Here is a 232,382-nt window from a genome sequence, read left to right on the forward strand (position 1 = left end):
CAGAAAATAGAAGATAAAAGGAACACTTTTTATTTTAGAGGTTAGTATAACCTTAATCCCAACCCTGATAAAAACATTGCAAAAAAAAATCACAGATCAGTATCTCTCATAAAAATATAGAAACAAAATTTCTTAAGATATTAGCAAATAGAATCCAACAATGTATTTAAAAGGCCCAGGGATTTATACCAAGGGAATAGAAATGTTTTAACCCTTGAAAGCCAACATAATTTATGCCATGTCAAAACAAGAGAGGAGAACATTTAAAACATGATCAATTCAACACACATACTTGATAACAATCTCAGAAAACTAAGAAAAAGATAATTTCCTGAGGGGCACCTGGGTGGCTCAGTCAGTTAAGCCACAGACTCTAGGCCTCAGCTCAGGTCTCAATCTCAGGGTCATGAGTTTAAGCTCCGCATTGGACTCCACACTGGGTGTGGAACCTACTTTTTAAAAAGGTTGGTGGGGGGGGGGGTGGAATTTCCTAGATCCAGTCTAAGAAAAGCCTAGGCTAACCTCATATTTAATGCTGAAATATTGGCACTTCTTGCCTAAGATTGGGAACAAAGCAAGGATGCCCACTTTCACCACTTCCGTTCAACATTATCCTAGAGGTCCTGGCATTATAATTAGGAAAGAAAAAATAAATAAAAGGCATCAAGATTGAAGACAGAATGGCAAAACCATTTATCTGGCAGATGTCACGTGTGTTGATGCAATAGGACACTCTCTGGCCAACCTGAGCGGGAGAGCCTGGGAGGCTGAGACCTGGGGTTGCCCAGGAGCTCGGTCCAGGGAGGAAACTTTGGGATAGAAGTCAGACCCTCTGACAACAATGAGGAGGAGGGAGCCCCTGTCCCCTCACTTGGGGGACAGACCAGGGCACACAGGGAGGGGAAAGGACTATGTTTCTCCTCTGCATGGGCACCGGGTAGTTCCAAGTGGCAAAGTTATCATCACCACAGCATGGGCTGGTTCCCGTTTTCCCGCGCTGTCTGGGTACCCACATTCCAGGTCATCATCAACAAAGGACGGCCACAGCCTCTGGCAGCGGTGGAAGGGCCATCCCCGTGGGGTCGTGGGGTTGCGTGGTGCTGTCAGCATTAAGTAGACGGTATTGGGGACCCACCGGGCCAGATGGGGGCTGTCAACCTTTCAATGCAGTTTCGGGGAGCCCTGGCTGTGAGTCCTGATGGCATCGTTACTGCTTTCTCCAGGTGGGAGGTCAGGAACCCTTACCTGGAACAGCACGGTTGACCCAGGGTGTGCAGAGATGGGTTATCCCCAGACCTGAGCAGGAAGACACAGGTGTGCTGCCCAGGACCTTCACCTGCATAAGAGGAAGCACGTCCTCATTATACCCAGCACCAAACCACTGGTTTTTAATCAAGTTGCTGGTATAGACGGAAGGCCCACGAAACACATTTTTCCTGGGTCCTGCACACAGGGAACAGCCCTGGTTTCCTAAGCTGAGAAGTGGGTGAGCAGCATGCCCTCTCAATGGCGAGAAAATTGCTTGAAGGAGGAAGGTCGATGCCAGCAAAGAGGGCGCTCAACAAACACTAGCGTGGCTGCCATTCCTGCTCCCCTTCAACGGGAGCCCCTGGGGAGAAGGAGCCCCTCAATCAGGAGAACACCCCCTGCCCGACCCCACACCACTGCTCCTGCAGTTTCTTTTCCTGAAATGCCCTCCCCGCCTCTGCTGCTTGGCCAAATCCTGTTGCTTCCTTCAGGCCTGGCTCGGCCATGCCTCCTCTGGGAATCTCTGTGCCCCCAGGGCAGGCAGGAGGAGGGCTGGCCATCTTGCACGCCTTGCACGCCTTGCACCAGGAGGCCCAGCCCCACTCCACCCCACCCCCTGTGCTCATCCGAGGCACTGTCCTAGCCCAGCCAGTGAGGCCAAACCTGGATGCACAGACTCTGGGCTGTGAGATGTTGAAAAGCCATCCCCCACCCCCTGGGAACCCCAGCATTCACATGAGTGCCCAGAGGGATAAGACCCCATTCTCAGGGGCTTTGAGAGGATCGGGCAGGGTGGGAGGACAGCTTGTCCACCTCTGACCCTTCGGATGATGCTTTCTTTCATCCCTGCTGAGTGCCAGACCCAGGGCAGGCTTTGGGATGAGAAGCAGCTGCTGCCCTTGGCAGGGTGAACATCAACCAGAAAGTATCACGAAGTGTGAGGGCCTGAGGCAGCCTGGGAGGGCTTCCAGAAAGAGGTGACACCTGAGCCTCTCTCGTACATTCAAACTTCTTAGGCATTGTGCCCGTGTCAGATGTGTTATCTCAGCCATGCCTGCCAGCAGCTGCAACACAGGTACAATGATTACTGCCCCTGTTTTACAGATGGGGAAACTGAGGTTCGGGGGAGGGGGGAAGTCCCTTGTTTGGGTCACACATGCGGTGTGTTCAGAGTCAGCTAGAAGAAGGTAGGCGTTCAAGGTGGAGGGGGCAGAGGGAGCAGCAGTGTTGGCAGGGGAAGAGCCTGGGCGCTGGGGGTAGAGGGGCCGCTCTGGGGCGGTTTGGCACGGCCAGAGCAGGGGGCACAGGCCAGTCTGGGCACCGGGGTGCAGGAAGCCATAGAGGGTGGTTGGCAGGGAGGCAGCTGGTCAGGTGGGTTGTTTAGATAGATGGGCAAGAGGCACCATCTCAGAAGGGAGACGAGGGAGAGGACCGTGTGGGCCTGAGGAGTGGCGGCCTGGAGGCTGAGGGTCACCGCTGGCTCTCAGGGCAAGGACGGCACAAGGGGGGCAGGTGGGGAGCATCTGTTCCCAGCTCCGAGGAAAGCTTTCGTTTTCCATCACTAGGACAACACCACCCCCAGCTCCAGACCCCCCGCCTGCGGACGCCCCATGGGGTGGTGAGTGGGCAGCTCAGGCCCAAACCTGCGTCCCCCAAGCCCCTCACACCCTGCGCCATCCCCGCCCTCCTGTCTCAGCAAATGGCACCTCCTCCCTCCCAGGGCTCAGACCCAGACTTGGGAGTCACCTTTGAACTTCAGTTTTTCACCTCTACCTTCGAACCACCACGTCGTTCTGTTGTCTCCTCCGTGTCTGAGGTTTGCCCCAGATCTAACCAGTCCCCACCTGCACGGCCACCACCCCGATCTGAGCCATCACAGTGCCCCCGCCCCCAAGCCAGCCACCTGCCTCTGCCTCCCGGCACCCGGGAGCACCCTGGAATCCAAAGTTAAACCACATCGCGGTGCACGGTCCTCACCCTATGGCCACAGCAGGGCTGCCCCCTACCCCACCCTGCCTCCTTGGCCTCACCATCTACCACTTTCTTTTTTTTTTTGTTAAAAAGTATTTTATTTATTTATTCATGGAGACACAGAGAGAGAGTCAGAGACACAGGCAGAGGGAGAAGCAGGCTCCATGCAGGGAGCTTGATGTGGGACTCGATCCCGGGACCCCAGGATCATGCCCTGGGCCGAAGGCAGACGCTCAACAACTGAGTCATGCAGGCGTCCCTTCATCTACCACTTTCTTTCCCCACCATCAACCTCCTTAGTTTGCCTCAGACTCATTGAGCAAGATCTGCCTCAGGACCTTTGCACTTGCTGTTCCTTGCCTAAAATATCCTCTCCTGAGACAGACATGTGACTTGCCCACTCTATTCTGTTTAAATGTCACCTCTTCAGTTCTTCTGGGACCTCCTTTCTTATTATCCTCCAACCTCTCTCCTAGATTTTCTTCGTAGCACTTAGTCTTCACATTTCATTAGGTAATTATTTGTTTGTTTGTTCCCTGCCTGCCTCTCTGTCGATTGTCAGAGTCCTGACCTTATTCATTGCTGGAACCCCAGCACTTAGAAGGGCTCTGGCACATGGTAAGACGGAATATATAGTCATTGAATGAATGAATGAATGAATGAATGAATGAATGAACAAAAGAATGACAATTGCAGTTGGTGTTCCTGGCTCTTTCTTGTCCATAGCATGGTTTTCCTGGGTCACCATGAGGAAAGAGAAGCTCACAGAGCATGAGAGACTTGTGCAAAGCCACACAGCTTAAACTCTGCCCCCCAAGTCTGTTTGGGCATCGTGTCCTCCCCTTGAAGGGTTCGGGGTGTGTTTGGTGACCCCAATGGCCTATGGAGTAGGAGAAAACTCATCTCATGCTGCAGGGGGCACAGTGCTGCCCCAGGGACACTGGGCAGGTGGACCACAGGCAAGAGCCAGGCTGGAGGTCCCGCAGGCCTGAATTCTTGGTCCCTGGGCAAGTCTGGGTTCCCTGAGTGCCCATTTCCTCATCTGTAAAATAGAAATTCCTGCAATAAGAACAACATGATTAAGAAGAGAGAGCGGGCATGCCTGCGGGTTCAAGAGCATGGTTTCTGGTGGCAGGCTGCCCGGATCCCCCACCTACTGGCCACATGAGCGGGGCTGTGTATGTAACCACTCTGTGCCTCAGTGGTCTCATCTGCATGGTGGGCAGAGTGATTTCTACCTACCTGACAGGGCTGATGAGGATTAAATAAACTGATACACGGAAGTGCTCAGCATAATGCCCGGCCTGTGATAAAAACTCAGAAGATGTTAGTAACAATAATAATTATAATGAGAGAGAGACTGCACGTGGCTTTGGGTGGATTGAGCCAGAGGGTGCTTGGTACTGACTCCTGGTTAGTTCTCAGCAGCTCTTCAGGACCCCAGAGAATAACCGCCACGCACACGGCAGCACAGGGGCCGTAGCTCCCATTCATTCCCTGCCATGCCCCTCCAACCTCGTTGTCCTGACCAACCTGGCCTCCCCCGCACAGGTCAATCACGGCTTGTCTCCTCTGTGGTTCAGAGTAGGAAGCAGGGCGGAAGACACAGGGACTCACCCAAGGTCACGAGGAGAGTGGAGTGCCAGTGGGGACCGGGGTTTATCCTCCTGAGAAAGGCTCCTCTGACCCCTGCCCCAACCAGCTCTGGTGTCCCTGCCATATGCCCTTATAACAGCCTAATCCTCGCCTGTTAGCTCTGTCACCACACCTGCGGTCATGTCTTTACAGTGTGACTTCCCTGCAAGAGCCAGAGCTGTTCATGCAAAATTCCCTCCACTTGGGCCTGCCCAGAGCTGGTTCTCAGTAAACATTTATTGAATGGATGGGCAGATGGGCAGATCAATGGATGCACAGATGACTGGAAGGCTGGATGAGTGGATGGGCAGGTGGATGGATGGATGGATGGATGGATGGATGGATGGATGGATGGATGGATGGATGGATAAGTGGGTGGATGGATGGATGGATGGATGGATGGATGGATAGATGAGCTCCTGAATGAGTAGATGAGTGGATGGATGGGTGTGTAGATGAACAGATGGACTCCAGAAACAGTGCTCTCCCAGCGACATCTCACTGAGCCTTTCCCCAATATGTGAAACACAGAGAGGCTTGAATATTCCCTCAGATCTAAAAGGGACTCTAGAATCTTATGGGTCAAATGTGCCTGACCTCAATGGGCCTCCCTCAGTCTCCCCACATGTGAAAACACAACCAGCCCGCCTATATTTCCAGATTCCCAGGATGACCCGGTGAAAGGACGAGCACAGCAGCACCTGGAAAACAGTAAGTGCTGCAAAGAGCTTGTCAGACGATAATGTCAGCTTTGGCCGGGAGGCCAAGGGCGCGTCAGCGAGCCGGGCCTGCCAGGCCTGCCCGGGGAGTGTGCATGGGCGTGCCCCGCTGACAGGCACTCGTGCTCTCTGACCCAGTAATTCCACTTCTAGGAACGGACCCTAAGGAGGTAATCAAGGATTCCTGCAGAGACCTAAGCACAGAATGGCCACTGTGCGTTGTCCACGAAGGGGGAAGCTTCAAACAATCACCGGCTCAGCCTCAGTAGCACCGGGCACGGCTCTGCTGGAGAATATTATGCAGCTGTGCAAACCCAGGTGCTTGAAGAATGGCTCAGTGACATGAGGAAATGCTGGGAAAGAACACTTGTGAGAAAATCGAGATAGGAAATTGCACATGGAGTAAGGTCTCGTGTTTCTCGGAAAAGTCTCTTTTTGAGCATTTGCATGGATAAAGTCCTAGAGGGATATACACCCAAATGCCTGGCTGTCGCAGGAGTGGGTTTTCTTCCTGGGAGTTTATCCATATAGGGTGCAGACAAGAGGAGTGGCCGTCGATCTCTGACTTTATCCCTGGGGGGATGGTGAGGGGGGGCAAGCAGGTGAAGACCCTGCCCTGCTCTTCCAGAAGCAAGTGTCTAAGGTCAGGTAGCAGGACAGAGGGTGGACGCCCCTCTCTGCCCTTTAAATAGAGACCTCTCCCTCTCAAACCTTGGGGGTATAAACCTCCAGACCCCGCCGCTGCCTCAGGGGATGAGATTATGGCATCTTGCTCACTTGCCTGCTTTGCTGTCTATTTTGCTTTTAACCTTCCACATTTTTTACAATAAGCATGAACAACTTTTGCTGATCTGGAAAGAAGCAAAGCCACGGTGAAGCCAGCCAGGGGCGTTGGCCAGCTCTGGATTTATCCAGACCCCCGCCGCCCTCACGCCTGCCTGCACAGGGCCTGCTCCAACCTGCACTGGGGCAGAAGCAAGAACCAGCACTGGGAGCCAACAGACAGTGTGGAGCCTGGCTCTGCCCCTTGCCAGCTGAGGGTCATGGAGCTCCTTCCGCCAAGACTCAGTTTCTCCATGTGTGCAGCAAAGATACACGCCAACACTCAGTGGATATTCCTGGAAGGAAAGCATGAACGAAAAAAAGGGCATTTCTGACTCTCCCAGGCCTGGGGGCAGAGGCACATTTCCCAGCCCACCCATCCTGCTGAAGGAAGCTAGCCCAGGGGAGAGGTGGAGGAGAGAGGGAGAGGGGCTTGCCTGCGAGGGGGTCCCAGGGGGTCCGGGATGGGAGGGAGGATGGGAGGGGGGACAGGGAGGAGAGGGGGATGGGAAGGGGAAGAGGAGGAGGGGAAGGAGGGGTGGGGGGGAGGAGTGAGAGAAGGACGAGGGGGGACAAAGAGGAAAGGAGGGAGAGAAGTGGGAAGGGGAAGGAGGGAGGACAGGGAGGAGAGGGGGATGGGAAGGGAAGAGAGGAGGAAGTGGAGGGGTGATGGGGAGAGGAGTAGAGGGAGGGGGACAGGGGGAGGAGGGAGAGGAGGAGGGGCAATGGGGACAGGGAGGAGAGGGGGATGGGGATGGGGAAGAGGAGGAGGGGAAGGAGTGGAAGGAGGGGGACAGGGGAGGAGGGAGGGGAGGAGGGGCGGGGGGACAGGGAGGATCAGGGATGGAGCGGAATCAAACTGGAGCGGAGCCACCGGCCCCACCCGCCCCCTCCCCTACACGCAGGGGGGGCTCTGGAAGCGGGAGAGCAGCTGGGTCGGGGCCAGAGGAAGGCGGACCCGGAGGACCGAGCGCGGTGGGTGCCGGAGTCTCCGCAATTCACGCTCCGCTGTCTCCATTTAGGCGAAATATAGAAGACGGTGTAATTGCCTTTGTATTTTGGACACTCATTAGGAGAATAATAAATGTTGATATTTATTAATAGGGCAGTGAATCTTTCAGGTTTTTAAATTAAACATCAGAGCGCTCACAAATGAAATGGAAACCCCGGGCCGGCGCGAAGGAGCGGCCCCTGCGCCCAGGGCGCGCCTGGCCCTTTAAGCAGGCAGGGCTGCGGCGGGGTGAGGCGAGGACACGGCGGCTCGCGGGCACAGCCCGCCTCCTGCCGGCCGCTCGGGGGCCTGCGGGTCGAGCCGCTGGGGCGCGCAGAGCAGGTGCGCCCCCCCCCCGCCCCCCTGCAGGGCGCCACCACCCGCCCGCAGCTGGCCCGCCTGTGACAGCCCGCAAGGCCCCGCAGCATCCCGAGGACAGGTGCGGGCATCCCCACCTGACCCAGGTGCACAGCCAAGCTCAGCGATGCTAAGTGACTGGCTGAGGTCACACAGCCAGGAGCTGGTGGGCCTGCAGTGCCAGCGCACCGGGGCCCCAAGGCCCTGCTCTCCTGCTCCTGCGGGGCGGCCTCCGTGGCGGTCCCCATCCCCGGCCACCCAGGCCCGGTTAGAAGCACAGAAACAGAGAACCCTTATGACCTCCCGAGGGCTGACTCTGCGGCAGGCACCAAGCCCCGGTTGCTTCCCAATGGAATGGGCGCAGAGCCCTCTGCCCATCTCACAGACAAGAAGGCTGAGGCACCGACAGGCTTGGGTGCCGTGCCCAGCTCAACAGGGGGGAAGTGTGGGAGGAGCTGGAACTGGGTCTTGCCAAGCGGGGGGCCTGACCCCTTGACCATGCCAAGACCAGACCAGTTCCTTCTGGTTCCTCAAAGGAGGAGGGAAATGGCCCATCCCTACCACAAACACAGGGCCCAGGGCCCTCCTGCACCCTACTTGGGGAGCCAGCTGAGTTAAACCAAGAAAATGAATCACTATGGACTTAACCAGGCACACGATTTGGGGCCCCCGTGTCATTTCCAGCCCTCACTGTGAACAGCACAGTTGTGGCTCTCTTTGGGGAAAGGATTACTTCCCCACCCCCAGGTCAAGCTACTGAAACCAAAGGTTGGCACAGTTACAGGTTTGGGATGCCAGTTATTAAATCGCCTTCTTGTAAGAGTATGTCAACTCACACTCATGGGGGGGTCCTTTGAAGAGGGGACCCCGGCCCCCCCAGCCATGGTGAGCAGTCTCTGGAAGATAGTTAGCTGCCTTCCACCGCCAGACTGGCATGCTGCAGAAACCCGGGGTGACTGTGATTCAACTTGTGGTTATTCGTGCCAGGTTTTTGGAAACAGGTAGGAGCCCCTGGAACCTGCCCCACTCACCCCCACTCCCTCAGGGGGTTGGACGTGGACTGGCACAGCCACAGCCACGGGCGGTCCCAGACACCCTCACTTCGCTCCCACCCTTGCTCCCCAAGTAATCCCAGCCACCCTTCGGCCCTTGACCACGGCTTCCCCATGTCAACCTCTCCCCATGTGAACTTTCAGGATTCAGTCGATTTAGGGAGGGTACCCTCCCCGTCTTCCTCCCACCAGCACACTCTGCATCCCCTACATTATTGTCATCGTGATTGCCACCGAGCGCTCAGTATTTCCCAGGCCTGGGGATCATAATGAGTTACAGGTAGGGGCCTGCCACATGGCAGGGCTGAGATCTGACCCCAGAGCCCATGTCCAGTCCACTTGGGTCCCCATTGCCTGCCCAGGCCAGGGCACAGCCCCTCGGACATCCTCAGGAAGTATCTGCGGAGGAAGAAGTGAATGAACACATGAAGAACTGCATTCTCCCCCAGCAGGCTGGCAGCCCCTTGGCACGTGGGATTGGACCTGCTTTGGGGCACACATCACCCCCGCAGGGAGCTGGGATGGGACCTGGAGCCGCCGAGTGCCTGCAGCGAGTCATGGCTCCTCTCTGGACTAGGGCTCCCCACCCAGGCGATGAGGAAAGCAGCAAGCTGTCCCCGCTGGCCCTGCCAACGCATTGCACGAGCTCGGAGAAACGGGGCCCCGGGGTCCATTCCAGCCCCTTCCCGTGTGTCCTGTCCCCCTGGCCCTGGGATCCGAGGTCCCCGATCTCGTCTCAGCGCCCTCTTGCCCCAATACCCAGCTTGGAGGAACAGGTTTCTCAGCCTGGTATGACTGCTCTCTGCCCCCCTGCCCCATGCATCCCAACCCAGGACGGAGGGGACTTCGCTCCTGCCCCACCCGCCCAGGTCCCCGCCTTGGGGAGGGGGACAGACAGAGCAGTCCGCGTTATTGCTGTTATCCCTGGGGGCTGTTCAGACGCCAACTCATTTGTTTCACTCTTGTCCCCTCCCTTATTGATCAATGCTGTAACCTAGCTTTGTGTTAAATGACTTGTTCCCATGGCAACCATCAGATACACGCACGGATCTGATGTGCCTGTTTCCTGAGCCAGATCGCCTCCTAAGAGCTCGGAGGGAACAAATCTCCTTTCATATCCGCCGCTGTTTTCTGAAAGGCACAGGATATTGTTCAGAACAAGTCATTTTTTTAAAAAAACAATATTAAAAAAAGAACTTAACCAGGTTTCTCTGCAGATACAAAGCTGTTTCATAAGGTATGTCACTCTTAAGAAATATGAAATCAGATTTTAAAAAACCTTTGACCGAGTTTGTCTTTCTTCCGAGCCTCTCTCCTTAGGAAGTAAGCTGAAATCCGGGCACGGTTGTCTGCATACAGATACCAGCCGCGTCGCTCACAAAGAGAAAAATTGAGAACAGCCTAAAAGTTCGACAACAGAAGACTCCAATAAGCTGTGGTTCACACACTCGCAGGATATTATAGAGATGTTTGAAATGCTACATAGAAGAGGGAAGCATATGTGTCAGATGATGTGAAATGAAAGAAACAGGATAGAAAACTGTGTCTGCCAGGAGATCATAATGAATGTAAACAAACCTAAACGATGCAAGGGAAACCACTCAGAGAAAATACACACACCAAAATGTTGACAGAGCTGTTGCTTGTTGGTGGACCCGTGCTTTTTTTCCCCGGTTCCCTTCAGCAGATATTGCCACCACCGCCCCCTGCGCTTGCTTAGGGCTGGCCCCCATTGGGGCGCCAGGAGCCCCGCACTTATTTCTGCTCCTGCACTTTCCCAGATGTGCTTAGGGAAGGTGTGTTGCCTATAACACTTTTCCGGTTGTTGTTGTTTTTTTTTTTTTAAGCCTGGGTGCATGTTTCATCTGGCAGGTGGGCAGCAAAGTAAAGACCTGCTGGTCCCCGAGGGGAGGATGCGGGGCGCAAGCACCCTGCTGGTGGAAGTCGGAATTGCAGCCACCTGTGCCCCGAGAAGTGAGCCCCCCACACACACAGGCCTCCCCGGTGGAACTGGGAGTGAGGCAGCCCCAAGTTGACACCTGCTTCTCTCCCTGCACCTCCACGAGCATCCTCTGCAGCGGAGGAGAAGAAAGTGCTGGAAACCAGGCACCACCGGGGGCAGGGGCGGCCTGTGGAGGTGCAGGGCGGGGAGGCCCCAGGGGCACGTGGGTTTGGGCAGGCTCCCATTCCAGGCTCCGTTACCTCGGTGCTCCGGGGCAGCTCCCTTCACCTGCCTGGCCTCGGTTTCCCCATCTGCACAGTGAGGGCAGAGAGGCCTCCCTGCAGGCTGCCCCGTGAGGACTAGTGTGTGCTTCCACGAGGCACCCACCCCAGGGCTTTGTTTTTGTTTGTGTTGCTCTTTGCTTCCTGAATGGGAACAGCAACAACAGTAGACTCACAGTCACCGACAAGCTGCGAACGATGACCTGACCTCTCTCGTCTTTTCCTGCAGACCCTCAGGGGCCCGGAGAGGGGGTCTGGCCGTAGGAGGCCTCCCGGTGTGGGGGCGCCGAGGTGAGGAGCTTGCCTACAACATGCACGCTGTTTGGTTTTTCGCAGCCAGCAAACTCCCCAGCCTGACGTTCTCTGGTTTTGACACACAAGTTCCAGTGGAGAGAGAGAGTTCCTTTTATTTCCAAACCTGTCAACTTCTCCTCCAGTCCCAGATCCGAGGACCACCAGCTGCCACTCCAAGCCCCTGTCCCCTCCAACCTGCCAGCGGGGGCCACCTGGGGCCCATTTGCGTGCTAGGTTTATTCAGCTGCTCCAGGTTATTTGAAAACATAGAAAACCTTTTCTTTTAAAAAAGCAAAGTCCCATCTTATTGGGAATGTAGTGTTTTCTTAATAATCCCAATGCAACATCTGCAGGAATTTTCCAGACTTGAAAAGAGACGAGGGAAGGGGTGGGGGGAACGATCACCTCTGGTTTCTGACAGAAGATGCACAATCCTGGCTGGAGTCTAGATCTAGAGCGAGGGGGAAGCGGGGCAGAGAGAAAGATTCTGGCTTCCGGGCCAGCGCTCCACCCTGGATCTCGATTTCGTAGGACGACCCTCCTGGGCCTGGCCCTGCTGGAGGGCTGTGATTCAGCGGTGCGAGCCCCAGAGGGGACCGGCATGAGGACCGAGGAGGGACGGCAGGAGGGAAGGTGGGGAAGCAGACGGTTCTTTGAGAACTTGCCACGTCTGTTCCACATAACCGCAGCCGAGGACCCGACCCTGGGGATGGGGGTGCCCGGCGTGGACCTGACTCTGAGCTGGGAGGACCTTCTCAGGCAGGTCCCTCCGGCCTTCCTGGAGGGCTCTAGCACCTCTGATCGCAAGCCTTAAAACCTGGCACGCCCCTGGATCCTGCAATTCCACCTCAAAGACTCCATCACCAGAAATAAATAAAGACAGGCAGGATGATGTAGCTACTCCCAGGATTATTGCCACAATGTTCTAAACGGGTGACGTGGTTCTCTATGCTGACAAGAGCCCGAGCTGAGCAAATGCTAGTTCAGCCATACCCTGGAATACGAATAAAACATATTGTCGTAGGTGGTGCCGTGAAAAGGTGGTCTCACCAAAGCATCCAGTGAGAAAAGCAGGTTACAAAGCACTGTAGACGGTATGTCGCCAATCACGTGCCATAAAATAGAAGGGCTGTCTAAATCTCTAATTGCTGTGTAGGCGTAGAAAGCTGGTCATTTCTGAGTGGCTTCTCTTTTCCAAGCCTCTGCATGTTCTGATGTTTCCCACAATGAATGAATGCATCTTTTTGTTTATTTTGGAGCAGGGCCTGGGAGACAGACCGCCTGGGTCTCGCCCTCTCTGTGTACCCTCGGGCAAGTTACTTAACCCCTCTGTGCTTCCGCTTCCTACCCATAAAATGAGGACAGCACCTGCCTCGTGGGGTTGCTGAGGTTAAAGCTAATATATGCAAAATGCTTAGCTCACTGCCTAGAAGATAATAAGTACCCAAATGTTAGCTGTTTTTATTATTCACTCGTTTTTCTACATATAAACATGTCATTGCGCTCGGTGCTAAGAATCCGGCGGTGACAGCTAAACTCCAATAGAGACAGACATTAAACCAACACTCATGCACAATTAATTCACTGCAGTTAGGAGCAATGATTAATTCATTACAGTTAGGAGCAGTGCTGTGCAGGCACTTCGAGAGCACTTACCAGGGAACCTTGTTGAGGAGTTTGACCATTTTCTTAAGAGCGGTGGGGAACTTGATGGTGAAGAGTTTCAGGCAGGGCGATGAGATCAGAAATGCCCCAGGGAGGCAACTTCCAAGGAGGTGCTCTGGGGTGTGGACCAGGGAGAGGAAGCTTCTGGGACTCCACTGGGGACAAAGGCAGATGAAGCCAAGTGAACGGACGCCAGCGTCCTGGAGGAGTTGGGGTCCGAAAGCCTTGAGTGAGGTCTTTGGAGGAGCTGGGGGTGTAGGGGTGACCCCAGGCTTCCAGCCTGATGAATTGTGTGGATGGTCCCCAGATTTGGGAGACACCGGGGGAGGAGCAGGTTTGGGGGCCACAGAGAGTTGGGTTCAGGAAATGCTGAGTTTAAGGTGAAGGGTGTCTAAGGGGAGAGGTCCTAGAGGCAGTATCCTCTGTGGTTGCTTTAAAGTTAGGATCCCACTGGAGGCCAGGGGCAATCCCACTGCACGGAGGAGACCCCCAGGGTCTGGGATGCTGACTCATCAAAGCCAGGATGACCGAGACCCAAAGCTGGGACCTGACCAGAGCCCATCAGGGAGGGTGCAGAGCCCAAATAGGGCAATGGGGCCTTTCAGACATGGAGAGGCACTCAGGGCCAGGCAGGGACAGGAGTCAGGGGTGCAGGTGAGCTGAGCTCCAAGGGCCTCTCCCCCGGCCTCTAAGCCCTGCAAACACACAGGACAGCTCAGTCCAGCCTGACGAACCCCAGTCCGGACTGGGACGCCCCGAAACACACCCCAGCTGCCTCCGTGAGCATGTGGTCCTCATCCTCCTGGCCCAGGACTCTTCTCCAACCCAGAGCGCCCCCTGGATCCTTGCTGCCTCGTTCTGACGCTGCCAAAATGCCACCTCCTCCCACTGCCCTTACCTGACTCCCAGCTACCTGTCTCCTGTGCGCTGCTCTTAATAACCTCCCTTCCTGGGGGCTGGAACCCCAGGAAGGTGGGGCCCCTAAGAGCGTTCCGGGTGGCAGGGTGGCACTGGGGGAGGGCCAGTGCCTGGCACCTCGTAGGTGCTCAGTGAACATTTGTGGAGAAATGACTGTAGATACTTGAGGGAAACAGAGATTTCCAGAGAGAGGGAAGCTGGAAAGAAGCAGCCCACATTGTTTTCAGCACTTCTCTCAGGGGGGTTGTGAGTAATTTTCTGTTCTAACTGATACACACCAGCACTTTCCAAATTTTCCACAGTGAACTGGCGCTTCTGATCGAGTCAGAAAACATGGGTGTCCAATCGTTGTTTTCGAGTGTGCATCGAACACCTGGATGCCCTGGGGAGGGAACCGGGCCCAGGTCTCACTGTGGGAGGTGAGGGGGACGCTCGTGGGGGCCCGGCCTGCTCCTCCCCTGCCTGCAGGGGTCTGGGCACCCTTCTCAGCACCCCCAGAGTGGGGGGTGAGGGGCCCTCCCTGCAGCCTCATTCTGTTTGGGGATGCACGGACCCAAGGCCCCTGGAGCTGGCCGTGTCTAGAAAGGTGAGCTCCCCCCGCCCCCGCCCTGCTTTCCCAGTGGCTTATGTGGTTTTGTTGTTGTTGTATGTGTGTCACATGCACATACCCACGAGGACCCGGCCCCTTCCCTCCGGGTCACCCAGGGCCCAACGTGATGTCACCTCCTAGAGGAGCCCTGGGGCTGTACCAGTTAAGGGCATGGACCCAGGACCGTACTGTCGGGTGTGACATCCAGCTCTGGGACATCCAAGGACACCCCCACCCCTGCCAGGCCTCCTTTTCTTTAAACAGGCCTCACCCCCTGCCCCTCCGAGGGGCGGGAGAACTGCTGCCGGAGTGAGCGGCGAGCGCTGGGTGCCCAGGGTGCTCCTGCTCTCGGGTGCTCTCGGGGAGGCTCGGGATCAGGTGGGTGGACTCCCATCGGCTTCCCCCAAACTCCGCCTCCCGGGGCTTGCGGAGCTTCGCGGTTTGCCCCGGCCCGGTTGGAAGTTGTTGAGGATGACGTATGTCCCGGGGAAGAACATTTGACAGGCTCTGAGACAGCCGTGACAAGTTAATGAATCCTGCCATGGTCACCCAAGGCACACGTCTGGGCCACGCAGCCCGCCTGTCTGTGTGCTGACCTTTAAAGGTGAGCATTTAATACCCACCAATCACTCATGGTCTGATCGAATGTTCGGAAGATGAAATCTGTCTCCGAGAAGACTGATCACTTATTCCCCTTCCCGCCCCCACACAAAAACACTGTCATTCCTTTCTGAATCATAATAAAACTTTGCAAACCTGGGAGAACTAAGGCACTTTGTGGCACACCCGCCGGCAAGTGCCAGCCTGGCAGGGCTCCTTCAGCCAGCAGGACCCACACCAGCCACCTTTTAGGGGATGGGGTACTCCAGCCGCTCCACACATAGCTTTTAGTTTGACTTCTTAATCACCTTCTTCTCACCCAACTTCCCAGCTATCTGTTGAACATTCATTGAGGAGTCTCTGGCTACAGGAACAGAAAACATCCAGCTCAAGTGCAAAGGATAACAACACATATTCATATAAAAGATCCCAAAATCAAGCAGGTTTCAGGGTGGGCAGATGCAGCAGCCCTGCGTTGAGCTCAGGGACCCAGTTTCTTTCCATTTTTGTACTCTGTGTTCCCCTCTCTCTTTCTATTTGGGCCCTGGTGTTGTCTTCCAACTGAAACCAAGATAGCGGCTGCCATCTGAGTCTTCAAGGCTGGCCCAGCCACTTCTTTCAGTAACTCCTTTTCCTTGGGAGGACCCCAGACTAGAGAACCTTCCATAAGCTACCTAAATCAGTTATCACTCTGGCACCTCAGATTGTACCTCCTCCAGCCCCTAGAGGCTAGGCCCAACGGCACAACCCTGGCCTTCACACCAGTCAGAGTCAGATTATGAATTTACTCCCCCACTGTTTATCAGTGAGATCCTCTGTTTTCTAAACATATGAAAATATTTACTTTTTCACTCGCTTTTATTTTATAATTCTTAATTCTGTCATCAATTGTCAAATGATTTTATTTTTCCCTTATCTGAACGATGGTGGTGAATCTTAGTGCTAGGTATTTCCTTTTTTTTTTTTTTTTTTTTTATTTATTTATGATAGGCACACAGTGAGAGAGAGAGGCAGAGACACAGGCAGAGGGAGAAGCAGGCTCCATGCACCGGGAGCCCGACGTGGGATTCGATCCCGGGTCTCCAGGATCGCACCCTGGGCCAAAGGCAGGCGCCAAACCGCTGCGCCACCCAGGGATCCCAGTGCTAGGTATTTCCAAACAAAGACTGATCGACTTTGTTAATTTTCCAGATTGCTCTTTCATTTTTTCATTTATTTTTAAAAGCTGAAATTTACGATTAGCCAAAGTCTAATTCTTAATAAAATTTCATAATGAATTATTAGTTGGTTTTAGAAATTAAGAAACAATGCTTATACATTTAAAAATAATTTAACATGCTTTAAGTAAGTCAATTCATTAGACGGGACTGAAGGCATTTGCAGCACTCGGAAAATCTATCTTTTCAAACTGTATTTCATTATACATATGTGTAGGTAATAGTCATATTTTGTGAATTTTTCAGAAATTTAATTTCTGAATTAAATACAAATCAACACTTTATACAACCTATTTTGTTGACTCCCGCTTAAGTTTATTTTAATTTGTATTTATATTTTTTAAACACAATAATGCAGACTTTAAAAAAAAAAAAAAAACCTTGAGAAATTGATTTTCAGAAGCTGCAAAGGCCTCAGATGTCCTTAAGTATTTCATATCTAAATGGATGTATTTTTACAGATATTTATATCCTCTCCATAATGGACAACTTTTTAATTAAAGCTGGAAAGTTATCATCATCACAAGACAAGCAGCAATTGTGCCCAAAAGTCTAAGTCGTTAATTAGGCAACATAATGAGAATTGTCACACGTTGGGATCGTGTGCCCTGACAATTACCACCCCCTCGGCCTAAATGTCTTATTTGGCTGAGAGAATTACCCAGCGAGGAAGGGAGCCAAGCAGACCTCGCCAGCACCTCACCGGGCACCGTGCGTGTTGCGCAGAAAAAAGCCTTGACCTTTTATCAGCATCCACAAGCAGGAATTAAAAAACAAAGTTCTTTGCTGAGATCGATTGCCCCGGTATCCGATGGAGCCCAAAGAGCTGGTTACGAGGTCGAGCAATTAAGAGCTACAGCCGAAATGACTCACATAATTGCAGAGTCGCTCATTTTAACAGCCTGATTGGAAATTGTCAACACCATGTCTGAGTTTAATGAAGCAAAGGGAATGGAAAAGGTGACATTTTCGAATAATATTATTAGTAAACGAATTGACAATACGTCAGATGACAAAGATAACGCTGATTCAGGGGCTTATTAAGTCCAAAAAAGTTTTCATTGCAGATTGATGAATCTGTATATTAATGCGTCTAATTGGGCTCAATTAATAGCGCCAATTAGAATCTCTGAAGGAGAGAAACTGGGGAGACGCCGTTTGGTCCCCAAACAAATTACTGGGAACGAAATGTTCAAACTGGTAAATTAATACTTTGAGATGCAGATCTCACTGCAGAGGCCCTGCCCTGTCGTGTACAGATGTGCTGTGATGTTGGAAGGTATCACGGCGGCACATCGGGGGTTTGTTCTAGAAAGTCCCGAGATTCAAGGAATGCATGGCATTATTCGCAGCCTCTCCTCTAAAAAGTTTGCGTGCAGATCTGACTTTCCTGCTCAGTGACATATCAAACGGGTGATTCTAATACAACCCGAGCTGTGATAGTACTTGTGTTTCGACATCACCTGGGGAAGAGCGGCATCTGAATACCAGGCTCGGCTGTTCCGCACCAGCGTGGCTGTGCAAAGAATGGGATGATGTCAAGAGTTTAGGAGCTAAGAGAAGAAAAGCATGTGGAAAAGTGGCAATGACTCACTTAGCAAGTCTCCCCTGGCTCTGACAATTAACCGGGCCCCGTGGGGTACCTGCAGGAACTTAACTGGAATTGCAAGGATTATCAGGCCAAGCTGTCCTCAACTACCAAGGCTGTGAAAGAGTCTCCAACTCGGGCAATAGCGTCCCTGCCAGCCCCCTTCTGGAGGAATCAGCTGGAAGGCTGGTGGCCAGCACTAGATGTGTTTAACTGTGGGTCTAGAAGAGTAACACAAAACTGTTATGTGTTCTGACAAAATAGAACACAATTTCAAAGGGGCGGGGAATGGAATAAATGCACCGGCTGCCACAGAAGTGACAGGTGTGAGGCACAGGACGTCACCAACGCTGCCACACCAGATGTTGGGCTACACCTTCTGAAACTGCCAGTGTCTGACCATTTTTGACCTACGAAAATGCCACTTCTATGGGGCTCAAGCTAATTAAATGTTAGGAAAAGATATTAGAAGAAAGACAGCGGACCAAACAAAAGCACAGGCTTCCTAACTTGCAAAAGAGTTGCAAAAACAAAGCCATGTTGCTACATGGATACAGCTTGAGAACATCAGGCTACCCAAATAAGGCAGACCCAGAAGGATAAACTGCTTGTTCCCCTTGTAAGTGGTACCTTAGAGTAGTCAGATCTGCGCCCAGGAAGTAGACTCCAGGACCCCAGGGGCTGGGGAAGGGGCACTAGGGGGTTATTGCTCACTGAGCACAGGGTTTCTCTCTGGGGTGAGGAAAAGGCTCAAGGCTCTGCACATGGCTGGTGGTGATGATTGTGCAACACCCCAAATGTCCTTCATGCCACTGAATTGTACACTTGAAAATGGTTTAAATGGTATTATATATGTTTACCACAAGTTTTTAAAAAAATTAATACTGTAACGTACCAAAAACCATTGAATTGCACACTTTAAATGGGTGAGTTGTAGGGTATGTGAAATAGATCTCAATAATGTTGTTTAATACCACCATCCCCAAAAAGAAGAAAACATAAGGATAAAAGAAATTGTGCTTTAAAAAAGGGGGGGGGGATCCCTGGGTGGCTCAGCCATTTGGCGCCTGCTTTTGGCCCAGGGCGTGATCCTGGAGTCCTGGGATCAAGTCCCACATCGGGCTCCCGGCATGGAGCCTGCTTCTCCCTCCTCCTGTGTCTCTGCCTCTCTTTCTCTCTCTATGTCTATCATAAATAAATAAATAAATCTTTGAAAAAAAAAAAAAGAGGAAAGGAAACGACACGTAGAGAAAGAAATAGAACAAAGTGCCGGATACATAGTAGATTTAATGGACAAGTGGCAGGATGGACACCAGCCCATCAGTCACAGTGAACACAAACGGACTTAATCACCTCTTAGGAGAACAAGATGTTCAAATCAGAGTGTAGAGCAAGCCATGCCCCTACACAGAGTAATTTAGGAAAATGAAAATCTAGGAGCCAGGCAAAGGTATATTGGATCAGTAGAAACTACAAAAAATGCCGGGGTCTGACTCTGATGTCAGAGAAGGTAGAATTTGGATCAAAAAGCAATAAATGTGATCAAAAAGTTATGTCATTCGGGCCAAAGGAGATCTAACAGGAATTCCTATGCAACAAAGAGCACACAAGCACCCTGACAAAGCAAAAGGTGCAGGAGATGTAGGAGAAACACACTGCTGCCTCTTACACGCCACTCTTGGTCAAGTAAACAACAACAACAACAAAATACAGAAAAGCTATTTTTAAAACTAAACAATATAATCAATAAGGAATATTTTATGGTTTTGTGTGAAATTTACCTCATAATAAAAAAGAATATCCCTGGGGCCTTTGAGTGGCTCAGTTGGTTGAGCATCCAACTCTTGATTGCAGCTCAGGTCATGATCTCAATGTCATGAGATCAAGCCCCACATGGGACTCCAAGCTCAACACAGAGTCTTTTTAAGATTTTCTCTCTCCTTCTCCCTCTGCCCCTTCCCCTACTCACCATCTCTATAAATAAATAAATAAATAAATAAATAAATAAATAAATAAATAAATCTTAAAAATAAAATAACATCCCTTCTTCTCAAACATACATAGAACATTCACCAAGATGGAAATTTATACACACACACACAAAGTCACAATGCTTTTTACAAAGTGGATATGATACAGACTTTGTTGATTAAAATGCATTAAAAGTGGAAATTAAAAACAAAACAAAACAAAAAAACAACCAAATTTTCTCCCTAGGAATTTAAATTCTCTCTTAAACAACTCTCAGGTGAAAAGCAAAATGCAAACTGAAATTGCAGGGTTTCTTTCAGAATAATGACAATGCTACATATTAGTATCTTTGGGATACTTTTAAGACCGTTGTCAGAGAAAAAAAAATTCATGATTTCAAATACTTTTATCAGTAAAAACCAAATAATGGAAACAAGGAAACTAAACTCCCAACTCTAAAGAAGGTGAGCAACATAGGATACCAAAAGAATGCACAATAAGGACATAATGGAGTAGCAGAAAATAATGAGGTAGTAGGACTAGAAATGAAGCAGCCACTCTGGGAAAAGTTGGGCAGTTCGCCAAAAAAAAGATAAATGCAGATTACATATGATTAAGCAGTTCCAGCCCTAGGTATCCACCCAAGAGAAATGAAAACACATGTCCAAGTAGAAACTTGTACATGAATATCCATAGTAGCATCATTCGTAACAACCCCAAAATGGAAACAACCCAAATGCCTACTGCACTGATGACTGGAGAAACAAAGTATGGTCTGCCCACACAATGGAATAGCACTCAGCCATAAAAAGGAACAAAGTACTCATGCATGCCACAACTTGGATGAGCATCAAAAACATTCTGCAGAGTGAAACAAGGCACACACAAAAGATTACAGATTGTATGACTTCCTTTTTATGATAGATCTGAAATAGGCAAATCTGTAGAGAGAGAAAGTAGATTGCCAAGGGGTTATGGGAGAGGAAAATAGAAAATAATTACTTAATGAGTACAGAGTGTTTTTATGGGATGATAAAAAAAAATGCTAAAACTCAAGAGAGAGGGGTTGTTTGTACCACACCAGAAACACTAAGTACTGCTGAGTTTTTCACTTGAAAATGGTTCGTTGTGTGTTGTGTGAATTCCACCTCAATTTTTAAAAAGAAAAAGAAGAAATTAATGAGTAGAAGAGAAAAGCCATAAAACTAATTAATAAATCAGAATTCTGGGGACACCTGGGTGGCTCAGTGGTTGAGCATCTACCTTTGGCTCAAGTCATGATCCTGGGGTCCTGGGATCAAGTCCTGCATCAGACTCCCCACAGGGAGTCTGCTTCTCCCTTTGCCTATGTCTCAGCCTCTCTTTCTAGGTCTCTCATGAATAAATAAATAAAATATTTAAAAGTATTAATAAAAATAAATCAAAATTCTGACCCTTTGATAATAAAATAAAGAAGTCCTTCATGGTCAAGAAAAAAGGGATGAAGCACATGGATACAAAATAAATGATAAGGTAGTCCACATTGCAAGAGAGGGATTTTAAAAAATCATAGTACAGTTGACCTTGAACAACACATGTTTGAATTGGATGGGTCCATTTATACATGGATTTTTTTGATAAATACTGTACTGTACATGTATTTTTTCTTACGATTTTCTTATTAACATTTTCTTTTCTCTAGCTTATTTTATTGTAAGAATACAGTACACAATAAATATGCAAAAATATGTGATTATCAACTGTTCATGTTCTCAGGAAGGCTTCTGGTCAATGGTAGGCTATTGGTAGTTAAGTGATATGTGGGGTTTTGACAGTACTGGGAGTTGGCACCCCCAACCCCTGTGTTGTTCACAAGTCAGCTGTGGGCTACTTTACACAGCTCTATGAAAATAAATGTGAAAACCTTAGATGAACTGGACAGTTTGCTAAGAAAGCACAGTTTACTGAAATTGATCTAAACAAGAAGTTTAAACACCCTAATTTCACACACACACACACACACACACACACACAACAGAAAATCAGGAGGGTCTGCAAAAAGAAATACAAAGAATAAAACAAAAACCAATGAAATTGGGTAGCTCTAAGAGCAGAAAACCTTAAATATATTTTTAAATGCTAAGACCTGCTCATAGTAAGGGAAAATGAGACTTCTCCAAACCTTTTTAAATGGTTTTGACTCCTGGATCATGTTATTATATTATATATTCATAAAATTAAATCAGCAAGATTTGGGAGGGAAACCCCAGAAATTGAATACAAACAGAAACAAATGACTATAAGTACATGTCAGTTTGATAACATAACCACATAAAAGAAAAAAGAATTAATCCAAGTACGTTAACACAGGGATCTGTTTGCCTGAGGATAGAAGAATTAAAAGAAATTCTGAACTTTAATGAGAAGTCTGTTGTTGGTAGTGAATTTGGGGCTGCAATTCTTAAACGATTTACTGTGTATTGTAGGGCTGAGCAAAAAAAGTAAACATGGATGTTATTAAAAACCAGGGTTCTTTGTATGGTAAGAGAGATGCAAAAATGCAGTAGGGAGGATTGGAAGAACACCAAGATGTTGGGATGAAATTAGAACTATCAATATGAACTAATTTTTAAATATTTACTTGTTAGCTCTCTCCACTGAGTTGGCCTAGAAGTTGGTAACAGGCCTGGAGCAAGAAAAGTCAAAATTATTTGTGCCAGAAAGTAAGAAAGCATTCAAAACTCATGAAGACATGTCAAAATTTTATAAGAATTAGCCCGAGGAGGCTCCTATTAGGCAAATTGGGGGGTATTTTATCATCAAGGAGCATAAAGCATTGAATTTAAAAAATAAATTACAAAAAAATAAAAATAAAAAATAAATTTTAAAAAAGGAGGATTCCAGCTCCAGCCATAAGAGAATGCTTTGTAGAGCTAATCCTCTTATTTACAACAACTGGAAAAGGTGGATAAAGAAGATGAAACAACCATGGGAAGACACTAGAGAACAGCCAAGGCAGACAGAAGTTGATATAACCTATGAGAGGAGGAAGTGCATGATAGGAATTCCACAAACATCCTCACTTTTTCTATAGGGGCATTTCCACTTCCTAATGAGGTGATACCAAGTTCAGCCAGAAAGCAGAAGACCTAGTGGAATGGGGAGACAGAGTTTGGATTTAGAGCTACCAAATCAGCTGGGACTTGAGGGGTAAAATTTTGAGGTGGAGAAGACCATTTCTAGCATAAAATTCTCTGCACAAATTCCTCTCAAGTCACTATTTCAAGTTGTGATTACTTAGAGTGAGACCCTAAGACATAATGCAAAAAAAAAAAAAAAAAAAAAAAAATTGGTAGGCTAAGGAGGTAAGGAAGGACACACCAGCCATAAAGAACTGTAGAGGCAGATGTTGGAGTTCACACCCTACAAGACTGAGGGTCTTTGAAAGACCTTCTGGACTTTCAGATGAGACTGCAAAAAAGCCACATTTTAGAAGCAAGGGCAATACTCCAGGACTAAAGATCACATCAAGGAGTACAGATTATCCTAAGAGTGAGGGGAAATTAGAATAAGCCAACCCTAGCAGAGCTTAAGACCAATGCTCAACAAAGTCAAGGAGATCTGGTATCCTGCATAGCAGAAGAAAAAGCCTCTTCAGAGAAAAACAACATTTTGCAGAGTCTCTCCACCTTTATAATATCTGGCATCCAAACAAAAATTGTAAAGCATATTTTTTAAATAATGGTCTAAATGACTGAAAACCAAAGGTTTCATTTTGGTGAAGAGACAAAATGGCAAAAGAGACAAAAACAAACAATAGGTTTTGAATCAGAAATGATTTTTTGTGAATTTTTGAATCATAGATGATTCAGACATTTGAGCTAGCAATGAAGGAATTTTAAAATAACTCTGATTCATATGTATAAGAAAAGAGAGGAAAATTCACTGAAAGCCTGAAATTTATACTTTTAAAAGATTCTAATGGAAATTCTAAAAATGAAAAATATTAAAATTAAAAACTAAATAGGTGGTATTAAGAGCAAAAGAGAAAGAGAAAATCCAGAGTGAATCACAGAGATTAAAAAAAGCTTGTGATGTTTACATACCAATGTCCTGATGGAGAAAGAAGTCTCTCATGCAAACAGAATAGATTACACCCTCAAGATATTCAAAACCAGAGGTGAACTCAAACTAACTAGACCAGTAATCCAGATGTGACCAAGGTCCTAACACTGTCTGCCTAAAAGAAAAAAGGGTGCATGTTCTCTGGGGGGAAATTAATATTTATTTCAGCCTTTACAGTTTTTTAAAACAAAATACCTAGCATAAAGTCAATATTTGCAAGATATGCAAATAAGCAGGAAAAGGTGACCCCTGGATCAGGGAAAAAAAACTGTCAGAGGAAACAGACCAATAGATGACCGTGATGCTGGATTTAGCAGTCAAAAACATTTAAATACTATTAAAAAAATCTTATTAGGAAGACAAGATGGCTAACAAATATTAAAAGATGGGGAACTTCAACAGACAATGGAATCTCTAGAAAAAAATGAGATGGATAATTAAGAATTTAAAATATTATTATCTGACACAGTCATAAAAAAAAGGATTAATGAAATGGAAGACAAGTCAATAGGAATTAACCAAAATGAAGCCTGAAGAACTGGAGAAAAATGAGAATACAACAATGGCATATATGAGACAATATCCAGAGTCTCATTCATGATACCCAAGATATCCAGAATACAATAGAAAATCCAGCGTTATACTAGAACCAGGAACACCTCAAGTGAAGGCAAAGGCAATCAGTAGATGCTAAGAAGGAGATGATAGCAATGTTGGAATTATTCAGCAAGGATTTTAAAGCAGTTCATCATAATGAGCAACTACAACCATACTTGAAACAAATAAAAACATAGAGAATCTCAGCAAAGAAAAAGAAAATATAAAGAAGATCCAAATGAAAATTTGGAGACTAAGGGGTATAATAACCAAAGCTAAGAACTCACTGTATGGAATCAACAGAAAAATGGAGAGGACAGACGAAAGAAGCAGTGAACATGAAGGTAGAATGAGAGAAAACAACATACCTGAGCAGAGAGAAAATGATGCAAAAGAATGAATAGACCCTCAGGGACCCATGGGATAACAGCAACAACAAAAATCTAACATTCATGTTATTGGAGCCCCAGAAAGAAAGGAGAAAGAATACAATTGGAAATTGTATTTTTCCAATACAGAGCTGGAAAAACATTCAAAGAAATATGGCTGAAGTCTTCTCAAAGTTGGCAAAAGACATAAACCTACCCATTCTAGAAGCTGAACAAACTCCCACCATGATAAACCTAAAGAAATTGACACCACATCTCATCATGATCAAGCTTCAGGTAACTAACAACCAAGGAAAAATCCTGAAGCAGTTAGAAATGACATGTAACCTATGGGGAGAAACCGACTTGAGTGACAGCGATTTTCTCATCAGAAACCAGGGAGGCTAGAAGGAAGTGACCCATTTTTCAAGTGCTGAAACTAAAGAACTGTCAACACCAAATTCTATATCAAAAAAAAAATCCCTTCAGGAACGAATAGGAAATAAAACAGTCTAAGATGGGGGTACCTGGGGGCTCATTTGGTTAAGCCTTAAGACCTGCCTTCAGCTCAGGTCATGAGCCTGGAGTCCTGGGGTAGAGCCTGTGTTGGGCTCCCTGCTCAGTGGTGAACCTGCTTCTCCCTCTCCCTCTGACCTTCACCTTACTCATGCTTTCTCTCTCTCTTGCTCTCTCTCAGATAAATAGATAAAATCTGTTTTAAAAAAAAAATTCTAAGATGAAGGAAAGCTAAGAAAATTTTATACCAGCAAATCTACCTGAAAATATTGGCCAAAGGAAGTTCTTGAAAAGGAAGGGAAAAAAGAAGGAATCTTGAGACAACAGGAGGGAAAAAGGAACAACATAAAGAGTAAATAACAAGTATATATAATAGAGTCTTCTCTCCTGAGTTTTCTTTTTTTCCTCCTTAAGATTGTATTTATTTATTCATGAGAGACACTGAGAGAGAAGCAGAGACATAGGCAGAGGGAGAAGCAGGCTCCCCACAGGGAACCTGATGTGGGACTCGATCCCAGGATCCCAGGATCCCAACCTGAGCCGAAGGCAGACCCTCAACCACTGAGCCACCCAGGTGCCCCCTGAGTTTTCTAAATTATGTTTGATAGCCAAGCCAAACAGTGTAACACTGCCTGATGTAGATTTTGATGCATGTAGAGGAAATATTTAAGACAATTCTACTACATGTTTTTAAAGATTTTATTTATTTATTTATGTGAGAGAGTGAGAGAACACAGCAGGAAGAGAGGCAGAGGGAGAGGGAGAGGGAGAAGCAGACGCTCCACCGAGCAGGGAGCCCGATGTGGGGCTCGATCTCGGGACCCCGGGATCATTACCCGAGCTGAAGGCAGACACTTAATCAGCTGAGCCACCCAGGCACCCCAAGACAATTCTATTATAAATGAGGGAGACCAGGGACCGAAAGGAAGGAAGTTTTGTATATTTCCCTCAAGGTGACAAAATACGGAGCCCAACAGATCTTTGTGGTGATGGAAAGGTTCTGTATCTGGATTTCAGTAATGATGACACGAATCTCCATGTGCGATAAAATGGTATAGAGCTATATATACACATTGTACCAGTGTCAGTCCCCTGCTTGCGATACTGCTCCATAATTATACAAGAAGTAATTACTGGAGAAATTGAATGAAGAGTACATGGGACCTCTGTGTGCTATCTTTGCAACCTCCAATAAATCTATAATTATTTCAGTATAAAAAATTCTTTTGAAAAAAAGAAAGAAAAAGATGAAGGTGACATAAAAGAAATTTTCAGACAAACAAAAGATAAGTAATTTTGTTACCAGCATAGCGGCAGAACAAGAAATAATAAGCGAGTTTTTTCAGGTCAAATGGAAATAGCCCCAGAGGGAGGCACAGACTTATGGGAAAGAGTGAAGAATATGGGAAGGAGCAAATCAATGGTTAAATATATATCATTTTTACGAATGCAGGTTCACTGTTCAAAACAAATAATAATGTGCCGTGGCGTTATAAAAGAGAAGTAAAAATATGTGAAAACATTAGTGTACAGAGCAGAAGGGGGGAAGCGTAGCTAAACTTTTCTAAGGTTCTTGCACTGTCTGGGGGGTGATCACCTGAAGCTAACATAAGGGAGACTTTAGTAAGTCAGGAATGCATATTGAAATCTCTAGTCCATAAAAACCACTAGAATGAATTAAAAGTGTTTGACTGAAGATCTAATAGATCAAGTGTACTAATACTTGATTATTCTTAAATAAAGTAGGAAAGGCCATTAAGGAAGAAGAAACAGATGGAACATACAGAAAACATGGCAGGATGGTAGACTTCCAGCTAGCTACAGGTTAATTTTATTAAACATAATGGAATAAATATTCCAATTAAAAAACAAAAATGTCAGACTGGATAAAAATCAAGACCCACTGTGCACTGTTTGGCACGTGCACATTCTACACAGAAGAATATCTGAAGGACACAGAAAGGTTGAAAGCAAAAGGCAGGAAGAAGATGCCATCATTAACGAATAATTCTGTCTTCTGCTTTGTCTAATCTTTTGTTAAATGCTCCTAGTGAGTTCTTTTATTTCAGATATTGTCTTTTTCAGCTCTAGAATTGCTCCTTGATTCTTTTTTAATGGATTCCAGTTCTCTTTTGAAATCCCCCACGTTTTCATGGGTTTTCTTGATCTTTTTCCTGTTGCCTTAAGCACATTGATGCTGGTTACTTTAAAGTCCATGTCTGCTAAAAATAAATTAAGAAAACAATCCCATTTATAATTACACCAAAAATAATAAAGTACCTAAAAATAAACTTAACCAAAGAAGTGAAAGACCAGTACTTTGAGAACTATAAGACATTGAGGGGGGTGCCTGGGTGGCTCAGCAGTTTAGCACCTGCCTTCAGCCCAGGGCGTGATCCTGGAGACCTGGGATCGAGTCCCACATCACGCTCCCTGTATGGAGCCTGCTTTTCCCTCTGCCTGTATCTCTGCCTCTGTGTGTGTGTGTGTGTGTGTGTGTGTGTGTCATGAACAAATTTAAAAATCTTAAAAAAAAACATTGAGGAAAAAAATTCAAGATGACACAAAGAAATGGAAAGACATTCTGCGCTCATGGATTGGAAGAACAAATATTGTCAAAATATCTATATGGCCCAAGCAACCTACAGTTTTTTTTTGTTTTTTTTTTTTGTTTTTTTCTTTTCAACCTACAATTTTAATGCAGTTCCTTCCAAAACACCAACAGTATTTTTCACAGAATGGGAACAAACAATTCTAAAATTTGCATGGAACCACAAAAGACCTCAAATAGCTAAAACAATCTTGAAAAAGAAAAACAAAACTGGAGGTGTCACAATTCTAGACTTCAAGTTATACTACAAAGTTGTAGTAATCAAAACAATATGGTACTGGCACAAAAATAGACACATGGATCAATGGAACAGAATAGAAATCCCAGAAATAAACCCCCAATTATATGGTCAATTAATCTTCAGCAGAGCAGGAAAGAATATCCAATGGGGGAAAAAAACAGTCTCTTCAACAAATGGTGTTGGGAAAACCAGACAGCAGCATGCAGAAGAATGGAACTGGACCACTTTCTCATACCATGCACAAAAATAAATTCAAATGTATTAAATGTGACACCTGAAACTATAAAAATCCCAGAAGAGAGGATGGTCAATAATTTCTCTGACATTGGCCATAGCAACATATGTCTCCTGAGGCAAGGGAAATAAAAGCAAAATTAAAGTATTGAGATCACATCAAAATAAAAGGCTTCTGCACAGTGAAGGAAACAATCAACAGAACTAAAAGGCAACCTATGAAATGGGAAAAGATTTGAAATGACATATCCGATAAACGGTTAGTATCCAAAAAATATAAAGAACTTCTACAACTCAACATCCAAAACACAAATAATCCCATTTAAAAATGGGCAGAGGACATTGAACAGGTATTTCTCTAAAAGAGACATCTAACTAGCCAACAGACTCATGGAAAGATGCTCAACATCACTCATCATCAGGGAGATGCAAATCAAAACCACAATGAAATATCACCTCACACATGTCAGAATGGCTAGAATCAACAACACAAGAGACAACAGGTGTTGGTAAGGATGTGGAGATGAGGGGACCCTCTTACACCAATGGTGGGAATGCAAACTGGTACAGCCACTGTGGAAAACAGTATGGAGGTTCCTCAAAATGTCAAAAATAGAACTACCCTAGGGTCCAGTCATCACTCTCCTGGGTATCTACCTGAAGAATACGAAAACACTAATTTGAAGGGATATATGCATCCCTATGTTTAAGGCCATATTATTTACAATAGCCAAGATAAGACAGGGAGGCAGACCAAGTGCCCATCAATTGATGAATGGATAAAGAAGAGGTGATATGTGTGTAAGATGGAATATTATCCAGCCATAAACAAATACCATGTGATTTCACTCATATATGGAAGTTAAACAAAACAAAGGCACAAAGGGAAACAAGAGAGGGGGACAAACCAGGATTCAGACTCTTAAGAGGACAAACTGATGGGACACCTGGGTGGCTCAGCAGTTGAGCGTCTGCCTTTCACTCAGGGCGTGATCCCAGGATCCAGGATCGAGTCCAGCATCAGGGTCCTGCAGGGAGCCTGCTTCTCCCTCTGCCTGTGTCTCTGCCTCTCTCTCTCTCTCTTGTGTCTCTCATGAATAGATAAATAAAATCTTAAGAAGAAAAAAGAGAGCAAACTGATGGTTACCAGAAGGGAAGGGGGAAGTAGGTGACGGAGATGAAGAGAGCACGCTTATCGTGACGAGCACTGAGTGATGTATAGAATTGCTGAACCACTATATTGTACACCTGAAACTAATATAACTCCGTACGTAAACCACACTGGAATTAAAATTTAAAAACTTGATAAAAAGTGTCTGCTAACTCCAGCACCTTGGTCAACTTTGATTCTCTTTCTGCCCAGTTTTTGTCTTGGTTACCAGTTTAGAGCTATTACAAATAACATTTTCATCAATATATATAAACATGTGCGTAACACGCTCGGATTTTTCTAGCTTAAGGTAGAAGCCGAGATTGTTGATCTGAGACCTTTCTTCTTTTCTAATTTATATGTTTACTGCTATCAATTTCACCCTAAGTAGGGCTTGTACAGCGTCCTACAAATTGAATATATTGTGTTTTCATTTGCATCCAATTCTAATTTCTGTTTTGATTTCTTCTTTGATCCATGGATTATTTTACAAGTGTGTTATTTAGTTTCCAATTATATGGGGATTTTCTAGAGATTCTTCTGTTGCTGATTTCTAATTTAATTCCATTGTTGCCAAAGAGCGTATTTGATACGACTTGAATCCTTTTAAATGTATTGAGCCTGGTTGTATGGCTCACAATAGTCAGTGTTGGTAAATGGCGTGTGTGTGTGCACGTGAAAAAAAAATACGTGTATTCCGCTGTTGTTGGGTGGAGTGTCCTATAAACGTCCGTTAGGTCAATGTGGTTGATGGTGTTGTTCAAGTTCTCCACACCCACGCTGATTCTCTGTCTAATCATGCTCGTAGGCGGTTGAAAGGAGGTATGAAATCTGAGTGTGGTTGCGTCTCTATCTCCTTGCAGTTCTATCAGACTTCGCTCCGTGTGCTTCAGATCTGTCATTAGCTGAGTACAGGTCTGGGATTGTCATGTCTCCTTGATGAAACATTTCTCTTTGTAAAATGAGCTTCCTCATCCTTGGTAACATTCTTCACTCTTAAGTCCACTTTGTTTTACATTATCGTGCTGACCCCAGCTTCCTTTTGGTTAGTATTGGCGAGGCATACTGTTCTCTCTCCTCTCACTTTTAACCTATTCATCCATCCATATACGTAAAGCGAATTTCTTATGGACAGAAGATCTTCATCTCTTACATTTTTATCCAGCCTGACAGTCCCTGACTTTCATTTGGGTGCTTAGATCATTTACTTTCAATTGTAGTTTTGATCACATTTAAGCTTATCTTGCTCACTTGTTTTGTACTTGTTTCATCTGCTCTCTGTGCTCTTTATCCCCCTTTTCTGCCTTTTTTGGGATTACTTGTTTTTCATGATTCCATTTTATCTCTCTGGCCAATTAGGTCTCTGTTATTTTTGTGGGTGTTTTGTAGATTATAGTAAACATCTTTACCTTATACAATCTACATTTAATGATCTACCATTTCATGTATAAGAAACTTACACCGATACCTTCCATTTCTCTGCTCGTGATCTTTGCACTACTATTGCCATGCCTTTATCTTTAAAAATGTATAAAACCGGGGATCCCTGGGTGGTGCAGCAGTTTGGCGCCTGCCTTTGTCCCAGGGCGCGATCCTGGAGACCCGGGATCGAGTCCCACGTCGGGCTCCCGGTGCATGGAGCCTGCTTCTCCCTCTGCCTGTGTCTCTGCCTCTCTCTCTCTCTCTGTGACTATCATAAATAAATAAATTTAAAAAAATAAATAAAAAAATAAAAATGTATAAAACCAATGATAGGCTGTTATTACATTTTTTCACCAAAGATTTAAAGAATTATTTCAACCTTACATACCTGCTGCTGTAGGTATGTAATATTTATAGTAATACTGCTCTTCCTCCTGTTGGTGGATCTGCATTTCTGCAAGGCACCATTTTCGCTCTGTGTGACGCTCCCCGTACCATTTCCTGTAGTACAAGTGTGTTGCTCACCAACTTTCTCAGCTTCTGTATTTATCTTGCCATCATTGTTGAAAGATACTTTACTAGATATAAGATTGTAGGGATTTTTCTTTCAGTATTTTGAAGATGTTGCCTCACTGGCTCCTTGCTTTGATGTTTTTTTATGAGAAATCTGCTGTCATCTTTAGCTTTGTTCCTTAGTACATAACAAGTCTTTTTTTCCCCCTCTCTGGCTGCTTTAAGATTTTCTCTTTATCACTACTTTAGAGCAATTTGGTTATGTTGTGTTTAAAGTAGTTTTACTCGGGTTTCTTATGTTTGGAATTCAGTGGGCTCTGGAAGGTGTGAGTTTATAGTTTTCATCAACTTTGGAAACAATTTTAGCTCTTATTTCTTGAAATATTCTTTATGTTTCTCCTCTTTCTCCTCTCCTTCCAGGACTCCAACTACCTACCTATAGCTCACTGATTCTCTTTTCATTTTATAATTCTCTTTTCTCTGTGTGTTTCATTTTAGATTATTTTTATTGCCATGTCTTCAGGTCTCCCTCCTAATGTTTTCTTCCGCAATGTTCAGAAGTCTGCTGACAGCGTTCACCTCACAAATGGTTGTTTCATCTACATTGAAACATTGATATTGTCCCTGTCTCTACTTGACTTTTGAGTATATGAAATATAGTGATGGCAACTTTTTAAATACCTTTGTCTGCTAATTCTAACTTCCATATCAGTTCTGGGCTGATTTCAATTGATTTACTGCTCTCTTCATTATGGGCTATTTTCTTCTGCTTCTTTGTATACTTGGTTACTTTTGCTTGGATAAAAATGTTGTGAATTAGTTGACTGTTGGCTATTTTTGTATTTCTGTAAATATCCTTGAGCTTTGTTCTGGGGTGTTGTTAAGGTCCTCAGAAATAGTATGATCTTTTGGAGTCTTCCTGGTAAGGTTTGTTAGGTTGACCAGAGCCGTGCTTGCTCTAGGACTAATTATTTCCCACTACTGAGGGAAAACCCTTCTGTGTGTTCTTCCTAATGCACCATCCATCTCTGAGGTTTTCCAGTTTGGGTAGTTGGAGCAGGCTCTATTCACAACCTGGTGTGAGCACTGAAGACTAGTACCTCTAACCTTTGGGTGGTTCTTTCCACAGCTTAGGTCATTGCGTCCCAGGTTTGTACTGATCACTACTAGGCTGGGTACTGTGGGAGAGAAGGCAGGGGGAGATGTCCATGCAGGTCTCTGGGGTTCTGTCCTTGGGCAACCCTCTCTTGTCAGGCCCTCTGTCCTGCAGACACCCAGTGCCCTGTCCTCAGACTCTTAGCTCCATCACCTCAACCCCAGAAGCCCACCCAGCTCCACCTCAGAAGCTGTCAAGGCAGCATGCTGGGGCAAACTCCATTAATTTCTCATCTCTGGAGGAATGGCTGGTGCTCTGTGTCTTGGAAGTCATTGCTTCACATATTTTGTCCATTCTTTGGCTGATTCAGATGATGGGACATATCTAAACCCCGTTATTCCATGTTTGTTCCAAGAAGAACTCTCTAGTCATTCATATATAATTATTAATATATTTAGGTTCAAATATACTAGTAATTACTGGCATGTTTAGGTTTAATAAATGCTTTACACTCTTCCACTTGATCTATATTCCCCTTGCTCTCTCTGACTACCTACTTTTGAATAAATTGCTTTTTATTATTCCATTATTCTACTCTATGACCTTGGAAGTTATGCAGTCTTTTACTTTTCTTTCAGAAGCTACTCTAGAGATTATAATTTGCTTCCTGAACTTTTCAACATGTAACATTAAATGATACCTTTATGAAGAATGCAAAAATGTCAGAACATTGTAACTCTACCAACTTGCTCACAAATTACAGACCAATGTCACCGTGTATCTTCAACTTCTCCATATACTTCACCCAACCCGTTATTATTGCTGTTACATACTATAAACACCACTAAGATCCATCTACATATTTACTGTTTTGTTTCTTTCCTTTATACCTTTGTGCCTCTCTATTCTTCCTGAGATCATTCTTTTTCCTGAAGAATACCTCTTAGTATTTTCTTTAGTGTCGTCCTTCTTATGCCAAACTCTCTCTGTCTTTCCATCTGAAAATGTCTTGATTTTACCTTCAGTCTCGAAGGATATTTTCTTTGCATACAAAATAGTTCAACAGCTATCCATCTTGTAGCACTTAGAGATATCATTCTGATGCCCCCAAGTTCCTTTACTTTTGTTGAAAATTAGCTATATCAGCCTAAAGAAAAGAGATGGGTGGTCTCTTGCTTTGGGTGCAGACCACTAGCTTGGCATATAGAGAACCCAGGATCGTTCCAGGCTCTGAGGTGGAGGGGGAGTAAAATTCATCCCTGAATCATCTTTATACTCAAAAACTAGATTAAGGCAACCATAGAGTTTTGGTGCCCCCTGGTGCCTGGCAGAAGCAGACCTCAATCACATGGAGGAAGACTTCCTCTTGCATCCTAAAGTATTTCTATAATGTGACAAATACAAAGTCTGTCCCACAATGAGCCTACAAGGGGACAGGACAGAATGTGTAGATGTACAAGTGAAAAATAGTAACAAGCCCATGGGCATCCATATATTTACATTATCATAAACTAGTATACGCATCTCAAAAAATATGTATTCATCAAGTAGATAAAAGGCAAGATTGAGAATTTTGGCAGAGATCTGAAAACTATAAAAAGAAAGAAATAGAATTGTATCATATGCCTCTTAAGATGAGTGCAGGCTCTCTTGGCTGTGCTCGTCCCAGAGCGTGTGGCCATTGGTTTTGCTTCAACTGTCACGGTGGTAACCAGTCCTGGGCAGCCTCACCTGACTCCATGCAGGTGCAACTCAGCATCATTGCACATCAAGCCTACCCTGGGCACCACTTAGTTCCAACCCAAGGTCTTCTCAGTTTCCACTGCAGCATGAAAAGCTGACTCACTCAGCAATCACATTTGTACTATGTAAAGGTGGGCGAGTTAATACTCCCTGGGATGAACTTATGATGAGTGGGATTTGGGCACTGGCTTGTAAGTAAACTATTCCCCATTCCTCCTCCTGAACAGAATATGCTGATACTCAGCCTCTTGGAAGATGTTGCAATGAAATGGAATAACCAGTCGACTGATCTCCAGTCCTGCCTCTGCCACGCCCTGTGTCACTCCTGACTACCTGATTTCCCTAATACAATAGGAGCCCTGAGCCTTTGCCTCACATTTTCCTTCCCGGGTGTGTGAGTGTCCTGTGGTCGCCATAACAAAGTACCACAAACTGTATGACTTAAAATAACAGAAATGTCTTGTCTCACAGTTCTGGAGCTAGAAGTCCAAGACCAAGGAGTCAGTCAGGCGATGCTGTCTTCAAAGGCTCTAGGGGAGAAATATTCCTTGCTTTTTCCAGCTCCTGAGGGCTCCAGGCATTCCAGGCTTAGGGCAGCAACCCTCTGCCTCCCTCTCCAGGTGGTGGTATCCCCTGTGCCCCTCATTGTCCTCCCTATGCCTGTCAGTCTCTGGGTCCAAATTCCCCTCTAAAAGGGGAACCAGGCATATTGGATTAGGGCTCACCCTAATGACCTCATTTTAACTTGATTACCCCTATAAAGACCCTATTCCAAAATAGAGTCACATTCTGATATACTGAGGGGTGGGTAGGACTTCAATATAGTATTTGGGGGACACAATCCAATTCATATCACCAGGCAACCCTGGCTAGAATCCAAATAAATAAATAGAAATTTCAAAAAAAATAAAAATAAAAATAAAAGAAATTTCATTAACTAAATAATAATAAAATAACTGAAATTATAAATTCATTTGGTGGGCTGAGTTGCAAATTTTATAAGCTGGAAGAGAATATCCAGAATAAAGCACAAGGAAGGAAAAGAATGGAGGGGAGAAAAAATAGAGGTACTAAGATCTTACCACTCCTATTCAACATGGTCCTGACAGTCCCAGCCATAGCAATCAGGCAAGAAGAAGAAATAAAAGGCATCCAAATTAGAAAGAAAAAAGTAAGGTGATCTGTTTGCAGTTGACATGATCTTACATACAGAAAACACTAAAAAACCATCCTACACACACACACACACAAAAAAAAAAAAAACTGTTGGGAGAACTAATCTATGAATTCAGTAAAGCTGCAGAATACAAAAATTAACACACAAAAATCCAATGTGTTTCTATAGACTAACAGTGAGCCCTCCAGAAAGGAAATTAAGGAAACATTCCAATTTAAAATAGCGCCAAAAAGAATAAAATATTTAGGAAAAAAAAAGCAGTCAAGGAAGTGAGAGACTTATATACTAAAAACCATGACACTGATGAAAGAAATTAAAGAAAACACAATGTTCATGAATCAAAAGACTTCCCATTGCTAGAATGTTCATATTACCCAAAGTAGATTTGACGCAATCTTTTTTTATAAGATTTTATTTATTTATTCATGAGAGACAGAGAGAGAGAAAGAGAGGCAGAGACACAGGCAGAGGGAGAAGCAGGCTCCATGCAGGGAGCCCAATGCGGGACTCGATCCCCGGTGCGGGACTTGATCCCTGGTCTCCAGGATCACACGCTGGGTCAAAGGCAGACGCTTAACCACTGAGCCACCCAGGTGTCCCTTGACGCAATCTTTATCAAAATCCCAAAGGCAATTTTTCCTGGAGTAGAAAAAACAATCCTAAAATTCATGTGGAACCACAAAGAATCCTGAATGGCTAAAGCAATCTCCAGAAAGAACAAAGCTGAAGGCATCACACTTCCTGATTTCAAAAGATACTACAAATATACAATAATTAAAACAACATGGTACTGGCATAAAAACAGACCTGCTGGGGTCCCCAGGTGGCCTATGACCTGGTTTCAGCTCAGGTCATGATCTCTGGTTTATGAGATGGAGTCCTGTGTCAGGCTCCCCACTCAGTGGGGAGTGTGCTTGGGATTTTCTCTCCCCATCACTCCCCAGACAGCCACCCCAACCCCCGGCATGCATGCACTCTCTATATATATATAAAATAAATAAATAAATAAATCTTAAAAAAAATTACAAGCAGATCAATGGATCAGAACAGAAGGACCAGAAGTAAATCCACATATGTACAGTCCACTGATCTTCAACAAGTGAGTCAACAATACGCAATGCAGAAAAGACATTCTTTAGCAAATGGTGCTGGGAAAACTGATATCCACATGCAAAAGACAGAAATTGGACCCTTGTCTGGCACCATATACAAAAATCAACTCAAAATAGATTAAATATTTAAATGTAAGACCTGAAACCATAAAACTCCAAGAAGAAAATATAGGAAAAATTTCATAACATTGGTCTTGGCAATGATTTCTTGGATACGACATCAAAAGCACAGGCAACAAAAGCAGAAATCAACAAGTAGGACTACATCAAACTAAAAAACTTCTTACCATAGAGGGAACTATCAAAAGAATAAAAGGCAAGCCATGGAATGGGAGGAGATATTTGCAACTATGTCTCTGATAAGGGGCCACTATTCAATATATGCGAGAATCTCTTAAACTCAGTAGCAAAATAATCAAAAAACCTGATTAAAAGTGACCAAGGGATTTGTCTAGATATTTTTCCAAAGAAAATATACAAATGGGCAACAGGTACATGTAAAGATGAACAGATACATGTAAAGATGCTCCACATCACTAATCATCAGGGAAACGCAATTCAAAACTATATGAGAGAATCAGTTCAAAGATGGTGGAAGAGTAGGGACCTGTGTTCCATCTGGTCCCTTGAATTCAGCTACGTATCTATCAAATCATTCTGAACACCTGTGAATTCAACCTGAGATCTAAGAAAAGAATTGCTACAGTTCTACAAATAGAAAAGCGACCACTTTTTGCAAGTGGCATGAAAAGCCCTCAGGGAACAAAAGCCAGATAGAGCAACCCAAAGCAGCTTACACTGAGCCCGACCCCCTGGCAAGGGCTGCTACTACCCGGTCCAGGCAAAGACACCTGAGAACCAGTGCAGCAGGCCCTGTCCCCAGAAGATCAACAGGAATATCAGGGGAATACCAAGTTTATGGATCACACAGAACTAAAAAGTCCTGCGCCAAGGAAAAACAGTATATAGAATTAATGGGTTTTTTCTCATGAATCTTTAATCTTTCCATTTAAATTTTTCTTTTTTCTTTTTTTCCTTTTCACCTAGTTTCTTATTTTATCAACTTTTTGTTCTTAAGTCATTTTTAATTTTCATTTTACATTTATTTTTTCACTTTACATTTACATTTTATAGATATATTCTGCACTTTGGCTTCCTTTCACTGTATTCAATTTTATTTTTGTGTATATAAACAATTTTATTTTATATATATGTACATATATATGTACTATATATACACACACACTATACGTATATGTTTTTCTTTTCAATTTTGGGATTTAGTGTTTTCTTTGTGTGTGTGTATATATATATACACACAATATCTATACTATATATATATACACACACAAAGAATATACATATACACACACATATATATATACATACATTTTTTTCTCTTCTTTTCTTTTTTTCTTTTTTTTTTTTTTTTTTTTGCTTTTTTGGGATTTAGTGTCTTCTAACAAACAGACAAAAATATACCCAGGACCAAGTAGATCACCCTGTTTTGTCCACCTATGAGATTATAGTCTCTCTTTTTTCCCTCTTTTTTTTTTCTTTCTTTTCTGTTTTGGTGTCTGACCTCTTTAGATTTGTCTAGTGTGTATTTCGCTGGGGTCATGGTTGGCATTTTTTATTTTGTTCTCTCATTCATCTATTCTTTTCTGGACAAATGACTATAAGGAGAAACAACAACAACAACAAAAGAAAGAACCAGAGGTAATACTCTCTGCTATAGACCTAATCGATATGGATATAAGTAAAATGTCAGACCTAGAATTCAGAGTAACGATTGCTAGCTGGGCTTGAAAAAAGCATAAAGGAGGGCACCTGGGTGGCTCAGAGGTCCAGCATCTGCCTTCGGCTCAGGGCATGATCCCAGGGTCCTGGGATCGAGGCCCAAATCGGGCTCCCCACAGGGAGCGTGCTTCTCCCTCTGCCTATGTCTCTGTCTCTCTCTTTCTGTCTCTCATGAATAAATAAATAGAACCTTTTCTAAAAAAGGCATAAAGGACTCTAGAGAATCTCTTGGTACAGAAATAAAACCTAATCAGGCTGAAATTAAAAATGCTTTAATTGAGAGGCAATCTAAAATGGATGTTCTAACAGCTGGGGTAAATGAGGCAGAAGTCAGTGACATAGAAGACAAAATGATGGAAAGGAAGGAAGCTGATGAAAAGAAAGAAAAACCACTAATGGACCATGAGGGGAGGCTTTGAGAAATCAGCTATTCCATAAAGTGAAACAATATCAGAATTATGGGGGTCCCAGAGGAAGAAGAAAGAGAAGTGGCGGGCAGGGTGGGGTGGAGGACAGAAGGTATATTGATCAAGTCGTAGCTGAGAACTTCCTGATCTGGGGAAGGAAACAGACATTCAAGTCCAGGAGGTACAGAGAATCCCCTTCAAAATCAATAAAAATAGATCAACACCCTGAAAAAAATATAATAATGAAGCTTGCAAATTTCAGAGATAAAGAGAAAATCCTGAAAGCAGCTCAAGACAAGAGATCCTTCACCTACAAGGGTAGAAACAGCAGCAGACCAATCCATAAAGACCTGGTAGGTCAGAAAGAACTGGCATGAGACATTCACAGAACTAAATGAGAAAAGCATGCAGCCAAGAAGAGTTCTCCAGCAAGGCTGTCATTCAGAATGGAAGGAGTGATAAAGAGCTTTCAGAACAAACAAAAACTAAAAGAATTTGTGATCACTAAACCAGCCCTGCAAGAAATATTAAAGGGGATCCTGTAAGCAAAGAGAGAGCCCAAACATAACACAGACCAGAAAGAAACAGGGACAATATACAAAAATAAGGACTTTACAGGTAATCCAATGGCACTAAATTCACATCTTTCAATAGTCACTCTGAATGTAAATGGCCTAAGTGCTCCAATCAAAAGACACAGGGTATTAGATTGGACAAAAGAGCAAGACCTGGGGCACCTAGGTGGCTCGGTCAGTTAAGCATCTGCCTTCAGCTCAGGTCATGATTGTAGGGTCCTGGGATCAACCCCTGCATCAGGATCCCTGCTTGGGGTAGGGGGTCTGCTTCTCTTTCCTTTGCCCCTCCCCCTGCTTGTGCTCTCTCTCACTCTCTTTCTAAAATAAATAAATAAAATCTAAAAAAATTAAAAAGGCAAGCAAGACCCATCCATACACTGTCTACAAGAGACTCATTTTAGACCCAAAGACACCTGCAGACTGAAAGCGAAGGGGTGTAGAGCCATTTGTCATGCTAATGGACCTCAAAAGAAAGCTGGGGTAGCCATGTTTATATCAGACAAATTAGATTTTACACCAAAGACTGTAGTAAGGGATGAAGAGGGACACTATATCATACCTAAAGGGCCTATCCCTTCAAACATTTAAAGAATTAATACCTATTCTTCTGAAGTTGTTCCAAAAAAGGAAAGAAAGAAAGAAAGAAGAAAGAAAGAAAGAAAGAAAGAAAGAAAGAAAGAAAGAAAGAAAGAAAGAAAGAAAGAGAGAGAAGGAAAACTTCCAAACTGATTCTATGGAGCCAGCATTACCTTGATCTCAAAACCAAAGAACCCACCAAAAAGGAGAATTACGATCTAATAATTATAAACATTTATGCTCTTAAATAGGGAGCAGCCAATTATATAAACCAATTAATAACAAAATTAAGGAAACATATTGATAATAATACAATCATAGCAGGGGACTTTAACTCCCCATTCACAGCAATGGACAGAGCACCTAAGCACAAGATCGATAAGGAAACAAGGACTTTGAATGACACACTGGACCAGATGGACTTAATGATATACACAGAGCATTCCATCCTAGCAAAAGAATACACATTCTTCTGGAGTGCGCATGGAACATTCTCCAGAGTAGATCACATACCGGGTCACAAATCAAGTCTCAACAAGTACCAAAAGATTGGGATTATTCCTGCATATTTTTAGACAACAATGCTTTGAATCTTGAACTCAATCACAAGAGGAAATTTGGAAGGAACTCAAATATTTGGAGGTTAAAGAGTATCCTACAAAAGAATGAGTGGGTCAGCCAGGAAATTAAAGAAGAATTTTTTAAAATTCGTGGAAACAAATGAAAATGAAAATACAACTGTTCATACTCTGAAAAATAAAAAGAAAATACAACTGTTCAAAACCTTTGGGATGCAGCAAAGGTGGTCCTCAGAGGGAAGTACATGCAATACAAGCCTTTCTCAACAAATTAGAAAAATCTCAAATACACAAGCTAACCTTACACCTAAGGGAGCTGGAGAAAGAACAGCAAATAAAGCCTGAACCAAGCAGGAGAAGAGAGAAAAATAAAGATTATAGCAGGACTCAGTGAGATAGAAATCAAAAGAACAGTAGAACAGATCAATGAAACTAAGAGCTGGTTCTTTGAAAGAAAGAATAAGATCGATAAACCCCTAGCCAGACTTTTCCAAAAAAGAGAGAGAGAGAGAGAAAGGACCCAAATAAATAAAATCATGAATGAAAGGAGAGATCACAACCAACACTGAGAAAATACAAACAATTTTAAGAACATATTATGAGCAACTATATGCCCATGAATTAGGCAATCTGGAAAAAATGGATACATTCCTAGAAACTTATAAACTACCAAAACTGAAGCAGGAAGAAATAGAAAACCTGAACAGACCCATCACCAGCAAAGAAAATGAAGCAGTTAACCAAAAATCTCCCAAGAAACAAGAGTCCAGGGCTGGAGTGTCTTCACGGGGGAATTCTATCAAACATTTATTTTTTTAAGATTTTATTATTTATTCACAAGAGACACAGAGAGAGGCAGAGATGCCAGCAGAGGGAGAAGCAGGCTCCAACGTAGGATTCGATCCCAGGATCCCGGGGATCACGACCTAAGCCAGAGGCAGACACTCAACCCCTGAACCACCCAGGTGTCCCTCTATCAAACATTTAAAGAACTAATACCTATTCTTCTGAAGTTGTTCAAAAAAAGAAAGAGAGAGGGAGAGAGAAAGAAAGAAAGAAAGAAAGAAAGAAAGAAAGAAAGAAAGAAAGAAAGAAAGAAAGAAAGAAGGAAGGAAGGAAGGAAGGAAGGAAGGAAGGAAGGAAGGAAGGAAGGAAGGAAGAGAAAGAAGAAAGAAAGAAAGAAAGAAAGAAAGAAAGAAAAAAAAAAAAAAAAAAAAGAAAGAAAAGGAAAACTTCCAAACTGATTCTATGGGGCCAGCATTACTTTGATCCCAAAACCAAAGAACCCACCAAAAAGGAGAATTACAGACCAACATCCCTGGTGAACATGGATGCCAAAATTCTCACCAAGACTAGCCAGTGGGATCCAGCAGTACGTTAAAGGGATAATTTGCCACGACCAAATGGGATTTGTTCCTGGACCACAAAGGTGGTTCAACATTCGTGAATTGATCAATGTGATATAACACATTAATTTTTAAAAAAAAAAGGTCAAGAATCATATGATCCTCTTAATTGATGCAGAGAAGGCTTTTGACAAAATACAGCATCCTTTCTTGATTAAGACTCTCCACAGTGTGGAGCTGGAGGGGACACACCCCAATATCGTAAAAGCCATATACAAAAAGCCCACAGCAAATACCCCTTCAACAGCTTCTCCCCTAAGGTCAGGGTTACCGCGGGGATGCTCGCTCTCGCCGCTGTTGTTCATCAGAGTTCTGGAAGTCCTGGCCTCAGCAATCAGACACCAAACAGAAAGAAATAAGATGCATTCGAACTGGCAAAGAAGAAGTCAGACTCAGCCTTCGCAGATGACATGACGCTCTGTGTGGAAAACCCTAAAGACTCCACCTCCAAACTGCTAGATCTCATGCAGGAGTTCAGCAATGTGGCGGGATATAAAGAAGGGTGGCTGCGAGGGAGCGGGGCGGGGAGAGACACGGGGGTGCTGCTCCGCAGGGAGAGTCCCAGTTCTAGGAGCCGGGAGAGTCCTGGAGATCTGCTGTAGGACGGGCTTTCGGTAGCTAATAATACTGTTCTGTGCATGTAAAACTTCGTTGCAAGGGTCGGTAGGTCTCAGGGTGAGTGTTCTGGTTTGTTTGGGTTTTTAATTAAAAAAAAAAAAAGCTCCCCTCATCCAGTTGTCGGTGAGCCACAGATAAGAAGTCAGGAAGCGGGGGCGCCTGGGTGGCCCAGGGGTTAGCGTCTGCCTTTGGCCCAGGGTGTGATCCTGGGGACCCGGGATCGAGTCCCGAGTTGGGCTCCCTGCATGGAGCCTGCTTCTCCCTCTGCCTGTGTCTCTGCCTCTCTCTCTCTCTCTCTCTCTCTCTCAAATAAATAATAAATAAATAAATAAATAAATAAATAAATAAATAAATAAATAAAATCTTAAAAAAAAAAAAAGTTGGGAAGGATGGAGCCCACACATGGAGGTGGTGAGGGCAGTGGAGGTTCGAGGGCTCCGACCAGGGAAATGGGTGGCCCAGGAGCACCACCTAGTGTCACCCGGTCCACCTACACCTCTAGCTCGGTACATCTCCAGCCTTCTCTCCTGGAAACAGCCTCTCCCCTTCAGCCCTACCTCCCAGGTTCAAACCCACCATCCACATCTGCATCAGCCACCAGAGTTGACTCCATGCTTGAAAATGTTGTGGATCTCGCTCCCTGTGGCCCGGAAAATAAAGTCCCAACTCCTCCCGAGGGTGGAGCCTGTAGTGAATGAGGAGAGAGCTGCTGGCCGTCGTTCTGCACCCAAGAGGCGGTGCTAGAAGCCCCCTGCCAGGAGGGCCAGCAGGAGAGAAAGAAACCAGGACACACGGATGCTGGATCAAGCCACACCTGAAGTTGGTACTGGAGCCAGGGAAGTCCTTGTATTGTTTAAGGCGGTTTGAGTTGGGTTTCCTGTCACAACCAGGAGTGGTTGTACGGCCCCATTACAACACAGACTCCAGGACAGGACTCTGTCAGCCTTGGTTACCCTGTAACCCCAGCACCTAAAACCTAGTAAGTGCTAAATAAAAGTCGGTAACACGAGAGATTTCCTTAGAAGGAGGCTGAGGGGAGAGAGGCCCAGAGCCGAGGGACGGGGGTGTGGGAGGGAGCCTGAGGCTCCGCTGTCAGGTAGCCCCCCCGAAAGCCAGGACACTTCCTTCTGCTCCCTGGCCTCTGTAGCCAAGTTCTGACGCACCCTGGGGCCAGGCCCTTCCCCGGCCTCCCTGGAAACCTCTCCCAGTTCCCTGACACCCGTCTGATCACAGGACACTGCACCGCGGCGGGAGCTCGAATCAGAATCCGCATTTGATGACCAGGCCGTGGGACCACGGTCCGCGGTTTGAGGACCCCGCCGGATGTCACAATGAAGCGCTCTTGAACCTGAGCAGGCTGCTGGGGCCGCCGGGCCCCCATCTCACCCCCACTCAGCTCCTCGGGCTCTGCTGGGTGTTGGGCACCCCGTCACCTGGCCCCAGGGCCCTGTCCTCGCCCAGGTGGGTATGGCCGGGGCGTGGAGCCCCCCTCCCAGGGCGGGGACACGGGGGCGGGGGGGCCCACTGTGGCCCAGAGCTGGGCCTCCCCCTGCCTGACCCCCGTCATTGTCCCAGCGGCTGCCCCCAGCCCCGGGCAGCCCAGCCTCCTCCCCGCCCTCTAGGGAGGCAGCAGCGTGGACCCCCTAGGGCCGGGTGAGCTCCCACTTACCCCGGGGAGGGGGCTGCGGCATTCCGAGGGCCACGGATGCACAGCCAGCCTCAGGCAGGGCTCAGGGCACCCCCGGGGGGTGGGGGTCACCTGGCCGCAGCAGCTCCCACCTGAGAGCTCAGCCCACCAGGACGCCCACCCCCATCCCCGCGACAGGCACAAAAGCGATTCCTCCCCTTAGACAGTCATTCCTTTGTTTTACACTTTCAGCCCCTTTAAAGGCAACTGTCCCTGGGAGCGGCCACACAGCTGGGTGCCACTTGGGAGGCTGAGCAGGGAGGAAACAGAACAGAACATGCCCACCCAAGGGGCTCAGGGGGGGTCAGGGCATCTCTGGGGAGAGTTTCCAGGTGGTCGCTGGCCCCTGGGGAATAGAAGGCCAATGAGATTTGGGGCCCGTGGTCAGGTCCCAGGCACTGGGATGACCAGAGGGTGGCTGGGGGTGGGGTGAGGTGGGGGAGGATGACCCCAGGAACGTGGTCCCAGCTCCCCCTGAGGGAAAGCGAAGGGCACATGCGCCCTCTGCCTGTGCCATGAGGACCTGTGGGTGGGTGGGCTCTTGACCCGGGACCAGGGGACAGATTCCTGAAGGGCCCCAGTGGCCCCCAGGGACTGCCCACCATCACCAAGCGAGGCGTCTCTCTCAACACCATGGTCACCATCTACCTGGGCAGAAGGGGGACATGTCAGCCGTCCAGGAGTGGGCGCCTTACTCAGGCCAACCCAGACACAGGTGCACCTGGTTAAGGGGAGACCTCCAACACCCTCATGGGGTTCACAGTCCTAACCCAGGCCCCCTGACCTACCTACACGCTCTCTGCTCCCCAGTGAGCCCTGGATCTTCCAGCTTCCCTGAGGTTCTCCAAGCTCGTGTCATCTCCATCCCAGGACTTGGTCTCTCCTTCAGCCACAGGGAAGTGGCCTCTGTGACCTCCCTGGGGCCGTACAGTTCAGCCTAGACACCCCCTACCCCCATGGAGGACCCTGGCCCCTGGGGCAAGGTCTAGGGGTCAGGAGTAGATAACCCAAGGGAGCCCATGGGCCTGGGATCCATATAGGAGCCATGACTAGCAGATTGGGGTGGGGGAGCACATACTGGGGAGGAGGCACCCGAGGACCCCATGACACCTTAAGGGCACAAGGACACCCCCCCCCCCCGACTCAGCAAATGTTCGCTGCCATCTCCTGGAAGCCAGTCCCTGGGCTGCGTGCTGGGAACACCATGGTGGAGCAGGCCATCCGGGGAGGAGGGACAGACTGCGACACAGACCCTCCTGGAGGTCAGATAATCAGAGAGGTCGCCTGGGAGGAGGTGGCACCGGCCAGACCTTGAGGGATGGGAGAGATCTGGCCTTTACGGGAGCACCGCGGAGACCCCGCAGGGTGGGTTCCAGGCCACCGCGAGAAGGCGAGTATTGAAACAAAGCACGTGAGTTTTGGGGGCTCTGCTTCTCCCTCTGCCTGTGTCTCTGTCTCTCTGTGTGTCTCTCAAATAAATAAATAAAATCTTAAAAAAAAGAAAGAAGGAAAGAAAGAAAGAAAGAAAGAAAGAAAGAAAGAAAGAAAGAAAGAAGAAAGAAAGAAAGAAAGAAAGAAAGAAAGAAAGAAAGAAAGAAAGAAAGAAAGAAAGAAAGAAAGAAAAAGAAAGAAAGAAAGAAACCTCATTGCTGAAAATGCTCACCATCATTGGAGCTCTTGGCCAGTCATAACCTCTTTGCTGGGGGGTCTGGTCCCCGTGGGGCTGCCTGCCGGCTGGTCAGGGTGCTGGGTGCTGGAGGCTGGGTGCTCGGGGCAACTTCTTCAAATAAGACGAGAAGGAAGTTTGCGTAGACGGGCCCTTCCTTCGGGGACGATGTCTCCGCAGCCGGCGGCGCTGCTCGACAGCATTTTACCCACAGAACTTCTTTCAAGGTGGGAGTCGATCCTCAAACCCTGCGGCTGCTCTACCAACTCGGGTCACGCGATAGTCGGGTCCTTGGTTGTCATCCCAACATCTTCGCAGCGTCCCCACCAGGGGTAGTTTCCGTGTCAAGACAGCCGGCTCCTTGCTCGGCCCGAGAAGCCGCCCCCCATCCCTTGAGGTTTCATCACGACATTGAGTCCGTCCCCCCCCCCCCATCCTCGGGGCCACCTCTGGGCCCGGTTCTCTCGCTGTCCCCACTGCGGCTGCGGCGACTCTGTCCACTCAAGACTTGAGCCCTCGACGTCACCCACAAGGGCTGGAATCCACGTCGTCCACACCCCTGGGAATGTTGTAGCTGTCCCGGGAGTCACGGAGGATTTTTTTTTTTAAGATCTTATTTATTTATTCATGAGAGACACAGAGAGAGAGGGAGAGACACAGGCAGAGGGAGAAGCAGGCTCCCTGCAGAGCCCAACGTGGGGCTCGATCCCAGGACCCCGGGATCACACTTTGAGCCGAAGGCGGACGCTCAGCCACTGAGCCCCGCGGTGCCCCAGGAGTCACGGAGGATCTCACCCGCACCTGGCGAGCTGAATCCCCTTCAGGAGGCTTCCATTTACCTCGCAGGGACCCACAGAGGAGTCACCAGGTGCGGAAGCCACGGCCTCGCGACATGCTTTCCTCTTAATAAGACTTGAAAGTCAAAATGCCTCGGTGATCCTTGGGCTGCAGGACGAGGTGGCGGCGGCAGGTACGAAGGCGGCACAGTCCCGCGAGCATCGCCGTCGGAGCTCCCGGGCGCCCAGGTGCACTGCCCCGGAGCCATCAGGCTGTGACTGTTGTTTCGAGGTTGTACTTAGGTATTTGAAAGAGAGAGAGTGGGGGGGGGGCGGGGGGGCAGATGAAGGGGGAGAAGCAGGCTCCCCGCTGAGCAGGGAGCCCATGCGGGGCTCGACCCCAGGGCCCGAGATCGTGACTTGAGCCGGCGGCAGGTGCACAACCACTGGGCCACCCAGGCAGCCCTGAGCAGTGGGGTTTTGTTTTGTTTTTAAGATTTTATTTATTTATTCATGAGAGACACAGAAAGAGAGAGAGGCAGAACCGCAAGCAGAAGGAGAAGCAGGCTCCATGCAGGGAGCCCAATGTGGGACTCGATCCCGGGGCTCCAGGATCACGCCCTGGGCCGAAGGCAGATGCGCAACCACTGGGCCGCCCAGGGGCCCCGAGCAGTCGTGTTCTGGAAGGAAGCCTTTTTTTTTCTCGGAGCAGCAGGTCTCAGCAGCGGGCTTCCAATATTCCGTAAACCACGTGGCGGACAGCTGCGCTGTCCCCGAGGCTGCGTCCTGGCGGCAGAGCACTTGCGGGGGAGCAGGTGCAGAGAGGGAAGGGCCCGGGGCCTCGAGTGACCTAGTGACCGAGTGACAGCAGAGGCCGCGAGGAGGCCCAGCTGCGGGGCGCCCGGCAGGAGGTCGGCCGTCCTCGGAAGCCTGGGGCCAGGGCCCTGCCCGCCTCCCGAGCCGTGGGTGCGAGGCGCTCCTTCGCCCCGGGGAAGGCCGTTTGGTCCCGGAGGCCCCGCGGCCTCTCCAGGACACCGAGCTGGGCCTCTCCGTGCACTCACGTGGCCAGCAGGAGGGCGCACAGCCCGCGACAGGAGAATGAGCCACCTGTGCGCAACCTTGGGTGTGATGCCAAGTCCCCACACCAGATGGCGGGCGGTGATCATCTTTGCTTTTAGCCCGCAGCCCAATCCTATTCACGCTGTCGCAGCGGAGGGGACAGAAGGACTTCTGCTTTCTTTTCTTTTCTTTTTTCTTTTTTTTTATTGGAACTCAATTTGCCAACATATAGCATAATAGCCAAGTGTCCTCCTCAGTGCCCATCACCCAGTCACCCCAACCCACCACCCACCTCCCCTTCCACTACCCCCTGTTCGTTTCCCAGAGTTAGGAGTCTCTCGTGTTTTGTCACCCTCACTGATATTTTCACTCATTTTCTCTCCTTTCCCCTTTATTCCCTTTCACTAATCCTTATATTCCCCAAATGAATGAGACCATATAATGTTTGTCCTTTTCCCATTGACTTATTTCACTCAGCATAACGCCCTCCTGTTCCATCCACGTCAAAGCAAATGGTGAGACAAGAATCCATCAGAATCCTCGAGGAGAACACAGGCGACACCCTTTTTGAACTTGGCCGCAGCAACTTCTTGCAAGATCCATCCGTAAAGGCAAGGGAAACAAAAGCAAAAAGGAATTATTGGGATTTCATCAAGATAAAAAGCTTCTGCACAGCAAGAGGACTTCTGCTTTCTGATTGCTCCACACGTGCCAGACACTAGAGCAAGTGTGTTTCTTCTTTAACCCAGGCCTCACAAACACCTTCGATTTGTTGGCTGTGGCCGATTTACAGATGAAGAGCCCAAGGCTGAGAGAGCCTCAGACACTTGCCTGAGGTCACACAGCAGTGAGTGACTCAGGGGAACAGGATCAAACCCACACCTTGACTCCGGAGTCTGCAGTCTGTACCCATCGCACGGCTTCCCATTTGTCCTCTGTGAGGTCTCAAGCGTTCGAGTTCGTGCTCTAGCAAATTCTCTCCCTAAAATGCCAAACTGTTGTTTGAAAAGCTAGGGGATGAGCAGCATGCACCAGAGGCAGGCCCACCCCCCCACCTCCTCCTTCCAGGGCTTGCGGGGGGCAGGGCAACTGGGACGGGGGGACAGGCAGGCTCAGACACAGGGCAGCAGCAGCAAGGACAGCAAGGTCCATTTGGGGACCTGCCCATGGTTCCAGGGAGCCGGCATGGGGCATGGCCAGTGCCCAGGAGGGTGAGGCTGCAGCGGCAAAGGTCCCCCCAAGGAAGCCACGGGGAGGAGCTCGGGGGTGCCCTGCAGCAGTCTGGCTCACAGAGCCCACCATTATTTCCAGGAATTCCACAGACCAGTTGGTAAGCACAGCCATTATTAAGCACTCAATTATGCAAACTTACAATTAAATTACATTTAATAAGAGGTCATACATACTCAAAATTTATTGCTTCCTTATTGTCTTACCACACTTCGCGGTGGTCTCTACTGTTGAGGTTATTTGCAGCTGCTCATCTTAGAGAAGCAATACTGCATAAGCGTCTTGCTGAGTGCCTTCCCCGCCCCACCCTCAGGGACCTCAGGCTGTCCTCTGAGACCGCCCCGAGGGCACATTTACACCAGGAGATTGGCAGATGCTGCAAACCGGGCTTTCTCTCCAGGGTTCAGCACTTATCCACAAGCAGAGCACGCCCGTGTGTAGGGTACAATACAGTGAGATCTGCACTCTAAAAAGGTCTTGAGAACAGAGGGGTCAGGAGGAAACTTTCAGGTTTGGGAGCCGAGCAGTGGAAGCAGGACGGGTTTAGCCCATGCAGTGGGGCAGGCTCTGTGAGAAGCTGCTGGCTGACACCCAGACCTGGGAGCCTAAGCCACCCCAAAGCGGGTCTTCTCTTGGCCACCACGACATTGTGACAGCTGGCTCAACTTTCAAACAGGTGCCCCCACGGGATCCCAGCCTACTCTGACATCTGTGTGCTGCTCCGCCACCCTGGCCAGCAGGCTGGGAAGGGGGCCCTGGGCCACCCCCCGCCTCCACCTCGGAGCGTCAGGACCCACGTCCGGGGGAAAAGTCACTGGGAGGCCAGTGAATGCTTCCTCTGGCTGCCCAGATGCAGGCAGCCGTGCTGGTGAGCAGCTCAAAGCGGAAAGCGAGGTCTCCGTCCCCCCAGGACACCTGTCAGGTGCCTCCTGCAGGTAGAGTGCCCCCACCCAGCCGCATGCAGTGGGGCCCTGAGTTCCACTTCCACCTCTTGATCATAGTGTGACTCCTCTTTCAGCCTGTTTCCTCCCATAAAATGAGAAGTGTGTAGTTTTTAGATTTTTATTTACTGATTTTTTTTTTGCCAATGTTTATCAGTTTTGAGACACATTGGGTGACGTTTGGTGGTATCCGTCTGGGGGACCCCACAGCGCCTGGGTCCTGCTCTCTCAACCATCCTGGGCCTTCCCAGGAAGACATCCTTTGGGAACAAGGACAAGAAGGACACAGAGAGCTGTTGGGTCCTGGTGGCCAGTGTCCGGCAGGGCCTTTCGAGAAAGCTGAGCTCGAGGGCACTGCTTAGGCCAAGCCGGTGCTGGCCTACAGTCTGGGGGGGCAGCCACCATGTAAAACCGAGGGAGTGGCAAGGACACTCAAGGGCATTCGTCGGGTTCCCTTGTCCGCCTGCCTTACAGAGATTGGAGGCCGCACAGAGCCATATGTGACCCCCTTAGAGTGAGAGCAGAGCTGTGGGAAGGGGTGGCAACTTCTGGACTTATCAGATTTCCTTCTAGGCCATTTTTTACAACAGCTTTAGATTCATAGCAAAACTGAGCAGAAGGGACAGAAATTTCCTATAAGGTCCCTGTCCCCACACATGCACAGCCTGTCCCATCACCAGCATTCCCACTGAAGTGGAACATTGGTTACAATCAATGAGTCTACACTGACATCCTCACCCAGTTTACATCAGGGCTTCGTCTTGCTTTCGTACATTGTGTGGGTTTGAGCAAATATAAAGCGACACGTATCCATCATTACGGTTCCACACAGAGTGGTTTCACTGCCTTGCAAATCCCCACACTCTGCAGTTTATCCCTCCCTCCCCCCACCCCACCCCCGCCTCGGCGACTCCTGATCTTTTTACAGTCTTCGTGATTTTGCTTTTTCCAGAATGTCACACAGTTGTGTGTCATTTTCAGATTGTCTTTCACTCAGCAATATGCATTTAAGTTTGCTCCGTGCCTTTTCACGGTTTGATCGTTCATTTTCTTGTTAGCACTGAAAACCATTCCCTTGTCTGGATGGACCCCAGTTTATCCATTTACCTACTGAAGAACATCTTGGTTGCTTCTGAGTTTGAGCAATTATGAATAAAACTTGTGAATATCTAGTGCAAGTTTTGTGTGGACGTAAGTCTTCAGCTCCTTTGGGTAAAAACAAAGGAGCACGGCTGCTGGATCATGCAGTGTGAGTATGTTGAGTTTTATAAGAAATTGCCCAAGTGCCTTCCCCAGTGGTTGCACCATTTCCCATTCCCTCCAGCAGTGAATGAGAGTCCCTGTTGCTCCACATCCTCACCAGCATTTGGTGTTGTCAATGTTCCAGATTTCAGCCATTCTGATAGGTGTGTCGTGGTAGCTCACTGCTTTTGTAATTTGCGTCTTTCTGATGACATGGGATGTGGAGCAACATCTCATATGTTTATTTGCCATCCATATATCCTCTTTGATTAGGTGTCTGCTAAGAAACTTGGACCATTTTTTAAATTGCATTGTTTGTTTTCTTATTGTTGCGTTTTAAACGTTCTTCGTACATCTTGGGTAATCCTTTATCAGATGTGCCTATTGCAAATATTTTCTCCCAGATTGTGGCTTGTCTTCTCATTCTCTTGAGAGTGTCTTTCACAGAGGAAAAGTTTTTTTTCATTTAAATGAAGTCCAGCTCATCAATTATTTCTTTCACAGATCAAGCTTTTGATGTTATATGCAAAGTGTGATCAAACCCAAGGTCATTTAGATTTTCTCCTATGCTATCTTCTAGTTTTATAGTTTTGCATTTCCCATTTAGGTTCATGATCCATTTTGAGTTAATTTTCGTGGAGGGCACAAGGTCTGTGTCTAGATTTATTTCTACCCATGTGGATGTCAAATTGTTTCAGCACCATTTGTTGAAGACATGGTCTTTGCTGCATAGTATTGCCTTTTTTGCTTTGTCAAAGATCAGTTGACTGTATTCACGAGGGTCTGGGCTCTTGCTTCTGCCCTATTGATCTATTTGTCCATTTTGTTGATAATACCACATTGTCTTGATTACTGTAGCTTTATAGAAAGTCTTGAAGTCAGATAGTGTCAGTCCTCTAACTCTGTTCCCTTCAACATTGCGTTGACTATTCTGAGTCTTTTGCCTCTCCATAGAAACTTTATTTTATTTTTTTCCATAGAAACTTTAGAATCGGTTTTTCAATATCCACAAAATAACTTGCTGAGATTTTTATTGGGACTGCATTTAATCTATAAATCAAGACAAGAACCAACATCTTAGCAATTGTGAATCTTCCTATTTATGAACATAGGATATCTCTCTATTTCATTCTTTTTTTATTTCTTTCATCAGAGTTTTGTAGTTTTCCTCATATAGATCTTACACATATTTTGTTAGTTATAAACCTAAGTATTTCATTTTGGAGGAGGTGCTAATGTAAATAGCATTATGCTTTTACTTTCAAATTCCACATTTCCACCGCTGGTATATAAGAAAACAATTGACTTTTGTATCTGAATCTTATATCCTACAACCTCGCTATGATTGTTTATTTGTTCCAGTTTTTGTCAATTTTTTTCTTATGTTCTATATAGACAACCACATCATTAGTGAACAAACGTAGTTTTATTTCTTACTTCCCAATCTGTATGCCTTTTATTTCCTTTTCTTGTCTTATTGCATTAGTCAGGACTTCAAGTACTATATCAAAAAGGAGTGGTGAGAAGGGGCATCCTTACCTTGTTTCTAATCTTAATGGGAAAGCTTCAGCTTCTCGCCATTAAGTATGATGTTAGCTCTAGTTTTTTTTGTAGACATTCTTTATCAAGTAGAGGAAATTCTGTCTGTATTGTAAGTTTACTGAGAGTTTTATAAAGAATGGATGTCAAAATTTATCCATTAATTTTTGATCATTGAAATGATCATTTGATCAAATGATTCTTCTTTAGCCTGTTGGTGTGATGGATTACATTAAATGGTTTCCAAATGTTGAAACAGCCTCACACATCTATGAAAACTCCCACTTGATCAGGGTCTATTCTTTTTATACATTGTTGAATTTGAATGTTTGGTAGGATTCACCAGCAAACCCATCTGGACTTGGTGCAGTTTTGGAAGACTATTAATTGTTAATTCAACCATTTTAATAGATACAGTCTTATTCAGATTGCTACTTCTTTGTGTGTGAGTTTTGGCAGATTGTGTCTTTTGAAAAATAGGTCCATTTTATCAAAGTTGTGAGCACAGAGTTTATAGCATTTCTTTCTTTGTTTTCCTTTTTTATTGGAGAGTGAGTGAGAGCACCAGGAGAGAGGCAGAGGGAGGGGAGAGAGAGAATCTTAAACAAATTCACTGCTGAATGTGGAGCCCAAAGAGGGGCTCGATCACATGACCCTGAGATCATGACCTAAGCCAAAAGCAAGAGTCAGACGCTCAGCTACTGAGCCATCCAGATGACCCTCCTTTGTTATCTTTTTAATGATCTGTAGTGATGTCCCCTTTTTCATTTCTGATATTAATTTGTCTTTTCTTTTTTCCTTGGTTAGCCTGGGTAAAGGCTGATCAATTTTATTGGTAGTCTTTAACTCTCAAATTTTAAATATGTCACTCCACTCTGTTCTTGCATGATTTCTGAAGAGAAATTGAATGTAATTTTTTTAATTAAAGAATAATTGACATGTAAGGTTATATTAGTTTCAGGTACAACATAGTGATTCAATATTTATATACATTACAGAATGATCACCACAACAAATCTAGTTATCATCTGTCACCATATAAAGTTGTTACAAAGTTATTGACTATATCCTCCATGCTGTACATTACATCCAGGTCTTATTCATTTTAAGGATATGATTCTCATCTTTGTTCCTCCATAGGTAAGGTGTTTTCTCCTTTGGCTTCTTTCAAGGTTTTTTTCTTTATCTTTAATTTTCTGTACTTTGAAAATGAAATGCATAGATGCAGTTTTCTGGGTATTTATCCTGCTTAGTACTCTCTGAACTTTGTAGATCTGTGGCTCCATGTTTGGTGTTAATTTGGGGAAATTCTCAGTCATTCTTGTTTCAAATGTTTATTCTGTTCCTTTCTTCTTTCTTCTCCTTCTGGCCTTCCCATTACACCATGTCACACCTTTGTAACTGTCCCACAGTCCACAGATATTCTATGGTATGTTTTTCGGTCCGTGTTCTCTTTGCTTTTTAGTTCTGCGGGTCTCTATCGAGATATCCTCAAGCTCAGAGATGCTTTCCTCAGTCGTGTCCAGTCTACTAATAAGCCCATCAAAGGCATTCTTCATTTCTCTTACAGTGCATTTGATCTCTCGCATTTCTTTTTGGTTCTTCCTTAGGATCTCCATCTCTGCTTCCATGGCACACCTGTATTTGCATGCTGTCTACTTTATGAGGGCCCTGAGCATATTTATCGTTGTTTTAAATTCCCTGTCTGATGATTCCAACATCCCTGCCAAACCTGAGTCTGGTTCTGATATTTGCTCTATCTCTTCAAACTGTGGGGTGTTTTTTTTTCCTTTTAGTATATTTTGCAATTTTTTTCTTGCTAGCAGGACACAACGTACTGGGTAAAGGGAACCGCTGCAAGTAGGCTCTAGTGATGTGGTGGTGAGGTGTGGGCGGGAGAGAAGACTTCTGTAGTCCCGTGAGCAGGTCCTGGTTTTTGTGTGAGCCTGTGCTCTGGACTCTGAGCTTCCCACGTCCTTCTCAGCACTTCTCCCTTGGGTGGGACGGGCTGGCTAGAGCCAGCTGAAGCTGGGTGTTCCCCTGCCCCTGGGTCAGTTAGGCTCTGATAAAACCCCAGCAGGTTAGGCTCTGGGTAACTGGTTCCTCCTGAGCGCAGGCCTTGTGCTCTGGGGTACTTCAAGATGGCTCGTTTCCCCTCCTCCTGCCAAAAACACGAGGGGATTTCTCCCCGATGTTCCTGGTAAGAACCTGGAGGTGAAAACTCACAGAAGAGGGAGGGCCCTCCTTGATGGGTCCCCCTGGAGTTTTGACTCCAGGATTGTCCACACTGAGCATCCAACGATTCAAAAGCTCAGGTTTTCCTACCTTAGCACTGGCTCCCACAGAGGTTTCTGCTTGTGGGCCCCTGCCCAGTACGTTGGGATTCTCTGTATTCACCTGCCAGTCTCTCCAACTTTAGGGGCAGCAGTTTACCCTGTGACCTCCCTTCTCCTATATATACATCTAAGTGTTGCTGCTTTTACCGTCGGTTCAACTATTTACTTACTAGGACAGAATGGCAACTTCAAGTTCCTTATATGCTGGACCAGAAACCAGAACCATTTACCTACTTTTAAGGCATTCTGGATGTTCTTTTTGTTTATTTGAACATAAATAAGCAGGAGTCAGCTAGAGGTGTGGTCAATCCTCTACTGAAAGAATCCATTCCCACCTTCTCATCCACATCCTCCAATGCATATTTACCCAGATTCCTTGGTTTTCTTCTAGAACCAAGGAGATGTTCAACTCTGATGTCTCCAAAAAGCCTCTGAAATGGATCAAAATAGGACATCCATTATCTTAATTCTAAACCACACCAAAGCCATAAAAACTCAATCTTACCTCCTGCTTGTCTATCTCCCACCTGAATGATCCCCAATATTGGGGGAGTCAGGGGACAGCCCAGCCCAAATTATCCCAATGCCAAAGCAAAGCAAGATGAACCCCTGTGATGCCCCTCCCAGTAGACTTTACCATAAAGAAGTTAAAAGTCAAAAATTCCCCCACTGAAGTTAAAGTCGCAGTGGAATGAAAGCCTCCTGAACCATCTGGCACAGAGACTCATCTATCAGGATCCGAATGTGGGGTGAAGCCCAGCGGGGGCTGGGGCTGAGTCATCTTTCACTAACCAGGTGGTTTCAGGAGCACTTCCACAGCAGGAATTAACCCAACCTCAGTTCCCCAGAGTGGCCAAGACAATAGGGAGAGGTCCCCATATCAGATTCAGCCCAAGGGAAGCCAGGGTCTCCCCTCTGCCCTGCACAGAGCAGAGGAGGGACCAGGGACCCCCTGGGTGGAAACAGGAAGCCAGGAGAAGGGAACCCCTGTGCTCATCAGCACCGAGACGAGACGCCAGTTGTTCATAGTTCACACCTTGTGAGCTTAAAACTCAGAAGAAAATCTCCAACCAGGAAGCAAGCTGTGAACCACCTTTATGTGGCTGCTTCCCTTGGAAAACAGGATCCAAAACATCCCTCCTTCTTTTAAACTCGGGGATTTTGCCACTGCAGGTGGTACCTCAAGCCCGATTTCACCTCGTCCTCTGAGGTGGGGGTATCTGCTGCTTTTATGCCCCAATATGAGTCCTCATGGCAGCTGGACCCCACTTTCCCTTAAGGGATACCACTCTCTCTTGGCCATGCCTGTGGGGAAGCCACTGGACTAAAAGGAGGTGATGACCCAGGGACAACAATCTAGAACATTCCAACTGGTCAGGAAGGGGCACAGGATCCTGGGCTTCAGTTTATAAGATTCTGAAGCTGCAGGGCCACTGTCAAGTGACCTAAAGAAGCCCAGCTGAGATCCCTGCTGACCTCCCTGGAGCCCCAGTCAAGCTGTACCTGAAGCCAGGTCTAGGCTTTTCCAGGTTTTGTGAACAAATAGATTCACTTTTCACTTAAGCAAGGCTGAGTCAGATTTTCTGTGGCTCATACAGCTAGAGAAGCCTTTATCCTCACAGTTCTGGTGTCTAAAAACTCTTTTGGGGACGCCTGTGGGGTCAGCAGTGGAGCGTCTGCCTTTGGCTCAGGGCGTGATCCCGGAATCCTGGGATCAAGTCCCACATCGGGCTCCCTGCACGGAGCCTGCTTCTCCCTCTGCCTATGTCTCTGCCCCTCTCTCTCTCTGTATCTCATGAATAAATAAATAAAATCTTTTAAAAACAACACACACAACCTCTTTTTATTTCCCCTTTAACACACCTCCACCCACATACAATGTGGCACATACATATATACCCACAACAAGAAAGCCTACAAGGAAAAGTTCTAGACCTCACAGTCCCTGAGCCAATGGCCTGCTACGCCTCTGTTCTTCCCTGAGGGAACCCTGTGGTTCTCTCCTCTTCTAGAATATTCTTTCATAGATGAGGCTGCCCCAAGGCAGAGTTCTCTAGTGGCCCAAATTCATCCTCATTGGAAAGTGACCCTCTGTGTATTGACTCCCCACCCTCTACCCCGACCTAGCTGATGCTCAGCTCCTGAATTTCCCTTGAATTTCCCAGGGGCAGCTGAAGCCTCCTCCTGCCACTTCTTCTTCCTGCAGATCTGGGCTCCCCTTCTGTTCTTCCCCCTTCTCCCACCGCTCGGGACATCTCCTTCTGCTTCTGCACCTGCCACATGGACAAACGGGATGGAGGGAACAGTGTTGTTCCTGTGTTCCCCATCTCTGTTTTGCCTGTAGGACCAATTCCTGGTTTTAACTTGGACCCAGTGCCCCCAGAGAGGCTGGTGTCCCTCTCCTCGTGGCCAGGTGAGTTTGTGTGTGAACCACCTTCTGGGGCCTGCCCTACTTCTGCATGGCACACCTGACTGGGGCCGATGGTTCCAGCTTTGGGTCTTTTTTTTTTTTTAAGATTTTATTTATTTATTCATGAGAAACATAGAGAGAGAGGCAGAGACACAGGCAGAGGGAGAAGCAGGCTCCCTGCAGGGAACCCGATGTGGAACTCGATCCTAGGACCCGGGGATCACGCCCTGGGCCAAAGGCAGATGCTGGACCACTGAGCCACGCAGGCATCCCAGCTTTGGGCCTTTTAAATTCCCTTCTTATGTTTTGGGTTTTGCTAACGTTCCCTGACATGGTCCTCTGCCTCGGCCCAACAAGCAAATGGGAGGGTCAGTGATATCTTTTCCCTTTACCTGGTCATGAGTTAACCACCCACCATACCCCTGGGGCCCGCACCCACAGACCGCATCCCTAAAATTTACCCGAGACGAGTGACTCTTCAGTCAACAAGTACTCATTGAGGGCCTGCTATGTGCCAGGCACGGTTCCCGGTGCTGGAGCTGCATCTGTGAACAAGGCAGATAAAGAACCCCACCTGCACGGAAGCACAGACAACAGAGCGTAACCATAATTAACCTGCCAACTCTCCGACGGGTTAAGTGAGTGCTACAACAAAAACAGCGCTGGGGAAGGGGCACAGGGGCCGGCACGGGGCTGGTTGCAAGGCTGAGGTTGGAGCACAGATTCGCAGGCGGCAGCACTGGCAGGAACAGCAATGAGAGCCAGGCAGTGGGAGCCCTGAGCCAGGCCAGGGGCTGGTGGCCAGCGTGGCTGGAGCCCAGGGTGACAGAGATTTTCAGGTGGTTTAAAGGATTTTGATTTTTACTGTTTTTTTTTTTCATTTGTTTTTATTGAAGTTTGATTCGCCAACACACAGTCTAACACCCAGTGCTTGTCCCATCAAGTGTTGGTTTTTACTTGGAGTGAAGGGAGGAGCCATTGAAGGCTCTGAGTACAAAGGCACATGAGCTGACTTGCAATTTAACAGAACCAACCACTCCGACCATTAAGAAATGAGTATGATGCCTCCAGGATCCAGACCGGAGACCACAGCGGCTGGACCACGCGGCAGCCAGGGAGGTGGTGAGAAGAGGTCAGATGAGGATGCGGATATGTTTTGAAAGAAGACCCAGGGGGGTTTCCTGGTGGCCTCCACATGAGGCATGAGGGAGGAGAGGGGGAAGGAATGGCGCCCTGGTTTGGGCCTGAGCACTGGAAGGGGTGGAGGTGCTATCCATTGCCTTTCATTGTCAGAGAGGTGAGGCTGCAGGAGGTGACAGGGCTGGGTTTGGGGTGTGAAATGTGGGACATCATCAGCCACAAGGAATCAACAGCTGGGGGTGGATGGGAGATGTCAATGTGGGTGCGCTTGCCATACAGATGAGACCCCCGAGGGGTGAGTGTAGATAGGAACCAAGGACTGAGGATGGAGAGGAGCTGAGAGGTGTGGAGGCATTGGTGGGAGCAGAGGACCCCCCCTCAAAACAGCTCCGTCCAGGGCTGGAGACACGCACAGAACAGAAAGGGGACTTGAGTGAGGGAGGCACGTCCTGCATATCGGGGGTGCTATAGACCACCGACGGGGAGGGGGGAGACTGGGATATGGGGACAAGAAGACAAGCCTCTGTGTTGGGCTCACCAGTCCGCAGCCCGCACCTGAGCTCCGCCTTCATTGAGATGAGGTCCCCCTGACCCCACAGCTCCACCCCGCTGTCCCCGCTGTCCCCGCTGCCCTGCAGGGTGACACTAGGGAAAGACCACCTACCGGGTGCAGAGAGGGAACCTGCCCAGCCCCCCAGGGGTCTGCCTGGAGCGCTGGGGGACAGCAGCCCGGGCCCAGGGGACAGGCCGGGGCCAGGCCGGCTGCCCCTCTCCCGGCCTGCCCGCCGGCAGCTCAGGGTCCAGGGAATGGGAGGGCACAGATGGGCTTACCTGCGGAGACCCCGCGGACAGCCATGCCCACGTGGACGGCGGAGCCACCTGTGACTCCTGCAGCCAGTCCCATGGGCGAGGTCCCCCCACCGGAGCCAGGGCCTCTTCCCCCACCAACAGCGCAGGTGGGTCCCCACAAGATGCAAGCGACAGAGACGGAGCTGCCAGGCTGAGAGGCCGGGCCCCACACCCCCACCCCACCCACCACCCCACACCACCACCTCACACCCCCACCACCCCCACCCCACCCATCCCACCCACCACCCCACACCCTCCACACTCCCACCCCACACCCCCACACCCTCATCCCCGAACTCCACCCCACCCACCCCCAATCCCACCCCCCCACCTCCACCCCACCCACCCCCCACCACCACCCCACCCCCCACCACCACCCCCCATCCCCGCCCACCCGGAGCCCACTCTCCAGGAATGTCCCGGGAGCTCTGCCGGCGAGAACGCTGGAGCCCAGCCAGTCCTTAAATCCACGCGGGCAGGTGGAGCCTTCACTGCACAGAGGAGGAGACTGAGGTTCAGAGGGGTCAACTCATGTGCCCAGGCACACGGCCCTGGAGTAGCCGACAGGCGTCTCCAGGGTCCGGCTGGTTCTTTACGCGGTTTTCCTGGGTTCTCCTCCCAGGCCCAGGCTGTCTGCCTGGGAAACTCATGCTTGGTTTCCTCTAATTATTTCTTATTTTATTTTATTGTTTCTATTGTATTATTTTTAGCACCAAGAGCCCAGGGCTACTTCCTATGCCTACCGCAGTCACCGCCCCGCGTTGGGCACCAGGGCCCAGCCTGGCATAGGAACCCCGGTGGGTCAGCTCTGCCTGCCTCTTGAAGGCTCATCCGGTCATTGGATTTCTTTCATCAGGACCTGTCCTTGAGCCCCCACCTCTGGTATAAAATTAAACAAGTAAAATGTGATTGTACCCAACCAAAACAATGCCAGCAACCCAAAGGAAGCTGGGCTCCCACACCTCCGAGGAGCTGGCTGGACGCCGGCCGGCCGGTGCTCTGGGCTCCCATGGCCAAGGGAGGAAAAGCTGACTCCCAGCCCCCAGGAAAGGCTCCACTGGGTGCTGGCGGCATCCTCCTTAGCTGCCTCCAAGGGCGGCTCCGGAGGCTCTAGGCGCCCAGCACTACTGGGTCCCCTTGTCATTGGGCCTTCGCTCACTATCTCCAGAGGAGAGGAGGGAGAGGAGGGAGAGAGGGAGGGAGGGGCAAGGGGATGAAGGAACCCAGGAAAATGAAAGCCAATCAGAGCAAGGTGTCTGGGGTCACAGGTGGGAGACATTCCTCTGTCTGGGGAGCTGGGGCAGCCAGGGGCTCTCACAGAGGCGCAGAAGCTGGGACTCAGCTGGTATTTGCCAGAAGCTTCCCCGGTGTCTGGGGCGGCCCCTGCTGCCCTGGAACCCAGAGGGGCGGGGAGGGGGAGGGGCCGAGGGAGCAGGTCGGCTCAGCCAGGTGGCCCCACAGGTAGTCTCACACGCCACCACATTTCCTTCTCACTCTTTGAACAAGTCCGTGAGAAGATGCCGGGGATCCCCAGGCGCCACTTTTTGGGGCTGAGAAAGATTGATTCTAGTTTCGGGTTGGCCGCCCACTGCCTCCTGGGGATGTTAGTGAGCCCCTCTCCCAGGACAGCCCAGAGCTACACTGTCCTCAGGCTGCTACTGAGCCAGTCTGAGCTGAGCCACATTGTAAATGCAAGATACACTCTGGAGTGTAGACTTTGGGGGGGCGGGGGGCGGGGGATGCAGAATTTCTCTTAGTACGTTTTGTATCAATTGCATGTTAAAATGATGTTTGGGGTGTATTGGGTCGAATCAAAGATATATTAAGATTAATTCACCTGTTTCTTTTTACTTTGTCAATGTGGCTACTAGAACATTTTAAGTTACATATGCGGCTCTCATTCTACTTCTGTTGGATGGTGTGGGTCTAGAGAGTTCTAAGGTCTTTTGGTTTTTTTTTGTTTTGTTTTGCTTTTTTTCCTAAGGTCTTTTGATGTGAGTGTTGTATGAGCTATGCTACTCCTCCCCGCCCCCCGCCCCCCCCCCCCCCCCCCGCCACACACACACACACAATAAGAAGAATCTTGATCTTGTTTGCTGGTTTTCTGATGAGTTAAGTAAGTGTGATATTACGGTGGGAAGGACCAGGCAGCCGGGATGCAGCAGGGCCGTGAATGAAACTTTAAGAGGTTCTTGCCTAGACGGGAAAGGGGAGAGGCTCCTTGCCTTTCTCTCTTCTGGGTCTTCCCTGGGAAGGCAAGGGGGAGGGGCTGGGCATACCAGTAAGGGCTGGTGCAGAGAGAAGCATCCAGTTCTGGGGAGTCTGTGGCCCCCAGCAGCCCCCAACTCTTCTCATGGAGGGGCGGAGGGTGTCCAATGGCTTAACCTTCCAGAGAGGTTTTCCTGAGGAGGCACTTCCTTCCTATGTTCTAGAGCAGGGCCCTGTCTACCCACAGTCTGGCCAGTGCCAGCCTCACAGGGGCTGGAGGTCACGGCCTCTCAGCCTCAAGGTTCATTCATCCCAAGGTAGGCTGGTGGCACAGCTTGATAGATGCATGTCTCCAGGTCCCAGGAACCCAAGGGTGGTTTGGGGAAGTGGAGCTGCCTCTGGAGAAAAGCCTAGTTCAGGGGTCAGGGCACCTCGGTGCACAGAGGTACCTCAGTGAAACAAGACTGGCTGGGGACAGGGTCCAGGGAGAGAGTGTGAGTGGAGGGCCTCCCCTAGCAGGAAGCTAATCAAGCTCTTCCCGGGCTCAAAGCAGACCCCTCTGGCCAAGCCAACATGCAAACCAGGGGCTGGACAACTTTGCACACATGCTGGCTATGATTTGTCCTTTCCATGCAAAGTTACCGTGAGATTTTGGTCCTCCCCATCTTTCACCCAGTGGCCACTCCTGGGGAGCATCCCTCAGCTTCCAGAATGCCTGCCCCCGACCCCTCCTCAGCTGGCCTGCAAAAAGTCGCTGTGCCAATTAGGAAGGGACACCCCTGGATGGTTGTGGGGCTCGGATGCAGAAGGAGCATGGCTGGGTGTCAGCCCTACACAGCGCCCACTGGTGCACAGCCCACCACGCTCTTTGCCATCTGCTCTTCGCGTGTTCGACTGTGGGCCCTGCCCTGGCAGCGATGGGTCTGCTGTGCTCACCGCTGGCTCCGCAGGCACTCAGCAAAGCACATTGCATAGCAGGGCCCAGGGGATGACTCAGCAGGAGTGGGACGGTGCGGGTGTCCCCGGAGGGGCCAGCCCGGGAGACGCTGCTGTGTGGCAGGGTCCAGAGCACACTGCTGGACGTGGGCAGAGCTGAGACAAGCGACCATTTAGAGACAAATAAATTAGAGACTATGCAGAGCTGCCATGACAAGCACCACAAACTGAGTGCTGTTAGGGGCTGAACAGCGCCCCCCCCCCCCCCCCCCGGCCCCTAGGACCTCAGACGGTGACTCTTTCTGGAGATGGGGCCTATAAAGAGGTGAGCAAGGCTGAATGAGGTCACGTAGGTGGGCCCCGATCCAACAGGACTGGGGTCCCTTTAGGAAGACGAGATCTGACACACACAGAGACACAGCCCTCTGCAAGCCAAAGAGAGAGGCCTTGGGAGGCACCAGCCCTGCCAGCGCCTTGATCAATCCCAGACCATTAGCCTCTGGGACTGTGGGAAAACAAATGTTGCTTCAGCCACGTGGTCAATGGTATTCTGTGATGGCAGCACCAGCAAACTAGCACCGTGGCTTCCAATAATGATGTATTGCCTCAGAGGTCTGGGGGTGGGAACTCCTAAATCCAGGTGCAGGCAGGGCCGCCTCCAGGCCTCCCTCCCAGCGTCTAGTAGTTGTTTGGCTTGTGGCAGCTCCATGCAGTCTGCATGTGGCATCCTCTCTGAGTGGGTATCTGTGTGCTGGTAGACACTGGTCGTATTACAGTAGCACCCACCATTGTGACCCCCTCTTAACTTACATATGTCTGTAGAGACCTTATTTGCAATAAGATCACATCCTGAGATGCTGGGGGTTAGGACTTTAGCACATGAATCTAGGATGGAGGACACAACTCAGCCTGTTATGAATTAACTTGTGTCCCCCCCAAAATTCATATGTTGAATCCCAAACCCCCACTGTGACTATATTTGGAGTTTGGGCCTTTAGAGAAAAATGAGGTCATAGGGTGGAGCCCTAATCCTATAAGGTTGGTGTCCTTCTAAAAAAAAAAAAGAAAAAACACCAGAGATCTCTTTCTTCATGCACACACACATAGAGAAAGGTAAGGACACAGCAGGAGGGCAGTGTCTCCAAGCCAGGAAGAGTGTTCTCTCCAGAAACCCTCCCTGTCAGCACCTCAGTCTCAGACTTCTGGCCTCCAGATGGTGAGAAAATCAAATTCTGTCGTTGAAGTCAGCCAGTCTGTAGTGTTTTGTTACAGCAGACTGAGCAGATTAAGACACACACCATAACAGAGTCTTGTCCAGCAGATAGTTAGTTGCCAGTGACAGAAACTCAGATTAAAATCACTTTAAACAAAAAGAAAATGTCTTAGGTCAATGACAGAGCAGTCCAAGATCTGGGTGCCCCAAGACCCAGGATTTCTTCTGGCTCTTTCTTTTTCTCTTCTGCATCTGCGTCTCCTGGCTCCTCTTTCCTCATGCAGGTTCTGCCCTGGGGTAAGTCTCCTCAGCAGCAGCTTTGTGGAGGGGAAGCACCTCCTGTAGAGGGTCAGGCCACGCTGCTGAGGGGTTTAGAGGCCAGGCCAATGGGCTGGCAGAGGGGCAGGGTTGTCCTCTCAGAACACAGAGGCTGACCGTAAAATGCAGAGTTCAAAAAAAAAGATTCCAACGATGAAAAACAAAGAGACCCTGGAGCGACAGAAAGAGCTCCCAATGCCAAAGGCGGATCCATCTGAGCAACAAAATAACCTCATATTGGATTAGAACCCAAAGTAAAAATAAAGAAGTAAGTAAGTAAATAAATAAATAAATAATCCAGAGTTCATATTGCTATTGATGATCGAATAAATAAATGTGACAAAAGAGACAAATCTCCCATGCAGAAAAATTCAAAATAATTTGTATTTTGAATACAATAATTTGGCAGATACCCCACCCTCAAGGAGCACGACTTCCCACTCAAATGGGGGCTGCAAGTGACTTCCTTCCAAAGATAACAGTGTGGATGCAGGGAGGTAATGTAGTTTTTGTCAGGAGAAACCTGACACCTGACGTCATCTCAGCCAAGGGCCCAAGGTCAGCATCGACAGTGATGCATCATGTTGATAGGACGTCCCTTGAAATGATGTGATGAAAGTAAAACTTGACTTCTGTGCTCTCCTCCCCAAAATCCCATAACCCCAGCGTAATCACAAGAAAGACATCAGACAAAACCCAGTCGGGGGACATCTTAGAAAACATTCAACGAGTAGTTCTCAAAATGTCAAGGTCATAAAAACAAGGAAAATCTAAAAAACTGTCACAGCCAAGAAGAGCCTACGGAGATGTGAGGGCTAAATGTAATGTGATTCTTGGAGCAGAAGGACAATAGGGAACAACTAAGGGAATCTGAATCACGTATGGAATTTGGTCGATAAGAGTATGGCAGTAGAGGTTCAATAATTGTGACAAGTGCACCATATCACAACAGCCAGGGACGCCCTGTGGAGCGTATAGGAACTCTCTGTGCTATCTTCATAATAATTCTGTAGCTGTAAAAGGGTCCTCAGGTAAAAGGCTTATGTAAAACTAAATAAAATCAGGACCAGGTCCTGTGATGGTTACTTTCACGTCAACTTGACTGGCCACATTAAAATTATTTCTGGGCACATCCAAGAGGGTGTTTCGGGATGAGATTAGCACTTGAATCCGTGGACTCGGTGTAGTGGATGGAGCGCTCTCCCCATTGTGCATGGGCACTGATGCAGCTGGGCACAGTGAGCCCCTAGATTCTTTTTTTTTTTTAAGATTTTATTTATTCATTCATGAGAGACACACAGAGAGAGGCAGAGACATAGGCAGAGGGAGAAGCAAGCTCCATGCAGGGAGCCCAACATGGGACCCGACCCAGGACTCCAGGATCATGCCCCAGGCCGAAGGCAGGCACTAAACCGCTGAGCCACCCAGGCATCCCCGAGCCCCTAGATTCTGATGAGTTTTCTGTACCAGTGGAAAGGGTCTCCCCAACCAACAATGGTATCGCCTCTCCACCCAAAGATATATGGGACTCTCCACCTCCATCTGGGGGGATGAGCCCTGTATTGTCCGAGAATGTCGTAACCATCCCCCCTCAGCAGGTGTCATGCAGGACCATGCTGATTCTCAGGAGCCACCTCCCCAACCCCCCATCTTTGCTTCTTGACTTTCAACTAAGCTCTAGCCCCCCCAGGTGAGATTTAAAATGTGATTCACAAGGAGGTGTGTTACATCCCAAGACAACTGCCTGAATTTTCTAATTTGTACAGATGGAAATATGGGGAACATGTGTGGGAATGGACCCTAAGGGTGTGGGATACGGCGAAAGGAACAAAAAGTTGGTCAAGCCCAATATTCTGACATGTGCTCACTAAGCAGAGCTTTTGCATTTAATGTTGCAGCCGGGGATGTTAGGAGGGGCTCCCGTGCCTTGGCTGATTAAGGGGCTGAAACACAAGCCCGAAGGTGGCCCAGTGTGGGTAAACCAGACTGTGCTTTGCTCTAATGTGCGGAAAGGGCTCAAAGGTCCCGAAAGATGGGGCAGTTGGAATGGATTGATCATTTAAGATCTACTCGCCCCCACTGGGAGTGTCCAGAAGTCACACCTCTCACTAATACTTTGAGGAATGAATTGGTTAGGGGAGCCCCTGCATCCTTACAGAGCCCTGTGATTGTCCTTGTCTGTGGGCCAGCCCTCCCAGGGGGAACTTTGGTCACTTATCAAGGAAACATAACTGCCGTGGGAGTGATGGGAACCCAGGTTGGCGGGGACCAAGTGGCGGCACACAGCTGCCAGAGACCAGGTGGGCGTGCTTACCGCAGCAGACAGCAGCGTCAAAGCAGCGATGAGAACAGTCTGACTCCGGCAGACCCAGGCTGTTGGCTAAAAGATCATGACGTTCCTGGAAGTGAAATGGAGCCTACTACATTCTTACTGGGTCTGTATAAGCAGAAAATTTCTAAGTGAACAAAGGTCTGACCTGAATCATAAAAACAGAAAGTCACAGCCCGTCAATCAAGCCCCGGTCTTGAGCTGGTTTATAGACTCAGGACCCCTTGAAGCAAGTGGGGGCCAGGGCCCCTTGAGGAAAGCCCCAGCACACTGCTGAAAATGTATCCTGTCGATCTTTCTCCCAGACTTCCTCAAAGGGACAAAGGGCCCCAAAGGGTTTTTCCCAGGGTAACTATACACCAAGGAGGCAGTGGGGGTGGGAATATCAGATCTTCGGAGGACTGCTGGATCCGGGCTCTGAATACTGATTCCAGGAGACCCAAAATGTCACTGTGGCTCACCAGTCAGAGCAGGTCAGGCAGTCCACGCACTTTTAGCTCAAGCGTGTCCCACAGTGGGTCCAGAGAGGCCCCAAGCCCACCTTGTGTTTCTTTCCCCATTTCCAGATGGCACCATTGGAATTGATACACTTGGTAGCAGGAAGACGTCCCCCTCCCCTGCCAGTGGCCCATGATCTGTCTACAAGGGCTAGCATGGTGGGAAAGACCAAGTGGAAGCCCCAGGACCACAGCTACTTGGGAAAATAGTATACCAAAAGCAATATCACATCTCTGGAGGGATGCAGAGATGAGTGCCACCAGCAAAGCCTTGAAAGATGCAGAGTGGTGACTCCCATCACTTCCCCACTCACTTCACCTATTTGGCCTGTTGCAAAGACAGATGAATCCTTTTTTTTAATATTTATTTATTTATTTATTTGAGGGAGAGAGGGGCAGAGGCAGAAGGAGAGAGAGGATCTCAAGCAGACTCCCCTCTGAGCATAGAGCCCAACATGGGGCTCGATCCCAGGACCCTGAGATCCCAACCTGAGCTGAAATCAAGAGTCGGCCACTTAACCCACTGAGCCACCCAGGTGCCCAGGACAGATGGATCCTGAGAATGACAGTTAATTATCATTGGCTTAACCAGTTCATGACTCCTGTTGCAGCCACTGCACCAGATGTACTTTCATTGCTTGAGCAAGTTAACACATCCACTGACACCTGGAATGAGCTCTTGGCCTGGGAGATGCACTTTTCTCCATCCCTATGCATAAGATCCAGCAGAATCCAGCTGCTTTCAGCTCCTGAAGCCAGCCATGCACCTTCACGGCCCCTTCCTCAGGGATGTATCGGCTCCCTCATTCTATGTCATAATTTAGTTCACAGGGATCCTGACTACTTATCCCTTCCATAGGATGTCACACTATTCCATTTTATCGATGACATTTACGGATTGGACCTATTGAGCAAAGAGCAACAACTCCTCTAGAGTTATAGGTAAGATGTCCGAGAGTGGGAAATCCAACTCTCAGGAGGCTTCTACCTCAGTGAAATTTCTAGAAGCCCAGTGGTGGTGGAAAGGGAGGTGGGTAGGGGATGGGGGTGACTGGGTGACAGGCACTGAGGGGGGCACTTGATGGGATGAGCACTGGGTGTTATGCTATATGTTGGCAAATTGAACTCCAATTAAAAAAAATTTTTTTTAAAGAAGGTAAAGGGTAAGTGGTTGCATCTGATCCCTCCTACAACCGAGAAAGAGGCACAATGCCCAGTAGGCTGCTTTGCATTTTGGAGGCAACGTAGTCCTCATTTGGGTGTGTTGCTCTGGCCCATTCACAGAGTCACCCAAAAAGCTGCTAGTTTTGAGTGGTGCCCAGAGCAAGAGAAGGCTCTGCAAAGGCCCACGCTGCTGTGCCAGCTGCTCTGCCTTTTGGGCCACGTGATCCAGCAAATTCAAAGGTGCCTGACGCATCAGTGACAGATAGGGATGCTCTTTGGAGCCCTTGGCAGGCCCCTAGAGGAGAATCGAAGCACCGGCCCTTAGGATTTTGGAGCAAGGGTCTGCCATCATCCACAGATAACTATTCTTCTGCAGCAACCGATCCTGGCCTGCTATTGGGTCTTAGTAGTGACTGAACACTTGCCCATGGGCCACCATGTGCCCTGAGTCATCCACCGTGAGCTGGGTGTTATCTGACCCACCGAGCCATGGACTGCAGCACTCCATCATCAGATGGAAATAATAGGTATGTGAGCAGGTCGGAGCAGAGCCTGAAGCCACAAGGAAGTTACCTGAGGAAATGGCCAAATATCCATGGTCCCCACCCTGCCACACTGCCTCCTCTCCCAACTTGTACCCCTGACATTACTTGGAGATCCAAACAATCAGTTCACAGGGGAAGAGAAGACTTGGGGCTGGTTTATAGACGCTTCTGCACAATCTACTGGCACCCCCAGAAAGGGGACAGCTGCAGAACTACAGCCTCTCTCTGGGACATCCTGAAGAGCTGTGGGGAAGGAAATCCTCCCGGGGACAGAATGTTGAGCAGTAACCTAATCGTTCACTTTGCTTGGACGTAGAAATGTCCAGACATACGATTATATCCCAGTTCATGGGCTGGGAGACAATGGTTTGGCTTGATGGTCAGGGACTTGGATCCTCACCAAAGGATGGCCTCAGCAGAGGAGCATTTTAATAATCAAGTAGGTAGATTTTAATAATGAAATGATGGCCCCTTTCCCCAGCCACCCCTGTCGTGCCCCAACAGGCTTGTGAACAAGGTGGCCATGGTGGCAGGGATGGAGGTTATGCGTGGGCTTAGCAGCACGGACTTGCCCTCACCAAAGCTGATCTGGCTACCGTCTGGCAGAGTGCCCAATCTACCAGCAACAGAGACCAACATTGAGCCATTCATATGGCGCCATTTCCTGGGATGATCAACCAGCTGCTACCTGGTGGCGGGTTGATTACACTAGACCATTTTCCCTGTGGAAGAGGCAAAGTCTTATTCTTATTGGAAAAGATGTTTACTCTGGGTATGGATTTTCCTTCTTCGCACACCCTCCTTCTGCCAAAACTACCACCTATGGGCTTACAAAATGCCTTATCCACTGTCAAGTTGCTTCACGCATCATCGCTTCTGGTCAAGGAACTCAATTCTTAGCAAAGAAGTGCAGCAGTGGGCCTGTGTTCCTGGAACCCACTGGTCCTTCCATGTCCCCACACTGTCCTGGGGCAGCTGACTTGAGAGTGGGGTCAAATGGCCCTTTGAAGCATTAGTTATGGTGCAGCTAGGTGGCAGTACCATGCAGGGCTGGAGCAAGGTTCTCCAGAAGGTTGCATATGCTCTGGACAATATCCAAGACATGGCGTGATTTCTCCGATAGCCAGGACTCGAAGGTCCAGGAATTAAGGTGTGGAAATGGGAGTGGCACCACTCACTATTATCCCTAGTGACCCGTGAGCAAATGTTTGCCTCCTGTTCCCTCAACTTTATGTTCTGCTGGCCTAGAGATCTTACTTCCAGAAGGAAGAATGTTTCCACCAAGACACACAATGACTCCACTGACCCGGAAGTTGGGTTGGCACCCAGGCACTTTGGGCTCCTCGTGCCTTGGAAACAACAGGCAAAGAAGGCAGTTATGGTGTTGGATGGGGCGATTGATCCTGACCTCAAGGGGAAATTAGGCTACTCCTCCACAGTGGAGGTAGGGTATGGGATGCAGACATACTAAGGGCGTCTCTTAGTGTTACCATGGCCCACAGTCAGAAAACTGCAACAAGCCAATCCAGGCAAGACTACCAGTGGCCCAGACTCTTCAGGAATGAAGGTTGGGGTCACCCCACCATATAAAGAAACATGACCAGCTAAGATGCTTACTTAAGACTAAGGGAATAAGAATGGGTAGTAGAAGTAAGGCGTTACGAATACCAGCCATGACCACACGACCAGTTACAGGGACAGGGACTATAATCATCATGTATTTCCTTCTTATTTTGCTATGAATGTGTGTGTATGTGTGTGTTTTCTTTCCTCTCTTATTCCTTTATCATGTTACTTAAGATATAATGACTCTGTATCCTAGTATTTAAGAATTGCTCATTTTAGGGATGCCTGGGTGTCTCAGGGGTTGAGGGTCTGCCTTCAGTTCAGGATGTGATCCCGGAATCCCAGGATCAAGTCCCACATCAGGCTCCCTGCGAGAAGCTTGTTTCCCCCTCTGCCTGTGTCTCTGCCTCTCTCTATGTGCCTCTCATGAATAAATAAATAAAATCTTTAAAAAAAGAATTGTTAATTTTACATCACGGTATTTATGTTACAGAAAACCAAGGAGAAGAGCAAATATCACTCAAGGATATTACCTCCTCATCTGGGGATGGAGTCAGCATGTTTTCCGTTGTACACAGGATAGCTGTAACGTGTCGGCGGAATTATGACCTTGTTCATGTTTGTTCGGAGATAAGTATGGTTTAGGAGATTCAGATGGTGCCAGTTTGACAAAGGGTAGACTGGTGAAGGTGAATTTTATGGCCATGGGGTGCCCAGATTAAACGTTATTTCTGAGTGTGTCTGAGAGAGTGTTTGTGAGTAAGATTAGTATTTGAATCAGTGAACTCAGTATAGTAAATTGCTCTCTCTTATGTAGGTGCCCACCATCCGATCCACCGAGGCCCTGAATAGAACAAAAGGTGGAAGAAGGAAGAATTTTTCCCTTTTCTCTTGCCTCTCTGAGCTGAGACATCTCACCTCATCTTCTCCCGCCCTCAGACTGGGATTCGCACCACTGGCTTCCCTGGCTCTCAGGCCTTCAGAACTTCACCTTCAGCTCTCCCGGGTGTCCAGCTTGCAGACAGCAGACCATGGGATTTCTCAGCCTCCAAAACTGTGTGAACCAATTCTTCATAGTAAATCTCCCTTTATATACGTGAATATCCTATTTGGTTCCACTCCACTGGAGAATGCTGACTGATAGAGTTCCTAAAGTAATATTGGGCATTCAAGAAACATGCAAACCTCACGTCCAAATAAACTCTGGATTCTATATAGATGTAGGAGAAATATATATATATAAAAGTACTAAATGAAAATAGTGGTAAATATTTACAGAATCTTAAAAGAAAGAAGTTTTTCCTGAATATGACTCCAAAAGCAAAACCCACGAAAGCTGGCTATGAGTACCTGAAGTATATATAACCTCTGTGTGGCCGATAAGAAAAAATAATACAGATACCAATTTTTAAAAAGCAGATAATTATCTCATATTCACTGTACTCCAGGAACTGTTGTAAGCACTTTATTAAATCATCCGATCCCCGTAACAAGCCTACAAAGTGTTAACTCGACTTCCAATTACAGATGAAAAATAAAGGCTCTTGTAGGGGAAGGAATGTACCCAAAGTCACACAGTTAGGAAGCGATAGGGCAGTGTGACTGCGTGTGTGCTCTCAACCACAAAAGAAACACACACCACAGACTGGAAAACCTGAGAACATTTCTTGAACCATACACAAAAAGCAAAGATTGGTATCTTTATGACGGTAATACATATACGCACTCTTACCAACGAGAAAAAGACAAACACTTCAATAGAAAAACAGGCAAAGGAAGTAATTTAAGAAGGCAATCCACACAGGAAGTAATTCAGCCAATGCTTGTTAAAAAAAAAAAAAATTCAGCCCCCCCCCCCCCCCAGTTATCAAAGAGAGGCAAATTTAAACAAGGCAGCTTTCCACTCGATTGAACTGGCTGAGATCCTAAAGAAATTGTCTCCATGGCAGAGAGCATTGCAAGTTGGGTCCTTCCAGAAACAGAGTCTGAAATGGAGTTAGTGAGCAATGGGGTATTTATTAAGGACTGGCCCTTGGATCAATACCTGTGGAAGGGAGGTGGGGGAGGCCAGGTCAGAGAAAGAAGGAAGACTTTGACACAGACATGGTGATAGCTCCCACAGGGAATGCCTGAGCTGGAATGACCCATGAGCAGTGTCCTCAGTTGGGTGGAGTTGGCTGATCTCTTTGCCCCTGCATTGATATATCACTGAAGGGAGCTGCCTGGTGGAACGGTCATGACTTTGGATGAGGTGGCTCTTTGCAGCTGAGCAATCCTTGAAGGGGCTGACAGCTGAAGGCACTCCCAGCAGCTGGGGTGACAGGTCCTTCCTGGAAGAAGAATCTGGGTGACTCATCACAAAGATACAGAAAAATCCATATTGGAAGTCCTTTCAATATGCCACCCATTTCTCCATGCTCCATGACAGAGTTTAATGGGGGCTAGACTTCTCATTCTTGTAAGACCTCCTCTACTTCTGCCCCCTACTCTCACATCCCACCATGTCTTCTCTGGAGACAACCAGGGCCTCTCCCAAAATCCCCCGTACCTAGTGCTCCACTTCTGGGAACAGCGTGTACTGTTGGGAGAGCTGATTGCTCCATTTTCTGACATTCTGCATTCTGGTTGTTAAACCATTGGTAGCTTAAAATGAGCCATCGTAGGAGTATTTATACCATGGAAATGGGAAAAGGCTGTAAGTCAGGTCAAAAGAGCATTGTTAACTGTTCAGTTCTGTTCTCCTCATGGAGCAAAACTGCCCAGGCTTTTGGACCATCCCTAGGGACCCTAATCCCCATAAGGCTCTGCCCATCTTGGAATCCAGCCCCATCCTCTATCCCTCCTCGACTACCAAAGGCCTTTACTGTGCCCCCTACACCTTAATATACACCATGAGCAAGAGAATCTCTCTCTTCTAAGTCTTCTCCATAGTCTTGCTCTGGCTGGAGCCCAGCCCTCTATGGCACCACCCTTGCTCCTCATGTTTCCTTCCAGATTACCACCCCTCCCACCTTCCCCAAACTCTCCAGCTCCTGGTTGCAACTGTCTGCTAATCCCTCTTACTTGTTCCTAGAAGATTTCCACTCCTGGCTCATTGTCACTTGTCCTAACTGCTCCTGTCCTAAATCTTGGTGATTTAACTATCTAAAGAGATGACCTCTCCATTCTTTAACCTCCATGCCTCCAGTGATCTTGTCCTCCACACTTTCTTAGCCATTCTCCCCACGGTCATTCTCTAGCTGTGTGCTGTCCAGCTCAGGTGCCACAAGCTGCTTGAAACTGGTCCAAAATGAGATGTGCTGTCAGTATAAAATACAGATTTCAAGGCTTAGCATAAAATTTTTTTAAATATCTCATTAATACTTTTTAAAGGTCTTAATTAGTCTTAAGATTTTTTAAAACTTTTTTCCAGCTTTAGGGAGGTATAATTGACGAATAAGAATTGTACATATCACAGTGGATGATGTGATGTTTTAATACACATGTGCATTGTGGGAGGATCACTACAATCAAGCTAATTAACATATCCACCACCTCATATAGCTCTGTGTGTGTGTGTGTGTGTGTGTGTGTGTGTGTGTGAGATGAATGAGAACATATAGGACCTACTCCTTTAGGGGCCTCTGGGTGGCTCAGTTGGTTAAGTGTCCGACTCTTGATTTTGGCTCAGGTCATGATCTCAGGGTTGTGAGATCAAGCCTCAGATCTGTCCATAAATAAAGGAGTCTGCTTAAGATTCTCTCCCTCTCTAAAATTAACAAGGCAGGAAACCACAAATGTTGGAGAGGATGTGGCGAAAGGGGAACCCTCTTGCACTGTTGGTGGGAATGTGAACTGGCGCAGCCACTCTGGAAAAATGTGTGGAGGTTCCTCAAAGAGTTTAAAATAGATCTGCCCTATGACCCAGCAATTGCCTTGCTGGGGATTTACCTCAAAGATACAGATGCAGTGAAACGGCAGGACACCTGCACCCCAATGTTTATAGCAGCAATGTCCACTGTAGCCAAACTGTGGAAGGAGCCTCGGTGTCCATCGAAAGATGAATGGATAAAGAAGATGTGGTTCATGTATACAATGGAATATTCCTCAGCTATTAGAAACGACAAATACCCACTATTTGCTTCAACATGGATGGAACTGGAGGGTATTATGCTGAATGAAATAAGTTAATCGGAGAAGGACAAACATTATATGGTCTCATTCATTTGAGGAATATAAAAAATAGTGAAAGGGAATAAAAGGGAAAGAATAAAAAATGAGTGGGAAATACCAGAAAGGGAGACAGAACATGAGAGACTCCTAACTCTGGGAAATGAACTAGGGGTGCTGGAAGGGGAGGTGGGCGGGGGATGGGGGTGACTGGGTGACGGGCACTGAGGGGGGCACTTGATAGGATGAGCACTGGGTGTTATTCTATATGTTGGCAAATTGAACACCAATAAAATATAAATTTATTTTAAAAAAGATTCTCTCCCTCTCTCTCTGTCCCTCCCCCTTCTAAAAAGAAATATCTACTCTTTTAGCACATTTCGAGTATACAATAGAGTATTATTAACTGTAGTCAAGTTGCCCCGCTGTACATCTAAGCTTTAGGCCTTACTCATCCTGCACAACTGAAACTTTGTAAACTTTGACCACCATCCCTATTTCCCTCATTCCCAGCCCCTGGCAACTACCATTCTATTCTGTCTCTATGACTTGAACTTTTTCAGGTTCCACGTATAGATGAGGTCATGCAGTATTCATTTCTGTGCCTGGCTTATTTCACTTAGCATGATGTCCTCCAGGTTCATCCACATTGTCACAAATGAGAGAATCACCTCCTTTTCTATGGCTGAATAATATTTCATTGTGTATATATATCCCATTTTCTTTACCCATTAATCCTTTCATGGACACTTAAGTAGATCTCATATGCTGGCTATCTGAATAATGCTGCAATGAACATGAAAATGTGGAAAACTCTTTGAGATACTGAATTCATTGGCTTTTGATATATACCCAGAGTGGGATTGCTGGATTGTATGGTGGTTCTGTTTTTATTTTTTTGTGGACAGTGGGTGCACCAGTGCACCAGTTTGCATTCCCACAGTGGGTGCATCAGTTTGCATTCCCACCAGCAGTGTGCAAGGGCTCCCTTTTCTCCACATCCTCGCCAACTCTGGTTATCTTTTGTCTTTTTGGTAATTCTAACAAGGTGAGGTGGTATCTCATTATGGTTTAATCTGCATTTCCCTGATGATTAGTGATGCTGAGTATTTGCTGACATACCTGTTGGCCATGTGCATGTCTTCTTTTGAGAATATATATTCAGGTCCTTTGCCCATTTTTTCACTGGGTTATTTGGTTTGGTATATATATATATATTGAGTTAAGTTCCTTATACATTTTGGATCTGAACCTATATCAGATGTATGGCTTGCAAGTATTTCCCCCCATGCTGTAGGTTGTCTCTTCATTCTGTTGATGGATGGCTCCCTTCACTGTGCAGAAGCTTTTCAGTTTGATGCAATCCCATTTATCTATTTTCACTCTTGTTGTTTGTGCTATTAGGGCCAAAAACACCACTGCCAAAAACAATGTCAACAAGCTTTTTTCCCTATGTCTTCTTCACTAATAATTTATAAAACTTAATTGCATGTTGGAACGATTATCTCTGGGATGTACTGAGTCAAGTAAAACGTGTTATTTAAATTATTTTTGCCCATTTATTCTTGTTTTTTTTTTTTAATTTTATTTATTTATTCATGAGAGACACAGAGAGAGAGGCAGAGACATAGGCAGGCTCCATGCAGGGAGCCTGATGCAGGACTCGATCCCGGGAGTCCTGGGATCACGCCCTGGGCCAAAGGCAGACGCTCAACCGCTGAGCCACCCAGGTGTCCCTCTTTTTGCTTTTTTAATGTTGCCACTAGAGAACTTCTAGCTGCCTATGTGGCTCACATTTGTACCTCCTGCATTACCTCTGTCAGACCACACTGCTCTAAGCTCTTGCTATTTACCCAAACTGTCACTCCTTCCATAATCTCAGTTTCAAGCATGCCACCTTGACTACCATCTCTCATCATTCCAACTCATGCCATTAGTGCCCTTATATCAACAACTTCCAAGCTCACTGAGATCTACAAGTCATCAGTTAGCCTTTCCACTTGTTAGCACCACTATTAACTCTATCATATGTCTTCGCTCCCCTTCTTCCCAGCTGGAATTCCACGGTCTGTCATCACAGCCCTGTCTCATGTGTATCTTTCAGCTTCCTCATCTGTCTCTCACTGCACTGCAAACACTTGGGAAAACCTCTAACCTGGTTAATTAGAACACCATGCCAGCACCTGTTAGGCTGAATGAGGCTGCAGGAAAACTCACAGACATGGTGACTGGTCTCATTTTAAATTTCATATGCTGAACTCAAGTACTCCCTTAATGCAGACTGGCCATCCTACTACATTTCTACTCTTCTCCTCAAAATCCCAGCATTTCCTTCCCCGTTTCAACACTTCATGCTCGGCTGATGACTTATTTCCTATTTCAGTGAGAAAGGGAAGTGAGACAAGGAGAACAATGAACAGCTCCCCACCACATCTGCCCAGCCACCCTGCCCCGTCATCTCCTGGCTGTGCCCTAAACACCAACCCCTCACTTATAAACTAGCTCCCCACCCCCTTCAGCAACTTTCTACCATCCATCATGTTCCCTCTCTGTTGGATAATTCCCATTATATCCCATTTGAAAAAAACCTCTGGATTTCTCATTCGACTTCCTCTTTTCAGGAAGAGTCTTTGAAAGTGTCAATTCTCACTCTCACCAATTCCTCTCTTCCCATTTTCTCTTAGACCCATTTCAGTCAGGCTTCTGCCTCTTACTGGTGCAATGAAACTCTTCACTGACTTCTCTATTTCACTTGGGACAAAAGCTAAAGTCCTTACAATGACCCATACGCCCTATATGATCCCTACATGATCTGGTCTCCCATCATTATTTCCCCTCAGCAGCCACCATTCTATGGAGCAGTCAGGCCAACTATTTTGCACCCAATATCATAGAGAACCTGGAAAACATGTGTGGGCCACATGAGGACTAGCCACAAGAGGACTCAGAAACTGCCCACCTGATATGCCCCCACAGCCTCCAGTGGAGGAATGGAGGACATGGGGCTGTAAAAATCTGATTGACCATGCATTTTAACCTAATAAACATGAGTTTCTCAAAGAACTATTTGGATTATTGTATTAGACTAAGGTCACTACACTGGACTCTCATTGTCTCCCCTCCTTATTACCCAGCAGATGGTACCTCCCAAGAAAGATCAAATTAAGTAGGAAAATAAAGAAACTCTGTTTTCTTTGTACATCTTATATATTTGTGAGTGATTTTGTGACCCTGCTACATGTACACATATGCTTAGGGGAAAAAAGGTGACAAAATATACACCAAAATGTTAGCAGTGGTTATGAATGAGTGGTTTTTATGTTCTTCTCTTTTTGTTATTTTCTGATTTTTTCATGAGTGTGAGCTAATTTTATAATTAGAAGAGTATTTTCAATTTTATTTTTTTATTTTTTTTTGAGTATTTTCAATTTTAAAAGAAAATGGACCAAATAAAAATGTTTTGTTTTCTTAAAAAAAATAAAAATAAAAAAATAAAAGAAAATGGAAGCTTTCACCCCCAAGCAAAACTGAAGTAATAGACACTAGATTTACCCTCCTTCCTGAAACAACCAAAATAACCTGGACCAAGTGTATGAAATAAAAGTTCTCGACTCATTGGATATCAGACAATAAAACACAATAATCTTTGAGAATGTGGGAATAAGTGCCATGAACTCCAAATTATCTAATCTTACTTCCTTGAGAAGATTTCCAAGCCACAACAAGGAAAGGGGTACCCAGTAGAATTTGGCAGACTTCTTGAGTTGAGGAGACAGAGTGGAGAGTCTAGGGAGAACAAGATAGCTAGAACTCTTAGGGTAGAGTATCAGATAAGAGAGAGCTGAGCAGAGATAGAACCCAAAGATCTGCAGAGTCCCCCTCAAGCATTCAGTAAAGAATTGATCAGCATATGCCTCTGAGAAAACAATCCAAAAGGGGGCAGGAACCATCAGAAAGGACTAGGGGTGACAGTGCCTGGTATTCACACAGGGCTGAGAATAGTCTCTCTTCCAACTAACCAGCCTGGAAAATTCCTACCTATAAAGCATAAGGTAAAATATTCAAGAAGACCTTGCCTCAGTAGTGGGAAATAATTAGGCCTAAAATAAAAGCTATTATATGCCCACCTAAGGTATCATAAATCAAACCCAGAGGGGGTCAAACTGTGTCTAAGTAACTTAACATATTCCAAAACAAAGTTAAAGAACACTTATAACAATATAAAATATCCAGCACCCAACAAGATAAAATGGATGATATCTAGCATCCGATAAGAAAATTCTAGACATGCAAAAAAGCCAGAAAACACAAGAATGAGTATACTTGATGCACCTGGGTGGCTCAGTTGATTAAGCATCCAACTTTTTATTTCAGCTCAGGTTCTGATTTCAGGGTTGTGAGATCGAGGTTTGTGTCAGGCTCCACAGGGAGCCTGCTGAAATTCTCTCTCTCCCTTCCCACCTGCCCAACCCTCTCTCTCTCCCTCTCTAAAAAAAAAATGGAGGAGGAGGAGACTACTCAGTCGATCAAAATCACCTCAGAACTGAGATAGATGAAAGAATTAGTACACAAAAACAGTAAAAGTTATTAAAACTGTATTCCATATGTTCCAATGTCTCATAGAGACACAGACATAAAAAAGACCCAAGTCAACTTTTTAGAAATAAAAACTAAAATATGTGAAATGAAAAAAAACACTTGATGAAATTAATGGCAACTGACATTAAAGAAGAAAAGATTAGTTAATTCAAAGACAGCAACAGAAACTATCCAAAATAAGACACAAAGGGATAAAAATAAAAGTGAAGAGAACATGAATAAGCTATGGGCAGCTTCAAGTGGCCTAACATACATATAGTTAGAACCCCCAAGTGACAGGCAAGAAGGTTCAGAAAATTTAAAAAAAATAATGGCCCCAAATCTGCCAATTTAATAATAACTATAAATCCAAAGATCCAAGAATCTCTCAACAAATCCAAAGTCCAAATAACAGGATAAAAACTCGATGAAATCACATAATATTCAAATTGCTCAAAACCAGTAATAAAGAGAAAAATCTTAAAAGCAACTAGAGGAAAACAAACACATCATGCACAAAGAACAAAGATAGAATGGCAGCAGATTTCTCACCAGAACAAATGCATGCAAAAAGAGAATAGAACAACACCTTTAAATTACTGAAAGAAAATACCTGTCAACCTAGAAGTCTAAAGTCTATGCTGAGCAAAAACAATTTTTTAAGGAAAGCAAAATAAAGACAATTTCAGACATACACAAGCTTAAAGAATTTACTAACAGATCTGCATGATAGGACATGTTAAAGGATGCTAGTTAAGGGGAAGGAAAATTATTTCTGGTAAAAATATGGATCTACACAAAGGAATGAAGAGCACTGGAAAGGTTTACATGAATTAATAGCTAAGATTTTTTTTCTTATTCTTTACTATTCTTTAAGATGTAATTTATTATCTAAACAAAACAAAAATGATGTGTTGTGAGATTTATAACATACGTATGAATAAAATGTATGACAACAACAGAAAGGCCCCAAGGAGAGCTATGGCAGTATATTATTATAGGGTTCTTATTCCATATGTGAATATACATGACATAATATCACATGGAGGGAAACTGTAAAAAACAGCAAGATTATCGACAACCTAACCATATCAAAAATCACACTATATGTAAATGGTCTAAACACCCTAATTCAAAGGCAGAGATGGTCAGATTGGATTAAAAAGCAACACCCAACTATTTGTTGCTTACAAGAAATGCAGTTTAAATACGAAGAAATTAATAGGCTAAAGGTAAAAGGAAGGAAATACCCATACCATGCCAACATTGGTCAAAAGAAAGTTCAAGTGGCTATATTAACATCAAAGTAAATTTTAGAGCAAAAGGTATTTCCAGTGATGAAGGAAATCATTTTGTAATGACAAGGTGCTAGTTCATCCAAAGGACATAAGAACCCTAAGTGCTGATGCACTTAATAATTGAGCTCTAAAATACAAGAAGCAAAAACTGTTAGAACAGCAAGGAGAAATAGACAAATCCCCAATCATAGTTGGAGATTTCAACAACTTTTTCAAGAACCAATAGAATAAGTGGACAGAAAATCAACAGAAATACATCAGATGTGAACAGCATCATCAACAACTTGACCTGACATTTATTAAACACTTCACCCCAAAACCAGAAAGGTACACATTCTTTGCAAGTGCACATGGAACATTTATCAAGATAAATCATATTCTCGTCCAAAAAACAAGTATCAATAAATTTTAAAGAATTCGTGTATGCTCTCTGGCTACAGTGTTATCAAATAACAAATCAATAGCAGAAAGATATCTGGAAAATCTCCAGTTTTTTGGAAGCTAAATATACTTCTAAATAACCATGGATCAAAGAATAAGTCCAAGAGGCAAGCAGAAAGTTTTCTGAACTGAAGGAAAATGAAAACAGAATGTATAAGAATTTGGGGGAGGGCAGGTGCTGCTCATTATGGACTGAATTACGTTCCTCCAAAATTGAAGTCTTGACCCCCAAAGTGACTGTATTTGGAGATGGGGCCTTTAGGGGGGTGATCACAAGTGTGAAATACTAACATGACAGGGCTGGTGTCCTGAGAAGAGGGGGAAACACCACACAGGCTTCTCTCTGCACACATACAGAGGAAAGGCCATGTGGGGACCCCGCAGGTCACTGGGAACACAGCTCTCCTCAGAAGCCAGCCCTAAAGTCACCTCAATCTTGGTAGTGTAGCCTCCAGAACTGTGAGAAAATTAATTTCTGTTTTTAAGCCACCGGTCTGTGGTATCTTGTTATGACAGTGAGCTGACAAACATACCATTAAAACGGTACTTGGGGGAAATTTATAACATTAAATGCTTAGGCTAGAAAAAAAAGAACAATCTCAAATTGATGACCTAAGCATCCACTTTTAGAAACCAAAGGAAGAAGAGCAAATTTAACCCAGAGGAAAGAAAATAAACATGATTAAAGTGGAAATCATCATAATACAAAACAGAAAAAAAAACATAGATTAAAATCAATAAAACCAAAAGCTGATTCTTTGAGAAGATCATGGAAATGAATAAACCTCTCACTGGACTGATCAGGGAAAAAAACAAAAAAAACAAAAAAGACACAAATTACCAAACTCAGGAACAAGAAGGGTGATGATATCACCAAGGACCCTGCAATATTAAAAAGATAGTAAAGCAATATTATGAGCAATTTTATTTTTTTAAGATTTCTTTATTCATGACAGCCACAGAGAGAGAGAGAGGCAGAGACACAGGCAGAGGGAGAAGCAGGCTTGCAGGGAGCCCAACGTGGGACTTGATCCCGGAACCCCATCACGACCTGAGCCGAAGGCAGATGCTCAACCCCCGAGCCACCTAATCGCTCCTATGAACAATTAGACAATCCAGATGAAATGCGCACATGCCTTGATTGACACAAACTATCAAGATTCTCTAAAAAAGAAGTTGATAGCCTGAATAGCTTCCTCTATCATCTGTTTTTCTATCTAGTCTCTATCCATCATCTTTTTCGACGAAAGAAATAGCATCCACAGTGAAAGACCTTCCCTTAGAGAAAACCAGTGAACTCTACAAAGGAGGCGACCACACTCATTCTATAAAAATTCCTCTGGGATACCTGAAAAAGAGATTTCCCAACTTATATGAAACCAGTATGACCTTGATACTAAAACCAAAGGTATTACCCCAAAAAAAGAAATAAAAGAAGAGACTCCAATATTCCTCCCACACCTAGACACAGAAATGCAAACAAAATTGTAGCAGATGGAGCCCAACCACCTACAGAAGAGGACAGCATGTCATGGCCAGGTGGGGCTCATCCAGGATACAGGGCTGCGTTACTGATACGTGCTCCCATAGAGATGAGCCTCAAGGTCATGATGCTGAGGGAGAGGAAACAGACGTAAAATGAGGATATACTCGACTTATGTAAAATTCTAAGAAATTCTATATAATATATAGAAGAGAAAGCAGATCAATGGTTTGCCTGGGGTTGGGGGACCAGGAGAAGGACAAGGAGGACCCTAAACATAAGGAAACTCTGGGAAGCCAAATCTGTTTGTTATCTTGATAATTCTAAAGACTTCTTAGGCGTGTGTCGATGTCAAAACCTAGTAAATCCAGGGCGCCTGGCTGGCTCAGTGGGTAGAGCCTGCAACTTTTGATCTCGGGGTCATGAGTTAGAGCCCCACCCTGGGTGTAGGAATTACTCAAAAAAAATTTTTTAGTAAGTTGTACACTTTGAATACGTGCAGTTTCTTGTACATCAGTGGATTAGAACTCAATAAAGCTCTTTGTAAACATAAAACGAAAGATCCCACACAAGAATGTTCTCTCCTAACTCCTAACTCTGGGAAACGAACTAGGGGTGGTGGAAGGGGAGGAGGGCGGGGGGTGGCGGTGAATGGGTGATGGGCACCAAGGGGGGCACTTGACGGGATGAGCACTGGGTGTTATTCTGTATGTTGGCAAATTGAACACCAATAAAAAATAAATTTATTCTTTAAAAAAAAGAATGCTCTCTCCTATCCAAAACCTGCCTCCCTGGCTATCTGCTCTTGAATGTTGAATCATTGGACAGGCTGACACTAAACCCCCGCCCCCAGCAAGGATGCCTGCCCTCCATAAGTTCCCAGGGGGATGGGGATGGGGCAGGGTGCACTCAGGGCCCAGCTTTCATTTGGTTTAAAAAGCCAGAGTTCAGGGCACCTGGGTGGCTCAGTAGTTGAGCGTCTGCCATCCGCTCAGGGCGTGATCTCAGAGTCCCGGGATCGAGTCCCACACCGGGCTCCCTGCAGGGAGCCTTCTTCTCCTTCTGCCTGTGTCTCTGCCTCTCTCTGTGTGTCTCTCATGAATGAATAAATAACATCTTTAAAATTAAGTTAAATTAAAAAATAAAAAGCCAGTTACTTATTTCTAAGGGCTCTAAGCCTGAGGCTGCCCACAGTTAGGGCCAGACTCTTTTCTCCTTACACTTTGCACATTTTTCTTCTGGAATTCCTGATGGCTTTGCACCTCCTCCCAGAGACGATGATTTGGGTGTAACTCCAAAAGAACCCACGCCTGGCTTTTAATGCTCTTGGCGATGATAGGGACCAGAGCTCATCCAACTTTGGTTCCCATCGGCATCAGAGCTGGGGGTGGGGGGATGCTGTTAAGTAAAAGCTCTGCGGTAGACCCAGGAATGTTTGTTTTAACAAGCTCCCCCGCAAGAGATTCTGTTTGCAAACCCCTCGCTTGGGATCTGGATGCCCAAAACCAGTGATCATGGCTTTGTCCCTGACTACAGTGTGGAAATAGGCTACGTGTCCCTGAATCCTCCCCTGCATGGAGGCCCAGAGGATGAGCCAGAGGAGGCCAATGTTCAACAATAAAAGGAAGAATTGCTTCAGTGGAAGCATTTCAGGCATGAGTCACAGGCCAGGGACATGAGGGGTGTGGGAGGAAGATGGGCTTCCCAACGCTTCAGTGCCCAGCTGGGACCAGACAGCTTCGGGGTGACCAGATGGAGCCCATTTTTACCTTTCAGGTGGAAGAGAAGGTCACCTGTTGCTAGCAGAACCATCATTCTCCCTCGCCTTCCTCATTTGTAAATGCTTTTGAGAGGTGCCAGGAGGGAGCTATAGGCTGGGACGTACCCTTTGCCCACCTGTGAAAGCAAAAGAGGAGCAGCCTGAGAGACACACGAAGGCAGTAGGATGGAGGTGTCCCCAAGTAGCAGCAGACTGCCAGTGGGTTCCCACCATGCGGCCTATGCCCTGGAGATGCTGCGGTGCCAGCAGCAGCCAGCCACTGCCCATCCTGCAGACCCGCCTCCTCGGAAAGTGATGCTTCTTCCACCTGGACCCAACAGCCTGCTGTTGCCCATCATACAGGAAGACCTTGGTGTCGCAGAAAGATCTCGGACTTTGCATCTGACGCTCCTGGGCCCAAATTCCAGCGTTATCATTTACAGGCTCCAAGGTGCACTTACTGGGAGCTAAATAAGCTTTACTGTGCGGGCCCTGCCCACCACCTTCCCAAGGCCCTGGACCTCACTTGGTAATATGCATTCTTTCCCCGCACGGATCCTCCCTAACTTAAAAGCTTTAGGACCCACCAACCTGGAGCCACCCCTAAGAGGTGCCCGGGTCTACAGCATGGTGAGATAATTACCATCTTGGAGGGTTTTTCCGGGGATCCACCAGAAGGCCTGCGTGCTGGTGCCTGATGTCTCACCAGAGCGCACTGCATTACCCTTGAGCACAAGGATCCATGTCGTTTGGATCTTTCTCTAAAATCTGAGATGCTGGAGAGAAATCACATCGCAGGGCTATCTTTGCCAGTACATCTCAGCAGCTTTGGGAGGCAACACGTTTCAATATTTAGACACCGCGGTCTTCTAATTGGTGCTGGGACCGGTTTGCAAAGGGAGAAGAATAGAAATCAGCAGATTTATTATTTCACAGATTGTTCCTCTCAGGTAAACATGCCTAATAATATCTGAGTAACTGATGAACCCTACATCTACCTCCACATCGTCTCCGGGGCCTGTGCTCCGCGGTGCTCTGCATCTCCATGGCAGCCCACACCCACCCGCCGCAGAGCGCCGCTGCTAATTATGTGGGGCAGATGCAATTAGGCGTCTAATGTGCAACATCGTGTGTGAGAGCTGAAGCGTGGCCCGTGTGAACCACCGGACACGATCAGCCGTGCTCACTTGGTCGGCTTGCATTCTATTAGCTCCGTGTCCATCGATTCCAGTTACTTATTGCTGCCTAACGAATCACCCCCAAAACTTAGCAGCAGAAGACAACAATAAGCATTTTACAATTAAGAATTGTGTTATCAGCTCCCGGGCGTGGGGTGGGGGTGCAACTGGGCTGGGCCAGGCGGTTCTCGCCCCCTCGGGGCCTCTCGGGGACTCTGAGGTCTGGGGCCAGGGTTAGAGCCTCCAGAAGCCTCCCTCACCCATGCGGCTGGGCTGTCGGCCGGGGTCTCAGCTGGGGGTGCTCCTGGTGGGGAAGGCATGGCCTCCCGGCTCACACAGAAACTTGCACAACTCCAGGGGAAAGCTGCCCTGGTTTTATTAAGGCTGGAGTGAGGCACGGGATGGGGGTAAGAGATGAGGCTTAAAAGCCAGCAGAAGCCAGGTGCCCAAGGGCCTCAGAGGCCCAGCCAGGGGGCTGACAGCATCCTGAAGCTGCCAAGTTCAGGTGGGAAGTGACACCATCAGATTTGGGCTTTGCGGGGGCGGGGCACCTGGGTGGCTCAGTGGGTTACGTGTCTGATTTCAGCACAGGTCATGATCCCAGGGTCCTGGGATCGAGCCCCATGTCCGGCTCTTTGCTCAATGGGAGTCTGCTTCTCCCTCTCCCTCTGCCTCTCCCCTCCGCTCATGCTCTCTTTTTCTCTCTTTCAAATAAATAAATAAATAAAATCCTTAAAAAAAAAAAAAAGGAGAGAGAGAGAGATTTGGGCTTTTGATGGGTGGTTCTGGCCCTCGTGCAGTGAGACCAAAGGAGAAAGGAGTGACTTTGGGGGAGGGCAGGATAGGCACTGAGAAGCAGGCAAGGTTCCCGGTTTGAGAAGCTATGGTGAGCATCGGATCCAACACATTGGAATATACCCTCCAACTACACTTAGATTTATTTTTTTAATAAATTAATTTTTTATTGGTGTTCAATTTACCAACATACAGAATAACACCCAATGCTCATCCCGTCAAGTACACTTAGATTTAATTCTGCTTTGTGATAAAATGTATCTGATTTTTTTAATTTGCTTTTGAAATTCTTTGGTTGGGAGTAACACACTCCATTGAGTCTTGGCTATAACTCACTGACGGATTACTGTGCGAGCCTGCAGACCTGCTCCTCCCGTCTGTGAGGCCGGGGCAACAGTGTGGGTGGAGGCAGATCCCCGTCTACGCGGCCCTCATGCCCACATTCCAGCACCTTGCCCCTTAAGCGGCTGTCCCCTGGCCCTCTGGCCTAGCCTGGTGCGCCCAGCGGTGTGACGGTTTCTAGGAGGACCCTGGAGAGAGAGAAGTCTCCCTAAGTAGGGTTTGAGAGCAAGGACTTGCAGGGCCCCAGGTACCCAAAATGTGGTCTAGAGGGGTACGGGGTGTGGGCTCCCCATGGGCTCGTGCCCCCAGCCTTCCAGGCCAGCTAGTTCTGCTGAAGGTGCTGGGCCAGTGTGGAGCCCTCAAAAATGCTGGGCCCTGAGCATGAGCCCCCAAATGCCCCCAGGTTTCAAGGAGATAATGTACCCTGAAAAATCCTTACAAAATAGGAAAATCTAACCCAGCAACTGTTTTTCAAGGTAGCTTTCTGTTAATGCTCAATATAATCAATCCATGAAGTTGATGTAACATCAACATAGGTATTTGTCGGTCCCCGACTTTCGTGGAGGCCCCTGACACACTCAGCCCCTATTGTCGCGGTGGCCTGGCTGGGACCCCAGCTAGGGAGGCTGACGCAGTGACCCCGGGAGGGGAGGGCTGGCAGCAGGAGCTGAGCTGCCGCGCTAGGGCTTCCCCACACGGTGCTCGGAACACCGCCTGCCTCTAAACCCTGTCGGCGTTCCTAACCGGTCACAGGCACTTTGCAACCGACTCCTGTTTGCAGTACCCTGGCCCGCTGGTGGGGGAGACAGGGAGGCAGGGCTCCGTGGGCTCCCAGGCAGCGGAGGGCAGGAGGCCTCTCCTGTCTGGATGCTGCTTCGGACGACGCTGGGCACACCGGCTCTCTCCCAGCTTGCAGCAAGGGAGGGAAGGCTCCTACCCCCCTCCTCTCCAGAAGAATTCCTTCTGCCTCCCACTTATCACCTCAAGAAAACCTCTCCAGCCCGATTTATGACTTTGAACTCTTCCAAGACTTAACTCTGCTCGAGGTTCAGGGCGTGAACTATTTTCTCATAAACAACCCCTCCCTGCCACCTTTGGACTCCTAGGCAATCCCTCCCCACCTTTCCCCCACTTATGTCAACTGCCTGGGGCTTCCGCCACCCCCCCCCCCACCTAGGATTTAGAACTCGGTTGCAAAGGAGTTCCTACCTGAGAGAAACCATTCCCACACTCGATTGCCAACATGAGCTCACCTCCAGGCAATGTTGGGGATGTGATGCGGACCCCACTGCCAGGGCCTCCTCTCCACAATGGCTCATGCTCCCTCAGGGCGCACTGTCCCCCTGCCTCATCTGCATGGAGGGGCCTTGTGGATGGTGGGGAAGTGTGGGGACTCAAAGCAACGGGTTCTGATGTAAACTCATCCTAGTCATGTGACCTGGACCAACTGTTAACTCTCTCTGACCCCAAGGCCACCAGGTCACCTCTCACACTGTTATGGGTTGAATTGTGTCCCACCTCTCCCCCCAAACTACATGCTGGAGTCCTGCCACCTAGCACCTCAGAGCGAAACCATATGTGGAGATGGGGTCTTTGTAGAGATGATCAAGTTGAAATGAGGTCAGGGGCACCTGGATGGCTCAAAGGTTGAGCGTCTGCCTTCAGTTTAGGGTGTGATTCCGGGGTCCTGGGATCGAGTCCCACATCGGGCTCCCCACAAGGAGCCTGCTTCTCCCTCTGCCTGTGTCTCTGTCTCTATCTCATAAACAAATAAATAAAATTTTAATTAAAAAATTGAGGGCAGCCCAGGTGGCTCAGCGGTTTAGCACTGCCTTCAGCCCAGGGCCTGATCCTGGAGACCCAGAATTGAGTCCCACATCAGGCTTCCTGCATGGAGCCTGCTTCTCCCTCTGCCTGCATCTCTGCCTCTCTGTGTGTGTCTTTCATGAATAAATAAATAAAATATTTTTAAAAAATTGAAATGAGGTCATGAGAGTGGGTCCTAATCCAATAGGACTGGTGTCCTCTTAAGGATAAGAAGCTGGGGGGATCCCTGGTGGCGCAGCGGTTTAGCGCCTGCCTTTGGCCCAGGGCGCGATCCTGGAGACCCAGGATCGAATCCCACGTCGGGCTCCCGGTGCATGGAGCCTGCTTCTCCCTCTGCCTGTCTCTCTGCCTCTCTCTCTCTCTCTGTGACTATCATAAATAAAAAATTAAAAAATAAAAAAATTTAAAGGATGAGAAGCTGGGACACAGATACACACGGATAGTGGGATGACATAGGGAGAAGATGGCCATCTGCAAGCCAGCGGGGGGTGGGCTGGGACACCTCTTTCCCTCAAGGCCCTCAGGAGGCAAGCACACCTTGATTTCAGACCCCTCGGCTCCAAAACTGTAAGCCAATACATTCCTGTTGTTTAAGGACCCCATTTTGTGGCATTTTGTAATAGCAGCCCTGGGACACTAATACACCTGCCCTGTTGACATCCCAGAATGAGATAACCACATGGAGGTGCTGGACAGGGTGAGTGCTGTCAATTCATTCATGCCAGGAGCAACCATGGAGCACCTACTGTGTGCCAGGGCCTGAGTCTGGGTGCCCGGGTCTGCAGGACCGACTTCACGATGTCCTCTACTTGCCCCTGACATGAGCCCCTCTCCAGCCACCCGTGAAGTGGAGCCCATGGAGTCCTCACAGTTCACAGAGTCCACCTGTCAAGTGGAGCCAGGAGTCCTCACGGCCCCTGGCTCATCATCAAGCACAGAGTAGGTACTGAATAAATGCCCATAAAATTGATTTAATATGGATTTGTAACAGCTGCAGGTTATTCAGCATACAAGTCATATGTGGGTGGGCTGAGTATTTTATAGCCTTCAGCAACATCCAGAAAAACTAATCATAGTTTGGGTCCAAAATAGCCTCGTTTATTTTGTGCCACCACAGGCCAGCCTCGTTTTGTGGGGTGTAGGATATTGGGCTCCGAGTGACAGCATCTGGCGCACTCTCGCAGACTCACCCCACCTTGCACGGGGCAGATCATGGCTTTGGAGCGTGTTTTGAAGTTACGTCACGTCTCTGGTGTAGCCTACTGTAGATTAAAGGCATTTCATGTGATGCTTCATGCAGAATCTTAATAATTCAAATACCTCTGGAAATTATTTTAAACTGGTCTTTTGAGAGCTCTGCTTTATTCTTCAATAAAAAGGAAAGGAAAGAAGAGAGAAAAGGAAGGGAAGGGAAGGGCAAATATTTGTGGTGAAAGCAGCCTCTGCGGCGGGTGGACACCGAGTGATGCCGGGCAGAAGGGTTTTGGGCACGACAAGAACGAGAATGCCAAGCGCATAAATTAGAATGCCATCTTTTCCCTGCAAACAGTGAATAATTATAGACGCCGAGCATCTCAGGGAAGATCTGTTGGGCATATGGCCCCTCTTTCCCTTCATGCCACTTTTCGTTGCTCCTGCGGGATGCAAGGAAACCAGCATGAGTCAGCAGTTGGCCACAACGTGCTGACACATAAGTGAGGCCATGGCTTCAAGTTCCAGAGGAATGCACCCCCATGTTCAGTGTGAAACACATTTACTGAGCGGCTACAATATGCCAGGTGCCATGGGAATACAGGAAGCATCTTTCATGCAAGGAGCACACGACTTGCCTGACAGCTCAGTTCCACGATCGTTGATTGAGCGACTTCTGCATACCACACACGGTACTCGGAAGGGGAGGGGTACGGTGGGGTGGGAGGGGTGGGGAGACCGAGATGCATGTGCTGGGATTCCTGCCCCTAACAGAGTTACAGATGCATCAGGGAGAGAGATTCAGTCACACCTTGTCTTTTTCATTCCGATGTCTACAGGAGGCACAAATATTATGCCCATTTTACAGATGTGGCAACCGTGGCTAGAGGTCCAGCCGTTCCCTGCGGTGGGGAATAGGAAGTAGAGAGCTGGCGTGCGGACCCAGCCTGGCTCTGCACAGCGGGCTGAAGTAGTGAGCCCAGCACACAAGAGGCGAGAGATCCCAGGCAAGAGATGGGGAGTGGACAGGTGAGCAGCCCACAAGAATGCCAGATAAGGCTGACAGGTGCTAAGAGGAGCTTGAAGCCACAGAAAAGGGAGTGGCTCCCAGAGGAGAAGGGGACAAGTGGCAGGGATGGAGTGGACTTTGAGCTGAGTTTGAAGAACAAGAAGGATTTCAACAGGTCAGGAGGCTGGGGAAGCCCAGCACAGGTGGAGGCAGAGCAGACCACGCTGGTGGCGGGATGGGGGGTAACCGGGAGGGCGGTGGATGGAGCTCGGGCGGGGGCAGAGCTCACAGGGCCCTCCTGGCACGCCTCAGAGTTCAATTTGTCTTGCTGGTGCCGTAGAAGATGAAGATGGATGTGACCCGATCCAGCCCGTGTCAGAGGAAGGCCGCTGACAACAGTGGGCAGAATTGATCAGGGGAGAAATCGATGGATGTCCAGGGGCCCCTGAAAAGACTCCTGATACTTCAACTCTTTATTCTGGGGAGTAGATGACCAAACCAGGATGCTGACTGAGGAGACTGGGGCCAGACCCCAGGGGTCAGAACAAGGGATGTTCCACCCAAGGCAGCCAGTGGTGGAAAGATCTGGAAGGAGAGTCTGAGCCAAGGCTCCCCTTGGCCACCAACGTTGAGTCAGGGCATCCACATCCACCAGCCCAGAGATGCAAACAGGAGACTCTGACAGAGTCAGAGACGCAGGGCTGGAGGATGACCCTGGACTAGAGCCCCTCGTGCCCCTGGAGGGTCTCTACATCAGCAACGTGGTGGTGGGCGGTGTGAGATGCACATATGGTCTCAGAGAGGAGCCCGCTCTGGGGCTCAACAGAGGGAGAGATTAGGGGCTCTGATGAGGAAGGGGGATGAAGGGGATTGTGATACGGGGGCAGGAGATTCCAGAGAAAGCCCATTTCCTGGGCAGGAGGGTCCACAGACTGAGCCGCAGGAGCAAGTCTTGGTGCCATGACTCACAGTTCAGCTGTGGAACTGCAGGGTTAGTGTGATCACATTCATGCCACACACACACACACACACAAACATATATGTACTGGGAAAAAACTGGAAACACATACACAAGACAGGGAAAGCAGTCTTCAGAAGATGGGGTTATAAAAAATTATGAACATTTCTTTCTCTTGTTTACCTGTGCTTGCCCAAATCTGCGCAATCTGTATTTTCCTTTTGGCACAAGTTAGATTTTGAAAAAAGAAAAGGCACATGGCTGTAATGAGGCCTTCCCCATCACGTCAAAGCCAATTCAGGCAGCAGTCTGTAAAATGCTTACAGTATTACCATGCTGGTCAGTGTCATCTCAGCAGCAGAATGAGCCCGAAAATAATGAGGACGTGAAATTATCCAGTCAGTACCAGCAGCAATTTATGATGGAAAAAATAGCTCAAGTCAACTTGATGCCCAGCCACGATTGCTGTGAAAGCTGCCAATTAGCATCCCAGCTTCTTCCACCCACCCTCATACACATCTGCCCTTGCCCTTCAGCCAAAGCGACGCTTTCATGGTCTAAGTCAGACTGCATTGCCGATGTCAATTTATGCCTCAGGGCCTTTGCACTGGTTGGTCCTTACGCTGCAATGCTCTCTCCTGATACCTGACATGGCTGACTCCCTCATCCGACCTCCAGTTTGTTTTTTAAGGAGGCTCCATGGAGCGCAATGTGAGGCGTGAACTCACAACCCTGAGATCAAGACCTGAGCCGAGATCGAGTCAGACACTTAATCCACGGAACCATCCAGGTGCCCCCAGTTTTTCTTTAAGTTAGCTTAGAGCGGTTCCTATTCCTTGGCACGGAGGAAGCCCAAGCAGTGCTGTGTGCATGCCGGGGACAGAGCTCATGCAGATCAAAAGGGTAAAGCACAGAAAGATGGTCCAAACGGTCCTACTTCTATCTCAGCATAGATGCGTTACACACTCTTCTCATAGAGCAGATTTGCATTAGGGCTACGTAGGCAGGAAAGGAAGGCACAAAGGGACGTCAGGGTCACCCAAGGAAAACTTGCTCTTGCTTCAAAATTTTGACTCAGGCCAGCATCTGGAGTCACCATGAAAAGCTGAGGGCATTGCTGTCTCCAGAAGCATGATCTCGAGAAAGATGCAACAACCTCAAGCAAATCAAAGGAAACATCAGACAACGGAAATGAGGAATGTTCAAATATAAAATGGGAGGAGGAGCTGTACTCTTTTCAAATGTCAGTATCAGGGTCGCCTGGGTGGCTCAGTCAGTTAAGCATCTCTTGATCTCAGCTCAGGTCTTGATCTCTGGGTCATCAGCTCAAGCCCCATGTTGGGCTCCACACTGGGCATGTAGCAGACTTGAAAAAAAAATTAATTTTTTAAAAGTTTTAATAAAAAAATGAATTGTTAGCATCAATAAAGACAATGAAAGGTTATAGAAAAATTCCAGATTGAAGGAGGCTAAGGAGACATGACCATTCAGGGCAACACCTAACCCTGGGGGCTGGATCCTACACTGGAGGGAAACAGTGTGGTGGAAGGTCTACCTTGGTCAACTGACAAAACTAGAATGTGAGATGTCGGTTCCGGTATTGTATCAATGCAAACTCATGTGTCACGCTTATATAAGAGAATGTCCCTATTCTTAGGACATACAGACTCAAGTATTTGGGGAGAAAGCGCCATAATACAAGTGACTTATATGAATCAGAAAAAAAATTGTAGACAAAGCAAATGGGGTAAAATGTTAACAATACATGAATCTGAGTAAAAGGTATATGGGTGTTCTCTCCACTGACTTTATTTTTGCAGCTTTTTGTAAATTGGAAGGAACTTCCACAAACACATGTGGGGCCCCTTGTCCAAAAACAGTAATAATTTCAAGATGATAATGTCTGAGCATTAACCAAAGCATGGTGCGTTCTGCACGTGGCCCAGAGTGACCACACAGGTCACAGACCCATGAAGCCAGCTCTGACCAGACCTTGCGCTGGGAACTCTATATAAGTTTTTTCTCATCTCTTACAAAGATCTTCAAGGGGGGCATTTTTTAAAATTTTTATTTTAATTCCAGTTAGTTAACATACAGTGTGATGTTAGTTTCGGGTGTACTATATAGTGATGCAACACTTCTGTACATCATCTGGTGTTCATCACAACAGGTACACTCCTTCATCCCCATCCCATTTCTCCCTGGCCTTCAAGGGGGCATTTTTAATCTCCATGGAGTTGATGAGGGAGCCAAGCCCCATAGTGATTAAGTGAACAAGACATGGCTAGTAAGGCTCAGTAAAGAATGAATGGGTGGCTGGAGAGATGGATGAAAGTGGGAGATGGCTCTAACTTCAAAGTCAGTGCTGTTTTGGCACATCACAGGTTCACTGAGGAACACCCCTGAGGACTCTAGGAGCCCTGTTGGGCCAGTTGGTGGAATCCTGGGTCCAACTGTTTGTTTTTTTTTTTCTAGCCTAGGTAGGTTATCACAACTTTGAGAAACCACAGAAACTCAGCCCTGCAAACTTGCACAACATGTGCAAACAGCAAGTGGCAGGACTTGGGATCCTCTGTACCAATTCTCTGCCTTTCCCATGAATTCGCAGCTGCCAGGGCCTGTTGACCTCCCTATCTGGGCGCTTACCAGATTAAAGACCTTCTGTCATTAGTCCTGGATCTATCTGTCTACTGTGAGTCAGAACTCATGGTTTGATAAAGGCTGCTGCACAGTCCACGTCCTCTTACATACCTGAAATGGTGGCAACTCTTCTTTATCTTCTGAGTACATTTGCTATCTGGAGACACCAGAAATCATTGTATGCCAAGTTAAGTTGAGAATATTGTCAAGGTTTGCTTGTTTTTGTTTTTGTTTTTCTATTTAAGAAGAAAATGTACATGGCAATAAAGTAATGACTTCAGAGCTTACTCTTCCAAAACCATGTTCTAACAATCTTCTGAGGAAAGTACATGGTTATAAAAAGCACATAACTTTTGAAAGTGAAGGACTAGTCCTCTGGAAGGGAAATTTGTTTAGACGCAGAAGTTAAAATATATATCCTGAAAAGACAATCTCATCGAATCAACAATCAAAAACCTCTTGACAAAGAAAAGCCCGGGACCATCTTCACTGGTGAATCCTACCAAACAAATTGAAGAATTAACATCAGTCCTTAAATTATTTCAAAAAATTCAAGAGGAAAGAGCACCTCCAAACTCATTCGATGAAATCAGCATGATGCCAAAGCCTGACAAATATGCTATAATAAAGAAATTTAGACAATATCCCTGACAAATATCAATACAACAATCTTCAACAAAATACTAGCAAAAAGATTTCAGCAGCACATTAAAAAGACTATATATCATGGCCAACTCGAATTTATTTCTGAAATGCAAAGATGGTTCAACATACGAAAATCAATTGCTAGAATATACTACTCAACAATATAAAAGAAAAAAACACATGATCATCTCAATTGATGCAGAAAAAGCACTTGACAAAATTTAACACTCCCTGATAAAAACACTCAATAAACTAAGAATAGAATGAAACTACTTCATTACAATAATGGCTATATATAAAAAGCCAATAGTTCACTTTATACTCAAAGGTGAACAACTGAACATTTTTGCTCTAAGATCAGGAAGAAGACAAGGATGATGGCTTTTACTGGTTCTATTCAGCACAGCAATTGTTCCAACCAGAACAACAAGGCAAGAAAAAGAAAGCAAGGGCATTCAAATTGGAAAAGAAAAAGTAAACTTATCTCTGCAGACAACATGCTCTTACAATACAGAAAACCCTAACAATTCCATTTGTAAAAAATGGTTAAAACTAATCGATGAATTCAGCAAAGTTGCAGGATACAAAAATCAATATATAAAAATCAGTTGTGTTTATGTGGACTAAACACAAACACTCCAAAAAAGAAATTAAGGAAATAATTCCGTTTATAATAGCATCAAGAAGAAAATACTTTAGAATAAACTTAAACATGTAAAAGATTTATGCACCAGAAACTGTAAAACATTGTTGAAAAAATTAAAGACAACACAAATAAATTGAAAGACATCCTGTGTTTATGGCGTGAGAGGCTTAATGTTCTTAATGTATCAAAACTACCCAAAGCAATCTATAGATTTAATGCAATATCAGAATCCCAATGGAATTTTTTTAAGAAAGAAAAATCCATCTCAAAATGCATGTGGAATCTCAAGGGATCCTGAATAGCCAAAGTGATCTCGAAAAAGAAGAACAAAGTTGGAGACCTCACACTTCCTGGTTTCAAAATATTATGCAAAGCTACAGTAATCAGAAGAGCAGGCTGGCATAAAGACAGGCAATGGGAGAGAGCAGACTAGAATAAAGAGCCCCGAAATAAATCCTCACATAGACAGTCAATGGTCTTCAACAAGGGTGCCAAGACCACTCATGGGGAAAAGGACAGTCTGTTCAAGAAATGGTTTTGGGAAAACTGGATATTCACATGCAAAAGAATGAACCTGAAATTGACTCAAAATGGATCAAAGATCTAAACATAAGAGCTAAAACTATAAAACTCTCAGGAAAAAAAAAAAAGGAGAAAAGCTTCCTGACGTTGGAATTGTCAATGATTCCTTGGACAGAGCACCAAAAACAAAAACAGCAAAAGAGAAAAATGGACGACGGCAAAATTTAAATTTCTGTGCATCAAAGAACACAATCAACAGAGTAAAAAATCATCCTACAGAATGGGAGAAAATACGATTCAGACCAGAGTTCACAACCAGAATATTTAAGGAACTCCTACAATTTAACAACAAAAAAAATCAAACAACCCAATTTAAAAATGGACAAAGGACTTGACTAGGTATTTCCCCAAGGAGGGTATAAAAATAGCAACAAGCATATGAAAAGATGCTCAATATCACTAATAACTAGAGAAATGCAAATGAAAACCACAATGAGATATCACCTCCTACCAGTCAGGTTAGCCATTATCAAAAAAAAAAAAAATTAAAATAAAATAAAATAAATAAAATAAAATAAATAAAATAAAATAAATAAAATAAAATAAAATAAAATAAAATAAAATAGCAAGTGTTGCTGAAGTTGTGGAGAAATTGGAACCCTAGTGCACTGTTGGTGAGAATGTAAAATGGTGCAGCCACTGTGGTGAACAGCATGAAGGACACTCAAAAAATTAAAAATAGAATCACCATATGACCGAGCAACTCTGCTTCTGGGTATATACCAACGATTTGAAAGCACAGTCTCAAAGAGGTATCCGCACACCCACGTTCATAGCAACATTATTCACAATAGCCAAGAAGTGGACGCAACCCAAGTGTTCATCAAAGGATGAAGGATAAACAAAATGTGGTCTACCCACACAATGGAATATTACTCAGCCTTAAAAAGGGGTAAGTTCTATCACATGCTACGATGCAGATGAACCTTGAAGACATTACACCAAGTGAAATAAGCCAGACTCAGCAGGACAAATACTGTATGATTCCTCTTATACGAGGTACTTAGAGTTGTCAGATCCAAAGAGATGGAAAGCAGAATGGTGGGTTCCAGGGTTGGGTGAAGCAGGGAATGAGGGCTGTTTCAGTTTCGCAAGATGAAAAAAAAAAATTGGATGTGAAGATATGAATATACTTACCAGCACTGAACTGTACATTTTAATGGATAACGTGGTGAATTTTATTTTTTTAAGATTTTATTTATTCATGATAGACACAGAGAGAGAGAGAGAGAGAGAGAGAGAGAGAGAGAGAGAGGCAGAGACACAGGCAGAGGGAGAAGCAGGCTCCATGCAAGGAGCCTGATGTGGGACTCGATCCTGCGTCTCCAGGATCACACCCTGGGCTGCAGGCGGCACTAAACCGCTGCACCACCGGGACTGCCCCTGAATTTTTAATTATGTGTATTTTACCACAATTCAGAATGGTTTTGGAAAGGCTGTCTCACCACCTTTCAGCTCTAACGCTGATGGTGGCCAGTGCAGCTGTCCTGGGAGGCGGTCAGGACCCGGACTGTAGCAGAGTGTTGCTCTCATCTTTCTAAGACACAGCTGACCTTTTCTTTCTCTAGGTTTTCTGTCAAGGACAGAAAAATGATGAGAGAGGGAGAGGGAGAGGGAGAGGGGGAGAGAGAGAGAGAGAGAGAGAGAGAGACTGTGTGTGCGTGTTACATTCAGCAAACTACAGAGTTCTGTCCAGATGGACAATTTCTTCTTAAATGAGGCCTGTAAACACAGTTCTGGCTTTCAGACCCATTACCTTCTGCAGCTCTAACAGTTCTGGCTTTCACACCCATTACCTTCTGCAGCTCTCGGTAACCACAAAGGGGAAAGGGTGGATTGCATCACATCCGTTTGACGTGGGTTTAGACCCAGGTTTCTCCATCTCAGCACTGTTGACATTTGGGGCGGGAGGATGCTTTGTTACGAGGGGCTGCCCTGTGCAGTGTAGGATATTTAGCAGCATCCCTAGCTTCTAACCACTAGATGCTAGTGGCACCCTACACACACACACTCCCAGTTGTGACCATCAAAAATGTGTACAGATACTGCCAGGTGTCCCCTGGGGAACAAAATCACCCCTATTTAAGAACCATCAGGTTGAGGGTTTGTGGGAGGAGTGGGAATAGGGACAGCTCCCAGACTATCAGCCCCAGCACACTTTCCTCTCTGTCTCCCGTTTGTTTGAGCCCTGTATGCCTTTGTACCTAGATATTTCTTTCATTTATTTCCAGTTACACCTTCTTGACTGGGCCATCTGTCCTGCCTGAACCAGTAAATCAAAATTTAGGACAGGAACTCACACTGGCCCCTTGAACACACTGCAGATACTTAGGGACAACTTGCCTTCCAGCAGGCTTCCTGCTGCCTGCGTCTCTGGAGCCCTCCTCTCTCCAAAACCTCCTTATCCAGCATCTATAATGCTCTAAGGGCATTCTCTCTCCACCTTGGGTTATTTCTGTCCTGTCTTATTGCTTCCACTGGACTTGGGGATTTGGGAGGGGAAAAAGGAGGGGACTGTTTTTCATCCCACTTACAGGAAAATGAAATTAATTTTGGGATCATTTCCCTTTTTCTTTACTACTTGCATTAGAAACTTGTTGAAATATTTAGAACACTTTTTTAGAACGTTCATAGATTGTTTTAGAACTAACCTGTGAAACTTTAAGTTTTCAGAATCTCCCTAGAGGTTTTAGTTGCTTAGGGAAGGACTCTGGGCATGATGTGCTGCGGGACTGGGTGGTGTTTACTCCCAGCTAGCAGGAGCAACTGGCTCCTGGCATTTGTCAAAGCTCCTCAAGAGCCAAGCAGGAGGCTTTTCTTCATCTAACAGAGCTCTTTGGGTGTTCTTGGGCCTTGAGGTGGCAATCTTCGGGGGTGTCTTTGGAACTCAATAGCACCACACATCAAACCACTGTCCGCTTGGTGGCAAGTAAGATTACTGAGTATTGTATGCCTCTGGACCTAGATCTTTCCTTCTTTTATTTCCAGTTAGACCTTTTTTTTTTTTTTTTTTCCCCCAGTTAGATCTTCTTGACTGGGCCATCTGTCCTGCCTGTTTGAACCAGTAAATCAAAATTTAGGACAGGAACTCAAATTGGCCACTTGAACACACTGCAGCTACTTAGGGAACAACCTGCCTTCCAGCAGGCTTTCCTGCTGCCTGCGCCTCTGCCATGCCCTGGCACACACCTGGACCCTAACTCCATCCTGGTTGCTCTCCTAAAGGTTGCTGCCTTTACTCCACCCCCAACATGCCTGCCACAGATGTCTTCCTCGTGCACATGTGAGTATGTCACTCCCCAGTTTAATATCCTTCAGTGACCCTAAGTCACATTCCAAAAAAAAAAAAAAAAGTCCAATTCCTTGGCAAGACCAGTCAGAGGCTTCCGATTCTGACTCTCACCTCTAGCCATGACAAAATACTCCTGTGCAGGGCTCTCGCGTGCTGCTGAGCCAGACCCTCTCGGCCCAGCCCACGTGGACTTGCGGAACGCTACATCCTTCTGATCGCTGGCGTTCTTGCTTCCACCTCCAGGATGGGGCGTGCAAGCCGACAAGGGCAGTGCCTTGTCCCTGGTGGATTCCCCTGCCCCGTGGTTTGCACACAGTGGGCATCACACAAATGTCTGCTGAGCGACTGATGCGCGACACGCAGCAGGAGCTACAACACGAGGATACCCGAGGCACAGACATGCCTCCGAGAAGACCCTCGGCCCCCTTAGAGCCTCATGGTCACACACAGGTGCAGAGCGACTCCTTTCTGATACGGATGTACGCTAGCATGTGCTTTATTTTAAAAATGAAGCGTAACTAAGTTAATGGAGGACACTCTTCTACACCCCCTGTTGTTGTTGTTTTTTTTTAACTATTTGTTTTTGAGCAACGATGAAACCACTTAAAACCGCCTCTTGTGCACAAACGGCCGTTCACCTGCCGACACCCGCCTGCAGACGCGGATTCAGACACCTGCGGGCAGCACTTACTTTCAGGACCTCCCACGACACTCCTCACTTTAGATCTTTTCCTTCTCCTTCTTCTGTTAGCCCTCCCGTCGCGGCGAAGAACAAAATAACCGAAAATGCTTTGCCTAGCAACTTTCAAGAGCGAAAACCGGGTGCCCAACGGGGCGCAACGATCTCCAAGCGCCCGCGGAAGATCCAGCCGGGCCCCCGGGGCGGCAGGGGCGTGGCCGCGCCCGTCACACGGGAGCCCGTCCAGTCCCAGCGCCTCATCGCCCTACACATTTCTGGGCGACGAGCCTCCACGCCTCTCAGGAGCGGTCCCCGGAGTTTGTGCCACCAGACACGCTGCGTTAGTAGCTCATCAGAGTCGCCCTCCTTCCCCGGGAGAGCGCCGGGCCCCAGAGCGGCGAGCGCGGAGAGGGGCGTCACGTGACGCCCTGGTCACGAGGCAGAAGCCTCCTCACGTGGTTTACGCTCAAGCCAAAGCAAAGAGTAAACTCAAACCCCATTGGCGCAGCGGGAGCCTGACCTGAGGGGCGGGGCCAGACGTGGGGGGAGACGGAGGGGGGCTCGGGGGCGGGGCCTCCGGCGCCGTGTGGGCGGGGCCTCCGGCCGGGGGCGGGGCCGGCGGGGGTCCAGCGAAACCGCCGCTCGCGCGGCCGCGGGCCTCCGCATCCCGTCCTGTGCGCCGGCGCGCGGGCGCCTGGGAGCCTGGCTAGCGCGGCGGCGGCGGCGGCGGCGGCGGCGAGGTCCGGAGGCCTCCGGTCGCGCCTGCCCACGTCCCGCCGGCTGCAGTAGTTGCTGCCGTCCGTTTCAAGCGTGCCTGTTGCACGCCTGGCTCGCCCCCTGCTGTCTCCGTCCCGCGCCTGCGCCGCGCGCAGCCCCACGCCCGCTTCCCAGCCTGGGCTCGGCTCCCCCGGCCGCCGCGGCACACCGGCACCGCCGACGAGGCCCCGGGAGCCGGAGCGCGGCGCGGCGCGGGGAGGAGGGCCGCGGGGGCGGGGCCGCGCGCGGGGGCGGGGCCGCGCGCGGGGGCGGGGCCGCGCGCGGGGGCGGGGCCTCGGGGGGAGCGTTGGGGCACGTGAGGGCGCGTCGGCCAATGGCGAGCGGCCTGGAGCCGGGGGGCGGGGCCGGCGCGGGGGCGGGGCGGGGCGGGGGCGGCGGGCCGGGGCCGGGGCCTGGGCCGGGGGGAGGGGCGGGGCGGGGCGGGCCGGGGGAGGGGCGGAGAGACGCCGCCGCCGCCGCTGCCGCCGCCGCCGCCGCCGCCGCGGCTGCCGCAGCCTGTGGGAGCCTGGAGAAGGAGAAGTGCGGGCGAGCGAGCAACTCGGTCCCCGGGCGGCGGCGGCGGCGGCGGCGGCCGGGGGTCGCGGCGGCCGGGGCGGGGGCGGGGGCGCTGCTGCTGCTGCTGCTGCTGCGGGGCGCAGGCGGCGGCGGTGAGCACCAGCCATGCCGAATAAAAACAAGAAGGAGAAAGTGAGTCCGGGCCCGGGCCGCCGGCCGCCTGGGGAGGGGCAGGGGCCGCGCGGGGCGGGGTCCCAGGGCGCGGGGGCGCCGCCCGGGCTGCGGGGTCGCGACTGCCCGGGCCGGCGTGCGGGGCGGGGGCGGCGGCGGGGGCGGCGCGCGGGGCGGGGGCGCGGGCGGGGGCAGGTGCGGCCGGAGGTGGTTGGCCCGGGGCGGGGGCTGGAGGGACCCCGGGCCGGAGGAGGGGAGCCCATGGAGCCCGCTCCCCGCTGCGGTGAAGACCTGCCTCCTCTCCGGGGGGACGCTCTGAAATACTATTATTATCCCGGGTGGCGGCGGTGATGGCTGTGAGTGTGCTGCGTTGCATCTGGGGGTGGGGGGTACGTTGCTGCTCCAGGTGGAGCCCGGTAGCCAGCGCCTCGGATCCCGCCCCGAAATCCCAGCTCTCGGGGTTTAGGGTGCGAGGCCCGGAAGGGATGTGCTGGGGACCCCGCAGACGTGCGCTTCTCGGCTCCTGCCTCAAGTTTCCGACGCCAAGCACACGTCGAGCAAACAGGGAGGGTCTGAATCTGGGGGCGGGGGAGTCGCCTCGCCCTGGTGTGTCTCCAACAGGAGTCGGGATTTCTCGATGGTACCGATTAAAATGGTCCGGAGCGCCGGTTAAACAGCGCGAGTCCGTTTTTAAAGCCGCGCTTTGGCTTATCTGATGGGTAGCCGTCGAAAAACCGAGAAGCCTAATTGATTTGCTTGATGTTTCCCAGGAATCACCAAAAGCAGGGAAAAGTGGAAAAAGTTCAAAAGAAGGACAAGACATAATAGAATCAGAGGTAACTGCTCTCCGATATTCCCTTTCCCTCCCCCCCCCTCCCCCCTTCATGAACACGTTTTAACTCTAAGGGCAGAAAAACAGTGTGGAGGAAACCAGGCTCTTCTAGAACGTTTCCCTGCATGAGTTTTTCCTCGTAGTCTTTCTCATGACCTGAAACGTCAGTTCTTTCAGTTTTTAATATCTCGGGCTGGGAAAAGAGAGATGGAAGGTGTAATCTGGGCGGCTGGTATTAAGTTCCTAACCCCCACCTCATAGGCAGCAGCCCTCCTGCAGAGACTGGTTTCACCACTGTTGTTCAGGCTCGTTTTAGCTTTCAGACCCTCCCCTTCCTTCCTTCACAAGCCGCCAGGTCAGGTCCGTCCCTCTCCGTGGCTCCTCCTTCCATCACCTTTGCTACCCTGGTGCGGTCTTCGCTGCTTCAGTCTCACACTGGCTCCTCTGTTGATGTCCGATTCCCAGAGCCTCTTTCCCCAGTAGTGTTGGTACCTTACTGTTTACAATCCTCCCTCATCTTTTCACTTGTTTTTTTTTTTTCCTCTCTCCATTGGCCAGTTCTGACTTCTTTCCCTTCTCACCTGTGGGCTCCGTGAGGACTGTGTCTACCTAGTGGGGTTGATGTCATTGTTTGGCACAGTTGTGCTTTGAGAATATTTGCAGAGCCAGCACTTTGCCTTTTCTTCCTTGTGAGTAGTTGTTGAACTAGAACCTCAGGCTAAGGATTCTGGAGCCGTCTGGACCCAGGCAGAGCTGACAGGCCCTTTTGGATCATTGGTAGCGGAGAATTGCTTGATTGTCACGTTCTCCAGAGCTGGATCATCGAGGTCCCTGGTCTTATCACAGATGACATTAATTTGCAAGTGTCAGACCCCTTCTTATAAGTTGAATTAGAATGAGTTCAGAGTCGCCTGGAAAACACAGTTAACTGCTGATTATAGGCAGTAGCCTTTTTTTTTTTTTTCCTTAACCCGGCGGAGGTGGGGGGGGGGTATCTTTTCCTTATCATTTGGTGCATTCCAAGCCTCCGTCCTCTTGAGCAGGTGGTCTGTTCCAGCAAATCTGTCACCCTCCCCAAAGCAAAAAAACAGAAATCCAAAAGGTTTCTTAAATATCAGTAGTTGGGGATTATCCATGCCAGTCTTTCCCTGCCCTTTATTTTAGCACATAATCACGTTTTACTGTGGTATTCCTGCTTTTGACCTGCTTCCTTCCGTGTCACTTTTTTGACTACATTGATTTAAATGAAATTTGGCCACCCTGCGAGGGTGTATTTTCTTTTTTCTTGTTTACTGATATTTCACTAAAACTGCTAAGGCTCCCAGCCCTCCCCCAAACCTTTCTTGCTTACGTACCTGTCTCCTTTCACTGCTGGTGTGACAAAGAATATCAGTGTGTATGGTTCATTTATTCCTGTTGTAGCAGAGAGAACGTGACTCTAAGGATGAATGATTTTGAGTCTGAACCTCAAAAATCTATCAGTTAACTCAGAGATAATGAAACCGCTCATAATTAGAATGCGTGTTTTTAAGGTGGATTGGGTTCCTAGACTGTCAGATGCTTAAGACTCTTGAGGTGTGGCCTGCAGTGCCTGAGTGTGATGCCCCACTTGTCTTTTTGTATTTTTTCTAGTGCTACTAAGAGCTGGAGCTACAGAGCTTGAAATTACCACCGAAAAATACTGAAATGGTGGGCCCTTCACTACTTCCTCATAAGGATCCCAGAGGCAACATGGCATGTTAAGCATGACAGTTGGCAGGTCACTGTGTAAATTATTTTTGCGGGAACACAAATTGAGGCACTTCAATATTCTCATATGAACTTTGGGTTGAGCCTGGTTTGTTTTGTTTTGTTTTGTTTTTAATTGTTTTGCTTCTCAGCCTTCATCTCACTTCATATCTGGTTCCACGCAGTGACCAAATACGATTGACCCACTCAGGTGCATGAAACCCTCATTGTGCACTCTTTCCCTCTCCTGTCAACGTTACTCTGAACATGAATATTTTAACCTGAACAATTCAAATAGGACTGCTATTCCCGTGCTGCTTTTCAGACCTGTTCAATGTCACGCTACTTTCACAGCTGGCTCTCCCTCGGCTCCGCCCATGAACTCACCTGTGTGAGAGCAGTTACCATATTCAGGGCTTCCCAGCCCGAGGGCCACACAGAACAGGTGTCCATCCAGGGCAGAGTAGCCAGGCTTTTGGGAAATCACCTCAACAGAGAAAAGCAGAACAGAACCTGGCCTGTGGTGGTTTGACTTAACACACCACTTCAAGAATGGGAAAGTCCTTGTACTAAAATTCTGGCTGGCTGTAACCTAGTCTTGTGGAACTGCAGAATGCTGTTTTCTTAAAAGACAGCCTGGGGGAAAAAAAAAAAAAAAAGCCTGGGGAGGTTAGTCGGAAGGATGAGGGGCAAGTGTTTTCACCTGGGGATTAGGTAGTAAAAATGCTGACTCCTGATTGCCACTAAGTGATGTCACCTGGCTTCTGTGGCCCTAGTACCTCACCTTTAAAAATATGGTGAGTCTCAGATTTGGCCATTTTTAACTATATGGGATAGATGAGGCATGGCCCCTCTTGAAAGAAAGAAATTTTTCCTGCAGGATGTGTGGCAGAGAATATCTTCTGATGTAACAAAATACTATTAAAGGTCATAGCTGCTGCTATGCACACTTTTCTAGAAATTTCTTGCTTCCTTGAATGATGTGTATCGATATGTTTGTTTTGTTTTGTTTTATTCTCTTCTCTTTCAAGTAGGATGTTTAAATTTGACTTACCCACATGTGTCCTGGAAACCAAAGTTTGCCCAGTCCTAATGGGTCTATTTCATGATACGCTTCTGGGGAGTGAGGCTGCAGGTGGGCTCCTGGGGAACAGGAAGTTGGAGAACTCAGCTCTGAGCACCTGTTCTCAGTGTAACCTTCAGAGCTGTGCAAACATAACTAGGCACGCTTTATCAATATCCAGAATCTTAATAAATCACTCAGGTTTGTGAAGTCCGTTTTGGAAGATCAGACCGTGCCACAGTAATTTTTTTGTGTAGTTTTAATTTGTATACTGTGTCCAGTTTGCTTTTAAAAGTGTTAATAGTCTTTGTAAAGTGATTTGTTTTAAGCACATTAAAGGTTGTTTTGAGTGTTGTTCTCTGGTCACGAATTTTATGTCCTGCTTCAGCTTAGCTTTGTTTGAAAGTCTCTACAGCAACTCGTACATAACATCTGTTGTTTGAAAGAAACTTGAATGGTCCTCTCCCCAACTTGTTAGCTTATCTTGACATGTTCTACTTTTAGTAATGACATTTTTCTCTCTATGATCTGTCCCTTTGCCTCCCCTCCAACCCACCTTGGTGTTGCAGAGAGCAGGGGCCAGGCTTACTGAAGTCCCATAGGTGTAGCTGGTAGACTTATGTCTCAGAAATTAAAACTGAAATTTCAATAATAGTAATTCATCTAACAACAACACCCATTACATGGTAACATAGATAACATTTTTGTGAAGAGTATCTTTTTAAGAAAATTGGACTTTGTAGTCTCGGCTGTGTAGCAGGAATTTTAACTTGAGTGCCGGAGGACAGTGGAAGTGGTTTGTTGGTTGGTGTGTTTCCTGGGGAGGCAGCTGTGATCATCACCTCCTGCAATGAGAGTCCCCAACTCCTCTCCCCTATAACACCAAAGCCACGGTCTACAGGCTGAATTCTGAGCCCGGGCTCTTGCGGGGCGGGGGGCTTTCCCGCCACATTCATTGCCCATCATTCTCTTCCCACTTTTTCTCCACACAACCCTAAACCGGACTCCAGTGAAACTCAGGACCCAAAGAACCAGTACTTTAAGATTTTTTTTTTCAATTCCTAAGTAACTATTACATATAGGGGTAGAATTTCCTGCTTTTGATCACCAAGCCTTGGCCCACTTTCCCAGCCACGCTGCATCGTCTTTGCTTAGAGTCCTGGTGTTCAGGACAGAGGCTCTGCAGAGGGGATAATCAGCAGTGGATTGGAGGGCATGTGAGTTAGGGGCAGATTCTGTGAGCTTCCCATCCCTTTCCAGGGCTCGCTCCTGCTCCATATGACAAGCAGGGCACTGGGCAGACCCTAAAGTGCCTCCCAGGTGAGATCTGCTGTACTGAACAGGCACCCCACCTTCAGGGCTGTTGACACATGTTCCAGATGCTTCCCGCAGGGCTGCCCTGCAGACTGCGCACTGGCGGAGGTTTGCCAGCACTCTCGGCCCTCCCCACAAGATGCCAGTGGTCCCCCCCCCCACCCTCCAGTTTTGACAAACCCACAGTGCCTCCAGACATTCCCAGACATCTGGAGGGCAAAAGAGCCCCCGGTGAGACCACTGTCCTAGGAAAACCTCTCCACAGAGGATGTACGTTCACTTGCAAATCATGCCTGACACACATTCCTCCTTTAGAATAGCAATGTTCAAACCTAAAGAGCATCAGCACCCCTTTACACTCTTAAAAATTAGGACCCCGAAGAGCTTTTATTTAGGTCAGCTTTAGCTGATAACTTTTCTTACTAGAAATTAAAACAAATTGTAAGAATATTCATGAATTCATCTAATAGTAACACACCCAGTACATGTTGACATAAGCAGCATGTTTTTACGAGAACTAACCATTCACAAAAATTCTCTGAGAAAAATGGCATTGCACCATGTTTTTGCAAATTCCTTTCATGTCTGGCTTCATAGAAGCTAGCTGGCTTTTTGAGTTGTTCCTGCATTGTCTGTTTTGATATCCTGTGCCTTGCAGCCTGTGAAAAATTGGCATAATGATGGTTATAAAGGCAAATCATGTCTTTGTGTTGTAAAAGCACGGACCCTAGAAAGTGTCTCCAGGAGCCCCCCAAGCCTTGTTTTGTTGAACGCCCTTTACATGCTCATTGCCCCCCCTTACTCCCTTTGTCATCTGAGTTCCAGCTCAGGTTCATTTATTCTGAAATTTAAAGGAAGCTTTTCTCACCATCTTGGCCCATGTTTTTTCCATTTTTTAAATTCATATAACAGTTATTGGCTCTACCGGTCACTTAACTTTTATACTGCCTTGGACAACTTTTGTTTATCTCGATCTGCCTCCCTAACTAGATTAAGCACTCGAGGACAGCAATTTAGCTTGGTTCTTCTTTGCACTTGCCGTGTATGTGAGGCCCTGGAGGCAAGAAGTGTGTGTTGGTGGGTTTTAAAAGTTCTCAGGAAGAGGGATCCCTGGGTGGCGCAGTGGTTTGGCGCCTGCCTTTGGCCCAGGGTGCGATCCTGGAGACCCGGGATCGAGTCCCACATCGGGCTCCCGGTGCATGGAGCCTGCTTCTCCCTCTGCCTGTGTCTCTGCCTCTCTCTCTGTAACTATCATAAATTAAAAAAAAAAAAAAAAAAAAAAGTTCTCAGGAAGAAAGGGAGCTTCCAATCAGTGAGCTTGCTGGTTTTCTGATATGATAAATTAGAAAGAAAAAAATATGTTTCTTTATCTTTCGATCCTCTAAAGAAATTTTGATGCAGAGTTTTCTTTCAGTACAATCTGTTTTAAATAAACAGCAGTGGACTAAAGCAAAAGATTATGGTACTTGGGTGTTTTTCTAATGTCCTGTGAACATTTTAAGAAGAGGGTTTTTGGTTTTGGTTTTAGTTAGCCTTTATATAGCACCAGAGGTTGGTGGTAAGATGTATAGTCTCAAAAGATCTTGTTTTAATTAAAGCAGTTCAAAATAGGATTTATCTTTAAATAGGTTTCCGATATGATTTTCAGTGCTTTGTATTTTTTTTTAGTTTATTTGGAGAACTTTTCTCAGTAGAACATACATATACATGAACAACATAGGGACTAGGGGTCCCAATCACAACGCCCCCCCCCCAGCGTACACACTGAAAAATCTGTTGTGTAACTGTTGATTCCCCCATAACAACTACGAATAGCCTATTCGTAGTTGACAGGTAGCCTTACCAGTAACATGAACAGTCAATTAACACGTCTGATATCGTACAGGTATTGTATATTGTATTATTACAATAAAGTAAGCTAAAGAAAATGCTAACAGAAAATACATATAAACATAGTGAACTTATTGAAAAAAATTGTGTAAAAGTAGGCCTGCACAACTCAAACCTGCGTTAAGGGTGAACTGTATATTTTTTAAACTATTTTATAAGTTTTATATATATATTAGAAAGTTTTGTGTCTTGCTGTACAAACACTGGGAAAGACAAAAAGAACATTGTTGTCACTTGTTAAGAACTTAAATGTTGACCGTTTCTGGTGTTAACAACGTGTCCCACCCATTGCTCATGGGCATTGGGTAGACTTGGGAGTGAGTTGGCCCTCCATCCATCACACCCTGCAGCTGCTGAAGACATGGGACAAGATGGAGCACATTTCTTGTAAAGACCCAACCAGAGGAAATAGATGCTTTAAAGCCCCTCAGCAAACACAAGGTCACCATTAAATATGGAGCCCCAGAAAGTGTGTTGGACCTTAGGCATGTGTTGTACCCCTCTCCCTCTTCAGGAAAAGCTCCATTTACAGGATACATAATTCTAGAAAGAGTTCAGTGAATGACATGAAATCATTTATAAAAGTTTTCCAATTCATGGAAAAAGCACAGGGTTCCCATGTTAAAGCTGTTGCGGGGTGAGTGCACGCCTGTAGCCCTGCGTGTCCGGGTGCAGAGCTCTCCACCTGCATCTGCTGTGTGAGTCAGTCTGCCACCAACATGAATCATGGTGATATTTCCCCAAGTCACAGGGAAAATTCATGTGAAAGATTTCCACTAAAAAAAAAAAAAGAAAGAAAGATTTCCACTGTAAAAAGTCTCCAGTGTTTCCTTAAAACATCGGGTGCCCAAAGGTCAGGGCTCAGTGGTGTCTAACTTGACACATTATAGGTGATGGCCTTGCACCTTCCTGCTGGTATGTTGTGTTCAGCTAAGACTTCCGGGGCTCTGCTTTTGGTCCGGTCAGGTCTAGGAAGGGCCACTGCTGGGAGGCCCTGCTGCCCAAATCCAGGCAATGCTGTCATCTTCGTTTCCTCCACCTGGGGGAGTGAGAGGACAAGGCCAGAATCGAAGGGGGGTTGGATATTAGTTTGAGGACATTGGATTTCCTTCATTTTAAATATTTTATTAAGACGAAACTTAGCATGATTCTAGCGGGATGGTAGCTCTGGCCCCGTGCTGTTCTTATCCAGCAGGAACACCAAAATGCCTGGAGAACGCTAACCATTAGCTACATGTGGCTCTTGAAATGGATAGAAATCAAATTAAATTTGAAAATTTAGTTCGTCGGTCATACTAGCCACATTTCAAGTGCTCAGGAGCCGCAGGTGACTGGTGGCTACCCCACTGGACAGCAGGTAAAGAATATTTCCCGCTTCACAGAAAGGCACCGGTAGTGTTTTCCAAAATAATTTCAATTCAAGTGCGTGTGACTTATTTTAACTTCATTGGCTGTCACTCCTAATACGAAGTATTAAATTTAGATGGAAGTGGATGAAGTTAGGGAAAAGCGGATGGTAGAAGAGAAGGGAATGTGGGGGTGAGAAGGAGGGGCCCTGCTCCCCACCAGCCCAGGACTGCCTGAGTTGCAAAGACTTACACCTGACACCCGGACAATGCCTCGCCGTCTCCCATAGGAGCAGGCCTGGGGGAGGCCCAGGGGAAACAATGTGCTTCCCATCTTCCTTTTTAGAAATTTTATCTTTGTTTTGGGGATCAAAACACACATGGTTAAAAAATAAAATAGCATAATACTCGATACTCTCTCATTTCACCCAGTATACCCTTAGGAGCAAGCTTTCTTACCTGCTCTACTGATTCACATCCTGGTCCAGATCTTATGGGAGGAAGTATCGCATGGCAGAGGGCAGGCCCTGGAGGGTGCCCTGTCCCTCATGGGAGTGACCTTTCTCTCTCCCCAAGTCCTTTTCCTCCCTGGATGCCATGCTTTGCCACCTTGCAGGCTTCCCTCCAGGTGACCCCTTCCCAGTCACCCCGCAGGCACACTCTGACCCCCTCCTGAGTGCTGGGTGCCATGATGGGTGCTGGGGGTGCAGCGCGGGACACAGCAGGGCCCGTGCACTCGCGCAGTTTGCTTTCAGCGAGCGCCAGGTGCACTGGTGTGTGTAAGGTGCACTGTTGGCATTTGGTTTCTCACACCCTATGGAGCAGTGGCCCCGGAGCTCTCAACATCAGGAGCACTCCCTGACCCCTGTGATATCAAAGCTACTCACATTTCCCGAGGCTGCTTCAGGTGGCCCGGGATGGTCTCACCAAGGAGAGGATGTTAGAGGTGACTCCCGAATGTGAAGAAGGAGCCAGTGGTGCAGAGATCTGGGGAAGGGCGTTCCAGCCAGAGGAAGTAGCTAGTGCACAGGCCCTTCGGCACAAGTGAGCTTGTGTGTCCACTGGAAGGGAGGCCAATTTGGCTGAAGAGAAACAAGGGAGGCTTGAGCAGAAGGGACAAAGAGATAGGGACAGGCAAGGAAGGTCCAGTGGGATCTCGTCAGCAGCCCTTGGGTTTTATTCTTAGGGTGACAGGAAGCCATTGAGGGTCAGACTTTGACCTGGGCTAGTGGGCTCTGCAGTGCCATTGACATGGTTTGAGCAGGAGAGGATAATCGACATGTATTTAAAAAGCTCTCTGCAAAAAACAAATTAAAGCTCTATGCAGCTGCTGTGTAGGAAATAGAGGGACAAAAGTTGAAACCAGGAGACCCCCTGGCAGCAGGTCCATCAGATGCCCGGGTACCGCATACCCAGAGCTGAGGCCGCAGCACAGCGGGCCGTGGGTGCTGGACTTGGGTGGGCTTGTCAGCAAACAGCTCGCTTGGCAGGTCTGAGCTGAGAGCTGGCTCTTGTGGCTTCCGGCCCTGAAAGGCCGAGTGCAGGGAGCTTTGCTCTGAGGGGCCAGCTCCTACACTAGCAGCCTTAGTTTTTCCTAGACAGCCTGGTTTCTCTGGAGACCACCTTTCTTGCCCTCACAAACACTCGAGGCTGACAGTGCCAAACAGCAGGGCTGTCCCGGCACCACCGGTTGAAGAGCGTCATCTCCCATCAAGTGGTCTTGGGTCATAATTCTGTTCCATCGATCTATGTGGCTGTCTTTATGCCAGTACCATACTCTTTAGATGAATTGTTTTTTTCAAGATCTTAAAAAGTATGCAAATACTTCTTGAGCTCTGAATCACGGTCTCTGGCACACAGTGGTGATAGTCCATCATAGTGATCGTCTAATTGCAGAAGGGGAGAATTTTAGAAGAAATTTAGAAGATATTGGAGCGTAGAATTGCTGGGATATGGGACACAAGGGAGGTGGTATCTGAAGTCCAAGGAGCAAGCAAGGTCCAAGCTGGCTTCACTGCTCCCTGTATGATCCCAGGAGATCACACTGCACCACAGGGCAGGGTGCTGCAGGGCCCTGGGGTAACAGCGCCCATCCCGGCTCAGGACAGCACCTGGCCGTGAGTAGGTTGGGGGGTCCCAGCAACTGTTCTGTGTAGGCAGTGGGCCCCCTGGGCACCGACCACTACATGTCCAGTTGGCTGCTGGTATTTAGTGTTCAGAGTATCTCTGTTTCTCTGGGCTCCTGCCTCTCTCTGCTGTTCAGGGACCCTCAGGGTCCTCACCTTCTCAGGCCTCGCCTCCCTTCAGGGTGCTTCTTGCAGGTGACTACATGTGTCTGTGCACACAGGGGAGGCCCTCAGATATCTGACTCCCTTCCGGCCATCAGACTGACAGCTGTCCTGTCTTGTCCATCCTCTGTTCTATTGTCACTACACGCCAGGGCCCAGATCTCGCTTGTTCCGTTGTCACTCAGCCGAGCCTTGGTGGCCTCCCAGTCAGCACCCAGCATGGTCAAGCCTCTTGCCCTCCAGACAGTCCGAGGTCCCTCCTGGGGCTCTGCTGCTTGCCCTGACACTCTTCCCGGCTACCTTCCCGAAGCTGTTACAGGCCTCCCCGCCTTGGCCTCAGACCGGCAGCCTCTCCCTGCTGCCCCACTGCCCTCCGCAGCCTCCACCAGCCCCAAAATGCCAAGTCCGAGTCTTTGGCTTTGAGTGCCATTTGGTGGGTTGACCTCCTCCTTCCTCAAAAACTGTCTTTTCTCAGCCTCATCCTTCTCCTCAGCCCCTCGCCCCTCCACCTTTTCCGCTCTGCACGCCTCTGCTGGGTGGTCTCCTCATTCGGTGACTTCAGTGACCATGGAGACGGGTAACTGCAAAGTTCGTGTTCAGCTCGCACAAGGTGTCCAAGGGCCAGGCGCACAGCTAGGCCCTGGGTGGGTGGAGAAGGCAGCCGAGGGCAGCCAGGCGGTGGCCAGGACACCGAGGACAGCAAGCACTCTGGACCTTGTCCACAAGGCAGAGAGCTCGGGGGGGCAGTGAGGATGGGTGTCACCATGTCTTTGACTCGGACCCAGCATGCTCATGACCCAGCTTCTTGGCCCACTTCTCCTTCTCGTCACTGTGACTGGTGCCCCCAGCCGCCCAGCCGCTGGTTCCCCGGCCCTCTGCCGTGCCCCCCCCTGGAACTCCCCACGCACCTGCTAGCTACTGGTCTGCTGCAGCTACTAGTCCCACCTGCGGTCTAGACCTCTAGCCTCCTCCTTTCCCGTCTGCAGGCCACACTGCAGCCCGAAGCGCCTTTTGAACAGGAAGATAAATTCACACCGTCACCCTGCTCAGCGCCTCCTGCGTGGCTTCCAGGTGCCCGTCAGGCAAGGGTCAGACTCTGACCTGGGCTACTGGGCTCTGCAGGCACCTGTGGCCCCCAGGCTCCCCGGATGCCTGCTCACCTCTCTGCAGCGAGGGTGGTCACACTGACACCCACTCTTGGTGGCCCTGCCTGAATGCTGTCCCCCCAGGACACACACACATGCCCTCAGAGGGGCCTGCCTGACCTGGCCGGTATGGGGCAGTCCTTGGCTCTCACAGAACAGGACAGCGTGGCATCCAAGCCCTCCTGGAGCTGACATCCCATTGAGGGAAAGACCAGACAGCCACCTTGTAGCAGAGCTCAGCCAGGCAGGCGGCAGCCCACAGAGTTGACCACACTTCTTGGAGGCCTCAGGGAGCTGCACTCAGGGTGAGCAGCACACTTCCTTGCTCCTCACCTGAGCGGACCAGTGCAGGAGCTGATGACCTGAGCGTGGGGCTCTAGAGACCACTGTTAAGCCAATGGGCTGAAGCCAAGGCCTAGGAAGTGACTACAGTGGATTAGCCTGGGTGATGGGACTAGGTCTTCTTTCTAGAAGCTCTCTCTGCCTGTCCCAAGGACAGTGCTTGGAGGAGGGTAGCCAGCAGGGCCCACGCAGAAAAGCCAGTGGCTCAGAGTCAGCAGGTCTTAGGAATAACGTTTTTCCCTGTCAGACATTAGAAGCCTCGCCTCAGCGTGTGTCGTGCATGGGCTGTGGATATGCATGGAGTTAATTCTGTTTATGAGCTAGCCCCATCACCCAATGCCAGTGTTCCAAGCTTTGTTGCAGGAGATGGCCAGTCCACTCCTGTCTAGGAGGGAGCAGCACGTGCCCTGTTGTCCTCAGGGTCCTCATGTGTGGCACATGGGATTCAGCATTATAGAAGGTGGAAAGGAGGTATAACTGTACTAGACACATGGGTGTATAACTTAACATTTTAAGACAGGTGCATGCCTAGGAAGAGCTGTTTGTGACTGGGGGGTGAAAACTAGGGCTTCTGGGGAATTCTGGGGAGGAGGAGAGGTATGAATAGGGTTTTTAAGGATGAAGACCCAACTTTCATGGTCAGGTGGAAAGAATGACACATGTTAAAGATGACATCCGGGAAAGCCCTTTCAAGGGAGAAGCTGCCAACTGTGGGAGAAGAGGGAGCCCAGGCCCTCGCTCCCTATTCAGAATCCTATGTCTGGGCATCCTGCGTCTTGGAAAACTCTTGCCAACTATTCCTAAGCACCTTCTTTTAAAATAAAGCTGCTCTGACTTCTTAGTAAAAATTCCATTCAAGGAGGAGAGGAAATCGTTGGGTGCTTAAGTTGGTGCATCTGCTCTCATAACTCGTGTGATTAGAAAAGGCTCGGTGGGTTTATGTTTCTAGGGTGAGTTTGGTAGGCTTTTGAAAAGCGCCTACGTGTACATACAAACTCCATTCCTTTGGGCAGCCTGGAGGTGTGGGAGGAGTGAGCGGGTTGCACAAAGAATCTTGATGGTCGATGCTTCATTGACCCTCGCCCTGGCATCCCCGCGGGGGACCATGCACACCTGAGCAACCTGGGCAGCAGGACCCCCGACTGTGCTGCACATGCTCTCGATGCCCACCCCTATCTGCTTGGGTGTTTGCACAGCTCCTTCTCCCCTTGCGAGCTGGCCACTTGTCCTCAGACAACCCAGGTGTTGCAGTGCAGAGATGAACACACTAGATTTGGAGCCTGGAGATGGATGCAAGGACGGGGAGGCTAGAAAGAAGAGCATTTCCTGAGGCTTGAGGGACAAGCACTTTTCAGTCATTATCACAGATTGCTGAGGGCTGAGTGGTGCGTCAGCAGAGAAGGTGTCTGCTCTGCAAGATGCCTATGGCTGCTGGACAAATGATCACCAACTTATTACAGTTCCAGAGGTCAAAAGTCTGAAATAGAGCTGAAATCAAGGTGTCAGCATGGCTAGTTCTTTCTGGAAGCCCTGGTTGAGAGTCCGTTTAGGTCTCTTCCAGCGTCTAGAGGCCTCCTGCGTTTCTTGGCTCACGGCCCCCTCCTCTCCCTTCCAAGCCAGCAGCACGGCTTCTTGCAATCTAATCTTTCTGAGGCTCTCACCTCTGCTTTGTCATCTGCTTCTGTGTTGCCTTGTCCTGTCTTATCGAGACCTTGTGTGATTATACAGGGCCCGCTTTGACAGTCCTGCATTTTTACCGTGTCCCATTTCCAAAGTCTTTTTTGCCAAGTAAGGAAGCATATTCAGAGCTTCCAGGGAGTTGGATGTGAACATCTTTGAAGGGTCATCATCCGCCTGTGTATACAGGCATCAGCCTAAGTAGTAAATGTTTAGAAGTAAAAAGTTTGAAGGAAGCCATGAGTAATGAGGCATCTCTGTGAATCCCTTGAAATCCAGCATCCAGAGGTGGGATCTAGCTTCCACTCTGGCCACTTTAAGGAACAACGTTTACGGCCAAGTGGAGGGACTGTCCCTGAGCAAAACTCATATAGATTTTCCAGATTCTAACTGTGCTGTAAACCACGACCGTTTGAGGTATGCATTTGTTTCTGTTTTTATTTTGGAAACAGACTTCCAGCAGGAAAAACAACCTTGCTGCTCCCCCGTCTACAGTGTCCAGCAAAATAAAAGTGCCAGTCCCTCAGCCCATAGTGAAGAAAGAGAAGCGGCAAAATTCCTCCAGGTTTAACGCCAGCAATAACAGAGAGCTTCAAAAACTGCCGTCTCTAAAAGGTAATCTCTATTATTTGTCTTTTAAAAGTCAAAGTGTGCCTGTTTAGGGAGGGGGAGTGTTTGGAGAGTTGGCCTGCTTCTTCCTGCTTCTGCTGTATTTATGTTTCATTCGGGTCCTCCTTGTTGAGGGTTGTTGTTATTGTTGTTGTTTTTCAATTAAAAGCCACTAACTGATTTACCCAACCGATATTTCAGATTCCAGAGCTGTTTGAGATAAAAATGTAATCGAGAATGTGTTCTAGCTCTAACACGCTAGAAAAGACAGGGGAAGACATACATCTCTTTATGTAACTGAGCTAGCTGGCATTCCCTTCAAGTCAGTCTTCTCTTGCATTTGTCACCTGTGGGCTCTATGATTCAGAAAGGAGCCACTGCAGGAGACAGGTTATAAAAGCTACAGTAGAGCCTCTTCACTTTCCTGGTATTGGAGAAGTGAGGATTGTAACCGTGGTCTTTTGTGGACTCTTTCCCTGTGAGTCACATAGGTATTACACTGCCCAGGGGTTTCCTATTTGAGATTAGTCAGGGAATGGTGCCCTTTGCTTCGAATTTCCCCCCAAAATGGCACAGTCACCTCTTTCCGTCTGAGGGTGTTCAGTCCCTAAACGTGCTCCCCTAGGAGATGTTGACGTTGAAGTTCATAAAATCAAGGAAAGTCAAATTTGACCAAAGTCAGCCATGAACCTCTGAAAACCTTTATCTTTACTAAAACATAAGACTAGCATGATAAATAAAACATCAGATGTTTTTCATACCTCCAATTCATAACAGCAGGTCTTTTGTGAGACGCATGAACCCAGAGCAGGAAGTGCATCCTCTTTACAGGTGTGTTCCAGCGCCTTCCACACTGCAGGGCAGATAGCAAGGGCTCAGTGCAGAGGTGCCAGACGTGTCGGGGAGGAGGAGGGAAGAAGGAAGGGATGGAGGGAATGAGCAGTTTCTGGATTCACAGATGTTCTTCCTGCCCCTCACTTGCTAGGAATCCAGGCTGTCTGCTCCCTGCAGCTTGCAGAGCATGGATCTGGCTTACATTTGGTTTAGTTTCCTCATAGATAATATGCATATGAAGTCATTTTGGGGAGGGATGAATAGATGGAGCATAGGAGAGTTTGAAGACAGCGGACCTATTCTGTACGATACCAGGATAGTGAGTATGTGGCATTTTGCATTTGCCAAAACCCATAAAATGTATGACACAAAGAACACACCCTCCTGTAAACTATGGTATTTAATTAATAATGATATATCAGTATTGGCTCATCCATTGTAACAAACGCACTCACTGTAATGCAAAATGTTAATATTGGACAACAGGTGGCAGGTAATATGAAAACTGTACTTCACATTTGATTTTTCTGTAAGCCTGAAAGTTAAAGTCCACTACTTTGAAAGAAAGAAAAAGAGAAAGAGAGAGAGGATGGAAGAAGAGAGAAGAGAAGAGAAGAGAAGAGAAAGAAAAGAAAAGCTACTTTTCCCATCTTCTAAGACCCTCCTTTGTTGGATCTTCGAATTTTTCTTCCAGCCCTTAAAAATCCTCCACAACAGCGTTACTGTCATATTCTGTTGGTGATCGTTTGGATTTATCCACTTATTTATCACTTTATTCTTCATTCCTCCTTGCATCTTCGACTTTCCTCCAGGATCACTTTCTTTCTATTGGAATATGTCTTGTAGAACTTTCTCTAATGAGTCTAGTGGTGGCAGATTATTTATCTAGAAAAGATCTTTATTCTGCCCTCATTCTTGAAAGATGTTCACTGAGATTGAATTGCAGGTGTAGTTATTTTCTGTGAGAACAAGGAAGATAAGCATTTCATCACCTTTGACTTTGTTACAATTGAGAAACCAAAGTTAGTCTTTGAAGGGACTGTGATTCTGGCTACTTTTCTGATTTTTGTCTCTAACATTGATTTTTCAGTAGTTCCACTGCTGGGTGTCCAAATGCGGATTTCTTTTCAATCAGCCTTTTTTGGGATTTGTTGCACATCCATACATTATTATACTTCCTCAGTGCTGAAGGGTTCCCAGCCATTATGTCTTCTACATTCGTCTTTGGCTTTAATCAAACATGTATTGGACTTTTCCATTTACCATCTTTCTTTGTAATCCTCACCTGTATTTTTCACTTTTTGTGACTTCCCATGCTATGTTCCCATTGAGAGCGTCTCACATTATCTCTGATGAAGGACCAGGCTTTTTTTTCTTGATTTTCAACCCTTCATGGACTGATGCTTCTATAAAATACCGTGAAAATGAATAACTATACAAATGAAATGTAAAATGCAGCCTTTTTGTGTTATTACAGCCAGTAGATATAAAATTGCCTTGCTGAGCTGCTGTCAGAATCTCTGAGCACCATGCTTAATTTCTGTTACCTTGCTGGGAATCTTCAGGTCTGTCTAGCATGTGCTAAAGTCCCCTTTGTTGAGCTTTTACATCTCATATCCTTTTCCATTTATTGCAGTTACATTTTTAATCTGCAGTATGACTTTCTCCTATTTTCCTGTTCTGTCGCAGATCACGCTTGCCATTTCTGGGGGTGCAGTAAGCACAGCTACTTCGAGTTCTGTGTCACATGGTATTATCATCCTTGTCAGAGTGTGCTTGTGTTGTCTTATTTCCTTGAGTACCTGACTATTTTCTAGTATATGCTGGTCATTGTACTCAACTATTTAAAATAAGTTAAAACCTAAAATGAAAGTATCTTCTTCAATAGGGATTTGTTTTCGCTCCTTCTACCAGATACCTGGTTCGCTAGCAGTCTGGGAATGTTGTAAGTCACAGCACTAGTTTATTACGACTTGTTAAATTAGTCAGGCCGGTTGTCATGTAAAATATCCCGCTTATTCCCTGCAGTTCCTGTAAATAGAAGTCTTTTTTGGATGGAATACATCAGACATGTTACTGTATAACCCGGGAGATATTGGTGGTAGTGCAGGATAATTGTTCGATTTGGTGACTGTCATAAGTGATGCCAGATTCTACACCGTGTTAGGGTAATGATACGTTGATCTCTCCATCAGACCACGATGCTTCCCCCTGTGACTAGGCTGTCCCGAAGTACTGATGGCGATCTGCAAGGTCTGTTCCCCACCAGCCGTGTGCTAATGCCATGTATACCATGAGACAGTCCTTGCTTGAGTCAGCAGTGTCACTAGAGAGTTAACATTTAATCTGGCATTCTTCTGAAAGCAGAGCTGTTTCTTACCAACTGGAGATACTTGGTTATCTTGACATATAGTTCCTACGGAAAGTCAGAACAGGTGTAATGCTCTGCATTTTAGTTAGACTTTCCCTCAACTGGTGAAAACTAGAGATTTTTTTCTGGTTTTCTTTTTTTTGAATATCATTATGGACTTAGGTATTTCATTTATTTCAGTGTGCTACAGCCATCTAAAATTACTGTTTTTCTGATGTGTGGCTGCATAACTTCAACCATTGGGTATTCTTGAAGCTCTCTCCTGTGTATTTTTTTGACATGGACACACTTATTTTTGATTCCTTGATTTCTAACACAGTAAGATGTCCCCCAGCCTCATTTTGTACCTTCCTTGCCCCAGACTTGGAATCAACTATTTTCAAAGAGCCCTGATTCCTTTCAGTGGGACCTGATTTTAGAGACCAAAATCTGGGTACTAAGGGTGCTTGTTGCTATTGGACTGGTGTTGCTTTTAGGTGCTGTCAATGGAGGGAGATGGAATATAAGTATAAATATGTTGACATTCATATTGACGTTTTCAATTAAATTTTCATTATGGTGTTTTCAGATGATTCTTGAATTTTCAGTTTTATCTCTTTTACACTGAAAATCTTGCTTTCTGACATCATTGACATAATTATTGCTGTATCCTATTAAAATAATTCACAACAATAATGCGGATATTATTACAAACAGCAGGAACTTTGAATTGGCTCATTTCATTGCAGAAAAAGTGGTTGTGCTTTTATCTGGATCCTATCACATTTTTTAAATGTGCAGGAAGGATTGGCACCTTGAGAATATTTTCATCCTCTGGCCTAAGAGTGTGCTATGTGAAGGCCACTCTCATTTCTCTTTGGGTGTTTTAAAGTTTCCCTTGTGTGGGTTTTGCACATTTCTTATTAAGTTTTACACCTAGATATTCTGTTATTGTTGCTGCTGTGTCTTCTGAATAGTTAATTATTTTTAGGAAGGCTGTTGATTTCTGTGTCTTGCTTTCACCTCCGCTTTCTTACTGAATTATCTTATTGTTTGCAGTAGTTTTTCCATTGATTTCTTTTGGTTGTTCCAGGTATCTAATTAGATCTGTGCTTAAAGATGGCCTCACATTTTTGTTCCTAATTCTTGTACCTCTAGTGTCTTCCTCTTGAACTGGCTGAAAACTCCAGTAAGGCGTTATAGGTGGTGGTGCAAGCAGGCATGTTTGTCTTGTTTCTGACTTTAACGGAAGTAGAAGCAGGATTTTTTTTTTAATGATCGTGTTATTCCATTGTGTGGTGAAACCTTGGTTTTAAGTCTGTATAGATTGTGGCATAACATAAACCTTTCATTGTTGTTCATATCTTTAAACCTTTTCTTAAGGTGGGCTCAGAAAGGAAGTACTGGATCAGAGCCTGTGTGTTTTCACAATCCCTGAGAGATACTGCCCAGATACTGTCCAGAGAGGTGGCACCGTACACAGTCTACCCAGAGCAGATGAGACACCTGTCCTGTCGCACCTTTTCCAGACTGGGGTCATTTAACACCTGAGTCATTTGTTAAGTGGAAAGTAGCATTTCCTATTTTACTCATTTAACAGTAAGGCCGAATGTAGTCTTCGGGCCTTTTGCTTTTAGAGAGCCTCCTGAGTTAGTCCCTTCCTTACGGTAGAAGCGATGCCAATTGAAGGGAGATGCTTTGGGTGATGTGTAGGAGGGGTAAATCAGTTGCCCAGTTTGTTTCTTGGGGCCATTCTCCTGATGGAAAAGAGCCTGGGAAGAGTCAGGTCATAAAGGAACAACTAGGACTTAACAGCAATTAGCTGGAAACCTTGGGGCAGAAATTTGGTGTTGCTAAGCACTTGGGCTTTTGTGAAAGAAGTTGCTACGTTATTATTGTGAATTCTTAAAACTTGGGTTTTGAATGGCAGTTAAAATCTTACATCTCTTGCCCTCCTTTAGTGAAAATGCAATACTTCAGCCTTATTCATAACAGTTCATTTTCTGATACAGTTGAAAGTTTGGCCTTACAGGTCATTTTTACTGCCTAAAGATGAATTGTGCGTGTATTTAGGAGAGCTTTGCCTCTTGGCCGTTAGTTGCAGAATTATAACAATGGAGTATGAGCAGCTGCCAGAGTGCCTGCCCTAGTTCTGGTGGCCTGAGAAACTGCTCTCATCACTCCCGTCTTCTGCCCTATGCTTGGATTTCTGTGTCTGCTCCTGGCTGCACACCATGACAGAGGAAATGGCCCCCGGTGCCAGTTCACAACAAATATTTCCTGACCAACCAGGTTGTCTGGAGCATGGGGAGGTGGTCAGGACAATGACAACGGCCAGAGGTGGCCCTTGCCCACCAGGAGCCAGCAGACCCAGATCCACCGTGCTTTCCCGACTCAGGCTCCTCTTGGCTACCTTCTGACTGCAGCTGGGCAGCAGAGACGCCACCAGGGCCACTCGTGTGCATAACCCAGAGCTGATGCCACGTCGGCCAGGCCGGTCCTCCTGAGACCTTGCTCTCCTGTCTGCTCTCCCTGGGCCACAGACGCGGCTTTTACACAAGGCTCAGGCTCAGGCCTCTGCAGCCGCCCCGGGGCAGAACCTGGGCGTCTGCTTCCAGCTGCCAGCTGTACTCTCCACTTCGTGCCTGGCTCAGGCCTCGCCCACACCTCACCTCGATTTCTCACGGCACCTCGCGTTCGGCTCATGACCGCACACACACATGCCATTCCTTGGAAGGGCCATCCTCTGTCACCCTCAGCACCTGGTTTTCCTCTGTGCTCTGCCAACCTCAGAGGCAGCCGCCGTGCCCTGCTACTTCTGCCCACACCGATGTGTCCTGCACCACCTGGCTCGAGCCTGCCTTATCTATGCATGCAATTGTGGCAAAATCTGCATAGCGTAGTATCTGTCATCATAGCCACTCCTAAGTGTGCATTTCAGTGGCATTAAGTACATTCCCAGTGCCGTATGCCCATCACCACTATCTCTTCATCCCCAACTAAGCCCTGTCCTGGTAAACAGTGCCTCCCGTCGCCCTCCCCCAGCCCCGCACCTGCCATTCTACTTTCTGGCTCTCTGATTTCAACTCCTCCAGGAATTGGGATCATGCAGAATTTGTCCTGCTGGCTCTGGCTTATCTCTCTCAGCATAATGTCCTCAAGGATCATCCTTGCTGTAGCTAGTGATGGGATTTCTTCCTTTTTAAGGCTGAATAATATTTCATCGTATGGCTAGACCACAGTGTGTGTATCCATCTGTCTGCCGATGGACACTCAGGTGGCAGGAGGTGCCACAAGTGGTGCTCTTGGGTGAAGTGCCACCGAGGGCAGAGCTGCTTGCATGTCTGTTTTGGAGCATCTGCCAAGGATGGAGATGCGCTCTATGGGAGGAGTGGAGAGCCCTCCAGGCCCTCCGACTGCTCCTTCCACACGCCCTTCTGTTTCCAGAGAACTGCCATGGCCTCACCGCTCCTCCACCTCAGGTTCTTCTGTGTAGAGGAAGTTTGTTATTAATAGCTGACGTGAGAGCACCTTGATATGTCACGTGTGCTAGAGACACCTTGTGTGGGCGCCCTGCCTTCTTGGAACAAGGAAGGGCTGTGAACACTTGCTCTGCTTTAAAGCTTTCCAGCCCAGCTGTGGGGAGAAGCCCAGCAAGCACTGGGGGTGAGTTTTACTTGGTCTACTCCACTCACCCCCGCCAGCCTTCCCTGGGGACCAGCCCGGCCACGCCTTCTACTCACAGGACTTTCGGATCTGCAGGGCGACAGGCCCACAAGCGCCTGTCCCTTTGTCCTTGCTTTTGGCAAGCAGAAGTTCCCTGGCAACCTTTGAACACAGCTGAATGTTAGGTATCTTTGATCTGCCTAAGGAAAAAGTCTATTTTAAACTCTAAGTGAAGCCAAATGTTTTAGGTTAGCTCTCTTACCCAACAAAACATACATCACTCGTGCTCATGCAGTTTCCAGTTAAAAAAAAATAGTGCTGGTCAGAACAGCGGCCTTGCTTTGCTGTGACGGCGCCATGGCTCTCTAGGTTCAAAAACAACTTTCTTTTAACGAAAGAAACTATAAAACTTCTCCACTAAAATATGAGCAGATTTAATTTGCCTACAAAATTGCTGGGAGATGAAAAATAAAAACCTTAAGCCAAATTTAGAAATGAAAACTGGAAAGTTTTATTCAGAAATGCTAAATCAGAAATAAAATCAGTGGGATGTATTTACAGGCAGTTTGCTTTTAAATAAAGACCAAAACAAAGTGACAGAGGGACCAGAGAATAAAGAGTAATTCCTTTTAAAACCTTCACTTTGGTGCAGCACAAAGTTGCTTGCATTTGCATCTCTGATGGGAAAGTGCACGAGGAACAGTGGGTCTGTTTGCCGGCCTTCTGTTCTGGAAGGCACACCGCCCGGAGCCCAGAAAGGTGCCTTTCCCCCCTCGGCATTAGCTCAGGCCCTTGGTGGCACAGCTGCAGCAGCAGGAAAGGGGAGGGGGGCGGTCATCACTGGAGAGTCAGGAGCCCGGTTTGAGGCCATCCTGGAAAGCAGGGGGGCCCATCACAGGTGGTACTGGAGGGCACAGTGGGACAGGCATTGTGTGCCCAGGGGACAGGAAGTGTTACTATCCAGGCAACTAAGTGACATGTCCATTTTGGTTATGTGCTACAGGGAAGAGGTTTAAAGAGTAGTAAGGGGGTTTGGGAACATCAGAATAGGTGTTGCTGCTTGATTTGTCCATCGTTCAGTATATTTGATGGTGCACATGCTGTGTGCCAGGCACCATCTGGGAGCTGGCCAGGGGAGAGAGTCTGTGGCCTGGGGTGGGAAGTAGGAAGGCTTCTGGGATGGGGGTGGAGGTGGGGGTGAGGTCTAAGCAGAGATCCCACTGCAGCCTGGAGATCTATCTGAAGCACCATTGGTAGAGGCCAATGTTCTTCGGGTGGTTTCCAGCATGACACCTATAATGGCTGGAGCCACTCCCTCCCAAGCTCTGCCCCTCACCACAGCAGGGTGGTATACTCCACCTGTGACATTTATGCCTCCTAACAACCGAGGAGATGGAATATCACATATACCTCCTTTTCCAAGTGAGGAAAGAGAACCATCCCAGGGTAATGCAAGGTGGCAAAAACTTGCAGCCCAGTGACAGGGGCGTGGCTGCAGTAGTAGCCTCTTCTGGGAGCATCCACTGAGTGCTTGCTTCATCAGTGAAGACAGTACTCCGGGGACTGGTTGAACCCTGATAGCTTGTGTGTGTACAGAATCCAAGCAAAGGTGGCAGATGTGGTGGCAAAAATTAACTAGTCCATGACTGAATCTTTGGGACAGGGACTCCACATCCTCTAGTTTGTTGGTTCAATTTGTCCTGCCCAACTTAGGCCAGTTTTTGTTGGTGTGTTTTTACATACATGAGGTCATAGATGTATCACAGTGAACAAACCTTTGGGGATCATACATCCTTCCCATCACAGACCCTTCTTGATTCTTCACCTACACCCAAGAGGCAGTGTTTGTTGAGGGTTCCTCCTTGTGGTAACTTCATTTGGATGTCTTTTTAAAAACTGTTACTTGTCATTTTTATCAAAGTATTATATGCTGATTTTAGCAGTACTGAAAAATACACAGAAGTTTCAGGAATAAAAACCACCCGTTGCCATAACATTCAACAGTGACTACTGTTGTTGTTTGGGGAGTGTTTCTTTTTATGGATCGTGCTATTTTTGAAACTTACACACTGACATTTTCAGTTATTTTCACTTTATATACTTATAAAGATTTTTGGTGGATGTGTAATATTTCATTGAGCGGGATCATCCCTTTGACATTTAGGTGGTTTCTGGTATTTTAGAATCATAAATAAAAATGTGATGCTCTCCAAAAAAAAAAAATTAGGAATTAGCCAAGGAGGTAAAAGACTTTTGTGTTTTGTACACTACTTCAAGACACTGAAGACAATGCCAGTCACTGGACAAACGTCTGTGTTTGTGGACTGGAAGACCATATTGCTAGGTTTATCAAAATCCTAACAGTGTTTTTTCCAGAAGTGGAAAAGCCATCCTAAAATTTACATGGTATCTCCAGGGACCTCCGATGGCCACAGCAGTCTTGAAAAAGAACACCACATTTGGAAGTCTTAAATTTCCTGATTTTAAAACTTCCTGCAAAGCTACAGTAATCAAAACAGTTGTGATACCAGCATAAAGACAGGCATATATACCAATACAGAGTAGACTGGAGAGCCTGGAAATAAACCCTCACATAGACGGTCACATGGTTTTTAATAAGGGTGTCACCCACTCAGTGGGGGAAGGACAGTCTTTCCAACAAATGGCCCTAGAAGAAACAGATGTTCAGAATGAAGTTGGAGTCCTACCTCATACCATACACAAAGAGTAACTCAGGGGCACCTGGGTAACTCGGTTGAGCTTCGGACTCTTGGTTTTGGCTCAGGTCATGATCTCGGGGTCATGGGATTGAGCCCCCTCCATCGGGCTCTGTGCTCAGCGAGGAGTCTGCTTGAGATTCTCTCTCCACCCCTCCCTCCATTCCTACTATCTCTTTCTCTCTCTCTCTAAAATAAATAAGTATAGTCTTTAAAAAAATAAAGTAGCTTAAAGTGGATCAAAAACCGAAATATAAGAGCTGAGAATACAAGCTGTTAGAAGAAAAGCTTCATGAAATTGAATTTGCTCGTGATTTCTTCAAAATGACACCAAAAGCACAGGCAATGAAAGTACAAATAGTTGAACAACATCAAAACTTAAAATTTCTGTGCATCAAAAGATATAATCAATGAGGTGAAAAGGCATTCTGAAGAATGGGGGAAATAAGGGTCATTTATCTGAGAAGGGATTAATATCCAGAATATATAAAGAACTCCTATAACTCAACGACAAGAAAACCAGATTCAAAAATGGGCAAAGGACCCAAAGAAACATTCTCCAAAGAAGACATACACAAAGCCAGCAAGCAGATGAAAACATAATCAGCATCACCAATCGTTAGGAACATGCTAAACAAAATCATATTGAGATACTACTTCACATCTGTTAGTCTGCCTACTATCAAAGAAAAAAAAAACAGAAAACAACCAGTGTTGGCGAGGATATGGAGAAATTGGAGCCCTGTGCACTGTTGGTGGGAGTGCAAAAGTGATCCTACTGCTGTGGGAAAAATCATGGCAGTTCCTCAGAGAGTTAAACATAGAAATGCCATATGTTCCAGCATTTTCACTTCTGGGTGTGCGCCCCAAGGAACTGAAAGCAGGGACTTAAAATAGATACTTGCGCACCCATGTTATAGCGGCTTTATTCACGGTAGCCCGAAGGCAGAGGCAGCCCGAATGGCCATCTGCGGATGAATGGAACAGCACATTCACACAACGGAATATTACTCAGCCTTACAAAGGAAGATGCTGACACCTGCTATGGCAGGGACCTTGAGGATGTTACACCCAGTGAGGTAAGGCTGCCACAGGAAAAATCCTGCCTGAATCTGCTTGGATGCAGATCCCCAGACACAGAAGTAGAATAGGGGTGGGGTGCTGGGGAATTAGTATTTAATGGGGACAGAGTGTCAGTTCTGCAGGATGAAGAGAGCTCTGTGGATGGACGGTGGCAGTGGCTGCACAACGACATAAGTGTACTTAATACCACTGAGCTATACACTTAAAAGTGGTTAAGATGGTGAATTTTATAAAATGTGTATTTTAGCCCAATTTAAAAAATATTAAAATGTGATGCTACACTCTACTACTATGTTTCTAGAATAGAAACATTTCTAGAATAGATTCCCAGGAGTAGAATTACTTAAAGAATCTTGATCCATCTTGCCAGATTATTTTAATTCCGAAAGGATCAAAACAACTTACAGATTTGTTGGCAGGGTCACAACGTGCCTTTACCAGCGTTGAGTAACTACCATTTGTTAAAATTACTGTTGATTTGATAGGTAGAGAAATGCTTCTTTATACAATTATGATCGGTTATAGTTCTTTTGTGAACCGAATCATTTCAGCATCAAGGACTCATTTTTTTATAATCAACTCTAGTGTGTTATTAATTCCTTATATTTATAGCAGTTATATTTCCTCTGGTTTTTTGGAGGGAACATCAGAAATTTGTGAATTTTTTAATGTGAGCAATATCCATTAAGGGTTTTTCCATAGTTTTTAAATGTCCTATTTTCTTGACACTCCTCTTCTGAAAGCCTTAGGGATTTACAGGGTGATTTGGATTTGTTTGGTTTTTTTATGTAACTCCTCTTAAATTTTATTTTGGTGCAAAGACTTAAATTCGCTTATTCCCACATAGCCAACCGGTTATCTAATTGTCCCCTTTCCACTGATTTGGGAGTCTTTCTTTGTCGTAATAACACACTTGGATGCATATGCTTCCCGCTCTGGGGGCTGTAGCTTTGTCCCACGGACCTGACCTCCTCTTAGGCCCTCATCCCACAGGCAGGAATTCACAAGCTTTCCAGTGGGTGGGACTAGCCTTTCTCACAAGTTATCTCATTCTCTTGCTTTTTATTTTTCCAGGGGAACTTTAAAATTGTTTTTGTTAAGAAAAAAATTTCTGGACAGGAAAATAAAGAGACCCGACCAGATTTTGACCAGAATTGCTTTAAACCTGCCAATCAATTTGGGGAAAAATTAACACCAGCATGTTTATAGTATTTATACTTCACTCCAGGAGTCTGCCTTCTGTGTATTTGTTCAAGTGTTTTTTTCCTCTCTCCATATTACTTGTTTGTTTGCTTATTTATATTTAGGATGTGTTTCATGACTGATTTCCAGAGCACAGAACTTGAGTTCTTTAAAGAATCACTTTATATGGACAAGGCTTCAAAAGAGCATAGAGGGAAATCACTAATAAAGTTTAGATCCTTTGATCTGAGATCATTAGGAAAAATACATCAAGGAATGTCTTCACTTGTTCGTTGACTTCTAATCTGTATATTTTATGGAAAGATTTTAGGAGTCTTTCCCCCTCATTTCTTCATTTTAGATCATCAGCACAGTCTTGGGACAGGCGCATTACCCATTCTCATCCTGTATGATATATCAAATTATTTGAGGGCAGGTCTCTGTCTTTTTATTTTTTTTAAGATTTTATTTATTTATTTATTAGAAAAAGAGAGTGTGCACAAGGCAGAGACACAGGCAGAGGGAGAAGCAGGCACCATGCAGGGAGCCCTACATGGGACTCGATCGCAGGTCTCCAGGATCACACCCTGGGCTGAAGCCAGGCACCAAACCGCTGAGCCACCCAGGGATCCCTTTTTTTTTTTTTTTTTTTTTTTTTTTAAGGATTTTATTTATTTATGAGAGATAGAAAGAGACTGTCTTTTTAAAGTACAGATCTGCGGGAAGCATCTGCCCCAGACCCCTTAACCAAGCCCCTTCGTTCCTAATTGCAGACCCTTCTGAGTTCATCTGGCATCAGTCTCTGAATGAGAAGGTGGTGGTGATCCTAGGGGAGCCGTCCTCTCCTCCATCTGACAAAACCAGAGGGTCAACAGCCAGAACTGAAATCCAAACTGAACATTATCTGACTGAAAGCACAGGCAGTTTTTGTTGGACTAGCAGAGGAGCCAGGCAGGGGTGAGGCCAAGTGTGTGTACAGGCCAAGTGTCCACAGGACTGGTCCCATTGCCTGTTGTAGATAATTGCGTGGCCAGTTCTAGAAGCCAGCAGCATCCTTCAGCTCTGTGAAAGAGGGAGGCCGGGGTGGGATTTAGTTGGCTTTTACTTATTTATTCTCGTGATCGGTATTGATGCATATTGGAAAAACTACCTTCTTGCCGGTGGGGGGGCCTTACTGAGCCATTGTAGTGGTTCAGTCATTCCTGGAAATGTACGCTGAGCCAGCCCACAGGTGTAACTGCTAACCTCACGTGCACGTCGGGTGCTGCTTACTATTGTGAATGAGGTTTGGGAATCGGGGCTTTTGCGTTCTTGTTCACACAAAGGAGTTGTATGAGACCGCGTGAAAAGAGATGGGTTTTTGGACAGACTTAGTCGTGTGTGTCAAGAAGTGAGGAATTTGTTTACAGTTGTATCTGCCAGAGGACTTTTCCTGTAGTTTATTTGATGCTTCTTTTTGTTAGGGGATCACCTCTTTGATCCCCTCTTCATACTCCAGAAGTGTCTTTCTCATAATAGCTTTTTACACGAACTCTTCTTGAGGGCAAGAAACAAAGATCTGAGTAATAGCTTTTACAACTAGCCCCATAAAAATAAGGGAAATAACCTTTTTTAGCTTAGAGATTTTAAACGTACTTAAAATTTCTAAAAACTTGAAAGTATGTAATGTGTTGACGTCTTTGAGATACAAAAATGAACACGGCCATCTCATTTTGTGGCTCTCTTTTAACTGCCTTTAATCTGTAGCGCTTTCTAGGTATTCACCTTAAGGAAGCTTTCGTGCCCCGTGTAATTTTTTAACTAAGTTTTCCCAATGAAAACCCTAGATCTCGAGAAAAGCTGGCATTTGAGGATCAGCTCATAACTCGGCAACAGGAGGGGCTGAGCTCGAGTCCACAGTGGCGATCTGGGATTGCATAATGTTTGAACAGCCCTTTGCTTAAACAGCACGAGCCCAGGTTGCCCGCGTGCTAGCTCCACTCGGGATGTGGGAGCACCTGGAGCCGGGGGCAGCTGGCGGGAAGGAGGCGCCCCTGACTTTGGGGGGCCGGCCCGGGGCGCCGGCGCTGGAGGTCCTGCGGCTCGCGCCACCGGCCGCTCCGGGTCCGGCGGAGCAGGGGTTGGGGAGGGGGGGTCCCCAGCCTCAACCCCGCACCTCGGAGATGGGCTCTCGGGCTGCAAGTTGGCGGGGAGCGGAGCCCGCGGGAGGCGAGAGCCGGGAGCCCGGGGCCGGGAGCCGCGCACACTGACAGCCGAGCAGGGCGCTCTCTCCATTTGCAGTTTTTTTAGTGTCATTTTAAGTTGCAGCTTCCGGCCAATCAGCGAGCCCCGTGCCTGCTGACATCACGGGGCAGCCAGTTCCCTCCAGCTGCAGAGAGCTTCAGTTTGTCTTTTTTTTTAAACTAAAATGGAGGCTGGTTTCTTGCCTTAAGGAGTACATTGCCTTTCCCGCTGGAGTCTAGATGTGGACATGTAATAAAGCGGGCAGCAGGATGGTGGTGGACGCGGCGAACTCCAACGGGCCTTTCCAGCCCGTGGCCCTTCTCCATATTCGAGGTAAGTTATTGTGCGTTTCGCTGAATCGGAACCTTCCGTGGTTAGTTAATAAATGGCTATTGTGCCTCCGAGGAGAGGGCCAGGAAGTCCCCGCGGCCGAGCCTTCCCGGCGCTGCAGACCCGGCCGCGGGAGGGGGGCTGTGTCACCGCGGTCCGGCCTCCCCCGAACGCCTCGCACGATCGGAGTCTTGAGAGAGGCCTTGCACGCATAGTTCAAAGCTGGTTTTTCTGCTTTCTGCTCGCTCTCCCATCCCCCTTTCCGAGCCGTGCTGATGTCAAAGGATGTGAAGTCACTGCCCGGGGAAGGTATTGGGTGGAGGTGGGAAGGAGAGGCGGGCGGCAGCGCCTGGCCAAGTTGTCCGTCCGCGGAGTTTCTGTTGCATCTGTGCCGCTCGACGCTGCAAACGTTTCATCGGGGGCACGTCTCTGTAATAAAGATGGATCGCCGTCAGAAAATATGCAGAAATAATCCGGAAGAGAACTTGCTTTTTCAAAGGATCGTTTGCATCCCTGCTGCGGAGCCTCCAAGAGAAATAGGCTCAAGCTTCGCGAGATAGAAATCTATTGTGGGTCACGATTTCTCAGACGTTAGCGGGTTCGTGGACTAGTGGGAAATATTTTGCATTTCGGTAGGCTCTGCGTTGACACTTGACTTTAAATCTTAAAATGGCAACAAGTTCCCGGTGTGCACATACATCTCGCTTCTTGTAGTTTATACGAGATTTGGGCTCAAGATGTAGCTGAAAAACACAATTACCGGGGTGATTAATAATAATTTTTAAATAATAATTATATTAAAGTGTGCATCCCAGGGTAGTAGTATACTTGCTCTGAGTTGGTATTTTGAAACCTGTGTTATATAAAAAAATTTTTGTTCACAATCGAGAGAGACAGGAAAATGGATGTTAAGCTTTATCAGATCACTTTAAAATGTGTAATGTCACAGCTCCGCCCTGACAAAACAGTTGTCACTGTCAGAATCTCCTCTGAGGACCCGTGTTAAGGAAGGGTGGGGGCAGCATCTCTAGGTGACTAATAGTCCGTGTGACTAAAATGCCGGACAAGATTTTTCAGATCGTAGGGTGTATCCAGGGAAGATAAACCGTACGGATACTCAATCTGTTGGAAGAAAATGGGTGTTGCTTTTCTCTCCAAACCCTCTTTAATAAAGCTGGTGAAAATTAATACCCACAGCGAGCAACTTGTAGGTTGGGCTACGCATTCATCATTTTATAGCGTGTGTCCAGGAAGGAGCCCGTGGTGACCACAGACAGCATGCAGATATTTTAATGGCAGGAACCAAACGGGTAAAAATAAAATGTAATCGTGTTTAGGTTTGAGTTTGTTCTTAAATACTGACGAGTTAGTAATAAGATAACTTTATTACACGTAAAATACTTTTTTACAGTTTTAAGGTATCTTATAAAAGATTTTTGTGAGGTTTTTTTTTCTGATTTTATTAGTGATGGTACTAGCCATTTTTTGAACTAACTTTATTCTGAAGTGGAATCATTTGGCTTTACGACCTATTATAGCACGCTGATTTTTTTGTTTGTTTGTTTAAACCAAGACTTTATTATAGCCAGGTTGGATTTTTTGCCTTTGGTTGAGCCATTGGTTGCTTGCTATCGAACCGTGGAGGGAAAAAGTAGTGGAGTGTACTAACCTGAAAGAGACAAGTTTTTAAGAGGCCGGGTAACTTGTAGGGACCAAACGGTAACTTTTCATTCCAACGGGGGAGTAATTTTTAATTTCAAAACCTGAAAAACTCTTTGTTTACTCCTCACTAGTTTTTAGAGCAAACATGTTAGTGTGCAGTTTGGCAAGATTTGTTTTGCTCATACTGGTTTTCAGAGTCCTGACCGATTAAACATCCCATCAGCCGCTGTCCTGCGTGCGTGTCCAGTGCTGAGGGTCAGTATCCGTGACTGAGAAGCACAGCCCCACCCCAGAGCCCAGGATTTTGCAGAGAGACCCACCACCAGCAGCACCACTACCCAGGGGTCCTGGTGCTGGAGGGACACACGAGCGCTAACTCTGGGCAGGTGGGCTGATGCGCAGATGCCCAGGTGCAGGGTAGCAGGGACTGATGCGCTGCTGCTGGGGAGAGGCGGCGTCCAGGAGGGGGCGACACTGAGGGCCACCCCCTCTGCCGGTGCACTGAGGTTCCCATTTAGGGAGGAGGGGTCTTCCACACTGAAGGGTAAATGACCTTCCAAGGTCACACAGCCCACACGTGGTCAGGCCAGAATCCAGAGGCCAGGCAGTTGTGTTGTTTCCTTTGGCATCTTTAAAAAATAATAATAAAATAAACCAACTTATTTTTAAATAGAAATTTTGGCAGTTTGTAGAACCTTTTGTCACGGGATTATACTTGCGGTTTTTCCCAGCACCTTATCAACTTTCATCTGTTTCATTGGCCTCTTGTGTGTGACAGTTCTGTGCCCAGGGCTCATTTCTTCATTTATTTTACAAAAATTTGTCAGTTCCCTGCCACACTGTGCGAAGCAAGTCCTCAACTCAGGACATGCAGCAAGCCAGCACTGTGGCCCAGCCTTGGGGGTCTACAGCCCCCAGCAGGGTGGCACAGTCGAGTAAACAAAAACATCTGTACATCTCTAAACTGATCAGTAGGTCCCAGCTGGCTGGATAGTTATCTCCTATTAAATAATCTAAAGTTTGCAATTTATACAGTGAATTAGCTTATAAAAAAAAAAAGTTCAAGTGTGAGAGGAACATAAGGTTGAAATTGAAATTTATATAAACTTTTCTGTCTGTAGGAGAGAACGTCACCTGAACTGAAAGGCTGTAAATTTAGCTCGATGACTTAAATACTGATCCCCTAGTGCCATCCAAGAGAACTGCCTGTGTTGGTGGCAGTGTTCTCTCTGCTGGCCACTGCGGGGGTCCCTGTCGCGTGTGACTGTGGAGCACTTAAAATGCGGCTCGTGCGACTCAGAAACTGGATTTTTGGGTTTATTTCATTATAGTTACTTCAACTTTAAATAGACACTTGTGTCTAGTGGCTCCTGTACTTGGCAGCACAGCTCTAGCCTGGGATCGACACTTTTTCCAAAAAGGGCTGGATAGTACAAGCGAACCTTGGAGACGTTGCAGGTTCTGTTCCAGACCACTGCAGGAAAGCTAGTGTCACATTAAATCAAATCTAATGAAGTTTTTGGTTTCCCAGTGCCTATAAAAGTTATGTTTACACCCTGCCCTGGTCCATTAAGTGTCCGGTGGCACCACGGCAGGAAAAAAACCAATGTACATACCTTAATTTAAAAATACTTCATTGCTAAAGCAATGCTAACCATTGTCTGAGCTCCCAGAAGGCTGTGATCACAGATCACCACAACACTTATAATAATAATGAGAAAGTTTGGCATTCTGCGAGAATCTCTAAAACTAGGCCACAGAGACACAAAGTGAGCAAAATGCTGTTGGAAAAATGGTGCCCCCAGACCTGCCTAACACAAGGGTGCCACCAACCTTCAGTTAAAAAACTCAGTATCTGCGAGGCGCAATAAAATGAGGTGTGCCTGTAAATAAATCTTTTTGACCGTGAAAGCAGGCATAGGCAGTAAGTAAGTGAATAGGCATGCCTGTGTTCCAGGAAAGCTTTATTTACAAAAACAGGTGGCAAGCCAGATTTGGCCCTTGGGACCCAGTTTGCCGACCCCCCCATTCTTGACCATTCCGTGAGTTTTGACCATTCTGTGGGTTTTCGTGTAGTAAAACGTGTTACTTCCAGAATCAGGTTTAAGGCGAGAATAGCCAAGCCAAAAAGCTGTTAATGGTAAGAGAAGAGAGAGCTCTTGACCCTTCTCCAGCTGCGTTACTCTGGCCTCAGGAGAGTTAACTACTTGCATCTTGTTCTAGTTGTTGGTAAACTCCCTCGGTTGAGGAGTCTGGCTTTGAAGGACTGAGACACAGCCGTGGCCAGGTGGGGAGCTCAGGAGCCAGTTATCCCTTACGTGGAAACCCATTTTTCCTGGGACATTGAGGTCTGACTGCAGAAGAGTTTGTTTTCTCACAAGTAAAATGTGCCAGAGGCAGCGAAGAAGTCCAGCTCAATCCCGTGGCTTAGCCAGCACGGCTGCACCATGCAGGTGGCCGGCCAGACATCGGACACTCGCGTGTGACGGGATGACAGCAAACACAGTGAGGACGGTACCCAGCAGCCCCACACTCCCCAGACGTTTCAGTGGCGACCAAAGATAAAAGACCTCCCAAAAGCTCAGACGGTGAACCTCTCTGCACTGCGCATCCGGTCAGCTCAGGAGTTTTACTTCACAGACATCTGTTTTGTGCACCTGTGCTTCTCTCTGAAGCAGCTTTTTAGAACTACACCTTTAAAGCTTACCTGTAGTGATCCTGTATGTAAAGATGTTTCTTGCGTACTCCCCAGGGTGCGGGGAAGGTAACCAAAGTAACGCAGCTCCCTTGGGGTGGGGGTGTTTGCATCAAGTCTGCACACCTTTTCTTAATTAGTCTTCCCTTGAACTTGGGTGTAACATCTCCTAAGAGTTTTCTGACCGTGACTCTTGCCTTAGAGCAAAAGCTAAACTCCCAAAATTCTCTCACTAAAATAGGAAGAATGGGAGAAAAAGACATGAGGTTGACAGTCAAGAAAAGGGTGTGTGTTTTTAAGCCTTGGAAGAGGACAGACTCCTCACGGGCTGAGTGGTTGGGGTACATCCTCCTCCTCATCTGGCTTCTGGTTCCATATGTCAGATACAGTTGCAGAGTGGCGCTCTTCGAGAACACGGACTGGTTCCTGCCAGCATTCCTGCCTGGGAGGTGAGCAGGACACGTGCCAGTGTCTCCCGTCCCCAAGGTCGCCAGCCTGTAAGGCCGAGTGGGGGGGGGGGGGCCTGCCCCTGGTGCCAGCTACATGTCCCCAAGCTGCTGCTAGTGGCCGTCCTAGGAGGGGAGGCAGCATTTATGGAGAGTGCAAGGCCCGGGCCACAGAGAATGAAGGAATCAGAGTCTCAGATCATGCTCTCCCCTCTGCCCCACATCCAGGTGTTGAGAGATAATCATGAAGCTTCCACATCACATGCGCCTGCTGATTGTTACTGTTTTCCCCAGCGTAATATATTCGAGTGTCTGGAGTTCAGAGCTCATCTCAGGTCCACGTGAGAGCTTGCTGCATGGCGCTCGTCCACTCAGTGTGATCATCCCCCTCCCTGCTGTCCTGATTCACCACCTAGTCTGCCAGGTGTTGATTGTGAGCTTCTTTTTCTTGCCTCCTCCACGGATCATAAGTATCCTGAGGAAGGGCACGGCCAGCTGGATATTTCCCATGACCTCTAGCATCATCCCAAGTGTGAAAGCACTCAGTGTTGGCGGGTTGAAAATAAAAAGCTGTTTCTCTGAAGGATCATCCAGATGGTGTTTATTTGGTGTGTTTTTTAGCTAATTACTTGATCAGATAGTACTTGTCAGGCTCATGAGAAGCTGTACAAGGTACCTGATTTAAAAAGTGGACACAGGTAACCACTCTCTGCTGGGCCTGGCTTCGGAGGAAACCTCTTCCCTACCAGATGGAGATAGTCCCACCAAGGATGTGGAGATGCCATGAACTCAAAAATGGGGTGATCGGTTTTCTCTCATAATGTACTTAAAGGAAAGTCTTTTAATCTTGGAAGGACACTGACCGGAGCCCATGAGGACAGAGAACTATAGATAGCGGGTGAAGTCTGGTTTTGGTTTGGGTCCTTAAGTTGTCCATAAATCAAAAGCCCTTCTGTTAAAGAGAGAGAGAGAGACGTTACAAATACAACAAATGAATATATATCAGATCTTCTAAAAAAATAAAAACAAAAACCTATAGAGGACATTTTGGGCACAGTCGGAGAAGGTCGAGTGCAGAATGACATGGAATGCTGCGGAATTAGTTTTGGGCGCAGTAAAGGTGTGGTCCTGTTGTAGGGACTGTCCTCCTCCTTGGGGACTGGAGGTGGGATTATTGAGGCGTGCAGTGTGATGAGCTCTGTAGCTTTCTTGAAATAATACACAGAAAAACTCCGTAAAGCAAGTACGCTAAAATACGAACAACTGTTGAATCTAGGGAAGCAGGTATAAAGCTTCTGTGGAGGCATAAACTTTTCCATAGTGTTACGAGGTATCCTTACGATGTTCAGCTTTAGGGAAAATGCACAGAGGAGGTGTAATTATTCAGAAATTGTTTCCTAAACAGTGAGCAGTGGTCTTTATGTTCAAGTTCCGGCTTTTCCTCCTTTTAACCTTTATGCCAGTTGACAAATCCGTGGCCGTTGGTGGACTCATCAGGTGAGGGATCGGCCTCCCGGGCGGGGCAGCGTCGAGGCCTGCGGCTGCACAGACAGCAGCACCATCCTACCAGACGGTGTTTTGGGGGTGTACACCTTTTTGGACGTTTATTGGCATTTTTATTGGTCTTTTAAAGCATAACAGCCTTTAAGGCACACACGCAGAGAAAACCAGGGTTCCCTCTGAACACGAGAGGCGGGTGCCCCGGGCTCCCCACCCCGCACCCCGGTGCTGGCTGGCGGAGCCGTCCTGGGCAGGCTGACTCACTCTGTGCCTGGAAATGGGAATGCGATGCCCTGCCTCCCTGGGTTTTATGAGGGTAAGAGGAACCCATGCAGATAAAGTGTTAAAATGGTGCCTGGAGCCTTGCGAGGCTCCCCACAAGTTGTCACCCCTTTTCTAGATAGACTTCAGAGCCCAGCATCTTAACCACACTTTTTTTCCCCTTCCGCTGTATTACTTGGTTGTTGGTTCATCTTGAAGCGTATCTGTTTCTCTCTCCCTCCCCCACTTAGCTAGCCTTTTCTCATCTCCCAGTTGGCTTGCCTTTTCACCAGCCTGAAGAAATTAGCGTCATCAATAATCCTGGAGTATGCATGTACCGCGTCCCACTTACAGACTGTGTAAAAGTACCTAGTAAGCCGGTCACAGGCACCACCTCCCGGCCTCGCTGGTCCCTGTGCTCATCCTGCAGCTCCCTTGGGTCCAGTCTGCTCCACTAAACAGGAGGTCAGCGCCTGCTTGCATCCCTCCCTCCCCACCCCTGTTAATAACACTTTCGAAAAAGGTCTTTCTCTTTTTTTTTTTTTTTTTTTTATTTATTTTTGCGAGAAAGGGAGAGAGAGAGAGAGGAGAGAGAGCACACACCAGTTGGGGTGGGGGACAGAGGGACAGAGGGAGAAGCAGGCTCACCGCTGAGCAGCGTGCTGACTGAGCCACCCAGGTGCCCGAAAAAGGTCTTTCAGTAATGTTCTGGAAGAATGTTATTTTCAGAGTCAAAGGTACATGATATGTGATTAGTCCCAAACAGGGTGACTTCCCTTGTCATTCCCCTTTAGTTGTGTTTAAATGCAGGTGAGGCTTCTGATGCTCTAGAAATTTGACTTCTGAAAGTTTACAGTCTTGTTGTCAAATCCCATTACATTGAATTCCTCTGAATTCCTTTTTTGTGTTGAGATTTTTTTAAAGATATATTTATTTGAAAGCAGGTGGGGGGAGGGGCAGAGCTCCCTACTGAGCCCGGAGCCTGATGCCAGGCTCCATCCCAGGACCCCAAGATTATGACCTGAGCTGAGCCCAGAGCCCAAGAGTCGGATGCTTACCCATGGGAGCCACCCAGGCACCCCTTGCTGGGATTTCTTATTTGCAATAGTATTTGAACTCAGAGGGATCTCAAAGATAACCTTAGATCTTACTGTTGTGTTAATGCTGTGGCGTTTACAATAGAGCTTGAGCTGTTTTAACACTGGCTATGGGGTTCTTCATGCTCTCCTTTGTCACTGATGCACGTGAACTTTTGTACTACTTGAGGATTTTTGTCTGCTGGTTGTTTCATTCAGGAGCGATGGGTTCTAATTTCAGTCTTCTGACTTAAAGTTATGAGAATAGTTATGTTTCACTGGAGGGAACAAGCCCAGTTCTTCCGCATTGCGGGTTCCCTCGTTCATGGTAGGCCTCGAGGAGGAGGAGATGGGGAGGGCATGTGCATGCATGTGGGTTTGCTTTGTCAACAGTTTGGTTTTCTCACCTTCATGGAGTAGACCCATCTGATGACTGTTTTCAGAAATCTGAAGGTGTGAAGGTGCTCGGTCTCTGGGCAGGGCAGGGTTCACAGGTGTGGTTCCGGGGGCCCCTGGAGTCCCAGAAATGCTTTCAAGGGATTTACAAGGCCCAAACGGTCTTCACAAGAATGCCAAGGCCTCGTGCCTCTGTCATGGTGTAGCCATGGTGGGTAAAAGTGCTCCTTCCACAGAGCTAGGCGGTGGGTTGTGTTTTATTGTGTGCCCACCAGCCTGACCTCGGAATGTCCTTGATGAAGCTTGACATGGTTAGTTTTACGAAGTTTCAATCCCTGCCACCCATCTTGATGCCTGTGATGGACCGTGGAGCCCTCTGGCATGCTGGAGCATTGGGGCAGGGGGGCTTGTCTTGAGGAAAACTATACAGTTATATGAGTTACAAGCTGAACTAGCCACTTTTCAGGCTCAACATTCTTACTTCAAAGAACAAAAGACAGACAAACGGTCTTGAGAAGTAATGAAGCTAATCAGTCAATTCAAAGGAAACAGCAGTGACGCTGATTCTTGCCCATGATAAAATCCAAGATTGCAAGCAAAAATTAGAATTTTGGGAAAATTGTATCTGCCAACGTGAGCTTGACAGATCCTCATGCTGATGGTCCTGGTAATATTAACAAATGGAGCTTCTTGATGTGTCCGTGACGGGTCTGCATGACCCCACACACCAGTACGTTCAAGCAAGCAAGAAATGATGCTACCAACGCATGTAGGCAGAAGAGACATTCAAATGTAGGACATACCATGGGGTTTGGATGTAAAATGTCCATCACTATAGTTTTAGGTTCTGTATTGCAAGTAATTTTTGAGAAACTACTATTTGTTGAATGTTAGCAGAGACTCAAAGAGGAATAACCACAATTTTTTGAGAAAGTCATCAAAATGCCTCTGTTCTTCAAATAAACATATCTGTGTGAGGGTGGGCTCCTCCCCCCCACACACATACTTCAACCAAAACAGCACATCAAACAAATTGAATACAGAAGCAGAAATGCAACTCCTTTCTGTCCTGTTAAGTCAGACATTAAGAGAGACACAGAAATGTAAAACAGGTTTTTTTGCTAATTTGGGAGAGAGGTTGTTTTCATAATATTTAAATTCACACAAAATGAGCCTATTCTTATTGCTTTAAATGAATTCGTAAATATTTTAAACATTCTCAGGGCACCCAGATGGCTCAGTTGGTCAAGTGTCTGACTCTCGGTTTCAGCTCAGGTCATGATCTCAGGGTCATGAGATCAAGCCCCACATCAGGCTCTGTGGTGGGTGTGGAGCCTGCTGAAGATGCTCTCTTCTTCTCCCTCTGCCCCTTCCCCTCCTTTCTCTCTCTCTCTCTCTCTCACACACACTTAACGTGTGTGTGTGTATATATATATATTTTTTTTTTAAAAACACCTGGTCAATATCAGTAGATGTAACCCACATAATCCAAGCTCTCTAGGGCCCTCTGGACTTTATAGAACGTACATGGGTCCTAACACCAAAAAAAAAAAAAAAAAAAAAAAAATGGAAGCCACTGGCCTAGGAAATCTTTCTACCTTGGGCTGGATGTGACCTTGGCCCTATTTTTACCAGGACTCTGTATTTTTTTCTCTCCCCCACCTCCCAAAAAAATCCAAATTAAAGTCAGCCACCTAATGTTGTGAACAGGTCTCCCAGGCCATAGGGACTGGGTAATTGAGCTCAACGCCTGCACCGCAGGTGGTAAAGTAACCCCAGGACACAGAATTCCCCTTCCACCATAGTCTGCTTCCTTGTATCTTTTTTTAATCTTTAAAAAAAAAAATCCATATGTGAAAACTTTAAAATTTTGTTTTATTTACAAATCTGAAAATCTCTCTGGCTTTATCCCCCCCAGTCAGCCTCCTTCCTTTCATGTCGCCTCAAAGTAAGTTGTTTGGGTTCACTGTGTCTCATTCCAGACGTGCACTCATGTTCACGTACATAATGTAGTTATTCACAGAAAGTATGAATTTTTTGTTTTGGTTAAGAAAAAGATTGACACAAGAGCAGTTTTAGAAACGTAAATGTTTTATGGGTTTTTAGTATTTGGTCGCTGTCTATGGTGTTTTGATGTCCTGGAGTGACACTGTTACATTATATCATCCTGTGTATTGTACCTTATATACATATATTGCATAAATTCTAGTGCGATCTCAGACATCCTTCTGCTAATTGGGTTTAAACTATTGGCCCAGGTGGGCCTCTGGGAGGAACACCCCGTGGAGCATCTACCACATGCCTGGGACTGTCCCAGGGGCCGTCACAGACACTCAACGCCCACAGCCTGGCAGGATAGAAAAGCTCTGGGCTTGTTTTACAGGCATTAGAAACCATCCCCCGAGTGCACCTGACTAAACAGTGAGTGCAAGGCCAGAAGAAACCTCGCACCGTCTGCCTAGAACTTAGGCCACTTCTGCTACACCAGGCTGCCAGAAATGTGGGTTTTTGTTTTTCCCTGCTCGAGACCTGGTCCTGAGGAGACATTTTCCTATAGAAAGCATTGCCGACCCTTCTGTGTTTGCTCTTAAAATATTTCAGTAGAGGTTGGAAACATTGAGGTCTTGTTATGTTAGTGGCCCGCCTCTTCCTACCAGAACCCAGAGCTCTCAGATCCAGTCACTTGTTGGGGTCCTTGCCCAAGTTTCTATACCTTCCTGAATCTGCAAATGCCTTAAAGATGCATGAGAAGGGGGCCTGGCTGGTTCAGTCAGGGGAGCGATGCAGCTCTTGATCTCAGGGTCCTGAGTTCGAGCCCCCGTGTTGGGTATAGAGATCACTTAAAAATAGGCAGGTAGGTAGGTAAGCAGATAGGAAGATATGCATGTGATTAAATTACTTATTTTCAAGGATTTTAAAGGTGCTTCCATTTCTGTTCATCTGGTATCTCTGAGGACAAAAGCTTGTCAAGAGAATGAGCAATTTCCTCCCTTTTCTTTATTCTTAGCAGAAATGCTTTGCCTTCGAAAACTTCAGTGACTGTCCAGTGAGTAAGGGTTTTTTAAAAGTCTGATAAATCCAGACACTTTTCCTCTCTGCAATAAAGTCAGTAATGAATAAAATTACATTGAAAAGATGTTCATCTTAAAGGTTAACTGAAATTTGTACTTTCAGCCACGTTAAATTTGGGCTGCCCTGAAATTCTTTCCTCGGAGTCCCTGCCCCTTTCTCCCCTAAAGCACTCCTTTCTGTCCTTTGTTTTCTGTCCTTTGTTTTCCAGAGGAGGCCTTCACAAACTGACCTCCTAAGGCTCCTCACACTTCCTTTGGGTTGACTTTGCTAATTCAAACAATGCAATACTAGGAGCTTGAATCCTGTATTTTTTTTTACCTCTGAATTTTGTGCATCAGTTACATGTGAACATATATCAAAATATTAATCCTGAAAATTTTTGTGCATTTAATTTTGATCTCAGTTGTAATTTTGTGTATTCAATTACACAAGCATAGATTGCCCTGCCTACGGAGGTTGGAAAAATACCTTTTGATGGGGAGGGTGTGTTTGAGTGCCTGTGTGCATGAACGCATGTTTATTTAAAGCCTGATATCAGCTTATAAAACCAGTTCAGTCGACAATCTTGTTATTTTAGTATATAGGCTTGATCATTTGCCTGTTTGAGCCTTTTCTCTATCTGAAAAAAAGGAGAGCCTCCTTTTGAGTGAAATATAAGCTACACTTGGAGCCTCCCATTCCACCCCTCCGCCCAATAATTTTCCACGCCAGACTTCACTTGTGAATATTAAAAACAATAATGACAAAGGGAAGTTTAAGGAGCATGTTCAGGCAAACATTCTTTGGCAGAAAAACAAGGGACATCTCAGCCAGTTGATAGCCTTCACTGTGGCACCCACCCAAAGAAACTGAAACTCATGCCCATGGAAATATTTATGCCAATGAGGAGTGTGCAGACCTGAGGCAGGACAGCGCAGGACCTGGTGCAGGTCTGGCGGCTGCTGCCTGCGTATGTCATCTGGTACCCTAAGCATTACCGTCATCCATTTCTTCCGGGGCTTTTCAGAGCTGTGGAGCTGTGAGAAAAAAATGGTTTAAGGACACCAGTTTAGTAGGAGCAGGCCGGGACTGCCAGCTGCTGCAGAGTGGGCACCGGAGGAGGACACGTAGACTGTTATTGTTTGTCATTAGCACCCAGGAAACTTTTTCATCTTCAAAGCTCCTTGCATGTGTTCATTAACCATCTTCTCTCCTACGAGGCAGCAAAGAGGTATTATTAGGCCCACCTTTACAGCCGTGGAAACCAAAGTAGAAAGGTTCACCGCCTGGCCTGAGGTCCCACAAGGAGTTGGTGACAGACCAGATGAGCACTGGGGTTTTCTGACTCACCGTTCTGGCCTCTCTCGTACCTCTCCGAATGCGCACCAGGGCGGCTCTTACAGGTTCCTCTGTCACCGAGATCCATCTACACGGTACTTTCTGCTCTCAGTTTTTTTTTTTTTTTATCGTGATGTGTGTAGAGTGCAGGGCTGCGGAAGCCAGCGTGGTTGAGCTTAGGGCATCATCTAGAAAGGAGACACAGATTCTGAGCCCTGAATGTCGGGCTGTACCTTGGGAGGTTGTGGGTCTACGTGAACTTGAACTCAGGGGAGCCTCACACTGGGCTCACTTGCTCTCAGCCCAGCCCAAAGCTCCTACCGGAGAAACTCGGATTGACTATTTTCCACTTGGTTTAAGGACCTCACACATCCTGAGACACTCAAATGTGAGGTTGCATTTTCAACAAAGGCAACAGAAGTGATTTCAGTGCTGAACATAAACTTACTACTGGTGAAGATTCCTCTTGAGTAATTCTTACAATTTAGTATGAAATTGCATCTATTGTCCTATTAATAATAGTATATATAGTATGAGGGTCTAGATAGGGAGAGGCCTGCCTATTTTATCTGAAAACTTGGTATAGTATAGGCATTTGTCCAAGGGGAAACAGTAGTAAAGACAACTCTTTCTTGATGATGTATACAACCGAGGGGATGTTTATGTTGTAGTAGAAAAACAGTCTATGAACTCAAGTTCCTCATTTTCATAAAGCTCTGCAAATGTTCCAAAAAAAAAAAAAAAAAAAAGCTCTGCAAATGTTTCCTTCCTCATTCTTGGCTTTCAAGTACTCTGTATGCGTGCTCTTGTTGATACAAGTAGTGTGGCCGCCCTACATCCTTCGGTACACCGAAGGGGGTTAAAATTAAGACTAAAAATTGTTAGTGAAAGGAGTTCATTTCAGAAGGGAGGAAACCTTTATGGAGTATACCTAACACAGAAAGAACAACAAAATTTCCTCTTGACCTCCTGCCTCATGTCCATCTAAAACTGTGTTTCATTCCTTTGGCAAATATTTAGAAATCACGCCTTGGGTGCTTGGCAGTATACAGGGTGCTGGGGGTGCTTGTCTACACCTGCTTCAGTCAGGCATGCAGGAGGGTAAGCAGGCCTAGTGGGCAGGGCAGGGCCCCCCCAGGAGAAGTAACACCTGGTAAGCCCATCGGTGGCCCCCAGACGCTGCTGGGGGCCGGGGGATTAGTTGACATGCTAGAGAGTATGTTGGGATATGGGGTATGGCTATGTGGTGAGAGAAATATGAGAAGAGGGCTTCTATCAAATAGCATCTCTCTGTGGACTGGTTAGTGGAGAGCGTCAGAGGGATCGAGGGGAGGGGAAAGGCGGGACACTCTTGTCAGCCCATGGGGGACACTCTTGTCAGCCCATGGGGGAGGGAGGGAGGCCTCAGGGTGCATTCCTGGGGTTCCGTAGGGAAGCTCAAAGGGCAGACAAACTAAAAGCGATACCTTTGGTGAGGAAATCTGAGGGTTTTCACCATGAGTGTGTGTTTGTGTGTGTATTCAAGCCATGTGAACGTATTACCTACTCAAAATATTAAGAACGGGCATAGCATTAAAAGTGGAGGCTTTATACTGATGCCTGACCTTCTCAGATACTGGGGCTGCATTTTTCTGTGCCTTTGAAGTTACTGCTATGCATTGAGTCCGCTCACTGGAAAGCCAAAATCACGGATTTGTGTTGTGCCTTGGCCAGAACTGAACTCTGCTGGTGCTTTTCCCAGGGGGGACACTCTCACCCTTGCCTGGCCTGTTGCAGTGTGCACCCCTATTCGTGAAGACAGCAGAGCACGAGGGTGCAGGTGGATTGGGCAGGTCAGTCATCCCCTAGCCTTCCAGCCAGGGGCTCGCTCATGGTCTGTCACGCTGGTTGGTTATTGCGTCTCATTAGGTGAGTGAACTGGTTTTGCTCTATTTCAGACCCTGTCACTGTGCGGTCAGCCCTGTTCCTTTCTTACGTGTGAAATGATAAGGCTATCAAAACCAGATCTGCTGAAACCCAGATGTTCGGGGTCCTCTTCAGCACATAGGGCTTTCAGAAGGTTCTAGGGAGGGAGGGGAATTTGAGAAGGAACCTGGGGACGGTAGGGCACGATGGCCTTGGTTTACCTGGTGGCACCAGAGGGGAGAAGGGGACGCCTCTGCCAGGAATCCCGGGGGAACCAGTGAGGTGGGAAGCATGAAGATTGAAGAGGAGCTGACCCAGCATTGGTGACATGCTGAGGGGCCTGAAAGATACAGGTGGAAGTGACAGTCATGACTTTGTCACCGCACAGTCTTTGTGGACCTGGACCCAGACAGCGGTCCCTTATCATGGCTGGAGTTTGCAAATATTTACTGCCAGTCTGTAGGTCATCTTTTCACTTTCTTGATGATCTCATTTCCAGCTCAGGAGTTTCTAATTTGGGCGAAGTCCAGTTTATCTGATGTGTCTTTTGCTACTTGTGGTTTTGGTGCTAAGATCTAAGAAACCACCACCTAATCCAAAGATTTGCTCCTATGTTTTCTTCGAAGGGTGTTGTAATCATAGTTGGTCTTTGATCCATTTTGAGTTAATTTTTGTACGTGGTATTAGGTGAGGTCCAACCTCTTTCTTTTGCAAGTGGCATCCAATTTTCCTAGCACCATCTGTTGAAAAGACCATCCTTTCCCCCCATCAAATGGACTGGCATGCTTGTTAAAAATCAATGGACCGTAATGTGAGGGTTTATTTCTGGACTCTCTGCTGTTTCCGTTGGTCTATATGTCTGCCGCCTTGATTACTGTAGCTCTGTCAGAAGTTTTAAAATCAGGAAGTGGGAGTCCTCCAGCTTTGTTCTTCTTTTTCAAAATTGTTTTGTATTCAGGGTCCCGTGTTTCCATGTAAATATTAGAACCAGTTTGTTCGCCCTCCTGGCCTCTCTGCAGCCCCGTCTGGCCTGGAGTCGGTCAGATCAGGATAGCCCTGTCCACACTCTCCCTGGTGGCTCCTCTGACTCTGAGCCAGGAAAGCCCACTCTTAGCAGAGTCTGGGGCCTTGGCCTGACTCATGACTCAGTCCTTGAAGAACCCCCAAAGTCTCAGGTTTTATCCTAAAAAGCTTGGAATTTTGTATTCTATTTCATTATCATTAGAGTTAATGTGAAAGCGTTTAGCACGATTTAACTGCATTGTCAAACCGATACTCCAGGAAGTGTGTCATGTTTATCCTGTGGCTTTACGCACCCCCCAGGTTGCATACCCCAGTTTAAAAGGCCAAGTTGGGGAGAACCTGCCTGTCAGAGCTCTGGTATTTATTTGTAAAGGTTGTTGCTTTGGCTGCGTGCTATGTAACCTCTCCAGACCGCAGGCTGGCATCCGTCCACACTGGGTGAAGTGGCATTCCCTGATTTACAGTATATTGATGTATTTTGCAAAGCTACCGTCCTTCTTGATTCTTGAGCTAGATTTAGATCTTATCATTCTTCACCGTCAAAAAGATTCCTTCTTAGAGGAAGAAATCCACCTCATTCCCCAGGCTGTCTTTGTGGGGGACCTCCCTTGGGCCAGGGAGCATGCATACGTAGTTTAGCTGCATTCACATGCACCCAGGATAGTGGCCCAGGATCAGTCATTCCCAAAAGCCTGTGCCCCTCTCTCCCAAGGCTCTCACCTGTCCAAGGCAAAAACCAAGGTGATGTAATGTTGCTTTTTTATAAGGCTACATCTTTTCAATTTACAGGACTCTCCTTCATTCTAAGATTTGTCCTCTGTGCTATTAAAATATCTTTTCTGTTGGGAATTTTTTTTTTTTTAACGTTCTTCTTTGTCAGGGTGGTAAACCAACGTCTATCATGAAGATTCTTTGTGAAATTTTACTAGTTTGTGAAATCCTAACTCCAGAGCATCATTTTAAGCCACAAATATCAGATTTTTACCTTGTTTACATTTGGGATTACCACGTAATATTAGGCAATTCATGTAACTTAAATGCTCATTTTAAGAATACTTCTTTTATATGAAACATCTGGTCTAGGCAAATTCATAGAGGCCGGAAGCAGATTAGAGGTTGCCAGGGGCGGAGGGCAGGGAGTGAGGCGCGATTACTGCAAGGGGTGAAAAGGTGTGGGAACGGGGAAAGGGTGGCTGCACGTCGTTGTGAGCACACCTTATGCTGCTGAGGGTAGTTGCGCACTTTAAAATGGCTGGTTGGATGTCCTGTGACTGAACCTCCAATTTCTTTTTTTTTTTTTTTAATTTTTATTTATTTATGATAGTCACACAGAGAGAGAGAGGCAGAGACATAGAGAGAGGGAGAAGCAGACTCCATGCACCGGGAGCCTGACGTGGGATTTGATCCCGGGTCTCCAGGATTGTGCCCTGGGCCAAAGGCAGGCGCTAAACTGCTGCGCCACCCAGGGATCCCTCCAATTTCTAAAAGCCCACTCCACTCACTGGTGTCATTATGTAGGAAGCCGGAGGGCAGGAGGGGGTTACGTGAATCCAGGTGAGTGTGGGCCACACCCTCCCCCGCGCCGTGTGCTGTGCTTTCGTGCTTCCACGTGTCATCATCCAGAGCTGACAGGTGGACAGACTTTCTGCTCTGGGACAGCAGGAAGGTTTGTTCTAACCCTGCGCCCAGACTCGAAGGTACTCTATATGCTCACCTCAGAAACATCTTCCCCAACTTCTTGCAGCCTTTCACCCTGGAAAGCCAAAGTTTTAAAATCACCTCCTGGAAAAATCCAAATAAAGTTTTTCGTATTGCTCCTTTCAGTGGCTGTGTTCCTAGTGTTGACTGGGATGCCAGCCACCATGCTAAAGGCAGCCGGTTGACTTCTGTCCTATAAACCCTGGAAGGGGGGGAACATGGGATTTGGCCTCCTCACCCCCACCCCCAAAAAGAAGGGACCAGGAAAGGAAAGGCCCTACATTATTTTTAAGGGAGCAAGAATTCTTATGAATTCTGAGTACAGTATTTTTTTAAGACTCTCTTCTTGCTGCTTCCAGAAATGCTGGGCTAGGGCCCTGGCTGCCCTTGAGGATCTAGGGCGACCTGAACACTCACTACTGTCCAGATTTCTTAGTTTCCTGAAAGAAAGCTTGTCACCTTAACCTCTGTTAAAGTATGGATTATGCTTTACTTAGATCTCTTTTAATATTCCATTTAATTGGAACTTCTCAAGGAAGATGGTTTTTCCACTGAACTTTGACTCACTCCATCTGTGAATGTTTGTGCTTCGTTGACGTTTCGATGGGTTTCCACACATCGCCCCTGGTGACAGAGGGCCAGGTGGGGCACTGGGGTCCTGCAGGGGGTTGGAAGGGACCACAGCTCCGCATGGCGGTTCCTCACCCTCACCCCCACCCCCGGCACCGTTGGAGGCGCCTTCAGATTGCACTTGTCTGCGGGGCTCTGTCTCCATCATTTCCTTGTTTGCAGTATTGACGTGGTGCTCCTAGAAACCCAGCACTGGCTTTGTGCCCACTGTGACAACAAGGGAAAGTTCTCGAGAAGTGCTTGTGTTTAGCCCCCACCCAGCTGGGAGCTAAACGCTGGGCCCTCCTGCCTGGGACGCTGGAGCAGAAACGGGACCCGTTTACTCCTGTCGGGGCCTCAGAAGCTGTGAGTGCCGTGTGCGTCAAGCAAGCACCTGCCTTCAGCCTGTCATCGATGCAGAAGCTCCTGTTGTTTAGCTTTCTGACCCAGAGGACAACCGAAGTGGAATCCCTAAATGTGCCCAGGTGTTCTCCCGCCCTGCCCAGGGCTCAGTACCCGCCAGTCCACAGGAGAGCAGGTTTCCAAATCCATCCATTGGCATCTTGCCACCCCTGTAAACTTTTATTCCCATGAACCACCGCCGCCACCACCACCACCACTCCCCGTTATCCCTGGCAGCTACATGGGATTGATGAGCCACACGCGGCTCTCCCGACACGGGAACAGGGATGGCACTCACAAGGGATGATCTACCCCAGGACTAAACAGAGCCTCAGTGTGGCTTTGAAAGCTCTGACCTGATTTGGTCCCACTTGGTGGCCGACGACAGCCAAGGGCTGGCCCAGAGCAGAGAAAATGGGCCCACGCAGGGTCTCCCTTGGGGAGGGACCTGGCAGTTTTGTTCGTGCTCTGAGCGTGGGTCCCAGCCAATACCTAGCAAAGGCACGTAGTCAAAACAGGACCTAATGGCATTACTCTATTGAAAAGAAACCCGATTTCTGCTGAGTTGGGTCAGGGTATTAGCGGTTGTATCCGATGCTTGTGTTCACAGGTGTAGGTGGAAAATGCAAGCCTATAACTATAAAGCAGGGTCACAAAGATAAGGAAGCCGGTGAAGGAAGGTGGGAAGAAAACAGAAGTCCCTGGGATGGAAACTCACATGACAGTGACACTCAAGCCACAGGTGCCATTGGGTGAGGGGAGGGAGAGCCGCTGAGCAGTCATGAGGACGGGTTTGGGGGTGTGGGGGGTTTCGGCAGAGCAGACTGCACAGGGCGGGGGGGGTGGATTTGAGGAACTGGCAGGGGTGGCGGTAATGGGGTGCAGCGGTTGGGTGCATGGCTGTCTCACCGTTGGCATGTTCATCTGACACACGCCTCTCAGCAGTCCTGTGTCCATACCTGCTACACACCGGTGAAGAGTGTAAAGGCCAGCAATCCATGTGCAAATACGGCGCCGTGCACACGTGCAGGAAGTAAGCCTCGCTCAGCTCTGGGCAAGAGAGGTGTGGTGTGGTGGTGTTCATTTGTTTAACCACTAATGAAAGAGGGTTCCTCTTCTTGGTATCTATGATGTCTCAATGTATATGAGATGTGCTTGCATATTTTGGGGGGTGTTATTTATATTTTGGCTACCTCTAAAAAAGAATGTGATGTGGCCTAAAGTATTAGAAAATATGCAACAGTCTATTAAAGGGAAAAAAGGGACTAGAAGCCACTGTGGAGGGCCAGTTCCGCTTCTGAGTGGAGTTGTGGAACATGGTTTCAGGAAACTTATATGACTGATGGGCATAGCCTCTTTTTAAGCTGCCTTTTGGTTCATGATACTAAAACCATTGCAAGTGTACCCAGGAAGATGTTTCCCTTCCTGTCCGTTTATTAGATGGAACAGTCCTCCAGACAGTGGTACATTCCCAAAATAAGGAGATTTAGCTAGATGCTTACACTGGCTAAAGTTGAGCTTAATTTGTCCAAAAGCAGTCTTATTTTTGAAGCAGTATTTTTTTTTAAGATTTTATTTATTTATTCATGAGAGACACAGAGAGAGAGAGGCAGAGACACAAGCAGAGGGAGAAGCAGGCTGCATGCAGGGAGCCTGATGTGGGACTCAATCCCAGACCCCGGGATCACGCCCTGGGCCGAAGGCAGGCGCTAAACCACTGAGCCACCCAGGGATCCCTGGCAGCGGTATTATGACAGAAATTTGAGGCAAACCTTAAAAAGAAGTAGCTACTTGGGGGACACCTGAGTGGCTCAGTCAGTTGAACATCTGACTCTTGGTTTCGGCTCAGGTCATGATCTCAGGGTTGTGAAATCGAGCCCTGTGTCAGGCTCCGTGCTCAGCACAGAGCCTGCTTGAGAGCCTGTCTCTCTCCCCTTCTACCCCTCCCCACGTCTCCACCTCCCCCGTGGGTGTGGTCTTGCACAAGCACATGTGTGCATGCTCTCTCTCACAAATAAATCTTAAAAATTTAAAAAAAAAAAAAAAGTGACTACTTGGAAGCTGGGGTGGATGGAGAGGCTCTTCACGGGGTCCTAAGGAGTTTCTGGTTGTAGAACCAGAGACCGGCAGGGGGTCCGTGGAGGCTGGGAGGTGGTGTCCATCTGGTCTCCATGCAGCAGTGACAGTGAGCTAGGATGACCTTCTTGCCCCCTACTCAGGACAGTAGGTGGAGGCCTCAAAGCCTGCACTTTGTGGAGTGATAAGCATCAACTTAGAAATCCATAAATAAGGCAAAAGGGTGGGGGAGCTCTCATTTTGTTCTCTCCTTTCTGTTGTGGGGCAGTCCCGATTCCTCCCAAGTGTGGTAGGTCCACGCTGCTGGTGGCACAAGAGATGATCCAAGTGATGCAGCGTGGGACATCATTTAAATGATTATACATTAACAAGTATAAAAATATATAATTAGCATGTCAAATCCATGATTTCTTGGGTTATTATTGCCGAGGACAGAGCTCAGTCAAAATTATGTCTGTTTAAAGAAAAACGCCAGGTAATAGCATAATTCTGCGCAGATGTGGCAAGATCCAGAAGGCGTCTGTGAGTGAGTGGGCCCCCTCCGAGTTCATTCCAACAACGCGCTCCCCCGTGTCTTCTGTTTGGCTCCAAGCGCAGTGAGCACGGTGGAGCTGGCCCATGGAGGCTGGAGGGTGGCCTCCACCCTGACCCCGGCCTCCCTGCCGCCTCCCAGCCTCCGCCGTCACAGCCCCCCGGTGCCCTCCTTCGCAGATAACTGCTCTGCGTGTCTCAACTTTTGCTCAGTGGTGTGGCTCCAGCGAGTTACGTAACCTGCTGAGTAACCGTTTCTTCATTTGCAAAATGGGAATAATAAATCTCCCTCACGAAACATTGTGGGCATTCAGTGACAGGAGGGGTGAGAGGACTTGGCACCGAGTCTGGAGCAAAGTGGCATCAGACACGTCCGAGGAATGATGATTAAATCTGCTGGCTCCTCCCCGTGTTTGCAAATCCAGATTCCAGTTGGTGAAAATTGATTGATGGTAGCCTCAGCGTTCAGGACAAAAGCTTTGATGTGGCCAAAGCGTCGTCCTCGGGTCAGGATATTTATTCGTGGCCCGAGCTGCCTGGGAGTGCGTCCCAGGTGTCACCAAAACCCACAGCCTGAGCAGCATCTGTGGCTGCTGGAGGGGCCAGCAGGCACCACTACTACTGGCCGGAGTTGGGGTGTTCATCCGCGTGAGCAAGGAGGTGAGCTCCCGCTCTAGAACAGCTCTCACCTCTGGTGGTTCGGAGTCAGCCCGCTTGTTCTCACCGGAGCAGATGTTTTAGGAAGATAGGGTCACAGCAGGTCAGCTGGGAGAGTTCTAGACTGTGTGCGGATGACAGAGTGCCCCGAAAGGATTAATTCAATTACGGGTTTGATAATTCTTCAGGAGCTACCTCCCGGGTAGCCCACCCTTCTGGTTCCTGGCTCCGATCATCTAGCCCCAGAGAGCCCTCCCTTATGTCCCTTACGTGCATTCGGTTTCTTCTAGAAAGCACACAGTGAGAGCAAGTAAAAGGACCGGAGTTGGAGTTCCATCTCTGTTAACTGTCAAGTCTGTTAACTGTTCCAACATAGAATTTTCTCGTGAGATGGTTCTAAGAATCGGACAGCGTGATGTTTGTAAATACGCTGTCTAAAACATCAAAGTACTATAAATATGGTTTTGTTTTGAATTTCACTCCAGTATGACCGGGAGTGCTTTTGGTTTTGACTTCCTGTCCTCGCTGAATCCAAAGATTGAGGATGGCCTCTTCCTCTGGTTGCCCAACTGTGGCCCGGCCAGGTGCTTGCAGCACATGTGAAGGGTCCCCTGAGAGCCCGAGCAGCAGCGGCCTGTGCACCTGGCCCTGGAGCTACTGAGGCCCGTTTCAGGACCAAGTGGTCTTTTCGGTCAAGATGAGAAACAGTCTTCCCCCCAAAACAGGAGGTGTGGAAAGATCACGACAGTAAGTGGCCCTTGGCTTGGGCACCTGAGAGTCGCTGCTGACACCCCAGGGCCCACCCGTAACTGACAGAGTCTGAGGAGGTGTTTTCCTGTCCAGCTCAGGCGACTGTTCCAGGGGAGAACTCTCTTCCCAGACTCGGCGTCTCGTAGGTGAAACCTCAGAGGCCCGCTGCCAGTCCTAGCTGTGAGCCTCGTAAAATTGTGGGGTCCCATAATGTGAGCTTAATGCTCGAGGGCGGTCAGGTTGCTTGGGGGCATTTGTACAAAGAATTTGTGCGTTAAGATACCACCGTGTTCTTATCGGCAATCTGGATGGGGTTAGAGGAGTGAATCTGCATTACACACTGGGCAAACCAGAAATTAGCCCTATAATTGACTGCTACCACCCTTTCCTCTCCCAAGACAGCTGCCAAAAAGCTCTGAGAAAAAGTCCTGAAATCTTGGAGATTCACTTTCTTAACTTCAGCTTGCCTGTGAGCACATGACAAAGAAAGCCTCAGAGAACGGGTAGGTCTGGCAAGATCTTCTGTTTTGCTTTCCTTTCTTGCCAGATTCCTGGAGAAACATTTTACTTTTAGGCGTGCATTCAAAGCACATGCACAGTAAGGAAAAAAATGCAGCCCCTGTCTTTTGACTCCAGCCTGGCTGGTAGCCTGGGAAGACCGTACCTTCCAGCACAGAGAGCACGGTCCCTTGGCCTAGGCCTTCCAAGGAAGACTGTCTGGAAGATGCAGCAGGTGACCATGTTCATGGCCAAGGGGGCCGGGGGACAGCGGGGCTGGGGAAGAGCCCGGGGTCTGGACATGGGCCGAGAGCTTGTAGGTGAATTACACCACGGACCTGAACCGTCCGAACTTCACCCTGGCGTCCAGCTTGGGGCACATTTTGCAGTCTGCTGAGTATTCAAGGGAAGGAAGAATTGAGGATTTGGATTTGGGTGGGTAGTAATGTTACCAAGTCAGACTTGGAGCTAAGGCAAAATCCCATTTAAGTTTGTGTAAAGGGTTCCTTTAACCATCCCACCTTCTCCTCCATGCTACCGGCTCATGGGGAATTTGGCCCACGTCAGAGTTACGTGTACTAGGCACCAGTGATTTTAATTCACAGATCTTTTTTTTCATCGAGGAGCTCTAAGTCCTTAGGATATTTTTTTAAGGTTTCTGAAGTCTCCTGGGGCCACAGACACAGGCTTTATCTGGAGCAGGGGCTATGAGGCCATGCTGCTCCCTGGACGGGGTAAGCAGCGTGCAGGCGACCACCCTGGGAGGTTTGGAAGGGCTGCTGGCCAGCTAGACAGTGCCAGTGTGGAGGCCAGAACTGTCCCCTCGCCAGGGAGCTGCTTGTTTCCCGGAGGCCGTCGAGAGACTCTGAAACCACACTGCCCTGGCTCAGACACCAGCCTGTCCCTTTGACCTCTTGTTCATGTCGCAGGAAGAATAGCAGCCCCTTGGTGTGGTGCTACGAGCATCCGAGGGCTTGGAGGAGTTAGAGGGATACCTAGCACATAGTAAGTACTCAGGAGTGGTGAGCTGTCCGTGTTCCTTAAAACGATCAAAAGTGAGAATAATATAGAAAGTAAGACAAGATACAGTGGGGAGATTAGATTCTCAACATGTTTAAGGAGATTCTTCAATCCTAGAGCAAAAATAAGAAGCTGAGACTTCCAGCAAAAAAGCAACTGACATGCTCTATGCGTTTGAGGCTGCAGAGCCCACAGGGTGTTGCCTGAACTGTGGGCAGAGAGCTGCGGGCTGGGAGTCCCCTGCCATGCAGCTGCTGCAGAGAGCACAGGCATGCAAGCCCAACCGTGGCAGTGGGCGGGGGCTCCCCTGCCCTTATCTTTCCTGCGCTCCAGACCTGCCGGCCATGAGACCAGCATCAGAGCACCTAGGTCACGCACACCCTCGTAGCTAGTGTTTGTGACATTGGTCAGTTGTTATTGCAAATGGGTCATTTTGTTATTTTGGAAATTTTTATCTCAAGTACCGAAGATAGTTTTTTTTTTTTTCCAAAATGCTTTTTAATCTGAATAAATTTATTTGACTATATCTCAATGCTAAATATCTAGCTGAGGTATTGCACACATTTTTCTAGGTGACCAAAATTTAAGATCATTTCCATAATTTTTTTTTGTTTTTTTTTTTTAAGATTTTATTTATCTATGCATAAGAGACACAGAGAGAGACAGAGACACAAGCAGAGGGAGAAGCAGGCTCATGCAGGAAGCCCGACGTGGGACTCGATCTCGGGACTCCAGGATCGCGCCCTGGGCCAAAGGCAGGCGCTAAATTGCTGAGCCACCCGAGGATCCCCATGTATTTCCATAATTTTAAAAGTTACATTTACCTTTATATATGCATTGTTTGCATTATTATATATATCATGTATGTTACAATATTATGTATTTTATATACACAATTTATATATACGTATGTATGTTCCTGTATATAACAAACACGGTTCATCTAACTTTGGCTTTAAATCCTAATATGAGATGGATAAAATTTAATAGGGTATTATTAAAAAGAAGATAAGGGATATGCTAGACCCAAAAGAAAAGTAGGAAGCATGTCATTAATAGCAGGTGAAGCTCAATTCAAGGCAAAAAAGCATCACTGAGACAGAACTGCTTCGCCAAGCCAGCCACGGGGTCCCCAGATAGCAGAACCACCAGGGACATATGTGTTCTAGATGACGTAACATTAAGAGCTGGTGGGACTCTAAGACAGAATAGATAAGGCGGGTGGTGGTGGGAGACACGGCCAGACCACATGGCCCGTCCAGGGTCAGGTGGTGACGACACGCGGTAACCATGAGCCAGGAGAGGCTTCCGGAGACAGGTGGTCACAAGGTTGTGCGTTTAACATTTAGTTCCCAGGAAAAAAAAAGAAAAAAAAAATTTAGTTCCCAGGGAAAACCTCTGCGGTCTCCAAAAAAATTGAAATAAGTAGAAACCGTAGGCTGTCACTATAATGCAGTAAAAATCGCACTAAATACAGAGTGAATGAACCAAGACACTAAAGAGGAAGAGGCCACCGAGGAGCAGGTTTTGGAGGCGTAGCCACGGCGTGCAGGGACAGGAGGGTGACAGGGATTGCTGGGGCTAGCCTGGTGACAAAGAGGAGAGAGACCAGAGTCGACAGCAGGACCTGCTCCATGGGAGGACGCAGGCGCGTCTCCGTACGCCCGAGGGTGGCATCCAGTGAGACTCAACTTCCTTTCTCAGCTGCTGGTTTGTTCATTGAAACTTTCTGAAATAATCCCGAATGTATAGCAGAGTGAAGGACGGTGTAAAGAATTTGCTTTATCAGGACGCCTGGGGTGCTCAGTCGCTTGAGCATCCCACTCTTGGTCTCAGCTCAGGTCTTGATGTCAGGGCCATGAGTTCAAGCCCCGCGTTGGGCTCCACACCCGGTGTGGAGCCTGTTTGAATTAATTACTTTCCTTTATCAGTGTTGCCCACTTTCCCCACATCTGCACATCTGCTCTGTCAGGTCTTGCACATGTGTATTTATTGTCAGGGCGGGGGGGCTCCTTTCCCACCTTCACGGGGGGAGGACAGACCCCAGGTGCAGGGCCATCCATCCCTTTGGGTTCTTGTCATCTTTGCGTCTTGGTCCTATAACTTCTCACTACTTTAACTGCTTACAGTTGTCCTTTAATCAGATTCTTTGTATACGTATTTGTTGTCTCAAGCTTTTCTTGCTGCTCCAGTGGGAGGTCGGCTGTTACCTACTCCCCCGTTCCCAGAAGCAGAGTCCCTCATGGGACAGGAGCCAGCGTTTGGCAGTCCAGCAGAAGGGTCTGTGGAGGACAGCGAGGTACCTTTCCACCGGCCTTCCTGTGCCGGGCCTGTCCGCGCCCCTACTTGGTGGTGCTTGTGGCCATCCTCACCGAGGCCTTGGGGGCTTTGCCAGTGTGTGCCAGCTTGCTTCTCCGCCATCCCACGGCCACACGGCTGTCCTCCCAGGTGTCGGGCCAGCCTCCCTCCTCCAGCTTAGCAATCCTTCACAAAATTCACCTTTTTAGTTAAATCTTAGAAGGGAGCAAAACTAAATCAATGTGTTCTTGTTCTGTTTATTGATCTACAGGGCATTCTTGACATAAGGTTGAACACAGTAAAAAAGAGAGGAGTGTATGAAGCCTGGTCCTAGTGGTACATTGATGTGATGCAGCGCATCTGTGCACGCAGGAGACCCCTGGGTAGACATCAAAATGCCAACAGTGCTTAGCTCTGAATTTTCCTTTCTTATGTCTGGGGATTTTTTTTTTTTTTTTTTTTTTTTTATGGTGAGCATGTATCACTCTTCTGAAAACAAAATCCTTTAAAAACATGTATTACATCAGATGTTGGCAATTGAATACTAAGTTCAAATTTCATTTAAAGACCAGTGGTCAACTGTATGCAGAGAAAATGATCTCACATATAGGTTCAAGCCCTTGGTTTTTTATATGTTCCTCCTCATGGTTTTCACTCTCCTGAAAAATAAAATCATGCTATTCTGTGTAGACCCCATTTGTGTCTTGAGACCATGTCATATTTCACCTTTTCCCATCTGTAGGAAGTGCTGCTGGCACTCTAGTCTTTGAGAGGAGTGTTCTTTCACAGTCTCGGAGAGCCAGAAAGAACTTCATTGTTCAGATATGGAAACTGAGGCCCAGAAATATCAAGCAGGTGTCACAGCGGTCTCAGAGCAGTGCCCTCCCACTGCCCTAGGCTTGCCACCTTCCACTTTTTTATCTTCTTACCCATGTGAGCTTCCAGCACCCATCACCCAAAGCACTAGTTCCACCATAATCCTTGATAAATCTATGAAACTCAAAGGATATTTCTCCATTCAAATCTAATTCTGCCACAAATTGATAGTACTAAGACGTCCCTGAGCTCGTCCAAGAGCTTGGCTCCTCCATGACCTGGCAGGCACATGTGTAGTAATTAGATTTGAGGTTCATTCAGCCTCTTGCAGAGAACATTTAAGTAGCTACTCTTGGGCTGCACTGTCCTAAGAACCAGAACGGCAAAGCACCATCACTGTGCTCGGTTTGCCAGGACACCCGCGTAATTGAATTATGCACAGCCAGACACCATCAGATTGAGATTCCGCCTTTTGTTAGGTACAGATTTAGCTGCTGAGTGCAGTGCATTAGTGGCCTGCTTGGAAATGCTTGGAGAGGATGAGAAACGTTGCTTCCGTAACAGACTTTTTTTTTTTTCAGGATAAGAGCATAAACAAGATTGAGTGATAGAAGCTAACCGCATCTGATTAGCAAAAACAAAAACCAGTAACTGATTGAGGACACGCTCTGTTTCGGGCATCGCTCTGGGTACATGACATGTGATCATTCACAACAGTCCAGTGCATTGTGGGGCACAGTTATCCCCAGTTTCCAGCTGAGGAAACAGAGGCCCGGAGAGATCATGTATTTTGCCCTAAAGCCACAAAGGTAGTAACAGGTGGAACTGGGACTCCCAACCTGGGATTCCCACTCGCTTTCTGCCAAATGAAGAACTCAGTGTTAGAAGCGAGGGGCAGCTGTACCTGGTGACAACCTCAAAGTGCTCTGAGCATAAGCTGTTCTGATCTAAAACTGGGACCATAAAGAATAAATCCTTGGAAGTACTTAGAACAGGAACAACAGCTTTAAAGGACTAGGTGAGAAGGTTTGCCCAAATAGCTCCCACTCGGATCACCAAGTCTATCCACGGCCCCAGCTTGCCTCAGGGTTGCTCCCCGTCCAGGTCTGTGCTTACTCCGGGTGTCCAGACAAGCATTTCCCAGGGTGGCTGCACCCACGTGGTGTTCTCTTTGTAATAAAATCTTGCAGTTAGAAAGAGTGGTTGAGAGTAAAGTCTCCCTCCTTCCCCAGGGAGACAAGGAAGGGAAGTGCCTGCCAGTCAGGGACCCTCTGGGGCTGACTGGGGGCATCACTTGAAGTCCTGCAGGTGTTACTGGTAGGCTGCAGCCCCGCCTGCTCAGGTGCGGAGGAACATGCACCGCCTGTCCTGTCCCCTCACGTTCCACCTGTCCTGCCTTAAAGACAGCAAGGTTGGAGCCCCTGGGTGGTTCAGTGGTTGACCATCTGCCTTTGGCTCAAGTCGAGATCCCGGGGTCCTGGGATCGAGTCCCACGTCGGGCTCCCTGCATGGAGCCTGCTTCTCCCTCTGCCTGTGTCTCTGCCTCTCTCTATGAATAAATAAATGAATCTTTTATTATGAATAATAAATAAATATGAATTTATTTATTATGAATAAATAAATAAAATCTTTAAAAAAAAAAAAAGCGAGGTTGGAGCTCCAGTGTTGGAACTTCTTATATGTGGTTCTTCTTGTCACAGAGAGTTCTTCTTCCCAGGCCCAAGAAGAGCCAAGCACATTTTACCCAACAGATTTTGCTCTGTGGATAGAAGTATGCACACGTGATTAGAAGCAGCATCTCAGTTTCCCATGCAATATGGGATCAGATATGTAGACGAAGATCCGCTAAATGTCTTCAACACATACCCGACACTAGAGTGTTTCCTGTTTGAACTAGTAATAAAAACATCAGATATTTAGGTGGCATGTTCTTCTCCGAGGGGGAAATGAGCCTTCTGGTTGACTCTTTGGATAATGCACTCAGTGTATTTAGATAGTGTGTGATTTGGGGAGCGTGATGTAATCAAGGCCCTTTTATAAAGCAGCAGGCAGTGTGTGCCATCCACAGCCAACTGTCTCAGTGCACACTTGCCTCCCCTGAAAAAAGGAGAGTGGGGGCGCCTGGCCAGCTCAGTCAGAAGAGCATGTGACTTTTGATCTCAGGGTGGTGAGCTTAGCTCCATGTTGGGTGTAGAGATTACTAAAAAAATAAACTTAAGAGATAAAAGGAGAACGAGGGTGTGAAGCACTCCTGGTGGGTTACCTTGCCTCATGGTGGGCTTGTGTGGTTGGTGAGCCACCGCTGGAGGGTTTCTTGGAGAAACAGGAGAGCCAGGAGCCTGGCTTTTGGCCTCTGGCTGTGTGTGGTTCATCCAAAGACCCACCTAGACTCGCTGGCCCAGCCGCAGCATCCCTCATGCCAGGGATGAGGGAGAGGGCTGTGTTGTGGAGCTGTGTGTCACCACTAATTACCCCTGCCACCTCGCCATCGAGGAGCCCACGTCTGAGGAGGTGCGGGCGTGGGCAGGCGTGTGGTACTGCGCGTCAGCCAGCTCGCCCTCCAGTGTCACAGATCTGGGGCCGGGTCCGCAGCCCATCATGCCTGGTGGGTGCAGGTGCACAGGCCTGCCTTCTCACCCCTGCAGCCTTCCGGTTCTTCTGTCTGTCTCTACTCTCTGAATTTAAATCCTTCACTTTATAATTTGTGTATTACTTGCGACAGTAACATGACAGGTGTAAGCAGCGTAGAAGGTTTCTATTTACGCCCAGAATGCTCTCTGGCCCCCCACACTGGATATCCCCTCCAGCCTGGCCTCTGGCTTGCCCTGCACAGAAGTGTGCAAATCCCAGGTTAAGAGCACCTGGGGTTTGGTCTCACCTGCATCATAAGCTTACGTGGTCCATCTCTGGAGCGCCTGTTACGGAGTATGGTGGAGGTGCGGGAGGCTGTGTCCTCTCTTTGCCTCTGCGTTCCTCCCCAAACAGCCACCTGATGACAGTGATGAGGCCAAGTTCTGTGCCGGAGCCAGTCAGAAAGCCCCCAGGGCAGACCTGTCTGGTCCCCAGGAGGGCGTCGGCCACTCCCCTGCCGTCAGGGTGCCACTGTCCCTTGGGGACAGGAAGAGCTGTCATCCACCTTTGCTGGCTGGTGGCCCTAATACTGTTGGCCTTTAGGCAAGCATTAGTTGATGGCCCAGTGAGATGAAGACTGGAACCCAGAACAGAAAAATGTTAACACTAATTAGCACGTACTAATTCTGCAGGGGTGGGGCGGTGGGTGTGTGCAGAGAGAGATTAGCAGCTCCCAGGAGGGAGACTTGAGGGGCCTGGCCCCTCTTTTTATCTGTGTCACCTCCCTGGAGTTTGGAAATGCACATGCACATGGTCCCCGACTACATGGTTTCCCAGGTCTCTGTGACCCGAAGGCTCGTTCTCTGCAGGTCCCAGCACACGGGCCCTGAAGACTTACTGAGCGTGGCCTTCATTGACTGTCCCTGCTGCAACTCTGGGCCAGACATCACATGCAATGAGCCCAGAATTCATCCTAAGACTGCTCATGTCCAGAAAGAACCACTCTTTTCTGAGACGCTGAGAAAAGAAGTAGAGAATATAAAATCAAAGCTGAAAAAAATACGTACGCGTTCTCAGTATATCCTTCTCACAGCTCTACCCTGTTCTGCCAGTAAACATATTAAGGGTTCTGGAATCTTCCTTTGGCAATCTCTTATATGTCAGATGTAATAAAAGCAGTGACTTTTTCTGAAATGCTGCCTGCCCCTGTGCTTTCGATAAATGAGCTCCTGTGTTGCTGGAGCTGTTGGTCGCCAGATGCAGTAATATTGTACAATATTTCATCAGAAATGCTAGTCTAAGTGGAAGATAAAGTGACATAACCAGAGGTGTTGAACATTCACTAATTTGTACTAATGGTAGCTGTCTAACCTCATTCCCCACAAGGCACTTTAGAACTAAATTCTTAAGCAGGAAATACGGCCTTGTGTCAACAAATCACAGTTTTGGATTTATATCTTTATCCCTGGGAGTTTGACTTGTCGTCATCTTTCCCTTTTAAAAACAAAACAAAAAACAAGGTTTCAGATTCAACTAATGTCTCTTGAATTCCTCATGTGTATTAGTAGGAGGTGGGGACACATTCCTGACTACGCACGTGTGTCCCCAAGCGGTTTTATAGCTTCAGGAACCCGAAGCTTAGAATGATGCTGTGACTTCACCGTGTTCTTACGGTGAAGTCTACACAAGAAGTCAGTTTGTTTCTCCCTTGCGATTTCCTTCACTGAAGAATTCATGTGCCTTGGGGATCCCTGGGTGGCTCAGCGGTTTGGCGCCTGCCTTTGGCCCAGGGTGTGATCCTGGGGTCCCGGGATCGAGTCCCACGTCAGGCTCCCTGCAGGGTGCCTGCTTCTCCCTCCTCCTGTGTCTCTGCCTCTCTCTCTCTCTCTCTCTCTCTCTCTGTCTATCATAAATAAATAAATCTTTAAAAAAAAAAAAAAAGAATTCACGTGCCTCGATGAAGAGCTTTCCTGAAGAAACCAGTCTCTCCTGGTCCCTGTCTTATCTCCTCCTGACCTACTGCTTTGGGCTGTGCTCTCACCCTGCCGCCTCCCCCACCCACTCCCTGGTGGAGGCTGCTGGTTCTGGAGGCTGAGGGCATGAATGGACTACACCCTGGCTCCAGCCACGGCCTTTTGAAACGAAAATATCTGCCTTATTAAGTTGTGCTATAATTTCATGAGACAGGGTGGTGGGCCGGAGGCCAGTGGGGGAACCCTTTCTCTGTCTTGCAAATGTAGAAAAACCAAAAGGGGGGAGAGGATCTCAGATGTCTGAGGAGGAGCGCTGTCAGGTTTGTGGGGAAACACTGGGCTGTGGGATTTACACCACACCTGCTGTCCCGAGCAGACTGCCACCCCAGACTTGGGCCTGGGGTCAGCAGATCTGTTCCCTCGGGAAGGAAGGAGGAATCTAAACTTGGTGAATGTGTGCAATAAAGCTGAAAAAAACTGCAGAACCGGGATCTGAAAGGGAACATTCATAATGGACTTTGAGCCATGGATTGCCTCTTAATAAAACATGTTTAAGGCAAAAGCGTAACTGTAGAAGCTGCCAGCCAAGCCAGTCTTACGTTACCAAATCTACATTCAAAGTAGTTTGGCAGGCAGAGCTCCCATTTTGTGTGAGTCCTGACATCCCAGCCACAGGGAGTGGGAAAGGATGGTCTCAGCATACTCACAACAGGGAAGAATGCTCCGTGCCTCCCGAGTGATCCTCCTGGAATACCACAAACACAGGACAGGTGCAGGCAGCTAGCACTCAGCATTCCCACACACATGCATGCATGCTCTTAGCTCCGAGACGTGGTTTTTCAAGTCCTACTTCCAGTTGCCAGTGGTGACTTCAGCTCCTTTGCGTCAGGTGGTACGGACAGAACATGGGCAGGTGCCCCTGCGCCGTTCTTGAATGAAGTAACACCCACTGAGAAGCCTGGCCACGCGCACAGGGCATGTGGTGAAGCTAAGGTGCCATGTCGCATCCAGTCTGAGACCCTACTGATTGATTGTAGGTTAGGCGTGTTTTAAGGATTACCAAGAAAGAAAGGAAGAACCATGAAGTGAAAGACACAACTTGATTTGGGGGCATTGATATGGGAAATGGACGCGTTAGGAAGGGTACATGGTGAAACTTGGCATTTTGACATTGGGAAAGCTTTATTATGATTTTGTAAATAATCGAGTTAGGTACAGATTGAGAGGATTAACTCAGTTCTGAAATTATGCAGGGACTAAGGGTCAGGGGTTTGAAGTGAGTCTCCATGAAAGTGAACATTTCACCCAGTTGTGTTTATCGTGCTTTCAGGTTGTGGAAGTTTGGATTTTCTGGGGTAAGCGATAAACTGCTCCCAGAAATGGTCCCTGTCAGGCCAGCACCCTGGGGAACCAGAGCTGGGTGTCCTGGTTGCCTCACAAGACACAGATTGGGTCTAGGCTGTACTCAGCCCTTCTCGTGACGCGGGTCTTCTTGCTTCTAGCACCTTCCTTTCAGTCCCTCTGTCACTTGTGAAGAGAATGTTCTTATTCCCAAATCAGGCTGTGTGTGTCTGTGATTCAGATCTGTGCTCACAGTCATGTCAGGGTACCTCTGACAGTCCCGAGTGCCCAGATGCCCACACAGGCGGTATCTTTGAAGGTCTGGATGTTATCTTGAGAGTTTATGGAGACTTTGCATTCTGTTCTGATACATTCGGTGTTAATGTTAATGTGTTTTGAATTATGGTCCTTCCCAGTTACAGTACCCAAGTGTTGCTTTGTTACTTCCACAAATATGTGAGGGTCACATATGTGCTGGCCCAGTTTCAGATCCTGAGGATAACGAGGTGAACAAGACAGAGCCCCTCCTCTGATTAATTGGGGGTTTGTAAAATGTAAACAGCGTTCTGCTCATTTAAAGTTTTGTCTTTTTCAGGAAAGTTGGTTTTCCTGTTTAATTTGTCCCGTAACTTCAGGGCCCTCTGATTTGAGAGGTAGGGACCTAGAGATACAGTCCTCCCCCACTGAATGTGGCCCCAGGCCCTTCACAGCAGAACTGACTTGGCTCCTACTCCGCTCCTAAGGCCAAACTCCCCAGGGACACCTTTCCTGAACCTGTATCCCTGACGTCCATTCCCCTGGGTCCCTGTAGCCCCTCGCAAATCTCTGTTCATGGCCCTTCTCATGTGGTTTAGTCCTTTTTTCTTTTAGATCAAGTATTGTGGTTTTTTGTTTTGTTTTGTTATGTTTATTTATTCATGAGAGACACAGAGAGAAGCAGATACATAGGCAGAGGGAGAAGCAGGCTCCTCACAGGGAGCCTGATATGGGACTTGATCCCCAAACCGGGATCACGCCCTGAGCTAAAGGCAGACGCTTAACCGCTGAGCCACCCAGGATCCCCAAGTACTGTGTTTTAATTTACCTTTGTGTTGTCAGAGCCTAGTACAGTGCCTGGCATGTATGAATTGGGTGAATTTTGCGATGAATTCCTTACGCTACAGACTACATAGTCAGGGTTGGGGCCTATCCTGAGACATTAGTTTCTATGCCCTGATTGCTTCCTATCAAATGTTTTCGATCTGATAAACAACTCATATCTACCATTTTACTGTTATACATTTGGGATCATAATTGCTGACCTTGAAGAGAGAAGGAGAGGAAGGAGCTTCATATAAATAAAAAAAAATAGAGGTCACTTAGAACTTCATTTTTGTTTTTGTTTTTGTTTTTTTTTAAGATTTTATTTATTTATTCGTGACAGAGAGAGAGAGAGAGAGAGAGTGAGAGGCAGAGACACAGAGGGAGAAGCAGGCTCCATGCAGGGAGCCCGACGTGGGACTCGATCCCGGGACTCCAGGATCACACCCCAGACTGAAGGCGACGCTAAACTGCTGGGCCACTGGGGCTGCCCTAGAAACTTCATTTTGATTGGGAAATGTTTTCAATTAAGAAATAGATATCCGGAGCTTAAGTTCTCCAATGTAAGCACTATGTACAATAGAGAATGTGTTAGGGTTTTGTGGTGGGTATGTTTGTATTCTAGTCCCAAGTAGATCGAGGTTCATTTAGAATTTGTCAGTGTTGGTTCATCTAAAGCCATCGTGGAAGAGACTTAGATGTATTAGACTCCCACCCTGGGAACAGTGGCTGCCTTTGGGAGGGGAGGTGGAGGCAAAGGATGGGGATAGAGGAAGGAGACTCTCTGTGTTCTTATGTGCCTTTGAGGGTTGTTGTGTTTTTGTGTTTTTGCTACATGTACTTTGTAGCCTTTTTAGTTTGAAATACAACTCATACACAGAGCACTTAAAACAAAGTGTAATGAATAATTATAAAGCAAATACATAACCACCACTCATACCGGGTGCCCCCACAGCCCCTGTGGGTCTTGAATAGGTTGAGGGAAGCCTGTTTCTGTACTTTATAAAAATGAAATCATACTGAATAAATCCTTTTATCTTCACTTCTTCATTCAACAGTGTTTGGTAAGATTCATTCATATTGTTTAGGGCTCATTCATCTCTGTAGTTTCAGAATGTTCTAGAACATGCACTGCTGATGCATGTTCAGGTTGTTGGCAGTTTCTGCTGTTAGTGCTGATGTGAGCATTCTCTTTACCTGTGTTGTGCTGCGTGTGCGTGAGATTCATAGGTTGTGCCCAGGAATGCAGTTCCTGGCTCACAGAGCAAGAGTCTACTGGTTTTATGTATTTAAATAGTTCTCTACTCTATCATTTTGGGTGACATCATGAGGAGGAAAAATATCTGATCTTATATATTCAATTTACCAGTCTTTTAATGATTATTATGTTTGTGTGTTAAGAAGTTCTCAAAACCAAATAAAATGAGAAATGAAAGAGAAATAGCAACCAACACCACAGAAACACAAAAGATAAGAGACTACTACTACAAAAAAAAAAAAAATTGTATGCCAACAAATTAGCTAGCCTAGAAGAAATGAATAAATTCCTAGGAACAGCCCATCTTACAAAGCTGGATATAAAAGAAATAGAAAATCTGAACAATCACTAGTAATGAAAGTGAATCACTAATTCCAACCCCCCCCCAAAAAAAAAAAACTACCAAAAAATAAAAAATCCAGGACCAGATGGATTCACAAGTGAATTCTTCCAAAGATATAAAGAATTAATGTCTGTTCTCCTCAAATTATTTCAAAAACAGAGAAGAGGAAGGAGAGTAGAAATACATTCTACTAGGTCATCAGTACCCTGATACCAAAACCAGACAAGGACACCACAAAATAAGAAAACTATAGGCCAGTGTCCTTGAGGAACATAGATGCAAAAAAAACTTTGGCAAGAAAAAAAAAAAAAGAAAAAAAAAGTCTTTGGCAAGATATTAGCAAGCTGCACACAACAACACATTAAAATGATCATTACCATGATCAAGTGGGATTTATTCCAGGGATGCAGTCATGGCTCAACATTTCTGAATCAGTGTGATGCACCACGTCAACAACGGGAAGGATAAAAATCCTAGGATCATCTCAATAGATGCAGAAAAAAACCTGTGACAAAATTCAGCATCCAATCATGATAAAAACTCAACAGAGTGGATTTAAAGGGAACATACCTTAACATAATACCTTATAGCCATATGTAAAAACTCCACAGATTAACATCATACTCCATGGTGAAAAACTGAGAGCTTTTCCTCTAAAAGACATATATATCCAGTGTTGCTGCTTTTATTCAACATAGTGCTGGAAGTCCTAGCCACAGCAATCAGACAAAAAGAAATAAGAGGCATCTAGAAATGAAATGTTGTTAGCTGATGACGTGATACTATATGTAATAAAGACCTCACCAAAAAAAAAAAAAAAAAAAAAAAAACTACTAGAAGTAATCAATGAATTCAGTAAAGTTACGGGATACAAAACTAATACCCAGAAATTAGTTGCATTTCTATACACTGATAGTGAAGTAGCAGAGAAATTAAGAAAAATTCCATTCAAAAATGCACCAAAGGGGATCCCTGGGTGGCGCAGCGGTTTGGCGCCTGCCTTTGGCCCAGGGCACGATCCTGGAGACCTGGGATCAAATCCCATGTCGGGCTCCCGGTGCATGGAGCCTGCTTCTCCCTCTGCCTGTGTCTCTGCCTCTCTCTCTCTCTCTCTCTCTCTCTCTCTCTCTCTCCCTGTGTGACTATCATAAATAAATAAAAAATTTTTTTAAAATGCACCAAAAAGTATAAACTACCTAGGAATAAACTTCACCAAGGAAGTGAAAGACCTATATTCTGAAAACTATAAGACATTGATGAAAGAAATTGGAGATGACCAAATAAATGGAAAGATATGCCATGCTCATTAGATTGGAAGTATTAATATCGTTAAAATGTCTATACTGCTCAAAGCAATCTACAGATTCAGTGCAATCCCTATCAAAATACCAACAGCATTTTTCACAGAGCTAGAACAAATAATACTAAAATCTGTATGACACCACAAGAGATCCCAAATAGCTAAAGCAATCTTGAGAAAGAAGAACAAAGCTAGAGGTATCACAATTCCAGATTTCAAGTTCTAGTACAAAGGTGTAGTAATCAAAACAATATAGACAACATAGACACATAGATCAATAGAACAGAATGGGGGGCCCAGAAATAAACCCATGTTTATATGGTCAGTCTGTGATGAGGTAGGAGTATACGTGGGGAAAAGACAGTCTCTTCAATAAATGTGCTGGGAAAGTTGAACAGCTACATGGAAAAACACAAAAATAAAATGCAAATGGATTAAAGACTTAAATGTGAGGCCATAAAATCGCTAGAAGAGAACAGGTAGTAATTTCTTTATTGGCCGTAACATCATTTTTCTAGATAGGTCTCCTAAAGCAAGGGAAACAAAAGCAAAAATAAACTATAGGGACTTCATCAAAATAAAAACCCTTTGCACAGCAAAGGAGACAGTCAACAAAACAAAAAGGCAACCTACTGAATGGAAGAAGATATTTCCAAATTATATACCCTATAAGGGGCTAATATACAAAATATGTAAAGAGCTTATACAACTCAACATCAAAAAAAATACAAATAATTGGTTTACAAAATGGGGAGAAGACCTGAATAGACATTTTTTCAAAGACATACAGATGGCCAACAGACACATGAAAAGATGCCGAACATTAGTCATCATCAGGGAAAATGCAAATCAAAACCACAATGCGATATCATCTTACACCTGTCAGAATGGCTAGTATCAAAAACACAAGAAATAAGTGTTGGCAAATGTAGAGAAAAAGGAACCCTCCTACACTGTTGGCGGGATGTACATTGGTGTAGCCACTGTGAAAAACAGTATGGAGGTTCCTAAAAAAAAAAAAAAAAGAAATACCGTAAGATCCAGTATCCCACTAGTGAGTAGTTACCCCCAAAAATGAAAACAGTAATTCAAAACCATATATGCACTTCTGTATTTACTACAGCATTATTTACAAGATGTGGAAGGAACCTAAGTATCCATTGATGAAAGGATTAAGAAGATGTGGGATATATATATAGGTGTGTGTGTGTGTGTGTGTGTGTGTGTGTGTATATATATATATATATCGAAATGTTACTCAGACGTAAAAAAGGATGTGATCTTGCCATTTGCAACAACATAGATGGAGCAGGAGGGCATATTGCTAAGTGAAGTAAGTCAGAGAAAGACAAATACCCTATGATCTCACTCATACATGGAATCTCAAAACAAACAAAAAGCAAACTGAAGCCTGTAAATAGAACAAACTGATGGTTGCCGGAGGGAACAGGGAGGGGAGGATGGACAAAATGAGGGAAGGGGATGGGGCGCCTGGGTGGCTCAGTTAAGCGTCCAACTCAATTTGAGCTCAGGGGTGTGGGATCAAGCCCCGCTCTGTTCTGCTCTGTTCTCTGTGCGGAGTCGGCTTGGGATTCTCTCCCCCTCTCCCTCTCTGCCCCTCCCCCTGCTCACACTTGCTTCCCCATCACCCCCACCTGCAAAATAAATCTTTCTTAAAAATGAGTGAAGGGAAATGGAAGATACAGGCTCCCAGTTATGGAATGAATCTGCTGTGGGAACCAAAGAGCACAGGGAATATAGTCAATAGTATTGGATAGTGTTGTCTGGTGACAGATGATAGCTACACTTGTGAGCGGAGCATAATGTAGAGTATAGGGTTGTTGAATTACTGTCATATACCTGAAACTGATGTCACATTGTGGGTCAACTATACTCAAAAGAAAAAAAGTCCTCTCCACTTCTTTCTTGACATAAGATTGTCTTCCATATTGTTTTCTAAAAGCATTAGTTTTGGCTTTTTTTTTTTTTTTTTTTGAGTTTGGTCTTTCAAATTTAAGTCATAACCCACCAGAAAGGAGAGAAAATGAGTGGGAAATATCAGAGGGAGACAGAACATGAGAGACTCCTAACTCTGGGAAACGAACAAGGGGTGGTGGAAAGGGAGGTGGGCGGGGGGTGGGGGTGACTGGGTGACGGGCACTGAGGGCGGAGGCACTTGATGGGATGAGCACTGGGTGTTATGCTATATGTTGGCAAATTGGACTCCAATAAAAAGAAATTTAAAAAAAAAGTTATAACCCACCAATAGCTTAATTTTCATTTTTATATGTAGTGGGATCCAACTTCTTTCTTCCTCCCTCCCCTCTTCCTTTCTGTCCCTGGGTACCTAGTTGTCCCAGTGTGTTATGTTTAAAGACTGACTTTTCTTTGCTGTTCTGGAATACAGTTCTGTCGTCAACTGAGAATCCACGTATGCTCATGCCTGTTTCTGGTCCCTGTTCTCTGTGGCTTGGCTGTTTTCATTAATAAAGCTTTACAGTAAGTCTACTTACTTGTTTCTGGAAAAAAGTTGTCCCACCCTGTTGTTCTGGGCCTAGTTTCGTGTTGACCCCTTATATTTCCTCTGCATTTTAGAATCCACTTACCCCGTTGCATAGAAGTCTCTGGTGGACTAGGGGTTGAGACAGCACTGAATGTATCAGTTTCTTCATCTGGTGAACGTTATCTACAGAGTCCAGTGTATCCATCTGGCCCAGTGGGATCTGGCAAGAGCTTCCCTCTGAGCTGGGAGAGGCTGAGGGAGCTGCTCCCGCCACATCCTGGCACATTGCTCAAGCAGGAAAAAGAACACCATTGGTCTTTGCAGATGAAAGAATGGTATTCACAGAAAAGATTTGCGGATAACAGTATTAGAATTAACAAGAGTTAAACAAAGGGTAGCTAGATACAAAAGTAATCCCTCAAATCTTTTTTTTTTTTTTTTAGTGCATCGCAGCAGCAGTTAGAAAATTAAATCTTTTTAAAGATAACCGTTGACAGTGGCATCAGAACATAACAAATACCTAAGAATAAATCTAAAAAATATGTAACACATTTCAAGAGAAAGTGATAAAACTTTATTGAAAGGCATTTAAGGAAAACTTGAGTTTAGGGAGAAATAGTCCACATCCGTGAATCAGAAGACTCAGTGTTACAGAGACTTCCATTCTTCCCAGATTGATAAAGGGAATTTAAAGGGCCGTGAGGGATCCCTGGGTGGCGCAGCGGTTTAGCGCCTGTCTTTGGCCCAGGGCGTGATCCTGGAGACCCGGGATCGAATCCCACGTCGGGCTCCCGGTGCATGGAGCCTGCTTCTCCCTCTGCCTGTGTCTCTGCCTCTCTCTCTCTCTCTCACTGTGTGCCTATCATAAATAAAAAAAAATAAAATAAAATAAAGGGCCGTGAATAGTCAGGGCATGGAACAGAACAAGGTGAAAGGAGTTAGTCCAACAGATACAGTCTGAAAGCTCTGGGAGCTAAGGCTGGTATGGGACCTGGGGGGGCGACCGTGCAACAGCAGAGCGATCTGTGCCCACAGACCCTTCATCCAGGACAGAAGGGACGCAGGCAGCAGTGGAAAGAAGGGTCATTTCCAAAATGGCACATAAAATTCCTTTTTCGCAAACAAAATAGTATTGCTGAACTTTTGTTTTCTAGTGGAAGAAACTTGCCATCTGCCGCGCTTCCTCGTATAAGAACTAGAGCTAAGTGGAATTCAGCACATATTAATGAAGATTCCCAAATCTACTCCCTATTGTCAGTAATGGAATCCAACTTTATTCCCACTCACCTGGGACTGAGATTAGATGTATGGGAGAGACAGGATGACACCATAGCTGAGGTTTGGCTCTTTCCTTCTGGAGAGAATTGCTTGTTTGTCTCCATTGTGTGTGAACTATCTCCTGACTGTGGGCTCACGACTTACGGATTTTCACGGACCCTCGTGGAACCCGTGTGCCATGCCCTTGAGGGCTCACAGAGATGCTGTGGTTGCACGGTGGTCACTCTCCTTAGAAATCAAGCCGCGTCAGCTGCTTAGCAAATATTCTGTGAGCAACCACGAAGCAGTTCACAGCTCAGGAGTGTGTGCCTTTGGGGGGAGCATCTCTTGATGTGATGTTCTCTGAGCTGATGGTTTTGGCTATTCCGTCCTTACGTGTTGGGGTCAAGATTATTTGGAAAAAGCCATCACCTGTATACCACGGAGGCCTGGTTCTGCTGTCTTTCATGCTCTCATGCTAAAAGTTGGTTCTCTATTGTATCTTGTCCTGTTTCTTTTCACCACCAAGACTTGTCAGGTGCAAGTGGGCTTGGTTGGCTTTTTTATTTTCATCACTTTTCTGTCCACGGACAGTTCACATGATGCCTCCTCCCATATAGCTACAGTTCAGTAGCTCAGCCTTACCATACCATACCGTAATTCGGTTGCTCAAGTATGTCGTGTCAGGGCCCTGCCCTTTGAGTGATTGAGGCACACCTGGGAAGCCGGCTGTGAAACGATTAGCCCCTTAGGATTCACTTGTGAAGGTTTGCAGTGGTCTCCAGATGCCACCGCACATGCCGGCTGCAGGGCGGTCTCAAGCACGCACCTCCACTACGTGTCAGACCATAGATTACATGTTGGTACAGCTTACATTTTATTCTTTGCAGAAGAAGAAAGTTTAGGTACCTAGAAGCTCTGCTGTTACCACCCTGGGTGCCCCTGGGAGTTCATCCCGGCCTTGGAGGTCAGGGATCAGAGGAACAAGCCGGTTCCCTATGGCTGCTCTGGTGCTGTGGGTGTAGGCATGCTGCCCTTCCTCACTTTGGGGACCAGGAACATTCATGAAGCTAAAAACCCCCCCCTCCCCCGATGGTAACCTTCATTGAGCAGCCCTGTCAGTTACAAATTACTGGCTTCCTTTTAATAAATACGTATTGAAAAGAATGACACAGGCTTCTCTCCACCTTGTTTATGCTGTTTCCCGATGGGTTAGTGTCCTCCTTCCCCTCTCGCCCTACAGGTTTGCCATGAGTGCGTCCCTACATTTTGCTCCTAGGTATCATTCAGGATGTACCTGGAAACAGTTGGGAAGTGTCTCCAGTTCACAATAACCGAGTCACGAGGCCGCTTGGGGTGAGGGGCAGGGGCTGAAAGATTAATACAGACCCAGAGTGTTTGTGGTATTATCCGTGCAGAGTGTAACAACTCCTAAGAAATAATAAAAGAATGTTCTCCAGCCAGAACTGTGATCATCAATTTTATTTCCCTCTTCCTCTTAGCAGTTTCAGCCTGGTGTTGGGCTTGTCATGGGCAAGTGTACTTCTTACCCCGCTCCTAGCTAAAGGGCCCTGTCACTGGGGGTCCTGGCACCGCCAACAGGCTGCAGTTGTTGCCTGTAGGGATGCTGGGATCAAGACTCCATTGACGCGTTCTGAAACAGGTTTGTCCGTGTTACTAGTCTGTGTGCAGTTTACAATAAAGCAAACCATGGTCACTGGTGAGCAAAAATTCAAAGCCCATTTTTGTTTTTTATTCTGCTGCAAGAAAGAAATTGTAAGGTCTGGGTCAAATCCAGGGTGGTGGTTTATTAAGAGCCGGGCATTCTTGAATACCGAATGCCCAAGTGTAATGCACCAGCAGTGCCAGGCCTGGTTGGTTCTGTAACATTCGGTTTACGTTACAGGGATAATCAGAGGAGTGGAGTCCAATACAGGTTCAAATCTGTCACACCTCTTTTTTCTTCCAAGGTTAGCGATGCTAATTTAAAATTTTCTTAAAACCTTTAAACTGTGAAATTGTAAAAATAACCAATGAGGTTCTAAAAATTGGAACTCAGGAGGTTTTAATCACAGACGTTTTAGAAACTATAAATGAAAATAGTACAGTAACACCGTAGCTGTCTGGTACCCTGGAAGAATCGACATAATTTCCAGAAAATTGGAACTTTATTGCCTTTTAGAAGAATTTTAGATAGAAGACTTGGAAACTATTTTAGTCCGTTCTTCCTTCTTAATCGGAATAGATTTGATTTAGTATTTTGGTGACAACTTTGTCTTTATTCTGAGTGTCAGTTGTGATGCTGTATTAAAGGAGTAAATGATGCTCTCGAATGCTTTCAATATGTGGGAGATTTGGCAGCACCTCAGTGACCCGAGCTATGCCCTTGCTTTCGAGTACATCCCACTGTCCTATCTGTGTGTGCCACTTAATGGCATGGTGGCCCTGGACAAGCCGTTTGAGCTCTCGGTGTCTGGGTCCTCATCAGGTGTCCCTTGGGGTAAACCCAGGCTTTCTCGCTTTCTATGGTGTCAAGAACACGAGAATGCCAAATAGAGTCCAAACATACAAGCCATGATGGCAAACTGAATCACTAAGGTGATCCTAGCAAAATGGAGGGGGAGCAAAACTGGCGTGGAGTGGGGATAGGAGTCAAGTGAGGAATTCAGAAAAGAAAACCTTTGGAAAAGGCGGACCCAAACACTGTCATGATCGTCACTCATTTAAAATGATGCAACAACAAAAATAAATATAAAATAAAATAATAAAATAAAAATAAAAATAAAATAAAATAAAATATAATATAATAAAATAATGATGCAACAGTCACTGAGCACTCCAGTGTTCACCAGTTGGGTTCCCGTGGTCTCCTAAGTCTCCCTTGGGCGACATCTCCTAATCCCCTCCCCTGCCCTGTGCTGCTTCTGTGGGAACTACAGTTTCCCACCAAATGGGCCAATTCAGATGGTAGCGTCTACGTGGCCTGCTGTTTGCAAGGCCCATTTCTGGGCATTAGAGAGTATGGAGAACTAGAAAACATCATCATCTGGCCTGAGCCCTCAAGGAACATGTGTGGGGAAGCAAGAAACACTCTGCAGGACAGCTCACTGCTTAAAGCAATAGTAGGTGCTGAGCGCCTGGCTCAGAGCACAGCACCCCATCCAACTAGGAAGTAAGCAAAGCGTTTATAGAAGGACCCTGAACAGGATGTGGACATGGGACAGTAGGGGCAGGAAGGGGAAGGAGGAGCAGGGAGGACCCTCGGTGTGAAGAGGGGATGACATGAGTAACTGAAGGCAGGAAAGCCCAAGGACCCAGGGGCACACATTGGGGTGCAGGCAGGCGCGGGGCAGTAGGTCTCAGCTTCGGGCTCAGGACCCCTTCACACTCCTAAAAATTACATGGGACCCCAAAGAGCTTTTGTTCATGTTGCCTTAGCTACCAATATGGACCAGATCCCAAATCAAAGCAGAAAAAATAAAGCATATGTTAATTAATTCATTTAAAAATAATAAACCTATGTGCTCACTTTGGCAGCACGTATGCTAAAATTAAAAATAATAGGCCTTAAAAATAACATTTTTTAAGAAAAGAGCCATGTTTTATGAAACGGAAACAAATTAATGAGAGGGCGGCATTGTTTTATATTTGTGCACATCTCTCTAATGTTTGGCTTCCTAGGAGATCACTGGATTGTCCTGCCTGCTTCTGCATTCACTCTGTTGCCCTATTGAAGTGTACAGATAATCTCTTCAGATAGTAATAGGCATTTTCTCTGATATTATACCAAACCTTAAATGGGCAGCTTCTTGAAGGAATCTGCACTGTGGAGTCTGCAACCGTATAATGAGCCATCCATCCATACATTTTATTCCATTAAAACCCAGTAGACTGACTTGCCCTCTGAGTGGTTCGCTTGCCCTTGAATATCGAAACACGAATTATTGATCATTATGAAAATACTGGTTCACTGAGTTGTGCAAATCTTCTGAGACATTTTGCAATGTTGGACACGTTTCGGTATGTATATCAATAAATCCCTTTCATTCGTGTCACCCCCAAGCTCATCTTCACCCCAGGGAAGCTGTCAGGCTCACACTGGCAGATAGTTTTCCAGACTTCCCAGAACACTGGGAGATTGTACAGAGCTCCTTCACTTCCCCGCCCTGAGATGACCCTCCAGACCGGTTTCTTATCTCTGTTGTGTCATGGTGAGATGACATGAAAGAAAAAAAAAAATGTGTAAATATGGAGAAAGTCTTTAGTATGGTCCCCGGCCCAGGCAAGCACTCACTAAGTAAAGCGAGTGTTATTTATTATTTGCTCTGTTTCGATACTGCTGTCATCATGAAGATCACCAGGCAGCCTCTGTGGCATGTGTTGACCGTATCCCAGAATGAGGAATGAAACGTGCTCTGTGGAGCACCAGAATGGTGGCTCCATGTGTTTGCAGCCGCTCAGTCCGATGCCACTTGCTCCGTGTTTGCCAGCCACCCAGGGGACACCCACGTGCCCTGTCTAGAACAGGAGCAGACCTGAGGGAGCATCCCTCCCCCTGTCACTCTCGTCACCTTGCCCCTCCCTGCATCCGCAGGTACCACTGGTGTGAGTGTCCGTGCCCCTCGCCCCAGACTGGGGCCTGTGGTTTGGCTCTCGCTCCGTTGCCCAGCACAGCACCAGCATGTGACAAGTGGCCCTCAGATGATCCTTGATGAATGATCGCATGCATTCAGAGGGTTTATGCTGAACAGTACTCTGGCTGTGGTTTCAGAGAGTAACTAGTACAGAAGTTTTATCGTAAGAAGCATACGAGCTGAGTGACTCGCTGTCTTCTGTTCGGCGGATGTTTGACCTCGCTTCATCCCTAGCCTGTCTCTCATCTTGAATCTCTATTAATTCAAAAATGACCGTAGGAGGAGGCTTAAGAGTGTTTCACAGTAATTCTGGGTTAAGCTCTTTGCGATCAGTATACTTTGCTTTCTGCCTTTCAGATGTTCCTCCTGCTGATCAAGAGAAGCTTTTTATCCAGAAGCTACGTCAGTGTTGTGTCCTCTTTGACTTTGTTTCCGACCCACTAAGTGACCTAAAGTGGAAGGAAGTAAAACGAGCCGCTCTAAGTGAAATGGTGGAGTATATCACCCATAATCGGAACGTGATCACAGAGCCTATTTACCCAGAAGTAGTCCACATGGTAAGTGATCGCCGTTTGACCGGTGCGTCCCAGCCCGGGTGCCGGACGGGGCTCTGCTGGTCCCGGCGTACGCCGAGCCGACTGAGCCTCACACGACGCTTCCCACAAAGAAGCCTCCCTGTCGCAAGATTTGCACTCGAAGAACGAAAGTCTTTATAATGTGTCCAGTGTCGTAGCGGCAACAGGGAGAGGAATTGTACCTTCTAGGTCCAAAGTGTCCTACGTGTTAACTCATTTACTCCACGCGTACCCTACAAGCCAGATACGTCAGAGCGCTCATTTGTATTCATGTTTTTACCCTCTTTAATGTCCTGGTGCCAGTTATAATTGAGAAGTAAACGAGTTGTCCATGCATGTGCAGGAAAATGCTAATAATGGTGCAGAGTTAAAATAGTGATGGGACCAAGCTGGTGTCAGGACAGGCCACCCTGATTGGCCAGCAGCCTCCTCTGCCAATGCCAGTGTCGGGCAGGCTGCCCCATTGGCCAGGGTCCTCCACTGCCAATGCCAGTGTCGGGACAGGCCACCCCAATTGGCTGGCAGCCTCCACTGCCAATGCCAGTGTCGGGACAGGCCACCCCAATTGGCTGGCAGCCTCCACTGCCAATGCCAGTTTCACAACAGGCCACCTCGGTTGGCTGGTGGCCTCCACTGCCAACACCAGGGTCAGGATAGGCTGCTCCTGTTGGCCAGGGGCCTCCACTGCCAATACCCAGATCAGAACAAGCTGCCCCGGTTGGCTGGTGGCCTCCACTGCCAATGCCAGTGTCAGACAGGCCGCCCCATTGGCCGGGGGCCTCCACTGCCAATACCAGGGTCAGAACAGGCTGCCCCCGTTGGCCGGGGGCCTCTATCATCCTGCACTTAGCTTCATTCAGCTCCCAAACCTCAGTCCTCTGTGTCTCCTACTTTGCAGCCTGTTCCCTCCAAGCCTTCTTCAGGATCTCATTTCAAACTCCTACTGTTGGACCCTGAACTCATTTTTCTGTTGAGTTTTTTTGGAATGGTTGGTGTCTTATCCAACTTTAAAATTAGTACTCCCTGATTATAAAGGAGTCCTTGTTGCTTACTATAAAATTTTATATCCTGATTTTCGTTGAACTCCTCCGTAAGTTACTGATTTTTCCCCAAAGCTATATAATTCAGAATTGACTGATCCCATAACCTAAAATATGTTAATTTCTCACTTGCGTATTTTGCTTTGGGAAAAGAATTTGAAAGTAATGTTCCTTTTTGTAGTTTTCGCAATCTGTTGTGTCAGAAGTTGAAATCAACTTGATTATTTTAGCTTGTTAACTCTTAAAGTTGAGAGTTTACTAGCGTGTGGCCGGCCCGAGTGTACAGGGACCACATGGATACCCCTCCCCAGACCCAGCGTGATGTGTGCCCTGAGCAGTGAGAGCCCTGACACTTTCCTCCTTCAGACTAAGGAAAACAAGAGTCTCTTTTTTTTTTTTCCTCCTTAATTTCAATTCTCATTCATTCTGGAAGGTCCCCCAAATCCTCAAATCTCAAAGAACAATCTAATATTTTCTCCCAACACCTTCATAATTTTGTTGTTCACAAAAATAATCCTCCTGGAACTTTTTTTTTCTTAATGGTACAGGGGAGGGATATAAGTTTATTATCTTGTAAAATGACTGAAGAATCACTTGTCTCTACATCATGTATTCCCTTAACCCATTAATTTTTTTTAAGATTTTATTTATTAGAGAGAGTGCATGTGCATGTGCACACATGCCCAAGCAGGGGGAGGCACAGAGGCAGAGGGAGAAGCAGGCTACCCACTGAGCAGGGAGCCTGATGGGAGGCTCAATCCCAGGACCCTGGGTTCATGACCTGAGCCGAAGGCAGATGCTAAACTGACTGAGCCCCCCACCCAGGCACCCCTTCCCCTTTTCCTATCTATCTAAAAGCTTCTTTATTGCATATTAAATTTATTTTATCTTTAAATCCATTTATTAATATATATTAAATTTGTAAGCACATTAATTTGTTACATATTAAATCACATGGTTGGAAGGCCTTTCCGTTTTTAAGGAGGAAAGAGGGAAGAATCTGCGGAGCGTGAGGCTACTGTTGGCCTGGTTTAGATCAGATGCCGGCCCTGAACCAGGCCCTACTCCCCTGCTCAGATCATGCTCCCTTGCATTTACATAGCAGGTGCACATTACCAGAACTACTGAGGATGCTTAAAGCCCTGGAACTTTTTTTTTTTAGATTAAATAATCATTAATTTAAAAATATAAATAAATAATCATTCATTTCTCTCCCTGTTAACAGTTGTGTCCTAACTGGGTTCTCTTCATGCTGTATTCACTTTGTCCCCACCCCAGATTTCAAGTTGGTCTTTGGAGTACTGGACAGTTGGCCATCCACTGTGGGCCAGAAACTTTTTTAGGAGAGGAAATAGAGTGGTGAACATTATTTCTGCCCTTCCAGAGCTTTCCTTTCCGTGGGGACAGGCATGAAGAAGAAAGAGTAGGGAAGGGATGATAGCTGGCAGTGGTTTCTGGCCCTCTCAGAGGTAGAGAGTGGGTACAGAACCCGAGGGGCCAATAGAAGGCCTCCACCGCAAGCAGTGCCTGGATGCAGCATGGCAGGTAGAAGAGATGTAGATGCTCCATGCTTTGCTGACCCTCGAGGCAGCACTTAGCCAGCTCCCTTGAGTACGCCTGTTGTGTGTTTCTGTGCATGTGCGTGTGTTCTGTTATGGTATTTTTAAAGATCTTCATTTCCACTCACTTTGAAGAATCCAAAGCTCTATAGATGTTATACTCCTTATTTCTTTTAAATATGTTGCCTGTTAGACGGGCTACTACATGGTTTTTTAAACAAACGTATTGAGAGATAATTCCTATACCGCGCAATTCACCCATTTAAGATACACAGTTCCTTGGTTTTTAGTATATTCACAGTACTGTGCAGCCATCATCACATCTAATTTTTTATAACATTTTTATCCCTCTAAAAAATAAGCCCCATATCTGTTAACGGTCACTGCCATTCCTCCCTAACCTGTCACTCCTTAGCCTCTGGCAACCACTTACTACTTTCCTATCTTTATAGATGTGCCTGACCTGGACATTTCATGTAACTGAAATTATATGATACATGATCTTCTTTCACTTAGCCTAATGCTTTCAGGATTCATCTGTATCGTAGCATGTGTCACTAGTTCATTTTATTGCTAAATAGTATTTCATTATGTGGATATGTACCACATTTTTATTCATCCCTTCATGCATTGATGGGCCCTGGGGTCAATTCTGCTACTTGGCCGTTATGAATAATGCCACTGTGAGCGTTCACGTGCAAGCTGCCATGTGCATGTATGTTTTCATTTCCCCTGAGTATTTACGTCGGAGTGGGGCTGCTGGGTCCCATGTTAACTGTGTGTGTCTAATGTTTTGAAGAACGGCCAGACTGTTTCCCGTAGCGGCTGCACCCATCTGCATCCCCACCAGCGGGGCACGAGGGTTCCAGTTTCTCCACATGGTCAACACTTGCGGTTGTCTGTCTTCTGGATGACAGCCGTTCTCATGGGGGTGAATTGGGATCTCGCTGTAGTTTTGCTTTGCATTTCCCTGGGGATTGATGATGGTGAGCGTCTTGGTCATGTGTGCAGTATGTTTTTATACGTCATAGACTTTGGTCCTAGAGCATAAAAGAACATTACAGATCATTCAGCCCCTTTATTTTCAAATTAAAAAAACCGAGAGAAAGGGATCCCTGGGTGGCGCAGCGGTTTGGCGCCTGCCTTTGGCCCAGGGCACGATCCTGGAGACCCGGGATCGAATCCCACGTCGGGCTCCCGGTGCATGGAGCCTGTTTCTCCCTCTGCCTGTGTCTCTGCCTCTCTCTCTCTCTCTCTCTCTCTCTCTGTGACTATCATAAATAAAAAAAAAAAAAAAAAAAAAAAAAAAACGAGAGATGAGGATGAAAAGGAGCAGTGGCCACGGGGGAGCTCCTGGCATTGAGAGTCGCAGGCCTAAATCACATAAACTCCATTATCTCTTAATTTCAGTCATATTTTAAATATGATCAGCCATCTGTTTTTCCTATTCTCTAGTTAATCCGTTTTTCAGGCATTGGCATTTTTCTTAGAGTCAACACGCTGACAGCAAAACCACTGTTTCCACAGACACCATTTTGACGTTACGTCACTCACAGACCGACTGGTCACTCAAACGAACATTAGCGAGCATCTTCTCAAAAAAATGACACAGGAGTGCCACTTAAGGGGAAGTAACTGACCTTGTTTGTTGTCAGGGACAAAGTTTGAGTTTGGGAGCAAAAATCTGGATTTTGGAAAGTTCGTGCCCACCCGTGCAGGTGTCAGCTTCCCGGGGCTGCAGGCTCTCCAGCTGAGGCCAGTGGAGACAGGAACCAGCGGGGGAAATGAGTCCCCACTGGGAGATCTACATAATCCAGGGGACCAGTGCTCTCCAGATGCCAGTAAATAATGTTCTGTAATCATTCGTGGGCCAGAGAGCCATTCAAAGTGCAAGACACACTATTGGATCTTGACGTAGAGACCCCTCGTTGATGAGGAAAGCACCATTTGTCAGGTTAGGGTGTAGTACCATGCAGGTCCTCAGTTACCTCAAAGGACTATTGATTACTCCTCCCTTTTCAACTACAAACTGTAAGAGAGCTTCTCTATTTCTTTCTACATTTCAACCAAACCAACATTCAGAATGTAGAAGCAGACATGGGAATCCAGCTGTCTTCTATTTAGCCAGATAGTAAAGAGATTAGCAAAAACGTAAAAAACGCCACTCTTCTCCCTAAATACTTATTCGTTTTGGGAAATGCAGTTGATCTCTGAACAGCACAGGTTTGAACCAGGAAACTCCAGTTATACATGGATTTTTTTTTTTTTTAACAAATATATTACTGCACCATAAATGTATTTTCTCTTCCCTAAGATTTTCTTAGCATTTTCTTTTCTCTAGATTGCCTTTTTTTTTTTTAAGGTTTTATTTATTTATTCATGAGAGACACAGAAAGAGAACAAGAGAGGCAGAGACACAGGCAGAAGGAGAAGCAGGCTGCCCGCGGGGAGCCCGATGTGGGATCAGGCCTCCAGGATCACGCCCTGAGCCAAAGGCAGACGCTCAACCACTGAGCCACCCAGGCGTCCCTAGATTGCCTTTTTGTAAGAATACAGCATGTACTACATATAGCATACAAAATATGTGTTGTTCAGTCTTTATGTTATTGATAAGGCTTCCAGTGAACAATAGGCTCTTAGTAGTAAAGTTTTTTTGGGGCAGAGTCAGAAGTTATGTGCAATGGGTTGACATCTCCAACCCATGCATTGTTCAGGGGTCACCTGTATTCTGTGTCATATGAGATTTTATGAAAGAACTAACATTAATTGTCACAAAAAATGATTTTTCATAAATGTATATTTATATTGAGACAGTGGGCTTGTTATTTTTTAATGGGTTCATGGTGGGTTTTTTTTTTTTTTTCTCATTTAATTTCTCATACAGTCTATCTACATCAACAGAAAGACTTATACACAAAAGTTCTTTGGGGTCCTTAGTAATTTTTAGGACTTTAAAGAGTTCCTGACTTTAAAGAGTTTGAGAACCACTCTTGCAGAAGGGCACTGCTCAAAGGCCACAGTGTGAGCACCACCAGCTGCTTGTTAGAAATGCCGCTTCTCGGGACGCCTGGGTGGCTCAGTGGTTGAGCATCTGCCTTCAGCTCAGGGCATGATCCGGGTCCTGGGATCAAGTGCCACATTGGGCTCCTCTAGGCTGTAAATCCCAGGAGAGAAAGACTTGATTTTTGTCCCCCCATTTCTTCCTCTGAGTTTGGCTGGTGGTGTTCATAAGCTCAGTCGACATTCATTCGGTACGGAGCTCTCTACATAGACAAAAACATCAGAACTGGTCTTAGGTCTTAGTGGTGATGCAGAGAAGGAATTGGTTAGATTGGTAGCGGGATGGGCCAAGAGGCTCAAGGTGCTTTGCATCAAGTGGCCCACTCTAGAACAGCCCACACCTGCAGTTCTGGGTGATGACTGTGGATGAGACACTGTACCCCTTACTCACCTAGGAGACCACGTATATTCCAGAGGAGTCTAGTACAAGCTGTGAAGAGCAGCACTTTTGGATGGTGTGGCTATGCAGATTTTTCCATTTTACTAGATTTTTGTAATTTTTGCAGCTTTTAATAATGATCATGTACATTTGTCATCATCAAAAACTAATAAATAGGTTTTCTTTACACCACCACGTCTTGTCTATGCAGTGAACAGCAGTGCTGTCCTTCCCAGACGCACGCTGGGAAAACAAGTCCATCTCATCATTTTCACCTGTACTGCTTGAAAATGACCAGATAGTACCTCACAAGTTTGTTCTTTTATGCTTAGGGCTCAAGTCCACATTTTCTACTAAGGGCAAAGCAGTGTTTCATGGATCCTTGGGAGAGGTGTGCCATCCACAGCCCCGGAGTAATTGTCCTCACTTTAAGGTTGACATTGGATGCTCTCCTTCATCTGTGTTTACATCTGATGTTCACAGTGTGTCCTGGAAAGCACCACTTGCTGTGAGGGTGGAGATGTTTTGGAAATAGGAGAGGAAAGCATGTTTTGAATAAAGAAGATAGTGTATTAGCCAGTAAAGTCTCAAACGGTGTACAGATTTCTTTCAAGTGAGGATCTAAATCATGCATTCCCCTTTTGTGCTTCGGGGTTTTTTGTTTGTAGCCAAAGTCACAGACACATGGGTTAGAGAGGCGCTGACCTCAGCAATGAGCTAGAAGAAGATTAAAACATATGGTACTGGGCAGCCTGGGTGGCTCAGCGGTTTAGTGCCGCCTTCAGCCCAGGGCATGATCCTGGAGACCCAGGATCAAATCCCACGTCGGGCTCCCTGCATGGAGCCTGCTTCTCCCGCTGCCTTTGTCTCTGCCTCTCCCCCCCCCCCACGCCCATCTCTCATGAATAAATAAATAAAATCTTAAAAAAAAAACAAATCTTCAAGAGATGGCTTACTGATATTTAAAGTAGAAAAATCATTCTCTGGATTTCAAAAAGTACCATTTTTTTTAAAGATTTTATTTATTTATTCATGAGAGAGAGGCAGAGAGGTATAGACAGAGGGAACCTGATGTGGGACTAGATCCCTGAACCCAGGATCACGGCTACAGCCGAAGGCAGACACTCAACCACTGAGCTCCCCAGGCGTCCCTGGAGATTTGTTCATATTACTTTGGGAGAATTTCCCTTTGTTTTGTTTGATGTTTTTAAGTTATAAAAGAAACACACGTTTGTTTTCTAATTGAAATAAATATAAAAGTGTATGAAATTAGAGTTCATTTCACTCCTTTCTCCACCCCTCCCCAATTCTGCCTAAACCCATCCCCACTTCCAGCCAACCAACTTATATGTATTATTTTTTCAAAAGGCTTCTAAGAATTTTGAGGCAGGGTGACGAATAAATTCATTATTTTGCTTTTGTGATGGTTTCACAGGTATATGCATATCATAAATGTATCATAAATGCTTTAAACATGTACATTTTTTAAAGATTTTATTTATTTACTTGGAAAGAGAGAGAGCATGAGAGAGGACAGAGGGAGAAGCAGACTCCCCGCTGAGTAGGGAGCCTGATGAGTGACTCCATCCCAAGACCCTGAGATCATGACCTGAGCTGAAGGCAGACACAACCAACTGAGTCACCCAGGTGCCCCTAAACACTTTAAATACAATAGTTGTAGGGATCCCTGGGTGGCGCAGCGGTTTAGCACCTGCCTTTGGCCCGGGGCGCGGTCCTGGAGACCCGGGATCGAATCCCACATCGGGCCCGGTGCATGGAGCCTGCTTCTCCCTCTGCCTGTGTCTCTGCCTCTCTCTCTCTCTCTCTCTGTGTGTGACTATCATAAAAAAAATAAAATAAAAATTAAAAAAAAAATACAATAGTTGTATGTCAGTTACACCTCAGTAAAGCTGGGGTTTTTAGGCTCCTAAGTAGAAGGCTGTGTGTTTAGATTTAGGAGCACTGAGGAGAAATCACTGAGACATGGAGGGCGTTGTGAACCAAGCTTTGGGAACTTGCGGCCCAGAAGCACCCTTTCATAGCATGTTTTAAAATTAATTCTTAATTTACGTACAGCAAAGTTCACTCTTCTTAGTAAACAGTTATCTGAGATTTGACAAATACTTATAACCCATGTAGTCACCCGCACAGTCAAAATAGGGAACAGTTCATTACCCTCCAAAAAAACTACACTTGCTACCACTTTGTAGTCAAGGCTTCTCCTCTGCCTGCCCCCCCGCCCCCACCCCCCCCCCCCCCACCCCCCCGTTTGTCCCTGGCCACCACTGATCTATCCACAGCTCTACCATTTTGTCTTTTCCAGAGCATCATGTAGGTGGGCTCACATGGTAGGTAGCCTTTTGGGTCCAGCTTCCTTCATTCTGCATAATGGGCTTGGGATCCGCCCCAGAGGCTTGTTCTTGGGGACTACCCAGTAGTGCCTCACGACATTGATGTACCACAGCTTACCCATTCCCCAGTGGAGAGGCATCTGGATTATTTCCCATTTGGGGCCATGAAACAACTAAATATTCATATGCAAGTTTGGGACACAGGTTTTCATTTAACCCAGGTAAACATGCAGAACTATTGGGTCACTGTCATATGTTTAACTTTCTAAACTGTTTGCCAAAACCACTGTGCTGTTTTTGCACCCCTGCCAGCAGGGTGTGAGAATTGAGGTCGCCCTGCACCTTTGTCAGCATTTGGGATCGTCAGTCCTTTTGCCTCATTTTGGCTTTTTTTTCTTTTAAAGATTTTATTTTGGGGGGCACTTGGGTAGCCCCACCAGGTGAGCATCCAACTCCTGGTTTTGGCTCAGGTCATGAGATTAAGCCCTGCTTCAGACTCTGAGCTGAGTGTGGAGTCTGCTTAACACTCTTTCCCGGGATCCCTGGGTGGCGCAGCAGTTTAGCGCCTGCCTTTGGCCTAGGGCGCGATCCTGGGGACCCAGGATCGAATCCCACGTCGGGCTCCTGGTGCATGGAGCCTGCTTCTCCCTCTGCCTATGTCTCTGCCTCTCTCTCTCTCTCTCTCTCTGTGACTATCACAAATAAATAAAAATTTTTAAAAAAAAGACTCTTTCCCTCTCCCTCTGCCCTTCTCACCTCTTTCTCTGTCTCTCAAGTAAATAAATAAATCTTTAAAAAAAAAAGATTTTATTTTTAACTAATCCATATACCCAGCATGAGGCTCGAACCCGGAACCCTGGCATCAAGAATCTCATGTTCCACCAACTGAGCCAGCCAGGCATCCCTCTCATTTTGGTTTTGATTTGCATTTCCCTAATGACTAAAGATGCCGAGCACTTTTTTTCTTGTGCTTATTTGTCATTTGTAAGTCTTCCTTGGTGACGTGTCTATTCAAATTATTTGCCCATTTTTTAATTGGGTTTTCTGTTTTCTTATTATTGAGCTTGAGACTTCTTTACATGTTCTATATACAAACCTTTGCCAGTGATATGATTTGCAAATATTTTATCTCAGTCTACAGCTTGTATTTTTATTTTGATGGTGTCTTTCGCAGAGTTTTAGTTCAGATGAAGTCTAATTTATGATTTGTTTTTGTGGACCATGCTTTTTCTGGTGTCATATTTGAGAAGTCTTTGCCTAACCCGAACTCCTACTAAAGATTTTTCCTCTAAAAGTTTTATGGCTTTATAGTTTTACATTTCATATTTAGGTCTGTGATTCATTTTGGCTGAGGTTCATTGTTTGGCATATGGATGTCTAAGTATTCCATTCGTTGAAAAGACTAACCATTCTTTCAAGCGCTTTTGCACCTTTGTCAAAAGTCAGTTGACCATACTTGTGAGTCTATTTCTGGACTCCATTCTGTTCCACTGATTACGATCTGCTCACTGATACCATATGGTCTTCATTACCATCACTTCACAGTATATTCTGAGGTCAGGTAGTATGAATGCTTCAATCTTTTTCTTTCTCAAAGTAGTTTGGCTCTCTAGTTATTGTACCTTTCCATTTAAGTTTTAGAATCAGTTGTCACCTACAAAATATTCTTCAGAGGTTTTGATTGGAATTGCATTACTGTGTAGATTCAGGCAGAGCTGATACCTTAGCAGCATTGAACTTTTCAGTCCATGAACATAGTATGTCTCCATTTTTGCATTCCTTGTTTTGTGCCTTTCGGCGTATGGATCCTACATGTATTTTTTTTTAGACTCATAAACATTTCATCTTTCATGCTGTTGTAATTAGGGCTGTTTATTTTCTAATTGTCTCTTTTTTCTTGCAGTTCTGTCCAGTTTTACATCATCTTATTCAGTGCATAGATATTAGTATTTATTAGTTGGTTCCTCTGTCATTATGGAGTGACCCTCTTCATCCCTGTTCATGTTACTTGCTCCAAAAACTACTTTGTCAGATGTTCATATAGACACTCCAGCTCTCTCTTGACTAATGCAATCCTGATAGGGTTTTTTTTTTTTTTTTTCCCTTGCTTTTACTTTTGACCAGTTTGTATCCTTATATTTACAGGGGGCTTGTTGCAGATAGCATGGAGTTGAGTGTCACTTTTCTATTCATTCTGAGAGTTTCTGCTTCTTGATTATAAGAGTGTGCAGACCACCGACTTTCAGTGTGAAGGCCTGTCCTGCTGTCCGTGTGCCTTCCCCAGGGTGACACCTGGGCTCTATCAGGAAAGCAGATCTGAACTAACCTCACAAATGAATAAAGGCCCAGGGTTTCTCTTATGATTGCCACAGGGATTTTTATTATTTGCCTAAATTTTATATTACGTTCTTCAAGTTCATCAAAAATCCAGTTAGAATTACGTTTAAGAGTGTATTCAGTGTGCAGATTGCTTTGTGGAGAAGTTATCTTTATAATAGGATGTCTCCCCCCACTGGGGCACAAAGTTTCCTCTGTTCACTCATGTAAGCTAGCGTGCCCTTTATTAGGGTTTTTGTGTTCCCCCACTGGGGCCTTGTAACTGAGCAGTGGGCCCTCAGTCACTTCTGGGACTGTGTCCCTGGGCTCCTCCCATTAATCGTGTTCCCTAATTACATTGCTGTTTGTTTTGTATATATATTTTTGGATTCTGTACCATAGCCCAACTGCAATGGTCTGCTATTGTCTCTGTTGGTTTTTCCAGATACGCTGTAACATTTACAAACAAATATGGTTTTCTGTTAAAAAAAAAAAGTAATAATGTTGATGGACTCCCTCCCCACTTCCCCCACCCCTGCCAGCCCCAAAGTGTTATCTCTTGTGACTCTGAGAACTTAGTGTTTCTGTCTGTGGGAGGAAGAGCCTCTGGAGGAACTGAGATTTGGCCCTTGGTGGACTCACCTTTATAAATCCTGTTCGTGTGAATAACACAGAATATATCAAGTAGTGGAATAACCTTTGTGATTTAGAGGAAGAACTGAATGACCAACCTTCCCTGACTCATTGTCTCTGAAATTAGACTATCAGTGTTCTTTTGTGTGGTGTCCCTTCATATCCTAAACCTTTCTATGTTCTGCCATAGTGCAGTTCCCTCATGGCGTGAATGTCTTATTACTTCCCCGCTCTGGACGTGAATGTCACAGACACAGAAAGGCTTCATGATACTGCTGAATTGCAGGAATTTCCCACAAGGTTGCTTGCTTCTCAAGCCGGTGTGGTTTGCATCTAATTCAGTAAATTTAGCACTCCGGAGAGGAGCATCTGCGCGGCTGATTTTAAGTACTGAAAGTAGGAGTGTGGAGCAAGCTGTGAAAGCAGGTGCTTCCTAATATTACAGAGTCCGTCCACGCCCCGCACGGCCGTGTGCATCACGTACGTGCACACCCGTGTGCATGGTAACCACACAGGCCCAAAGCAGGGAGAAGATTCACCCTCTTTCTCCAAGGCGTGGGCAGGTTTTTTTGTTGCACAGTTCCTGCTTCTGGGGAGGAAGAGTGCCGGGAGCCTGTCCCCACCCAGCCCTGCCGCCCTGGCCACGTAGCCTGATCCTGGCCGTGTCCACACCGCAGGGTGCGCAGAGCTCAGCATGTGTGAGCTGAGAGGGTATAATGGGTCCATTTGATCCATCCGACCTATGGTACAAACAAAGTTCCCTCGGTTTCTGTGGCCCGAGGATGACAATGACCACCTTCCGTGGTGCTTGTGGCCGCACAGCTTGGCAGCCCCTCCTGACAGTGCTCAGCTGGCCTGACTCTGAAGCTCTTGCGCTCAGAATTACTGCAACCCAAAAATAATTTGAGATGGCATGCCATTTGCCTTCTGCTCTCTTTTCCAAATGTTAGTTTTATACAGTTATTTCCAGAGACGAGCATTGAATCAATGCAATGTACTGTGGTAGGAAAGGTGAGTAGAAGCTCCAGCGTGAGATTATTTTGTCATGTGAAAGGGATGACTTCGTATCAATCCGAGGTGGCTAAGAGAAGACTTCCTGGGTCTGAGGGGTCCTTCAAGGATGCTGAAAAGAGGTTTATTGCCTTAAAAGCAAGGCGGTCCAGCTCCCCTGCAGACTCCCAACTCGGGAGCTGCTGGGATTTGGTGCCCATGCAGGCACTGGGGACGGGCCGTAGGTGACCCCACACCGCGGTCTGGGCTCCAGCTTGAAGCTGGGACAGTAGCTTCACTACTGGTCGACTCTAACCAGTTTACTAAGAATCTTAACTAAGCAGATGTGTCAGAGTTCAGTCAGAGAAATGACCAGTAAGAGAAACAGAGACAGCCTGAGAGATGATTTCCAGGAACTCCCTGGGGCAGGAGCTGAGGCTGCCCCCACAGGGGGATTTTCTTCCTCCCTTGGGGGAGAAACCACAGTTCTGCTCTTCTGACTTTCCAGCTGAGTGGATGAGGCCACCCACGTCCTCCGGGTACTCTCCTGTGCCTAAAGCCAGCCGATGGCAGATGCTGACCACGGCTACAAATACCTTCCCGAGTGATGCTCAGATGAGTGCTCGATAACGGGGCGCTCCTGGGCAAGCCATGACCCCTAAGACCTTGCTTTCCTGCCCCTGCGTAGTCTCCGTGGGGACGGCTGCCCCACCTGGTGTAACGCGTCAATCCCCGAGGGCTGCCTGGCCAGTGAGGGACCTGCCGGGGGGCAGCCGCCACCTGCATGCATGCTTCCTTCCCGGGTGGGCCTCAGTCTCTGGGAGAGGCAGGCGTAGCATGCGTCCCCCTGGCTGTCTTCAAGGCACCCCCCGTCTCTGGGTGACTGTCTTGACGCCCCCAGCCATTTGGCTTTGAGGGAAAGGGTAGAAAACCCAGCGCAGGAAGGCCACACGCCCACGCGGGCCCCAGGCTCCATCTGACTCCACTCCGCACTTCCCTAGCCCCGGAGGGAGGGCTGAGCGCCCGGGGTGACGGGGCGGCCTGCTGCCCCTCGCCCGCCTGTGGCCTTTCCTTGGCGAGGGAGCTCCTGCTGTCTCCTTGTTCTCTTCCGTGGGCTTTGGGATCAGAGTGTCAGGAGAGCCCCTGCTGCCCCGTCCCCCGGGGGCCAGTGACAGGACGTGCCTCCCGTACCTCGTAGCACCTGTCACCTCCATCGCTTAGTCACCTGTCACTTGGGAGGCCTCTTCCAGGACCCTGTTCATAGCTTCCAGACCTTGTTTCTTTCTATGTATGTTTTTGGAGTATTATTCTTGGTTTTACAAAAGGATTTTTTTTTTTTACTTGTTTCTGGATTTCCTACCTTTTTTTTTTTTTCGGTACCTTCCATTCCTTTTTTTTTTTTTTTTTTTTAAGATTTTATTTATTCATGAGAGACGCACAGAGAGAGGCAGAGACACAGGCAGAGGGAGAAGCAGGCTCCATGCAGGGAGCCTGACGTGGGACTCGATCCTGGGTCTCCAGGATCACACCCTGGGCTGAAGGCAGGCGCTAAACCACTGAGCCATGCAGGGATCCCTGGTACCCTCCATTCCTGTTCTGATTCCTTGCATCTACTCCTCCTCTTGGACAGCACAGACCACAGATGTTTGAGGCTCGGGGCTTTCATAGCTGATGCTATAAAATGGGAGCATTTTCCTTCCCGGAACATGATGTTAGGGGGCTCGGAGTTCACCGTCAGTAACAGCCAAGACCAGAAGAAACAATGGATGACCTTGAGATTTAGCTCAGTCTCTACGAGACTGGTCACCTGAGCAGCAGGTTTGCCCTGGACTGTCCCCAGCTACCTCCCACTCGTTGTCATGGAGCTGGGTCTTACCTTGCCTGGCAGGTGTTTGGATTTTGTGCTTTGGGGGGTGAGGGGGCGGAGGCCTTGCTTTGATTATCTGTGAGAGCCAGTCAGCAGAGCCCAGGGCTGTAACCCACATACGGCAGGTACAGAGCTTCCGTAAGGTAGCTATCACATTTAAACTTACTACAAAAGAAGAATAAGTTATAAATGGATGATAAACAAAAACTAAACATTTATATCACAAATTTATCAGTATATGTTATGCTTTATTTAGAATTTAACCACGTAAGAAAAAAAAATTAACCATGTGGACATTAAAGTATACCTGTGCTCCAGAGAATTCTAGGTTTTATGTAGAAACACCTATAAAACACTGACTTTTATTAAGTTGGAAATAAACAGAGCGTGGAGTGGGAGAAGGTGGTGAAGGACAATATAAAAGAAAGGCAGGTAGCAAGTTGTACGAGGAGGTCATTCACATTCTCAAGAAATCTCTTCCAAAGTCATTTCCTTGTGAGTCCAGAGAGACTAAGGCCATGAGCGTCCCGCCCTGGGCACACGGCCGGCTGCCCTCTGATGGTTCTCTCGGTGCTGAATGCAGGCACTTCTGGGGCAGGAGACCAGTTCTTTAATCTCTGCTGCTTCCTGCTCAAGCCCATCCTTTTCTTCCCAGCACTACACCCGCCTCCTTGCTCTGCGCTTACTGGGCACAGTGAACTCACCGCTGCCCCCCAGCACTGGTTGGTGCTGGTTGTCCATGAATCTGGCAGCTCAGAGTCGAGCAGGAGTGTCGGTAGCCATCTGTCCCACAGGCCAGGTTTCCTGTTGCAGCTTTGACCCACTCTCGTTGGGGATCCACACTGCTTCTGAATCTTCAGAATAAGGACGAGCCAGATAACCACTGGGAGCAGCTGTCGTTAGAATTTAAATGATTTCTGTAAATGGTCTTTTTTTTTTTTTCAATGTTTTCTGTAAATATCTTGAATGTCCTGGTTATAATTCAAGAATATGTGGATTTTAGTTTGCAGTTAACATGTTTCGAACGTTACCACCTTCCTCCAATCCTACGGGAGCAGAATTTGACCCCGAGGAAGACGAGCCCACGTTAGAAGCAGCCTGGCCTCATCTACAGGTACTGAACTCTGGGAGTGCCCCAGCAACAGGGGCGTGAGTTAAGTGTGTGCATTCTCAGGGTTTTTTCTCTAAAGCGAGTGAACTGGCCCTAGGGCCTCACTCCAGCTGATTGCAAGTGGACCGCTGACCTTGCAAACCTGTGCAGATAAGAAAGGTATTTTAGCAGAAGTGAGAACATTGAATGGGTTTTTTTGTCTATTTGGAATTGTCAATATGTTTGTAATGAAAGTGACCCTTTGTTGATAGCCATCAGATCGAGGCCTTTTGCAGATAGATGCTTCTCTAGTTCTCAGCACTTAGATTTAACACACCCAAAGGCTCACCTGCTGACTCACCTTTTTCTGACACATTCGTAAAGTAGAAATTGCTCATAGATCAGGCTGGATGCCTGAGAAGACACTGAGCTCAGCATGAGCAGAGTGTGCACAAGCCACGCACCACCTTGGGGCCTGGGTCGTCCACAGGAGGGGAGACAGAGAGGTGAAAGCTGGGAACGAGCTAGATGGGGACCCAATTACAAAGGGGGGGCTGTCTTGGGGACAGAACATCCCCCAAGGCATGTGGGATTGCCGTGTAACCGTGACAGCATATAGCCCACTCATGAAGAGGAGGAGCATCCCTACCCCGGGTGACTGTCTGCGACCCGCTCACCGAGCAGTCCCAGCTTCCTGTCCCCCAGGCCCTGACAGGACACGTGCTCATGGTGGGCTGCAGATCCCGCCCCTCACTGTCGTCTCCCAGCCACGTCAGTTAGGTGCCAGTGACCCCAGCCATGGGTACCATTTCGTTTAAATGCCAGTTAAGGGCATAGTCCGTGGTTCTGAGCTAAATAAAACAATTACCGTCATCAATTATAATTAAATTAAGCCATGGTATTTGGTATTAATTCTGTAGATAAGCAGCTTTTTTTTTTAAGGCTAATATTTTCAGAGATTCAACTCGTGGTGTACCTTTAGTCTCCATCTAATAAAATACCATATTATTTGACTCATTGTTTTTTTTTTTCCTCCTAGCTTGTTTATGAATTTTTCTTAAGATTTTTAGAGTCTCCAGATTTCCAACCTAATATAGCGAAGAAATATATTGATCAGAAGTTTGTATTGCAGGTAAGGTACAAATTAGCTGAAGCTACAAAAGTCCTAATCTGCAGAGCAGGAATACTGATCCACTAAGTGTCTTTTTCTTCTTGAAGCTTTTAGAGCTCTTTGACAGTGAAGATCCTCGGGAGAGAGATTTTCTTAAAACTACCCTTCACAGAATCTATGGAAAATTCTTAGGCTTAAGAGCTTACATCAGAAAACAGATAAATAATATATTTTATAGGTAAGTCAGCGTGTGGGTGACATTTCTCTCTTTGCATGATGATGATCGCGATCTTACTCAGTGCCCCCTACCCCATCATTCAGTCCCTCTTTGCTCGCTCCCCTCCCTCACCAACCCAGCACCTCTGCACACGTCCTTCCTCTGTTTCCATTTTCACCCAGCTGTCCCGTTACCCTGGGTGTGGGGCCATCCAGAACCTGTCCAAAGCCAGCTGTCACTCCTTTCACCTGCGGGTTACTTCATCCTCCCCAATAGCATCTCAGAGAGAAGGCAGGAGTGGGGAGCAAAGTGGGGACCCTTAGAAATGCTCACAGGCTGGAGAACCACACTAGAGGTCTGGAAACCCTGGCGTCCCAGGCCTGCAGGACCGCAGAGACTGGTCCGTCTGGGGAGCTGGGTGCAGAAGTTGCCCTGTCTGGGTTTCTGTGGAAGAGGGCACAGCCCCATGGCTCGTGAGAGGATGTTCTGTGGCATTCCAAGTGCAATATTCACCTTAAGCCCGCGCCCCCGCCCCCCGGTCCTGGCCACCGCCTCTCATTGATTCTTAAGATCTGAACACCCTTCCACCCACCCGCTGACATCTGCACGGTTCTGCTGCTGTCTGAGTCACCCGGGGTGACTGGCCATGCTTGGATGGATGAGCCCCACCCCTGGGCGCTGCCGTGTGTGGGTGTGTGGGTCTGGGCAGGCCTTCTCACTTGAGTCTCTGCTCATCTCCAGGCTCCTTACCCACTAGTGCCTCCCAGAACATTCTTTCCAGCTGCCCTTCTCCACATCCTCGCAGGCTTCTAGACACACCCCCTCCCCAGAAAGCCTCCCTGGCTTGGCAGGCAGGTCTCCCTCTGGGGCAGGCATTGTGCTAGCGGCCTTATCACACTTCCAGTGACCGCTTTGCACCTGACCTGTGGTGGCACCAAAAGAATGTTGATGAATGAAAGACTTAATGTTTCTTATCTGTCCCTGGAAAGTTTGCTATGAGCAGTTTATTCCAAGAATTTGGGCTTGCCTGGGTCATCTTGCCCTTGAAGGCCCTGATTCCAGGATGGCTAAGGTAGTGAAAATCCTAGCAGTAACAGGTCCCCTTGTGAGGTAAGAAAGCAGGTGGGTTTCGCCCAGGCTAGCCATAGAGCCGAGGGAAAGTGACGTGCAGGATCACCAGGAGCACCACAGAGCCCAGGTGGTTCCCTTCTTAGGCATCATGACCCAGCAAGGGAGACAGGGGAGGTGAGACAGATGGAGACACTTGGGTGTGGGAAATAAGATCCCACCACGGAGACCAGCAGCCTCTGGGGATTCTGGAAGCCGTCCCTCTCATCCTCGGCGTCCCCTACCCTGCCCTCCGCAGTCATCGGGGCATCTGCTCCTCTCTCTCATCTTCACACTTGATATGACATCCAGTGTTAGAGCTGCCAGTTCCTTTGAACCCGTTCCAAGTCCCCCACATCCCAGGACTGGGCACCACATATGATCAGAGAAGGACATCCCGTTTCCTGCGTGTTGTGTTCCCTAGTTCATGCTTCTTGGTATCATGATTCCTTTTGAACGAGATCATTACGTGGCAGCGATATTTATCAAAACATTCTATACATTATTTAAACAGCAAAGAACAGGTACAATTTAAATAGCCTTTTAGGCCTAAAATTAAAGCTCTACATAAAGTGAGGTTTTGTTCATCAAAATATAGGTTTTGTTCAGATCACAGAATCACAAATCATGAAGAACCTCAATAGAGTAACGAAAATATTTAAATTATTTAGAAGTGATTGCACATAATTTAGTTTGTTCTCACTGAGCGCCCAGTGCTGGAGGGTGGCGCTTTTGTGTTTTAGCGATCTTTTTTCTATCATTCGTGATCTGTGCAATCAAAACCAAACATGTTACGTGGATCTAGTAGTTGATTTGGTCTCCACCTTCCACACCACTCATATCATGCAGAAAGGAGGTAAGGAGAAAAACCGTGAGAGAAGTACCCCGCTCATCAACATTCGTGGCATGACCCCATCCGTAAGAAAAGATAACTCCAACCTGTTCGGTCCATCTCATCAATAACGTCAACATAAAGTCCCTGTTTGTGCAATTTCTCCTTCTAATGAGCGCGTTCAAGGTGTGAGTTACACAGAGATCTGCACCGTTGATAACCCAGCCATGGTGAGCTGGAGCCCAGGTGGATGGGGCGGACCAGGGCTTCGGATCTGTCTGCGTAACAGACGGCCCCACCCTGTAGCCGCTGCAGTCAGCAACCACGGATCACTGACCGCAGTTCTGTAATCGGAACTGGACTCTGGGCAGTTCTGCTGCCCCATGTGGTCTGCGGGGGCTGCCCCACGGTGGCTCAGGGCAGGCCCTCAGCCGGTTTCCAGGACCCACCAGGCCTCTGCGAGGCTCAGCCCATCTCTGGCACAGACCCGCTTCTACCGTCTGTGCTGATAAAAGCTGCTCACAGGAAGACAGAGCCACAGGGAGGGAGACAGATTCCACCTCTCCCCGTGAGGCTCGGGGCACATCCCACCAGGAGGAAAGGTATCGATCGTGTCTTTTTTGGAGACTGTCTCCAGACGCAGGTTCTGGCTCCATTTTTAGAGAGTCCCAATCCCTTTTTGCTGGAAGAGTGAGAAACTAGACTATTCTCCATGCGTCTTTATGGCTTTCAACCCATTCTGCACCTTCTTCTCTTTCCTCTTTTGGAAAAAGTAAAGAGAACTACGCCCGTTTTCTCTTTTTTAGATCTGCTTCAAATCAGGTCAAAATAATTAGAAACAAAGAATTTATCATGCCAATTCCGAGGGGCACCTGCACCCCCATCCTCGTAGCAGCAATATCCACAATAGCCAAATTATGGAACGAGCCCAGATGTCCACCGACAGATGAAGGGATAAAGACGATGTGGTGTATAGATACAATGGGATAGTACTCATCCATCAGAAAAATGAAATCTTGCCATTTGCAATGATGTGGGTGGAACTAGAGGGTATGATGCTGAGCAATATAAGTCAGTCTGAGAAAGACAATTATAGGATTTCACTCATGCGGAATTTAAGAAACGAAACAGGAGCATAGAGAAAGGAAGGAAAAAAAGATATCAGAGAGGGAGACAAACCATAAGAGACTCATAACTCTAGGAAACAAACAGGGTTGCTGGAGGGGAGGCGGGCGGGAGGATGGAGTAACTGGGTGATGGGCACTAAGGAAGGCACGTGATGTAATGAGCACTGGGGGTTTTATACAACTGATAAATCACTGGATTCTACCCCTGAAACCAATACTACACTCCGTATTAACTAACTTGAATTTAAATTAAAAAAAAAAAAAAAAACCCTGTTGAAAAGAAAGAAACTAATCTATCGGTAAGAGTATAGTCCTGCTGATTTAGGAAAACAAAATGGCTTAGAGCTGAAGGCCGTCCTTGTTCGAATGGGAGCACTGGAGCGCCTAGATCCCGAGCGGGGCGGAGGCCCAGAGCCCAGCCCCGAGGTCTGCGGGTGCCCTCCAGGCTGCCGACAGCGGGGAGCGGTGACTCAGGTGGCGTGGCTGCACTTTATACAGAGCTATAACTTTGCACATGGAAACTGAGAAAACACGCGATGCACAAGGGAGCCCTCAGGTTGAGTTTCATAAATTAAAGTGTTTCTCAGAGCAAAGGCACCATGGAGGGGTGGGGACTCCTTGGCGCCAGCTTCCCGTCTCCAGGCAGGTGCAGTGTGGAGGGCAGCGGGGAGCCGAGGGGCCCCGTCACCTGCAGTACGACCACACCGCCCGTTCCTCACCACCCGGGTGCCCGGGGCCATCTGGGTGACCCCACCTCACCCTCGTGCATGGCCAGACTCGTCTCTGTGACACGGTGGTTCTCTGTTCCGGTGGTCGCAGCAGACCCGTGTGAGGCGCTGGAGGCCCCCCTGCATGTCTGCCTCGCGGCCTGCTCCCCGCTGCGTTTCACAGACCTCTCCAGCCCTGCCCTCCTCCTCCTCCTCCACACCATCCAGACATCTTTCAGACCCTCCGAGGATTCTGCTCATTCGAGAACGTAGAGGTCTTAAGGCCCACCCTTTGGGAATATTTCACATCCTCTAGATTGTTTGACCTCTTCTTTACCTTGAGGTCTCCATTCCATTGTTGCAAACGTGGACAACGACACTTCAGAGTCAGATTTTTTTTTAATCATCACAAACTCTTATTTTTGGCTTAGAGCAGACTCTTAAACTGCTCGTTGTTGGCCGAAAGGCAGAAGCCTTTTTCAGACACCACTGACGTCAGGCAGGCACCCGTGCCTTGGTTGGGGCGGACTTCAGGCGAGCGAGGTGTGGGCAGGAGTGGGCTCCTGGCTTCTGAGGAAATCCTCGGGGTAGGGAGAGACCGCCCTGCTCGGTGTCCCTGTTCCCTCTCATCGTCGCCAGCCTGTCAACACATGTGTTGCAAGCACAGGACAGATGCCAGCCCAAGTCCTAGCACTGGGGACACAGTGACCAAAAGTCCTAGCCCTGTCCTCAGGCTGACCTCGGGCACAGCAGATGCTGCAAGGGCCCCAAGGAGCCCACCAGGCGGGCACAGCAAAGAGGCTTCTCCAAGGACACAAATCGGCTGCTCATATTGGGGATTCTGGGAGGTGGTGCTTGAAGCCACGTGGGGGCCTTGCAGGGTGTCTGTGAGTCAGTAGGCGGGACGGCCCCAGTGGGAAGGAAAGAACTTCTGCCCTTGCACACACTGGGCAAGTGGAGGCTTTAAAATTGAGTAAGGCATCAACTTAGGTTGGCACAGAGCAAAACAGGCCTGAGGGATGGGTCGCGGGATGTACATGTGCTGGGGCAGACTGGCAAATCCCTCATCGTCACCTCTGAGCGGCTCAAGTACAGGTGTTCACGGTGCAAACCTTGCAGCCTTTCTCTGGTTGAAACCTTCCAAAATGTTGGGGGGGGGGGGAATTTGAGCAGTCCCGTGCACTCTGGCCTCCGGGTCTTCACACCCCCCAACTGTGAGGACTCCTATTACTGAGGATGACCAGGTAGGGGTACCTGTGGCTCCCCCCACCCAAGCACACGGTTTCCTTAGAGGATTTAAGTCTCTCCAGCTCTTCTTTCAGTGTCTAATTCTAAATGGCAAATTGTTTCTTCTAGGTTTATTTATGAAACAGAGCATCACAACGGCATAGCAGAATTACTGGAAATCTTGGGGAGGTGAGTCGTCTCTGTTGCTGGCAGCGAGGGGAGTTGATTCCAGGATGCTCCAGTTCACTGAGTCCGTCAGCCCTCCCCAGAGCGAGGAAAATTGAAACCATTTCCAAAGGAACTAAGATCTCACTTGATGGAAGGGGTTGGTGAGGTCTAGGGTCAAAAGCCATGGATAGGAAACCCTCCTGTGTGCCTGGCTCCACGCGCAGATTCTGTTTCACACACCTCATCCAAGACCGTTACCTTGAGAAGGTTTATGTTGACACCTAGAAGAGTGGATCATTTATCCTACATTGGGAGTATTGAGTAAATGCTAATATTTCATGTTGCTTGGATTTTATAAACTTTTCATATCTGTACTTAACAATAATAGACATTTCAAAAATTTCGCCATCTTCATCCAAGTGAAATCTTTGCTTGCTATCATTTTTTTTAAATCAGTGGCCCATGGTTTTTGTTTTTGTTTTTGTTTTTTAAGATTTTATTTATTTATTCATGACAGACACAGAGAGAGAGGCAGAGACACAGGCAGAGGTAGAAGCAGGCTCCATCAGGGAGCCTGACGTGGGACTCGATCCCGGGTCTCCAGGACCATACCCCAGGCTGAAGGCAGCCATTGGGACTGCCCGACCCATGGATTTTATATCAGACTTCCAGCCCTCTATTCCCGGGGTTCCACAGCTGAAAAGCTTGGAAGGCTCTCTCCCAGCACCTTACTTGGGGATTGAGCTGCATTAGCAGCTAAAAGGTTCTGAGGGACCTGCAGAGAGGGCACCTCTGTACATCCCCAAAGCTTTGGGAACACAAGTCTCTCTCAGGCAACATTGTTGTCATCTGGTCAATCCGTGCTCCAGTGGTGAGAAAACTCTCCTTGCTATTTTAGATATAATTTGAAAAAACCATTTGTCCTCGTGGAGAATTCTACGTTGACCAGTTTTGGCACACTCAGCGGGTTTCTCCCGCTCAGTAGAGCGTGGTGAGCGGTCAAGGGCCCTTCCTAGGTGTATGACCTTCCTTAACTACTCTTGGCTGCTGTTTTCCTAGTAAGAGGGGGAGGGATCCACTCACCTCCTAAGAGTCGAGGAGGGTGTGCGACCGTGTGAAGCGTCCGTGCAGCCTGGCATGTCACACAGGCAACTCTGTGCTCCCTGCTGCTAGGATCGATAATTTTATCCTTCCAGAAGAGGTGTTTGACCTTGACGGTCTCCCCCGATGTGAATGAGCAGGCCAGCCCTGGTGCCCACCTCAGACAACCCCTGCCTGCAGCGCTCCTGTGCCCAAGGCCCCTGGATGGTGCGGGTCCATCTAGAAATTGCCTTAACTGCTCTGTAGCTCTAACACGTGTCTGTGCTTGCCTAATAATAAAATCAAATAAATAGAAAGCCCACTCGCCCAACTGATAAACCAGTAGATAAACTACTTGACATTAGAGATAAAGCTTCAGTTTGGAGTCCAGGAATAAGACCCTCTTTCTATGTAGAAGGGAGCAGCTTCCTGGCTGATTCTCACCCAGCTCCCACTTGGACACTTGGACTCTATCCCACCAGCATTAGAATAACAAGCCCGAATCTCTCCAGGGAAGCGTGAATTCCTAAAAATAGGCAAAGGTCAAGGGAAGGTGCCGGGTGTGGACAGCCGTGGAGCAGAGCGGGGACCCCACCTGAGCCTCCCGGCCTCCTCCGCCTGTCTGAAGGAGGCTTTGCCCCCGGGGTCATGCTCTTCTGGGTAATGCCCTGCAAACCCAGAGTTTTAGAATTATCTTACACTTAAAAGAAAGAAATGACAATGCTTCTTGGAAGGTTTTTAATTTTCTTTTTAATTTCCGCTAATATGCTCCTCTTTTGTGCAACGTACATTTTGCTTACTGATTTTTTTATGCTGGATAAAAAAGGCAAGATTTTTTTTTTTAATCTGGAAGTTGTAAATATTCAAATTTTGAATAAATTCTGTTTTCACAGTATAATTAATGGATTTGCCTTACCACTAAAAGAAGAGCACAAGATTTTCTTACTGAAGGTGTTGCTACCTTTGCACAAAGTGAAATCTCTGAGTGTCTACCATCCACAGGTAAGGGGTGCTCCGCAGGACACATATGTGGGGACGTGCGCTAGCATGGCATCTCCGTGTGAGCATTGGTCTAAGACACAGAATTCCAGCCTGTTACCTGGGAGCACTGTCTTTGTCGTGTCCCGTTGCTGATGTAGGTTCTGGTGCTAATTGAAAGGATACAGGGGTAAAGAAATTCCCTTTTAAGAAGATCAGAAAACTCTCAGGAATGGAGAATTTCAGAATTAGTTCTAAACGCAGAGAAGAGGGTGACTCACTTGATGCCCCGCGTCAAGAGATCTCAGAGGAAGCTTTCTGTCGTGGGATTTAAAATCTGACTCCTTTAGGAAACTGAGTGGGGAAAAATCAGAGAGGAAGACAAACCGTGAGAGACTTCTGACTCTGGGAAACAAAGACCCCGTTGCAGGAGGCGGGGATATTGGATGGGGTGACTGGGTGACAAGCACTAGGAGGGCACTTGATGGGATGAGCACTGGGTGTTAGACTATATGTTGGCAAATTGAATTTAAATAATTTTTTAAAAAACATAAAATCTGGCTCCTTTAAGAAAAAGCCTCTATGTCTGTGACCAATGACATGGTCTAAGAAAAAGGTGTTTTTATTTTTATTTATTTTTATTTTTTTAAGTAAACTGTGGGCTTTCTGCAGTTGTGGAAATCTAATGACAGTTACCCTGAAAATTTGGCCAGTGAGTGATTACTACCTGGTCAGGCGGCTGCACGGACTCGGGAGACGTGGCCTCCCCTTCACTCTTGCACTTGTGAGCCCTGCAAGGACGGGTGCTGAGTGTCGGGGACAGGGTGGCCCCCAGCTGCGGTCCAGTCCCCTGCGTGATCGCTGGGAGTCTGAGCAGGTGCAGGCCCGACAGCCAGCGGGCACAGCACGAGTCACAGGAAGTGAATTCTTTATGTGATAATAAGGACGTTGGCTTCCTGGGACGTATTTTACTTTGAGGTGGGTTTTTTTTTTTTTTTCACCTCCTTTTGCTGTTAACCTGGTGATCGTAGCTTTACACCTAGCCAGATCGTTACCTCAGCTGTTCAGTGGTTTAAGGTGGAACCAGATTTTAATTTGGTTTTTCCCCAGCTGTCAGATTCCTCGTTCATTGTAGTCTCTAAAATAATCGTGAGGGAAATCCCCTTCAAACCCGGGCTGACCTGTCGATGTTAAGCCCAGAGGACCCTTTGCTGATATTTTTAGCTGTTGGACCTGGTCCCTGAGAGTCCCCCTGAGAGCCCCAGCGGAGGCGGAGGGCGCGGGGGCAGCACAGGGCACCAGGAGGCAGAGCAGCGCTGCCGTGTTAAAGCGAAATGCTAATACCTCCTCTCCGTGTACTTTGCAGCTGGCGTACTGTGTAGTGCAGTTTCTAGAAAAGGACAGCACCCTCACTGAACCGGTGAGTACGCGCCCCGTCCGGGGCCTGGCCCTGCTGCCAGCACGCGGCAGGATGTGGCGCGTGGGCGTCCCCAAACGGCAGTGTCACCACAGCTCTGCTGCCCAGTAGTGGTTGAAACCACTTTTTCACCTTAAGTCACACAACTGATAAACACGCCGGTTTCCCTCGTGTGTTAGGTGTTTTTCAGAGTGTGGTCACTTGAGTTACACGTTCCTCTACTGCGGGGATGACGTTACGCCGTCAGACTCGGAGTGGCCGCGGCCGCCGGATGGCGTGCCCTTGAGCACTTTCCCTTCTTGGTTTAAGGACACGCAGCTTTCTTGGGTCCTGCCAATTGAGGTGACCTGCGACCTTCCCTCCAGGCTCAAGGCTAGCTGCTTTGTGATCACCGCGTCACCAGTGCCAGGTTGCTGCCGTCGAGCGTGTAGATTTCCAGATTTCTTGGCGTATCACGTTTATTAGAAGTAAAAAGCTGTTGTGGCCTAGATGAACCAGGTGGAGCGTGCCGGGGGCCAGGTTAAACATTTGAATATACTTTTTTTTTTTTTTTCAAATAGCTTTATTCAATTATAATTCACATACCCCACAATTTACCCATTTAAAATGGACAACTCAGTGGCTTTTTGGTATATGACGTTATTTTAATTGTGCTTAAGTACATGTCACATAAAATTTGTCATTTTCAATGTACAGGCGAGTGGCATTAACTACATCCCAGTGCTCCGCAGCTGACACCACTATTCCCAGAGCTTTGTCACCCCAGACAGTAGGTCTGCACCCACAGACCCCGACTCCCACTTCCCCTCTGCCCACCCCAGGAACGCTCACCTGCTCTGTCTCTGCTGAGTTTGCCTCCTTGGGGCACCGGGCATGGGTGGAAACGTGCAGGATGTCCTCAGAGTTCAGACAGGCCACGCCCGTGTCAGAGCTCCATCCCTGGATGTGGCTGGATAGACTCCCTGGTGTGTGGTTCGCAGGCTCCCGTCAGTGAACGCTCAGGCTGCTTCCACCCCCTGTGAATAGTGCAAATAATGCAGCTGTGAATGTGGGCATGCAGGTGTCTACGCCAATCCCTGCTCTTGGAACTGCTGGATCCGCTGGTGATCCTGTGTTTGGCTTCATGAGGAGCTGCCCCTCTGTCCTCCACAGCAGCTGCACAGGGACCCCGCGTTCTCCACATCCTCGCCAACACCTGGTATTGTCCCTTGGTCTGTTCTAGCCTCCAGTGAGTGTGCACAGGCATCTCTTAGGGGCTTTTTGATTTGCATTTCCCTCATGGCTGAAGATGTTGGGCATCTCTTCATCTCTTCATGGCCTGTTGGCCACCTGTGTGTCTGTGGACAAACATCTTCAGATCCACTGCCCTTTTTTTTTTTTTTTAATCAGCTAGGCTGTTTTTTACTGTTGAGTAACAAAGTAAGAAGTCCTGAGTCACTTTCGGTGTTTGAGCTGTTATTTTTTAAGTTACTGTTGGAATAAAAAAGGCAGATGTCATTCCAGCATCTCTCTGTCCCCCTGGCCGCCTTCCACAGCGGTCCCGTGAGGTTATGAGTCTTACAGTGGAAATACGTGAGGAATCCTTAATGCTCTGTATCTGATCTCTGCTGAGCTCCGTGCATGGACACCCCAAGTCACCCACCCAGGAACCGCCGCATCCCCCAGCACCTGCCCCACTCCCCTCCCCGGGGTCCCCACACACCTCTGCTTCAGCTCTGTCTGAGATTCTGGAAGCTTCACCCCCCAGGAAAGGCACCAAACTTACCAGTCTTGAGTATCAAACATGGAGTGTTTACTCCCGGTAGGTAGGGTTCTCTTTATCCCCCTGACTAAACTGGAGACGCATCTAGGTGGGGAAGGACACCTGAGGTGGCCTCAATGGTCCCGTGGCTCCACACTAACGGGTGAGAAGCGTTACCAGAGACGATAGTGTGGGAACAGATTTGCACACACCCTGCCTTTGCCTACCTCAAAACTAAAAGGGAAAGGAAAACATGGAAGGAGAGAAAACGCATGCACTTTTCTTCATGACTGTCCTCAGTGTGTATTTCTCACACTCCCCAGGCTCCAGACCCCACCAGACGTGGGGCTGCGTTTACCCCAGGCCAGGCCCCCACAGTAGTGCCCTGGTCCCCAGCTGGGTCCGTCACAGCACGAGTCCCAATCCTGTCCCAGCTCACCTCTGTGCCATCTTTCACCTGGGAGTAACGTGAAGGCCCACAGAGGTTTGCAGCAGCGGGAGCCCTTGGCCACACTAATCCGATGGGAGGAGCAAGGCGGCTGCTGGCTTCCACCGGGTCCTTCCATCCTCGATGGGAACCTCTGAGGTGGCATAGGCAGAGAAGCTTCAGGCCCCCGCACACCCAGCCTCCCAAGATCTCCACCCAGATTCGCTTCCTGAATCTCCTGCAGCCCAGACAACAGGCGGGTGCTCTCTTGACCAGCAGGTTTTGTTTTCTGCACATTAAAAATGTTCGGACCCCCGCCTCGGTGAACTCCTTCCTTTGAAATCCCCGTATCACAAAAATACAGAGGCTGGTCTGTCTCCCTTCAGCATTGAAAGCTTGTCGACGATTAGGCGAATGGGGTAAAGTCCTGTGAAGGTGAGTGTCCCCTCGGCAGCGCTAAGGAGGACGTGGCACATGCGTGGCTCTCAGGGTCCTGGACCCAAGGCTCTCCAGAAGCCAGTATGGCCAAGGTCAGGAATGTTTAAAGTACGGTCCATTTAAAAGACCTGCATCCTTCCCGTTTAAGGTCTGCAATTAATATTTTTATTTGTAAACTGCACTTTAGAAAGCTCAGCAGCTTTCTGGGCACATTGAACGTGTACATTATCATATGAAGAATAGGAGCCCATCGGACTGAGGACGGAAGTAAAGTCATGTTCTCTTGTCGTCTGCCTGTTGCTTTAGGATAATCGGCTTTTACTACAGGGCCTGGTGGGAACCCTCTTCTTCCCTGGGGTGACAGGGAGGGGACAGAGCCACTGGCACACATGCTCGGGCCCACCCGCCCTCCCCAGCCCTGGCCAGAGAGTGGCAGCCCATTGAGTCTCCAAAGGACAGCCCGGTGTGTGATGTGCCCAGCAGCAGGCTGCCTCTTTTGCCTAGATTACGTTACCAAACAGACCCTTCTTTTTTTTTTTTTCTTTTTTTTTTTTTAATCTATTTATTCATGAGAGAGAGCGAGAAAGAGAGGCAGAGACACAGGCAGAGGGATAAGCAGGCTCCATGCAGGGAGCCTAATGTGGGACCTGATCCCAGGACTCCAGGATCACGCCCTGGGCCAAAGGCAGGCGCTCAACCGCTGAGCCACCAGGGATCCCCTAGACAGACCCTTCTTTTACAAAACGCTGCTGCACTCTGAAACCGTGGCATCGACCATAAGTCGCTCCAAATAGTGTGAAAAGTAGGTCCAGCGTGTGGCTCCAATTCCAGAAATAAAACCTTTTTCAGAGACGTTAAATAGCTAAACCAGTTGTAGTTTTTGTATCTCACATGTTGATCTATTTTTCCTACTAAAATACCATTTGACAAGGAAGAGTGGATTTGTGACATGACTGGCATCTGCTGTATTCTTAACAGTGGTCCCCATACCGGGGAATAGTAGGTGCTCATTAAATGTCTGTTCAGTGGTTTTGAGCAAAAAGTAGGACAAAAATCATTAAATGCTCTTTTTTTTAAGAAATTCCCTTTAAAGACCACCATGAAAAAAAAAAAAGAAAAAAAAAGAAAGACCATCATGTTGTAAATTTTTATGTCAGACTCCGAAACTAGGAGGCTTGTCTTTTTTATAAATGTTGGAATTTTATAAAGTGTAGTATCATAAAAGGTTATCCAGGAGCCTGAAGGTCAAGAGCATTAAGTAGACTTGTTCTGAATGGATGTTGTTCAAAGGCCGGCCGTGTTTTTAGCCACAATAACGATGGAGCAGTTGGCCCACTGAGCGGTGAGGTGCTGTCTGCAGAGCTGCAGAGGATGGGCCAGTGGAGACCACTTGCCAGCCCGGGAGAACTGGCACTTGGGGTGATTTTCGTGGCAGTCCTGATGCTAGCTAGGGCTGGGACAGTAGTCCCAGAATGGCCCTGGTGGGCTGCAATCATACGTGGGCAAGCGTCCTTTAGGTAGCTAAACTCTAGAAACGTTACTAATCCTTACCAAGTCGAATCTGATACTCCGGGTGGACGCTCTTTACTGATACGGTTGTGGTAGGAAATTTGGAAACTCTAGGAGTGAGATAAAGAAAGGTTGCCCCGCAGAAGCTCTTCTACCTGTCTGATGTGGGCAAGAAACATAACGTCCAATCCCCGCGAATGAGGAAGCCGCCGTCGACCAGCTGAACACGGCTCACGGGGGCGGGCCACGCAGGTGCGCTCTGGCAGGGTCCCAGCTGAGGCCACACTGCCGTGCTCCCGGCGGGCCAGCCCTCCTCAGATGCAGGGTCCTCGCAGCGCAGGGTCACAGGTCACGCGCGCCAAGAGCAGTGAGGCCCGACCCCGGGTCCCTCTGCAGCCCTGCATGCGTGAGCTGACAACATTGGCTTATGTCATGTCTCCCTCTTCTGATATATTCTAGCACAATTTAACACAATCAAAAACACCACGTGTGGTTGTGTAGAGCCAAATATGAATGAATGATCAGTTTGAGACAGAAGCGGATTGTGCATATGTGTGACCAGCAGCCCCAGAGCTGGCGACTTCTGCACAGAAACAAATATACGACGTCCTAAGCCCCATGTTTCTCCATTGTTCTTTTTCTCTCTAACCCTTCTAACTGCTTGTTTTTTATCTTTCTGTTTTCTAAAGGGGCTGACTGCAGTCAGTGGTGGTTCATCAGAGAGAGTGGGTCACATACATTAAAGTTGTGGTTCTTAAGTATATAAAATGAGCTGTTTCTCTAGTTCCCAAAAGCCCACGTGCTGATTTACCATGCAGCTGTTCCGTCTACAAGGAAGAAAGCACCACCTTAATTTGTTGCTTTGCTTGGAGTGGGGGGGTCACCTGCGGGGGGACACCTCAACGAAACACAGATGTCGGGCATCACAGACGTCACGCTGTGTGTTTCTTTGGCAGGTGGTGATGGCACTTCTCAAATACTGGCCAAAGACCCATAGTCCAAAAGAAGTCATGTTCTTAAATGAACTAGAAGAGATCTTAGACGTAATCGAACCATCAGAATTTGTGAAGATCATGGAGCCGCTCTTCCGGCAGTTGGCCAAATGTGTGTCCAGCCCACACTTCCAGGTACGAAGGGCAAGGAGGGAGCAGCCTCCAGGGTGACCCCATCACCAAACATGTAGTTTTCGCTAAAAGTTGTTAGAAATGGCTCCTCCGTACAAGTGCCTTTGTCTTTACGTTTGGCGCACCCCAAACACGTAGAACCTCGCTTTCCACACCTGAGAGGTGGATGCTTGTAGATGAACTGTTCAGCCCCGAAACTCCCCGTCCATAAGCACTTTATTTCTGACACACGCACGTTCCTGTTTGAGGGGGCCTTGGTCACACACCGCTCTCCTGTCCTCGGCTCCTCATTCAGGCCTTCTGGCCTTGTTCAGAGGTCGTCTCCAGGACCTCTGTGCCGTCCGTCTGCCTCCCGTGGACCTGCTGGCATGTATCGTGAGCTCACAGTGGGCAAGGCAGCCCGGCCAGCGGGGGTCCCAGTGTCAGCCCCGCTCCCGTCCCTCCAGCCCTCCTCCTGGCCCCCTTCCTTACGGCCCTTAGCCACACGGCCTGTCACTTCGGGAGTATGAATTCTCCCATCACTGTCTCCCCTGCCAGAACGTAAGCTCCACAAGGGCAGGAGTTCTGCGTCACCTCAATCACTGCTGACACCTCAGCACCAGACCCGTCCCAGACCTGTGATGGGAGTAGGTGGGTGGGAGGCAGAGGGATGAGCACATCTGGCGGGTGTGTGGCCCACGTGTGGCCCAGGGCCCAGCATAAATGTTTATTAAACGAATAGAGAAATGAATGATTGTATTCTTGATGTACAAGAAACCCTCTGCCTCCCTGTCGGGGGCTCCTCAGGGTTACAGTCTAGAGTGTGCTGAGGTTGTGGAAATGAGTCGCTAATCTAGTATAATTCACCACGTACCCGCAGAGTTGTGGGCAGGGTCCTGCTGAATGAATGTTTGTCGTCACGGCCACATCAGTTGTGCCGTCTGTCTTCCAGGTGGCAGAGCGAGCACTGTATTACTGGAACAATGAGTATATCATGAGTCTAATCAGCGACAACGCAGCAAAGATCCTACCCATCATGTTTCCATCCTTGTACCGCAACTCCAAGACCCACTGGAACAAGTAAGAAACAGCTGGCTGTCGCCCACTGGGGCATTTTAACATTTCACGTATCTCGCTGAAACTTCCAACCAATTCGGATTGAAATCCAAGTCCGAAATAGCAGTTAGAAAAGAAAATGTTGCTTTTATTGCGGGCTTAGAATTAAGGAGAAGTGTGGGTCGTATCTGTGGCCTTTTATTGCCTCCTCACCCCTGTTTCAAGCCAATACGGAGGCACGTCTGTTGGCACCCACCGTTCCCGGCTGCATTGGCAGTGGCATCTTCCAGGCTTCATCTTTATTTATTTATTTTTTAAAAAGACTTTATTATTCTTGAGAGACAGAGAGAGAGGCAGAGACATAGGCAGAGGGAGAAGCAGGCTCCATGCAGGGACCCCGATGGAGGACTCGATCCTGAGACTCCAGGATCACGCCCTGGACAGAAGGCAGACACTCAACCATTGAGCCACCCAGGCGTCCCGGGGCCTCGTCTTAGATCTCCTCCAGCTAAGGTCACTGCAGAGCCCTCAGAGCACGGTGGCCACCCTGTTCTCGGAGGCGCCCAGGCCTCCACCATACACCCTGTTGAGCCCCTCTGAGAGCACGAGCTGCCCTCCTGTCCTCGCTGCCTGGACGGCAAGGGGTGAGCAGGTGCTGGCACACAGCCTGACCGCGTCCTCTGTCCTGTCACTTAACAAGGATGAGGAGAGGACACTAAGCCGTGGTCTTCTGACACCTTCCAAGGCACGGTCAGGGCAGACTCCCTGTCACTGGGGGATACCGACTGGTTTTCGTGTCCTTTACATGAATATGGGTACCAGCGCTTTGCTCTCCCCTCCTCCTTTCATTTCTTTCCTTTCTGTGTTGTAATCATTATATCAGAATCGAAAGCAGGGAGAGCAGAGCCCCGATACCCATCCTGCCCCCTTGTTTACAGGCGAGGAAAGCCAGGCTCAGGGCGGTGGCAGCCGGGCCACACTCGCGGGCTGGCTGGCGGCTGCCTGGCTCACAGGGCCCCCTGCACACCCTTCCGCTGGCCTGGCTCACGTTCTGGCCTCATCTCACTCAGCCAGTGGCCTCATCTGAGAAATAGAGAAAACGCTGGCACCCACCTTGGTGTTTTGTGCTGGCTCATCAAGAAAATAACGTTAATATACATGAGCACTTCGCAGCGCCCTTCACCCTGTTGTGAAGGTTAATGCAGGTCAGGTTGATATACAGAAAGTCCCTGGCACCCACCAGGCATCCGGCGAGCGTTCGCCATCAGCGCGCAGCTGGAGGGGCCGCAGAGCCTGCTTGCACGGCCCAGCAGACCTCGTCTGTGTATCGACTTTCAGCAGCCTCTTCTTGGCAACATTCATTTTTTATTGCGCTCAGCAGGTGGTAACAAAAGCCTCGGAGCTCAGCCACCGTCCCCGTGTGTCATTTAGGATATGACGCGAGGGTCAGCGGTGACTACTGACGGGCCGCAGACCCCTGCCCACTGCAAAGAGAGACGTGTCACTTTAAATGTTTCCATATACGAGTTGGGTTTTATTATAAACTGAGTTAAGAAGTCGCTATGAATCCTGCGACGGCAAAAGCAGAAGTAGTCCTGGCAGCGGTGAGAGCAGTTACGGGGAGACAGATGAGATTTCCTGTGGCTACTCACGAGGCCGCGGGGCAGTTGTCCCCGTCCCACCGGGGGTCCCCGTGTGGCTGTCATCAGATGGCCAGTGGGACTGGCGTCATCTCCAGGCTCCATTAGCTCGCAGAGCAGCTGGGCCTCCTCCCTCTCACGGATGTCAGAGCGGGGAAGCTGAGTTCCATTAAGCCATGCCGTGGCAGTGTTATTTTCTGCCTTCCAAAGCTCTGTTTCGGCAATATTAAAAATTCTCCTGCCCTTAATTAGTAAGATGAAAAGGAAACTGACATTTATAAGGAAATAAAATGCTTCCACTATCGTTCCCTACACATCGTGGTTTGTCTGCATTACATTTCTTCAAGTTTTGACGTTTTTTTATTCCGTTTCCATGGAAGATGGCTTTTGGCTGCTGTCAGCCGGGACAGAGAGCTAGGGGCCTGGGGCGGGGGGTGCTGGGGTGCTCAGCGAGGAGCTGGTCAGGAGCGCTGTGCAGGCTGCGTGCACGCAGGTGCATCCAGCATGACGGGCTCTCGTTGGAAAGCCCGGGAGGCGCGGCGCGGAGGGCCGTTGCAGTCGCTGGAGAGTTGGGGAGCAGCGGGTTGTGTCTGAGGAGGGCAGGGAAGTGGATGGAAAGACGGAGTGTTCGGAGCATGAACATGAAGCTCTGCTTACAGGACGATACATGGCTTGATCTACAACGCGCTGAAGCTCTTCATGGAGATGAACCAGAAACTATTCGACGACTGCACCCAGCAGTTTAAAGCAGAGAAACTGAAGTAAGTTGCCCCTTTCAGAAGCTGCTCTTTCAAGGATTTTTGTCTCCCTCAGTTCTGAATAAACCTCTTGCTTTGGTTTGTCCTAAAACGTTCTGCATTAAAGTAAAATCGGTTCTTGCATACTTGGAAAGCAAACGAAACCATTTGTTAACCTCTTCTTGGAGAACATCGCTGTTCTCTCCATTATGTGACCAGTTTAATCACTTCTGCAAAACATGTGTGCAGGCAAGACGTTCACTTTCAGAATGTTTGCTTTTCTCAGGGAACACTGAAAGGCTGGAGGTCCAGTAACTTTTCAGGTGTATAAGGCAGGAGTCGGAATTCTGTTCCATGAGGTGTACGCGAAGGAGCAAGCATCTTCATCTCAGCATAGCTTTATCGCGCCCACTGAACGCGGGCCTCCTCTGGAACGTAGCCTGTGTCCTTCGCGAGACCAGGCCTGCTGTCAGGCTCCGAGGACTTCAGAGTCGAGTCTGGGCAGATTTTATTCTTTGCCTGTCGCTTGAAGCAGGGTAGGGGAGATAAACTTTGAACGAGTATAATTCAAATTATGGGAGACACATAACCAGCTCTCGTGTCCATGCTTCAAGACGGTACCTATGTGTTGACCTGGACCCCAGGCTGTTGTAGGTTCTGGCGGCACAGCAGTGAATACAACAAAACTCCCTGCCCTCACGGGTAGCGTGGAAGGGAAAGACAGGGAAACGCACGTGAGGAAGACCCGCTGCGTGCAAGGTGGTGGTCGGCAAGGCAGGGAAGGGGCCCGGGGACAGGTGCACACGGGGCCTCCCGGGCTCCCGCAGAGCTGAGCACAGTGTTCACACATGCCGTCGGCTTTTCACACGGCGAGTATCTTAGCTTTCTGCAAAAGATCTTAAAGATCATGCAGCGTATCCTCCAGATTTTAAAATAAACAAATGAATAAATAAGTTGGGTCCAAGTTAAGCGATTTGCTCAAGGTCATGTGACTCACTGGCCATATGATGCAACGAGAATCGGGTCTGAAGGTTTCTTTTTAAAGCCGTCCATGTTAGGACTTTGGCCATTCACCCTGGTTCCTATATGCCATGGAAGGGTCTCACTTTTCATGGCTTCCTAAGCTTATCTTCAAAATTATGTAGGTCCTCTGAAGAAGCAGCTAAAGCAGGAGGGATGGAGACCTGACATGTCCTCCCATAAGCGTTCCTGAGAACCTGCAGTCTTCAACATGTTAAAATTGTAGCCTATTTATTTGTTAAATTTCTTCCCCTAAGTCTGGCTTGTCTTTCGCATTTCGTTTTCCGTGTTACGTTACCCTGTGATCACCACGGTGAAGTATGTGGAGTGAGACCAGAAAGGGACAGAGGAAAAAGTAGGTGATTGTGTTGCTGGCCATGTCCGTTTTGCCTCTCGCCTTCTCTTGCATTTGATCCGTCTCTCTAATACCAATGACGTTTTACTATTTTTCAGAGAGAAGCTAAAAATGAAAGAACGAGAAGAAGCGTGGGTTAAAATAGAAAATCTAGCCAAAGCAAACCCCCAGGTACTAAAAAGAGTAACATGAAAATGTCTAGGGTATAACTGAGTGTTTCTATGAGCTAGGAGTGTGGCTTCATCACAGGAGGGGAGGGGGGCGGTCTCTAGCCTTGTATGTGGAAATGTCTGCAATAAAAGTACTTCTCGACTTCTGTACAAGTAACTTATTTTTGTCCCACAAAGTTTTTACCACAGAATTGACCTTTTTTTTGCCTCTGCTTTTTCAATGAGCTGGAAATCTTATCAAGACACTGTGGTAAAAATAAAACCAGGATACAACCTCTATTTTGGGCCAAGATTTCAGTTTGTTTTCTCCCCACGAATGTCGTAGATGCTGTCGCTCAGCGTAGATACGTCCCTTCCTTTTCGATATCAAAATGATTCAAAAAGAAAGGGAGTTAGATTTGAAATAGATGAAGCGTGGGGTGGGTATCGTCTCTCCTAAAATCGGGTTCCTATAGGCTGAGCCTCTAATTGTCAAAAATTGCCTGACTTGTGCTGTGTTTGCCACTAACGCTTTCTCCTGTCGTAGCGAGGAGGCTCCAGGGCGCCCTGGCACACGGTGTGTCCTCTGGAACTGCCGGCAGGTGACGGCGTCCTGCGTGGCGCCGACTCTGGGGCCAGCTCCCCGTGTGACAAGCGTCCGGGGGTTCTGAGTTGTGTGGTCCTTGGTGTTAGGTCCACATGGACCGGAGCGCTGTCCTTGCAGGCGCTCCTGGCTCGAGGCCTGTCTGAAAATCAGGGGCGCACGCTGCGCCAGAGGAACGGTCCCCGGGCTGTCCTCAGCCTCCCAGAAAAGAAAAGATGGTACTTTATGAGAACCACTCAGCTCCCCGTAAAAATCCTAAAAGGTTCGCTAAGGTGGATCTAGATGACAAGCAGTCTGTGTTCTCTGGTGAGAGGTGTGCATAAGTTGTTCAGTCTCTGAGGTCATCGTGCAGGTTTTTAAATGTGACGTTTCGGAAAAAGGGACACATGAGCACAAAGCTTGAAGGTATATGTTTAATCTGTGTGACATATTGATTGTGTTCTGCTCGAAAAAAAACCACATTCAAGAGACTTAAACCCTAGGGAAATCGCATGACGTTCCTAAGTGAGGTCCTCGTCCCCGCGTGGAAGAACTCAGCAGCCACCCCCCTTACGACATCTGTTCTGTGCTCTTCCACGGAAGTGCTGTCGTAAGGTTACGGTGAACCCGTGAGCACCTCGTGGAGCTAGACAGCCCCGGGTATCTGCTGTAGGGACCGGAATGTGAGGGACGCCTGGGTGGCTCAGCGGGTGAGCGTCTGCCTGCGGCCCAAGGCGTGATCCTGGGGTCCCGGGATCGAGTCCCACATTGGGCTCCCTCCACAGGGCCTGCTTCTCCTTCTGCCTGTGTCTCTCATGAATAAATAAATAAAATCTTCAAAAAAAAAAAAAAAAAACGGAATGTGAGGTTGAAATACTGGCATTTAAGACACAGCAGAAGCATAAATCTGAGGCAGGTGGAGGCAGAGGGGCCTCTGGGTGACAGCCCGTGCCAAGGGCAGTCAGACGGGGTCCCAGTTAGGGACATTGGAGACCTTGCCCCACACGCACCCAGAATCAACACCCCGAGAAACATAAAATGTGCACAAATCAGAGAGTCCGGTTTTACGCATTCTATTCTAGGACGTAGAAATCATGATCTCATGAAAAACTGCACGAGGCTTTCATGTTACAAATGAAGAAGAGCTGGTTGGTTGTGTAACAAGCGTGGCCTGGTTTCACTGCTGTGCTGTAACAAGTGTCCCTTCTGAAATAGACACTGTTCTCATTTCCCTCTGGCCGAGCTTCCCCTGAGTTCTCGTCCCCCCCGGGGCACCCTCTGCAGCAGGCCAGGCGGGCGACTCCGCAAGCCCCCCGGCTCTCCGGGGCTCCCCGCGCTGTGCTCCCCATCTCCCCGGTGGAACCATGTGTGTGTGTGTGAGTCAACCCCCGTGAGTCCCGCCCGCATGCCCTGACACCCCCCCCCCCCCCCCCCCCCCCCGTGCGTGTGTCCAAAAGGAAAATACTTCATGGGCTCAGGTCTCAGAGCTGAGAAGCAAGGACTCGGGACTTGCTTTTCACTTGAAAGAGAGGGAATCTTCGAAATTCCTGTCCCCGGCCCCCGTCGGGGTTTTGGAGCATGGCTCTCCATCTCAGACCTGCCTTCTTGAGAGTGAGTTCAGAGCCTCTTCTGTAGCGTGGATCCCCCAGAATCCACCGCCTGCTCCCTGACCTGTATCTGGAAGTCTCCGCGAGGCTCACCTGCTCAGACTCGGATGGGCCCCGTCCGTCCCTCTGGGCTTGGGGACTCTGCGGCGCCTCCAGAATCTTGGGTCATGTTTGTTGTAGCAACTGTGGCAGCTCCGTTGGAGTTGCTTAACGTCACGCGTGATTTAATTTAAATCATGAAATATTGAGGATCTCTAACGTAAGTGTGGTTTCCTCCTCCTCCAGAGAGGCCAAGGAACAGTTTACTGCTTGCTCCTCCCGGACTTGGGTGAGAATTGTGTGAGCGAAGCGAGGCAGGCACTCCTGTGCACCTCGGGTACCGCGCTGGCTCGGGGCTCCCGTCCTGCTGCGGCCTCGGGCCCAGTGTGCGGGGAGGCCCGGGGCGCAGGACGCGGCTGGCTGCTTTCCTCTGAGAGGTGGGCTTCTCTGGGGGGACGTTGTGTTCCTTTACCCTGCTGTGGACTCCAGCCCCGACAGAGGTCTCTATTCCCAGTAAGAACCCTCCCCTGCCAGGGCCTGCTGCGGGCACTCGCTTTGCTGTGACCGTCGTGTAGCGTTCTTGTCCGTCCTTCTCCTTGCCCGGAGCCCCAGCGAGGACTCAGAGCCCCGCGCTGCCCTGAGCACCGGCCGTTGGCCGAGTCCACACAGGGCGCCACCTGAGGAGTCGTGTGGTCACTTGTGTTTCTCTGAGCCCCTGGAGGCGCGGTGCCAAGCAGGCCGCCGCCTCACTTGGCAGATGGGCGCCAGCTGGGTGTCCTGAATCATGGAACTCTCCCGAGATCCAAAGATGAGAGCAGGACACAGCTTCGAGGAGCTTAGGATCCGAGAGGGGAGCCAGATGGAGGCAAAGAGAATTCATTTCAGGTGGTCAGATTATAACACAGATGAGATCATGCTAGAGAGGAAGGCAGGAGGTCTTCCTGCCTATCGGGGACGCAGAAAGACACACTGTGGGACGGCCACAGTCGAGGTGTCCCCAGCAAGAGGCTGAGCCCCTTGGAGAGGAAGTGTCAACCAGGGGGACCTACCCAGTGTGAATTCGAGGCAGAGAGAGCAGAGTGAGGAAGCTGAGTTGTTCAGCACAGGCGGATTGTTAGCTGTGCAGGAGGGGCTGGATGTGGTCTGGATTATTTGGGACGCAGCCGGAGAGGTAACAAATGTGGATTTTATCCCCTTGAATGGGCGCAGGTGGTAGCGTCGTAAAGAGTGAAGTGGCCTAGTCAGACTTGCATTTCAGATAGTTCTTTCTGGCAGCGACACGTCTGGTATACTGGAAGGGGCCAGTGCACCCAGGGGCTCCTGTAGACGTGTGGGCAGCAGCGGGGTTGATGGGGATGGCAGACTGGTGCCCGGTGGCATGGAAAGGAGGAGGCCAGCCGAGCCAAGGCTCCAGTGAGCAAGTGGCCATAACAAGGATGATGTCCTGGGGGCCCAGAACAGAGGCTAGGCCAGAGCCGTGAAGGCGCAGCTGCCCTCTGCAGGCCGAGGGCATGGGTTAGCGAGAGCTCTGGGGAGCAGGGAGTGGGGGACAGGGGGACAGGGAGCCACCGGGCACGGGCAGGGAGGCAGGGAAGCAGCAGAGGAACGCCCCTGCGGTAGTGGTGGTCCATCCGTTGTGCCCTTCATGCCACAGAGAGGCCCAGGAGGATAAAACCAAAAAACTGGCTCAGCAACCAAGAGGTCACCCAACCCTGGAGCCCATGGTCCCATCAGAGGAGCCAAGGGGAGGAAGTAGGGGTGCTATGTGGGCAGAAAGGGGGTGGGCAGGTCAGGTGGGTGAGTGAGCCCCAGCTCCCCCAGTCCCCTCCTATCAGCCCAGTGACGGTGTTTACCTCAGGTTTGCTGCCATGTATGACGTGCTTGCGGTGGCACCCCACTCGCATCTCCCCCACCCATGTGCCTTCCTTCCCTGTCCGCCCTCACAAAGGGCACACTTAGCTCACTGTAACCACCACAACGGCCTCCTCTGGAGTGACCTTCCCCCATGTCCCACTCAGAAATGGAGAGGCCAGCAGCCAGAAACCTGCCCGTGGCTCACGGAGCCCTGAGAGAATGGGTCCCAGGGCTGCCCCCAGAGCGCACAGCCAGGTCTCAGAGTTTGGCTAGAGGGCCAAGACACCCAAGGTGTAGACGAAGCAGTGGGATTGCTAACAGGGTTCCAGCTAGTTAGAGCGTGGTGTGAAGGAGTGAGGTCGGCAGCTGTGCACAGCCCGGGGGGGATGGGCTGTGAGTGGTCCAGATGAGCACATGGACTTAGGTGCCAGGTTGCCAGGTGGGGTGCCGCCCCAGGGACCAGAGAGGCCTTGGAAGGGATGCTGGAGCCTATGTCAGAGTCCTCGCCTGGTGCCCCTGGTGGCCTAGGGGAGTAAAAGTGTTGTTTCTGAGGCGCTGCAGGTGTAAGCTGGTTTAATTACCACCCAGCAGGCTTCATTCAGGAGAGGGCCCTGGGGAGGGCGCCAGTGGGAAGCCATGCCCCTGGCCAGGATGAGGCCCCAGAGTCCAGAACCCGAGCGTTAACAGAGAGAGTGATTCCACACTTTGCATTGCAGTACGCAGTGTATAGTCAAGCGAGCACCATGAGCATTCCGGTTGCAATGGAGACAGATGGGCCTTTGTTTGAAGATGTGCAGATGCTGAGAAAGGCCGTGAACGAAGAGGCTCGCCAGGTAAAAGCACAGAGCTAAGCCGGGACGCACCAGGTAGAGTTGCTTAAGAAACGTCTAGGGTTTTAGGAGCTTATATGATCTACAGCAGGGCCTTCTGTGCAAAGCTGAAGCTAAAAACTAAGTTCGGGTCAGCCCATAGGAGGTATTTCGTCCGTGCATCTCAGTGATCAAACTACTAGAAGTCATTTTTGAGGCTTGAGTATGTGCCTGAGGTTTGATTATGTTCTTGATTTATAGTTAACAGTGATAGTCTCAGCTCCTCACCAGTCCTCAGATGTTCACCTGAACAGAAAACCCAACAGTCCACAAGGGTGGTGTCTTTGCACTGCCTTCCCTGTGCACCCTCCACTCGTGCTGTGGTGCAGAGGCGCCCCGGGCAGTTCCCCACAGCAGCCACTGCTGCCCCTCGGCTTCAGGACACCAGGGCCGAGACTCGTCATCTTCCCCGACAGCAGAACCGCACTGCCTCGCAGGAAGGGTCAGGAGCCGGGGTTCCCCGCAGGCTGGGGCTTTGTCAGGACCGCCTCACCTTAACACCTGTGTTCAGGTGGTTTGTTTCCAAGTGGTGGAGATACATAGTCCCATCCCCACCGATCCCAAGACAGACTCTTAGTCCTAGTACTAAGTTGGGAATATGTCCAATTTGGGCTTTAGAGAGGGTACGTGTCCTGCCTGGGCATGAGGAGCCTGTTGGTGGCCGTGCTTCCGAGCGTACCTGCCTCTCTTCAGTTCATGGAAGCTGGTGTGGTCTTGACCTAATGGGGATGCGGAGGGGCGAGGGCCTTTCTGACTCTGAAACTTTAATCCCCTTCGGCCTACTTGAGAATTCCTAACGCCATCCGACGCTAAGATTCTGAAGCGCAGGCCAGAGCGGCCAAGGTATGCTGTGCGCTGGACGCAGGTGGTTCACCAGTGCTCGTGTCGCTTGGAACTCACTTAAGCAGAGGTTTTAATGCAAGTAAAGTTCACTCCCCACAAGATCAGATGGGATCGGGCGTGAGCAGGAGCACCGGACCTCCACCACCCAGGCTGCCGTGTCCCGACACGCAGCCACAAGCCACACGGGGCTGCTGAGCCCTTGCGGTGTGGCCATCTCCTCTAAAGCACAGGGATCCCCACGCTCAGTAGGAAGAAAAGAATGCAAAAACATCTCACTTGTAACTTTTTACTACTGATTACATGTTGAAATGATAGCATTTTGGATATATCAAGTTAAATTTTAAAAAGCTATTAAAATTAAGTTCACCCTTTGCTCTCTTTTACTGTGGCTGCTGGGAAATTCGGAGTTCCATACTTGGAACACGTTATTTTTTTATTGGACAGCACTGGTCCAGCCTCCTTTTTCACAGAGCTGCCCAAAGAAGGCAGCCACACTGACCACATTCGTGCCTCTTCCTGCCCAGCCAGCTCCCAGCCTTAGCGTAAGAACACAACTTGAAAATACCAGAAATGTGGGATCCCTGGGTGGCGCAGCGGTTTGGTGCCTGCCTTTGGCCCAGGGCGCGATCCTGGAGACCCGGGATCGATTCCCACGTCGGGCTCCCGGTGCATGGAGCCTGCTTCTCCCTCTGCCTGTGTCTCTGCCTCTCTCTCTCTGTGACTATCATAAATAAATAAAAATTTAAAAAAATATTTAAAAAAAAAAAAAAAAGAAAATACCAGAAATGTTTTCAAATGGCAAAAAAAAAAAAAGAAAGAAAATACCAGAAATGCAGTGGGAGAGACTCCATACGCTCCTAGCGAATGTCAGTAACTCGTTTTTATTTGATTCAGTTGGAGTCCATAGTTGTTAGCAATGAACAGATTTAATCAAATGCAAAAATCCTTCTATTTTTCTCCATCTTGGCTATGGGGGCTTTAATTTTCCTATTTTGTTTTTTGTGTTTTTTTTTTTTTCACTAGGACAGGAATTTGAGGTCTTTTTTTAAATTACCATTTCAATTTTATGTCTTAAAGTGTGCTAAAGACATGAGAGGGCAGCCCCAGTGGCACAGTGGTTTAGCGCTGCCTGCAGCCCGGGGTGTGATCCTGGAGACCTGGGATCGAGTCCCACGTCGGGCTCCCTACATGGAGCCTGCTTCTCCCTCTGCTTGTGTCTCTGCCTCTCTCTCTCTCTCTCAGTCTGTGTCTCTATGAATAAATAAATAAAATCTTTAAAAAAAAAAAAAAGACATGAGAGCTTGCCCATTACTTGCAGACACAGAGGATATCAAATTAGCGCCCCTCCTGCCAAGAAGCCTACTCAAAAAATCTGTGACCACATTAGTTTTTAACTCGTGTAGACCATTTAGAGATGGATAGGAAGCTGATGAGTTACAAGCCAGTTCTTACGCACTAAATATTTGGGGATTGGAGGTTTGGGGTTTTTTTTAGAACATCCTTTGGTCCAAAAAATAAAAAATAAAAATAAAAATAAATAAATAAATAAATAAAAAAGAACATCCTTTGGTCCAGTACAGATCATAATCAATGCTAGGAAAATAATGACCTGTGTCCAAAATGTAACATAAATTATGGTGATATTTCTAATTTAAGGTGACTCTATGAGGAATCAAGTATTTGATCAAAAAGGCAAACCAAAATAGCATTCCCCTCTCAGGTGAAGTCGGCCCTAGTCTTTATGTGATAGCCAGTCCCGAGAAAACTTCCACCCGGTTGATCTGTCCCCTGCCCTTAGCACAGGGCATATCTCCTTCGCTGCATCCCGAAAGGCAATCTCTACTCCCCAGACAGGGCATTTCCTGGAGGACTCTTGTAGCATATTTGTTTCCATGACTCTTATAATAAGATCATGTAACTAAGTTTTCCGTTAATTGACAGCCCTACAAAAAGCATTCCCCTGCTCTTACCTCTTAGATTTCTATGATCACGTTCCTGGGTCTGAAAGACTTGATGCCGTTAAAATACCAGTTCCCCCTGAATTAATGTGATCTCCATCAGAATCTCAGCATACTTTTTTTTTTTTAATGACATATGGATTCTAAAATTCATATGACAACACAAAGGACCCAGAATAGCCAAAACAACTTTGAAAAAGAATAAAACTACCCAAGAGTAATATTACCCAAGTTTAGGACATATTAAAGATTTCTGTGGATTGGGATCCCTGGGTGGCGCAGTGGTTTAGCGCCTGCCTTTGGCCCAGGGCGCGATCCTGGAGACCCGGGATCGAATCCCACGTCGGGCTCCCGGTGCATGGAGCCTGCTTCTCCCTCTGCCTATGTCTCTGCCTCTCTCTCTCTCTGTGTGACTATCATAAATAAATAAAAATTGAATAAAAAAAAAAGATTTCTATGGATCAAATGAATCCCCATCTCAGGTTATCTAGATGAAGATATTTATAGTACAGTCTCTTAAATATAATATTTGATTTAATAGATTCTCCTGAATTGGAAAAATGTCGGCATCCTATTCCTGAAATTCTCAAAAACATTGTTAAGGCAAAGAGAAAATACCTCGACGGAGGAAAACTTTATGTGCACAATTTGGAGACCAAATTACATAAGAAGTTACAGCTAAAAATTAAAGTCTGAATATTTTCGGTAGCCTTTTAATTTTATCTTCGGCTAATTTTGTTTTTCCAAAATAACTCCACGTTTCCTTAAAATGACTTGAACGTTGGCCAGAACAGGACGTGGGTGAGAGGTAAATGGCAGGACTGCACAAGGGCAGGGGAGGAAGTCCTCGTGGAAGTGGGATGCAGTTGGTTAGAATTTTGTGAAATTCAATTATGTGTTGACCTGTCAGAACCATGATTTGCTTTTTTTGTTTTTTTTTCTTTTTTTGAGAAAGTTGTCTAACCCTACCTAGAACATCCCAAGAAAAAATAGTAAAATTTCATGTGAATGACATTTATACCGGAGACGTTTACAATGTTTACAATTCTCATTTTTAACAGTCGGTCGGGAGAAAAGCAGTGTCAACCATGCAGATAAGGAAGGTGTAGAGACGGAAAGGTGGGAAGTGAAGGTACTCCTTACTCAATACGTGGAGTGTGTGTAAGGCTCGCGTGCTCAGGACGAGCCTGGACAAATGAACGTTGTGCACATGAAGTATTTTCCCTTCTCTCCCTGTCATCCCAGCTGGTGATGGTAAAGACAAATCTGGTCCCTCAAGACATCTCGATTAGCTGTGTCCTCAACTGCATAGCAGAAACGTGCACGATTAGGTTCACCCAACCCCTCCTGTTCTGCTACCACTTACTGTATAAACTTAGCCTCTTAGATCTGCCCACACGCGGCAGAGAGGCCGTGCCCTGCTCTCTGCCCGCACGCCCCCGCCACCACCTGCATGCCCCCCAGCACCCCCCCACTGCCCGCATGTCCCCCCACTGCCTGCACACACACCCCCACCCAGGCCGACCTCACCCCTCCCTGCCCGCTGTGTTCCTCCTCTTGTGGTTCGTGAGACTCATGCTCTGCTTTACCTGCCAACCCAAGATGCCGATGCACAGAGGCCCACACGTGTCCGGCACACTTTGTGCCCTTCCAGACGCTACTGGGGTCATGTCCCATCCCTCCCATTGGCATTTACTGGTTCCAGCCCCCCGGTGTCCCCCTGGCCTTGGTCTTTAAAAATGTTTCTTCCCTTTGGAGTGCCTATTTCAGCAGTGATTACATATCTCGAGTAGGGAAAAGCCTTGGTTTTGTTTGGCTTCGCTTTGCTTTGTTTTACAGCTCAGCGCGGAAGGGACATAAAATCCAGGGTAGAATTTTCCCTCTTGAGCTCTCAGGGGGGGCGAGAGCAAACATGCTTCAGCACCGTGACTGAGGTCCCTCGGGGCGTGTGCCCAGCCCTCACAACCTCCTGATGGGGGTGGTTCAGCCGAAGCCATCTTACACTAATTTTCAGGGGGGGGAAGCAAAACTCCTGCCTTTACCATAAATGAATGTTGATATTCACATAACGTTTCTAGAACTATTCCTAAAATGTCACACAAAGCTCTTCCTAAGCCTCGGTGTTCTTGCTGTTTCCACAGATAAATTTGCAAAGAACCCTAAGAAGCATTAGCTCTGCAAAAATGTGAACTTTTCATGTCTGACTTCTGCAGGTTCTGGAGTCATTTTAAAAGTCAGGAAAAGTATACTTTATGCTGAGGTTAGATATCCAGAAACTACGAGAGGTGGTTGTGGTTTTGCCCCTTTTGGTGTCAGATGATTGACTTAAAACGAGTTTTTTCCGATTAGACGTTTGTTCACCACCACAAAAGTCATTTGTTCTCTCTAAAGCCTGTCTTCTCTTTGATGGAGACGCCAGGCAGAAAGGCTTGGTTCTGGTTAAAGTCTCTACCTAATTGGCAGTCTTCTGTATACGCTGTTTAGACGACTTCGATGGCTGCTTTTGTTTCAGAAATACTGGTATTAATGCAGTGGCCCTACCTCAAAACTGAGTGACCTGTTTACTGTTTAAATGTTATTCCTGGAAATGGGTGCCTTTGGTGTAAACTCCCCCATATCAACCCCCTACACACACCCACCCCACTTTCTTTGCAGACACAATCCTCCAAGTCCTCATGCAAAAATAGGATTCTTTTTTTTTTTTTTAATTTTTAAGTAAAACCTCAATGTTCTAAACTTCAGGAAGAGAATGGGGTGGAGAAGGGAGTCTTTTACTCCTTAATATTAGGAAATGTTATGTAAATAACCAAGTACAGTTTTCCCAGGTCTCGAGGGTTTGTTCCCCAGAGTGATCCACTTCATACCTCTTACTTTAGGGACCTTTTTCCCATTCGACAGAAGTTTTAGACATTTTCTTGACTTTAAATCCAGCTTTAATGTGGTTTTCATTCATTTTTATGCACCTCCAAAGGACATTTCCACCTTCTGAAAGGCTTCTGTAATGGACATAGCCGCTTAAATGCCTTCAGTAACACTGTGTGTAATCGGAGGCTTTTGCTGTTGATGACATTTCCTAAAACTGGTGGCTTTGCAAAATAGAGGGGCCGAGTCCTCTGTGCAGAACAGCACGTCTTTAGGGTCCCAGGTGCCAGTGTGGCACACACAGCCCTTCGCCGCCAGTCGCTAGCGGTCTCCTAGTGGCCGAGACCGATCTGGGGGGGGGACAGCTGGCTGTGCCCGAGCCACAGAGGTCCCAGGGCAGCCCTCGAACGTGGGCGCTGGGCACCCGGCTCACGGCCGCCCTTTGACTTGGGACGCGGACGTGAGCTCACTGGCCCGACGGCTTCGTTTGTGGCCGACACCGCTGCCTTTTTCATTGCAGGCCCAGAAGGATCTGAAGAAGGACCGGCCTGGCGTGCGCCGCAAGCCCGAGCTGCCTCAGGACCCCCACACCAAGAACGCCTTGGAGGCCCACTGCCGAGCGGACGAGCTGGTGTCCCAGGACGGCCGCTAGCCCCCCGCGGGCCTGCCCGGGCTTCCCCGGATTCTGTAGAAAATACATCCTTTTTGTGCCATACAAATCAGTTACACTCAGAGTCAGAGCTTTTCTTCGACCCCGTTCTGTAGGCAATAACGCGCTTCGGCCTCAGCTCGAGATTAGGAGTTCAAACAATGGTGGCCCGGCCACCGCTTCCCCAGTCAGAGCTAAGGACAGCTCCCCGGCCTGCCTCTTCACGTCCTCCCCGGCCGGAATCCGCCGTCATTCAAAATCAAATAAGTGGTTCTAGGAGAATATCAATGTTCTTCAAATCAAAGGAACAGTTTTAAAAAAGTATTACATATTTTTGAAGACTCTACAACTTGTTCCATTGTTTCTCCATGATTGTTACACCAATAGCTTCTCTCTCTCTCTCTCTCTCTCTCTCTCTCTCTCTTTCTGTTTTTTTCCTTTCTTTTTATCTCATTGAGCTGGTTCTTTGCTGTCATCGTTCTAACATAACTTACTGGGAAACGTGACATGACAATCCTCAGCCGCTGTGTTTTCCGATGGTATCTCTTTACTTTGATTAGTGACGCGTATGCGGTGTCACTTGTGTTGTGTATAGCTAAAGCCATATTTCCAAGCCCGGGGTCCAGCACCAGGGGCTCCGGGAATTAAGCTCATAGGAGAAACTTATTTTAAACAGAGCTTTCTCTGTCTACCTTGACCGGAATTGGAATTTTAAAATGATGTGTCCATTTTTGTTGTCGTTTGCAGGCTCTTATTTTTCTCTACTTAAACATTATTGCCCTGTAACAAGGCTCTTGAGTTAATAAAAGTTATCATCTCTAAGAATTCATTTTCTACGTTTTCTAGCAAGTAGAAGGAGGTCATCTTGAGTCGGGCCAGTTCCTGGCCTGATGAGAGCTGCAGGTGCCTCTGGGCAGAAAGTAGCAGGAGGCCACGGCCGGTGCCGGGCGCTGCCCCGATGTCCCCTGGCTGCCGCGACGTGGTCCCCGGACCTCAGACGGGCGGCCGCGGCAGGAGGGCTGCAGCGAACCGCTTGAACCGTGTCCAGGCCAAAAGAGCACACATTCTAAACACCTCATAAGGAAAATACAGCGTCTAAGTTCCCATCGGTCTTCAAATGCTGCTATTAGAGTTCACGGACTTCCTTGCATGTGTCGAGCTTTTTGTTTGGGATGGAATAGCACGGAGAGAAAACCCTTTACACCTAGTGCTTCGTCTGCTCTGTATTTCTCTCAGGGTGGCCAGTATTTTGACGTCTTTTATCCCGCTTGAGAGCTGTTTGAGATGCGTACTGCTAGTGATTCTAGGTTCTTTTGTCTCTGGCATAAGACTATATTAAAGTTCACGTTAAATGTCTTGATGCATAAAAGATAAAAATGTGGCTGCTTTTAGGATCTGTATTTTAATCGAGGTCTCGGGTGTCCATGGAAACATTGTGGAAAGCCGATGTGGTGTCACTTAACATCCACCCACGATGTTTATTTCCTTGTGTCCCTGGAGGAAGATCACGGGGGGGGTGGGGGTGGGGGGTGGTTCTGGGTTAGGAGCCAAGTACTAACTAAAAAGATCGCCCCAGCTGAAAGTGGGAAAGGCCACTTTGCGAGAAGAAACACTTCCTGAGAAACTTGACAAGTTACCTATCCATTTTACCATTATGAAATTTATAATTTAAAAAAAAAAAAGTTTAGATGCCTTCTCCTTTTGAGGGAAAAAGGGTGCTTTTTATTGTATAAAGCAGCGTCTTATGTATTTTGATATACCATTGTTTGAACTTCCGTCTTTAGCTGATAGACTCTCAAATATCCTTGATTTTGGATGTTCAGTATGTGTGTGAGAGAGGGTTCTGGGAAGACTCTCTTCTGCCCTAGATAAAAAGCAAAATATCCACGATTGGGTGATTGTATAAAGCTCAACCTGTAAGAACACCTTTTTGTCGAGGTTTTATTTCTGCTCTTTATTGAAGACAAACATTCACCAAAAAGGGGGGGAAAATACGTTTTGAGAGAGACTAATTTTCTTTGACAAGAGTATTATTTAATATTTTGGCCTATTAAAGTTTTCCTAGTTAGTACTCAGACTCCCTGTGCTAATTGTTCAACTTATATATTATTATATAGATACACTGTTTATTCTGTACCAAACTGATTTCAAAAGTACTACATTGAAAATAAACCGGTGACTGTTTTTCTTCATAAAGTTCTGCGTTCTTTCGGCATCTTCACTCTTTCCAAAATGTATCTGTACATCAGAAATGTCACTATTCCGAGTGTCTTTTTAGTGTGGCTTTAGTATGGCTTCCTTTTAATATTGTACATACATTGTATCTTTGTTTTATGGTAATAAGTAATAAAAATGTAGACTTCATATTTTGTACAAAATGTCCTATGTACAGAATAAAAAAAAGTTCATAGAAACAGCAAAAATAGGTAAGTGGCACAATTATTTTTCTTTAGAAGATATCTGTAACTTTACGCTTTAGTGAAATGTTAAGTACCTACATATTTTTTAACATTTTGTAATTCAAAACTTTTTGTTCTGACATTGTTTATGAAGAGAAAACTTCATACACGTGCCATTTAATATGCTCTTTTATCCAATTTTAAAAAAGAAAAACCTCTAAAAATGGTGTATTATATGGACTAAATAAAGAACATGTGAATTTTATTGCTCATCATGACACTAAATTTAGCCATGGTGTTGGGCCAGCCAGGCCTGGTGGTTCTCAGGCTTCCCTTGGCCCTTCCGGGGGCTGCTGTTCACCTCCCTTGGGGGGAAAGTAGAGGTGCCTTTCCACCCCCTCTCCGCTTTGCGTAGACGAGTGTGAGACAGAGCAGTTTATAGGATTATTTGAGCCCAAATCGTGACGTTCGAGATTCTTGAAATTACTGTCCTGGGAACAGAGTAGAAGCTCTGGGAATCTGAACTTGGAGTCTGGGCGGACCCACCCCCGTCTTCATGGGGGACCTGCCTCATCCTCACTGACGCCATGAATGAACAGTCAACACAACAGGCCGAGAATCGAGCTCTTCCCCCGAGTCATTGCCACAAACCACCCAGAGCCCCATGGGAGTTTGGAGAACCACACGTGCCCCACTTCCCCCCGGGGGCAGGTGCACTGGGTCAGAGGACCCCTTAAGTGTGGTGCACCTGGGCCCTGGCCATGTCCGGCGGCATCTGCAGCTCAGGGGTCCCCGGGAGACTCCGTAAAAGGGGGCGCATGCCGCGAGCCCAGCCTCCAGCTGCTCCTGGCCCCAGGTAGCAGGTGGAACCGGTCTGTGTCCTTCCGGGAGAACCGGTACGTTGTGCCAGGGGCTCGGGAGGCTGGGCTGCTTCACTCAACTCCCACGGCCGGCCAGAGTATTTGCCGCTGTCCCCCTCATTGACAGGTGAGCACATGGGGACACCAGAGGGCACATCACTTGCCCAGGGTCACAGAGGTGCTGAGTGGAGCCCGGCTTCAGCCCAGGCAGCGTGATCCTGGAGTCCATCTGTCCATCCCCTCGCCGCAGCAGGTGGGACATCTAGAGGAACCCCTGGGCGGGGTGCAGGGGGTGGCTCTGAGCACGGGAGGGCTTCTCACCGTGCACTTGGCTTCTAGAACTGGAGGGACCCAGGAAGCATCCAGCCCCACGGCCTTCACACTTCGGAAGCTACGTTCTTACATAAAGTCAAGGTTTGTAATATTTCAATGACCAAAAAAAAAAAAAACAGGCACGTGACACCAACTTTCCCCCCTGCGGGGACCAGCAGCACAGCTGCTTCTGTCCCGGGCGTTGGCTTTATAACGTCCCCAAACGAACCTGCAAGTGTATCAGGACTTCGGCTCGGCGACGGGGTTTATGCAAGATTTCCTTTGGGGAGGAAAAGCCGATTCCGGTGTCCGAAAGTTGCAGACCCCCTGGACGGACCGTCTGGAGAAGGAAATGGGAGCAGCGGCGGGAGAGGCGCCCGGCCCCACGCGCGCTCTGCCAAAGCCTGGGTGGGCCCCGCAGCCTCGTCCACCTGCCTCCCAACGGGGTGGCCCGGGGAGACCCCGACTGGCTCCCCGGGGCGCTTCTAGAAACCGCTCAGCACGTGTGGTTTATCTTAGAGGCTGATGCGTCGGTGGTCACTCACCATCGCGCCAGGGTTCCGGCCCCCGGGGACGCGGGGGGCGCAGCAAAGTGCGCTCCAGGGCCCTGCGGTGGCTTACGGGGCTACCGTCGGGGACCACAGGTACGTCCCAGACCCCCCCTGGCTCACTTGCCCCGCGGAGGACCTGGGTGCCCTGCGAACAGCCAGGGAGGGACGCCCTGGGAGCGCGGAGCCAGGCGCCTTCGGGCCGCGGCTTGCATGCAGCAGCCGGGTCCCCGGGGCGTCTGGTCCTGGTCCGGGTGCTCGGCCTCTGCTCCCCCACCCCCACCCCCAGCACACAGGATCCGCTCACGGTCGGGGTAAGGATGCCTGGGACGTTGGGCGGCCCCGCACCCTGGAGCAGCACACCGAGAGGTCGGCCCCGGGTGGCCTGTCGCTGGCCCAGCCGCAGCCACCTCCTTGGCATCTTCGTTTCTGTCTCTGAAATGCATCTTGGAGAAACCGGCCGCAAATTAATTGTGAATGTAAAGGCACCTTGTAGCCGGTGACTGCGCCACGGTCGTCGCCTGCTCTGCCCTGCTTGGGGTTTTCTCCGGGAGCCCACGCTCCGCCCCTAACATGAGCATGTGGGGGTGAACACGAGAGGACAGAGTGTTTAGGGTTCCCCCAGCAAGAAGTTAGTCCAGGGACGCCCGGGTGGCTCAGCAGTTGAGCATCTGCCTTGGCCCAGGGTGTGACCCCGGGGTCCTGGAATCGAGTCCCGCGTCGGGCTCCCTGCAGGGAGCCTGCTTCTCCCTCTGCCTGTGTCTCTGCCTCTCTCTCTGTGTGTTTCTTATGAATAAATAAATAAAATCTTAAAAAAAAAAAAGTCCAGACGGAGCACACTGCCTGAGACCAAAGCGGGGTCACCTCCTGAACAAGACTTGGCCCTGAGGCTGGGCAAATGTTGGGGCACCGCTGAACCCACAAAAACCAGGCTGACCCCCTCGGCCACACTCCGTGGCTGCTCTTGAGCCAAAAAGCAAACCACGTCCCCGGTAAGTCTTACAGTTCGATAAATTGTTCTCTTTTGTTCCGTGTAGTCGAAATCCAGATGGTTCTGCGGCGGAAGGAGAGCCGGAGGTCGCTTCTTGCAGAACCGTTTCCCTCCTGAGTTTCAAGAGACCAGAATAAAAAGCGCGCCACGTGCGGGCCGCGTGAGCGGGGTCGCCCAGCGTCAGGTGCAGAGGGCCCGGCTTCCCGGAGCCTGAGTGGCCTGGTGGCCCAGGGTGCGGTGGCGCGGGGCTGCTCCCACGTTAGGGACGCCCGAGACCATCCCAGGTGCGTCCTTCCCTGGAAGGACCCAGAAGGAAGCAACACTGCTACTCTCGGTCACGGTTTATGACAGCGAGGACCCGGGTCGGGTCAGCCGCGGGAGAAGGGGCGTCGGGCGGCCCCCGAGAGGCTAGGCCCGCAGCCCGACGGCCCCTCCCAGGGCGCTGCTCCCGGCCGAGCGCGTGGTGCCAAGCGGCGAGGTGCCCCGGAGCCTGGCCACGCAGGGTGTTACGGGCCGAGGCACGTTTACTGGCTGCTTTGTGCCTCGCCCCCCAGGCCGGCTGACACCGTGCAGCCCACAGCCGCCCCCGACCCCGTTGGCAGCGTGGCCGGGACAGCGTGGCCCAAGGACCCCAGGGAGGAAAAGAGGCTCATCCGGCAGGAACTTCCCAGGGCTTGGGGCGACCTGCCAGGAGCTGGGGGCAGTGGCCGGACGGAGGTCCTTGCAGCCAAGGGAGCGGGGGTGCAGAGAGGTCCCTAACCGGCGTCGAGGGGCCGGGAGCCCGCGGTCCCTCCCGGGCCTCTGACTGCTCCTCCCACGACACGACACAGGCGGACAGAGGACGGGCCTTCGGGCTCGGTCAGGGGACCCGCTTTCCAGTAACCCGTTGGAGAAGGTGGAGGATTCCCGGGCCGGGCTCCCAACCTGCTGACGGAAAAAGAACAGGCCCTGAGACACATGGGCCGCTGTCGGCAACCCTGGGGGGACCCCGCTCAGTTCCGTGCGGCGGCTCGGGGTCACTTGTACGCAACGTCAGAATTAAATACGGGACACAGAACCTCACTTTCAGGCACGGCCACTGTGCCACCAGCACCTAGTACCTAGCAACGTAGACGCCCAGCCAAAGCCTCCAGAGTGCAGGAATCCCCGGCAAAAGAAACCTCATTCATTTACTCATTCACTCATTCACTCATTCACTCATTCATAGGCAGCATGACGGACACCTGGGTCCCCTGCCCAAACTAAAAAGCAGTCAACAGGGGCAGCCTGGGTGGCTCAGCAGTTTAGCGCCACCTTCAGTCCAGGTCCTGATCCTGGAGACTAGGGATCGAGTCCCGCGTCCGGCTCCCTGCATGGGGCCTGCTTCTCCCTCTGCCTGGGTCTCTGCCTCTCTCTCTCTGTGTCTCTCATGAGTAAATAAAATCTTAAAAAAAAAAAAAAAAAGCGGTCAACAGCGACTAACATCCTCTCTTACTAGCATTTTCTCCAGCCTGGAGATTGGCACGACTTCAAGTCCAAGCAAGCATGTCATCGGGGAGGAGACCCAGGGCCACCGAGGCTCGGGCAGCGTAGAGCCCGCGTCTCCAAGTCCTGACGCCCGCATGGCACCAGGTGAGACCCGAAGTCTCCACCCAAGCGACACTGGGCCTGCGTCAGGTCTCTGTTGACCGGGCGCGGGTCGCCACCACCCATCTGCGCCCCAAAGCATGACTGAGTGCTTCATGTCCTTAAGGGACGAGAAAGGACCAGCCAAGTCGGTTCCTCGAGAATGAATTGCATTAAAGCCTTATTATCCTTCATCCGACATGCTCTTCCTCCACTTCTGGCCCTACAGTGTACCTTCATGAAATGGCAAACATAAATTATAGTAGTTTCTTCTATAATTCCATACTTGGAAAGAGGTGGCGATACTGTGTCTTCCTCCCCAATCCTACTCTGCTCCTGACCTATGAAATCCAGAATTCCGGGAACCCTGGTCTACTTCAAAGTCCTCATTTTACGGAAAATGAAGTAGACTCAGAGAAAGAAAGCCCCTAACTAGTGAGTGCTGCAACCCAGCGGGTTGGACGTGGAAGTTTGGGGGTTTCTTTTTTTTAAAGATTTTATTTATTTGAGCACGAACTGCAGGGTGGGGGGGGGGCAGAAGGAGAGGGAGAGAGAATCACAACCAGACTCCCCGCTGAGTGCAAAGCCAGAATGCAGGACTTGATCCCACAACCCCAAGATCATGACCTGAGCTGCAATCAAGAGTTGGATGCTCAGGACGCCTGGGTGGCTCAGTGGTTGGGCATCTGCCTTCGGCCCAGGGCGTGGGATCAAGTCCCGGGATCGAGTCCTGCATCGGGCTCCCTGCATGCAGCCTGCTTCTCCCTCTGCCTGTATCTCTGCCTCTCTCTCTGTCTCTGTCTCTCATGGATAAATAAATATTTAAAATAAATCACTTTAAATAAATAAATAAAATCTTAAAAAAAAAAAAAAAAGAGGTTGGACACTCAACCGACTGAGCCCCCTAGGCGTCCTGGTTTGGACGCGTTTAATAGGACCTCAGAGTTGTGTAGCTGTGGGCAGCCCCTTATGCTGCTGCCCCTGCGTTCTTTCTAGGTTGTGGATTTTTCTTAATGCCTCGAGGAATTGCATATTTGAAAGGTTGGTTTGAGATAGGTGGTGAGCCTCTTATGGAAACATTTTTACTAAGTAAAAATTCAGATGTTTCCTGAATAGAAAAATTGTCCCATATTAAAACCTAAGTTTCCCAGAACCTTTGGAAGAAGGCTTTGGAATCATCTTCGGTCTGTTGTTCAGGATGGACCAGAAATGCTCAGTCATCTATAGCCACACATTTTCTAACTTAAAAAAAAAAAAGAAGAAGAAATGCCCATATTTTCTACCAGTTGACCTTGTAAAACTTGAATACAAAAAAAAAAAAATCAAAATTAAATCCAGCCTCCCAGGGTGAAAATTTTACCTCAGTGAGGACAGAAGGATTCCAGACACCAGATGTCTGGGCCTGCAGGCCCTGGGACTCAGGGAGCCTGGGACGATGGCCTTGACGCTCATGTCCCCCCAGCCCCGCCCTGCCTCTGTCTCCATCTGGTGGTGGCACAGCCCCACACCCTCGGCCAAGCCAGAAACCCAGCCTGGAGTCGTAAATCCTGGAGATTGTGCCTCCAGACCCATCTCTCTGCCTGCCCTGTCCCACCTTTGCTCTTGGCCTCTATCCTTCCCTCGACAGCATCTCAAAACAGTGATCACGTCCCCCTCTTGTTTAAAACCCTTGAGGGGCTTCACATGGCACTCAGATGAAGCCTGAACTCCTTCCCACGTCCCATGTGTCCATCACTGGCCTCTCTTTCTCACCTCTTTTCCACCCCAGGGCCTTTGCACAGGCCATCATTGCCCACCCCCATCCCCAGAGTCGCATGGCTGACTTCTTTCTATCCTGCACGTGTAAACGTCAGTGTTTTCTCCTGAGAGCGGCCTTCTCTGACCACCCTGTCAAGCTTGGGAACTCCCCATTTCCTTCCGAGCCCTGATACAATCTGTAATTATATTTGTTTCTTAGTCAAGTGCTTCCACCAGTAGATGGGGACCTCAGCAGCTCTTTCATTTGTCCCCTACTACTCAGCTCCATCCCCATGCAATAGGGTACTTGGCTCACTGGGTGAAGTGGGTGAGGGTGCAGAGGGCTGGGACACACACCAGGGACAGTGTGTCTGCAGCAGGAAGGGCCGTGGGAACAGGACGCCTGCTCGTTGCAACATTTTGATGCTCAGCATCGAGGTGCTGATGAGCAACACAGACATCCCACTTCTGTGTAACCAGGACAGCCCAGCAAATCAGGTTCAAACGTGCATATCACGACAGGGAAGGGCAAGACTACAGGGGGGCTCCCCCCGTGAAAGTGGGGAATGCTCCAAGCAAAGGGACACATAAAAGATCCATGGATGGGGGAGGCATGAAGTTTTGCTGGGCTAGGCTGTCACCAGAGTGGCCAGGGAGAGTGGCCTCGACCCTGCAGGGCTGGGTCACTGAAACCCACCAATTCTTCTAAGGAATTTGGACTCTAGCCTGCAGGCAGTGAGAAGGTGGTAAGGAATTCTACGCAGGGGGTCGATAAGGTTAGAGGTGACAGGTGACACTCCAGTCCCTCAAGTGGAATGTACCCTTTGATCACCGGGTCAAGGCTGAAGACTGGGAAAACAGGCCCAGATGGCTTCATCTGACATCTTGTGTTAAGCACAACGGAGCAACGTGTTCAAGATTCCCAAGAAAATAGGAGGCAAGGATGATTAGGGGTTTTTTGTTTGTTTTTGTTTATAGCCAGTGAATCTGATAATTGGCTTTGAAAAGCAGAGAAAGAATCACAAGGATGCAAGAGTTCCTTCCCTTGAGCCCTTCCTGAGGAACGTCCTACAGAACAAGCTTCAGAAAACCACAAAATCAGGGCGTCAGGTGGTCAAGCATCTGCCTTCAGCTCAAGCCATGATCCCAGGGTCCTGGGATCGAGCTCCGCATCAAGCTCCCTGCTCAGCCCAGAGCCTGCTGCTTCTCCCTCTCCCTCTCCCTCTGTGCCACCACCCCTCTCCCCCCACTCATGCTCTCTCTCTCTCTCAAATAAATAGATAAAAATATTTTAAAAACAAGTTTTTTTTTTAAAGAAGGAGGCTTTAATGTCTCTCAGATTCAGACATCAAATTAAAAAGAGAATTTTTTTTTAAATTTAGAAGCAAAGTAGATCTAAATAAAATAAGGTGGATCATGCAGATGGACATCAAACTCTAGTCTTTAAATCAGAGAACACTGCTTTTTAAGTTCACCTGCAATATTTATGAAAACTGATCACATACTAAGCCACAAAAATCTGAAATTCCAAACAGAATAATACAACAGCACTCTGCCTGCCATGTGACAAAACTGGAAATTAAGAACAAAACGTCCTCAAAGGTCTTTCCACCTGGAAATTTTTAACCCACCAAATAACTCCAAGATCAAGAGAAAAATACAAATTCACTGCAGCATTTCTCAGAATAATAGTAACTAAACAGTGACATATCAATCTGTGGGATGCAGCCAACACTATACTTAGACATAAATTCATAGCTTTCAAAATCCGTATCAAAAAATT

General features: G+C 47.6%; 1 protein-coding gene and 1 long non-coding RNA gene across 12 annotated transcripts; one reads left to right on the top strand and one right to left on the bottom strand.

Annotated features, from left to right (window-relative positions):
* Positions 1 to 71,804: 71,804 nt before the first annotated feature.
* Positions 71,805 to 100,291, bottom strand: LOC112657211 (uncharacterized). The gene is made up of 4 exons (XR_003134908.3): positions 99,860 to 100,291; positions 84,707 to 84,942; positions 84,074 to 84,200; positions 71,805 to 73,654 (listed from the first exon to the last, which is right to left on the bottom strand). It is a non-coding gene; the product is annotated as an uncharacterized LOC112657211 (long non-coding RNA).
* Positions 100,292 to 101,180: 889 nt separating this feature from the next.
* Positions 101,181 to 224,811, top strand: PPP2R5C (protein phosphatase 2 regulatory subunit B'gamma). Of its 11 annotated transcripts, none has more exons than XR_007412575.1 (18): positions 101,182 to 101,311; positions 102,061 to 102,126; positions 115,368 to 115,530; positions 175,235 to 175,434; positions 190,651 to 190,761; positions 191,777 to 191,869; positions 191,956 to 192,086; positions 197,195 to 197,254; positions 199,207 to 199,315; positions 200,658 to 200,711; positions 205,780 to 205,950; positions 206,879 to 207,006; positions 209,282 to 209,383; positions 210,833 to 210,905; positions 215,683 to 215,832; positions 219,698 to 219,768; positions 220,778 to 220,896; positions 222,019 to 222,217. XR_007412575.1 is itself a non-coding variant. In XM_025443566.3 (17 exons), exons 1-16 carry the CDS (start codon positions 101,285 to 101,287, stop codon positions 219,743 to 219,745), a joined length of 1,653 nt encoding a protein of 550 aa, XP_025299351.1. In that variant the 5' UTR covers positions 101,182 to 101,284; the 3' UTR covers positions 219,746 to 219,768; positions 222,019 to 222,217. The 11 variants fall into 11 exon arrangements, 8 of the variants coding, with proteins under 8 accessions (XP_025299349.1, XP_025299351.1, XP_025299352.1 ...); XR_007412573.1 differs by having other exon boundaries at positions 215,683 to 215,799; XR_007412574.1 differs by having other exon boundaries at positions 215,683 to 215,799; positions 219,698 to 219,755.
* Positions 224,812 to 232,382: the final 7,571 nt, after the last annotated feature.

Source organism: Canis lupus, chromosome 8 (genome assembly GCF_003254725.2).
Source record: "Canis lupus dingo isolate Sandy chromosome 8, ASM325472v2, whole genome shotgun sequence".
Taxonomy (NCBI): Eukaryota; Metazoa; Chordata; class Mammalia; order Carnivora; family Canidae; genus Canis; species Canis lupus.

Bases quoted from the DNA above. Each gene is read 5' to 3' on its own strand.
- PPP2R5C (XM_025443564.3), top strand. From the start codon at position 101,285: ATGCCGAATAAAAACAAGAAGGAGAAA. The intron at 175,435-190,650 runs GTAAGTGATCGC...TGTGGATTTTAG, and splicing joins ACCCAGAAGTAGTCCACATG to TTTGCAGTTAACATGTTTCG. The intron at 200,712-205,779 runs GTGAGTACGCGC...TTTCTTTGGCAG, and splicing joins ACAGCACCCTCACTGAACCG to GTGGTGATGGCACTTCTCAA.